The sequence below is a fragment of the Anguilla anguilla genome, chromosome 3 (assembly GCF_013347855.1).
Source record: "Anguilla anguilla isolate fAngAng1 chromosome 3, fAngAng1.pri, whole genome shotgun sequence".
Lineage (NCBI taxonomy): Eukaryota > Metazoa > Chordata > Actinopteri > Anguilliformes > Anguillidae > Anguilla > Anguilla anguilla.
The window spans coordinates 29,609,459-29,897,816 of NC_049203.1; the positions used below are offsets into that span (position 1 = coordinate 29,609,459).

At 40.8% G+C, this 288,358-nt stretch overlaps 2 protein-coding genes and 1 long non-coding RNA gene across 3 annotated transcripts in view; 2 read left to right on the forward strand and 1 right to left on the reverse strand.

The window, feature by feature from the left end:
* atp5f1b (ATP synthase F1 subunit beta) overlaps positions 1–4,372 on the reverse strand; it is a 13,651-nt gene extending 9,279 nt beyond the window's left edge. Inside the window, exons 1-4 of the mRNA XM_035410036.1 lie at positions 4,216–4,372; positions 2,290–2,472; positions 1,969–2,143; positions 1,044–1,165 (exon numbers count right to left, since the gene is read on the reverse strand). Of these exons, the coding sequence (XP_035265927.1) occupies positions 1,044–1,165; positions 1,969–2,143; positions 2,290–2,472; positions 4,216–4,321 (586 nt within the window). The 5' untranslated portion in view covers positions 4,322–4,372. The remainder of the gene's footprint in view (positions 1–1,043; positions 1,166–1,968; positions 2,144–2,289; positions 2,473–4,215) is intronic.
* A 19,939-nt stretch (positions 4,373–24,311) lies between these two features.
* Positions 24,312–173,893, forward strand: LOC118222976 (testis-specific gene 10 protein-like). The gene is made up of 25 exons (XM_035408976.1): positions 24,312–24,359; positions 26,265–26,352; positions 26,735–26,850; positions 28,444–28,554; positions 28,858–28,944; positions 29,171–29,322; positions 32,180–32,295; positions 99,183–99,295; positions 99,644–99,699; positions 99,996–100,164; positions 100,943–101,053; positions 113,126–113,181; positions 113,292–113,460; positions 113,805–113,915; positions 114,034–114,089; positions 114,199–114,367; positions 115,757–115,867; positions 116,013–116,068; positions 132,842–133,010; positions 156,145–156,255; positions 156,551–156,606; positions 156,719–156,881; positions 156,965–157,020; positions 171,931–172,109; positions 172,695–173,893. Exons 2-25 carry the CDS (start codon positions 26,292–26,294, stop codon positions 172,859–172,861), a joined length of 2,721 nt encoding a protein of 906 aa, XP_035264867.1. The 5' UTR covers positions 24,312–24,359; positions 26,265–26,291; the 3' UTR covers positions 172,862–173,893.
* An 84,708-nt stretch (positions 173,894–258,601) lies between these two features.
* On the forward strand, positions 258,602–268,909 carry LOC118223042. The gene is made up of 6 exons (XR_004764386.1): positions 258,602–261,296; positions 261,412–261,471; positions 266,600–266,821; positions 267,463–267,610; positions 268,091–268,174; positions 268,308–268,909. It is a non-coding gene; the product is annotated as an uncharacterized LOC118223042 (long non-coding RNA).
* Positions 268,910–288,358: the final 19,449 nt, after the last annotated feature.

Here is a 288,358-nt window from a genome sequence, read left to right on the forward strand (position 1 = left end):
CACAGTTCATCTAAAGATAGTGAATCACCCTGAAATGCAACACAGCGTGACGTCAAGTACAATGCAAAATGATAGAAGCCGTTCTTGAGGAAAAATTACTCTGCTGCCCCCTACTGTCAGAACCTCGCAAGCATTTCCCTCTGTCCAGCAGAACCTCACAGGCAAATGAGTGAACTGAAATCCTAAAGCACTGTAGCTTACGGACAATTCTGCAAGTTCAGATGGAATAATTTTTAATTTCAACAAATAATTTTCAACATTCACATTCATTTTCACTTCCCAACAGATGGATTTAGATAAACTGGACTTGCTTGAAGGTACATTGAACCAGTAGCCTCTCGATATGCCCCATAGACACCGTCGTGACGCTACTGGCATAGAGAAAAATCACTAAAAAGCAAAAACTTGACAATGAAGCAGTTGCAAACTGATAAGACTGATGAAAAATATTATGAAAATAAAACCCAGGTTGAAGAGGGGGGAGAAAAAAAAAAACCCATCAATGTCCGCTTCTCACACTATATTGTTTCCAGATGGCTGATATTTTGGGAATGATACAGCAGCAGCATTCCAATGCAACTTTTGCATGGACTCACATTTCTTGCATCATAAAACCGGAATACAGAGTGGCCAAAATCCGCTGGTCACTGATCGTATTTCATGTAGGGAAAACCATCCGGTGGTTCTGATCCACGGCCAAGAATTCAGATAATTATTTTTAAATTTACTTTTCTGTCGTTATGTTTCCTCATTTTACTACTAACTGCATTGTTCAGCAGAATTTCTGCCATCAAGCAATTTACAGTTAGATAACATGCATGATGCCGCCACCACTGGGTGGACTCAAAGCTTGTTCACAAGAGCAGGGATATTTATGATTTATAAATAAAAAGTGCTTGCTTCTGAATCATGCGTACACAATTTAACTATCGTACCATAAAATAGGAGGAAATCCACGCAAATTCTAAGCATGAGGCCACAGTTCCTTACCCATTACACTACACTGAAACCTAACACATCAATAGTAAGTTCTTCCCACTTACCAATCTTGCCACCCTTGGCATATGGGGCAAGCAGGTCAACCACCTTGATGCCAGTCACCAAGATCTCCTGTTCCACACTCATGTCTGTAAATTCAGGAGCCTCAGCATGGATGGGAGCAGTTCTGAAACATAAAAGCAGCCTCAAACATAGTATTCAAATACATATTGTTCTTCCCAATTTGGGAAGGACAGAGCATAATCTGATTAATCAGTTCACATCTGTTGCTACACTAACCAATAATCTATGCAACACCATTGGAATGGCAAGTATACAAGACATTGAATTGGAATTTAGAATTTTTAACTGCTAATGGAATTCAGCCTAATCATTAATTAGGTGTAACGACCTTAAAAAGAAAGTGTAGTTTACTGTAAATGGAGCAATAAAACCTGTCACTTCACTTTGTTACATTAAGTGCAAAAGGGGTTTCAAAATCATGATGTATTTTTTCCTAAATTTAGGACTTGCAAGTTATCTAGATTAAAGAAACTAATACTAATGAATTTAATGAAAACCTTAAATTGCACCAAGATGAATCTCATACAGTAACTAAGTCTTACAAAGATGTGGAACACTCTTCCAGAACATATCAGATTTGCACCATCAGTTGACAGGTTTAAAACACAGCTGAAAACGCACCTACTTAGGATGGCTTTCAGTTAGTACATTTGTTTTATCGGTTTTGTTGAATTTTCATGCATTTTAATTTTTTTTATTATTGTTTTTATATGCATCTTATTATTCTCCTATTTTATGTATAAAAAATGGTAAAATTGTGTTTTTTATTGTTTATATTTTCCATTGCCTTATTTTTTTCTGTTTTACATTTCTTTCAATTGCAAATGCTCTTCTGTGAAGCACTTTGGGCTGCAAACCATTGTATGAAGTGCTACATAAATAATGTGATTATTATTATGCACATACTGTTTGGTGGTTATCGGTCCTCTCTCATCAATAGGCTCGCCAATGACATTCATGATCCTGCCCAAGGTCTCTGGGCCCACAGGAATACGGATGGGTGCCCCAGTATCTAGAACCTGCTGTCCACGAACAAGACCTTCAGTACCATCCATGGCAATGGTACGCACCGTGTTCTCCCCTGGTGAGAAAGCACAACAGCTTTCAAGGCACTATGCAACTTTGTTCCACAAAACAGAGCGCAGTCCCCTTTCAATTCCCAACCAAAAAAAACATTAGTCTTACAATTTGAAAAACTATGGAAATATAATGCTCCAAGTCTTTTACCAAGATGCTGAGCAACCTCCAGCACCAGTCTTGTCTCACGCCCTGCAACTTCCAGAGCATTGAGAATAGGAGGTAGACCCTCATCAAACTGGACATCCACAACAGCACCAATGACTGCAACAATACGACCAGAGGCAATAGCAGCCTTGGCTGAGGGGGCAGCTGCTGCAGCATAGGTCCTGCCTGCAAAAGAAAATACAATTGACACTTTTTGCAATTACATTACAGCAACAAGACGGCAAATATTATGCATGTTATTATGACACTTACCCAGCCAAGTTAGTAAATACTTGACAGACTCATGCACAGTTCCAATTATTGTAAAGATGTGTTTATTGCTAAACATTAGACTTCACAGGCAGTTATTTGTACAGTTAAATAGGCCTCGTGGTAGTTAAAACAGGACGGATATTATGATTCCCCTAATACTGAAGGCTGTTTTATACTTCTGCCTCTGCACAGTTCACGTAATTTGCGGCACTCGCGAACGGGCAGATGTATACTTGTGCGGCTTGTGCGCAATGCGCAGGCAGGGTAATTAGATTTGGTTACTGGCCGTTATAGTTCTGAAGAAAGAGATTAGCTTGTGCTTTAAAAGCAAAGTAAAGTTGGTTGTATTACGTATTCAGGTAGCCAGATTAATGAAAGACAGAGCTAGCCAGAGAAATAATACAATATAATGCACGACTACCTTCATTCATATTTGCAAACTTACTAAATACTACACCAATGACCACAAAATATTTAGCTACACGCAACTTGTTGCAACGAAGACGTTCGCCTGATAAGCGCTTTTAGTCGCATATTTAACACTGGATTTCGGTTTTCTGAATCAACGGTTATAACCTGTTAAATCTGCCAGCTTGATCTCAACAGCAGTCAACCAATCATCTACTGTGCGGCGTATGCGGGAATTGGTTGCTAAATACACGCTCTTAAATTCTACGCGAGGTACGCGACATCAACGCGGACGTGGTCTGCGACCTTCGCACATGCCGCACAAACCCTGAGCAGACCCATTTTTACGTATACTCCACAGAAGTAAAAACAACCTTGGGTTCCAACCAGTCTGAACTAGAAACAAATTGCCTTTACATTTCGATTAAAAATACCGCATTAAACTGTTGGTATGAAAACCCACTGCTTTCCTACTTGAAGGTCATCACACTTCATTGTTCAGGTTGCTCGCTGCCGACGCCTTAAACGTCTTTACAACAATCGGTCAATTGTGTCTTAGTGCAACGGGTACCGTTTCAACTTCGACACCATTGGCAAAGATTGCTGTAAAGACGGCAAGCGCCAAGTCCACATTTTACAGTATTAGCAGTTTCGCACGCCTGTTGCAATTTATAAAGCCTTAGACGTCGATAAGCCATTTGACTTTCAATATGACAAATCAAAGAGAATACAGCGAGCACGTCAACATACAGCCAATTCGGGTACTCGCCAATATCGAACATAGCGCAAATGATTATTATGACCAAATAGACGCCCGCAGAATACTGTTTCAAGAGAAATCTTTTACCTTTAATTTAAATGAAGTGCATTGTTAGGTTACCGTAAAATGAAATTTTAGACTAATGGCAACTGTGACCCAAGACGTGTATATAGGCCCTGCTCGATTAAGCCTGGCGGGCTGGGTAATAGCATTAGCTAACTTAGTAGCTACACATGACTAACAAAGGTCATCAGTGTTCATAATGAACCACGTTCTGAACTCGAATGGAATGTGCACGTAAACCTAAATGGTCATTCCAATATCAATCAGACGTATTCCTCCACGCAAAATCTTGACATTAAAAATGACTGCGTGTTCGGGATCATGCAGCCATTTCATTCCGCCAGTCCTACGGAGAACTAATGTAGCACTCCTGAAAATAAAACTCACGTTAACTCGAAAAACATTCGTGTAAATAACGAACTTACGTGAATAAAGAACAGTTGGGGCGGCAGTACACGCTTTCAGAGCGTTGATCCCAGGCTTCAGAGCCTGCAGAGCCCCGGAGCAACAACGTCCGACCGTGCCCAACATTGTTAAAATGGCTGAAGGTGGAAAGAGACACTCGACCTCATGTGCTTATGTAAGGTTGCACTAACTGAAAATGAGCATGCGTGGAATCTTCCTCCTCCCCCTTCTTCTTCTTCGTTTTATAGCGAATTGCTACCACACAGAAGCATTATCCCCACCTACTGTTAAAATTGAGTATGAAATTAATTTACAAATCCTTCGGATTAAACCCGTTTGTTCCAGAAATATGAATACGTCCTTGTATACAACACATCCCGAATAATAGGAAAACGCATTTAAAGTAAATTCTCTTAATTCCATAGCGATCCAGTTCATGTAGCAATCTCTGACGATCTGCTGAATATTGAGGACATATGAACATTACATGTTCTAGTTTATTTTTGCTGATGACAATGGTCACCGGTCGGCTGTTTTTTTGTCCGTAGGACCGTGGCATTCAGCTTTGTATGACCCAGTCTCATCCTACTTATCAGATACTTCTCTTCCTTTACTGCCAACAGGCCTCCCATTCCCCACCTCTTTTTGTATTTGATAAAGATGGCTGCATCCGAATAGCCAAAAAAATTACGTCCTGTCTTTTCCTAACCACTTTTCCTTGACCTCGATGGAAAACGTCACGAGGTTAAAGCAAGATGTGAAGGAGAATTCAAAAGGACTTAGGAAAAGACTGCACTTACACTAGGCTACGTAATTATGCTACGGCGGATGTTATTGACGTTGGTCTGCCGTGGTAAAACTACAATGTTCCGAAGATGGACTACTAAAAGCGCATCTTAGATACTTCGCCCCATGTGTTCTTACCGTGTTGTTTCATGCAGGCTATATAAACGTGGACAACCCAGTGAAAAATATTACTTCATTACCAACGTTGGAATTGAAATAAAAAAGGAATATAGGCTACCAGTCACAAAAGTTAAACGAAATGGTTGTCACATTGAGAATGGTTGCTCACGCTCACCCTCCTGTCCACTCCTACTTATCGACATGAATCCCAATTAGTATGATTGTATGAAAATAATTTATAAAATTTAATGCAAGATAGATATAACATGCTAGGCCTAGAAATTTACTACTGTACATATCATCATTCATAAGTTTCAAACATGTTGAATTAAAAACATAATCTGGCTAAAAACGTCTCATATCCCTTTTTCTTGAAAGACAGACTTCTGTGTTATGGTTAATGTGCTGATTATGATCTGATTATAAGCCTATGCATATAATAGCAAGAACCACGACACAACTCAGTCATGCTGATCATTTGTTTTCATGAACGGCCGAATGGTGCTTCGCTTTAAATGTTGCGGCCGTAAGGAATTGTGGGACGGCATTATCTCCTTTCCTTTCGTTAAGGATGGTCCACTGTGCCCTATGCTAAAGGAGATAAGATAGGAAGCATTGAAGCACCTTTCCGTAGCATTTAGAGAATTCGAACAGCTCTTATCATGGCTTCCACTTAAGCCGCGTTTCCACCAAAATTACCCGGAACTTTCAGTCCCAGGAACTACTTTACCAGGAACTAAAAGGTTCCTTCAGCCAATGGTTGTCTGCGTTTCCACCGGGGTCTAAAGTACCGCGAAGATTAGGCAAATTAGCCCACTGACGTTGTCGTCGGTCCATCTGTCATATGATTTCTTCTGTAACCCCATACTACCACCGAAGTAGCCTACATTATTTTCTAATAACCGGGACAGCCCGGAGGGGTTTATTCCACATATATATAGGCTACAACGGGTTACCAACAATGACTATATATGGTTACTTTTGTATTTATTGATTTTCATATATCCTCTCAAACACATTAATTAACAGCAGAAAACATGCACACGTTGTAAACAATTTGCTGTTTTATTACTTTCTCGTCGTCAATTCCATATAGGCTAATCGCAAAATGACAAGAATAGAACGAAAACTCGGACTTGCGTGAAAATGTAAATTAAGCCGCGTTTCCACCAAAATTACCCGGAACTTTCAGTCCCAGGAACTACTTTACCAGGAACTAAAAGGTTCCTTCAGCCAATGGTTGTCTGCGTTTCCACCGGGGTCTAAAGTACCGCGAAGATTAGGCAAATTAGCTCACTGACGTTGTCGTCGGTCCATCTGTCATATGATTTCTTCTGTAACCCCACACTACCACCGAAGTAGCCTACATTATTTTCTAATAACCGGGACAGCCCGGAGGGGTTTATTCCACTTATATACAACGGGTTACCAACAATGACTATATATGGTTACTTTTGTATTTATTGATTTTCATATATCCTCTCAAACACATTCATTAACAGCAGAAAACATGCACACGTTGTAAACAATTTGCTGTTTTATTACTTTCTCGTCGTCAATTCCATATCAGGCTAATCGCAAAATGACAAGAATAGAACGAAAACTCGGACTTGCGTGAAAATGTAAATTAGTAGTGGTACAGCCACCGTTTGCTTTCCTTCGAAGTTACTGCTAGCCGAGCAGCGAAGTGTGCCCTCCAGATGCGAACCATGCACCATAAATGAGTCCATAGTCTTCCTGGTCTTTTCGTGGAATTGAAAAATGGCAGTAAAATTGAGTAAAATTACGGCAGTCTGAAAAAGCTAAAGGGAAGATTACTAGAATTAACCTGTTATTTTACCCGGATAAAAAGTGCGGAAGGTGATTTCCAGTTTGCTTGTACTGTATCACCAATGTTAATTATGCAGAACTACCGCATACCTCACATAACTGTATCAAACGTTTTGAGTCAATTACAACGGGCTAACAAAGAAAATCCGGAAGAAAATATTCAGCAACCGAATTAATCCGTTTGAATGTTTTGGTAGCCTTCGTAATATGCTGTCCCAGCACGAATGCTTAGCATTTTATAAAACGAATACTAAAGCAAGAAAAGAACAGAAGAGCACACGTTATAATTCCAAGACGTTGACAGGCTATAACCAAAAGTAGGCTACTGCGCCGCATAACATACAAGTTTGATTTGAAGTTATTATGAAAATAAATTGGTTTGCCGCTGCATATTTTCAAACATGGCGGGTAATGGCGGAAAATAAATACAACACAAATGCTACGAGTACTCGACCAATCAGAAAAGTTCAGCGCTGCAAGCTCCACCCAAAAGGTTCCTGTACTTTCGGAAAGTACTACCCCCCGAGCAGGAACGTTTTGGGGGGTAAAACAAAGCCCCCAGAACTAAATTTAGACCCTAGTTCCTGCGGTGGAAACGCACTGAGTTCCTCAAAAGGTTACTAGTTCCGGGGTATAGTTCCTGCGGTGGAAACGCGGCTAATTGTTGGTAACCCGTTGTATATATGTGGAATAAACCCCTCCGGGCTGTCCCGGTTATTAGAAAATAATGTAGGCTACTTCGGTGGTAGTATGGGGTTACAGAAGAAATCATAGGACAGATGGACCGACGACAACGTCGCTTTTTCATACGTCAGTGGGTTAATTTGCCTAATCTTCGCGGGACTTTAGACCGCGGTGGAAACGCAATGGGCTGAAGGAACCGTTCCTTGAAAAGTAGTTCCTGGGACAAAAAGTTCCGGGTACATTTGTGGAAACGCGGCTATTGATTATTTAACTTGTCTGTTCGAATGTTGTAATTGTTATTTACTAGAATTATCCAGTAGAGGGAGCTCTAATACAAGTGTGAACTGCAGCAGCTGACGCGCTACTTCTGTAATAAGACGTTTGTCACTCGTGCCTCATCGAATATTCTCCAATGCAAGACTTGTCTGCACAGATTCGATTGCCGCAATAAAGGTATGTATATTTAGTGAAAGTTTTTAATTAAATGCGTTTATACAACCACTATGTTTATCAATCCTCATTATCAAACGAGCGAGCTAGCTAACTTATTTGGTTCACTTTAGCAAGCTAGCTGGCTAGCAAGCCTTTATGAAGTGGCAGAGTGAGCACATAAGCAGCGTAGGATCTACATTTCCAGAGGACATCGCTGTATTCTCAAATAAATAACCCGCCAAAATAAAATGGTGATTGAATGCATCACACATTTGTTTTTTTATCTGAGATAATGATATTGGCTACTATATGATGCTGTGTCAATAGCCAACACGTTATTGCAAGCGAGTGTGTCATCTAGTCACGCGTCATCGTAGCAAGCTAACCAGACAGTAAAAACGGCGATAAAACACTTCTAACGTGGATCATTTTAAGCCATGTTATCTAACTTTGTCGTGGTAACACGAGAGAAGGATTGCTGTTGGAGAAGTGAATCAACCAACAGTTAGCGCGGGTAACCTGCACGAAAGCGCATTGTAGTTTTTTTTTCCTCACGTATTTCATCCAGTCAATTTAATTTCATCTAACGTTACACTTGATTCACTCATTAGCTCCGCGAGATAATGTCTTACTCTTTGAGATCATGTAGTTGAAATAAAATAAGAAAATATAATTCATTTAACTTACTGAGAATATATAATGAGAAATAATGAGGCTGTGTCAATAGCTAATGCGTTATTGCGAGCGAGTGTGTCATCTAGTCACGCGTCAGAGCGCATTGTAGTCACCACCGAATTCTTATGGACAGGGAAGCTCGCTAGGCAAAGTCTTACTCTTTGAGATCATGTAGTAGGAATAAAACAAGAAAATATAATTAATTTACTGAGAATAGATACTAAGAAATAATAACAAATTAATAACAGTAAGAATAATATTCATAAAAATACATGTTTGAAACTGGGAAACTGATTTTTTGTCAGGGTCTGGGGGAGGACTCAGAAGCGGACCAGAGTTAGAAGATGCGATTTATTTAGCGAAGCACAGAATCAGAAGCAGTCTCGTAATCAAATACAGGCTGGGGTCAAAATCCGGGAAATCAGGTAGACAGGGCAGAGGCACAAAAACGGGAACCGGGGGGCAGGTCGATTAAACAGGCAAGGGTCAAAATACCAAGGCAAGAATTATCACGGGCAGGCTAAACTCGAGGTCGGAAACAAACAAGCAAAAGTCGAAAACCAGGAAGGACAAAAAAAAAAAAAAAAAAAAAACACTAAACAAGGTTGGAAAGGCTACTCGAAAAATCAGAGGCACGATCTGGCAAAGAAAAAAGGTGCACACAGAAACTAAATAGCAACGCCAATGAGTGAAGATGGGATGCAGGTGAGGAAGGTAAGTGGAGGCTTGATTGCAGAAGCGGAAACCGGTGGAACAGGGGCGGGGCGTGGGCGTGGACAGGAACCAGGAACCTAAGGGGGAAAAACAATAACAAACGCACACCCAAGCACACGAACACAGAAAACACAACCGCAAGCGAAAACAAGTAAACTGAAAATAAAAATAAACACACTAGACAATAAATAAAAAAATAAAAAATAAACAAAACTAAAACGGAACACAAGGAGAATCAGGCAGGATTCCTGACAGTACCCCCCCCCCCCCCCCGACGGACACCTCCTGGTGTCTCCACAAGGGGATGCCGGCGTTGGAAGTCCTGGATGAGGGACGGGTCCAGAATGTCTCGAGTGGGAACCCAGCTCCTCTCCTCCGGACCGTACCCCTCCCAATCTACAAGGTACTGGAAACCACGCCCTCGGCGACGCACCTCGAGCAGACGTCTGACAGTGTAGGTGGGCGTGCCATCGATGAGCCGTGGGGGGGGTGGGGGTGGGGCTGGGGCGGGGGGCACGCGGGGATCCTTGTGAACAGGCTTGATCCGGGAGACGTGGAAGGAGGGATGAACACGGCGCAGAGAACCTGGTAGCTTGAGGCGGACCACCGACGGGTTGATGACCCGGGAGATCAGGTAAGGCCCGATAAACCGAGGTGCTAGCTTCCGGGAGCTCTCCCTCAGTGGAATGTCCCTGGTAGACAGCCATACCCTCTGTCCGCGCCGGTAACGGGGAGCCGTGGTCCTGCGCCGGTCTGCTGCTCTCCTCATCCGATCCCCAGACCGGAGCAAGGCAGCCCGAGCCTGCCTCCAGGTACGCCGACACCGTTGTATAAAAGCCTGGACAGATGGGACGCTGGCCTCCTCCTCCTGAGAGGGGAACAGAGGGGGTTGGTAACCCAGACAACATTGAAATGGGGATAAACCCGAGGCGGCCACTGGAAGGGAGTTGTGGGCATATTCTGCCCAAGCCAGCCTCTCACTCCAGGAGGACGGGTTGTGGGAGGCGATGCAGCGCAACATGCGCTCCAGGTCTTGATTGGCCCGCTCTGTTTGGCCATTGGTTTGGGGATGGTAACCCGAAGAAAGGCTGGCGGATGCCCCGATGAGGCGGCAAAACTCCCTCCAGAAGCAGTCTCGTAATCAAATACAGGCTGGGGTCAAAATCCGGGAAATCAGGTAGACAGGGCAGAGGCACAAAAACGGGAACCGGGGGGCAGGTCGATTAAACAGGCAAGGGTCAAAATACCAAGGCAAGAATTATCACGGGCAGGCTAAACTCGAGGTCGGAAACAAACAAGCAAAAGTCGAAAACCAGGAAGGACAAAAAAAACACTAAACAAGGCTGGAAAGGCTACTCGAAAAATCAGAGGCACGATCTGGCAAAGAAAAAAGGTGCACACAGAAACTAAATAGCAACGCCAATGAGTGAAGATGGGATGCAGGTGAGGAAGGTAAGTGGAGGCTTGATTGCAGAAGCGGAAACCGGTGGAACAGGGGCGGGGCGTGGGCGTGGACAGGAACCAGGAACCTAAGGGGGAAAAACAATAACAAACGCACACCCAAGCACACGAACACAGAAAACACAACCGCAAGCGAAAACAAGTAAACTGAAAATAAAAATAAATACACACTAGACAATAAATAAAAAAATAAAAAATAAACAAAACTAAAACGGAACACAAGGAGAATCAGGCAGGATTCCTGACATTTTTTTAAAATAAATTTTTTATAGATGGCTGGAAAAGAAAGGATTAAAAGCAAGATGTGGAGTTATTTTGATTTCACACACTTAAAGATGGTGTTAATATATATATTTAATTTAATATCTTTTACATTTTTTTTATCTAAAAAGTTCTTTGTGTGTTTATTTTTATTTGTTTGCTTTAAGTTAAATGTTCTTAAATATAGAAACTTTAATAAAATATAAGTTTTTCAAATTGATTTGAAAATGTTGCACTTTTTGACAAAATATCGGTCAAAACATCGGTAATCGATGGGCTAGGACTCTCCAAAATTGGGATCGGCATCGGACCCAAAAATCTGGCATCGGTCGGGCTCTACTCTTAAGAGTACGTACATTCATAGAATAAGTGAAAAATAGATTCAATATCTATTTTACAGAAAGAACACACTAGAGAAATATCTACTTTAAATTTATGTAATAATTTATTACAAGGGTAGTATCTGTAATATCTTCATGTGAACTTCTTTTATTTTATTTGGAATGAGGAATTTATTAGGGTCAGACCAGACTTTCTCTGCTAAGATTTCTGGAAAAGTTAGCTTCCATAAAAGAATCGATTTGGGAAAATAACTCTGATCTGAGGTCAGTATTTTTCTGATATGGTGATTATTACACATACAATCAGAAAGGTCTTTTCCACTAATTAAGAGCGTGGGAATATCTTTGCTCGAAGGGCCATATAACAATGCACTTTTAATGAGAAACAGTAACTTAGGTGATATACTTTTTTTAACATTGTTATATTCTTTTCGAGAAATAATCATACCCTTGTTCTGTTCTGAACAAAGTCTTCATATCCATAGAGGTTGCTGTTGTAGTCTGTATTCCCGGTCACTTGCCTCCCCAGTACTGTCTCTGTGTCTGTGTTCCGTGAGCTGCTTCACTCCCCTGTACTTGTGTGATTTCACTATTCGGGTGGTTCCGGGTTTTCGTGGTTTCCCCCCTTCTTTCCAGTCTCGCTTTACTTCCTGCTTATTTCTAGTTTTACTAATTTCTACTAATCCCTACTAACTTATAGATTGTAAAGTACTAACCTCGCTAATATACTAACATGTGAATATTACTAATGGACTAACACACACTAGTTTTGGGTTTTTGATAGTTTAGATCACTATACTAATACATTAACCAGTCTCCCCTTTTCCATGCTGCGCTGTAGCTCCGCCCCTTTTCTTTCTAGCCTGCTCTAACGCTGAGTTCTGCAATTGCCTGCACCTGTCTCTTGCTCTGACTGCACCTCTCTCTCTCTGCACGTGTTCTACCTGCTTCACCCAGGCTGTCTATTATCATTGTTGTCTATGTGATTCCAGTCCGCGTTTTGTCGGTCCCCTGTCATTGAATTAGTTTTCCTAATGTTCTTCACCTGGATGTTGTTTGTTACTCCTCCCTCACTCACTTAACCCCTCCTTGATTGTTACCTTCCCCAGTGTATAAATGTCAGTCTTTTCCACCAGCTCAGAGTCAGAACGTTGATCGAATTCATTGTGCCTATTGTTAGTAAGCCTTTGTCTATCGAGATTCCTGCGACACCCCTTTGTACGACTTCGAGTTTGCCTGCCCCTTTTGGTTTTGTTTGCTTCTGGTTTGACCTTTGCTTTGCCTTGACTTCTCTTTTGCCTGTCCCTTTGTACCTTCGCCATTCTGATCTCCTGGTTTTTGATTTTTTGCCTGTTTTTTCACTATTCTTTTGGAAACTCGATTCGGCACCGTCCTCTCTCTGATTACCTGGCTTCGAACCTCGGACTGAATAAAGACAACGTTTTTTGGATTTCCCTGGTCTGCGTGTGGGTCCTTACACAGAACATCACAGGTTGCCTCTATCAGTAAGTACTAAAACAAAGATTAGATCCATTCTTTTATGTATCTGGACTTGTTTCTAGACAATATATGCTGATTGTTCCATATTATGCATGAATGTGGAGAGAAATTATGTTTGAAAGCAGTCTTCCAAGCTTCAAGAGCTTGTTTGTGAAAATTGGAAAGCTTGAGAGGCAGTTTATTACACTTATAATTACAAGATAACAGAAATCTTAGGCCACCACATTTGTCAAACAACAAATTAGGAATATAAAACCACTGACTATTATTTTTAGACAAACATTGCTTAATCCAATTGATCTTGAAAATTTGATTGATTGTTTGAAAATCCAATGCATTAAATGCATTTGCTTTTTCAATATAAAGCATATTCAGCTCCTCCTGTAAAGAATGCAATTTTAATTTATCTTCATCATTAGAAAGTGGTATATTTAAAATATCATTTATTTCTTTTAAAATGTTAGCATTTTTCTGAATATTGTTCGCCAAACTTGATGGAAAATTTCCTACATTTAAATTTAAACAATTCCCATTTAGAAATAAATGAGAGATCATTCCTAGTTTGGAAGCTATTTATAATTTCCTTATTCTATCCTTATCCTAATTTCCTCATGAAAATGCACTTTTGTACGTCGCTTTGGATAAAAGCGTCTGCCAAATGAATGTAATGTAATGTAATGCCTAAACAATAGGAGGATTGTTGCAGGAAAGAAGAATTAAGTTTCCAGTATCCTGGAATTCTATGTTGTCTGGATTTTCATTAGATAAGACAAGATCAATTCCAGCATGGTCCGTTAGAGGAGCAGGAGAGATATTGCTTGAGCATAAGGAGGGTGCCAGAGAACCAGAGATAAGCCAAAGATCAATGCGAGATTTCTGAGATAAGTCAGCTTTGAACCATGTTGAAGCAGATGAGTTTGGATGTGCAAATCTAAACGCATCTAGTAATGATAGACAGCTACAAAAGTCATTTATTACTAAGTTTAAGTTACTTGTTCTACCTCTCGGGGGAACTCTGTCAACATACAAATCTGAGGCTTCACTGAAGTCACCAGCAGTAATGAGTGTGGCTGAAGGGAATTTATTTTTTAGAGTGAGTATCTTGGTGGACAACTCCAGAAGGATTGCGTTATTTAGGGTGGTCCTATTAAAACCATAAGCATTGGCTAAAATAATTAACCTTTTAGCGCAAAGCCCCTAGTGGTCGGCACGCTGGCGTGCCGAGATTACTGAACTCAGACATTCAGTGCTACTGCAAGCAAAGTATGCGTTAAAAACAGAAACGCGTTGTTTTAGTTTCATTAGTAGACGATACGCGACAACTAAGCCGAATACGGAGTTTTGCAGCGCCACCATTGTCGCTCTGGTCGTTCATTTAACACGCATCCCCTCCCTGCAGTCTCATCTACAACTACACCCCCCACCCATGACATAATGGACAATATTGTCTATCTTGGCATTCATAAAAATATTCTTTCACCACTAAAAAATCGTATTCCGTCATAGCAACAAGATAAACCCGACAATAGCCCTAAAATATGCCAATACAGCAGTGAAAACGCTGCTCACTGAATAACCAGAAAAAGTTTTAAAAAATGATACCATGTCATTCTACAGTCAAAATCTGGGACTAGATATTGAATAAATATACAACCTTACTGTTGGTTTTACGCGCAGAGATGTCTCTTTTGAGACTGAGTGGTCATATATTGTCGTGGACAAACCGTTTGTGAAATATAGGCGCATTTGTGATACCTGGGTACCTTCCAAAATAGCTGTGAGTAATACCACACGTGTTATTTATGGCATTGTCGCCAGTTTTAGTACAGTCTGGCTTGATTGATAATTCATTTATTCAGTAGGTGAGAGTATAAGGTTTCTAACGATGTATAACATGTCTAATTTTACTTTTGGAATAGCATTTTTTTAGGTCAGCGTAACCAAAATTTTTCTTATCTCATTCTATCTGGTAGCAGTAAAAGACGCTGCACCAAACAAAACGTTGTCAACGATTTTTCGTAATTTCTTGGAAAATACTATTATTATTGAGGACTTCTGGGCATAGCTAAGTCATATGTTTGCTGATAGACCTAGCTGACATCATTTTCTGGAGCAAAACAGAAGCGAATATAACAGTATCATTGATTTACTGTCTCTGTCTCCATCTACTGAACATAGATAAGATTTTCATCATTGCTATGTAAGTATTAGCCTACTGCTCAAAATATTTCGGTTAAATACATTATACATATTTTTCAAATTGAGTGTCTTTAAATAGGTTAGTGATATTATAAAATATGTATATTTGACACTGTAATGTAAGCGTTGGTTAGTAGTGTAATAGTTTTTGTGAAGCATTCAACAGTGATGACCTGAGAGTTGGAACATTGCCAAAACGTGGTGGACGGTTGAAAATGGTTTTCATGTCCTCCCATCCCCATACAAGAAAACATACAAGAGTACAGAAATACATACAGGAGTTAATTAACACATTTAGGTACTGTACCGCATTGTGTGACAATATTTTTGCATTATTTTTTAATATGATAGTAATGTTTTATCTTAAACCTTCATAGGGGGCTCATTTATATGCTTTATAATGGACAAAAAACATTTTATTCATTTTTGGGAGAGATTTTGGATATGTTTCTGGACCCCTAGCTATTTTAGACCGCTGTACTGATGGAAAGCTTGTAATTCCCACTTGAAAATGATGCAACAGTGAGTTCCTTGAGTCGAAACAGTTGATTTGTAGTGAAATACGTGACTGTTATGATTTACAGCAATGCATATTTTAGACATTTTGGATAGATTTGGAGAGGCTGGGTACAGGGTGCTTAGTTTTTGCTTCATACATCTATAGTAGTTCTACATATACACCCTTAGATTTTATGAAACTGTGCTGAAGAAGTTTTTGATCCAGCACATGTATAGTTTAACCAGCTGTATATATTGTGACGACCCTCGGTCACAGATGAGGCAGAGACGAGATTTTCGTGCTCGAATTGCTCCAGCTGAGCTTTGTTTTATTCGACACAAATTAAGCAAGCAAGCAATGTACAGCACCAGGTATTCAGCTCTTCTCTCTTAATTTAGCAGTTTCACTCTCTCCCTCCCACACTCAAACACACAGTTTTATTCCCTCCCCGTATGCAAATTACCAACGATTTCCGCTATGCACCGCTATGTACATGCTAACAGTTATTTACAACAATTATAGACATTTTATACAACCCCCCCCCCCCCCCCCGAGTTCAGCGACAGACCCACTAGCCAGCTAGCTAGCTAGTCTTTACCAGGATCGCCACATAGCCCCCACTCAAGGGGTCCTCAGTCTCCTGACAACCCCGCAGACCGCAGTGTACTCACAAAGTCCCGCAAGTGACCTGGCAAACGTCGCTGTCGCGTCGGACGAGTCCGAGGGTCCGGTGCGGCCTTCTCAGCCGCCGGTGTATTCGCTGGAGCATTGGAGGGGACTGGGCTCGCAGGAAGGCGTGTAGGGCTAACTCATCTTGCACTGCTATGCCGAACTGCGGGTAGCCCTCCTTGGCGAAGAGCTGCACGTCTGCAGCCAGCGTCCCCAGGCTCTCACCTTCCTGTTGGCAGTGGCTGGCTAGCTTCCCCCAGCTGGTCTCGGTCACGTGCCTTCTCCCGTAGCGCCGTTCGAGCACTGCCGTCAGGGGTTGCAGGCTGTCTTGCTGGGCAGGGTCGATATCGAGTAGAACTTGTTGCGCTGGCCCTTCCAGCGCAAGGGCTAAATGGTACGCCATCTCCCCCTCACTTCAGCCACTGTGCTGGGGCGCCAGCTGTACTTAGGCTGGGATTGGCTCAAGCGGTGTAGCCCCGGAGAACTTCAGGAGCTTGGCGTGCATTTTCGGCACGGGCGTCGTTCGCGAGTGCGTAGCTGCACCATCGCTGGTCGCCGGTGGAATGAGGCGTGCTGCGCTGGCGCCATCAGGTCTCTCTGGCTGTCAGCTAGGCTCCTGCCACCTCGGGCTCGTCGCCGCCCGTGCAATGGTTGCCTTATTCCTTGCTAGCTCTCCGATGGACACTTCCAGTGCCGCGATCTCGTCTCTCAGGTACCACTCCATGCAGATCCCACTTCTGACACCAATGTGACGATCCATGGTCACAGAGATTTTCATGCTCAAATTGCTCCAGCTGAGCTTCGTTTTATTCGACAGAAATTAAGCAAGCAAGCAATATACAGCACCAGGTATTCAGCTCTTCTCTCTTCATTTAGCAGTTTCACTCTCTCCCTCCCACACTCAAACACAGTTTTATTCCCTCCCCGTATGCAAATTACCTACGATTTCCCCGTCATGCACACGTCACAGTCAGCCAATCACAGACAACAGACATCAAGCAAGCAGTGACGTAAGGGGTGGGAGACAACACAGCACGGGCACAGAGAGGGAGGGGGAGCCTTAGCAGGAAGCTAACACAGACACTCATTCATGCTATAGTGGCTATCTACATGTGCATTTGAACACGATTATTTACAAGACCACTCTACAAAATCCCACTGGCTATTTACAGTTAAGCACCGCTATGTACACGCTAACAGTTTGGCTATTTACAACAATTATAGACATTTTATACAACCCCCCCCCCCCCCCCCCGAGTTCAGCGACAGCCCCACTAGCTAGTCTTTGCCAGGATCGCCACAATATGCAATCTCTCAGTATTTCATTGCAAACTAAAAAAGTGCAAATTCATTTTAGATTTTTTGTCTAGACAATTGCATTTGTGGCACTTTATTTCTTCCAAAATTATGAATATAAACTAATCTGCATTAGTATTGTAAATTGTACAAATGTCTTGCTTCTTTTAAGCCATTTTTCAAGTCTCTGTGGTGTTCACATCTGGAGTTATAAAGCTTTAAATAGGGTACCCCCTAAATGGGCAAGGATTGGCAAAATTTGGCATGTGCACTAAGGGGTTAATGAATCACCAATTTGAACAATGGTTAAAATCCATCTGCCATCAGAAGAAAGATGTGATTCAATAATAGATCCATTAAAGCTACAGTCAAATAAGATCATAATGCCCCTGGAATGATTAGAACCATGACAAGAAAGAGCTTTCCCACCCCACTGATTGCGCCAGAATGTTTCATCTCTTTGACATGAGTGCGTTTCTTGTAAGTAAATGTCCTTTTTCGTGTTTTTCAAAACAAAAATAAAGCTTTCTTTTGTTTATTTCTCTCATCCCTCGTACATTAAGAGAAAAACGAAACAGAGAAAATTGTGATATAACACTAAAAACAAAGTTACCTTACAGGTAGAAACGTGAAAGTGTGTAACCTTTGGAAAATGTGGAACAAGTGCAAAACTGCAGGGTTCTTGCTTGAAATCCTTCAAAATGCTTGAATTCTAATGTGGTGTTTTCAAGGTTGGGAAAGTGCTTGGATTTTGAATAAAGCACTTGAAAGTGCTTGCAATTTGTTAATGTAATTATTGACATAATAAGAAATTTCAATCTGATTGAATGAATTCACTTTGGATAAAGAAATAAAATAAGTCAGAGAGACCCAATTGATTGCTTTTGCCCATGGCTCCGCTCTGATCTGTCGGTGATCTGTTTTTGATGTGTGTGGCTTGCGAACAAGCTGGTGAAGGGGAAACTGCATGCCATGGGCATGTCTAAAGGGGTGGCATCGCCCCCCCCCAAAATATGATTAGCACCCCCTGGTGCCCCCCAACACCATTGGGCTAGAGTACTGTCAATCTGACAATGCCCAACGACATTGGATCAATCGCTGCCTGATTCGCTGCCAATCGCTTGTGCAGTGCCACTTTTCATGTAATACCACCTGTATTAGGGTACAGGGCACTGCACAAGAGCCTGAAAATTGTGCCCAATGTTTTCTAAGCCAAATTTCAACGCTGTATTTATTTCTGATAGAATTTTCTGATTTCCCATGGGCCCCCCCTGACTTCTTGGTCCCCCCTGTGCCACCTCATTTAAAAAATCCTGGAATCACCCCTGCCGCGAGCGGGCAGCAGCATCGATAAAAACATGCCAGGAGGTTGCCATTTTAAGGAGAGATGAAATGCAGGCTTACTGTACTAGATGCTGCTCCAGTTGGATTTTTTCAACATATGTGTTCTTGCATCTGCCAACAACACTCCTTTTAGGCATTGTGTTATGAGTTAATAGTACAACTGAGATTTAATGGCATTAATGTTAACTATGTAGCAAGCTATCAATGGTATAAAAAGCAGTACTGACTAGCTAACGATATACGGTTTGTTTTCCTCGAGTGACGTCACATGACAAATGTCATAAAAACGAATATTTTCCATAAAAGCTTGGTGTATGCACTGTTAAAAGTTGTTTTATATTATTTACATTAAGAGTTGAGCGGTGGTTGAGCCACCAAAGATTTAATGGGTCACTGTAGTATCTACTAAAAAACAGAGCTTGCGTTTTTAAATGCTTCATACATGCCCTTTATGTAAGACAGAAAAAAAATATATCAGCTTCAATATAACATTGACAATTTTAATTCATACTAGGTGTGGAAGGGTCAATGTAGTGCCCCAAAACTCTGTTCTAAATGTGCTTATTTTCATATATAAATATCATAGAATTGTGGGAAATGCACTTAAAAAATGTCAGACCCCCAGACCCCCGTCTCATTAGGACCCCCCCAATCCCTATAACATGGTTACGCCCTTGAGCCTACTAGTCAGTTATTTAAAGTATTATAGGCCTACTACTCTCGTCTGGTGTAGGCTACCATGATTAGGCTAATCAATTAATAGGCCTATCTCAATATTATTGACAATATCATAATGATACATTTAGATTAAATATGAACATGAAATAAACAATATAGGCCTAGCCTATATAAAATCAGTCTTAAGAAATGAAATACAACCAGTTAGGGTAAATGGATATACATGTTGGTTTTGACATGTTAATGTGCCTACCAATTTTAGCCTACCAAAGTTGCGAAGTGCCGGAAAAGCTTTGACAATACACCTTGAAAGTGCTTGAAAAGTGCTTGAATTTGACTTGAAAAGGTGCAAGAACCATGAAACTGAGAATTATGATACACCCCTATGTTATACTGTGCTGCTGACTCAAACACAGCATTGCAAACTTAAGAGAAAGACATTTTGTTCAACACTGTAGAGGAAATTAAGGGGGGAAACCTCCTGACTGCGGAAAAATTAAAGCAACATATTAATGAGCACTGCCCCCCAACAAAAACAGATGATGGAACAAGGGGTACAGTATCTTTCAATGGCTTAGTACAATATAGAGGAAATAAATCAAAATCTTCATTCAATGGATAAAACAGGTCAGCAAATAAACAGATTAATTAGGAAAGAGAACAGGATATCCTGTAAGAAGCAGAGCACAGGCAAGGAGGCCAAAACTGTAGAGAAAGGTAACTGGCGCCCACTGCCGATAATAAACATAAATAAAATATATATAGAAATGAAATAGAAAGAAGAAAAAAAATAGCTGAGCCTTCTGAAACAGTCCGAGGCATACTGTCTAAACAGTATAAATAAATGTAATGGGCCTCATTCACCAACCGTTCTTAAGAAGAATTTTCTTCTTAAAACCCACTTACGCAGCTTTCACGAAGATTCTGACATTCACCAATGTTTTCTTATTTGGGATTTGTTCTTAGGTAAGCACAGAATCTATGCACACTCAAGAGCACACTTATGCACATTTGAATACTGACATGTTTGTGCAAAATAATTGGTTATTGCGTTTTCTTCAATTCTACAGTTGTATAATATTAGCCTATAGGATTTAAATTACAATAATATTTTCATCATTTATAATATTTTTAAATAATTATTTTCATTATTTTACAAAGCATTTTATATGAAAAAATGCTTTGACCAGCGGTTTTCATCAGAAAAAGACGTTACGTGTGAACACAGCCTAACTTTGTTTAGCTACCAAGCCACATTAGATACTAACGTTAGTTAAGTCTAGGTATCTTTATGTAATGTCAACTAACTAGCTTCGCTGGCTAACGTAACTTAATTCAGTATATGAATATCTATGTAAGTTAGCTAGTGTAGCCGAGGGTTATGAGTTGCGCGTATACTTATGAAGTTAATAAAATAACAACACAGAGGCTCTGTAGTGTGAACTCAAAACAGCACACGTTTCTCATCTCCCCTCTCGTCAACCGCAGCGCATAACACATTCACCACTTCCGTTCTCTAGCTTTCACAACAAAAGCCCCTAGACATCTAGGCCCACACTGCCCACCAGAGGGAACTCAACAAAATAGCTTACATACCTCCCCTCCTCCAAAAAGAAACGTCCTCGTTTCTAAACAGTAACATTATGAATGCAATAAACACATTATTTGACTTTTTTGACGACATCGGGATCAGCAGTTATGCCACCGATGTGCCACGATTTTTTAATAAGTATAATAAACAAAAAAACAATGATTATTTATGTGTACTTGTCTGTTCGAACCAAGCGGCCAAAACCAGACTTCGTTTTTGAAGCTCATTTCCTGGTGTTGTAGTTCCTGGTTGCTCACTAGCGCCACTACGGATGGCTCCAGTATAGGTGTTTTCATATCCGGTTTCCATGTAAGTCTACGGTACAAATGCGATCAAAATACAAAGTCAATAATTTTTTCTCACAAGAACAAATAGTCATAATAGGTGTATTTTATTCGTCTTATGACTGTCCATGGGTCGATTTCATGATTTATTGCGTCATTTGGGCACAGTGCCAATATTTGTTCTGGACCAATGAGGTACAGTTTGCGTCACTTCCGGATTACTGCGGAGGAGTGAGCTACAGTAGGGGCTACAATCTGTGGTCACTGGGGTGGGAGGTGGCGTCTCTTGGCCTTGACATTGCGGCTCCGACCACGGTCCACCTGTGCGAAGTCAGAAAATGCAGGCATCACATTTTGTAGTGGTTTCATTATAGCGTGTGCTATTTACAGCTGCACTAGACGACCATAAAATAATCCTCCTCTGAAGTTTTGCGGTAGCCGAGTCATTTTTACTATTTCCTTTAGCCCACTTAACCAAATAATTCGTTGGCAGAAAGCGTAATCAGCTAACGCTTATTTGCTATATGTGGTAGTCCAGTAGCCTATGCTAAAACAGTTCGCAACTTCGGCTACCAAACCATTTGACTAGCTAGCTAACCCTAACCGGCAAATATTCCATCTGTCAAACGTATTTGACGGCTTGTCAGTCGTGTACATTCCGTAAATGTCTACCTGGGCTAGGCTGCACGAATGTGACAAAGCTAGAAGCTAGCAAGAAAATAATAATAATTAGAAATTCAATGTAGGCTACATTATTTTTGTCTTTATGCAACAGGTGGAAAACTTGCTCTTCAAAGTGCGTTGTCATATTTACACGCCTGCAGATCAGTTATTAAAATACTTGGTAGATTTGTTAATCACCGCTGACAGTGTTAATTTTTATTCGGTAGAAAGTGACTTGCGAACGATCGGTCAGCTAGCGTCACCCAGCAAGTGAACACCACAAACGGCGATGGAGTAGCGTAGTAGCAGTTACTGGCTCATTAACTGACTGTGGCGAAAACCTACGACGATAACTTGCTCGGTTAACAGCAGATCTACCAGACAGTTATACGAAAATGAGCCTAGTCAAATCACCAGTAGCCTACACATCTCTGATTGATTGACCATCATCAGTGTGGTCGATGTTCTTCCCCTGAGGTTCATATTGCTAATGCGTGAGCTAACCACGGATAGCCTACCTAGCTCACTGGCAAGCTGATATGCTAGCTAAGCATATTCGTTTTGCTGAGAAACATAAATTGAAGATAACTGAACATAGCCTAATTGTATTTTTAATGTCATACATATAACGTGATTACATGACACAGTACAGTCACGGATGGAAATTAAACTCCGTAAACATCTGATAATATATTTTAAAACATAACGGCAGACAGTCAGCTAGCCTCGTTCAGGTTGATGGGCTTTTCCGCACCGGACTGTCAATCAAATTGTAAAAATCACAGAGCTGCTTAACTCTATGGTTTTGGCTCCAAATAGAGAAAATGGCCGCGCCCGCCATTGAGCTTCAAAACGTGTTTTAGAGACCCACGGAGAGTCAATGGGTGACGTCACAGTATCTTTGTCCATATTTTTTACAGTCTCTGCTCTCGCCGCGCCGCCGGCAATCCCAACATGCCTTGCGGGGTCTGGCCGCCTCCCCTCATTCAAAATGAATGGAGGCGGCGCCGCCGCGCGGCGGGGCCGCGTATAGTGTGGCTTCACCGTAACAATTGGGTAGCTTCTAGCGCACTCATACGCCGGCATGCACTTATAGCTAGCCACCGCTACAGCATTTTCAGTAATATGGGAGCATGGAGTTCAAATCCTCTATGGAAAGCAACCTCACAGCGATCTTATCTACGATCAGTAGGTGGTGTTGTGCTTCACTGCTTCACTTGGGGGTGTTTATTCCGCTGGAAAAGGGAGCCAACTTTTAAAAAAAAATTATTTTAGTCAGTGACATTTCCTTCTGACGTCTACGACTGCGATCACGACCACGACATTTATTTAGCCTTTTTCTGTAGTTATTTCCGTGGATAAAATCGCATTTATTATTATTATTATTTATTGGTAAAACCATTTAATTCATATCCAGGGAGCCAACTACTTGAAAGTTAGATGACATGTGTAGCCGTTTACTAATACGATAGAATTTCAGGCTGGAAAATAACCCGTTAAACCAGAGAAATTGTTGAGTTATCAGAATCTTTATGGCAACAGATGTATCAAGGCTGGCAGCAGCGTCACCCGTATCATTTTTGCACCCATGGTTGAATACTTCCTGGAAGCATTATGAATAGTGACCCCATTGTCCAGTTCTTCATTATATTGGTCCTTGGTTTGTTACATTACATTACATTATAGGCATTTAGCAGACGCTCTTATCCAGAGCGACGTACAACAAGTGCATAGGTTTCATGATGTAGAGGCGCAAAAGAAACACTAGAGTGAAGTAAGGATCGTAGTGCCAGAAGTGACCACATCGATCAGGACTCCAACCCTGTAGAGTAAGCTTGTTCAGCAAGCAAGAATCCTACCAAGTACAAACTAGCACTGGAATCACACCTAATCATACAAAAACAATCCTGCCAGATACACTAACATAATCAAATTATCCTAGCTAGGTACAGTGAGCTGAACTATAGGCTAGGGAGGGGTGGGGAGAGGTGCAGCCTGAAGAGATGAGTCTTCAGTCTGCGTTTGAAAGTGGTGAGATTCTCTGCTGTTCTGACCGTCACGGGGAGGTCATTCCACCAGCGAGGGGCCAGGACAGACAGCAGACGGGAGCGGGAAGTGCAGACGCGAAGAGGGGGAGGTTTGTTGCTATGGCAATGCGTCATAATGCATGAATTCAACATTTTTGTACAATCGCAACCGTTGTGACGTTGTTCAGTATAAATAAAATAAACAACAAGTGTTGACATTCCAAAGAGGAGGGAGGCGCCGGCGATTTGTAAGCACAAGCTGAAATCAATGTTCTGCAATTTAAGTGCATGACTATACGGTCTGAAGATCTGAAAATAACGGGTAATTTTTTATTTTATCGCGTTATGTAAAATCTTACAATTTTATTTAAACGTCGCTTTACTCGCTTCTTGTTGCTTAGTCTACAGAATTGAAAAAAAACATACAATTGCACGACCTTCCATTAATACTGGCATTCAAATGTAAAAAAGTACAAGGAAGCTTTTGTACAATGTGAAATAAAACGTGAGGGACTGAAGACCAGTATGGCTAAAAGACAAAGCTTATTCAATATTATTCAATTCAAGTATGTCAGTGAAGAGTATACACAAAGCAATGCTGCCAAATAACATTTTCTTGTGATGCACCAAGATACTCAGCCAGCCTATAGCCGGTGAAGCATCTGGATGTAAGCATGTACTACCATGTCTCTGCTGTGAGGGCGAAACATTGGAGCTTTCCACTGAAACTATAATAATATAAAATGTGACCACTACATTACACGATCAAACTAGCTAGCGAGCTATACATCGTATCTCATTGCCAACAAACTATAGCTACATAGCCAGTGAATGTTATGGGGAAGTCCGCTAACTACATTGAATGGATATAGGCTAGTTTTAGAAGAAACTTTTTTTGTTAGCTTGCCAAAGGCACATGTTATATTTGAAGTATTAGGCTATGCTCTTTACTTCTGATAAAGTACAGCAAGTAAAGTCATCGTGGTACGTGTAGAAGTGGTGGTGGTGATTGTGATGGTTTAGTAGCAGTGCTAGTGATTGTACTTGTGGTGGTGCATTTCCCAAAACGTCTGGATCAAAAAAAAAAAAAAAAAAAAAAAAACCTCTTATACCTAAGAATGCAAATTGAGGACTAAATATGACTAATCAGATTTTACGAGGTTGTATTCTGATTTTACATGGGATTTCAATGGGCAGGAATTTATCCCTCAGTATGCGCAGTATGTTTCTTGTCCTTAGCTTCACTACCTCATCCGTCCCTTCAGTTCCTATGCTCTAGGATTCTAAATACAGGTTCCTGCTGGTAAATAAATTTCTGGTGCTATATACAGTAATTACAGAACAGACTGTCCAATGGCACAGTATTGTTCCTGGTCATAGTCCCAAATCACTTTTTAGAATATGTGGGTTATTACAGCATCTAGTGTGAAACCAGATCCTTTAATGTTTACAATACAGAGTTGCATATTGGTATTTTACACACACTTTCTATGTTGGATGACATTACTCTAATGTAATAAAATAGAACTTGCTTACGCTGCTTTGGTGCTTCATGATGCCATTTTTGTTTGCTCCCTCATTATTTTCAGTGTTACCTTATGCTAGAGTTCAGCTGTAGCTAGAATTTATCGGTGGGCATGGTAGAAATCCATTGAGCAGTTCAAATAAGTATTAACAGGGAAGATGCGGGGTACTACATTGTGTTATTTTTTGTTCTGTCCTCTCCCCATATGTCCCCTAGTGCTTGTGTGTGCAGCTGTGGCTGAAAAGATATAAGGACATTACACTGTACACTGCTCAAGCAAGTCAGATGAAAACATGGTGAGAACGAGGGGCTGAGGAGAGTTCATATTTACTTGTAATGCATTTACAGTGAATTGCTTATTTTGCACTGAAAGAATGAGTGTTGTTTGCTACTCCACCATCAATACGATTTACTGGTTCCTTGCATAGGAACCAGGAAATGGGGGAATTGGGATAGGACTAGCGCTTACCACTTTCTCTTCCTGCTGCAGGACAGAAGAAGACCATTATACCCCAATATGGACAGTTTCCCAGCTCGGATAAGCTACCAGTCCAGGCAGAACACTGACAATCTCCAAGGTAAGTAAAGGCAGTGCTGAAATTACATTGTTATTCAGAAGGGTTACGGACATGATGGACTTGGTGTATACAGACCCTCCCTCCCTCAGCACATCTGACCCAATATGTGTAAGAAATTAATCAAATCTAATGGATTCTATGGCCATTATATCTGGTATCCAGAAACTACACCACCATGGTTGTCTACCACATAGGTATTACATACGTTAGGGATATCATGTTTTCTTAATCTTTCTGGAATGCACAGGAAAAATCATCTGTACCTGCAGAAAGACAACACAGAATATGAAGAGTGCGAATTATGCAGTGTGCATAATGCATGACATCAAGGCCTCAAGAACATACAGTGGAGTTGTAAAGAGGATGTCTTATTTCCCTGCAGAGAAGAACTGGAGCTTGGAGAAAGAGAAGGTGTATGGACAGGATTTGGTCCAGAATGGTGGGAAGACCACTAGGGAACAGACCAGCAATGGCTTCGTCAAACAGTTGTCCATTAAGGTACAGAATCAACGCTCCAAAAATGAAAACAACAGGAGAAAATGTCAAAACCTCAGAAATTAACCATTATTTTTGAGTTTGAAACCCATCCATAACATACACAGCCACAGGAAGGTTTAGCCATCTCACTTGTGCCATCTTTCTCTGGGTCCTGTAGCCAGGGATAATAAATAGGAATAGGATGTTTATTTTGTCGCTATTTGCATAGAAACCAGAGACGAGCTCCACCAATGAAATTAAATTCCAATTACATTTTATTTGTATAGTGCTTTTTACAGAGAACTGTCACAAGGACACTTTACAGAGTAGCAAGGCAAGAGACAGAACAAAAAGAGACAACAGCAAACACCGAATAGCACCAATTAAGGAATATTTAAGTAACCACAAATAGAACAATGCTGATAGTGATAGGTGAATTTTTTCTGGCCATTCTTCCTGGACACCATAAAGGAAACCCAGAAGTATAGTCAGAAAGTATCTCTCAATTACCCTCAACCTTTTGTTTCTTAAAGGGAACCCTGCCTGTTAAGACTTGTCGACCTTAATAAGGTGTAAATTCCTTCAATTACGTTATTAAGACCACATGAAAGATTTAAGTTATCTAAATATTTTTTAAATCCTTCAACTCGTAGGTCGCCATTGTTATTACCGTCGCAATGCACTCTGTATAGTGACGGAAAATGGTTGCTTGGGTCCCCGGTCCATTGCTGTTGCCCATTTAGCGGCACTGAAAATGTCTTCTGTTCAGCCTTTTTGATCTGAGTCAGAGTGAGACATTATTGAGGAGGAAAGCACCAAGGACAGCCCTCATCCATCCATCCATCCATCCATTATCTAGACCTGCTTATTCTGAGCAGGGTCACGGCAACTGCTTGCCTTTGCCAACAGAGAGGGAAAAGTTTCCTGTTGTAAAGGTGTGCGCTTTTTATTGGCAGCTGTTCAAAGCCACTTTACCATTTGGGTCAAACTATTGTTTTTGGTGAAACAGAAATGTGTCATCATCACCATTAATTTAACTGACATAATGCTATTGCATATATATGACGTGGATCAATAATAATGTTACGATATGAGCTTAAACCAGTGATAATACCTCCTTTAAATGCATAGACAAATCCCTAAATGATAATACGTGCTGATACAACTAAGTTGTTTATTGAATCCACCCTATTTCACAGATATCCTATGTATTACATCACACGCAAATTCTGTGGCATTGTATTGATATTTTTCATTATTAATAACTGCAACTGCTGGACAAAGCAACTGAGTCAACCTCCAGTGCAACCATTTTACGTCATCTACCCAAAGAGCACTGCGCGTCTAAAATAATGGCGATCTCCATAGGTTTCTATTAAAGGCTCAGGTTTAAAAAAAAAAAAATCTTTTGTGTGGGTTTTACAGCAATTTCCACAGTTGAGGGCATTTGCAACATAATATGCCATACAAGTCTTAACAGGTGGGGTTCCCTTTAATACCAACATAGTCCTTTACGATGGATGGGACTCTCTCTGGTTTCTATGTGGGAGGTGACAACACTCGTATCATATCATCTCTGCCCATAGCTAGGATGAGATTATGTACTTACTTCAGGAAATGATGTCATCCATGAGCCAACAAAGTGTGGAGATGGAGGGAGATGAAGTAATGACCAAACTGCGCAGGCTGACAGCAGAGAGGGACAGCCTGCGGGAGCATCTGAAGGTTAGACTGGATAGACTGTATTTTTTGTCATTGATTGACAGAGGCAGACAAGTCATATAGCAATAAAACACAAGTGCTACTACAACTGAGATGTGCTTAACATTGTTTTTCCTGGTCACAGTCATTGCTCCAAAACTGCTAGTTCTTTATTTTAGTCAGAAGATGCTGCTCTATTAGTGGTTTTGTAATCAGCCTGGTGGACAGTAAAATAAAGAGGCTATAGAATATTGTTCATTGGATGTGTTATATTTTTGCTGCAATTCAATTTGTGGCTGTGCCTCAGCATGTTTTTCTGCTATGTAGACTTCACAGGCCTTCCAGGAGCGCACCTTGAGTGAACGGATGTACCTCATAAAGCGGGTGGAGGACCTGCAGGGCACCATTCTCAGAGTGAGAATACACCTACACTCATCCTACAGCCTTCCTGCTTATAAGTACTTCCCTCTGAACTCATTACATTATTAGATGCTCTTATCCATCTACATGTGAGGATCAAACTTACAACCTCTAAGATACAAATCCAATTCACGGTTACTATACTTGTCACCCACAGAAAGTGGTTGTCTCAGTGGAGACTCCTGGTGGTGAGTGTTACTCTTTGCCACACTGCTTTCAGCTGGACCAGGAGCACAGTGACTACACGAGCAAGCAGTCCGCAATGGAGGAGCACATGCTGAGTCTGGAGGGGCAGGTGCACACCTTGGATCGCAAGCTGAATGCCACTGAGGAGGACCTGAAAAAGGCCAAGGCAGAGTGTAGCTCACTGAGGCAAGATACACACCTGAAGTAGACTCAACCCCACAAGCTCTCTCTTGATGAGCTGAAAAGGGAAGTTTCCTGTAATCGCAATGGCCCTACTAATTTTGTTATAGGCATGTTGTCAATGAATGAGGTGTCTTTAATCACTGACTCCAATTGGAGCACCACCTAAATGAGATCATGATTAATGAAAAGTAACCAACCATTGGTTTATAAGCAAATCACATGGACATAATTTTGGTGGGATTACATTTTGGCATTTAGCAGACCCTTTTATCCAGAGCTACTTACACAGCTGACTATTGTAAGGGACATGCTGCTACTTCTCATAGTGGGGCACCAAAATGTAGAAGATATACATTTATATCCTCACAGGTGGCACCAGCATGCAATAATCAGTCTCATTAATTAAATATACAAACTCTAAATTGTGAATTTAAAGTAGTAATCTCGAAGATTTTCATTAAAATAATTGTTAAGTCACTATCTATCGCTGAATTAGGTAACACAATGGTGATTGAGCCTGTTATTATATTAATTTATATTATTATTATAATAATTTATGATTAAAGAACTGGGTGTCTGTTCCTTGGAAAAAATCGCAAGCGGCGCATAGTTAGTGACGCATTTTCCATCACCCATCAGTGGTTGGTCCGCCAGAGAGGGTAGGCGGAGCTAACACAACAGGCTCGCTCTTGAACTCGCTTGTGTGTGAGCGACGTACTGTTTTTTTTTTTCCGGCGTCTGCTAGCGTTACAGAGAAGGGGGGGGGTTATGGAACCCTAATAAGTTTTTGTGTAACATGAGAGGTCATATTATTTGTTGATGTAGTTTTTGTATTACATTTGATGACAATGTAACGTTACTAAATTACATAGCCATATGCACATAAGGTTAGCCTTCCACAAGCTTCTCAAACTTACTTTGCCTGAATTTTTGCCCATTCCTCCTGACAGAACTGGCGTAACTCAGTCAGGTTTGTGGGCCTCCTTGCTCGGACATGCTTTTTCAGTTCAGTCCACAAATTTTATATGGGATAGCCACTCCAATACTTTCACTTTGTTGTCTTTAAGCCATTTTGTTACAACTTTGGAAGTATGCTTAGGATCATTGTCCAGCTGGAAGACACAGTTGCGATCAAGTTCTAACTTTCTAGCTGATGTCTTGAGGTGTTGCTTCAGTATTTCTAGATAACACTCCTTCCTCATGATGCCATCTATTTTCTGAAGTGCACCAGTCTCTTTTCCAGAAAAACACCCCCACAACATGATGCTGCCACCCCCATGCTTCACAGTTGGGATGGTGTTCGGATTAAAAGCCTCACCTTTTTTCCTCCATACATAGCACTGATCATTATGGCCAAACAGTTAAATTTGTGTTTCATTTACTTTCAAGTCATTACATCAATTTCTGGAATCTTCCAGACTGTTTAAAGAGACCATCAACTTTGTGTATGTAAACTTCTGACCCACTGGAATTCTGATATAGTGAATTAAACTGAAATAAATCTGTCTCTAATCGATTGTTTTAAAATGACCTCTGATGTAAACAAAGTAGATGCCCTAATTGACTTGCCAAAAGAAATGTATGGTAACATGAAATGTGTGGAGTTGTGAAAAACTGAGTTTGAATAACTTTAGCCTCGGTGTATGTAAACTTTTGGCCTCAACTGTAAGTTCTACGTGTGGGGTTGCATACTGCAGACACGTGTTCCAGGAGAACAAAGGAACAAAATAGAGTTTATGAATGGATGGGTTTTTGAAACTAGGCAAAGCTAATGGCTAAACAGTGGCACATGAAGCGTACCAAACAGATAAATAGCTTTCGGTGTGCGTTTTTCGCGATCAACAAGCTGTGTTATGACCAGTTAGTATTTAAAATAGATTACATGCGAGATCTGTTCAGTGCGTGACATATATTAAGAATAACGCAGCGCGGTGGATGGCTTAGAGCCAACCAGAAGAGAATGGTAACATTTACATTAATCATTAAAACACAATAACCATTAGCACAGTTATGTACATCCAATCATAAATGTGGCTACATTCAGTCCGTCGATAATTCTACTATATGCCCAGAGTTACAGCCTTACTTGAGTCCTTTGCTTTGGGTTGGTTGTTAGAATGCTTCCTGGTTTACAGTGCAAAATCAGTTAGAGCTGTCGTAGAAAGGGGGAAGACGTTCGCCCTTTTCTGGTTCCAAGGCACACAGCTTGATCCTTGTTGCAGGCCGCTTGCCTCGTGGGACTTGCTCTGCAGGATACGTTGGTCTTGCGTGGCTCTCCTGGTTCTTCGACCACCGCTAATCATGTAGGAGCGCTTTGGAGTGCATCGTTCCTCCCGCAGCCGGTAGCCGAGTGTAGGTGTGGTTAAATGACTCACCCTTTGAGGTGGACATATGGGCTTTGTAGAATTGTGTCTTTTGTAGTTCATGGTACCTACAGTTTTACAAAGAACCCATTTATAGAGCTGGATATTTACTTAAGTAATTCAGTTTGATTACCTTGCTCAAGAGTAAAAAGGCAGTGCCTCACCTGTGAATCAAACCAGCAACCTTGCAGTTATGCATCAAGTTCCCTAAATAATAAGTGTCAACCTGGTCAGGCTCATGGTACCACAAAATTATAAGCCTGACATGTGAGCCTATGACCTGCATGTATACCGCTGCAAAGTGGTTTCTGAGATCAAAATTCAGGCAGTTACCATTATCAATGGATTAGCAAACCTTCAGATCAGAAATCAAAATCAATGGGAAGTCTCTCCAGAGTTATTTGAGTGCGTGAATGGCAGTTGCTTGATTTACTGCAGGGCATTTGACTGACATTTATCATTGATTAACTGATAGACTGTCCATATCCAATCCACAGGCAGCTGAAGACTAAGGCAGAGAATTCCTTCAGTGACAGGCAGCGAAATCTGATGGCCATTATCAGGGAGCTGCAGAACGTTGAGGAAAGAAAAAAGCAGCTAGAAGAGAGGAATGGTGAGTGTCTGAGGCCCAAACTTCCTCCTCCAACCAACAAAAACCAACTGCATATCACCTAACCCCTTTGCGCACATGCCAAATCTGGCCAATCCATGCCCATTTAGGGGGTACCCTATTGAAAGCTTAATAACTCCGTCAGCAGACTTGAAAAATGGCTTAAATGAAGCAAGACATTTGTACAATTTACAATACTAACTTAGATTAGTTTATATTTATAATTTATGAAGAAATAAAGTGCCACAAATGCAATTTTCTAGGCAAAAAATAAAAAATTATTGACTCTTTTTTAGTTTTCAATGAAATACTTACGTTACAGTGTGAAATATCCTCATTATAAAATACCACTAACCTATTCAAAGACACTCAATTTAAAAAATAACATATATAACCTAAATATTTTCAGCAGTAACATTTACATTTGGACGATTAAATCTTATCTGTGTTCAGTAGATAGACAGAGACAGAATCAATGGTGTTGTTCCCCACTTAGTCCAGAAAACAGTATATCTGCTAGGTTTATCAGAAAACCTATGCCTTAGCCATGCTCAGAATTTCTCAAGAATAGTAATATTTTCCAAGAAATAACGAAAGTCATTTTTTTGCCATGTGCAGTTTCTTTTATTGCTACAAGATGTGTAATGCAGCTATAAATAGACTTTCGGTTACGCTGAGCTATGAAACGCGATTCTAAAATTAGACATATTATACATAGTATGAAACCTTATTCTGTCACCTATTGGATCGATAATTTGTCAATCAAGCCAGATTGTACTACAAAGGACAACAACACTGTAAACAACATGAGTGGTATTACGCACAGCTATTGTGGAAGGTACCCAGATGAGCATATATTTCACAAATGGATTGTCCAAGACAATGATGACCACTCAGTCTCAAAAGGGACATCTCTACGCATAAAACCAATGGTAAGGTTGTATATTTATTCCATATTTAGTCACAGACATGGTATAATTTTTGAAAAATTCCTTTTGTTTATTTCAGTGTTCAGTGAGCAGCATTTTTCACAGCTGTACTGGCATACCTTCAGATATTGTTGGTTTTATCTTGTTGCTACGACGGAATACAAATTTTTAGTGGTAAAGTAATGCTTCCATGTATGCCCAGATAGACACTATTGTCCAGTGTATCATGTGTAGGGGGTGTAGTTACAGATGAGACTGCAAGGAGGGGGCGCTTGGTAAACAGATGACCAGCGCGACAATGGTGCCGCTTAGAAACTCAGTCTTCAGCATAGTTGTCCTGAATCATCTAAAAATAAAGCTAGAACACAGAGTTTGTGCTTTCAACTCATAATTTGGTTGCAAGAGCACAGAATATCTGAATTGAGCAATGTAGGCACGCCAGCGTGCTGACCACTAGGGGCATTGCGCGACGGGGCTAACCCAGCATTCAGCACACCCTACTAACCCCATATCCAGAGAGGGAATTTTACAAACCATCATCCATTTAAACAGCACAACAAAAATAGAAAACCTCATAATGCTGTCAACATCAGCCTCTCCATCTGGCACACATCAAGTAATGGGGGTGGGGGGTGACGCACACAATACACAGCATCATTTATTCTAACATATTCAGGTGTTAAGCAAAAACAAGTAAAAGTAAGACAACACATCATCCTGGCTTTGGACACAAAGCCCCTTTTGCACACCCTGGCCTCTATACAAGTGGCTTTACTAGTTTCAGACAGACACAATTTTAATTTTTCTATCCAGACCCGACACTGTTAAAATATTGAATGACCTTGCACCCATGTGGATGGATTGGTTTTAAAATGAGGTGTGGTCATGGTAACTGTTGGTGTATGGCTATTTATTTTGATGCATCTGAAATTGATGGTGTTATGACCAGCCAAAATCTGGTCTCGTGTCGCAGTTTCATTTCTATTTTAAGAGCGCTATATTAAGCTATTAATACAAAGCACATACCCTTTCTCTCTGTTACACACACAAACATGCATACAAATAGCAAGAATACAATATGAAAGATTATTATTGTGTATATAATAATTACACAATAAAAATTCAACTTCATAATTAGAGCCGCCAGTTTATCTCCCCTTGTTTTCGCGCAGGATACTTCAGTCATCCGGCAGCTAGAGGTTTCGATAGCCTCTTTATCAAGCCATTATCCTTTTCCCACCACCTCAAATAATTGACGTTAATTAAGCACAGATAATGATTGACAGTGATGTTTACAAATGACACTCATATGTTAAATTAAGTTTGATTTCTGATTACCATGGACATACATACTGCAGTCTTTTTAAATGTCTTACAAGCAGGGGCATGTTAGCTTTTAAAAGCAGTGGGAAATTGCAGTTACATGTACAAAAAAGTAAAAAAATGAATCATATTAGTGATGAGAAATTAGTTGCAGCAGTGTATAAAAAAGATACTGAAATGAAAGTGGTGAATGTCATGTGCAAGTTCAAATGAAATCTAATTATATTTTATCATGGCCATTTGTTTAATACCCTCTTATGTCACTGATTCACTATGCGTGGTGAAAATTTGTCCATAGGAAGAGATGCATCTTTCTGCATCAACTTGGTTTACTGCATCCAAGTATTATTTTGCCTTTTGAGTAAGGTTTGAGTAAGTGGAAATGTTTCTTCAGTTGTATCCCAGAATTCACCCGGTGACATTGCAGTGCTGGTTTCTTGTGCAAATAATTGTAATTGCCCAGCTCGGATCTACAGATTTTGTCAAAACCTGGAATTGAATGTAGTGGGAATTTTTGACACATCGAGTCTGCACACATGCCTGGGATCAGAAAACCTGTAAGGAAATTTATTTATTATTGCTGGTGAAACAGGGTTGCGAGTGGATGTATTGTTTACCCAGCATACTTCCCTTGGGCCCTGGTGTCAGAGGTTAGGGACTTGTTTTACTTATGAGAAGCTCAGAGGACTAAAACTTCTTACTGGTACAGGTGTCATAGGCTCGGGGACTCACATCTCAGAGATTCAGTCCTGTGACATGATACTTTGCACCAATCTCAGAGGTCTAGACTTGGGTTCCCAGAGGGCTGGAGACTTGTATTTGCTGTGGAACCATGGGTCCTATTGACATTGGGCTCAGTATTCCGATTCAGATTCAGACAACTTTATTGATCCCAAGAAGGGCAATTAATTTGCAGCTTACCCAGTCCATACACACAACTCCAAAACTTACAGACAAGGTAGTTATATGAGGGAACAGAACAGATCAACATACATGGGTCAATACAAGGAAACAATGAGCAGCAGTAAATAAAATAAAACATTTTGTTATAGTTCAGATAAATAACCGAGTTTAAAAGAATCTAACAGTCATTTAAAATGACTACTGTCGGCGTTTACTGGCCTGATAGCGGAAGGAATGAAGGACTTAGAGTAGCGATTTGTTCTCTTAAGGTGCACATTATAACGCCGGCGTGAGGGCATTACAGTGAATTGGACATAACATGGTCAGATTGGCTGATAATTCCTTTTGCTTTCTGGGCCACCTGTTTCTCCCAGAGGGAGCACAGGTCTCTTTGCTGATCTCCAATTATCTTGGAGCGGACTTTCACAATACCATTTAGGCTATTCTTGTCCTTCAAAGACAACCCATTAAACCAGCAAATAAATGAGAAAGTTAGAAGACTTTCAATGAATGATTGATAAAAATTACATAAAATAGTATCACAGACACGAAAAGAGTTAAGCTTCTACATAAGTGAATTCTTTGTTGTCCACGCTTGACAACAGACTCTGTGTTTACATCAAACTTGAGTTGAGTCGAACACTGTTCCTAGATACATATGTGTCCACGATTTGAACATCCTCGCCATGTATAATGCTAGCTTTTGGTTTGTCCTTATTCTGCCTGAAATCAATGATTAATTCCTTAGTTTTTAATACGTTAAGGTCGAGGCCGTTATCATCATACCATTTAACAAAGGCAGGTAGGGCACAACCATGATCTGACTCCGAGCCCTGAAGCAGAGACAATAGGGTGGTGTCATCAGAGAATTTCACAAGGTAGCTGGCGTCTTGAGAATTCCTGCAACTGTCTGTATACATAATAAAAACCAGGGGGGACAGGACACAACCCTGGGGTGAGCCCGTATTTGAGACCTTGGTGTTGGACATATGTCCATTCACCAAAATCTGCTGGATTCTGTCCGTTAGAAAATCTAAAAGCAACATCAAAAGCTGATCAGGTAATTTAAAATAAGAAGCAAGTCGCTCAATCAAAATATGGGGCTGCATCTTGTTAAAAGTCTGGTCTTCAACCTCCCCAGACACTCCCACGTCACTCCCCTGCTCACTACCCTCCACTGGCTGCCTGTTATAGCTTGCATCAAATTTAAAACATTGGTCCTAGCATACCAGGCAGTCAAGGGATCAGCCCCAGCATACCTCCACAAGATATTCAAACCCAAATGCCAGCCAGACCCCTCCGTTCTGCTACCTCAGGACGCCTGGCACCTCCCCCTCTTCGCACCTGAGCTTCCCGAACACGTCTCCTGTCTGTTCTGGCCCCACGATGGTGGAATGACCTCCCCGTGGAGGTCAGAACAGCTGAGACACTGACCCATTTCAAGCGACGACTGAAGACTCACCTCTTCAGGCTGCACCTCTCCCCATCCTTCCCTACCTCCCTGTAAATGACTGTAAGCTTAGGGTTGTAACTAGGTAGCTGTTTTGTAGGTGACTTAGTTAATGCACCTGTCTTAACTACTGCTTGTATTTTTGCATAGACTGCGTTGTTGTTGTTCTCGTTTGTGTTAGTGTTAAACAGTTTAACCTTCAGGGTCCAAGTTGAACTATGCGGTTGTTCCCTGTACTGGGACCGGTACTTCTCTCTAGGGTTTTTGTCATACTTGTTCCTGGTTATGGTTAAACACTTTGTTGTACGCCGCTCTGGATAAGAGCGTCTGCCAAATGCCTGTAATGTAACGCAATGTAATGTAAAAGCCGAAGAGAAATCAGCAAATAAAAGTCTCACATGAGATTTGGGTTCCTCCAGGTGCTTATACACACTATCGAGAATGAAGAGTTTTGTGTCCTCCACACCTTTACCAGCTTGGTAAGCAAACTGCAAGGGGTGTCATTTGCTATCAATGAGGGAGACAACCATATCCTTTAAAATTGTCTCAAAATTTTTCATGACAAGGGATGTAAGTGCAACAGGTCTAAACTCATTTAGTTCCTTGGGATTTTTTATTTTGGGATGGGTATTATAGTGGATGTTCGGCACATATCTGGAAGAGTTTAGTGAAGACCTCACTAAGCTGAGGAAAGTAGCGCAAAGTGCGCCCACAGATGGCATCAGGACCAGCAGCCTTCCTTATGTTCAACCTCTGAAATAGGGCTGTGACACATTCCTGAGATATCGCAATATCATTCTGAGGTACAAGATACCGTCTAAGCATGGAACCATTTTCAGAGAACTCAGACCTTTCAAACGAGAGAAAAATGAGTTGAAAGTGTTTGGAAAATCAGAATCATCCACCCCATTTACACTGCTGGATTGTTTAGTCTCATTTGCACATTGATTAATGGAGACCATTGTTTTAATCCCTTGCCAGGTTGCTCTAAGATCGCCACTGCTATATTGCATTTCTATCTTTTCCCTATACTTCATTTTAGCCTTCCTTATTTCATTACGCACTTCTCTGGAGACAACCTTTTTCTCCAGAGGATCGCCAGTATAATAGGTCAGTTTCCTTTTATTAATAACTGATTTAAGCTATTTTGTTACCCAAGGCTTGTTGTTTGGATAAGTAACAACCTTTTTAGTTGGGATGACTTAGCCGACACAGAATGTAATGTATGTCGAGACAGTATCAGATAGTTCATTAATGTCATCACAAGCATCATAAAAACATTGCCAATCTGTACAGTCAAAGCATACTTGAAGGGAGGAGACACTGTCCTCTGACCAACTCTTCACTGTTCTCTCCATACACTCAAGGCGCTTGAGGGAGGGTTTGTACATAGGCATAAGGTACACACTATTGTGATAGGATGCACCGAAGGAAGGTCTGTTTTATTTCGTTTTAACATACTTACATACCTACTTTGTTTAGCACTGTAAAAATAAACATTTTACTAATTTGATTTATTCCAAAACGTTTGGAAATGTTAAATATTTGTTCTGTTTAAAGAAATAAGTGTTAATAAAGGGTTCATTCTATTCTACTTATGCTGCCTTTTTGTAAACGAAAAGACCGTCGGTTTGACCAAAATAAATTCATTTGATTTAATTCGACTGTCGCTAATTAAAAGCACATTTTCATCTCTCTTAACAGGCAATGTTGATCAATTTTATTTCGTTTCATTTATTAACACTATCACTACTTAAATATGCTATAGGCCTATTGTTTCATTTCCTATTTAATATCTAAGAATATTTAGGCAATTTAATTTGTTTAAACGAATGTTTAGCAGTGTAAAAAGACGAGACGATTATGTCGATCGATTCGATTACCTGGGTGATGATGATCGCCAGCAAAAATTCCATGACCGTCACAACCCTAGTTACAGCCTGTGTCTGCACTTTCCGAGGACTTGAGACTTGTATATGCTGTGGGACGCAGGGATCTGGTGACCCGCACCAGATCCAGTATCAGCAGTCATTAGACTTAGTCTCTGGTGCCGGAGCCTAAAGTCCTAGGCTTTGCAACTGACCTCATAGTCAGAGGTTAGTAATGACTTAGTACTCAGATTCTACTACGAGAAAGTCAGAGGTCTGTAACTTGTCACGTAGTCCTCAGAGGTTTCTTATAAATTACTTGGATCTAGAATTAAAACTCAGGGGTCTCTTCTAACTTGCACGCAGCCCCAGGGCTCTGACTCCGAGATGTATACCTTCCACAGTGATAAAAAGATAAAACATTCTAACTAAGTACTATTTTGTCATGGTAATTGAGTTAACTTAGCAGAAGTGTCCCTTTTAAAGTGCAATATGTAACTTTTCTTGAGTATCAATTTTGGTTATATAGTCCTCTATTCTTGAAGATAGAACTTCTAGATGGACAATGTGCTCTTTTAATTGTTCTCACCCCACCATAACTCAAAATACAGGCCTATTTTGCTTCAATATTTACAAACAATACAAGGGTTAACAAACCTTTTATGGTTTTAAAGTACAACTAAAACTACTTTTTAGCTCTTGCAAACTGTTATTCCTAAGAAGACTCAAGAGGTTATGTTTTCATAGTCTTAAACTTTTTTGCCTTTGCTACACCCCCCCCCCCCCCCCCTTTCGGACACCCACCACCACACCAAGAGATCAATTCCACAGGAAACACTGATATATATATATATATATATATATATATATATATATATATATGCGCTGTTTGCACAAAAAGCATAAGCAACTAGTTGTACTACTAGCCAAACTTTCCAGGTCTTGCTGATAAGCTGTTGGACGAGTGGCGTACAGAATGCTGATGTGGGATGAGAAGAAATAATAAGGATAACACTAAACTCGCTTTTTCAGTGAACTTAAATGTCCTACAGTGCTGTCATAACTCTTGGACCCCACCTTTGAGCAAACCTTCATGTTATAAACATTAAAATGAAACCTCTAATTGAGATCTTCTTTTTTGAGCTCCTCAAATACTTCTGTCACAGATTAAAAGCCTCCGATCCGCCATAATTATAAATACATTTTATAGCACAATGGCAAGTTGTAAGGAGAACTAGCGCGCTTTTCGGCTGTGTGCATTCACTCTCTATCAACCTTAGAGGATATAATATCATCACGATCTTCATTACACAGAGCCTCCCCTGGCAGCACGCAGTTAGATTGATCACTTGGGAATGGGAATCGACACCAATGAGGGCTCATTTGAAAGGTTACAGTCTTGTATAATTCATTCTTAAAAGTAAACCTATTGCTGATAAGCAAACGTCTGCTATACAAAATACTACTGTACTAAAGAGAGCATGGGGTAGTCAGATAAACCAGGCATGTTCTAAATGGATTCTAGCCAGATTGAGTTGAAAATAGCACCCAACCTAGCTAACAGCGTTAGCTTGAAAACTAACAGATGCATTTTGGATTACAGATACATGTACATAGACAATGAAGTCAGTATTGTATATTCCAAAAGTGAATGTAAGGTAAGTACATTACATATAGACTTTTAAAACTTTTTTCTGAATGATTTATTTGGTGATCTGAGGTACTGTTCTGAAAGGGTATTTTTTGATGCAAAAATAAACAAGACCGAGTAACTGTAGAAAGTACAAAAAAGTTTTATCATGTGGGTTACTGTGCAATAAGTGATTGGAGGATGGGGAGCCTCCTTTAATTTACTGCCGTTTATTGCCCTGAGCGCTTAAGGAATGAGTGGTGTTGTTGGCCAGAAAGGAGTCTGTTGCAGGTGCTGACCTCGAATTTGCGGCATGTTTGTGGCCCATTTAAAAAAAATAACTTGTGGATATTTGATTTATTACCGGCGTCCATACCATCGTCCATTCCTGTAATGTAATGTAATACCACTAAGGGGTGATGGGGATAGGGCTACAATTAGAATAGTTAATTATTACATCTTATATAAAGATATGGGCTTGAATGAAGCAGAAAAGTCACATTAGAGGGTTCTAACACATACAAGTTACAAACAAACACTGCTATTCTATACAAAGAGAAAAGACATACAATCTAACAGACTAAGACAAAGAAAAGGAACACAAAGTGAGTAGTGATATATGCCCCAAAATGCTCGTATGAGATGACTATGGTACCAAGAGAACTGTTAAGCAGATTCTCCCCAAATGTTTCTTTGGACTTCCCTTAAATGCAATCTTGAGCAATCCTTCCATATCACACACCTTCCTTTGGATGCCCAAATATGGTCTGGACAGGAACACCCTCCACACCACCAAGACACGCCCCCTGCCTCAGTACTCTCCTCCAGCAAGTATACTCATCCTCCCCTGTAGACACAGGGGAACCATTAAAAATCTAGTGACAGTAATAAGATACTTTGTACGTTTTAATGTGACCTTATGGTTTTATCTGGCATTCTCTTAGATACTTTTCTATGGAGGCCCGAGGTGATGGTCTGTCTATAATCAAAACACTTATGTAGGCAATACATATCCATTTATAAATATATTTTACTTTCCCCTCCATACGTGGAATCATAACCTTCCTATACCACCTTTGTAACGAGGGGTTTATGCACTGCAACCCTACTATAATATCACTCATGTTGTTGTAGAAGGACTGTTCTTGCTGATGTAGGGGACATACAGCTACTTCTCATAGTGGGCCACCAACATGTACAAGATATACATCAATATCCTCACAGGTGGTGCCAGCATATAATAATCAGTCTTATAAATTAAGTATATAAACTATAAATTGGCAATTTAAATGAGTCAATCTTAACCAAATCATAATATCATACATTCAGCTAATACTAAATTCATGTAAATGATTTAGTTAAGAGGTGAAGGTGTTCTATTAAGTTATTTTGATTAGCAGCGGCTGACTCAGTTCAACACGAGAGTAATATCAATGCAGACAAATGTGTAAATATAATAAAGTTTATTAAACACAAAGTACTGAAAAGGCCAAAGGACAATTCACTACAATGGGGTACAATAAACTATGTGAGTGCACGTGTGTGTGGGCGTTGAGTGTGCGTATGTGTATGTGTGTGAGGAATGTTGGATGTTCTCCTATGTGCGGAGTTGCGTACTGCAGACACGTGTTCCAGGAGAACAAAGGATTTAAGGATGGAGCGGGGTTTGAAACTAGCTGGAAATAGTGATGGTGCATGGAGCGTGCCAAACACATGAAGGATATTGGCTATACGGTTATGGGTGTATGTTTTACGTGATCAAAATGCTGGGTTAAGACGAGTTAGTAATTAAAATAGATCACATGCAGGATATGTTCTGTGCGTGACATATAGGCCTATTAAAACTAAGGCAGCGCGGTGAATGGCTTAGAACCAACCGAACATACAGAACCTTTACCTTAATCATTAAAACACAATGACCGTTAGCGTCGTCATGTACACTTGAACAATGGCAACCTCAGTTTTATTGGAGTTTGCGCGTTTCAAATTTACAGTAAGCCAATACTGCAACAGGAAAGCTGTGGTAGGAGGTGTGGTTAAATGAATTCCTTTGAAGTGGACATATGGGCTTTGTAGTTTGTGTGTCTTTTGCAGTCCATGGTACCTACACTGAACACCCTAATCATGTCCTGCATTGACATTCTTGGTCACATGAAGAAGAGTTGCTCTTCTGTTTTTCCTTAACCCTCTGGGGTCTAAGGGTAAAATGAGGCACACTGGTGATTGTGCGATGCTCTGACATTTGTGTAAATTTCATCAACTTTATATACAGTGATTCCAAAGTGTTTCATATCTTTGTTTTCAGCACAAACTCAGCTACAACAATATGGCAGCAGTAAGTAGGTCATAATAATGTGTGGATTGTAAACTGCTCTAAAAACACACAAACTGTAAACAGTAGTTTTGAACATGCACAGGAATGTTGTAATAAAACACACTAAACAATTGTGAATAAGACTTTTGGTCACTGAAATGTGTTCTTCAAGGTCTTGGGTATCAAAAGATGACAAAATATTTTAGCAAATCCAATGAGAAATATAAAATAAATTGCTAAAAGTTAGTGTTGTGACTACTATTTTTCAACACCAGGTGAGAATGGGAGGGCAAATGGCCTTTCTGTAATGAATATGCATTGGGTAGGAATACCTGCCAGCTAAGTAGGCTATTCACACCTGGCCGCATGCCTCCCCACCACTAAGACAAAGACTCAGTGAGCCATTTAGAAGACAGAAACAAAGACAACTTTTGATTTTAGAACATTTATTGAAGTAAACTGCATGGAAGATGAGAGGAGACTGGTGTACTCTTGCAACGTCTGCCTGGCCTCTTAGCTAGTGGTGAACTAGGCCGTGTTTCCTGATCAACATCTCTGCAAATATAATAAAAACAAGATTGTTAGGAAATGTGAAATCAAATCAAACTTTATTTATATAGCACATTTCCTTCAACAGGTGAAAATTAAATGTGCTTTACAAAAAAGGGACAAACCACTAACTAATGAAAACAAAATTTATGAAATGTGACATCATATACAAACAAAGAACCAAACAAACACAACCAGACGCAGAGAGGTAGCCTATAATTTTGAGAAGCAATGGTTAGAATCATTCGTAGTGTGGGAATTTACAAGCGCGCATATTAGTGAATATTCCTACAAACACACAGAGAATGTAATACAGCACACATTTACAAATAATGCAAGCTATCAACGAAAAAACATTAGCTTAACTAAATAAACACTGATATTCCAACTAAACTACACGCAACTCATCAATAACAACGCCTCAATCTGAACTAGGCTAGGTCTGTTTAGCTAAGTGGTTATTTTATTGCTATTTCCCGAACTTACTTAGAGTATGCTAATATCGATTGTGCAAGGACATCAGTTTTAGAATCCTAGCCACGCCACTACACGCCAGGCATGAGCTATTTATTACGGATATGATCGAAAAACATACAGTCTACCTGATACTTCTAACACAACCAGACGCAGAAAGCCTAGCCTATAATTTTGAGATGCAATAGTTCGAATCGTTCGTAGTGTGGGAATTTACAAACGCGCACATTGCTGGATATTCCTACAAACACACAGATACGTTGCAATACAGTACACATATTTACCAATATGATCATAAGAAATATACTTACGCATGAAGTTGATCCTCAGCTGGATCAGTTCGCTGTTCGAAATGACACCGCTCTTCATCAGTGTTGGCTTCCGGACGGACCATTTTCCAAAATTAAACGAAATGTTCACCTCAAAAGAAGTGAATTAGGCGACACTCTGTGACATTCTATCCCGCTTTCGCAGACTTGGCATTTCTCACATGGATCTCGCATCGCCCCTCCTTTAGTCTCCTTCTATGGAGAGTAATTATAATGTTGATAACATGTGAATGCGATTTGGGCGGACTTCCTGCTGAGCGAAATTCACATAGTAATGAGTAAAGTTTAGCGAAGCATACATGATCTAATTAATCAAATTTGGAACATTTAAAACAATTTATATTATTTGCCAGTGGGCGCATTGGAAAGTCGCGATTCTAAGGTTTCTGTCAATGTTTTTGTTGCGTCTGTATGATAACAGCACGTGAAGTTAATCATCCAAATAGAAACAAAAGATAATTTCATCTTGTCGAGCTCCGCCGGCGGAGCTCTCGACCCCAGAGGGTTAAATATTGCACAAATGCACAAGCATGATAATCAAGGTCAGTTGGGCCTGCTTAGCAATTTTATACATGTCACAGACCATTATATGTTACTCTGCATTTGTTATGTTTCTCCAGTCATTTATTCCAGGTTTTCCTTTAATTTTGTCACCCATCTGCAGGTTTCTGCAGGTCCTTAGCAGTTACCCTAGGGGCCTTTTTGACCTCCTTCAGCATCATCATCCATAAGCGCTCTTGCCGTGATCTTTGCAGGATGCCCACAACTAGGGAGAGTAGCAACAGTACAGAATTTCCATTTTTGTCATTTGGAGGTTTTACATGTAGCTACAAAGCTGGTGTACGAAAGAGGGGTGCAGGTTTATGGGGCACTGGGACTCCTTTTGGGGCCAGGGGTGACCTGTACAAGCATGACAGGCAGCACTGCTACACTAGGCCAGTGAATGCTTAGGGTAGCACAGGATTATTTAAACTAGGGACTTGGAGGTCAGGGAGGTCAGAGAGTGAAAAGGGTAGTGAGGTGCAGACTAACTGGATGGAAGCTGTCAAGGCTTCCTATAATAGTGTGAACACCAATTAAATCTTTTTAAAGCAAAATTTTAATAAGGGTGAGTTAGGACGGCAGGGGTGAGGGAACGGGAGAGGATGTGTAGAAGTAATAATCTGCAATGTCTGTTTAAATGCGAGAAGTATAAAAAAAACATTTTTGGAAATTAAGGCTGCTATGAATAGTGGGGCTATGACATACTTGGGATTACAGAGACATGACTTGCGGAGGAGGATGGGAATGAATATAATATAGAGGGATACAAAATCATTAGGAAGAACAGATCCAGTAAGAGAGGTGGGGGTGTAGCTATTACAGAACTATTACAGCTATTACACAGTAGTCTTACAATAGGTGAGACTCATTATGGGTGACTTCAGTTACCCTGCTATTAATTGGGAATTGATGACAAGACAAGGAAAAAGTGAGGAAGAATATTTCAATGTTATAAATTACCTTTTTTTGCACAGTATGTCAGTCAGCCTACAAGAGAGAAATTAATTATGGATCTGGTGCTATGTAATGAGCCCGACAGAATTTTTAGCAAAGAGGTAATTGAGCCTCTTTGCTAAAAACTTGGGACGAGTGATTTCAACCAATTTTAACAAGATGAGAGCAATTTAAAGTAATATTGACTAGGTGCAGCTTCTTGACTGCAAGACTGTGAATGAAAAGTGTGGCAGGTTCAAAAGGGTTATTGAAGAGGCACAATGTACAATTATCCCAAAAGTAAGGAAAATAAGTTGAAGAAGCAATCTCTCCAGTGGATGAACAATATGGAAGAGTTTGAGGAAAAAACTGAAAAAGATACATAAAAACAATATAACTGCATTATAATATGTGTGTTAAGGTTAACAAAAAACTAGAGGAAGCTAAGAGGCTCTTTGAAAGGCAAATTGCCTAAGATGCAAAAAGTAATCCTAAATGTTTCTTTCAATACTGTAGTAGAAAAAAGAAATTGAAGGATGATGTCAGGTGCAGCATAAATGAAGAAAGAGCATTGCTTCATAATAATAAAGATATTGCTGATGCCTTAAATAGTCATTTTGTTTTGAGTTTTACTAGAGAAGAGGTTACTAATAGACTGAAGGCATATTCAGTACTCAGAATGTCTTAGCAGAAATTGAGGTAGAGGATAAAGAAGTTATGGCTGAATTACATAAACTAAAGACAAATAAGGCAGCAGGCCCAGATGGAATATACCCAAGGGTACTCAAAGAGTTAGGTGAGATCATCTTTAAATCACTGACAGGTATTTTTACATAGTCTTTAGGAACTGGAGAAATACCTGAGGACTGGAAGCAAGGTAATACAATACCAATATATAAGAAAGGGGTCCATACTGATTCAGGAAACTAGTCCTGTCAGTTTAATTTGCGTCACATGTAAAATACTGGAATCTATCATTATAGACAAGTTATAAGTGTTTCTTGAAAATGACAACATTTTAAAGGATAGCCTGCATGATTTTTGCAAGGGAAAGTCATGCCTGACAAACCTTTTGGTGTTCTTTGAAGACGCTACCAATTGTTTTGACTATTACAAGGCTTATGAAACTAAGCAAGGTGAGCATTAATTGAAATATGTTTAATTTTCCGAACCCAGCAATTTTAGCCATTAACACTCTCATTAACACAGTTTGATGTCCAGAACTCTGAATACCGAACACAGGTGCATCAACAGTTAAAACACCTCACTTATCCAACATGTAAAATATATTTATTTGATTTAATTTGCCAATTATTATCAGAGATATCAATTATCAATTAAATCACCGAGCAAACTGTTGGATCAACCTTTATCAAAATGCACAACTGACAACCAGATGAAAATTAACAAATTTATGAAGTTACAACTAATATTCACATGTAATCTGAAAACGAGGTTCAACTACCTTAATGCAATTTACGAAGGTTATAGACATCGACAGTCACACAATAAATGAATGAAAGAAGATACCAAACCACAGTGTGTTTGTTCCAAAGTATTCCAAGAATGTGCTCAGTTCTTGCTCTGTCTTATCTCCTATGGCTGAGAGTGGCCAAACAATGAATTACATGTCTCACAATATTATATACTTACATTTCCAAAAAGCATTTTATAAGGTACCACATGAGAGACAATGGGTATTACAGGCGGTATTTTCGAGTGGATTCGGGACTGGCTACCGGATAGAACACAAAGAGTAGTAGTAGGAGGGATATTATCTGAGCTGGGATCTGTGGGAAGTGGAGTCTCAGAAGGATCACTGGGACCACTGCTCTTCCTCATTTATATCAATGATCTTGGCAGGTGCATCAGTCAGATTTGCTGATGATACGAAACTGGGAGGCCCAGCTAATTGTTTGGAATCTACTAATGAATCCAAGAAGATATAAAGGTATACTGTGCAGGATTCGTCATTTGAAAATATAATAAAATAACTATGCAAAGTCATTTCTATGATGCCCTTGCAATCTGTCTTTACACACTTTAGCCGAATTTGTGCACCTTTTACCTTCATTTGTTATTCTAAACTGTGTTCAGGGCATGGTGCTCTTTTCTGCGTGGGCAGCCAGTCACCCGACCAGCCTTGCAGTTAGAAAATAATCATGACGTCAGATGACGAGGATACTAACAAGAGAGAGAGCAGCAGACCTACTAAAAAGAAGCGAGTCCATGCCCCCCAGAAGTTCCTCGTAAAACTTCAGGAGCAATGGCCGTGCCTCTGCCCCTCAAAACTTCGCACCATGCATTTTGAACATTGTGCAATTATGATTTTAACGTTAGCCACCAAGGAGCTTCAGGTAATAATTTAGCTAAACCTCTAGATACAAAGGCCTACATTCCTAGATAATTTTTCAATTGAATACTTTTTTCATTAGGCCTATATGATGTGTGCCTATATAAGCTTGATATAAGCAATTATTTAATTATTAAATAAAAATGGAAATCATGAACAGGAACTTGGTTTTATTCATAACTGACAGTGTTTTACATCGCAACATAAGTTTTTTTTTTTACATTACAAAGTAAGTTTCTGTAAATACTTGAAAATGAAAACATGTTACAATATACAAAAAAATTATTTCCATTTTTATTAAATAATTGAATGCAATTCACTTATGGTCATCTGTTTGTATAAGCACACATATCATATAATGAAATATTAATCATGAAGAAAAATTGTTTTAAGCAGGTGTACTCAAACTTTTGACTTGCAAGTATATCATAATATAGCCCAGTGCAGTGCAAGTGATATTTTAGAATCAGGTCAAATTATACAATTTTGCCTGATCACTTCAACAGTCAAAACTAGAATTATGAAGAAAGGCTTGTTTGTGCGTGTGTGCGTGCAAAGCGAAGTGGTGCGAAAGCATGTGAACTAAGCGTTTTACACTGACTATTGTGGTACTCAAAATATTTTCCTAAGGTTGGCAGGTCTGAGTTTATAGCACAATAAGAGATTGTAAGCATATGCTCATCTGACTAAACAAACCAGGATATGAAATATGGGAGTTCTTAGTGTTTAGTTTCTAATTTAAATGATTGTTACAATTCATTAGCTGCAACTGTGGTTGGAAAGAAAACCAGCATACACAGGGGTTCCTCAGGACTGAGTTTGAAAACCGCTGATGCAGGCCCCATTTACAACTGGCATTAAAAATGCGTTCCGTATCTAGATGTTATCTGTTCAGTGATATCTGATGACAGGCCTTGCATCTACAGTATACAACAGAAGTGAGTACACCCCTGTGCAATATCACTTAAATGTCAAATGATTTAAAATTGTATCACCTTACAGTAATTGCATTACTTCTAAGTTGAACAGTAGGGCATTTGCTCTTATGTAAAATTAAAAACTAACAGTTTAGATTTACTATATTAAAAATACAGGCCCCACAGTAGGAACTCAATGCAACAAAAGTCAGTACACCTTTCATTACTGAGATTCAAATCTTTTATTTTTTCAATACTTCGTATGTCTACCTTTATTTTTGATGACAGACTCAATCCTCCTGGAGGATTGAGTCTGGAAGATGGTGGTTACCAGTGTTGCACAAATTTCTGGAGAGATGTTCTGCCATTCTTCAGAGACAATTTTTTTCAGCTGCTCTTTGCTGGAGGGGTTGTGTTGCTCTACCTTTCTCTTTAAAATACCCCAAAGGTGTTCTATTGAATTCAAGCCAGGCGACATACTTGGCAGGGTCATAGTTATCACCTTTTTCTTCTTTACAAACTCTTTCGTGATTTTGGCAGTGTGCTTTGGATCGTTATCATGTTGGAATATTCCTCTTCTGCCAAGCTTCTGGAGACTGGGAGTCATCTTGTGAGCCAGTATTTTGGTATATCCACAGGCATTCATGGTGCCATCTATAAATGTCATCTCCCCAACACATTTTGCACTCATGCAGCCCCATATCATCACACTCCCACCTCTGTGCTTCACTGTCGGGACTATGCATTCACTGTGGTAGTCCTGGCCAGGTTCACGCCAAACATGCAGGACCCCATCTGAGCCAAACAAATTTATCTTGGTCTCATCTGACCAAAGAATGTGCTCCCAATATTTATCAGGCTTTTCATGTTAAATTGCTCTGGCAATTATTTTCCATGTGGAGCCATGATGCAGACATGCAGATAGACACAGCCCATAGGTCCAAAATTGAGAACGTTCCGGTGTTCACAGGTCATTTTATAACCATGTTCATGCAATTAGGCTAATTGGAAATCGCACATGTACTCAATTTTGTTTCAATGATCACAGGTTTTCTAACTTGTGTGTCAGTGATCACAGGTGTATTCACTTTTGTTGCATTGAGTTTCTACTTTGAGGTCTGTATTTTCAATATAGTCTTTCTAAAGTATTTGTTTTTGGTTGTTCATAAGAGGAAATACTCTACTTGTCAACTTAGAAATAATGCAATTATTGAGAGGTGATACAATTTTGAATTATTTGACATTTAAGTGATATTGCACAGGTGTGTACTCACTTCTGTTGTATACTGTACACCTGGCATTGAGATTGGATCTCAGTATATGCAAATTGCATTAGTAGGAAAACAATTCTACATTTTCAACTGGGTAATGTACATGTTAGTAGTTAACCTTGCAGGACATTTTGAAACGCTTTGAATACATTTATTTATTGGTGATTAAATATTACAACTGTGAAACCCTTTGTTTATATTATATCATATTATATCAGATTTACCTGTGACTGCATAGAAACATTCCTTAATAGTGCTCACCCTTGCATGGCCAGGAAATATGATGAACACACTGATGTGCCTTTTGAATGCATGGTGCACCTTTCTAATTGCTCGGTATGGCTACGGTGGTTTTAGCCTACTTAGGCCTATATTGTCATTTCTGTGGCTATAATGATAGCTCTCATTTTATTTGTTTGCATCTGTCTCAGTTTCCTCATTTTGCTGTATATTGTGTTGTCTTGTATCTTGTTTATTAGTTTTATTTAGCTTTTATTCTTGTTCTCAAAGGTGAAGCACCTTGCGTTTCATTTTATGTATGAAACAAATGAACTAATAAAATGTATTTTCAGCACCGCCAACATATAAATATGTGCATATGTGAGGAAGTGGAGCCAGCACAGTTTGTATCATTGTTTGGGCACTCCTGATAATTGCTGTAGGTAAATATTGTAATTCCCTCATGACTTAATCAGCAGCGCTCACAAAGATAATTGTACAAGTGTCTTAAAGGATCATGTTGGTCTCCAAATGCTCCCTTCTAAATGCTCTTCTGATGGCTCGTTCATCGACAAGAACCTTGTGTTCATTTCCTCTGTTGGAGTGCGTGTAATTTCACCATGTGGCTTATAGGCAGTGTTGTTTTTGCCACCAGTTTTTGATTTAGTCATAGTCTTAGTCTTTTGACAAAAATGCATTTTAGTTTTAGTCAATGTTAGTCAAGACAAGAATGACTAAAATCTTATTTATTTTAGTCAACGAAAATAACAAAGTATTTTAGTCACAATTTAGTCCTACTTAATTTTTGTCACATGTAATTTCCAGCCTCCAGTAGTTAAATGCCCTGAAGATAGTCTACAAAGGTAATGACTGGTACTCACAGATTATCCAACTAATTTGGAACAACCTGTTATGACAGGAGCGTTTGCCTCTTTTACACAAGTGAACTCTGCTTAAAAATGTACATATGGCATTGCCTGCCTGCAGTGTGTTGCCCTGTAACAAAGCTGCTTTACTTTTTAAAAAGACAATAAAGACATTAAAGATTAATTTAAATATTTAGTTTATTTAAAAACACATAGCTCCTTTGTTGATTAAACTCCATGTAATAAAATAAAAAATCATATGGTCACAGGCTGAGTGTTACATGGATACTTATATAATAACAACGTTTTTTTAACAGCTTTGGCTATCATAAGGGGCTTGCCAGAAAGACAAGATTATTTTACAAGATTGTGGAGATTATTTAGGATTATTTAAAGTTACCAGTATAACAAAACAAAACTGTTTGTATGTCAATTGAGCATGGTAAGACAAAGTATTTTAAAACATGTAGAATAAAATTAATTAACATATTTTCGCCCTTATTTCTAAATGTGAAAGACTTTCCAACAAGAAGCCCCCCAGATGAGAAGGAGCATTCTTGCCACACAAAAATGGAAGGGCAGCCTCCCGCCATCCCTAGGTGCCTATGAGCCTGTCGACTACTTCCGCTCTCTTCTTCGGAGAGAGACCATCGAGAAAATGGTTTACCAAAGTAACCTCTACGCTATTCAAAGCGACTCCACTAAACCCCTGAACATAACCTATGAAGAAATGGAGCAATTTATAGGTATATGTTTCCATATGTCTGTACATGGCCTACCCCAGACTCGTCTCTACTGGAACAAGAAGACACGTGTTGATTGTGTGGCAAATATGATGCCAGTGAATTACATTATACATTACATTACATTACAGGCATTTGGCAGACGCTCTTATCCAGAGCGACGTACAACAAAGTGTATAACCATAACCAGGAACAAGTATGACGAAACCCCTAGAGAGAAGTACCGGTCCAAGTGCAGGGAACAACCGCATAGTTCAACTTGGACCCTGATGGTTAAACTGATTAACACTAACACAAACGAGAACGGCAACAACGCAATCTATGGAAAAAATACAAGCAGTAGTTAAGACAGTTAATGCACCTAGTCACCTACGAAACAGCTACCTAGTAACAACCCTAAGTTTAGTCATTTACAGGGGGGAAGGGAGGGATGGGGAGAGGTGCAGCCTGAAGAGGTGAGTCTTCAGTCGTCGTTTGAAATGGGTCAGTGTCTCAGCTGTTCTGACCTCCACAGGGAGGTCATTCCACCATCGTGGGGCCAGAACAGACAGGAGACCATAGATGGGAGACCATAAAGCGATTCCTTCACATTGCTGACAACTATGGAAAACAAGTCCACCAGCAGCAAGAGGAAGGGAAGACCGTCACAGTCTGTCGGGTCAGCTGTGGCAGAGAAACGACGACGGGGACCTGCGAGCCGTATGCCCCCAGAACCAGTGCGACAAGACAACATCGATCACTGGCCCATGATGACGGCAGTCAAGGGGAGATGCAAATACCCTGGCTGTAAGGGCATTGTAAGGATGATGTGTACAAAGTGTGGAATCTATCTTTGCATCACTATGGAGAGGAACCACTTCCTGGAATTTCATAAGTCCTGAGATGCAACAGGCAACTTGTCAGGAGATACCGGAAGAGAAGTGGATTGGAGCAGCAATTTGAGCATTTCATTAAAATGTACACTTGTCCTGTGTTCATGTTTTCATTTTTAAGATTGATTGTGTTTTTATTCAAACTGACAAAGAAAGGCATATGAGTTAGCTTTATATGAATAAAGATTGGTTTTTATTTTAAAAATGTGTTTTTCTTTATGCTCGATCATCAGTTTGAATGTGGATGAATCTCACTTCAAAGTAAAGTAATGAAATTAAATTGATATAGATCAACTAATTTTTGTTTAGGGGTGATAAAAGATGTAAGTGGCACACAAAAAAACAAGAAGTTTTTGAGTTTTAGTGTAAAAAGGTAATCTAAGAAAAATACGATTTTACAGCACTTTCCCTAATTGCATGTTGTTGCCATATGGCAACAAACCCCTAAGTACCCCCCCCCCCCCCCGAAAACAAAAAATAGATATTTTTCTTGTTTTCTCTTAAAGGAGTAACATGGGGGTTGAATGTAACACTTGCCAGTTGTCTTTAGACAACAACAAAACAAATATGCATTATTTTTATTCAGTGATTTAAATGGTAAATGGACTGCATTTATATAGCGCTTTTATCCAAAGCGCTTTACAATTGATGCCTCTCATTCGCCAGAGCAGTTAGGGGTTAGGTGTCTCGCTCAAGGACACTTCGAATCGCCCCATGTAAATGTATTTTTCTAAGCCTAAATTTCCCACTATAAAAGTTCACCCAAACTGTCTGGGCGTGGTAATGAGAACTGTCAGTTAGCTACGATTGACAGACCATGCCCCGTTACCATAGCTACCTCCATGATACGCGCTCATCTTGGGAGACTGAATTTTCACAAGCTAGCTAACTTAGTATATCAAGTATCGATAGCTAAGGACGTTGACTTATATCCAATAATAATTTTTGCTACCTAGCTAGCCAAGTTAGGGTAAAACCACAACTATAACATCCTTATGAAAGCAAACTAGCTAATTAACGTTATCGATAACATTACATTATGAAAGCAAACTACATAGCTAGCTAACGTTAGCTAGCTAGCTATAAATGAATATAACCAACCAGATAGTCTAATAGTCCTTAAAAGGCACTCTAATAAGTGAACCTAACGTTAGTCAAATATAATAACTATGGGTCACAAGTTATCCATGGGTCCCCAAATATGATTTAGAATGAGCTATCACAGCAATCTGACTGACACTAGGGAGGGCAAAACGGAGCTTTAGAATGTCTCCAGCAGTGTATGCGCGTGAGCTCGCCAATACATTTCTCACAGAAAAGGTAGTTCGTCGCCTTTTTTTAGTTCATTACAGTGGTGATAGAAGTGAAAATAATTAAGTGGTGCTGTGCTGTTAGCCTTTACTGATCGCCGTACGAGGTTAATGTTAAGTAGCTAGCACAATTGGACAGCACTAACCCATAAAAATGTACTTTGAATGATACTTGCTCAATCGAACAGTAAATCTGAAAAACATTTGATTATAGTCAGCGGCACCAAAATTTTCTTTCACACCCTCAATAAATGGAAAAAGTCCCAGTAGAAGATTGAATTAAACCTTTTAAAGTTATATATTTTCTGAAACGTTATCGATTCTGTTTGGCCACAGTGAGTGAAACTAGGCGATCTGAGCGTATAGTTTATGTAAATTACATCAGAAGGATTCAGCCTTGTTGTTTGCTACCTAAACTTCACAGTACACTTGTAGCAGGGCGGTGTGTCCGGTCAGATTTCTTTACGGGGCGTGGAAAGTGGTTACTGTACTTGTGACGCACTAAGTCGATAACATTCTCAACCGGCTGAAAATCGGACGATAAATTTAAAACGCATATTTCTCCAAAAATAAAGAACGGACATATTTAATCATTTACTCATCATGTTTCTTCAATGCCTCTTGTGCAAATAGCACATAAAACCGAGAAAGTGTGAAAACCACCATGTTACTCCTTTAATTAAGTTATTTTAAGTGAGAAAAAACACTGAAACATTTTTTTTCCCATTATTTTTTAATAATTCATGCAGTAAAAGGGTTAAAGATTCTGCCCAGACACAACCACATGGGTTAATGTTCAAAAGACACACACACACACACACACACACACCTTTACAGGTAGGCATATAAGTTAGTGCAGCGACAGGGGATGTGCATGAAGGCCACTATTTATGTCTATTCATTTTCAGGAAAGTGTTCCTTTCCAGGTGAACTCCGGCTCTATTACGTTTTCCTCGAGTGAGGTCACCTGTGACGCTAAATACCCTCTCAGCAAAAGCTTGTGATGCTGGCATGGCCAGTAGATCCAGGGCAAATGGCTTCAGTGTTGGAAAAACATCACTGCTCTGCATGGACCAGTACACAATGCCATTCTCCCCCTCGCAGTTCTGTGACAGCAGCGACTACACAAATAGAAACATGTTAAAGGGGGGCTCCAGCCTAAAATAATTACATTTCCAGATCAATTTAATATGCTTAATGTAATTCTTTATTAACAATCAATTGTGTGATTAGGAGTTGTAATCAAGCACAATTTGCACATACTGCCTGGGTGGCAATCAGATTAGGGTAAATTATGGAAGTCACTGATGTGATGTTCAGTCATGTGCTTTCAACTACATATTTCTTCATGTTCAAACATGTTTTTGGCTGTATTTTATACTGGAGATGCAAGGTTGTGCAAAGCAAAGAACTCTAACTTATCTAATCTTACCTGCTTGTACTTAAAGAGTTCAGTTTTCACGCACGTCTTTTTGCAGCCAGGATTGGATTTTGGATTAGATTTTGCGAGGAATTGGAATCGGGCCTTTTTTGGTGACGGGGTCTTTGAAGTCATCTCCTAGGCAACGTCAGATTGTGGTGCACCTTGGATACTTCTGATGATGTAGTCTTCGGCTCTTTTTAGCATCACTTGGATCTCATCGTCGTTGTTCTCAACAAGAGCGTCACTTGCTACTGACACATCCAGGAGGCAAGCAGAGGCTGCGAGTGGACTGAATTGTTCTGCGTCTGGATCTAAGAAACACCTGAAACGTTCCTCCATATTGATCTTCATTTTGTGGGCCAGAGCCGAAAGGTCTCTGTGTTCGCTGGTGCGAATGCACTTAGTAAGGAGTGCAGCAAGGCCCAGCAGAGCAGGGACGACAAGGGAGAGTGACATGGTATCACTTTGCAGTGTTTTTGTGTGCTCAGCAAACAGAGAGAGTAAGTCTTTTATGGCAGACAATCTGTGCCATTTACTGGGCAGCAGAAGGCAGTCCCAGCCCTCTTGGTTGGCCAGTTGACCGAGGCTTTCCTTTACCTGAAGGAGACGCGCCACCATGTTAAAGGTGCTGCTCCACCTTGTGGGGCAGTCGATGATGAGACACAAACCACATGCTGTAAGAAGCTTCTCTAATATGACCTCCTAAAAATTCGAACAATGCCACGAACCTTCTCCAGTAGCCGAGAGATACTGAGTTTTTTGTGGATGATATTAATCACTAACTGCAGAGTGTGTACCATGCAGGGTGTTCTGTGAAGATTTTCGATGCATACACACAAACCTCTTCATTCCAGCTCATTTCTGTGTCTGACTCCTGTGTCTCCTCTTCACATGACGAGCTACTCTGTTCTCCAGTTTCTTGATCTTGACTTCTGAACGCAGTGACCATGTTGCTCCCATTGTCACTAAAGACAGTCAGAACTTTATGGTCTGGGATCTCCCACCTCTCCAGACATTGATCCAGGCAGGCTTTGATTGATTGGCCCATGTGGGGATGTGCAATTTGCAGAAGGAAGAGAAGCACATGTCTAGGTTTCTTTTCTTTGGTGGAATAGAAACATGCACTAATACCCAGAAAGGATGCCGTCATGCCCTTCTTGGTCCATATGTCCATTCCAATGGATACTTTTCGAGCTTCAGCCAGAGCACCTCTCAGTTTTTCCTTCTCTTTGCTGTACAATTTGTATGAAAGGTTAAAGAATTTGAGTCTCTTGGGAACAGCGAATCATTCATCAAATACGCTCATCATCTTTTGAAAGTCTTCATCCTCAACCGTTCTTGATGGGAGGCCAGACTGGGCAATCCACTTGGCAACGGCAGCCTCTCTGATGCATTGTTCTTTTGCCTCTGGTCTATATTTTGGTAAAAAGAAGGAGTCTGGAATTGTTGACTGTTTCTTTTGACCTGCGCCTGCGGACTGTTCGGCTCTTTCTGATGAGAGAATCTGAAGGAAAAAAGAAAGGATTGATTTTATTGACTTAATATCATAATCAACTGGACTGCTGGCAGAGAACACATTTTCAATCAATTTAATGCATTGTGATAATATTAGTTATATATTATAAAACGGGTAGCTCAAATCAAGCAATCTGATTGATTCATAGCCATGGTATATTAAACATATACCATGGTTATGACGCCTAATTCCTTTGCACAATTCAGTATCACTCCGCATCTGAAAAAAAAACGTTTTAAAACTATTTAAATTTGAGTGTGTCTATTACTTTCATATTGCCATACTTGGTGACCGTTTTATAAAAGCAATAGCTCACTTCAGGCCATGGTATACGGTTATTATATCACAGCTAAGGGGCTGAACAACGCCCCTTAGCTGTTCTATAATAACCATACACCACTGCCTGTCGTGAGCTATTGCTTAATTATACAACGGCTTGGCTGAATCCTCGATTCTGATTGGTCCAAGGTTGGGCATTATTTCTCAGTGAAGGGACACCTCGGCCTTTTAACAGTTCTAAAATCAATGCGCTACAAAATCCAGCATTCTAAAGCAGTTTAACTCTCTGGGGTCTAAGGGTAAAATGAGGCACACTGGTGATTGTGCGATGCTCTGACATTTGTGTAAATTTCATCAACTTTATATACAGTGATTCCAAAGTGTTTCATATCTTTGTTTTCAGCACAAACTCAGCTACAACAATATGGCAGCAGTAAGTAGGTCATAATAATGTGTGGATTGTAAACTGCTCTAAAAACACACAAACTGTAAACAGTAGTTTTGAACATGCACAGGAATGTTGTAATAAAACACACTAAACAATTGTGAATAAGACTTTTGGTCACTGAAATGTGTTCTTCAAGGTCTTGGGTATCAAAAGATGACAAAATATTTTAGCTAATCCAATGAGAAATATAAAATAAATTGCTAAAAGTTAGTGTTGTGACTACTATTTTTCAACACCAGGTGAGAATGGGAGGGCAAATGGCCTTTCTGTAATGAATATGCATTGGGTAGGAATACCTGCCAGCTAAGTAGGCTATTCACACCTGGCCGCATGCCTCCCCACCACTAAGACAAAGACTCAGTGAGCCATTTAGAAGACAGAAACAAAGACAACTTTTGATTTTAGAACATTTATTGAAGTAAACTGCATGGAAGATGAGAGGAGACTGGTGTACTCTGGCAACGTCTGCCTGGCCTCTTAGCTAGTGGTGAACTAGGCCGTGTTTCCTGATCAACATCTCTGCAAATATAATAAAAACAAGATTGTTAGGAAATGTGAAATCAAATCAAACTTTATTTATATAGCACATTTCCTTCAACAGGTGAAAATTAAATGTGCTTTACAAAAAAGGGACAAACCACTAACTAATGAAAACAAAATTTATGAAATGTGACATCATATACAAACAAAGAACCAAACAAACACAACCAGACGCAGAGAGGTAGCCTATAATTTTGAGAAGCAATGGTTAGAATCATTCGTAGTGTGGGAATTTACAAGCGCGCATATTAGTGAATATTCCTACAAACACACAGAGAATGTAATACAGCACACATTTACAAATAATGCAAGCTATCAACGAAAAAACATTAGCTTAACTAAATAAACACTGATATTCCAACTAAACTACACGCAACTCATCAATAACAACGCCTCAATCTGAACTAGGCTAGGTCTGTTTAGCTAAGTGGTTATTTTATTGCTATTTCCCGAACTTACTTAGAGTATGCTAATATCGATTGTGCAAGGACATCAGTTTTAGAATCCTAGCCACGCCACTACACGCCAGGCATGAGCTATTTATTACGAATATGATCAAAAAACATACAGTCTACCTGATACTTCTAACACAACCAGACGCAGAGAGCCTAGCCTATAATTTTGAAATGCAATAGTTCGAATCGTTCGTAGTGTGGGAATTTATAAACGCGCACATTGCTGGATATTCCTACAAACACACAGATACGTTGCAATACAGTACACATATTTACCAATATGATCATAAGAAATATACTTACGCATGAAGTTAATCCTCAGCTGGATCAGTTTGCTGTTCGAAATGACACCGCTCTTCATCAGTGTTGGCTTCCGGACGGACCATTTTCCAAAATTAAACGAAATGTTCACCTCAAAAGAAGTGAATTAGGCGACACTCTGTGACATTCTATCCCGCTTTCGCAGACTTGGCATTTCTCACATGGATCTCGCATCGCCCCTCCTTTAGTCTCCTTCTATGGAGAGTAATTATAATGTTGTTAACATGTGAATGCGATTTGGGCGGACTTCCTGCTGAGCGAAATTCACATAGTAATGAGTAAAGTTTAGCGAAGCATACATGATCTAATTAATCAAATTTGGAACATTTAAAACAATTTATATTATTTGCCAGTGGGCGCATTGGAAAGTCGCGATTCTAAGGTTTCTGTCAATGTTTTTGTTGCGTCTGTATGATAACAGCACGTGAAGTTAATCATCCAAATAGAAACAAAAGATAATTTCATCTTGTCGAGCTCCGCCGGCAGAGCTCTCGACCCCAGAGGGTTAAACAGCAACGTTATTCTTTCGCTTTTGAACTGTACATCCCCTCCCCTTTTCAATGTCACAGTTGATGGCAACGTTGAATCACATTTCTAGTTACTGTTGCTAGCTTTATTTACGATTGCCAACATCCCGCAAAATACGGAATCGTCCCTTATTTTGACAGAATAGGCGTTCCGTATTTAAGTCATGGCTACGGAACACATTTTCATCCATGCTAGCCGGGATAACAAGCATGCCGTGAGACTATTCTGACCTAAAACCAAGAATTTTAATATTGGCTAGGTGACAAGTGACGGCGAATCATAAAGCTAGCTGGTATTCAAAACCCGTTTCAGAGGGATTTAGAAAGACGTTATGTCTATACTGCGCAACAACACTATTTAAAAAGTAAGACAGTGCTAGGGAGATGAATTTGATTGACTTATGGTTTCATGCAGTTTTATTAAATAATGTAATGACAAAAATGACCAAAATTGGTGTTAATTGTATGGTATAAAATGAGAAGGAACTATTTTTTTCTTGATAGAATATTTTTTTTCCATAGAATTAACAACCAGAGGTTTTTGCTTAACAACGGTGCAAATAGAACTACCAACCAGAGTTTTTGCATAACAACGGTCCAAATAGAACTACCAACAGTAAATTAATCAACACATGTTCTTCTAATAGGCTACAGCCTGTTGTATTTCTAGGCGAAACGCTCATTCTGTCTGGGTCTGTGTTAGGTAGTGTGAAAGCTTGAGGCTCAGTTCAATCCTCTATAAGGAATGGCTCAGACGCAGATGATCAGATCAGAGCAATGATGTTTATTTTGTGCTCCATACAAAAAACAATAAGTAATAAGTAAAAACAAATAAAAAATAATAAATGAAAAAACAAAACTCAGGGACAGCAATAGCAGTGCTGCCCTGAGCCCCAACAAAACCAGACTTCTCCGTAGGTAAAAGGTACCTTTTTACTCTTAAAGCCCTGCCCCTTGGACGATACCATTATGAGAATATTCCATTAACTACCAGTTGTTAGTTTTAGCAACCATTCTGAAAATAAATAATTTCATTACATTCCACATTAAAAAATACATTACAATAATACATTAGATATCTTCAGAACATGCTCAAATATTCTCAATACTAAAATACATCTACAAAATTGGCACAAAACTAGATAGTATATCCCTCCTCCCTTCCTGTAGCTCTGTTTCTACGCCAAACCAGGAACTGCAGTGGAGAGACAACAGTGAGTACGAGAGCTGCAAAAACAATCAACAATTAAAAGCGTTAAAACCAAATATAGGTTTTAACGCTTTTAGAACACGTCAATAAATACAACCTTCTGGGTTTTTAAAGAAGTATTTTGTGTCTGTCATGCTTACTTTTATCAAACACTAAGGGGAGATTGTTAAATGAAATGTTTGTTACCTTTAACGCTAGTGTGGTGCATGCACTCACCGCAACGACCGAAAACGGGAGGGACAGAAAGGGAGAGAGAGAATGTGTGTGTGTGTGTGTGTGTGTGTGTGTGATCAGGCTTCAGTGCTTCAGCAGAAAATATTTTTCCCTCATCGACTACTTATGTTTTAAATTTAGTAACATCTTTCAATATAGACAGATTTCTTGTTAGATTTCCTGCTTAATGGTGAAGCCACACTGTATGCGGCGACGCCGCCTGGCGCCGCACCGTGTCCCCACAGCTGCTTGTGGGCGTGTCACCTATTTTTGACAGACAGTTGTGTTCGTTGTTGACCGGGTTTAATGTCGTGTTTCATGTTCATTGTCCAGTCTCAATAAAAATTATTTTTGCAGTAACCTAGATCTGAAAGATGTTAGTCAACTGCCTAGCTAGGCTGTCTAATGTCTAGCTAGCGAGTAACAACTAACAACAAAAACATTAGCCAGCTAATGCCTTCAAAGTTATATCTGGTTAGCTAGCCAGGTGGCTGGTAGAAACGATCACAAACAACTAGCAACTAATACATTAGGTATAAAATGTTTTTGTTGTTATTGTTGGTTGTTACTCACTAGCTAGACATTAGACATCCTAGCTAGGCAGCTGATTAACTTTTTTCAGAGCTAGGTTACTGCAAAAATGATTTTTATTCATACTGGACAGTGATAACTAATAGTAACTATAACTACCTAGCGGAGCCACCGAGACTTTTCTCCACGCTGACTTTTCTCTTCTCAGAGACTTTTCTCCATGCTGCGTTCCTCTTATCGGTGTCTCTGTAGGAGATTGTATAAAGTTGGGAAACCTGATACGGCAATTACAGTTAGGTCCTCCATTGTGGAACTATACAATGTGGAACTAAAATTAGAAAAAAATAGGGACAATTTAACTGACGGATCATTAAATCAAATCTGATTTGTTACCGCGGCGTGGGGGTCAAAGTTGAACTTTGGCCATCTCCCCCGCGGCCTTGCCGCCTTTCGCCGCGCCGTCTGCAATCCCTACATTCCTTGCGGGGGGCCACCTCCACCTCTCATTCAAAATGAATGGAGGCGGTGTCGCCGCGCGGCGGCGCCGTGTACAGTGTGGCTTCACCGTAACGCACCCCATCCTCATTGACTTCTGCATGAGGTTCTGAAAGCAGGCATCTGTAAAATATGCACTTTAAGGCAGAATTTTATGCTGTCAAGTATATCCATGTGATTTTTATAAATAAATTCCACCCATTTTTGTTTTAGAATGGGATACTTAGGTAATGAGTGGAATGAAGTTCCTACCTCGGGATTGCATCCTAAAGCAGTCTGCCATGTTCAACACAACAACTGTCACAGCAATGACAATAACTATTCCTCTTTCTGTGCATTAAGATTTCAGTTTATCACATCACTGTCCTCTAATTAGCATATCTTTGAATAGTGGACCTTGATAGGTTTGACATTTGTGACATCACTAATATTTCTCATACGCACACGTTTCCAACTCAGATTTCAGGGAATTACAGAGATGTCTCCAGTGGAAGAAGGTGAAAAAGGTGCTCTGGTGACAAGTTCTGCACAAAAATCAATCTGTATAGTGAAAGGCATGCTTCCAAGAGGAGTTAACCATTAACACATTTTTGAATGGAGGGGGTCTTTAAAATAGATTAGCAAGTACAGAGTCTCAGTGAGTAACCACCTTTGTGAATGTATGCCTAAATGACAATTTTACAGTAATTTCAAAGGGGACCCACTATTTTTTTAACTGTTTACTTTAGCTAACTTAAGATTGATCCTTTGAAGCTTTTGCTATTTTCTTAGTGATGTGAAAAATATTTCACTGTTTAACTTCTCAAATGTTGCATAAAATGGGTAGTTTATGGTGTTTGAGGCCCATTCTATGTGAGTTGAAACACCCAAATTGGGTTAGTATGGAATCTTTGCTGAGACACAATATACTTTTAGTGTTCTTTAGTGTATTATTTATATGTTGGCTATTTAGTTTATGCCAGATATATAATGTGCAATCTTATCCTTGATAATCGACGGAGAATAGGATCCTCTCAGTTGGTGGTGAAAGTTGCAAGGAAGTACTTGTGTAGGCATATTTATGTTACAGTACACTGTTGGAATGAGTGCTCAACACCATGGGAAACATTACCACTCCATTGCATAACCTCCTAAAACCAGAAAGGATTAACATGCTCCTTTTCCTTGCTAACAACACATAAAACAAGATGAAATACTGAAAATATCGAAGTAATTAGCGTTTAGCCAGTGAAAAATTCCAATTTGAGAGTGCAACCTTATATGGTTTTTTAATGTTATGTTATATAAATGTTCAAAAGCAGTTAAAAAAGCAGTATAAAAGCAGTTATATAAGATGATTGTTGTTTTAAATAAAAATGCCTTATTTAACTTAAACTTCTGGTCTGAGCCATTGTTTACAGTTGATCCTACTGTAATGAACAAAAGGAAGCAGCACTAAGGCTAGTGAAATTCAAGATCAGTGCTGCCCCCAGGCCACACAAGGTAATCACTTCTGCTCCTGTTGTCATAATTCCACTATAATAAAAAAAAAAGATAATATTGATTATTGTCATATTTCTTAAAGGCATATCAAAGATATGGAAATGGGATATCGTGACAATGCTAGTCAGCACAGAGCATGACTTATTATCAAGCATAGACTTGTTAAAATAAGTCTATCATTTATTTTTTATCCTTGCTTTATTTTTCAACGTCATCATTTGTCATCCTCTTTCCAACAGGTTTTTTCTTTTTTACCATCTGATTAACATTAGATCATTTTGACTATAATTTTCACAGAAATGGCTAACATTAGGTTACAGCTTCCGTCAGAGTGTCAATTTGGGGGAGGGGAGCTAAATTAGTTTAAAAGGCAGGCTGTTTATTTTAACTGAGTGCTATCACAGAAGTAATTGTTCAGCCAAAATTTTTCTTAGCGACTTGTACTTTGTCATGGACTACAAAACTAATCAAAATACCATCCATTCCAGCTTAGCTGTGTATTGGATGTAAGGATTCATCTATAATATTATACAATAATTACTTTAAAATAGCAATTTTGAAGTGTTTCTGTAGAGCCATGTGGAGTGGTAGTGGCACTAAAATTCATACACATTATCTACATAGGTCTCTTTTCAATTAATATGTTCAAAATTTGAATAGATGCTAAATTTAAAGAAGCTGAATATCTGCAGATATCTTTTCCACAGTTTATGCATATTCATATTTATTTATCTTGATGAATCTTGGACTGAGGGGGAAATGCTCTTCAGGAATCTTCAAGGGAAGCTTTGAGGGTTCCTGCCAAATTCTGTACAATTATTATTATTTTTTTTTTTTTACAAAATATGTAACAATTGCAAATGATAGTACCAGGAATAATTAACAGTATTAGGCATAGGAAATGTATATATGGTTTCTGTACCATTTCATACATTCTGGATATTATTAGCAATGACGGTGAATTATATGTCACATTAAATTACATTACAGGCATTTGGCAGACACTCTTATCCAGAGCGACGTACAACAAAGTGTATAACCAAAACACTGTTTTCATACGTAAGAAACAAATTAACAAGCTCTTCTGGCTATTAAACATAATCACTAACTTTCACTAGTATCAAATACACAATTGAAAGCACAATACAATCCTGTAACAAACTCTTCCAAACACCACAAGACTCCTTCCCCTCACTCCTTTCCACCACAAACAGGAAGTGCATTGATAATCATCACCACCATTCCTGTCTTTTGGTTCTCTGGGTCTTTATGCCACTTCTGTCTAAGCTGCAGTGTGAGCAGGTAGTGTCACAGGAAGCAGCTCCAGAACTGATCATCTGCCAGTATTTGTCTGTGCAACCATCTTCACCTACTCAGTAATTTGGATTCTGGGTATGCCACTTGTGAGAGTGAGGAGTCTAGCCATGAGGAGGTACTTGAGGGTAACTGGGTTTAGGTCCACTACATTATGGATGTGTAGCCAAGAGGTTTTGAATTCAGTATTTCCTCCATCTCTATCAGGTCTGTTCTCAAGAATTCCTTAGTCATTGTCTGAGAGCCGAGGGCCACGTAAAGTACAGCTTTGATGGACCTCATCTTGTGTTCCCATGTTGCCCCAAAATGGGTTTCGTTGGGTGGGTTGAATCAGAATATGATCTGCTGTTCCGCCAATAGGCTCTGTAGATCTGTACTGTTTGCCTGGAAGCTGGCTTGGTGCTCTGAATCCACTCCTCGGAAGTTTGTGCCTTGATCAGAAAGGATCTCAAATGGGGTACCCCGAACGGGCAATGAACCATCTTAAGCCTATCAGAATCCATATTCATGTTCTGTTCTGAAGGACGTGAAGGTCGACATGGTGCTCATACATTTGAGGATTATGGTCCATTTCTTCTCATTGCTGCGACCACACTTGATGAGAAATAGTCCAAAGGATTCTGTCCCTGTTGAATGGAGTGCTAGCTTCAGGAGTCACTGACATGCTTCTGGGACGTCTGCTATTTCTGGGATTGTTGCTTCCCCCTCCACTTGCGGCTATCAGGGCAAGTATTAGTTTCTCATCATATTTTTGGATGATCTGTGTAGTAGTCAGATGCTTTGAGTCTACTACATCTACATTGGGGTGTACTACATCCACAAGTGGTCTAACTGGCAGAGTCTTCGTCCAACACAAATAAGGCCTTTAGCAGTGTCATACTCTGGTGCGAGATTAATTATCCTCCTTATTGATAGGACAGGACAATATTTCTGCAGGCAAATCACCTCCTCTTGGAAGCTCTCTATCTGGGCTTGCTGAAGGATTGCTGATTTTAACTTCCTCTAATCTGTCAGCGGCCGGTTCCCCAGTAGTTGATGCCACCAAGTGAAGGGCTTTGCGGGTTGCTTTGAGAAGAAAACTTGTGGGGTCTGGCAAGTCTGAAGCACGTCTTGGAGATCATTTGCAGAACCCTTAATTGACCGTGTGTCTGGAGGCTGATGCAGGAATTCAGGACCATGACTGTTCTATTCTCTTTGGGAAAGTCTTTTAAAGTGATCCCTCTCTTTCAATCGTCAGCAGGATTATTCTGTGAATCCATGTATCGCCAGGAGTTGTAGTCAGTGAGCTCTTGTATCTCCATCTCTGATGAAGACCTTGAACTAACAAGATTCAGATGATATCCAGGTCATTACTGTGGAAGAATCTGTCCAGAGAGTGATATCTCAGATCTCCAGGGTCAGCTCTTTCTGGATCAGATTGCTGAGCTGGGCTCCTGTGAAGGCTGTGCTAAGCTCTAGCCTTGGAATGGACTGCTGTTTTTCAAGGTGACATGGGATCATGTAGTTACATTTGCTACTTTTGTGTGTGTTTCTTTGTTCAGGTTGTCATCTAATTGTCGTTATCGTATCCAGTTGCTTGGCTTGAAAATGCTGCCCTTTGCCGTCTACCAGCGGAGACTAGCTTTTCGAACTTGTGATTAGTGTGTTGTGTATAGTGATTGCTTCATTTGACTGCATATTTGACCCTTCTTTGTTTGACTCCAATTCTTGCCTTATCCCTTCTGGGGATTTTGTGTTTCTGACCATTCGCTGTCATATTCAATTCTGATTCTCGCATAGCCCCTTTGCTTTGTTTGCTGATTGGATTTCATGTTTGACCGTACGCTTGTTTTTGACCTCGACTCATGTTTTGCCCTCTGCTCGCTGTATAATGCTCCAGTTAGTGTGTTCCCAGCTGGACTAAAAATCCTTCCATCGAGACATAAGTTTGTTATTTTGCTTTGTTATTTTTCCTTTATTGTTTTTTAAGCTGCTCTGGGTGGAGATTTAACGCTCCGTAGGGGGTACGGTATTCGGGCTTTTAGTTTCCGACTATCAGCTAACTGTCCGAAGTTCAGCGTTCAAAGCCGCCCCATGCCCAGCAACCTTCGAAGACTAGTCAGTATTCAGTTAGATTTGGATTAGATTTCAGTTACTGATCGGTTTGTAGTACATTTCCCTACCCATTTATGGTCTGACCCTAGACCAGATCGTAACACTACACCTATGCAATCTTCCTTGCGCAGTTATGTAACAGAGCCATTTACTGACTCTAATGTGTTGCAGATGATGTGCATGTCTTGGCTTGCCATACTTCCGTCCACCTCTTCTGGAAAATAACATCTAGGGAGTTCTATAGAGGGAAGATGCTGTAGCTCAGCCTCCTATGTCTGCCAGGCCTGTAGTAAGAGGGCAGTTATGGGTCATCCCAGTCTCTATTGTTCAGCACATTTTCGCTGCATGAACACCTCTGATCTAGTAATAAACGGAATTATGCACCTTAGCAGGTCATACTGATTGGCTATGATTCTGTATAAATGGCGCATTATGGGCTCGTGAAGGGCCACTTCTTTTTGTTGTGCAGTGTGTCAACCCAATCCAAGAATCAACTTCTGAGGATCAGCCTGTGTCTCAGAAACTCACCTTTTACCTCTATTAGACTTAGCCTCCTTTGGCTGATGACTAATAACATCTGGCAAGTTAATAGGCCATTGCGAAATCTTGAAACCACCTGTGGTGAGGCAGGCTCTGAGCTTGTCCATAAGACTCTTTGCTTCTCTGGAAGTGCAGAGACTGAAGAGAATTGTCAACACAGAAGTATTTGTTCACACTGTGGTGTACATCCTCCCCTGGCTGGTTGTGTTCACTGACATGCTTCTGGACACTAAACATTGCACAGGACGTTGTACCAAATGGCAAGACTTGCTATTCATAGACTGATGGTGCTCTTGCCTATAGACTATGAAGTATGCGTACACATACATACATGCACACACGCATAGTATCATAGCCAGTCCCAGATGTAGACTGGTGTGATTGGGAGGCAGAACAATTTTTTTTTTGGGGGGGGGGGGTTTATCACATAATTTTTGATGAGTAGCACACCGGACCTGGGTGGATAAATGTGAAGTAACCCTTTAAGAAACGGCTGTGGATAACGGTTATCCTTGTGTGAATTTTTACAGTCTGATGAACGTGTACCGTTTAGAACTTTCGCTTTGCTGGATATATAAAGCAATGGCCCGTTACAAATGGCGGAGTGGTGGAAGTATACGAGGCTGGCACCATGAGAAACGTAATAGAAATCCACCCAGTGTATGTACTCACTTATGTGACGGCCATCCAATGAGCCTTCATTGAGAAAATGATCAGCAAGGTCCTTTAATTAGAGCTCTCAAGGTTACAACTTGTGCACTCTTCTGTCCTGCTCCGTTTTCTGTTATTTATTCTGAGATCAATTTTGTGTTTATGAAGTTTATAAGGCATTTGGATATGCTTAGCTGTAGGTAGGACTCCTCTTTGCTGTCTACCTTAGGTAGAGCACTGACATTATGTGAGAATTCGAGAAGGAAAAGTAGAAAATAGTTGTGAGAAACAGAACAGTTGACATTGGACAAGAGCATGCACAGACATTTCCCTGCAATCTTTGCATATGAGAAAGTAACAGTAGCACCAAATAAATTACCAGAAATTATTAAATTGAGTAGTTGAAACAATATGTTTTGCAGAATGGGCATTTAGGTGAAGTTGGAGATGATCACAGAGAATAGTGACCATATACTGACCATGAGCGAGATGAGTGTCCTTATTGAACGGTATATAAAACAGACGGTATTAGCGAGTGGTCATATATACAGCTGGTCAAGGAATGCATGAAATTGCGTAGGAAAACAGATGTACTTTTTTCACATAGACTACTAGTAGTTATAATTGTGAATGAGTCATGTTTTGAAATTGAATGTTTTTAATGGGGTGTTGCAGACAGTACAGACATATAAATTGTTTGTATGTTGGTAGATAGAGAACGGGGAGGTAACATGAATGTAGAAACATGGCATTAGCCGATAAGAACGTTTTATACAGTAGCCAAGTAAAGTACACTGAACAAAAATATAAATGCAACACTTTTACTTTTGCAGCTATTTTTAATGCGTTTAAATAATACCTCAAAGATTTGTTCTATGTGAACAAAGATCTTGTTTCTCTCAAATTTTGCCCTGAAATTTGTTTATCACTGTTAGCTAGCATTTCTCCTTTGTCAAGATGATCTATCTCCTGCACAGGCGTGGCATATCAAGATGCTGATTAAAAGCCATGATCCCTACACAGGTGTTCCTTATGATGGGGTCAATAAAAGGCCACCCTAAAATGTTTTTTGTTGTTCAACACCATGTCACAGATGCCTCAATAGAGAGGCACATTTATTATTTTTTTTAAACAGTTACAACAACTGACCACTGTGGCGTTTCTATACTAACTACACTGAACAAAAATATAAATGCAGCATTTATCAATTCAGAAGATTTGATTGAGTTCAAAGGTAATAAACGTAAATCAGTCAACTGAAGTAAATTAATTAAGCACTTATCTATTGATTTCATGTGGTTGGGGATACAGATATGCATTTGTTAGTCACAGATTCCTGAAAATGAACAGAATACCGATCAGTATCTTGTGTGACCACCATTTATACATGACCCTACCAGGTGCCGGAGTGCATGCAGCTAGAGATCACTGAACTGCAGAACAACTGTCAGTTAAAGGCTAGGCACAGTAAAATGGATCTGCTTGATTTCTACAAGCAAAACATAAGCGTTGACGAATTTCCAAGTTTGAGGAAACACGTGCTTAAGATGGCATCACTGTTCAGAACCACATACCACAGTGAACAGTTCTTCTCTAAACTCTCACTTGCATTGGTCATTGGAACAACTACAAAGCACAGGTCCGATAAGGTACAATTAAGAAAACGATTATTTAACATAAGCCTAATCAGCTAGGAAGGAGTGTATGAATCCCAGTTGTTCGTGCTTTCTAGCTCTGAAGTTATATACAAAACTAATATCTGAGCTAGGTAAACAGATATGGCTACAGGACCATGGCAAGCTAGCAAGCACAATTTTAGTGGCAGCACAACATCATAGCAGCTAGCTAGCTAGCTAGCTATTTGTATCTGAAATGATTGGATCTTTTTTGCGAAGAAATAGTATAGATAACATTTAGAGTTAACTTTATTAGTCATGTTTAAAAAACATGAAATTTGTCTTCTTGGTGCACAGACAGGGTAAAAGACAGAAACAATATCATACAACGTCATACAACAGCAACAACATCATACATAACATTGAAACATAGTCATAGTCATCACTAACATGTTGAACATAAAATAAAATATGAAATAAGATAAAATAAAATAAAATAAAATTAAAAAATACTGCTGCTGCCCAGAAACACTGGGATCTCATCTTTTACATTTTTGATTAAAAAGGTGTGCTGCACTGGGGAGAAAAGAAAATCTGGAGCGGTTTGTGCATGTCTTGGCTGGGATAATCTGTCCTGATTTACTGAGTACCACTGTTGAGTGTAACGGATGTGTCTCGTCTATGATTATCCGATTTATTTTGTCCAACATGAACCTTTGACATAACATCTGAATGTCGTCGACCTCGGTTCCGATAATTTTGCCTAGTGATGCGCTGTAGCTTCTTTTGGTTTGCTCTAGAGAGCCCATTTAACCACGCTGTGCAGCAGAAAGTAATAACGGACTGTAACACACTGCGATACAAATACAGCATGGTGTCTCGATTTACTTGAAAAGATCTTAATTTCCGTAGAAAGTAGAGATGCTGGTTTCCTTTTGAGTACATTTTGCTTGTGTTGGTGTTCCAGTTTAAATTACTGTCGATGTACGTTCCCAAGTACTTGTATTCAGTCACTATCTCTACGTCCTCATCAGCTATTTTCAGGGGTGCTATTTCTGTCCTCTTTTTGCGAAAATCAAAGACCATCTCCTTGGTTTTTTTTTTAACATTTACAGCACTATAATGAGCTACAGAGCTACATAAGCTGTTGTCAGTAATGTTTGTGTAGACTAGCTGTCCACTCATTACAGATGGTGCATATTTTAGGATGGCAGGTATGTCTATACACGGGTTAAATTGGGATTTGGGAGGTGAGTGGACCCTGAGATCCAGTGGGAGGTGGGTGAAAAAAGGTACAAACCAATGAGTGTCTCAGCTCAATATAGTTGTATCTTTAATGTATTGTGCACATAATTGTAATTAAGGAAAACAAAGTTTTAAAAATAATGTATACTATTGATGCAAGCTTTTACATAAAATATTTCAAGTTTATTGAGTGTCATTAATGCTGAGAATTTTTTTTTTACTCATGAAAATAATCGGTCATCCTCCTCTTGTCCCCACTTTCTTCCTTCTTTATCCATCTTTCTTAAACTGGTGAGGCACAAAACCTTCCTTTAATCTAATCATTAATCTCAAACAGTTTTAATTAATTTTCAGTGATTAACAAGCATGCAAACATCTGACTAATCAATTGGAAAGGGACACAGCCTCTTCACATTGTGTTAAGGAGATTAAATGATAAATGCGATTTAGAAAAATTCGTTTTAATCAAGCAGTGGCGGAATCTTCCCCTGATTTTACTTGAGTATCAATACAATTAATCCACAAAATAGGCTACTCAATACTATCATACATAGCCAGCTCTCCCCAAATAGGCAGTTTTAGTGAGTAGCCTAGACCTTATAGCCTACGTTTATTTTCATTTGCAGTACGTGCACATTTTTTATCAACATTATTTGCGGATACATGCACTTCTTTCTCCGCACTCGTATTCATGGCAAATATCTGCAATGCGTAGATTGTAAACAAAATAACATGGTATGAAGACGCTGTGTGTTAGGCTACTTGCCATTTGATTAGTCCGATCGTTGGCACGCTTGATAATAAAGGAAAATTACTAATGAAAACAGGTTGAGATCAATGATTAGTTAAAGGAAAGTTTTGCGCCCCACCAATTTTCAGCACACCAGTCACCGCTGAATAAAACGTTATGTATGTGGGAAATATTCAATCCTAGCTTAGCTGCTGACCAGCAACCTGCTGATTTTGCTCAAACAATCAAAGTTGCCGTTAATAATAGCCGGTGTTCGTGGGGGCTGTTTATTCATCTCTCTTTAAAATGTTGCATAGATGAAATTACATGTTAATGAAATTACCTACCGCGCCCACTTCCAAACAATCAAGACAATCAACGATATTTTTCTTTCTGTGTCTGTCTATATAAACTACTGTTCCTCCTGAGTTTTTTTTCTTCTGATTTTTGATTGGTTGAGCGAGTAACTGGCTAGAGGGAACACATGGACTGGAGCATACGAAAAATGGGCTGGATTGTCCAGTTATTTGTAAAATTGCTGGTCAAAATTATTTATTTATTTACTGAAGGTGGGTGGACGCCGTCCACCCGCGTCCACCCCCAATTTAACTCCTGCCTATACAGCATAAAGAGTTTGGCATTATTCAGGGCTTCCTACAGACATAACTGCAATGACCACAGACTGTCAGCCCTTAAAAATATTCATTTCTGTACCTTCTGACCATATTTCAACAGACAGAATTTGCAAACAATTTCACATGTACGCACAATAAAGCCCCAAACTTAGTTCTTCTTCTTTTTCCTGCCTGATTACATCATCACAAATGCTCCAGGCCCGCAAACAATATGTCTTCCCATTGGATATTTAGCTATACCAGCCAATCAAAACATCACATACACACGCAAAATGGACATATATTTCCACCCAAAAAAAATTCCACCTGCTGTAACATAACATAACGTAGCATAATATAATGACGAGAACAGGCCATTCAGCCCAACAATGCTTGCCGTTTTACTAACTGAATTAGTACTCTGGTTGCCTACAGACTAGATAGTATCTAAAACTGTCTCAAGCTTAGTCTTGAAAATCCTCAGTTTCTGCCTCTACTACCTGACCTGACAGGCTATTCCACGCATTGGCTACTATCTGCGTGAAAAAATTCTTAACATGACATAACATAACATAACATAACATAACATAACATAACAAAACGTAAGACAAGAACAGGCCATTCAGCCCAACACTGCTTGTCTATTCCTACCACTAAACTGTACTTAATGCTTAGTTTACCTTAAAGCTAGATAGTATCTAACACTGTATCAAGCCAGGCCTTGAATACCCCCAGTGTTTCTGCCTCCACTACATGTCCAGGCAAGCTATTCCACACATTGACCACTCTCTGTGTGAAAAAATATTTCCTAATGTCTGTGTGAAATTTTTGCCAGTTTCCATTTATGCCCCCTTGTTCTGCAAACTGAACTCAACTTGAATAGTTTCCTGTAGTTCACTTTGAGGCTTTTAAATTTATTAAAGGGATTAACAATCAAATATCCTCTAAGTCTCCTTTTACTAAGCTTGAAAAGTCCAAGCATCTCAAGCCTTTCCTCATAACACTTATCTTTTATACCCGGAATCAATCTGGTTGCCCGTCTTTGGACCTTTTCCAGCACCTCTATATCTTTCTTGTAGTATGGTCCCCAGAACTGCACACAATACTCTAAGTGTGGTATGGGAATAGTATTGTATAGTGTGAGTATGATCTCCTTAGATTTATACTCAATTCTCCTGGCTATATATCCCAGCATCCTGTTGGCTTTTTTTTTTTTACTACTACAGCACATTGACCAGACCCTGATAGGCTTTGATCAACTATTACTCCCAAGTCTTTTTCTACATGTGCACATTCTAATTTTGTACCACCCATAAAGTAATCCTGCCAGCCATCGAAATTGCGACCGTTTTGGTCTCATATGCTCCTGAAATTTAATCTGAGCGACCTCAAAATATAATTGAGAGCATTTGTGGGAGTGCAAATAATTGTTCTGGTGGGACCTTTTTTTCCCCAGTTGAATGTCCCTTTCTCTGTACGTTCGCTAGTTAGTACACTCAGTATGTACCTTGTGAGCTGACAGTGACCATTGAACCAATAAATCTTGAGCTTGACATTCTTACCTTTAATGCTGATTTTAGATTGGTTAATATTAACCTTCAATGACTCCCTTTCGCGGCACTCCACTGTCACGTGACACAGATCTAACGTGTTAACTAATGTTACCTGAAGACAAAAGTTTATGATCAATTTATTAACGTTACCTAAGTAACTAGCTAAATTGATAATATTAGCTAGTGTTATCGAAAGCTAAAACGAAAAATCGTTGACAATGTTTCGTCAGGTGCAGCGTCTTTTACTGCTACCACAGAGTGAATGCGTAAGTGAATGCGATGATGAGAAAACTTTCGGTTACGCTGACCTATAAAACGCTATTCCAAAAGCAAAATTAGACATGTTATACATCGTTAGAAAGCTTATACTCTCACCTACTGAATAAATAAATTGTCAATCAAGCTATTTTGGAAGGTACCCAGGCGTCACAAATGCACGTATATTTCACAAACGGATTGTCCAAGACAATGTCCACTCAGTCTCAAAAAGGACATCTCTACACGTAAAACCAATAGTAAGGTTGTATATTTATTCAATATTTAGTCCCAGATATTGACTGTAGAATGACATGGTATCATTTTTGAAAACTTTGTTTATTTCATTATTCAGTGAGCAGCGTTTTCACTGCTGTATTGGCATATCGTTGGGCTATCGTAGGGCATAGGGTTTATCTTGTTGCTATGACGGAATACGATTTTGAGTGGTGAAAGAATATTTTTATGAATGCCCAGATAGATAATATTGTCCATTATGTCATGGGTGGGGGTGTTGTTGCAGATGCGACAATGGTGGCACTGCGAAACTCCGTATTCGGCGTAGTTGTCGTGTATCATCTACAAATGAAAGGAAAAAAAGCGTTTCTGTTTTCAACTCATACTTTGGTTGCAGGAGCAATGAATTTCTGAGTTGAACAATCTAGGCACGCCGGTGTGCTGAACACTAGGTGGTGTGATCCTGATAGCACCCAGGTGGTCGAAATCTCTGTGGCTGGCAGAGATTATCCCTCTCCTTTATGCACAGCCATGCACACTCCCGTTACGCACGGACCTACTGTCTCAGGCGAACGGGGAAATACACCACCCCCGCCCAGAGTGAATAGCTCTTTGGGCTTGGCCCGTGAGAGGTATAACCTTATTGCGTTAGGGGTCCCCTCTCGTGTGGCTGCTACCATCCAATGCGCGAGAGAGCCCTCTACCAGGTCACTTTATGAAAATTGTGGCAGGTATTTGAAGGATGGTGTGCCTCTCGTCAGACAGTGCCTTACCAGTGCTCTGTTACTGACGTGCTGTGCTTTTTACAGGACCTTATGGATAAAGGGAAATCCTTTTCAACCATTAAGATCTACCTGGCAGCTATCATTGCTTGTCATGTTGGTTTCAAAGACTATGCAGTGGGGCAACACCCCCTCATTCGCAGGTTTATGTAGGGGGCTCGCCGTTCTCTGCCTGTTGCTCAAAAGCACATCCCTTCTTGGGATTTATCACTGGTGCTGGAGGCTCTGTCTCTATGGCCATTCGAGCCTATAAATGAGATACAGTTAAAATTGCTGTCTCTCAAGACAGCATTGCTGCTCGCTCTAGCTTCGGCTAAGTGAGTCAGTGACCTCCATGCGCTCTCAGTGCATCCCTCGTGCGCAATGTTCTCCCCTAATATGGATAGGGTTTCTCTTAAGCCCAATCCAGCCTTCATGCCTAAAAGCTTCCCAGTTTTCACGTGTACAGTGTTGGAGCTTGCTGCTTTTCACCCACCGCCTTACTCCACTCAAGAGGATCAAAGGCTGCATGTGCTATGCCCTGTGCATGTTCTCCACACGTATATAATAAGGACTAAGGCTTTCAGAAAGAGCGACCAGCTCTTTGTCGCCTGGGGCCCGCCCTGCAAAGGGAAAGCCATCTCTAAGCAGCGGCTGTCTCATTGGCTTGTGGAAGCTATTGCTATGGTATATGACTCAAAGGGGATAACACCCCCCTTGGGCCTGAGGGCTCATTCTATGAGGGGCATGGCTGCATCATGGGCCCTATTCCATGGGGTCTCCTTGCAGGAGATTTGTTCAGCTGCAGGCTCGGCTTCTCCACATACCTTTGCTAGGTTCTACCGCCTGGACGTCACCAGGACTCCAGTAGCCCACGCAGTTCTGGGGGTGAGCTCTGTGTGAAGCTCACGCATCTCCCCTCACCTGCTTTGTGTTTAGTACTTCCTTACATGGGATGTGCCAGACACGCCCTCCCCTCAAGGGGGGAGGCTGCCCTTGCTGGCCTGACAGTTTCTCAGCTGTGAGCATAGGGCAATCTTGGAGTTGTCCATATCTCCCCATAGGTGGATCTCGAAATGAGATGATGAAAGAGAACTTTAGGTTACTATCGTAACCCCGGTTCTCTAAAACATCGAGTGGAGAGATCCACCAAGACTGCCCTTCTTGCCGCACACGAGAAGCGAATATGTTCACTGATGAGTAGTAGCGCTGCAGCATCTTATATGCTCTTACAGGAGGGCGGTGCCTCCTGTAGCATTGGTCGTGCTACTGTCTGAAATCATGTGAACTACCAAAGGAAATATTAAGTAATTTTTGGAAAAAATGGATGTAAGATTTCAGAGAGAAGCAGACAGAAAGGTCTGCAGTATGCCGTTCAACACTACATACGTAATGTCATTCTGACTTGGCAGCGGAATAATATAAATAAATAATAAAGCCTACGAGTCACAGTTCAGAAGTTAGTCACCACATCATTTAAAGGAGTATTAAACACTAAATCATGTTTTTTGAGTTCTAAAGCCAAGTATCTTGTCTCCATTTGACACATCACATTAGTCCTACAGTAAAGAAAAACAAAAATCTAATTTACCCGCGCCTGTGTAGTTTGTGCAAATAGATAGCCATGCACTGCCACCCAAAGGTGAAAAGTTTTGTTTTGTTTCACCTGGTGCCCAGCCCACATCCGTGACTTAGAAGTAGGTTTTTACCTACTTCTGCATAAGCAATTCAAAGACCCATCTCCGCCCCTCTTCTTGATTGATGGATAAGTATTATGTATTAAAACTGGACAGATTACTCAGCTCATTTAAAAACATAGTTTATAAATATTAGTTTAGCTAGAAATCAGTTTTAGTCTTCCCATGTTCCATTCCGGTTCCATTTTTTATATTTTTCTTTAGCTCTATATTTGGCATGTAAGTAGTTTAGTGCTTGGTAGCTAGTTGTAACATTAGTAGTTTACTTTGTTGTTTTGTTTTGGGTAGTTGGAATAGTTTTTATAGTTTTTATAGTACATAGCTTTTTCAGTTGTAATGTCAGTCTCTACCAGAGGTGGGTTACCCAGCTTCAAAGAGTAAAAAGACTGACCATGTATTTTGTCCACCACCATGCACTAAACCAGCCGATTCTAATTAGCATAACTCTTCAGCATGATAGGAGAATTAATTATTGTAATCAGCTGGTTTAGTGCATGTTGGTGGAGCAAATACATGGTCAGTGTTTTGACTCTTTGAAGCTGGGTTACCCACCTCTGGTCTCTACGAATTGCAGTATTTTCCACTTTTAGTAAGATTACTATTGCAGTGCAATGTTCAAAGTGAAAACATTTGATTATGTTCAAAGTGAAACTGTTCAGTTAGCTGAAATTAGTCTACTTTTTATGGTCATGGATCATAAATTAGTTGACGTGGTTCCTTACCAGGGGAGTAAATAAGATAGAAGATGTTAGGGAATGCTACAGTAGCTGTACATTGGGTAGCATTGCTTTGGAATACAGCTTATTTCATTTTGATGTGGCAAGATAGCCTATATTGTTTGTAGTACAGTAACTTGACATCATTTTGATATCAATACTTTTAATGGCAGGTCTAGATTTTGCCAATTTGAATGAATGAGTTATAGATATGAGATATTTCTGTTTGTTATGAGAAAGTGAGCTATGAGAAGTAACCCTTTAAGAAACGGTTGTGGATTACGGCTATCCTGTGAATTTGTACAGTCAGATGAGCGTGTACCGTTTAGAACTTTCACTTTGTTATATATGTAAAACAGTGGCTGTGACAAAGGGTGCGGTGGCGTAAGTATAAATGAGAAATGCAGCTGAAATATGCCCAGTGTATGTACTCACAGATTTGATGGCCATCCAACGAGCCTTGATTGACAAAGTTATCAGCAAGCTCGTAGAATTAGAGCTCCCTAGTCGCAACTTGTGTACCCTTCTGTCCTGCTCCATTTTCTGTTATTTTGTTGAGATGCACTTTTAGTGTTTGTAAGGTTTATAAGGCATTTTGATAGGCTTATCTTCAGGTAGGAGTCCTCTTCGTTGTTTTGCTTAGCTAGGTCAGTCACCTTAGGTGAGAATTGGAAGTAGTAGAACTGGAACACTTGAAAGTGGAGAATAGGAGCAGACGTCCCAGCAATCTTTACATATTATAAAATAACAATAGTACAAGAGAAATGAGAACAAATGATGAAATTGAGTAGTTGAAACAATATGTTTTTGGCAGAATGGGCATGTAGGTGAAGTTTGACATGATCACAGACTATAGTGCTAAGAAAATAAAGTGACCATGAGCAAGATTACTTTCCTTATCGAATGTATATAAAACAGACAGTATTAGCAATGTTTTGCTATAGTAGTTGGTGAAATAAGGCGTGGTATTGAGTAGAAGACCTATAGTGCAAATGTACTTTTCTCATGTTCACTACTAATAGTTATAATTATGATTGAGTTATGATTTTAAATGTAATGTTTTAATGGGGAGTTGCAGACCGTACATACGTAGTAATTGTTTGTATGTGGCTGGATAGAGAACAGGGCTAGGTAACTGCTAGGTGAATGTAGAAATGTGGCGTTTGCTGATAAGAACGTTTTCTACAGTAGCCAAGTGAAGAAATATGGTTAGTAGAAATGGCACAGTGGTCAGCTGGTGTAACTTTTTAAGAACATTAATACATTTGCCGTCATGAAATGCATATGGCTGGCCATGAGTGACTTTTGGTAAAGCAAATATAAGTGTAAGAAAATGTTAGTGTAAAATATGAAAAGATCTGCCTGAGAGCGGGGCGGGATTCGAATGTTCAACCTTGCACACTCCAGCCAGTAAGTTTGGCAATGCGCCACGATAACTTAACTGTTCAATGTGTGAATTTTCTTGGTCAAACATGTCCGCGGTTTTAAAGAAGAACACAGGCCAGTAAGTCCAGCTAAGCTCCGGTTGAATCTATATGGCCTGGCGATATTGTAGCCAGTTAAGTGAACATGCAGATGGTATGTCATAATGCAGTGTGTACGTTCGGTGAATGCCGGGTAGATGTGGTGCAAAAGTAGTAATTAAGAGGTAATAATCAATTATTAGTGAGGAAAAACGCAGGTTAAAGAAACGTGCTTCCGGCGGGGCTTGTACCTGCGACTTCACGATCCTTAGAGGACTGTGACATTAACCACTGAGCCATGAATGGACTAGCTGTTGAAACTGGGAAATTTCTTGGGTGATAATAGAAGTGTAAGAAAATGTTAGTTTAAAATATGAAAAAATCTGCCTTAGGGCGAGGCGGTAGTCGATCCTTCGACCTCACACTCTCCAGTCCGTAACTTTGGCAGTGCGGCCCCATGATATAGCTGTTCAATACGTGAATTTTCTTGGTCAAATGTGTTCGTGGTTTTAAAGAAGAAGACAGGCCAGTATGCACAGTGCTCTCATTGAATCCATATGGCCTGGCAATATTGTAGCCGGTTAACTGAATGTGTAGATGGTACATCATAATGCAGTGTATAAGTTCGGTGAACACCGGGTAGATGTGGTGCAAAAGTAATAATTAAGAGGTAATAATCAATTATTAGTGAGGAAAAAAGCACGTTTAGGAAACTTGCTCCAGGCGGGACTTGAACCAGGGACCCTATGATCCATAGACTGTAACATTGACCACTGAGCCACAAACAGACTAGCTGCTGAGACTGGAAATGTTTTAGGATAAAAAGATATGTCTATTTTGTGTGTGTATGTGAGTTTTTGATTGGCTTGTGTAGGTGAAGGATTGGCTGGTGTCGGTAAAATGTCCAATGGGGAGACATTTTGTTTGTGGGCTAGGCAGCAGGAAAAAGAACAAGAATAAGAAGCAAAATCCCCTTAGTGTTGTGGATATTTCTGTGGGGAACCCTGAAAAGTGCCAAACTCTCGGTGCTGTATAGGTATGGGGCATGCTGCCCCGCCAAGGTGTAACTTGGTGGGATGGCATTCCTGCCATCCCAATTTTCAGATATCTGAATTAGAATTATTCCTAGTCAAATCTGCTATGCCTGATGTGACTCTGATGCAAGGCGTTGCAATGGATATTGGTCTTTATGCTTACTGCAGGGGTGGCCAACCCAGGTCCTGGAGAGCCGCAGGGTCTGCTGGCTTTTGTTTTTACACGGCACTTAATTTATCAATTAAAGCAGTTGATTACATAGTTAACTCACCTTGGTTTATTTTGTGTAAGTGGTTGTTGTATTTAAGGTCAAAACAAAAACCCGCAGACCCTGCGGCTCCCCAGGACCGGAGTTGGCCACCCCTGGCTTACTGTTTGAAATAGCTATTTCATTGCTCAGGGTAGCTGATGAGAACTTCATGAGAATTGTATGATACTTTGTCTGACCTATGTTTTGTAGTTGTTCCAACGACTTGCGGTACACGTATTTCACGTCGCTTTGGATAAAAGCGTCTGCCGAATAAAATATTTTGTAAATGTAATGTTTTGCAAACCTAGTGTGATCAATTGTGGTTTTAGAAATGGCAGTGGCTGTTCTAAAATAAAAAGTAAGAAAATGCCAAGTGGAAAGAGATGGGGTGAAACAGTCTTCTTGTTGCAGACAGTAATGTTAACAGCTCATTTCTTGCACGGGCCGCAGCATTGAAAACCCTGACAGATGCTTGACTGGTCTGACATGGCGGTCACTGTGTTAGTAGAACGAGGAAATTCGTACAAGGACGATTTTTGATATCTATGACTATGGCAAGCCCTTTAATATCTAATAGCTTGTTCGGATTCTCATTACAAATATCTGTAATTAATTTATGACAAGTCAAAATGCAAATTTAAAATATCTCTAATTACATTTTGACTAGTCAAAATGCTCATTTATGATATCTCTAATTCCATTTTGACTAGTAAGATTTCTCCAAGTTATAAGGAACTCCAATTAAAGATATCTACAATTCAGTTTTGACTATCTAAAACGTGAATTCCAGATATCTCCATTTAAATTATGACTAGTCGTAAGTCAAATTCGAGATATCTTCACTTTAGTTCTGACTAATTCCAATTAAAAAATATCTTTAATTCCTTATTTAATTATCTTTATTGATATCTGAAACTAAGATATTACTAGTCAAAATACAATTGTAGATATCTTGAACTGGAGTTATGACTAGTCAAAACTAAAGTGGGGATATCTCGAATTTGAGTTATTACTAGTCAAAAGTCGTTTTAAGATATCTACAAAGAAGTTATGGATGTCTTGAAATGAGACTAATATTATTTGGGAGATATCTTCATACCCATTTTTACGTGTACTCCGCAGAAGTATAAAACGGCCTTAAGGGCAAATGACGTGTTACCTACTGGTTCTATCATCCCTCCTTCCTCCCTCCCCCTCCCCTCTTGACCCCAATTTGCGTGCGTTAGTGTATATATACATCTTATGAAAAACACATTTTCAACATACAAAAATCCAAGTTACTAACACATACAAAGCTCTAGTTATAAGTCATCTTCTAGGCCTGCCATTAAAAGTACTGATATCAAAATTGTGCAAAAAGTTGTTATCAGAAGTTACATGAAACAATATTGGCTATCTTAGCTCACACAAATTAAACAAGCTGTATTCCACAGCAATGGTGCCCAATGTTCCCTAAATTCTTTCAAGTAAATTGGCCCTGTGTGTACAAGCATACAGTGCATTAATGGGGCAAACATATGTGTGGATAGGTTTGTAAGATTCTATATTTATATAATAGGCTTGAATATGTGTAATTTATATCTGTATTTATGTTTCTCTCCCCCCCCCCCCCTTCTGTAGTGAGAATGATTGTATGTTTATTCATATAAATGTATGTTTATAAATGTGAAGGTTACATGCTGCTAGGGAAATGTCCCTGTGGGGATAATGAAGTATTACATATGTGTGTACATATGTATGTAAAGTATTTATTGTACAATCAGAATTTATTTGAAATTGCTAATATACAAGGACAACTACATTTTGTAAAATGAACTTGACAACTAAGTCAAGTCACCTCTTCAGGTTGCACCTCTCCCCACCCCTCCCTACCTCCCTGTAGTCTTTAATTGGCTATGTAAGCTTAGGTATATAGCTAGGTAAGCTGTTTATTTTAGTTATTGCACTCGTGCCTACTTGTTTAATTATTGCTTGTATTATTTGCATTGACTGCTTTGCTGCTGCTTTTGTTTGTGCTGATCAGATTAACCTACAGGGTCCAAGTTAAACTACGCGGTCGCTCCCTGCACTTGGAACTGTAGTTCCTTCTATGGTTTTCAACACACTTGTCCCTGGTTACAGTTATACACTTTGTTGTACGTCGCTCTGGATAAGAGCGTCTGCCAAATGCCTGTAATGTAATGTAATGTAAACATACCCTTTCTGGTGGAGTACACTTTCTGTAGGTATTGACCAGCAGTTTCATACTGTCACGTAAATGCCAGGCATGAGGTAAATGCCATGCATTTGTTATTAGACACTTTGATGTGACAGAAAGTTTGAATGAGAGCATTATGTTCAGATGGTAAGATTAAGAAAACACAGGGCCAAATTACTTGAAAGAATTTAGGAAACATTGGACAGCATTGCTGTGGAATACAGCTTGTTTAATGTGTGTGTGAGCTAAGAGCTAAGATAGCAAATATTGTTTTATGTAACTTTTTGATATTTTTGATATAAATACTTTTAATGGCAGGCCTTGAAGTAATGACTTATAGATAGTGCTTTGTATGTGTTAGTAACTTGGCATTTTTGTATGTTGATAATGTGTTTTTCATCAGATATATCTTCTTGTACTGTGTTTGTTATGAGTTATAATAGTAATAGTGATAATAGGAATTCATATATAAATGTAGGCTATGAGGGACATGCATACACATACACGCATGGTAACACACATTCTAGATGAAAGAAACGCATTGGCATGGATTCAACATTTTTTTCTTGACCATGAATGACAAAGAAATGAAAGTGTACTGTATGTCAGGGGTGGCCAATACGTCAATCGCATGCTGGTAGGGCGCCGTGTCGTTTTAAAGAATGCTGAATTCTTGCCATTTTCATCCCATTCCCTATGGCTTCTGCCTGACAGACAGGTAAAATTGACTGACCTGAAATGTGGCCAATTTGCTGCTGTTGAGAAATTTTGTTACATTAAATGTGTCCATTCATTCGTGGTAACTGAAATGTCCAATATTACGTGACAGCAACACGATTACTTGCATTTTATGTGGGGCAGAGCAGTTGTGGTAACACAATAAATCGTATCCATTTTAAGCAGGGAATTTTCCTTTAAATATCAGACGGATAATGACATGAATGTAAAAGCTGGGATTTTGTACAGAGATGATATTGGTGTAATGAATTTACGTTTTTGCCAATACAGGTTTCCATAAAATTTGGTTTATATTGTACATGACAGTAACAAACATTGCCAGTGCAATTGGTGCAAGTAGAACATTTTGATGACACGATGTGGTCTATTTTAGGTTTTGCTGTCAATATCGGATGGACAATGGGGTTTAAAATGTAAACAGGGATTTTCATAGTGAAGAAATGATGCTGGTCTAACGAACATACTTTTATGCCAATACAGCTAGCCTACAATTGTAACTACTTGATTGTAGAAATAGAAGTACACACTTGGTAATGGAAAACGTAGGCTAGTTAAGCTAGTAGCTCTGCCCAACACTAGCCTACATATAGTACACACACACACACAGACATAGGAAATGTTGGCTAGTGGTGGTACGCAGTATTATTAAGTAGACTGAAGAAAGAAATAGTTGGATTTAGTAAATAAATACAGTTGTTGAGTTTGCGTAATAAAATTATTGACATGTTGCATGCAATGAAGTAGCCTGTATGTGATGTGCGCAACTTAATTAGTTAGTCCTACCGTTCTTTTTTAAATAAAATTGCGTGCAGACACTGTTCAATGTTTTTATTTTCTTTTTGTGGTTACACTACCACGCCAGAACCCCTGCGACATAAGAAGTCATTATCTTTCTATACGACCAGTAATGTTACCAACCGGACCGAAGTGCAATGCTGATTTTAGTGCTCCTTAATTTCACAGCTGTATGCTGTACTAATACTGTTGATCTGTCTGTCGTGTCGTAATCAAGTTAGTTAACGTTAAACTCGGTTAAAATGGCGAAAGCAGAATTGTTTAAAGTGATGGAGTGTTTTATGTGTATTTCCCGAAATATAAGTTAGTTTCCCGCAGAGATTATACAGATGCAAAAGCAAAAGTGTTAATGTTTTATTTGGAGTTTCCCAGCAAGGCAGTGTAATGAGTGAAATAAAGGTTTTCATGAGTCCGAGGGGGGCTGGAACCTCGCCTGTGTCATCCAAAACTATCACAGGCAGACGTGCTACCTGGTGAGCTAACAGTGAAGGAGATAGTAACACCAAAATGTGGCTCATTTAAATGAGTGCACTTCTATATATGTAATTTTGTTTGTGCATCCAATGTATTTATTGGCTGATGCACCTTAAATGTCCAATGGGGAGACATATTATTTGTGGGCTTGGAGCGTTGATGATGTAATCAGACAGGAAAAATAAGTAGAAATCACAAAATCCCCTAAGTTTGGAGCTTTATTGTGTGGACGTGTGAAGTTGTTTGTGAATTCTGTCTGTTGAAATGGGGTCAGAAGGTACAGAAATTAATGTTTTCAAGGGCTGAGAGTCTGTGGTCATTGTGGATATTTCTGTAGGGAATCTGGAAAAGTGCCAAACTCTTGTGCAGTGTAGGTATGGGGCATGCCACCTCGCCAAGGCGTCACTTGGCGGGATGACATACAGTACCTGCCATCCCAATAAACTATAAATGCAGTAAATTCAAAAGACCAACTCGGCGCCGCTACACGTGCTGAATTTATCCAATCAGCGCTCTCATCGCGCTAAATATGGTGACCAATGTTACAACTACGGGGTGTGGTTTGCAATAAAGTGGTTTGGGGAAAAAAATGATGCCATTTAAAATAGTGAAGTGGGCAGAGACAGGGCAAAAGCTAGTGTTGCTATACACTTTGAGGCCAGTTCACTGTTTGACGGTGTATGATTGTTGCCACTGGCGATTATCACATGTAATGTTTGTTCGCAATGACTTTTAGTTTATACTAGAGAAATGGAAAATTTGTCATTGTCTCTATCATTGTGCCCATGACTGAAATTTAAATTGTATTGAACTTCCTTTTCGCAGGCTCAGTTGTCATGATGATATTATTACAGAATGTTCTCATCTCCAGTAATCTTTAGCAAAGTCGTCAACTCGCCAAACTATAAAATAAAATGGAAGATCACACATTTGTTATGATCAACACAATTACATTGTTTCCATGTCTGTATGCTGTCGAATGGGGGGGGGGGGGGGGGGGGTTAGGGTATGACAAATATGCCATTCATGACTGCGATCTTATCGGTTATGTGTTTATACATTTTATGAGTGACAGCATTGAATATCAAAGTCGAGTGACAATGTAGCAATTTAAAGCAATAACATTGTTTTAGTACAGCAGGGTAGGTCATTGATAAGATAACCATTTAAGGGCAAATATTGAAAGTGTACATTATATACTGTATATGCCAGAGAAATCTTTATAGATGTGCTAAATAAATACACGTGGGGGGATGGTGTTCTTTGGATTAAAAGCTTCACCCTTTTTCCTCCATACATAGCCATACATAGCGTTGATCATTATGGCCAAACAGTTCATAAAATTATTTTTAAAAAGCCAGAATGAAGTTTTCAGGTGATCACCAGGATGAAGACCTAGTCTTTTGGAGGAGTGTTCTCTGCTCAGATGAAACAAAAATTGAACTGTTTCAAGTTGTAACAAAATGGCTTAAAGACAAAAAAGTGAAAGTATTGGAGTGGCCATCACAAAGCCCTGACCTGAATCCCATAGAAAACTTGTGGACTGAACTGAAAAAGCATGTCCAAGCAAAGAGGCCCACAAACCTGACTGAGTTACACCAGTTCTGTCAGGAGGAATGGGCAAAAATTCCAGCAAAGTATTGTGAGAAGCTTGTGGAAGGCTACCCCAAGAATTTGATTCAAGTTAAGTAATCTAAAGGCAATGCCACCAAATACTAACAAAGTGTATGTAACCTTTTGACCCACTGAAAATCTTATGTAGTACATAAAAGCTGAAATAAATCTGAAATGACCTCTTGGAAGTAAAGTAGATACTCTAATTGACTTAACAGAGGGAATGTATGGTAACATGAAATGTGTGGAGTTGTGAAAAATTGAGTTTGAATGTCTTTAGCCTAGGTGTATGTAAACTTTTGGCCTCAACTGGAAGTAGCTGCTGAGTACATGTTTTTAAATGTACCACCTTTGTTCATATACATTTTTAAAATATTTTTGAATACATGCTTCATTTCAAGTTTTGTACATATCAGTCAAACTAGGAGGAGATGTCTTTTAAGTGTTTTTTTTTATTTATTCAAAATAATCCTAGGCTAATGGATCCTTGAGAAATAATTATTCTATATGTAGAGAGAGATCTTGTCACTGGTCCTTAAATCAGGTGAAACAGCACTTATTCCTGTTTAGTTTGTGGAAGTTCAGTTGACTGTTATAGTTTCACCATGTGGCCAATCGTCACCAAGAGTACTGGTTTGGAGGTACTGTCTATTCATGTGCCAGTTTGCATGTGAACCAACCACGTGAAAGTCAGAAAAGTGACATATTAAGGGAAAACACACTAAGTCCTAGCACACACAGCCAACATTACACCACTTAATGAGTAGCCAAAGCCAAGTGCCAAAATCATGCAGTGGCCAAAAATTAAAAAATATTGTGCGCTATAGCACCACCATGTGTTTCTGTTACCCCCTTTCCACCAACGCGAACCTAGTTCTGGTTCTGGGCTGGTGCTAGTGCCGGTTCACAGTTGGTTCAACTTGCGAACCTTCTAAGAACCGGTTTGCTTTTCCACGGGCTAGAGAGCCACGTCATTATGTCACTGTATACGTATGTATACGTCTCCGCTTTCCCAGAAACATCAATACCTATTAAAATGTATGTCCTGTAAAAATACAGATAATAAACTGTCTAAATGTAAAAAAACAACTTCATACATATATATTTAGTTATATTATTACAGCCTTATTTACTATATCAACTTTAAGCAACATGCTCGGAATTATCTCATCGTGACCCATTAAATCCAATGGCGCAGACGTTGCTTCATAATTTCAAACTGCTTTTCCTAACCACACTTTCTCATATTAACCTCAAATACACAAGACAGGACACTTAAACAGTATGCTAGCAAATTTATGTCAAGTTCCATTCATTTATATGGGGTGGTCGATACACGTCCCCTTAGCAACCAAAAGCAAGCGCTGGACCACTTATTTGCCAGCACAGAAAAAAATTGTGAAAGTACTGAAAAAATAACCACTGGAGGATAACAAGAACATTTTTTCCTATATAACTAGGTACAGGTTGTTACCGATATTACGCCTATTTCATATATAGTTGCAAATCAGTTTACCTTTTCCTGTCTGTCAAATGAAGGTGGTCGATAATAGGTGCTCTCACTCTACCTGGCGGTCACAAAGTTTTAGTTGGTCTTGGTTGGTCACGATAATCCCGCCCCCAGCCCCTGACGTAAACGGTTCTTGGTTCTAGACCAGCCAAATGTTGGTGCCACTTTTGAACCAGTTTTTCTGGCCGAGAGATGGTTCTTTTGCTGTCGAAACGTGAAGAACTGGTTCGAGATTAGGCACCGGCTCTCAACCGGCCCTCAAAATGCCTTGGTGGAAAAGGGGGTAAATTAGGCCAATACTTTAGGTTTGTGCTCTAGGTTTGTGGAATATAGTAACAAGTTTAATCAATTTATGTCATACTGCTTGGGAGATATTAGCATTTTTGTGATCAGCCACACCCACATTGATATTTATTGGCTTACTGTGGCCATGTTTTTTAGATTATCAACTTGCATTGCATAACTTTTTAGAGGATCATCAACTGAACAATATGATGAAAGTTTCATATGAACATGTCAAACGATCTAAGAGGAGATTTTTTTTAATTTTTTTATTCTAAATGGTGGAAAATCCAATATGGCAGACACTATGGCTTTTATGGAGGGAGGGAGGGAGACTTTCTTGTGTGTGCAAGGTCTAGTCCTTAGTTTCTCTCAGCCTGGTCCATGCACACATATGGTCCTTATGGTGCACTAGGCCATTTGACCTTTGGAGCAAAAGTATCCCTTTGAGCTGTAACCTGTAAATTCCCCATTGCCTGCTGCACATCCTTGCCTTTCTGCCTGTTGTGTTGTCTCCCAGAAGAGCTCATGTAATGTGAAATGCAAGTAAAGCATGCTACCAATTATTTAAACATATAGGCTATGGATTATAACTGATATGTTCCCTGAGTTCAAACAAAGTTACGCAAAACGCACCACTTAATGCACACAGAGTGAGTCACTAGTGCTGAATTCTGCATGTACTTGATTACAGTCTATGTGCATGCATTGTAGCTCTAACCTGCATTTAGTCCAACTTACGGTGATGGCGATTATTGAGAATAATTCCCTTCACCAGGTTGGTTTAAGATAGAGAGGTAAAGTTGTGACAGTGATTCTATGAATAATTTATTCAATAATCAGGAACATAATATGAAGCATTGACCAACAAAGCTGTCCTGATGGGAAAACCTTTTGTCATATACCCCTGTAGTGAGGTTTGGTCAGGTTTATTCAGAACCAATAAAAATTTTGTACATCTTCAGGGCCAGACTTAGTGAAATAACAGACAATGACAATGGTTTGGAAATAAATTATATATATTTATTGACTATGATAATGAATATGTGAATAGGCTAATTTGAAACTATAATTTGCACTATATGACAAATAATATTATATGATTCTTAATCAGAGGAAATGGTAATTTCTGATGGCCAAACATAGAGTTTAGCAATACTACCATTTAACAAAAAAAGAGCGGAGTAGTGACATGCTACTCTATTACTTTGTTAGCTCATTTAATCTCTCCCATAAAATAAGATTTTAACAATGTAAAACAACAAGGTCAGGGAATTTACTACTCCGGACCAACACACGCATAGCAAAACGAAACAACAATAAACAGTGGTAAAATTACTCCATCAGGTATATGTTTTACACTATCTTATAATTTGATGTCAGTGTTAAATATGCATTTCAATACTTGCATATGATGTTGTAGTCTGTATTCCCGGTCACTTGTCTCCCCAGTACTGTCTCTGTGTCTGTGTTCCCTGAGCTGCTTCACTCCCCTGTACTTGTGTGATTTCACTATTCGGGTGGTTCTGGGTTTTCGTGGTTTCCCCCCTTCTTTCCAGTCTCGCTTTACTTACTTCCTGCTTATTTCTAGTTTTACTAATTTCTACTAATCCCTACTAATTTATAGATTGTAAAGTACTAACCTCACTAATATACTAACATGTGAATATTACTAATGGACTAACACACACTAGTTTTGGGTTTTTGATAGTTTAGATCACTATACTAATACATTAACCAGTCTCCCCTTTTCCATGCTGCGCTGTAGCTCCGCCCCTTTTCTTTCTAGCCTGCTCTAACGCTGAGTTCTGCAATTGCCTGCACCTGTCTCTTGCTCTGACTGCACCTCTCTCTCTCTGCATGTGTTTTACCTGCTTCACCCAGGCCGTCTATTATCATTGTTGTCTATGTGATTCCAGTCCGCGTTTTGTCAGTCCCCTGTCATTGAATTAGTTTTCCTAATGTTCTTCACCTGGATGTTGTTTGTTACTCCTCCCTCACTCACTTAACCCCTCCTTGATTGTTATCTTCCCCAGTGTATAAATGTCAGTCTTTTCCCACCTGTTCAGTGTCAGAACGTTGATCGAATTCATTGTGCCGATTGTTAGTAAGCCTTTGTCTATTGAGATTCCTGCGACACCCCTTTGTACGACTTCGAGTTTGCCTGCCCCTTTTGGTTTTGTTTGCTTCTGGTTTGACCTTCGCTTTGCCTTGACTTCTCTTTTGCCTGTCCCTTTGTACCTTCGCCATTCTGATCTCCTGGTTTTTGATTTTTTGCCTGTTTTTTCACTATTCTTTTGGAAACTCGATTCGGCACCGTCCTCTCTCTGATTACCTGGCTTCGAACCTCGGACTGAATAAAGACAACGTTTTTGGATTTCCCTGGTCTGCGTGTGGGTCCTTACACAGAACATCACATATGATGCTTTGCATGGAAATGAAATTGTTTCCTAGTTAATCAGCTTAGAGTTAGCAGCTGGGAAGTCATTTAATGTCTTTTAAAAAGGTGACCATCTTTACATGGAAGCTAAAAATTAGCAGATGTGGGATAGTGTGTAGTGTGAGAACTCTTCTGGCCTCTCAGAATCACTCTGATTCAAATAGAGTGAGCAGTGATGTCAAGTTACTGAAACTGAGACACTGTAAATGACATGACATTGTCTAGCATTGCGTAGCATTGACTAAGCAATATTGGCAACAACACTGGATGTTGTTAGCCTGGATCCAGAGCCCAAGAATCCCCATGGATCCAGACTGGCAAGAAAACATAAACGTAGACACAGTGATTTAGGGTCTGGATGATACAGGCAATTTCATGAAACGCGGACTTTGGCTCTTTCTCTGTTGCTAGTTGATATCGTTCAATGACAACACTAATGATCTGTGTTAGTAGCTGGCTAATAAGTTTAGGTAAATTACCAGCTGGTGATTAGTACATATCTGCAGTGTAGAGAAGGAATATTGGGAGCAAGATAAAATTTTCACTGGGAAACGAAGATTTACTTGTAATCTTAATTGATACACTTAACCCCTTTGTGCAATGCCTCTAGTGGTCGGCATGCCAGCGTACCTAGATTTCTCAACTCAGACATTCATTGCTCATGCAACCAAACTATGAGTTGACTCTGTGTTCTAGTTTCATTAGTGGACGATACACGATAGCTGTTACATTTGTTTGGCAGACGCTTTTATATGCCTTAGAATAAACAAAAAGCATTTTATTCATTTTTGGAGAGATTTTGGATATGTTTCTGGACCCCTATGTATTTTAGACCAATGTGCTGACGGAAAGCTTGTAATTCCCACTTGAATGCAAAAGTGAGTTTCTTGAGTCAAAACAATTGATTTGTAGTGAAACACATGATTATCTTATGGTTTACAGAAATGCATAATTTAGACATTTTGTATAGATCTGGAGACACTGGGTACACTGCTTACTTTTTGCTTCATAGATCTTTAGTAATTCTACATATTCATCCTTAGAATTTCAAGGAGTTTTGATCCAGGTTGTGTATAGTTTAACCTGTCATATATGGGATCTCAGTATTTCATTGCAAACTAAAAAAGAGCAAATTCATTTGTGCTTTTTTGCCTAGACAATTACATTTGTGGCACTGTATTTATTCTTAAATTATGAATATAAATTAGTATTGTAAATGTATTACTTCATTTAAACCATTTTTCAAGTCTCTGTGATGCTCACATCTGCAGTTACACAACTTTAAATAGGGTACCCCCTAAATGGGCAAGGATTGGCCAGATTTGGCATGTGCATGAAGGGGTTAACCTTCAATAATGGCGACTAGCTTCCCAAGCTGTATTGTTTTTTTTTTAGAAATCTTTTCTTTCACATTCAAATATGGCCCTCATTGTACCTATTTGAAAATGAAAAGAATCTCAAATGTTAATGTGACAGCCTTACTGTACATGGGCAAGCCTGCACTGGAGTACAGAAGTTGCAAGTACTTTATCTGTCAATTTTATTATCAGCCAGCCCCACCAATCCATGCTCCCCTTTATTTACCATTCACAGTTTTTCTTTCCAGGGACTCAGCTCTAGGAACTATAGTCCCTTTGTAATCTGAAGCTCCACAAGAACGGCCATACATTTGGGTCACCCCACCAGCCAGTAGCTGCATTCTTAGTCCAGTTTAGCTTGATTGTTGAGTGTTCTCAATAAGCAGTCAAGGTGATACACTGCCTTTCAATTTCCTGCTCATTCCTCTATCAGCACCACATCATGCACATGTGGAGATATGGGGCCTTTCTCAAACTGCGTTCTTGTCTGTACTTGTGTTCTTGTGTCCTTGTGAAACATCATCCTTTGCGGCCCAAGTACTGTCCAAATACACAAGTTCGCATTTCGCCAAGAATGGTTAAAATTCCCGGAAGTGTTCTTGACACGCCCATTTTACCAAGGATGCATCGGTTGGTAACTGGTATGAACTTGACAACACAAGTATCCCAGCATTCATTGCGCGATGGCGGATGAGACCACTGAACTATGGACGAGACGGGCCAAGTTCACAATTATTTTTTTGTTTTCTCATCTCACTAATAAATGTTATGAAAATCCTTCTAAGAATGAAGATGATGCAAGAAATATGTTATAATAGCTGAATTTCAGCTCATTTTAACCATACAGCATATAATTCGGCTCTAATTCAGAGTTTAATCTGTTACCTTAGAGGCAAACTTTTAGCCAGAGGATAGTATTATGTGTTAGCCAAGTCAAATTTAACTTTCTTCGTTTTCATTTCACTAATAAATATGACTAAAATCTTCCAAGAACGAAAATGAGGCGAGAAATAGGTGTTAAAATATCTGCATTTTAACTCATTCTAAATACAGCTTCTGTGAATAAGTATCGGCTCGTAGCCAATACTAGCCTCTGTTGTAACAAGGGGTGCATCAACAGAGGCAAGCGGAGTTGTGTGCTGTAGCATTACATTACATTTATTTGGCAGACGCTTTTATCCAAATGCACAAAAAGTGCATTTCATGGTCATAGACAACTGCTAAACACAGGTTCAGTAAGGTACAATACTTATTTTGTACAGCTATTTCTAGCCAAGAACACAGTTTGGTTCCCACAGTGAACACTATTCAGACCTAACCTCTGCAAAGCCAACTAGGCAGAAGAATAAGCTACAGTATTAGGACAAATACAAATTACAACAAATTACAATTTATGGGGCAACATGTAACAAGTGTCATGAAAAGGGGGGGGGGGGGGGGATTTAGAGTGAAATATACAGCGTGGTGGTGGTTAGTCTAGGTATAGTCTGAAGAGATGAGTCTTCAGGCCACGGCGGAAGATGGGTAGTGAGGAGGAGGTTCGGAAGGGGACGGGGAGTTCGTTCCACCATTGGGGAGCTAGGGTGGAGAAGCTCTGTGATCCCTTTGGGCGGGTGGGAGGGGTTACAAGGCACCCTGCTGCCGCAGAGCGGAGTGATCGAGCAGGCACATAGAATCGAGTCATGTCCTGCAAGTAGATGGGGGCTGTCCTGTTGGCAGCAGTGTAGGCAAGGGTCAGTGCTTTAAACCGGATCCTGGCAGCGACCGGTAGCCAGTGGAGTGATCGCAGCAATGCGAATGTAGCAAATGCTGACTTGAAGTTGTTACAGAGAGCAATTTTAAATAATCGGAATGGCTCGGCTAACTTTTGACGCTTGGTTGGTTGCATCGAGTTATCCAAGCCTGCCCTTGTTGCTGAAAGTAGATTTTTGTCAGTATAGAAAGCAATTGTGAATTAAGCAACCGACATGTATTAACTAGCTAGAGAACAGAGAATAAAGTAGACATTTTGTTCACTTTCATATTTTAAGTAGCCTACAATTAACGCTATTTTACAATTTAAATACAACTATACCCCCGAACCAATGTAAAGCAGCCTTGTGTAGGAAAACAGGGAATGCTCAACCCTTCCAAAATACATTGTAACTCCTATTTCTCTGTAACTTCTGAGGCTGTGAGACAGAAGAGAAGGGAGCTGATACCTAAGATGCTGGAAGCCAGAAAGAACGGAGACTATGCAGTGTTAAGATATGACAAGCTCATCACTTGCCCTGGTCATCAGAAAGAGAGAAGAACATAGAATTGTATATCAACAAAGAACACTAACACGAACTGTAGGCAGGGGCCATGTATGATTTTACCTTGATGCTATGATGAAATTACCAAAAAAAGGCTTGTTAATGGCTCATCTGAATGTATGTAGTCTGCGGAACAAAATACATGAAATTTGTTGCCTAGTACAGTTATACAATATCCACATTCTAACTATATCAGAAACCCACTTGGACTCATCATTTGAAAATGAAGAGATATCAATACACGGGTACAATATCTTTAGAAAGGACAGAAATAGATTTGGTGGTGGTGTTGCTGTCTACATCCAAAGCCATATTCCAGCAGTATACAGGGCAGACCTAATAATCAGCAACATGGAGGCTCTATGGGTGCAAGTTCACCTGCCCCATCTAAAACCCATTCTTATTGGCTGCTGCTACAGACCTCCGAGTGCTGATATAAAGTATCTTGAAGAGATGTGCAGCATGTTAAATAAAGCATCTGATGAAAATAGAGAATTGTACGTACTGGAAGATATGAACATTGATTGGCTAGACACTAGGTACCCATTGAAATCTAAGTTATATTCTATGACTCAGATCTGTAATTTAACTCAAGTCATGTCATTTCCAACAAGATTTTTTACTAATAAGTTTGGCAAAACCTCATCAACATGTATCGATCATATTTTTACGAATAATCCTGAGCACTGCTCAAAGGCAGTTTCTCTATCAGTTGGATTTAGTGATCATAACTTGGTTGCTTTGTCTAGAAAGACCAAAATCCCCAAAGGGGGTAATAAGGTTATCTATAAGAGATCATACAAACATTTTAAAACAAGCATTTATGCAAGAAGTGGAACAGGTAAAATGGTCTAATGTATGCAATGAGAACGATCCTGAAGCTGCACTTACAGAGTTAATGAATTTATTCATGAAAATTTTGAATGGCCATGCTCCACTGACAAAATTTACAGTAAAAGCTAACAATACTCTATGGATTGATAAAGAGCTGAAAGATTTGATGACTTTAAGAGACAATGCAAAGAAAAAAGTTAATAGAGTATGTAGTCTGTCAGTTAGACAAGAATACTGTAAATTAAGGAATCTTGTGACTAAGTTAAATAAAAGTAAAAAGAAAGAATATTACAAACATAGGATTAGTGAAGTAAAAAATGATGTGAAAAAAACTATGGACTACAATGAATGAAATAATGGGCAGGACATCTAACACGTCTATTTCATTTATTCAATCTAATGGAGCATTTATAACAAAACCATATGAAATAACAAATTACTTTAATAACTTTTTCATAGGTAAGGTTGACAAACTCAGAAGCAACAAATTAATTAGGAATGGCATAATGGAAAATAATAACTGCCACTTTGAGTTTCAGCAGATCAGCAGAGATGTGGTTATGGAAATGTTATTGTCACTACCCGACTGTAACCCTTCTGGCACAGATAATCTTGATGGTAAATTGCTTAAATTAGCGGCCACCTACGTCGCTGCTCCTATAGCCCATATATTCAATAAATGTCTAATCCATGGGGTTCATCCAACTCTTTGGAAGGAAGCTAAAATCATTCCACTAAAAATAAAAATAGTACTTTTAATGGGCCCAATAGGCGCCCTATAAGTATTTTACCGGCACTGAGTAAATTAATTGAAAAAATTATCTTCAAACAATTTAAGGATTATTTCTCCAGTAGTAAATTGATATCCAATACTCAGCATGTTTATACAGAAAGCCATTCTACATGTACTGCACTTGCAGAAATGACTGATGACTGGATAACATACATTGATAATAGGAAGATGGTGGGAGCAGTCATGCTAGATTTTAGTGTAGCATTCGATGTAATAGATCATGACTTGCTAATTGGGAAATTAGAGTGCTATGGCTTTTCACGTACTGCAGTCTCCTGGATAAAGGACTACCTCACAGGAAGAAAGCAAAGAGTGTTCTTTAATGGCAGCTTATCTCATTCAAAGGACATACATTGTGGGGTTCCACAAGGCAGTTGCCTGGGGCCATTACTGTTCCATCTTCACCAATGATCTGCCTTTGTGTACAAAGAATACGAAGGTTATGATGTACGCTGATGACACTGCTCTGTACTGTGCTGCCACATCGGCCAATGAGCTTACTGCCACTTTAAATAATACACTGACAGATGTGTATAAGTGGGTCGAGAGCAATAAACTGGTACTTAATATTGCCAAAACAAAGTATGTTGTGTTCGGATCAAGACATTCGTTGGTAAACAAACCACAGTTAAACTTAGTAAAAGGTAACACAATCATTCAACAGGTTAAGACAATAAAACTTTTGGGTCTCACAATTGTAAGCTCACTGTCTTGGTCCGATCACATAGACAACATCGTCTCTAAAATGGGTAGAGGGATTGGTTTGACAAGAAAATGCTTATCCTGTCTTGCACCCACTATACTGAAACAAGTTATACATTCACTGGTCTTATCGCAACTCGAGTATTGTCCAGTCATCTGGTCATCAGCAACAAAAAAATATTTGCAAAAACTTCAGGTTGCTCAGAATAAAGCAGCCCGGTTAGCACTGGGCTGCTCCATTCATACTAGTACCATACAAACGCACTCACGCCTTTCGTGGCTTTCGGTTGTTAAAAAGGCTTCTCTAAGTCTCCTGATGTTCCTTAGATCAGTAATAAGCTCTGATAAACCTGCTGGCTTTGCTGAACGGTTAGTAAGCGTATCTAAAAAAATATGGTTATAGCGCAAAAGGCGCAAGTGATGGTCACCTATGACTACCCAAACCAAGAACTAACCTACTTAAATAGACCATCAGTTACAGATCAATCTCAATATGGAATTCACTGCCAAAATATATAATTTCAAGTGTCAATAGCAAGTATACTTTTAAAAAGCGTGTAAAAAATCATCTGGCAAAAATGGCTGAATTATTGGACAGTACTCAAACCTACATGCACACATAGGCAGCATACCCGCGCACACGTACATACACGCGGATAGGCACACACACACACACACACACACACACACACACACATACTTACACATAAATACAACCTTCATGTCTGTAGTCTGCACTCAGGTATTTATAACCACGGCTCAAAGCTTTGAAGATGAACTCTAATTGTTATTAAATATACAAATGGATTTTCTTTCTTTTTTTTACATAAGGTGGCTTAACTTAGTTGTCCTTGTGTAAGCATCTGAACAGTGTATATATATATATTTTTAAAAATTATTATTCTTCATTTATTACTATTTTTATTTTATTTTTTCTAATGTTACTGTTTCGTGCTATTCTGTCTGTTTGATTTTATGTCTCACTATATAATCTTGTATGCATTGTATGTATTTTATGTTCGGACCCCAGGAAGATTAGCTGCACACTGTGTATTGCTAATGGGGATCCTAAATAAATAAATAAATAAGTAACTTCATTAACAGGTGTTTCATGCCAACTGGGTAGAGCATCCTTTATGTATTCCCCTATGTGCATTAAAAGGAGCACTCAAGCCACCAGTGATATTCAGCACATTCTGTATATGACCACAAATTACCCATAAATTATCTTTGCCATGGCAATTAACCTAGGGCTGAACCCCAAACATTTATCTAGAGGCTGTCTTTCACTGCTACAAGAAAAATCTAAAACCTTTCCTAAAAAGTTAAAAGGGTATTAAAATCCAGTTTGTGTCAGCAGATGGGCAACGTTTATGCCATCTTGACTGTAGTGGGAAGCTTCGCCACTCCACCAGTAGGGGGGCTGAACAGACAGGAGATGCAACCCACATGTTCAGGTATGGTGGGGGCAGCAGTCCAGATGCCCAGAGGTAGCACAACAGAGAGGTCGAATATGTGTGTAGGATCTGATGATCTTTTAAAGATATAACAGACCTGGTCCTTTACCTTCCAGGCTAACACCAATGTTGTGAACTTGATATGAGCTGATATAGGTAATCAGAATAGGAATAAATGAAGGAAAGTGACATAGCTACGTCTGGGGAGGTTATAGATCCGATGAGCAGCAGCATTCTGTATACAATGTAGAGGTCTGATGGCGGAGGTCAGCAAGGAGGAAGCTGCAGTAGTCCGGATGGGTGATGACTAGATGACTAATAGCTGGGTTGAGAAGCACCAGCTGGCAATTTGTCAGCAAAAAGACTATCACTTTCTTGTGTACTATTCTGATGAGTTTTGATTGATCCTCTGCACTTTGTATGGAACTTTTCTCCTCTACTCTACCCTCACCATCCTCCTCAGTTTTCAGTACCACAGTCCTACTCATAAGACCCAGAATGCTTGCCCAGGTCGTTTCAGAAGTTGGCTATTCTCTTGTCTGGGGTTGGTCATCTGGACATGCTCATACCAAATGTCCCATTTTCCCACACTTAAGACTAATCCAGTTTGGATGTTGCAATAACCCCAAAGTTGATGCCTTTTTTATTATTCAAAATCACATATACCTGTCTCCAAAAGGAAACAACATGTTTGAGTTGCGGAACTTTGCACTCCATAGGAATCAATTTTATGTTTGACACCAAGTACCAACAATTGTCCTTGCTGGCATAGAGCTTACACTAAAACTTCATTCTTTATGAAAGTGGGAGAATTTGAAATTGTTACTTTCATTGCTGGGTTCACCAGTGGCAACACTTGCAAGGAAGAAGCTTTTATTTTGATACCCTGCTCCACCACCGCAATTACCATCTTGACAGAAGAAAAGAAAATACTAATCTCACATTCTCATATCAAAGGACCTCACCTGCTGCCCTAGTATAATCCTCCACTATGCGTTGTGAAATGTGGGGCAACAGGTGAGAGAAGTATTTCCAGCCCAATGGTATCTGAAAACCTTGCCACAATCAGAAACAAGCCTGAAACAAAATTGCCAACTGGGTGGGAAAAGGTCTGTGTAGCAGGGACTCAGAAAACAGAAAAGAAACACAGAAAAAATTCCCTTCAGGCAGCTAATGCTGGCCGACTTATTTAAGTGTAAACTCTGTTGCAATAAATTGGAGTAAATGGATTTCACAAGAAACAACAAAGAAAGACAAAGAAAAGCATAGAGCAAGCTGACTTATCTGTTTGCTGCACCTCTGCCCATGCACTCCGAACATCCACTCTGAGAGAACAGCAGGGGGAGAGAGATGCATCTGGTTTTACCCTCCCTTTATAATGCTGTGTTGCAGAGTCACTGTCCAAACAGGTCAGTTGTCTCACTGAGGATGCACGTAGCTTACATTCTGCAGTCTTCCAGCTCAACCAGGACAAAGACTTTCAGCGGAAACAGTTGGATGATAAGGTAATCTGTGCATGTGCTCTTTTTTGGCTACTGGTCTAGCTTTGGCTCAACATGGTACTTTACTTTAGTGTACTACTGTTTTGTTCTACACAAGACTGCTCAGCTGCTCACTGATATTATATTCAAAGGTCTGCTGTTCTGATATCCAGTATTGATTTGAACTCTCACTATACTGTTCTGTTTTTAAAGCTCTTCACCATACTCTGTTCTGATTTCAGTAATGAAATAGTTTCTATAATGAATATTGAAGTAGTAATCAAATTTCATTTTCTTTCGTTCTGGCTTTCTTACCGCTGAATTCTAATGAATCTTGAGTAACATTTAGTTTTTGATTAATTTATATTTCAGGAGAAAACTATTGTAAATCTGAAGCTCAAGGTGGAGCAACAAGCGACGGCAACAGAGTAAGGCCTGTTCTGTCCTTGTGCTGTTCTGTGCACTTCCTAAAGTGCTAAACTGTGCTGTCGTTTGCACTTTCTCTCTGTTAAACTGTGCTTTCTAATACACTTCCTAACGGTTAAACTGTGCTGCCTCTCCCTCTGCTAAATGGCTGTTCTGTGCACTTCCCCTTCGCTAAATCGTGCAGTCCTGTACACTTCCTCACTGCTAAACTATGCTGTCCTGTGCACTTAATTACAGCAAAGTGGCTGATTATGCCAGCTGATAGAAAAGGCTGAGCCCTTTGTCTGCATGTAAGCAGGAGTCTGCAGCAGGTCTTGAGAGGCAGAGACCAGGAGCTGGAAGCCATGAGGAGGAATCTGACTGAGGCAGTGGAAAACCTGAACACTGCTATGAGAGAGAAGGAAGGCATTCTTCAGACAAATTCCCAACTCAGAGATAACCTGGACAAAGCCTATTTGGATCAAAAGGTGAGCAGGAGACAGGGAAATTAGGTTCCTCTCTTAATGGTCACATGAAGTTTCAGCACCCATTACCTCACTCTAAACCAACAAATTATTTCCCCATCGGCATCTCCCTTGCTTCTTTCAGTATGGATGAAAAAAATTAAAACATTGGGTGCTGTATTTACCTTGAATTATTCTATCATTATCTTGGTTGGAGTAAAAAAAAACTGTAATCATCCCACTACAACATAAAGCAAATAAGAAGATAAAGATATATCCAACACAGCTCAGTCAGTATATTAGGAGTATTATTCCAAAAAGTACAGTGTAGCAGTCGAGTGCTACCGCTCGTTTGAGAGAGGAGAGAGACACGTTAATTTTTCAGGACGCGACTGCGTCTTGTTTTATTTTCGGCGCCTTTTATTTTTCGGCCGCCTCGGCTTTCTGGTCACAATACACAATAACAGAGTTTTGGTTTCACAATTCACGGCTGACAGCCCGTCAGCTCTTCTTCCGTCTCCCGTGCTCTCCCTTCTCTCTCTGTCGAGCAGCTTTTAAACGTCCAGGCTCACTGTCGAGGTAATCAGCACATTGTCAATCAATCACACAATTAACCATCAGTGCTGATTAATAAACCCCAACAGCCGTGGCGCAGAGTTCCGAGAGCCGCCCCGCCCACTCTCTCTCTGCAGCCAACGCAAAACCACGCCCACCCTACCACATACAGTATTACAGAACTGAAAAGATATTTTAGGGAGTCTGAAGTTGAACAAAATCTAACAGACTGGCTCAATTCGTTTAGGCCCTGCAGCGCATTGTAGAGGGGTCCAGCCAGGAAATGGAGGCCTTGCAGAAAAGGCTGCAGGAATACATCAGTGAGAGCTCCAACAAAAACAAAATCATGGTGTCCAAGGTGAGGAATCTGTCTATGGGTGGGAAAAACTATAGGCATGATGGAAGAGGCTCTGACTCAACTTCTCTAGCTCTTGCTCGATTGCTCACACCTGATACAAACATCCTGTTAGGTGGTGGAGTTGGTGGAAGTTAGTTTGTTGAATTTTTGAACATTTGAAGGGGGATGGTACTGTGCTTTTAAGTATATAATTGATATCAGTTCATTTTAAAAACAGTAGTGGAAATACAATGCTCTTTGGAAATTAAGCTTGTCAGGAAGGTGAGACTGTTATTATGGGTGTCTGCAGTTACCCTGTTATTAATTGGGAATTGGTGACAGGACAAGGAATAAGTGAGGAAGAATTTCTATATATGTTTTTAAAAAAAGGCCTGCTAAAAGATAGATAGATAGATAGATAGATACTTTGTTTTTGTCCCTGTGTTTGCAGCATAATCACAAGGCATTTCATCATAACATCACAAAAATCACTAATAGACATACTCATACACATACTTAGCACCTTGCAATAAATTAAGTGTAAAAAAAAAGAAAAAAGAAAGAACAATAGTTAGGACGGGGGCAACTCCTGCCCAGACCCGCTGGACATCCTTTGTGACCAGGAAGGAGTGCATGGGGGATAAGGTGCTAGTGCAAGCTTGTGGAACAAATTAACACATGGTTGTGGAACAAATTAACACATGGTTCTATTTTTAGTAAATAGAGGGGGGCGATATCATCGCCCAGATGGCAACAATTCAAATGAGGAGGCACAGGGGTGCCTCTGGTCACCCACAATGTTGTTTGCCTTATTCACCGTTCTGTCTCTGTAGATGCATTCCATACTTGGTAACGTAATCCCTAACAGTTTACTGGCCGTTGTTACAGTTTTTTTGGCAGTCTTTTTCTGTGTCTCAGTAGCATTGCCAAACCAGCAGATGATGCAGAAGGTTAAAACACTTTCAATAAAAGCACAGTAAAACATTTGGAGCATTTTGTTTTGGACATTAAAAGATGGCAGTTTCTTTAAAAAGTACGTTCTTTGTTGTGTCTTAGTGCTTATCAGTCCACAGGTCCAATTTAAGCTTATGGTCGAGCACAATGCCAAGGTACTTGTAATCTGGTACAGATTGTATTGGCTCCCCATTGATAAAAGTAGGGTGAGAGGATTGAGCTTTCTAAAGTCAATGGACATTTCCTTTGTTTTGGAGGTGTTTAAGAGAAGGTTTGACTTCTCACACCAATTTAGGAAGCAGTCAAAAACTGGCCCATGCTCCTCCTCCCTATCATATAGAAGGCTCACTAAGGCAGTATCATCTGCGTACTTAATAAAGTGCCTATTCGGGAAAGTGCTAGTGCAAGAGTTGATGTATAAAATAAACAATAAAGATGATAAAACGCATCCCTGGGGGGAGCCTGTGCAAGTGGTCATTTTGTCAGAGAGTGACGTACCTACTCTGACCTGCTGGATTCTACAGCTAAGAAGATCAACAATCCATAAAATCAAGCCAGCTTCAAGTGAAAATTCTGTAGCCAATATGTCTGCTAAAATTCTGGGTTGAATAATGTTAAAAGCAGATGAAAAGTCCACATATAAAATCTTAGCATGTGTCTTTGGTTTCTCAAGGTGAGTGTGCAATAAGTGCTATAGAGTCAGAATTGCATCTTCCACCCCCCTAGAGGCTTGATAGGAAAATTGCAAGGGGTCTGTGAGGTTCTGTGTTTGTGATACAATGTACTTCTTGACCAGACGCTCAAAGCACTTCATGACCAGCGATGTCAATGCTATTGTTCGAAAGTCGTTGGGCCCTATGGGTCTGGGAATTTTTGGCACGGGTACAATTGTGGATGTTTTCTATAGGGTAGGGATTTTGTGAAAATTAAAAGAGGACCTAAAAATGTCAGTAAACACTGGTGCTGGCTGTTCAGCACAGTGCTTTAAAACACTTCCACAAATATTGTCAGGGCCTGGGCTTTTTTGTGGGTTACAGCCTCTAAAAAGGTGAAGGACTTCTGATTCCTAGATGATTGAGTTGGGTGTAGGGAGGGGGGGGGGGGGGAGGGAGGGCATCACAGTGGCAGCCTCAACACTGTTGCCTCTCTCAAAGCGACAAAAGAAGGTGTTGAGCTGGTTTGCCATCTCCAGTCCCTCGCTACCATGCAAGACAGAGGTAAGTTTTCCCCTGCCCTTGTGTGGAACATTGGTCATGGATTTAATTCCCTGCCATGCCTCTCTGGGATTGCCGGATGCCAGAGTGGCCTCTATCTTTTGTTTGTAGCTGTACTTGTCCAGCTGTATTTGTCTTTTTATTTGTCTCTGTATGTCCCTTCTGGCAGTTTCCTCCAGGTTTCTGTACATTCTGAACATTTTTCTTCTGAATTAAAATGCTCTTTGAAAGGCAAATTGCCCAAGATGCAAAAAGTAATCCTAAGCATTACTGCAATAAGAAGAGGAAAGTACCTTACGTCCATTATGAATAATGAAGGAGCTTTGCTTGGTAAGATTAAGGATATTGCTGATGCTTTAAATTGTAATAGTCAATTCTTTGTTGAAAGTTTTACCAGAGAGGTTACTAATAGGCCAGAAAGTGTATTCAGTACTCAGAATGTCTTAGCAGATATTGAGTATTGAGAGAGGGCATAAAGAGTAGTAGATAAATTACATAAAGTAAAGACAAATAAGTCAGCAGGCCCTAATGGCATATACCCAAGGATACTCAAAGAGCTACGTGAGATCATGTAAGAACCATTGGCAGGTATTTTTATACAGTCTTTAGCAACAGGAGTAATACTGAACAACTGGAACGGGGTGTCCGCGGGTCCTTAAAAAGTCTTAAATAGTCTTAAATTAATATTTACATAAAAAAGGCCTTAAAAGGTATTAAATTGTATTAAATTCATTTTTGAAAGGTTTTAAATATTTTTAGAGGTGATGTAATCCCAATCTGACTATACGGTGTGACTGAGTTTTGCCAAATGATAAACTGAAAGGAAACCAAATACGATAGAAACAGAGGTTTTTTTTTTTAAATGCGCAAGGATCCTTTTTAGGTGAAGTCACATGACCACAAGAGTTTGCGGTGCTTCTACGTTACCAGGCAACGTTGAAGGCAACCTAAACAGTTCTCCAGTAGTACTGTCAGTGAAAGTGATTCTGACAAGGCAACTTTTTTCCTTTCTGCTAAATTACGGATTCAGTCAAGCGAGGTAACAATCTGCGTTCTCTGTAAGATAGCCAAGCTAGCAAACTAATGGCTTCATGGGTAAATGCAAGTTTAACGATAAATGGCTTGCTTGAGAAAAGCTCTCTGAGAATACTCTCAACGTGGTTAAAACCCGTGCCCGTAAATGTCTCCGAAGCCCGATACAGTACCTATATGTCGCAAATGTTTCAAGCTTGGTACAATGGGATTCAGGGCAGTAGAATCCCATATGCAAAGCGAGAAGCACAAACAGTATTCAAGACCGCGCCAGCAGACTCCAATTGCTTCGTTCTGCACAGTTTCCACAGCTAACGTTACTAGCTAGGCAAATGTATGTATTTATTTCTTATTTCACTGTAATAAACATTTGGACAAATATCCTTAAACTCAAGTAATTAGTGTCATTTTGCCTTAATGTTGATTTAGAACTGCATTCATCAAAAGTTTGATCTCAATGTAAATTTATTAGACATTTGTATGTTTTTGTGTTAAACCTATGTACTTGATACACTAAAGGTAGCCTATGTTTTTTTTTCAAGTTTAACCACAAATTAATTGTAAATCTAATCTACACATTTATGTTCCCATTTACGATCAAATTTTTTACTTGAATGTGGCCCAAATGAGTGCTATTATCAGGCTTTTAATCCAGTGCGCTGTGCACTAAGACAGGTTGTGTGGTGAAAATGTGGCATGGAATAGAATGCTCTGAGTCCACACAGAGCATTCCATTCCATATTCCTTGCCACGTTTTCGCTCCCTTTCAAGAGCATCCGGTGGTTTGTGAAATACAGAAACCACTTCTGCTAGCTTCATTCTTGACAATATTACTCAGTTGAGAAGAGTGTATCTTTCAATTTTCACGTTTATTTTTTTGCTAGTTTGGTCTTAAATTTCATTCTAGGTGGCATTTAAAATGTCTTAAAAAGTCTTAAATTTAACTTCATAATACCTGTAGACACCCTGTGGAAGCAAGGTAATATAATACCAGTATATAAGAAAGGGGATAGTACTGATGCAGGGAACTACAGGCCTGCTAGTTAAACTTGCATCACATGTAAAATACTGGAATATGTCATTAGAGTCAAGTTGGAATTATTTCTTCAAAATAACAACATCCTGAGGGATAGCCAACATGGTTTTCACAGGGGAAGGTCATGCCTGACAAACCGTTTGACATTTTTAAAGCAAGCTTCCAAATGTTTTGATTGTAGCAAGGTTTATGACATTTATGAACAAAGCCATACGGGAGAGTTTGAGAAAAAAACAAAACTGTATAAAATATATAAAAATGACAGCACTGAGAGTAATAAGGCTGAATATTGTAATATGCAAGCTAAGGTTAAAACAGAACTACAGGAAGCCAAGAGGCTCTTTGAAAGACAAATTGCCAAAGATGCAAAAAATAATCCTAAACATTTCTTTCAATATTTTAGCATGAACATAAAAGTCAAAGAGGATATCAGGTGCATCAGAAATGAAGAAGGAGCATTTCTTTCTAAGAATAAAGATATTGCTAATGGCTTAAATAGTTATTTTGTTGAGTGTTTTACTAGAGAAAAGATTACTAATAGACTGGAAGGCATATTCAGTACTCAGAATGTCTTATCAGATATTGAAATACAGGATAAAGAAGTACTGGATGAATTACTTAAACCAAAGACAAACAAGGCAGCCGGTCCTGATGGCATATACTCAAGAGTTAGCAAAAGAGTTAGCTGAGATCATTACTGGAATCTATCATTAGAGACAAGTTGGAAGTATTTCTTGAAAATAGCAACATTCTAAGAGATGGCCAGCATGGTTTTCATAAGGGAAGGTCATGTCTGACAAATCTTCTGGTATTCTTTGAAGAAACTACCAAGTGTTTTGATTATAACAAGGCTTATGGTATTATCTACTTAGATTTCCAAAAGGCATTTGATAAGGTACCACATGAGAGACTGGTTAGTAAAATGAAGAGAGTAGAAATTAGAGGACATATTTCAGAGTGGATTCGGAACTGGCTACACAAAGAGTAGTAGTAGGAGGGATATTATTTGAGCAGGGAGCTGTTGGAAGTGGAGTCCCAGAAGGATCGGTGCTAGGACCACTGCCCTTCCTCATTTATATCAATGACCTTGACAGGGACGTAGAAAGTACATTAGTCAAATTTGCAGATGATACAAAACTGTGAGACCCAGCTAATAGTTTGGAAGCTACTAGAGTAATCCAAGAATATTTAGATAAAATCCAGAAGTGGGCGGAAACCTGCCAAATTAAATTTAATATAGCCAAATGTAAAGAATGTGCAACAATTGCAGACACTTTGGCGTCAAGAGGCCGCACTTGTCCCTGTCCGATCTGCTTACCCAAATAGTGAGCACCATAATTCATTGGACAGTGACACATTTTTTGTTATTTTGGTTCTGTACTCTAGCACTTTGAGTTTGAATGACAATGAGGTTGAAGTGCAGACTGTCAGCTTTGATTTGAGGGTATTTTCATACATATCGGATGAACCGTTTAGAAATTATAGAACATTTTGTACATAGGCCCCCCCATTTTCGGGAATCAAAAAATATTGGACAATTTAACATAATGTAGAATAAAGTAATCATTTTTAATATTTGGTCGCATATCCTTTGCATGCAATGACTGCTTGAATCTGCGATGCATAGACATCACCAGACGCTGGGTATCTTCCCTGGTGATGCCAGGCCTGTACTGCAGCCATCTTCAGTTCCTGCTTGTTTCGGGGACTTTTTGCCTTCAGTCTCCTCTTCGGCATGTAAAATGCATGTTCAGTTGGATTCAGATCCGGTGATTGACTCGGCCAGTCAAGGATTTTCCACTTTTTGGCCATCAAAAACCCCTTTGTTGCTCTAGCAGTGTGTTTCGGGTCATTGTCTTGTTGCATGATGAAGTGCCGTCCAATGAGTTTAGAGGCATTTGGTTTTATCTGAGCAGATAAAATATTTCTGTAGACTTCAGAATTCATTGTTCTACTTCTGTCTGCAGTTACATCATCGATGAAGACACGTGAGCCCATTCCACTGGCAGCCATACAGGCCCAAGCCATAACACCCCCTCCACCATGTTTCACGGATGAGGTGGTATGCTTTGGATCATGGGCATTTCCTTTTTTTCTCCACACGTTCCTCTTTCCATCACTCTGGTACATGTTAATCTTTGTCTCATCTGTCCACAAGACTTTGATCCACTACTCTTTGGGCTCTTTTAGGTGCTTTTTCGCGAAACCCATAATCTCGCCTTTCTGTTCTTCAGGCTTATCAGTGGTTTGCATCTTGTAGTGTACCCTCTGTAGTCCTGCTGGTGTAGTCTTCTACGTATGATACACTTTGACACACCTACACCTGCATCCAGGAGAGTGTTTTTGATCTGTTGGGCTGTTGTCAGGGCGGTTTTCTTCACCATAGAGAGTATTCTCTATGTCTTCCTTGGTCTACCGGGTCTTTTGACATAATCACCAGTTGTTTTTTTCTTGTTAATGATGAAACAAACTGTTGACTTGGGCATGCCCAGGGTTTTTGCAATGTTCCTGACTGATTGATTTTCATTTCTGAGCCTTATGACAGCCAGCTTAATTTGCATTGACACTGCTGTCTTCCTCATGTTGTCACACCCCAACAACAATCTCCAAAGGAAATTGCAAAGACTAGAATCAAGACTAGACATCAACAGCTCTCTTCTGCATTCACTAATGACACAAATGAATACACCTGCCTCACAAAACACATCTGTGAATCCAATTCAACAAATACTTGTACTAAACGGTTCATCCGATATGGATGAAAATACCCTCAAATTAAAGCTGACAGTCTGCACTTCAACCTCATTGTCATTGTATCCTTTCAAACTCAAAGTGCTAAAGTACAGAACCAAAATAACAAAAAATGTGTCACTGTCCAATGAATTATGGTGCTCACTGTAGATCAGTACTGCTTTACCAAACTCACATTTTGCGGTTTCAACGTTAATGTTGCATCACTTAAGAGGTCAAACAGTGTATGTAGTATCTGGAGGTGTATTTCCCAGGTAACAGAATTAATTGCAACATTGTCTAGAAATGCCTCATAAGGCGTTAAAGTCTGGAGGGGGCGTTCTGCATCCCGAAAGCCATTGCGGTATAATACTGCAGCAAATTGACAGGATGCAAATGCAGAGACCTCTGATGCATGCTCAATTATAGGCACCTGCCAATAACCCTTCAGCAGATCTAGCTTGGTTACATAATTTGCAGCACAGACCCTGTCAATACAGTCTTCAATGCATGGAAGAGGAAAGGAATCAGGCTTGTTAACACTGTTTACCTTGCGATAATCTGTGCAAAATCTAAAAAGAACCGCACAACATAATCAATGTCACCAAGTTTTTTTTCGATCTTATGAGGATTGTAGAATTTGGCTTGTAATCCTGAACTAGGGATGGAGAGAAAAACCAGCACCAATTCACCTTGGCTGAAAGCTCCTACTCATACTTTTCTTATTAAAGAGCTCTAGCCTGCTAGCTAGATATAATTACTTATGTTACAGTCAAGTGCCACTGAATGTTATTAATATTTGGAAAAGTTAGATACAACTGCTCTACTGTCTAGCTAGGCAGTAAGACAGCTTGATAGCTAGCTTGTGAAACATAATAGTTACATAGTTAGCAAGCTAACCACAACTTCTCACTGCATTTCAGTCTTGCTAGCTCACGTACCAGGTAGATTTTCCAAAAGCACGTATACAGCTAGCTAGCTAGCTAATGTATTCTAGTCAAGTATACTAGTCACGCTAATCAAGTGTTGCAGAATGCTTCCATTAAAACATGCCTTATTCATTACTTTAACTTGCAGAAAACCTGTGCAGAAACCACATTAGGAATGGCCTTGTCACAATGAGTCACTTGTTTTCTTCCACAAAATCTTGGAGCTAGCCAGCAAAGTCACAGTTCGTCAGATGATGTGAAAGCTTTTTTGGAGCGTACCCCCGCAGGTTAACGTCATTGCTCTGGGTTTTAGGTTCACCGTGATCCTTCACGTTTAGGTATCCAGTGCACATGTTCTGGTGATAAAAACCCCAGAGTCAAACATGGCAGCCTCCATGGATTAGCTTCATGAGCCATTGAGCAGCTCCCATTGGAATCCATGGAACCGGTAAACGGAAGCTGTCTCCAGGTCTTGTATATCTCGATTGAAGAGACAGAAGCAGCAGGTGTACAACCAGACAGAGCCCAAGAGCTTGACGCTAAGAAGCAGGGATGGCAGATGAGGCATACCGGCGCACACACACAAACACAACCAACAACCACAGAGATCTCAACATAAAAACAGCTGATGATCGTAACATTGAAAGTGTGTTAGATACATTTGTAGATTATACGAAACTGGGAGCTTGAGCTAACATTTTGGGATGTACTAAAGTAATTAAAGAAGATTTAAACAGAATCCAGAAATGGGCAGAAACCTTGCAAATGAAATTCAATATGGTTAAATTGTGAAGTTCTACATGTGGGAAATAAAAACAAGAGAGGACTACTTATGGGAGACGAATAAAATGTGAGCAACTTGAAAAAGACCTGGGAGTAATAGTTGATCAAAGCCTTTCAGGTTCTAGGCACTGTGCTGTAGTAAAAAATAAAAAATAAAAACAGGCCAACAGGATGCCGAAAGTATTGAGTATAAAATCTAAGGAAGTTATCCATATGTTATATAATACGCCATGTGGCCAAAAGTATGTGGACACCTCTTCTAATTAGTGGGCTCCTACATTGATAGCACCATGTCTCTGTGATTGTATCGAAAGGTGTGGAATAATTTTAACAGTAAATGAAAATGCCCTATAATGTGGGTACACAGGTTTTGGCCACATCCTCAAATTATGAAGCATGGGTTTTTTTAAAAAAAGATTGCGCGTAAACATTGATGCACAAACGAGTTGTGGTAATGTCCAAATAGATGAGGAAAGCTGCTTTTGTTTGTTTCTTAATTCCCAAGTAAGCTATTGCAAAGCTTACCCTACCATACAGACCAATCTGGTGTGTGCTTATTATTAATGCCTGTGTCCAGGTAGCTGTTTCTTCTCCATTATTCACTTGGAGCATACAGAAGATTATGTTATGTCAACACATTAGTAGAAATTATTCAAAGGGGAATTGCACTTTATAATACTTCTGCTTCTCATGACTGATATTGTCCTTCTAATGAATGTGTCGCCCTTCATTTCGATTAGTTATTTAATTTTAAATGTCTAACATTAGAAACAAAGACATTTTTTTAGTGCAAGTCCACATAGTAGTATGGTTTCTGGTTTTTTCTTCTTCTTCGATTTTGTTTCGTGGCAAATAAAGAAGAAGCGAAGCAAAACATTTTGTTAACTTAGCGTTGAAAGTAACGTCTGCTAGCTTTTGTTTGATATCCGTGTAATAACGAGGTGCATTGTACCCGGTTGTTATAATGCCCCGTTAAACTTGACTTGAAAGCACATTTTTATAGTTTTCCATGCGATGCAACTTTGTGCCAGACATGGCTGGATGTAATCAGACACCCCAACATAACAGCCGAAGAAGTTCGCAAACGAGGACTAAGGGTATGCAGCGACCACTTTGAAGGCACCGACTACTAAGGTGACCATCTGAAGCCTGGAGCTGTACCCACCGTTTTTCCATAGTTGGTCGAACCGCTCGAGGTAGGTACTATGCGGGTTGGCATAGTATCGCGTCTGTCTGTGATACATAGGATGTCTACCACCAGTTTCCTTTTGTCCTGGGAATGGCCTGTGGTTCCTCAATCTCGGCCCGCTCCTGACTCGCTCTCGCTCTCGCACGATCAGCCTGAAAATGAGCCAGCTCTTCTTCTGTGTATTTCGGCTCGAATCGATAGGGCACAACAACCCATGAACAAAAACAAAATCTCCTTTGTCCTCAGACATTTTCGGTTTGCTAGCTAGTAGTCATACAACACTATTTCTGCGAACAACCTAATGTTATTGTCTGCAGGTACACCCACATCAGAAGTCGCGCAATGATATGCATCCTCGAGTTGACACTAAACTGCCTGGGTCTACTTCCTGCATTTGTAAAGGAAAACAACAAAACAGCGTAAAATATTAACATAATGAAATAACTAATCAAAAAATGTAGGGCAACACATTCATTAGAAGGACATGAGAAGCAGAAGTGTTATAAAGTGCAATTCCCCTTTAACATTAAACACGGAACTAGCTTAAAAATTCAAATACGTTGATAAGTAAAATTAAATTCTTCAGTAAATATTAAACACTGCCAATCCTCACCCATTTATGGGGTGTTCTGTTTAAGGCTTTATCATAAGTCCAGATGTGAACATCACATAGACTTGGAAAATGTCATGGTTCTGTGTTTCTGTCTCTGTTTTTCCCTGTTGGGCCGCCAGAGGGCGGCACTTCTGTTTTGTGTCCTGCTCGTTCCCCTGTTGGTTGTATTATTTCTTTCAATTATTTTATTATTGTCTCGTTATTTAATCATCGTCCCCACCTGCCTCTCATTTTCCCTTCCCTCTGGTTTGACTGTTCTTTGAGTTCACCTGTGTCTTGTTACCCCTGTCTATTTAAGTTCTTTGTCCCCTTGACTCGGGTGCTGGTTCCTTGTGTTTGTTTCCGACTTGTGTTCATATGCACCTGCCTGTTTTTTCCCTGCCTGCGTTTCTCTTATGTGTATGCCTGTGTGTTTCTGATCGTGTTTCTGTTTCTACATATTTTTGGATTTTCTTTGTTTTCTGTGTTTTGCAGTTTTCTTTGTGTTTTTTTTTGGAGAGTTGCCCTGCGAGGCTTTTTGTTCCCTGCTTTTGTTTCTGTGTTGAAAAGTAAAGTCTTCATTTATATTTACTGTTTGAGTTTTTTTTAGTTTTTTCCCGTCCCTCTGCGTTTGGGTCCTAACCCCCCGTATCCGTGACAGAAAATTGCTTAAATGAAGAAAGACAGTTGTACCATTATAAATAATTTAGACAGAAATGAAGTACCACAAATACAAATAAATCTAGGCAAAATGCAAAAATTAAGTTGTTCTTTAGTTTGCAATGAAATTCTGAGTCACAAATCTAAAACAGGTAAAACTATACATTCCTAGATCAGAAGCTACTTGACCACATGTGAAAACATGCTGCAGTGCAGAATGTTGCAGCCCTGATGGTAATTTTCAGCATGATTAGTAAATATGGCCCTTAGAGTTCTGAGAACTGCATGCCAAGAAAGATATAGAGGCTCTGGAAAAGGATCAGAGAGGGGAAACTAAATTGCTTCCTGGGATGAAAGATGAAAGTTTTTTTCTTTTTTATCTTTCTTCTCTTTTGTCTTTCATCATTCATGAAGACAAAACTTCAATCTCTTCAGCTAAGTAAAAATTCCTTAAGATAAGGTAAATTCTTAAGGTAAGACTTAAGGTAACACAGAGAGTAGTTACTGTGTTGAACAGCTAGAGGCAGAGCCTCTGTGGTATTTCAATACCAGGCTTGATACAGTGCTGGACACTATCTAGGTTGTAGGTAAACAGTAAGCACTTGGTACCCTTTTGTGGTAGGCAAATGGCAAACATTGTTAGGATGAATTACCTGTTCTCGCGATTATGTTATTTTATGTAATGTTATGAGAAAATGTAAAGTATTTTACTGCTACACCTTATCTACCACGTGCAACCCTGTTTAAATATTCATTCGGACAAAGTATTATCATATCGATCTGTTGCCCTGTGTGCTGTTCTCTACTGCTTGTATTATTCTTTACTTGACAACATTATACTGTTGTGTCTAACCAGTTTACGTATTGCTTTTTGACAAGTACAGTAACATTAATAACATATGAATAATAGTTCAATAAAATTATGTATGAATAACTGATTTCTCTCAAGTGTAAAAGTTCCTATTTAATTTCAGGACAAAGTAATTGAACGTCTGCAGCTAATGGTTGAGGATCTGGGCGAAACGACAGAGTAAGACTGTATACAAATACAAATGCAGACACCAGTTGAAATAATGAGGTAGTGTTTCCTTTGAACAGACACATGAAACAATCTGACCTCTGACCCCTCTGCATGACCAGGAGCCTACAGCAGGGCATGGACAGAGGAGAGGAAGAGATGGAAGCTGTGCAGAGGAAATTAATGGACACAGAGGAAACCCTGGATAAAGTACTGAAAGAGAAGAAGTCCATGCTGGAAGTAAACGGTCAACTCAGAGATAACCTTAACAAGGCCCAGCTGGATATCCAGGTGAGTAGCAGGAAGTTAAAGGAGGTTCATACCTCATTTTCCAGACAAAGCAGTATCCCTTCCCACTGTTGAAGCATCAATACATTATTTATCATTGCACTATTACAATAAATTATCTTTTTCCAGTAGTTAGAATAGTAATTACCTACTTCACCTTAATCAAACATATAGCCTCTTGGCCCCTGCAAAACCTCCTAAAATCTGGTTAATTAATATCTCATTGGCATGTTTGGCAGCTTATTTGTCTGTATTTTAAAACCTATAAATTACAGACCTGGGAAAAATAGTCCTGTCTCTCATCCACTTACGTGTAATATCTGACAGACTGGCTGGTCTCTCCCCAGGCCCTGCAGAGTATGATAGAGGAGTCAAACCAGGAACTAGAAGAGCTGCGAGGGAAACTGCGGGATTATATTATGAACATGTCCTGCCTTGAGGAGCAGCTGTCCTACAAAGTAAGTTTTTTAAGTTGGAGCAGTGGGGATTTTTTAATTGTTCAGAGACAGGTATGTAATACCAACAGGTTTACATTCATCTCTGGAGTAAAAATTTCTGATTTTTTTTAAATTTCAGGACAAAGTTATTGATAGCATGCAGATGACGGTTGAGGAGCAGGACGAAATAACAAAGTGAGAAATTATGATTACGAGTCCTGAAATGTTAAACTGTAGCTATTTTTTACAGCACTAGCATTGAAGGAAGAAGACATTACTGATTCCTGATCGGTTCTGTGTGCAGGAGTATGCAGCAGGCCATTAACAGAGGGCAGCAGGATCTGGCAGCTGTGGAAAGAAACCTGAGTGACTTAGAAGAAAAACTAGACATTGTTATTAATGAGAAGGAGGCCATGCTGCTAGAAAACATTGAAGTCAGAGGGAACCTGGACAAGGCCAGTTCAGATGCCCAGGCGAGTGAGACTGTTAAAGTATCCAAATTTGTGTAATACATTGTGCAGTGTGAATACTTTCAATTGTCTGGATAGTTGACAGATCAGTTGATTCTGGCTTTTCTTATTATGTAGTTACTGATTACACATGTGAGTTTGATTTGATTTATTTGCAGTCACTGTAGTTTTGCAAGCTACATTTCTCATTAGTAGAGCTTTCGCTGTAGTTCAGCTACTTTCAGTGTGAAGTAATTGGTAGTTTGTACCACTACACTTTCAGAGTAGTTTCCCCAAATACCACACTGCCAAATACCACTGCTGTTTAACAAGGCCAGTCATGTCACAAAAACCTCTGCTTTTCTTTGGTGCTGAAAATTCTGAGGACATGTAACCACTAGTATTCACATGGAAGAAAAAATTAATTAATGAGAAACCACAATATATCATATATTGTGTTTTCTTCTAAAGGTTTAATGCAACTGGCATACAGAAACTGTATTCATTCAAAGTTCGGTTGTAAAACAAGAGTAAGGGCATCCACCACTAGCAGCGATGCTGTAAGACTGACTACAGTCACAGACACATCATTGCTGATGTAACATGCCAAAAGCAGTGGAGTGACCACAATTTATGCAGCCTTAGACTCCCAGTCCAGTACACCAATCTAGTACCCCCAACAGCCACTAACATTAAACAAAGAATACTGAATCAATGCTTTACATTCAGGCACATCATAAAACAGACATACCAGACACCAAAGACAGAAGTACAGGGGGAAAGGAAAATAATAACATCCTCGCAAGACAATACAATCCCACCCAAGTGCCCAGAGTCCTTGTAAATCAAAATAACTTGAAGATCTAGGGGGCTACCGGACCTTTATACCACTATAACCAGCTGTAAACAATACTCCATCTTATTATAAGTACTTTGATGGGACCAGCCAGATTACACTACTAGCAGCTGTTTAAAGGTTAATCCATATGTAGTTGTTTATGGCATGTTATTTTTAGTTTAAAGGGGGGGTAGAACATGGTATAGTCTTTAGTTTTTATAGGTGAGTGCTGAGTCAGCCATGTCCTAGGTGAGAATCCTACTTTTTATCCAATTTTGTGTCACTTATTTTTAAATCTTCTCCATGATGTTCAGCCCGTGAAATGTAACATGAAAACTTGCCCATGAAATGTACCATGTTAGTGATTAAGTCTAAGTTGCTCTGGATAAGAACATGTTCTAAATAAGTGTAATATAATATGGGAGAGATTGGGCGGGTGAAGGCTTTGTCAGTTCATACAGTGTACTGCTCAGGAGAATGCTGCAGTGCAAGAGGGTATCTCAGTATGGTATGAGATACAGGCTGGCCTCTCCATGTGTATACAGTATCTGATAGACTGGCCGGTCTCTCCCCAGGCTCTGCAGCTTAAGATAGAGGAATGTAACCAGGAAGTGCAGGACTTGCAGGGGAAACTGCAGGAGTGTGAAATTGACATGTCCTGTCTGGAGGAGCAGCTGTGCTACAAAGTATGTACAGATTGAGTTAGAGGCAACAGGCATACATACAAGCAAGCATACAGTCATTTAGGTTTATTAAGAACATTCTATTGTAAGGGAATGATTTAATTGGTGTGTACTTCTGAGCTCAGTTTATGATTTAATTACATCACAGGACAAATTCATTGGACGTCTGGAACTCACAGTCAAGGACATACAGACTTCAGCAGAGTAAGATCTGAAAAGTGTGAAAGGCTGTCATGGAGCTTTTATTGTACTGCTTTGGTGTGTCATGGTGCTCCCCCTGTGTATTCACATTACATGCTTACATTACAGGTATTCTGCTGATGCTTGTATCCAAAAGCTAACACAGCTTTTGCATTTTACATTGTATCCATTTATACAGCTGGGTACATACTGAAACAGTTTAGGTTAAGTTGCTTGATCAAGGGTACAATGGCAGTGTCCTCCCTGGGAACAAAACCTGCCACTGCATTTTACACTATACTGCACACTGTAGTGCAATCAGCAGTGAAATGCAGAGTGTATTGTTGACTGTGCCAGACACCCACAGTAAACCGTCATGTGTGACAGACTGTACAAAATTACAGCAGTACACAAATATCACTGTCCCGGTACATGTAGAGTGAGCCTATTAGAGCCCAGGTCATTATGCTACATTGCTGCCCTAAATATACTGATTATATATGATAATATACTAAATTTGCACACAATTTGTTCCCAAATATATGAGCAACAGCAACTATAATAATATATGATTTGCCTTGTTTTTAACAATATGTTTATTGTATTTTTGACATACATATATTCCCACAACATACAGTATTTAAACATGAAGCTTCAGAATTGCATCAACTCTTCCCTTACAAATTCTCCCTCCCCATTTCTCCTCTTACAAAAAGAAAAACAGACAAACTCAAACAAGCAACAAAAAATAAAATAAAATGAATAAATAAATAAATAAATAAATAAAAATAAGATAAAGTAAAATTTGTTCCTATTATACATTTTGGGTAGTTCCACAAACTTCATTCACACATCATCTGTTTTTTCCTGTTGCGTGAGTAAGTTCCCCAAATCACCATGCTTTAAGAAATACATGAAAGGTTTCCAAATGTCTTCACAAATATTCAATTTACCTCTCAATATATATGCAATTTTTTCCATTGACATACAATGAGCCATATTCTTTATCCAAGCACCAATACTAGGTCTACCAGTTTTTTTTCCAATTAAGGGCTATCAAACACTTAGCTTGCAATACACATCAATAAATTTATACTCTTTCCTTCTCAAATGAAGATCAGGAGGATAAAGTCCTAAAATAAAAACCTTAGGTTCCAGGGGCATCTTAACTGATATAATCTCCTCAATCTTACAGATCACCTCCTTCCAGAATTTCTTTATCTTATCACACTCCCATATACAATGCAATAGTGTACCTTGGTGTTCATTACATTTAAAACATAAGTCTGCAATATTATTATTAAATCTGTGTAATTTAACAGGAGTTACATAAGTACGCATCAGCCAGTTATACTGTAGCATTTTTAAATTTGTGTTGACTGTTTGTAATTGGACTTCCACACAAGCCTCTTTCCAATCCTCAATTGAAATGTCATCCTTTAGATCCATCTTCCAAGCATCAAGTTTGGATTCTGAGGTTTCAGTGGAACCTGACACAAGCCAGTTATACATCAATGAAATCAAACCTCTATCATTGCAATTCTTAGTAATTAATTCCTCTAATGGTGAGAGTGTAGGTTTTGCCAATGACCTTTAGACAACATAAAACTCCTCAGTTGCAAATATTTAAAGAAATGTTTCCTTGGCATATTATATTTTATTGATAATTCCACAAAAGTCATTAGCACATACCCTACATACAAGTCTTGGTATTTTTCCAAACCCTTTTTTTGCCCACATTTGGAAGCCTGCATATAATTTACCAGGTTTAAATTGGACATTACCCCAGATTGGATTAAAGCCAAATAAGGAATCTGGTATGCTCATATATTTTTTCATTTCATACCATACATTGATCATATTACTTAAAATAGGATTATCAGTATGTTTCTTCAAATATTTAAGCTCAGCCAAGTGTAGGTATAAGTGCAATGGTAATTGGACAGAACTTGACTCCAGATCCGTCCATGATGAAGAATTTTCTGAAAAATAGAACATTATGGTTCTCAATTGTACCGCCCAATAATACCATTGGAGGTTTGGGCATTGAAGCCCCCCTCTATCAAATGGAAGATATATTAGTGAGAGGTGAACTCTAGAATGTCTTTTATTCCATATGAAATTGGTAAAAATTTTCTTAATTTTCGGGAATAGATATACTGGTGGTGCTAGGGGAATGTTTTGAAATGAATGAATTTTGGAAGTATGTTCATTTTAAATATATTTATTCTACCTATTAAAGATGTAGGTAAAGACATCCAACGCTCTATATATTTTGATAAAGTGTCCATTATAGGTTCATAATTTACTGTCACTCCAGATATCTTTCCAAAAATGCTAATAAGTTGTAGTAGAGCAGGAATGGAGCTATCTAGTTTTTTTAGGAACAGGATTACCCGCGAACAGGGAAATTTTGTGATCTATGGTTCCGATCTCAATGCCTTGAATTCGTTCATGCATTCTTACAGCTATTGCCAATGGTTCTATGGCCAAAATGAATAAAAGTGGTGATAAAGGTGAACCTTGGGGGCAACCTCTGGTAATTTCAAATGCTTTGGATACAACATCATTGGTCAACACATCAGCTCTAAGTCTAGTATTTAATAATTTTATCCAATTACAAAATTTTTCACCAAAACCAAAACAATGACGTCAAACAGATATGGCCATTCGACCCTATCAAAGGCCCTCTCCGCGTCAAGCGAGAGAAGAGCCGTATCTGATGTTACTTTTTGACTATGTAAAATATTTAATACCCTCCTAAGATTATGAAAACCTTGTTTTCTCTGTATAAACCCATTTTGATCCCTCCCCACTATGACAGGAAGTACACCCTCCAGCCTTCTTGCTATGACTTTACAAAGAATTGGTGTCTCAATTTAATGAACTGATAGGATGCAGATTCTCACATTTTGTCTTTGGTTTACCTGGTTTTGAGAGTAGCCTTATTAAAGCTTCTCGCATAGAAATTGGGAGGGAACCTTTTCCATATGATTCTTTAAACATATCACATAGAGGAGTTTCCAATTTGTCTTTAAATGTTTTATATATGTCAATTGGTAGGCCATCTGGCCCGGCCGCCTTACCCACCTTCATAACACTAATTGCTTCAGACATTTCTAATAAGGCTCCTTCCAAGGTATCCCTTGTTTCCTGTGAAATTTTAGGTATGTCAAGCTTATCTAAGAAGTGTGTCTGCATATCCAGATTATTGTTATATTCAGAACGATAAAGGTTCTCATAAAAATTTCTAAATACTTCATTGATTTCCATTGGATCCACTATGTTATGTCCATTAGCATCCTGAATATTAGTAATTGCCCTCTCCATTTGTTGCTGTTTAATATTCCAAGCAAGGAGTTTACTGGGTTTCTCTCCCTGATCATAATAAAATTGCTTGAGCCTCATCAATTTTGCAGCAGCCTTTGTCGTGGTTTCCAGACGACAAGTTCTTCAATCTTTGTGCAGAATTTCTTCTATATTTTCAATAAAGAGGATGAGGCAGAATCTTCAGAATATCAGACTTTATTCTCAACCAGTGATCACAAAGCCGAGACCTTTCTGCCATCACCACAGTTACATTCTTTTTTATACACTTTTTCAGACCCCCCTTAATTCTCTCCTTATGGGTGTTTCCTCTTTCAATGCGCCACAATGGTTTATCGATTTCTTATCTGTTCACATTGCATAAAATTGGTTGACACTCAATCTTGCTGACTTTATGAAATCACTGTGGCTATGTTCCTTGGAAATTCCCCAAACCACCTCCTATTCTTGACATTTTAGGAAACCACCTCCTATTCTTGACATTTTAGGCCGTAGACTAAATGTTTTGCAAACATTGGCTAAAACAAAAATATATTTATATGTTTAGTGACATGTGCTCTGATAAGTTTGATAAGTTGCATGTGCTTTGATAAGTAATTGGCAAAAACAAAATGTCAGCCGTTAGAAGTTCCTGATGTTTTTTGATGTTGATTGAAGAAAGCAGTTCCAAAACAGTTCCTCCTTATGGGAACCCGGTTATCTGAACACTGTGTTCTTTTTGTTTACATGTGCTCTGATATAGTGATGGGTGTACAAAGGGTGTACAGCAGGTGTTATATATCTCTTGGAATTTTCCAACACCTTGTCAGCAGATAACTCATTATATTGGAATCTAAGTGACAGTAGTTCCCTGTTACCATCTGGCATACTTTGCCCTTTTTGAAAAATGTCTCTCTGAAGCACTTTAATCTTAGAATCTAACAATGTCATTTTTTCCTTTGCTTAGTTTTTGCACTTGTGTAACTTAAAATTTGACCTCTAATAAATGCTTTGAAAGACTCCCATCTAACACAGGCAAAAGTTTGAGTAATATTAATTTTAAAATATGAAGCAATTTGTTTACCTAAAAATTCCACGAACTTCGGATCTTGAAGCCAATTTGTTTGAAATTTCCATTTAGGAGGTACACACACTAATTTTGATTCTGTGTAAACCATAGATGCGGCTCCATGATCTGAGATTACTATGCTATTATAGTGACATCCTTCAATTTTTGAGATAAGCTTGGCAGATATTAAAAAATAATCAATCCTAGAATAAGTCTGAGATGTGCCAGAATGATAAGAGAATTCTCTTGATTTGGGATTTAGATATCTCCATATATCTACTAGGTTCAATTCTTTAATGAAATAATTATTGTTTTCCTAGTTTGTACATGAGTGTTGTCTAGACCAGAAGATCTGTCTCTCAGGATCAAGGGTGCAGTTGAAATGCCCAGCTATTATATATTTGCCTGGATGTGTTGAAGTTTTCATAAAAAGATAACTATAGAAAGTAGGATCATCCCTATTGGGTCCATATACATTTATCAAACTTAATTTTTCATATAAAAGGAAACCGTGCACTATTAAAAATCTGCCAGCTGGGTCCTCAACCACATCCTGTATCTACACTGGGACAGATTTATTAATCAATATCATTACTCCTCTAGCATTCGATGAATGTGAGGCTGAAAATACTTGCCCAGGCCATCTCCTTTTCATCTTCAGATTATCTCCAGATAACAAATGTGTTTCCTGTAAAAATACAACCGTGGCTTTTAAGTCTTTTATCCTGCTCATTACCTGTTTTACTTTTACAATTTTACTTAGGCCTCTACAGTTCCAGGAAAATGCAGTCAACCTTAACTTTAGACATTGTTTATGTTGTTTCTCTCATATCTGTGGTATACCCTTTTTTAAAGGAGTGTGTATTAGAAGATGGCACATACAAACTAAACTTCAAATAAAAACAAACATTGTGAGGAGATGCATTAGAACTCAAAAACCCACCCCTAAACAAGTCCAGCTCGAACATGCATGGACTACCCCTATCCCTTATAATATAACTCCCTTTTGCTATTATCAACGGGTCCACACCATAGCGAGGAACCATCTATTCTTGAATTTCCCTTGTATTCTCTGCTCATGTCACCTACATTTTCTGTTTCCAATCCACCCCTGAACAAAACAGAAAGTCAATCAAAAATAACTTGCCTCCACCACAGGTTAGCCTCTAGTTTTAAATTTCCAGTCAGATTTTAAATTGTCCAAAAAGTCCAGTAAAACAAACACAAATATGGCCCATTATAATCTTTAGTCTCATATTAATAGTTTTGAGAGGACAGATGAGTATCTAGGTGATTATTTCCACATGCTTTCTCCTCCCCTCTTTTCCTTATCCTCTTTCAGTGAAAGTATTCCAGTTCTCCCATGAAGTGCTTATAGTAAATGAAATACTGGCATATCAAGCCATCATATAAATATAAATCTTGCAACATAAAATATCAACAAATTAAAATTTATGATACCTTCATGGCTTATATACATTGAACTAACCAGTTACCTTTACACAGCGGTCTCCCCCTTGCAGTTCAGAGAAAAAATAAAAAAAACAACCCAAAAAAAACACAAAGGGTGGGCCATTAATACGATCCAAAATCTGTGGTTAGATCTCTCTCCTGCAACCAGAGGAAATGGTCATTGGTCTCCATCTCCTGCCACTATGCCGCATCTCCCAACTCAGCAATGTACTTGACTTCTGCCGGTGTGTCGAAGACGTGGTGCGCTCTTCATGGATCACGAGTAGCCTAACTGGGAAGAGTACCCGGTGCTTGACGACCCCCTTCTCCCGCAGCCTCTGCCAGACGCTGTCATTCAACCTTTATTTAAGATTCTCGGTGACAGTTGAGGGTAGGAACCCTCTTTCTCAATGCGCCAAGATTACAAGAGGTATAAAAAGTAAAAGGAATAAAAGAGTATAAAAGAGATTGTGGCAAACACGCCTGCCACAGGCCACCGAAGTGGCTTTCCTTGGGGCCCTCCAGCACAGAGACACAGGGAGGTGATGTTCCAACAGTCCAGATTTATTTTACGAGGGTTTGGCAAGGTGGTACAGCCAAATGAGCAGATCTTAAACCCTGTCATGACAGAGAGCTCCCTGTGTGAGTGGGGATGGCAGATTTTACATTACATTACATTACAGGCATTTAGCAGACGCTCTTATCCAGTGCGACTTACATAACTTTTTTTACATAGCACTTTACGTTGTATCCATTTATACAGCTGGATATATACTGAAGCAATGCAGGTTAAGTACCTTGCTCAAGGGTACAACGGCAGTGTCCTTACCCGGGAATCGAACCTGCGACCTTTCGGTTACAAGCGCAGTTCCTTACCCACTGTGCCACAGTCCGTCCCCACCTTTAGATTTAACCTGTGCGCAGTGATTACCTCACTACGCACAGGTGCAGCCACTCCTGTTCCTGGGTCCAATTAGCCTGGCCAATTATCTAATTCTTAACCAATTATCCAATTGGCCAGGTCTAATTAGCTTGACCCAGGGCAGGTGTGGCTGCTTAAACCAGCCATCCCCACACCACAGAGATAACATGCCACCAATTTCAGTGTGAAAGTCCTGTTTAAGGGATTTGATAGCTGTCATAATGTCGGCGCTGGTGACACCGTTCAGCTGTTCACTCTCTGTAGTTTCCCCTTCGTTAGAGTCCAATATGGCGCCTCCATCCTCGCAGTCCGAGTCTGACACGCTTTCCTTGTTAGTTTGCGTTTCCATCTTTTCAAATTTATCTTTCCTTTGGATTTTCGGCATATTCAGCTCTTAAATTACCCCAGCTTCAATTTGTCAAACTTCTTAAGAGTATTTGGGTGGTTATGCAATCATTTTCTTGAAGCAACTGAGCAGGAAAACTGTGACCCTTCAGTACTACACCATAACCAGAAGACCCCATCAATTGTCTTTTTATTCTAATTGTTATGAATAACTTTAACAGTAAACTTTGGACACAGCATGTTCTCAGTTGCTAAAAAGGTGTTATGTTTTTATTTTTCAATAAGACACAAATGGGACAATCTTTACATGTATACAAGTACATAATGAAAAACAATCAAGACATTATGACTTATGAATCAACAACTCAATTGATAAGGTAGAAAATAAAATAGCATAACCTATCAAACAAATAGACAAAGCAAAACGTAGACTGAAGACAATAAATAAACAAACAAACTAACAAATAAGCAAACTTGATAATTATACAGTTGGGACAGGTTCTTGTCTTGAGTTATAATTTTGATTGAGGGGGCTTTTTACTCAAACTTCAGAACATCCTAGGTCGCTCTTTATCCCTGGAAAACTCTATTCAGTGTCACATTCTGCAGTTTTGCACTACTACTCCAGAGAGGCCCCCAGGAGAGGGTAGAGAACCACCGGTCTAGCTTACAACATTCCTACTTCAGCCAAATCATCATTTTTCAAAATGTGAATTTGTAACATACCCATGAATACCCACCCAGCGCAGGTTTATCACCTTAATTCCTATATGATAGGGGCCAATCTCTCTTCAGCTTTAGTTTCCTGACCTTTTAGTCAACATGTCACCATTTTCATTTTATTTATTTAAATATTTTTATTTAAATTTAAAAAATGTTTTTTAAAATTGTATTTAAGCCAAGTGTACACTATACAACTTTTCTCTCGATTTTGAAGTCCCCGATAAATCCTTGACTAATTTTGAAATCCCACACTAATCTGAAATAAATTCCTGAGACTTTCAGCTTGAATGTCTGGTGAGCTGGTCTACATCTAAAACCAGTTTTGAATTTGTTCGGATATCCTAAGTCGACGGTTCTGTCTGACGTGTAGTGACACGACTTTCCACGTAATACTCAGAAGTCAATGAATGAGCTCACAATGCATAACCAAAACACCAGTGGTGAGTAGAAACACAGAAAACTAGCTAGCTAGGCGTTCTTCCTAGACAGACCTGTCATCTCTCCCATGGATGTACCATCGGCTGTAGAATCAGGCCACCAGTAACCATAACCTTTGAGTGGATAACTGTCCACCTGTTTCTATTTACATTTCTTGATTATCAATCATGAAATTAATTAACTGAATTACAAATATAATTAAATATATAGTTATTTGTGAATGTGCTAGCATTTTTCTTGGCATAAAATTGTGTAACATAGCCTATGCAGTGGTAAAAGTATTAGCCTACATTTAAAGCAAACAGTATACCGCAACCTGTTTCTGTTTATTTTACATGAATAACAATCAAATAATCAATTAATAATCAATAGTCTAGATCAATATGTAGCCTATAATGAATAATAAATGATAACAAAGAGATAACTACAACATGACTGTGTCAGACATGTAATTCACTATTTGGCCATTCTCAGCCAGAGGATGCTTCAAAAGTCGCTTTTCCACCGCATGGTACTGGCTCAACTCGACTTGACTCTACTCGCCTTTTGTGGTTTTCCATTGGGCAAAGTTGTGGATAGTACCTGGTACCTGGTACTTTTTTTGGTATCGCCTCTGTCGAGGTGATACCAAAAGGTGACGTAAAACACTGCAGACCACTGATTGGTCAGAAACGGCAGTTTCATGCGACGTCGCTATGACGACCAGTTACATTGTCGGGGGTACTATCTGCAGTGGAAAACGAAGTACCTGGTACCAAAAGCGAGTAGAGTCGAGTCGAGTTGAGCCGGTACCATGCGGTGGAAAAGCGGCTAAAGTGCTCAGCCAGCGTAGCCTGGAGATAAGACAGTACAGGAACAGGGGGGTTACCATCTGAGGTGTGAATCTGTGTGTCTGCGTGTGTGTGTGTCAGAGAGGGTGTCCATGCCCCTGCCCTTGCCCCCTCCTCTTTTTCACTGGTTAAAATATGTGGCTTTCTTTGAGTTAAGTCAGTTAAGTTTGGGCAACTTGGAAGGAGGTAGTTTTGTAACAGTTTGAAGTGGGCATCTGAGTCCTATATCTAGGCCTGCCATTCTACCTTTCATCTCTGATTCTTTTGGACTATTCTGAATTTTGGATTGCCTTGGAACAAAAGCTTTGGTATCTGCTTTCATTAATTTCTTGTGTGTCTGTCCATGTCTGTAACCTTTGTTAATTGTTTTAAGGTAGTTGAACCTCGTCTTTAGATTAAACGTGAATATTTGTTGTAACTTAATACATTTCTCAATTTGCATCAGTTGTGAGTTATACATTTTGATAAAGGTTGATCCAGACAGTTTGCTCTGCCTATCAACGAATTTGGTGATTTAATTTATAATTAAATATCTTCTATAATAATTACCAAATTAAATCAAATAAATATATTTTACATGTTGGGTAAGTGAGGTGTTTTAACGGTTGATGCACTTGTGTTTGGTAGTCCATTTATTCAAGTGCCGGACATCAAACGAGGGTGTTAATGGTTAAAACTGCTGGGTTCTGAAAATTAAAGATATTTCAATTAATCCATACCTTGCTGACGACTGTTTAACAAAGATGGCAATAATTGGAATTAGCAAAAAATAGCAAACTTTCTCTGAATTGTATCTCACGCGATAGCTTTTTCTTCTTATTACAAATATAATTAATTAAGACAGGACTAAATTTAGTGAAAATGAATTTAACTTGAGAAAGCATAAATTTAAAAAGGAAAACCTCTTGTTAAGTGTAAGCCTTTGAAACCGGTATTGAACACAACGCACAATTCAGGCTCGAAAATGAATGACAAAAATCAGTGCTGTTTCATGAGCGTTTAAAGAGCAGAATCTTCGCAATACATATTGTAATGTCATCATAAATGTGGAGAGACCCATGTGAAAATACTGCACAAGTTTATGATGCAAATAAAAGCAATGCCATCTCTAATTTTGTTAATCATTTTACCTATTGGTCTTGGTTGCTGGCTGCCCTCCAGCCATGGCTTGCATAGCCTTGGCAACCAGGTGTGAAAACTCTGACTTAACATAACATAATGACGAGAACAAGCCAGTCAGCCCAACAATGCTCGCTATTTTCCTAACTAAATTAATGCTCTGATTACCTACAGACTAGATAGTATCTAACATTGTATCAAGCCTAGTCTTGAAAATCCCCAGAGTTTGCGCCTCTACTGCGTAACCTGGCAGGCTATTCCACACACTGACTACTGTCTGCGTGAAAAAATTATTTCTTATATCTGTACGGAATTTACCTTTTTTTAAATTTCCATTTATGTCCCCTCGTTCTACTAACAGAACTCAACCGGAAGAATCTCTTGTTCACTTTGTTGATCCCCTCTATTAATTTAAAGCCTTAAATGCCCCAATCAAATAACCCCTGAAGTAGGCAGCATACTTCATAAGAAGTAGAACTTTTGAGCAAAAAGACGCAATCAGAACAACTGAAGAACAAAAAGACGCGGTGTTGTGTGTTCTCACGGTGCAGTGTGCGACGGCCTCCAGGGAGAACTTTTCGAAAATGTCTTTCTTGTTCTCCAACCTCCCCCTCTCAGCTATTGGTCCAAATATCACATGGTTGGTTACGTCACTGTTGAGAGTTCAGAGGGCAGACTTCACATGCTAATGTACGGAGAATCAACGCCAGTCTCTCTTCTGTAGAGATGGGAATTCTGTGAGTCCCGCATGTTTGATGAATGGTGTTACTTATTTCAGCAAGTCATCAAAACGCCTAGCACACATTTGGAAATAAGAGAAAGTGGACCCCCTCGTCTAAACTCCGCATTTGCCGAATGTATAGACAAAACTCTCCATTCTCCATCCTACTCTGATTTAGAGGGCGAATGTACCATCTCCTTCGCCTTTTTTTCATCTTTTGCATAGCTAGATAAACTAAAGCCACTTCAAACTTTTTGTTTTGTGTTGTGATCTCACGTAGCCCTTCTCTTTATACATCCATATTCGTAATTATTCATGCCCCAGCGGCGTGGAGTGACTTTAAACGGTGCGGTGTTCTCACTGAGTATACTGACAACAGTGTTCGTGGACAGGTTCGCCTGTGGTTCTCAATCCTGAAGTTCTTTCTTCTTACTAAGTATACTGCCAGCTTAAAAGTCACTCCATGCTGCTGGGGCGTGAATAATTACGAATTAATTACGAGGCAGCTAATAACCGGGGCTGGAATCTCGCCCAGACCTCCATCTCGCAGGCTACGCCATGGATCTACAAATAGAAGGGCTATGCGAGATCACAACACAAAACAAAAAGTTTAAAGTGTTTAAAGTGGCTTTAGTTTATCTAGCTATGCAAAAGAATAAAAAAAGGCGAAGGAGATGGTACATTCGCCCTCTAAATCAGAGTAGGACGGAGAATGAGAATTTGATCTTGGACTGGAGGTCTCCATCTGCAGCTGGATATTTGACTTCCTGACGGGCAGGCCCCAGGTGGTGAAAATCAGCAGCCACACCTCCTCCTCGCTGATCCTCAACATGGGCGTACCACAAGGCTGTGTGCTTCTGTTATATCACAGACTTGCCAAATACATGGCGTGACTTTGTTGAAGGACCTTCAGCACGTATATTTGGATTTCTTATAATTACTCTGCATATCTCGGTGATAAACTTTGATGGTGTGGTCGGTGCTCTGAGGTTAACGTTAGCCATTTTCCCCAAATAGTGGCGAACTGATGCAGGTCTGTGGAAAAGTTTGCCTCCGGTAATGTTTTTCCGGTGCACGTTTCAGACTACGTCTGGCCAAAATCGTCACCACATTTGGAGCGCCGTCCCTCTGCACTCTGATTGGTTGGGAAAATACAACTATCCCGGGAAGGTTGCCTCCTTCGTTTATGCCTGGAACGTCAAGGCATCGGCCAGGCTCTGTTGAACGAAGTGAAAAAAGAGACTGGCTCACAAGGCTAAGATTCACATAACTGGGTGCCATAGGTGAACCCATAGCCATACCTTTAATTTTCAGAAAAAACGAATTGATTGAAAACTGATTGAAACATTAAATAACTGTGAGTAAGAACAATCTCTGTCAAAGTAGTAATTCATTATCTGGAAGCCTTCATGACTATTTGTGTACAAGCTCTCTATGTCAGAAGTGACCAAAAGGATTTCACTGGGAAGTGAGGCACAAGAGAAACCATATCATTTGTATCTTTTACAAAGGAAGGTAATTTTTCAGCTAGTGGTCTAATAAAAAATCTCAACAAAGGTAGACAATGGGGAAGTAAGCGCATCGATACCTGCAATAACAGGGTGCTCAGGAGAATTTGTCAAATTCATATGAATCTTAGGCAAGGTATAACATCTTATAGGGTATTTAGGGTATTTTATTGCTAAAGAAGTATGCTTTTTTCCCTCCTTGCATAAAATATCTGTCTAAAACTTTTAGAATAGCAATTTTAAACATCTCAGTAGGATTGCTAGAAAGTCTTTCATAAAAAGTAAAATCATTTGGTTGTCACTAACATTCTTTTTCATAATCTGTTCAATAAATTACTACAATTCCCCTTCTTTGTCAGCCAATTCACGATAGATATACGTGACAGCAAATCACACAGCATCACATTCTTCTTTTGTAATATTGGGATGACGCTGACTTTTCGGTTTAGTTTTTAATACAGAAACTTGAGCAGGAATAAGCTCCTTACTTGAAAAGTTAAAAACATTTTGTTCTTAACTTGGTTCAAGGTTATAGACTGTGTCTGGTATAAGACCCCATCGTTTTTTCCCACACCTTATCTAACCTTTCCCCGGTACATTCCCCATTGCCTGCACATTCCCCACATCTACACCGTCCAATACCTTGTGGGACATTTCCTGGATACATTCCCCATTTGCTGCACATTCCCCATGTCCATGTGATAAATAGGGGAGAGTTGGGAAATAGCGGTTTTCATATTTGGCATAATTCTGAAAATTGATTAATCATTTTTTAAATACAAACAACCTAAATCCCTTGGCTATGGTTACACAGCATAATGAAATTTCTGGGACATACCATTCTCTAGCAATCTGACCAAAAGTATCAGGTGTGAAATGTTACATTTAACCCCGTGGGTGGGGAAAAAACACGTAATGTTATGTGTCAGCAAAGATTAGGAATATTTGGAATATGTTTGATTTTTCGAACCCAGCAGTTTTAACCGTTAACACTAGGAATTTCTTAACAAAAGTGATGGTGGGCCCTAATGCTATCACTTAGATTTTCCAATTTGTCTATTTCATAATATATGCTCACTGACCAATTATGTGGCTCTATGTGAAAATTAGGAATATGTAGGGTCTGTAAAAGAACTTGTCCCGTCAAATAGCAAGGGTTTGGGGTAAAACAGACCGGTATCCTAGAACAATAATTTTCACTAATAATCACTTCACCTTTCCCGCACCAGTGTGTGTGATAATTTGAGCCAGCCAGAGATTTTGGAGTGTTGGTCACTTCAAAACCAAAATGTAAATTTGTAAAACATAAGCGACATTACAAAACACATTTAGGCCTACTTTTTGACAATGCAATAAGTTTCTATAAGCCATTTACACCAATGTTGATAATGGTCTCCACAGGGAAATATGAGAGCAGTTACACAGCACATAGCACATCCAGGCCTGCAGACTTAAGGAAAGTAACAACACCCCTTAGTGTGTGATGAGAGTCAACATTGAGCCCCAATACAGGTAGAACATTGTCTACAATGTGCCATGGAGCTTGGATGTTTTATTGGAGCCAGAAGCTGGCCTGCTATTACCGATGATCCGTAATCATAGCGCTCCACTCGGCCACAGTGGCTTGTCCTTTTCTTGGTAAATAACTATAATATATATGATACAATATTGTTTTGTAAATTTGTGTTAGATTAAACATTCCTGACAAGAGGATAGTTCCCAATCCTCCTAACAATTTCCTTTTCTTGGCTTTCAAACTTTACAAATCCAGGTTCCCCTCCTTTTGCAAAGAAAGAAAGTCAAGGCACCTCACACAATTTGTGTGGTGTGTAAAAAAAAATTCAGTTGGAGAGGGGCCTATGCTTCTCCGCTGAGAACCAGATACTGTGAACGCTCCATGTTCCCAAAAGAGTATAATGGCATCAGTAAGCACTCAAATGGCCAATTGTGCCTGCAGTTGTAAATAGTAAAAGTATTAAAATTAAATCAATAACCATGCAAAACCAGAACAAAAGTGAAAATAAAAAATTTGCAGAAAAGGCCCCCTTTAAATCAAAATAATATTTATGTAATTAAAGGCATCTAAATTTCCTCCCCACTGCCCTTACCAGACAAAGTGTCAATTTTTAGGTTCGTCTGGAAGCAGAGGATCGGACGCTGCTCGTGCAGGCAGTGCAGGTGGAACTAACTTCATCTAGCTCCTGTTAACCTGCAGTCTTACTGCTGATGTTAGCACTAATAGGACAAAATGTGGTCTGGATCAAAATGGTTTGAAAGGTCCTTTTCTAACCATTAATAATTTGTTTTACATAAACTTAATCTTAGATATTGACGTTGGGGCCCGTTGCAGCTGGAGTTCGTCATCACAGTTGAATCTGGGAAGAGAATGAGAGAGCTTCTTGCAGTACATTAGTAATCTGTCACCCATAACATAAAATTCTCCACCTTTCAGGCAGAGATCTCCAGGTGTCCTCTCTGGTAAACCTGTCAACATTTCAAAAGTAGATAAGTTAGAAGTTCTGTTACACATCACTCTCATTTGCATCAATCCTCTGTCTGACAAATGCTGCAGCATCACCTCCATGTCCTCTCGGAGTGTCTTCTCATCTGAGGATGAGATCAATAAATCATCAACATATTATATTGTGTGACTTTAACTTAGGCAATCCTTTAAGTATTTTAGCTAAAGCTAAATTAAACTATGTTGGGGAATTATGAAAATCCTGGGCAAAACGAGTGAAAGTCCAGCGCCATTTCTGAAAAGAAAAAAACAAAAAAGCAGAACAAAACAAAACAAATGCATGTCAGAACTGCAAATCAAAATGAACAAGAAGTGAATAAAATCCTCAGCAGATATCCAGAACAGAAAAGTATTTGTGTTCATTTGGTATTGCAGTCAACACAGTAATAGGATCAGCCACTAGGAGAGCTAAATTACATTTTTTAACCTCTAAATAATCAATAACCAATCTATACGAACAATCCGGTTTACATACAGGAAGTAAGAGTTATGAACACGGAGAAATAGTTTATTTTACGATGCTACATTCCTCCAAAATATCAATGGTTTCTGTACAGCTTTTCTGCTTTAGGTTACTAGGACAGCGTTTCCCAACTGGTGTGCCGTCAGGTGTTGTCAGGTGTGCCGTGTGAAAAATCCTTTTATTTTTCATGTTCAGATGAATTTAAAAAAACTTAAATGAACAAATCCCATTCACTAAAGCCAAAATAAATGTCATTAAAATGCATATCGCTTAATTAAAACCCCAAAAGAACATTTAGGCCTACGTGCATGTGTGTGTGGAGGGAGGCTGCAGGGTGTTTATTTTTTATGCTTTTGAGAGTGGTGTGTCATGAGATTCTGTAAATTTGGAAAGTGTGCTGCGGAAGGAAAAAGGTTGGGAAACGCTGTACTAGGATATTGGGTGAAACGGCATACACTTAAACATATAGACTATTAAAAGTACACTCATAGCTGTACGAAACCCTGAAAAGTGGCAAACTCACGGTGCTGTATAGGTATGGGGCATGCCACCCCACCAAGGTGTAACTTGGCGGGATGGCATACCACCATCCCAATAGGCAGAGTAGTTGTCAATGTCTTGAAGTTACATTGTGATGGATGAGAAATGAAAAATTAATTGAAGTGGAAAAATGAAAAAGGATAAGGTTTTAAAATTCACAGATTAAACTTAAGAAGTGTATTTGTTCATATTTTTAGGAATTTATGGTTTCAGCACTATCATAATAGTTGTGGCCTTGAGCTGGGCCCTTAGCCCAACCGACTGCTCCAGGGGCTTTGCCCCTGTTCTCCCTCTCTGACTACCCACTTGCAATTGCTCACTCAGGCCTTTCCCCTAGAGCATCCTTGAAAAAGAGAAACATGTTTTCAATGGATCTTCCCTGGTTAAATAAAGGATTTAAAAACAAAATACAAATCATAGCAAGCACTGGCATAGGGACTACACAAACATAACTATTTCATACAATAGTTCTTGTTATAACCTTGTTTTAGGGTGTATTTTATGATGAGAGAGGGCAAAATTCCGGCACAATAAAACCGTGTGCGTCTCATACTTGCAGACTGTGTGGATTGTGGGGAGAGGAACATCAGGACCCATTACAGTCACTTTAAAGCAAAAAGCATATTGGAGGCAAAATTTCATTAACTGTTTGGTCCCACTGTCTTGGACCACTGTACATATACTGGGACACTGATATTTGCATACTGCTCAGTGTTCTATGAAAGTGCAACAGTTTTTTGTGCGCTCAGCAGTGTAATTTGTGCACTGTGCTTATATTCTAATAGCAGTAACACTAAAGAGGTGCGTTGCTCTGTGCATTCAGTAATTTGTTTTCTCCAGCAATCAGCAGCAGGCTGTGAACAGAGGTGACCGGGAGCTGGAATATGTTCGAAGAAAATTCTCCAAAATGGAGGAGAATCTGGCTGCAGTCATCAGTGAGAAAGAGGCCATGTTGGAAGAGACCAGTGACCTCAAAGATGACCTTGAAAAGGCCAAGATGGAGAATCAGGTGAGTGGGAGAGAAGTGGGAGAGAATGGGAAGAGCCTGCATCAATCCCAGCTCAGCAGAACACCTTACTTCCTATCTCAGGGCCTTTTTTGGAGCCATCTCTTTGAATCATTATGACTTAAACAGCTAAGAGTATCAGCTCTTTTGGTAGTAGTAATAGTAGTAGTAGTATTTTTTATTCAGTCATCACACACCAGTGGCGGACTCAGGCTGTTTGAAGGGCAGGGGCGAAAAAATAAAAAGGGCACCTACTGCATGACATGGGACCCCACCAGCGCGCAAAAAGCTACGATGCATCGTGTTTTCTCACTTGGAAGGGCAGTTTTTATCATCAGAAAGGCACCTGTAGGGAACCTCAAGTTTATCCAATTGTAAGGGCACCTATATGGCACCACATCACATTTTCTCCACTGGAGGGGCATCCATTAGGAAACTTCCCCACATTCTCACGCATGTAGGGACACCCTTTACTGCACTGCATCACATTTTGTCCACTGGAGGGGCACTTCTCCATTAGACAGGGCTCCAGACTAACTTTTTCATTTAGTTGCACCAGCACATAATTTAGGTGCATCCAAAATGTTTCACCGCGCAATAATACATTTTAAGCGTTACCTTTTTTGTCAGTTCCCATACACATTGGTAATTTCTTAACACATTATGTAAATGATTGTAAACAGGAATAAAGGTGCAGATACATGTTTTTTCTTTATTTAAATCACAGCACAAACAATAAATCGCAATAACCTCAATTGTTTAAAAAATAAACTTAAAAAGTGCTGATGTTTAAAGTGCTTGACAAACTTAAATAAATAAATAAATCAAACTCAAATAACTCAAACAAAAGTGTGCGCTGCTCCCAGAGGAGTACAGGGCGTGGTTTCACACATACACACTAGTGATGCGCGGATCGGCTGTGACGTCATCCGAATCGCATCATCCACCCGCCACCTACCCGAATGAATTATTTTCTGCAATTTAGAGACCCGCACCCCTACGAGTATTAGGGCCACATTGAGAGGGAAAAAATCAGAGATTTTGAGAATAAGGTCGTAATATTACAAGAATAAAGTCGTAATTTAATGAGAATAATATAAAATCATAATATTTCAAGAAAAAGTCGTAATATTACGAGAATAAAGTCATAATTTTACGAGAAAAAATCATAACATTACGTGAATAAAGTCGTAATTTTATGGTTTTTGAGAGACAATTTATTGAGAGACAATTTTATTGAGAGACAATTTATTAACATCAAACCAACTTTTGAGAATTTCCAGCTCCCTTTCAATAGCATACAAAAGTTCCTTTAAATTTTTCCCAGAGCAAAATAAATTTGTATCGTCAAAATTTTAACATTTCAGTAACATTGCAAATATCATTAATATGAAGTAAAAAAGTGTCATTAATTTGCACACATTGCTGTCTATTTTCCAAGTAGCTTTCCAGCCAAGAGTAAGCTATACCTCTTATCCCATACTTCTCCAATTTTCTCAATAATTGGCTGTGATCTATAGTATCAAAAGCCTTCTGTAGGTCAATATAAATACCAATAGAACACTCATCATTTTCAACTGCCTTTGTTATTTCTTCTACCATCTCCATTTTGTTTTATATTGTTGTTTTTACAGATGTGTGTTTGTGTGTGTATACATTTGCTGCTTTTACTTGCACCTTGTGAAGCACTTTGTAGCCCTTGTCCTTGAAAAGCACTATATATAAATAAAGTTTACTTACATTACTGCACATTTAGTAGTTCTATTTTCCCTAAATCCATACTGGTGTTCACTCAATAATTCATATTTACCAATGTAGAGATCCAATTGTTTCACAAATAATTTCTCTAATATTTTTGAAAATTGAGAAAGAAAGGACACCTGTCTATAATTATCCATGTAATGCTTATCTCCATTTTTAAATATTGGTATTACCTTTTCTGATTTCATATTATTAGGAAAAACACCTCTTTGAAAATACAGAATACATATATAGGTCAGAGGTCTTACAATAAAATCAATTACTTATTTAATAATTAACATGTCAATGGAATTTATATAAGTTGATGTTTTGTTTTTTAATTTTCTTACAATTTCAATTATATCAGTTTCATTTACCCCCATAAAGGAACATAGAACTGATATAACCATTAATCAGATTATCAAACAAATATTTTTTATCATCAGGCACAGCAATTTTGCTGGCCAAAGTAGTGACAACACCCACAAAATAGTCATTTAAATCATCAACGATGCTTTTTATATTGTCCGCTGTAGCATCAGAGCTATTTAAAAAAATAACTTGGAAATTCAGATTTATAACATCTATTCCGAATAATATGATTGATTACTTTCCAAGTCCTTTGAATGTTGTTTTTACTGTCCTCTAATATTTTATTGTAGTATTCCTTCTTCTGTAACCTCATAATGGAGATCAATTTATTCTTATACAACTTATATTTTTCTTCACTTTCACTGGTTCTCAATTGTACATATTTCTCATAAAGTAAATTTTTCTTTTTGCATGCCTTTTGCAGACTTTTTGTCGTCCATGGCTTTCCTTTATATTTATCCTTCAACCAGCACTTTCTATTAGGAAAATGTTTGTTGTATAACTCTATGAATGTGAACAAAAATGTATCATAGGCCTGATTAGGATCATCAACATACACCTTATCCCAGTTATAATTTATAAGGTCCATCTTTAAGGTCTTTCAATTCTTTCTGGTGTCCTTATTCTTATTAATTTACAGGAAGGCTCACTTACACCAACTGAACATTTAACCTTTAAATTATGTGAAATCACAAAAATAGGAAGATGATCACTGACATCACTTAAAAACAAACCACTTGTTGCTTGGTCATGAACATTAGTAAAAATCACGCAATAAGTGTGGCACTTTCTTTAGTTATCCTATTAGGTTTGTCAATAAGGGGCCAGAGACCAAAACTAAACATTACATTACAAAAGTCTGTTGTTAGTTTATGTTCATTTCATTTTAAAAAGTCTATATTAAAGTCACCACAAACAAAAAGTGATTTCTTATGACATACTTTCCCTAAAGTATCAACTACGGTATTCATAAATTGATCAATGCAAGAACCAGGCGTTCTATATATGCAACTCAAAAGTATACTCTTAAATTTAGTAGAATGAATTTCAATTGTCAAACTCTCCATGATATCATTAACAATTGTACTATCAATTACCTTACATTGAAATGCAACGCCATCACCCCTTTTATTTAACCAGTTTACATTAAAATTGTCATACCCATCTAACACAAAATCAGCACCCTTTTCATTTTTTAACCAAGTCTCACTTATAGCACTGACTTGAAATGTATGTTTTAATGATTTCAAATCTTTGATTTGAACAAAATTTGTATAGGGTCTTCTGCTATTAAAATGTATAATTGAAAAACCCTCCAAATTAAGATTATTAAACAGATTCTCAGAATAATATTCAGAATTTGATTTGTAATCATTATAAAAATTTGCCTCAGGATCAATGTTCTTTTCAAAACTAAATAATTTATGTTCAGTCAAATTTAGAAAACTTTAGATTTAGCTCCTCACGTTTTTTCTTATTACATATGTTCTCAACTAAGGTGCGTCCTCACCTTGTCGGTCACCGACTGCAGCCCTGGCATAGCTGCGATGTTTGGTATCCAGCCCAGTGATGATAATTGGAGTACTGCTCTAAGTCGTCAATCCTTTGTTCCAGCAGTTCGATCCTCTGGTCCCTTTGGTTGATTGTAGCCCTCAGCTCACGGACCTCCTCCATTAAACCCATGAGGTTAACGTGCCGTTTTACAATTTTGCTGATCTCCTCAGACATAAAATTGAGGGATTTTTTAATCTCTTCTAATTCCTCTGCCAGCTTTTTGGTTGTAATCTTTTTTCAAGAAGGTCACAAAAAAGAAGAAAAAAAATTCTGGGTAAGCTTAATGAAATACTGCTCTGTTGCCAATCACCATGTGCTCCCAGACCCTTAACAATGTCCTTGATCAAAAAAAAACACCAAATTGACACAATTTCCAAAAGAATGGAAGTAAAATATTACTGTGCCATCAGCAATGATTTAATTTTGAATGGATGGCACCATATTTTGGTGATTTCTGAAGGATTGCAGAGAGACTCTGAACAAGGGAAAGGCAGTGGCAGCCATCTTGACAATGAGAGACTGTTATGTTTAGCATGTGCAGACTATGACAATACTGACAGTAGCAGCCAGTCACACTGATTCTGTCCAAAGCGGCAAGTACTGAATTTCCGATAATGTGGGATCTAGTGAGGATGAAACCACTTAGTTAGCCATTTCTGTTAACATTAGCTACCATATTGTTTTTGCTAGTGTTACGTCCCCAGACTAGGTTAAAGGCACAACACATAATGTTTAGATGGGAATCCTCTGTACCAGACTGTAGCACTAACCAGACTATATTAAACAATCAATTTCTTCATTCAATAAACAGAAAAGCAAAGCAATTCATGTTTTCAGGAGATCCAAAACAAAAAACTAAACATGACTACCTTTAACAGAGGAATAAATAACCAACAGAAACACAAACTCAAAAATAACAACAAAATCTGACCTAACATGCAAAAGAAATGGCACCCGACTTCGTACAAGCTTCCTTTTAAAAAATAAAGTTCCAGTCTTATATAGTAGAATCTGATGAAAAACACGTTTTTAATGTACAAAAATACGAAGTTACTCACACGTACAAAGCGTTGTCTATAAGTCATTAATTCAAACAGCCGAAATCTAGGCCTGCCATTAAAAGTATTCATATCTAAATTATACCAAGTTTCAAGAAACAATATCTTACCTCACACAAATTAAACAAGCTACCCGGTGTTTCCTAAATTGTTTCAAGGAACTTGGCCCTGTGTGTACAAGTATACAGTACAATAATGGGGTAAACGTGTGTGGAAAGGTTTGTAAGAGTCAAGATTGATTTAATTTGCCCAATATTATTCGGATTCAGATCTTTCTTCCTATCTCTTTGATGCGATTCTCTCAGAAGACAGAACCAAGTTTCTCAATTAAACAAACACACACCTGCAGAGAGACAGCGAGTGAGAGTTTTCCTTAACACAGATAGGCCAGAGCGACACCATCATGCTTTGGGAATTTTATAATTAAAATGATCCAAACGCCGTAAATGCTATTGGGATGGCAGGTATGCCATCCCGCCAAGTTACGCCTTGGCGGGGGCATGCCCCCATACCTATACAGCACCGAGAGTTTGGCACTTTTCAGGGTTCCCCACAGAAATAACCACAACAGCCACAGACACTCAGCCCTTAAAAACATTAAATTCTGTACATTCTGACCCCATTTCAACAGACAGAATTCATAAACAACTTCACATGTCCGCACAATAAAGCCCCAAACTAAGGGGATTTTGCGTTTTCTCCTTCTTCTTCTTCTTCTTCTCTTTCTTCTTCTCATTCTTATTTTTCCTGCCGCCTATCCCACTAACAACATGTCTCCCCATTGGACATTTCACTGACACCAGCCAAATCTGCCCTACACGACCCAATCAAAAACGCGAATACACACGCAAAATACCCATACATTTTTATTCTGAAACATTTCCTGTTCAAACAGCTAGTCCGCCTGTGGCCTAGTGGGTAAGGTTACAGTCTTGGGAACATGGGGTCGTAGGTTCAAGCCCAGCTTGGAACACGTTTCTTTAACCTGCTTCAACCCTCACTAATAATTGTCTACTAGCCTACTTATCAATTCTTGCTTTTGCACCATATTTACCCGCCGTTCACCGTTCAGTTATTAACCGGCTACAATATTGCTAAGCCACATGGATTCAACGGGAGCTCTTCTGTGCTTACTGGCCTGTGTTCTTTAAAACCACCGGCAGGTTTGCTAATGATATTTCACGCATTGCATAGCTATGGCATTAGCTAACGAAGTCACGGCAAATGTATTCCTTTCATTAAAAAGTTACACCAGTTCACCACTGTGCCATTTCTATTAACTATATTTCTTCACTTGGCTACCGTACAAAACTTTCATATCAGCAAACGCCACGTTTCTATTTCTACATTCATGTTACCTCGCTCTGTTCTCTATCTAGCCACATACGCTACAAACAATTACTACTTATGTACATTCTGCAACTCCGCAGTTTGAACAGCTAATCCATCCGTGGCCTAGTGGGTAAGGTTACAGGCTTGGGGAACACTGGGTCGGATGTTCAAGCCCAGCTTGGAACACGTTTCTTTAACCTGCTTCAACCCTCACTAATAATTGTCTACTAGCCTACTTATCAATTATTGCTTTTGCACCATTTCTACCCGCCGTTCACCGTTCAGTTATTAACCGGCTACAATATTGCTAAGATATATGCATTATGACTTACCGTCTGTACGTTCAGTTATTGACCGGCTACAATATTGCTAAGCCATATGGATTCAACGGAAGCTCTTCTGTGCTTACTGGCTTGTGTTCTTCTTTAAAACCACCGGCAGGTTCGCTAATGATATTTCACGCATTGCATAGCTATGGCATTAGCTAACGAAGTCACACACTGGTAAACCTCACTCACTCACGGCCACCCATATGCATTTCATGACGCAAATGTATTCCTTTTATTTAAAAGTTACACCAGTTCACCACTGTGCCATTTCTACTAACTATATTTCTTCACTTGGCTACCGTACAAAACCTTAATATCAGCAAACGCCACGTTTCTACATTCCTGTTACCTCGCCCTGTTCTCTAGGTACCCACATACGCTACAAACAATTACTACTTATGTACATTCCGCAACTCCGCAGGTTGAACAGCTAATCCGTCTGTGGCCTAGTGGGTAAGGTTACAGGCTTGGGAACACAGGGTCGCATGTTCAAGCCCAGCTTGGAACCCGTTTCTTTAACTTGCTTCGACCCTCACTAATAATTGTCTACTACCTCTTAATTATTGCTTTTGCACCATATCTACCCGCCGTTCACCGTTCAGTTATTAACCGGCTACAATATTGCTAAGATATATGCATTATGCCTTACCGTCTGTACGTTCAGTTATTGACCGGCTACAATATTGCTAAGCCATATGGATTCAACGGAAGCTCTTCTGTGCTTACTGGCTTGTGTTCTTCTTTAAAACCACCGGCAGGTTCGCTAATGATATTTCACGCATTGCATAGCTATGGCATTAGCTAACGAAGTCACAGACTGGTAAACCTCACTCACTCACGGCCACCCATATGCATTTCATGACGCAAATGTATTCCTTTTATTTAAAAGTTACACCGGTTCACCACTGTGCCATTTCTACTAACTATATTTCTTCACTTGGCTACCGTACAAAACCTTAATATCAGCAAACGCCACGTTTCTACATTCATGTTACCTCGCCCTGTTCTCTATCTAGCCACATAGGCTACACACAATTACTACGTATGTACGTTCTGCAACTCCGCATTAAAACATTACATTTAAAATCATGATTCACTCATAAGTATAACTACTAGCACTGAACATGAGAAAAACACATTCGTGCAATAGATTACATTACAGGCAAATAATGTGGGCAATGTTATTTGACCCTCCACTTCAACAAGCAATGTTCAATACCGACTGTTATATATACCATTTGATAAGGAATATAAGCTCGCTCATGGTCACTCCATTTACTTTGCACTATACTCCGTGATCATGTCAACCTTCACCTACATGCCCATTCTGCTAAAAACATATTGTTTCAACTACGGAATTTCGTAATTTCATTTTAATTTCTCTCACACTGTTGTTATTCTCTCATATGCAAAGCCTGCTGGGACATATGCGTCTGCTCCTATTCTCCACTATCATGTTTTCCGGTTCTAGTTTAGCAAAACGGCGAAGAGGATTCCTACCTGCAGATTAGCCTATCAAACTGCCTTATAAACCTTACAAACACTAAAAGTGCATCTCCACGAAATAACAGACAATGGAGCAGGACAGAAGGATAAACCTTACAAACACTAATAGTGCATCTCCACGAAATAACAGACAACGGAGCAGGACAGAAGGCTACACAAGTTGCGACCTAGGGAGTTATAATTCTACGGGCGTGTTGATTACTTTGTCAGTCAAGGCTCGTTGGATGGATGTCAAATCCGTGAGTACATACCATATTCCATCTGCGTTTCTGATGCGTTTACGCTTACGCCACTGCATCCTTTCTCACAGCCACTGTTTTACATATATAGCAAACCGAAACTGCTGAACGGTACATGCTCATCAGACTGTACTGATTCACACAACGATAGCCATAATCCACAACCGTTTCTTGCAGGGTCGCATTTCTCACTCTCATAATAAAACGCTTTGCAAAAAGAACTGATATCTCATAAAAAACACGTTTTCAACGTACAAAAATGCCAAGTTACTAAAAAGTATTGATATCAAAATGACGCCAAGTTACGATACTACAAACAATATAGGCTATCTTGCCTCACCGAAATGACATAAGATGTATCTCAAAGCAATGCTACCAAATATTTCCTCAGTTCTTTCAAGTCACTTGGCCCTGTGTTTTCTAATCTTACCATTTCACAATGTCATGCAAACTTTCTGTCAGATCAAAGAGACAAATATTTCGAATTGCCTCATGGAACACATTGAACATTGTACATTGAAATTAATGTATAAATTCATTAATGTACAGAACTGCTGCTGAGCAACGACAGGAAGCACATTTCTCCAGAAAACATGTTTATACTTGCTTCTGAACTGAATTTGAGTACATGTGCAAGTTATTGCATATTTGCCACGTACAATAAATACTGCATGTAAAACACATATTGTACATACATACATAGAGAACTTCTTTATCCGCATGGGGACATTTCCCTGGCAGCATCTTACATTCACATTCACGAACACACTTGTACCAAGAAACATACTATCATTCACGCAACAGAAAGCCTGGGCAGCGAAATACATAGGCCTACATACCAATACAAATTGGACATACACACACCTATTCAATCAATCTTGACTGTGAGAGAGCCATCCACACATATATTTGGCCTGTTCATGTAGTGCATGCTTATACACAGGGCCAAGTGACTTGAAAGAACTGAGGAAATATTTGGTAGCATTGCTTTGAGATACATCTTATGTCATTTCGGTGAGGCAAGATAGCCTATATTGTTTGTAGTATCGTAACTTGGCGTCATTTTGATATCAATACTTTTTAGTAACTTGGCATTTTTGTACGTTGAAAACGTGTTTTTTATGAGATATCATACTCCTTCCACGACTTTCCTAAATATTTGGGCTGACTGTTTTTAAAATTAAAAAAAATCAACTCTGTCAAGAAATACAGGCAGTCCAAGCCATTTTCTTTACGTGTCGCTGCCTACTCCAGCATGCTGTTCAGCAACTGAATAACCAGAACCAGAGTTTCACAATCAAGTGCTATCGAGACTTACTTATATACATATAATCTCATGAAATTCCTTCACTGGAACCGTCTTTAGGGTGGGCGCTGTAGTGATAGAAATTATAGGCCTAGAACTCCGCGGAGATAACACCACCAACGTATTTTCTCTGAAACTTAAATTTTTAACAAGAAAGAAGTCTCTCGAAAGAGAAGGGAGGGAGTAATGTGAGGAATTTGTTAATACAGAAGAAATTACTTTTAAAAAATGTTTCACTTCGTATTTCATTTTCTACTTTCCAATCCAATTTCATTTGTTTTGTCATGCACATTTTAGCGGTTTTCTCATTTTTCTGTCATTTGCGTTGATACATTTTGCCATAGCCTAACAAAACCATTATAATTTTAAATACAAACGTTGAATTTTTATATCAGGCTCATCTAAAAAGAGGTCATAGCATGGTTTTGCATCTCAAATTTATTGTGTTATGTCCTTTATTTTAAGAAAATAGTTTAGCACTATATGATTTCATTATCTTTATCAAATTAGGTCGTTACTGGTGCATAAATCGATTCTGTAATGCTGGATACATCTGATGCCACTGACAGCTCATGTGCAGGAGCTTGTCCTCACAAAATACAACTTAGGGGAATTTGAGTAAGAGCATAATTGCTGAAGATGTATTTCACTCAGGGAAGTTTTTTGATGTTTTATTTAATTTATCCAAGTGTATGCTAATCAAACATAAAGGTAAAGTGTGTCTATAACAATGAGGGGAGAAACAGTATTAACAAAAAAAAAAACAACAAAACATGTTGGCCTTACATTCTGTAGTTTTTAAAAAATTTCATTAGGAGTTTATGGCATACAGTAGTTGAAGCTGAAGGTGAGGAACTATTTTATGAATTATAAGATATTTTTTTAAATATTTGAATTCAGTGTCCATCAGATAGGGGTGGTAATGGAGTTCATGCAGTTCATATGCTGCAGTTCAGAGTAAGGATGAGTAACTATGTTTTGATTTATAAAATGTTTTCCTATGTTTAAAACTTGATTTGACTGTTTATTTACCTAAGTGTTATAAAAGCTTGTTATGGCTATATAACCTATAGTTTATTGTTTGTTAAACACAGCTTTAAAAAGCAAATGTTGGTTTTTTAACAACAGGAAATGTTGTTAAACTGCATTTTTGATGTCATTTTAAAAGCATGACTTTAATGCTTTAATATATCAAATATAGCAGTGACAGTGTTTATCATGGTAAAAATCTGGAATCCTTGGCATTTTATACAGCTTTGGGTTAAACTCCACAGACTTCCAGTTTTAGCCACGCCCACTTCCGGTTTGTATCGGAATACAAATACAAATATTTATTTGGTTGATCAAATACAGATACAAATACAAATAGTGACACCTCCCCCCCCTAATGTGTGTACACTATTTATTTTACAATAAATATTTATTTTAAGTTGCAAATATACAAGAACTTGTACATTTTGTAAAATGAACTTGACAACCATGAATAAACATATCCTTTCTGGAGGAATGTGCTTTCTGTAGATATTCATCAACAGATTTATACATGCCCCTTCAAGAGATCATAGCAATAGAAAGAACACTTTACACTGTTTAATAAACTCTAATGCACGATCTGAAAATGAATCACACTAGCTAAAAAAATGTATGCAACATATCAACACAGTTTATGGGCAATCTCTTCTAGAGCCCTATTCGCACAGGACTAGTATTACCTGGGGACATCTAGTCACTTGTAATAATTGCAGAGGTCGTCTGTGATCTTAATCCCGTGAGAATCTGCCATGTCCGTAATTTGTAATGTAAAAATTCCACCGCAAATTACCTACCATATTTTACCAAACACAGAGGTCATGTGATAATATTAGTCCCGTGCGAATCGGCATCTCTGTGATTTGGGGTCGTATTTTACTGTTACATTTTCAATCATATCCGGGGGGATAATGTCAGTAAATTTGAGTAAAATACAGACTTCGCTAATCCCATGCGAATGCGCCGCACGAAGCACAGACGTGGGGGGGTAATTTCTAAATCACATGAGGTCCCCAGGTAATACTAGTCCCATGCGAATAGGGCTTAAGAGTGATACAAGATATTTTACATTACATTACATTACATTACAGGCATTTGGCAGACGCTCTTATCCAGAGCGACGTACAACAAAGTGTATAACCATAACCAGGAACAAGTATGACGAAACCCCTAGAGAGAAGTACCGGTCCAAGTACAGGGAACAACCGCATAGTTCAACCTGGACCCTGGTGGTTAAACTGATAACACTAACAACGAGAACGGCAACAACGCAATCTATGGAAAAATAAAAATAAATAAAAATACAAGTAGTCGTTAAGACTGGCGCATCAACTAAGTCACCTATTAAACAGCTGCCTAGTTACAACCCTAAGTTTAGTCATTTACAGGGGGGGAAGGGAGGGATGGGGAGAGGTGCAGCCTGAAGAGGTGGGTCTTCAGTCGTCGTTTGAAATGGGTCACAGTCTCAGCTGTTCTGACCTCCACAGGGAGGTCATTCCACCATCGTGGGGCCAGAACAGACAGGAGACGTGTTCTGGAAGTGCAGGTGCGAAGAGGGGGAGGTGCTAGGCGTCCTGAGGTAGCAGAACGGAGGGATATGGCTGGCATTTGGCATCCTATTTTGTCACAAATAGGACACATGGACATGTTGGCAATGAAGCATGCTTTATAAAAGTGCTATAACAAGTCTATTGCCAGTATCCTGTACAAAGTGCCTACTCTAATGTGTGAATTAGGCTCTTTGAAAGAAGGCTTGAGCCTTAGCAACCTGCCCAGTGGTGAGTACCTGTTGTTCGAAGTACAGTAGACATAATAGGGATGTAGCTGTTATCAAAGCTCTGTGCTGATACACCTTGATGGAGAGAAGGCTTATGTTAGTGTTAAGAGTTGGTCAATTTAGTTTCCTGTTTTTTGAGGCTTTTGGCAAATGCAAACACTTAACTTAAAAAAATATTGTTTGTGATAGAGAATATAAAGAATATAAAGAGTGCTCCATGGTCAGTCCTGTGCTTTTCAGTAAATCAGATAATCAGGCCACCTGTATCTCTTCCATGTTTTTAACGTACAAAAATGCGAAGTTACTCACACATTCAAACCACTGTCTATAAGTCATTCGTTCAAACTGGCTAAATCTAGGCCTGTCACTAAAGCCGCTTTTCTACTGCATGGTACCAGCTCAACTCAACTCGACTCTACTCGCTTTTGGTACCAGGTACTTCGTTTTCCACTGCAGATAGTACCCCCGTCAATGTAGCTGGTCGTCATAGTGACGCCGCATGAAACTGCTGTGACGTCATCTTCAACGCAACACACACAGGAACAATGGAGGATATCGAAGGGATGGTGTTCTTGATTCTTGGTATGTGGCTGTTTGTCACAGCAAGGAAACAAATTTTGTTTCAGAAGAGGCTGAAAGCAGCAAGACAAAAGACTGCAGAAAAAAACAGGAGAGTTTGGGAAATCCAAACAGAGCTCAGACGACAAGACGACTCTGGTTGCACGATTGTCACCATTCTCTCTGACCAATCAGTGGTCTGCAGTGTTTTCACGTCACCTTTTGTTATCACCTCAGCTCGCTTGGAACCTCAACAGAGGTGATACCAAGAAAAGTACCAGGTACCAGGTACTATCCACAACTTTGCCCGATGGAAAACCAAGAAAGGTCTGTCGGAAGTGGTCTGGGACGGAGACAAGATGGTGGCGCCCTGCTGCTGAACAAAACTACAAACAACAAACTTTCTAAATCTACTCCGATTCCCTGCTGGAATATTACTTTACCTCCACAACGACCTGGAGGATCTGGAAAATTATATCGACGAGTGCTTCCACCGACTTTGCATTATGCCGGACACGCCGAAATCCAACAAGCGCCTCCGCAACTCATCGACTGACACAGATGGTCTCCCGGGATCTCTCAGTAACAATACAAAGGTTGGTGACTTACTGTGCTCCATAAACTCCCGTCTATCTTCAATCGATGCCAGATTATCTCTTGTTGAAGTGCTCCATAAAGAGTTCCAAGGATTAAGAGAGAGCCTGGAATTCAGCCAGGAGCAAAACGCCTCTCACAAAGCAAAATCAGACACTTCAAAAGACTGTAAAAACTCTTGGAACACAAATAAATACCGTTGAAAAAGAAAATAAGATGATGAAAGAAACCATTCTTGACCTCCAGTCTCGCAGCATGTGAGACAACCTTATTTTCTCCGGTTTACCGGAAAACACCCCAGATGACCCTGAAAAAAAAACCCTAAAAGATTTCATGCACACCCATCTGAAGCTCGCGCCCGAAACCATTCAATCAAGCACATTCCACCGAGTTCATCGCCTGGGAGGAAAAAATAATATCTCCAAACGGCCTTGCCCCATTATTGCTAAATTCGAGTATTACAATCATAAAGAACTTGTTAAGAGTAGGGGGAGGGAGTTGAAAGGAACACACTTCGGGCTTAATGATCAGTTTCCACCTGAGATACAGGAGAGACGGAAAAAACTGTATCCAGTCCCAGTAAATAATTATTGCAAAAAGGAAAACACGCAGTGATAGCAGTAGACAAACTTTGACGGAGTTCTATATCGTGGCAAATATATCACAACCTGGCTTTATTGAATGTGCAACATTTGGCATTTAAACCTAGCTATTAATATAACCTAGGTGCCTTGACTTGCTCAGTATACTTTACTGTTATGTGTCCCTATGTGATGTAAATATCAATGTCTCTATGTTTTATGTGTATGTCCACTTTCTCTGTCTGTCTTTGCGTTCTGTGTGTTCACGTTATTGTATTGGCTTGTGGGACGTTTATGTTAACATGGGAAAGACCATGGTATTTTATTTAAAGATTAAAATGAAATTATTTGATTGGGATTTTGATGGTGAAGCCACTCTACAATATCATTGACAATGGATAACCACAGAAATGATGTAGATATGACTAACGGTAACCAACATCTCTCTCTTTTTCTCTCACTCTCTTTACTCCTCATCATCTCTACGCCACCACGCACACACACTATATGTCATATTGGATTACATGTTTACCAAATTTAAAAAAATGCTCTCTGTTAAATTTGTAACATGGAATATTCGGGGGGCTGGCTCACAGGCTAAAAAGACTAAAATCATAAATCATTTACTCAAATTACAAGCAGACAAATGTCTATTACAAGAGAGTCACTTACCTGAATCATACCATCAGAAATTTAAATCCTCACAATTTAATCAAATATTCTCAGCAACTTACAACTCTAAGCAGAGAGGTGTGTCCATTCTAGTCAATAAGCGATTACCGCTAATTCACAAAACCACCGACCCAGAAGGACGTTATATCATCATCAACTGCTCCATCTACAACTTTAACCTCACCATTGCTAGTATTTACGGTCCAAACACTGACAATCCCTCATTTTTTCACTCTTTTTTTTCATCACTGGCTGGCTAATCTATCAAATTCAACAATCATAATTGGAGGTGACTTCAATACTGTTATTAATCCAACTCTGGACAGATCAAGCACCTCAGGCAATTTAAGAAATTGGCACTCGACCGACACAATAAAACAATATATGAGCAATTTTGGTCTTGGTGACAGTTGGTGGCTGAAAAACTGCTCAACAAAGAAATATACTTACTTTTCACAACTTCATAAATCATACTCTCGTATAGACTTTTTCCTCACCAGCAACTCAATCCTATCAGATATCTCTGATTCCAGAATTCACCCCATCATAATCAGTGACCACGCCCCTGTCTCCTTCACCTTAAATAGTAAACATCCCAAACAGTCTGCCCCCAGATGGCGCTTCAACACATCTCTGCTTAAAGATGCTGATTTTGACTCATTCTTCAAAAGAGAGTGGACATCCTTCATGGAGATAAAGGATTCTCCAGAAATCTCACCCACATTACTATGGGAAACAAGCAAAGCAGTACTGAGGGGCAAAATCATATCCTACTCATCATATAAGAAAAAAAGATCAAAACAATTAGTAAACAATTTGGAACAAAAAATCCAAGAATTAAATGATGCGTATGCTAATGACCCCAAATAAGAAACACAGATTGAATTATGAAAATTACAATTTCAACTTAATGAAATTATAAATAAAAAAACGCAATTCATGATACAGAGACTCTGGCAAGACCACTTCGAACACAACAATAAATCAGGAAAATATTTGGCTAACCAACTAAAACAAAATAAAGAAAAATCAATTATCTCGGCTATAGAAGATTCAGCGGGGAAGACCATGATAACACCACAGGACACAAATAATACATTCAGGACATTCTATAGCAATTTATATACCTCAGACATCGACCCAAGTTCAGCAGACATCAATTCCTTTTTGAATAAAATAACCCTACCACAACTATCCAAAGAACATGCATAAGCACTGGACGAACCATTAACGCAAACTGAATTTCATAAAGCACTGACCCAGATGACCAAGAATAAAGCTCCAGGACCTGATGGCTTCCCCGCTGAATTCTTTACATTTTTGGCTAACAATTTCTCCATTATTCATCAGAATGGCACTTGAAATAAAACATAACTCCAAAATTCCCCTGCATATGAGCACTGCGTTGATCTCAGTATTGCTTAAGCCTGGCAAAGACCCAACCCTACCCTCCAGCTATCGTCCCCTATCACTTATAAATACTGACATCAAAATAATTAGCAAAGCTTTAGCCACCAGAATTGAAACAGTCACCCCAATCATAATTCATCACGACCAAACTGGATTCATCAAAGGACGACATTCATCAAACAATATGCGCAGAGTATTTAATTTAATTTAATTAATGTCATCAATCAACACAGTTTAAAAGCAATAATTACCTTACAGGATGCAGAGAAAGCCTTTGATAGAGTTAACAGGACATTCCTATTTGCAACATTACAAAAATTTGGTTTCGGAGAATCGTTTATTCACTGGACAAAAATACTTTACACTTCACCCATGGCTACAGTCACCATGAATGGAATAACATCACACAGCGTCACACTACACAGGTGCACTAGGCAAGGATGCCCACTCCCTCCCTCTCTATTCGCTGTCTTCATAGAACCTCTTGCCGCAGCAAACTCATAACACACACCATAAGATCAGCCTTTACGCAGATGATGTGTTGTTATACTTACAAGATCCTAAAAATCCCCTACAAGTAACCATTAAACTCATCAAAACATTCTCAAAAATATCTGGCTACTCGATAAATTGGACAAAATCTATAATTTTAGCCTTAGATGGAGATGATTGGAATGCTGCAACTCAAGAATCGACCCTCCCCCTCTCTACTGGAAATACCAGGTATTTAGGCGTCAACATTTCCCCCAAGCTGTCGGAGTTATTCCATCTAAACTTTAACCCACTAATAAAAACAATAGAAGACGATCTACAACAATGGATGAACCTACCACTTTCCTTAATTGGAAGAATAGCAACCGTCAAAATGTCAATTTTACCAAAGATCACTATGATCCCAACCCAACCCACCACCAACTGGTTCAACTCCCTAGATTAAATAATAACCAAATTCTACTGGAAAAATAAAAAAGCCAGAATCAAATTAGCTACTCTTCAAAAAAATAAAAATCAAGGAGGACTCGATACACCAAATTTTCATAATTACTACTTGGCCAACAAATTGCTATACATCTATAAATGGACTCACCCCACCCAACAAAACAACTCATGGATTGATATCGAACAAGAAGCATGCAGGGAAATCTCACCATCTGACCTACCATTCCTCAATATAAACATAAAACACCACAACTGTTTTAAGAGCACTGTAATTTCTACAACTCTGACAGATTGGTGGAAAATCAACAAAATCACAAACTTCACTTTGACACCCTGCAAATACACCAAAATCTGGCATAACCCTGACTTCCAGCTCAACAAAACCCCACTGAATTTCACCACATGGAAACAAAAAGGTATTACACATCTCCACCACATCTTTCAAGAGAACACTTTAACCTCTTAGCGCAAAGCCCCTAGTGGTTGGCACGCCGGCGCGACTGCAACCAAAGTATGAGTTCAAAACAGAAACGTGTTGTTTTAGTTTCATTAGTAGACGATGCACAACAACTATGCCGAATACGGAGTTTCGCAGCGCCACCATTGTCGCTCTGGTCGTTCATTTATCACTCCCCCCCTCCCTGCAGTCTCATCTGTAACTACACCCCCCACCCATGACATAATGGACAATATTGTCTATCTTGGCATTCATAAAAATATTATTTCACCACTCAAAAATCGTATTCCGTCATAGCAACAAGATAAACCCGACAATAGCCCTAAGATATGCCAGTACAGCAGTGAAAACGCTGCTCACTGAATAACAAAATAAACCAGGAATTAAAAAAAAAATGATACCATGTCATTCTACAGTCAATATCTGGGACTAAATATTCAATAAATATACAAGCTTACCATTTGTTTTACGCATAGAGATGTCCCTTTTTAGACTGGGTGGTCATATATTACCTTGTTATCTGTTTGTGAAATATATGCACATTTGTAATGCCTGGGTACCTTCCAAAATAGCTGTGCGTAATACCACATGTGTTGTTTACAGCGTTGTTGCCCTTTTTAGTACAGTCTGGCTTGACAATTCATTTATTCAGTAGGTGAGAGTATAAGCTTTCTAACGATGTATAACATGTCTAATTTTGCTTTTGGAATAGCGTTGTATAGGTCAGCGTAATCGAAAGTTTTGTTATCATCGCATTCACTTAGCATTCACTCTGTGGTAGCAGTAAAAGACGCTGCACCTAACGAAACGTTGTCTACATTTTTTCCTAATTTCTTAGAAAACACTATTATTATTGAGGACTTCTGGACATAGCTAAGCCATATGTTTGCTGATAGACCTATCTGACATCGTTTTCTGGAGCAAAACAGAAGCGGATAGACCTGTCATTGATTTACTGTCTTTGTCTCCATCTACTGAACACAGATAAAATATCATCATTGCTCTGTATTACTGCTAAAAATATTTTGGTTATATATGTTATTTTTGAAATTAAGTGTCTTTAGGATATTTTTAGAATGAGGATATTTCACACTGTAATGTAAGCGTTCGTTGGTAGTCTAGTAGTTTTTGTGATGCATACAACAGTGATGACAAGAGTGTTTGAACATTGCCAAAACGTGGTGGACGGTTGAAAATTGTTTTTATGTCGTCCCATCCCCATACAAGAAAACATAAGAGAGTAAGGAGTATAGAAATACATACAAGAGTTCATTATTACACATTTAGCTACTGTACAGCCATTGTGTGACAATCTTTTTGCATTCATTTTAAATCTGATATCAAAGTTTCATCTTATACCTTCATAAGGGGCTAATTTAAATGTTTTACAATTGATAAAAAGTATTATATTCCTTTTTGGAGAGATTTTGGATATGTTTCTGTACCCCTAGCTGTTAGACCACTGTACTGACAGAAAGCTTGTAATTCCCACTTGAAAATGATGCAACTGAGTTTCTAGAGTAAAAACAGTTGTAGTGAAATATGTGAATATGTTGTGATTTACAGCAATACATAATTTAGACATTTTGGGTAGATTTGGAGATGCTGGGTTCACTGCTTAGGTTTTGCTTCATAGATGTTTAGTAGTTCTACATATCCACCCTTAGATTTTAGGAACTTGTGGTCAAGAAGTTTTTGATCTAGGACATGTATACTTTAACCTCCTGTATATCTGCAATCTCTCAGTATTTCATTGCGAACTAAAAAAAATCAAATTCATTTTAGATTTTTTTTCCTAGACAGTTGCATTTGTGGCACTTTATTTCTTCCAAAATTATGAATATAAATTAATCTAAGCTAGTATTGTAAATGGTACAAATGTCTTGCTTCATTTAACCCATTTTTCAAATCTCTGTGGTGTTCACATCTGGAGTTATAAAGCTTTAAATAGGGTACCCCCTAAATGGGCAAGGATTGGCAAGATTTGGCATGTGCGCTAAGGGGTTAATCACTTTTAAAGATCTAATCCAGAGATATGGCGTTGGGAGAGACCAATACCATCAATAACTTCAGCTAAAATCTGTCCTGAAATCTAAAATCAATATAACACATAGTGACTTGCAGCCACCATTATTAATAACTGAAATCAACAAAATAACATCTCCGAAGAAATTTATTTCGAAACTATACAAACTACTAGCACATATGGACTCTACAATACACCTCCCCATTACAAGATGGGAAGTAGATTTGCCCATCTCTCCCAGCGCTGACTTGTGGCAACAAATATGCACCAACACATTCACAATGACTAACAACACTAATTTACAATTAATTCAATTCATAACATATTACTCAACACGGGATGTATAAAATGGGACTAGCAGACACCAACATATGCTCGCACTCTAAACACCCCAGACAATTATTTCCATGCTACTTGGCTATGCCCACCCATCCAACACTTTTGGCACACAGTCACTAAAACATTATCCTGTTTCTTGAGTTGCAGCATCCCACTATCTCCCTCTCTCTGCCTATTCGGAGACACATCCGCGATCAATTCAACAACCAAGAACACCAGGCCCATACTCATTGGAAAACAAGAAATACCATAAATACTCTGCAATGGTTTAACCTTCTCACCAAATACATATCATTCGAAAAAACATCAGCTTCTAGTCACAATCAAATCTCACAAATCAGAGATAACTGGGAACCATTCATTAATAATCTAAATTTATAACCCAACCGAAATGAACCGGTTAGCCAACCCTCTCTCTCTCTCTCCCTCTCTCTCATTACACACTTACACACATAGTCTTACTTGATGCATACATTGTTACGTCCCCAGCCTCTGCTTGCTTGGGTAGTGCAGGTGGAGGTAATACTTAAATGCTTGATTGGCTCCACCTGCCTGTGGCCCAACATAAGCCCTGCAGTATGAGGCTGGGGAGATCATCTTGGGGGCTTATTTTGTGTGGTTTGTCGATAGTTTGTGGTTTTTATGAAGAGAGATGTTATTTGGGGCTGTGTGTGGTTTGGTTTGTGGTTTGTGTGGAGATCTTTTGTTTTGTGAACTTTGTATGTTTTTGTTTGTTTTAGTTTGTGCCTTAGTTTGTCATTTAGATTAATAAATGTCTGGGTTTGTTTTTAGATCAGTTTCTGTCTGTTGTTGGTGCATTCGGACTTTGTTTGTTGCGGCCCTTTGAGCCGGCTGTAACATACATACTCACCTTTCGTGTTCATTACAGTTTCGCCTTCTCTTTTTAACTTTATTTTTCCCTGGCCCAATATACCCATATAAGCTCACAAAAAATTCCCACTTTCTCTTGTCATGCCTTCCGAGTTCTTCCTACATATTCAATCCTACATATGACACACACACATACATACACACAAATCCACATACACCACACACTCCACGATCCCTCCATACAACTTTACCTCTGAAATCCATCCCATTTGTCTGCTTTTCTTGAAATTATTACTTTTTTCTTGCTCTCAGTCCCTGTTGTTGTTAGGTTTTTTTTTTAAGTAGCAACGCTGTCATTATTATTATTATTCTATTTTTCTGTTTTCTTTTCTGTTTGCTTCTTTTTTTTTTCTTTTTTTTTCATTTTTGGAAAACCAAAAAGTCGAGTAGAGTCAAGTCGAGTTGCGCTGGTACCATGCGGTGGAAAAACGACTTAAGTAGGCCTACCTAGTGCAGTGCTACCCAGTGTTTCATAAATAATTTAAAGTAACTTTGCCCTGTGTTTGTTCATCTTACTATCTGAAGAGAATGTGATCATTCAAACTTTGTGTTACATCAAAGTGTCAAATGGCAATCATTTATAGTGGAAATAATCAGCAATTCAGCTGCATTACACCTAAAGTGTTTTTAAATGACTAAACTATTTGTTTGAAAAATTGTCTGCATCCAGTGTTTTGGGTGTTTGAGAAGCAAATCATGAATAAAAAGCTTCATCATCATCATTATCATCATTATTATTATTATTATTATTATTAGTAGTAGTATTCGTAATTGTATTAGTAGTATTTTCTGCTAAGAAAATGAACATATGAATATCAACATTGCATATGAAAATAAAGTTATAAACACTCACAAATGGCCATGAAAGGTGAAACTGACCATCATTATCTTGTGCCGGTTCCTATACGGCTGGCAATGTTACCTAGCGGACCAAATCGCAATGTAGATTTCCGTGCTTAATTTTGGAGCTGTTTGTTCTAACGTTATACACTCGCTCTGTCAACTCGTTAGCAAGATTAATTTTTTTAACATTAAACTTGGTCAAAATGCCAAAAGCGAAACTAAAATGTGGGTGTATTTCACCTTGAAGGGTTCAAACAATAGGACGTGCCCTGTGGAGTCACTGACCTTCACATGGTATGCATCCCCACAGACCCGAGTGGTTGAGTATCATGAGTTACTCAACAGCCCTTTGCAAAAAAGGGTTGTTTTTTAATGTCATTGTTTGCTCATTCTTTTAAAGAAGGTAGATGGCCATTTCAGGTTTGAAGAATGTTAAAATGATACAGAATGGATTTCAGAAATATAAATTAGTTTCCCACAGAGATTATACAGTTGCAAAAACAATAGTTAAATTTTTTTGAGGGAATTATTAGCACGTAAGTCAGTGTAACAAGTAATATGAGATTTGTTTGAGTCGGAGGTTGGATTTTAACCCGAGCCTCTCACTCATCTGAAGGTCCCATAAGTAAACGTGTAGCCATGGGGGCTGCAAATTATTCATTTATTTTTTACGCCTCCGCGACGGCACAGCCGTGACCAGAGGCATTATGTTTTTGGGTTGTCCGTCCGTCCATCCCATTGTCGTGAATGCGATATCTCAGGAACGCCTTGAGGGAATTTCTTCAAATTTGGCGCAAACGTCCACTTGGACCCAAGGATCAACTGATTAGATTTTGGTGGTCAAAGGTCAAGGTCACTGTGACCTCACAAAACACATTTTTGCCTTGAGGGAATTTCTTCCAATTTGGCACAAATGTCCACTTGGACTCAAGGATGAGCTGTTTAGATTTTGATAGTCAAAAGTCAAAGGTCAAGGTCACTGTGACCTCACGTCCGTCCCATTCTCTCGTGAACGCAATATCTCAGGAACGCCTTGAGGGAATTTCTTCAAATTTGGCACAAACGTCCACTTGGACTTGGCGGAGGCATACAACCGCGAGGCAGTATTTCTAGTTTTTAAATGTGTGCACTTTTATATGTCAATTTTGCACCTGTATCCAATGTTTTTGTCGGCTGATGTAGCTAAATGTCCAATGAGAAGACATATTCTTTGTGGGCCTGGAGCATTTGTGATGATCAGCAGGAATAAGCAGATGAAGAAAAAAATGCAAAAACTGTGATTTTTGAACCCCAAACCCATCTCAGTGCAATTTTACAGGTGCGCTACAATTCGCCATGGACTCGCTAACTACTGATTTTGGAATATCTATAGACATATACAGGGCTGTAGGAGTTGTCAAAGATCTGTTGTTTTACACCTTGACGGAGAGAAGGCTGATGTTAGTGTTGGGGCCGATCAATTTCATTTTCTGTCTTTTGAGGCTTTTGGTAATTGCAAACTGTAGTTCTGTGATGAATTATGAATGAATGAAATAAAGCCTTGCAAGTCTTTTTCTGTGTGTAAGACTGGCTGTTCCCACACCAGGCCTTGCAGATCAAGCTGGATGGGTCCAACCATGAACGGGAGATGTTCCAAAGGAAGCTCCGGGACCTTTTCACAGAATGCTCCAACACCAAGAAGCTGCTGTCCTCTAAAGTCAGGCCTGACAAACATAGTGCTGCACTATTGTTTAGCACACAGTAATGTCAAACTGGCATTGTAGCAAGCTACTATAATGCTATGTACAGTCTACCTGAAATGCAATAGTATGTTGCAGGATCATTTTAATAGGCTATAGCTTACTGTTTCATGCTTACTGTCATGAATTAAAACTCAATACAAACTTTGTTGTACAAACTATCATACTAAACTCACCACTTTTAACCACACCACATTGTTCTGTTTGCCACTTCTGTCATATTCTGCTGTTTGTGATTTAAATGTGTTCCAGGAGAAAGTTATTGGACGTTTGGAAATCACAGTTGAGGAACTGGAGACATCAACAAAGTAAGACACAAACGTGCTGTTAAAGTGGGCGAAGTAGCATTAAAAGGAGAAGTGTTACTTTGAGTAGAGACTCATGGAACAGGCTGACCTTAGATTCCCTCTCTGTGCTCAGGATTCTGCAGCAGGCCATGAGAGTGAGGGATCAGGAACTGGAGGCTGTGCAGAGGAAATTGGCTGGCACAGCGGAAAATATGGCTATTGTGATGAAGCAGAAGGAGGAAATGCCACCTGTGAATAGCTTCTTTACAGGCAAGAAAGGCCAACTTGACAACCAGGTGAGCGAGAGAGATGGACTGTGCTCAACATACTATATTATCTCTGGGATGGAATTCCATTTCTGATGTTAATTCCATTTCAGGATAAAGCCCCTGGACAATTGCAGTTTGGCGCTGAGGCACTTGAGATACCCGTAAAGTAAGACAAAATCTCAGTTACTCAGTAAATTGTGATAATACTCGTGGCAGAACAGTTCTTATACAATGATAAAGTATTTGCCTTCTTCCTTATTTCCTGTATTATTGCATACTTACAAAGGGAAACAGTAAATACAAAACACATTTTTAAAATTGTTTCATTCATTTAAAGGTCCAGGAGACTGAAATCTGTGAATTTTTTACTGATTTGGTTTGTTTTAATACTTTTTTTAAATTCACAAATGGCAAAAAGGGGGATATTTTATGATTTTTGCTAAGAATATATATATATATATATATATATATATATATATATATATATATAAAAGCCTGTGCCAAAATTGGCTTGCTTTTTGGCCAAACGCCAGGTTTCCAGTGGGTGGGGTTAACTAGGTGTTAGTTATGTAACAAAAACCCAGTAAAATCTTTTCTATATATAATATGTAAATGACATGCTTACCACTTTTGACCGGGTAAGGCAATCTAAGCTGAAAATAGGAAAGCAATCCCCGTTCTCGGGATATGGAGAAAGCAATACACTTTTTTCTTTTCACAAAAATTGAGACTTTTTTTGGGTTTTATTTCTGGAGCCCATGGGTACTGCGATAATACAATAACCCGTACAGTTAGTATTTGCAGTACCCATTTTCGCCTGGAACTTGTCTCAGAACACGGTGGATCAGTAAGTAGGCCTACTGTTAGTTAGCCACAATTAAATTGCTTTCAAGCATAGACATGTGGAATCAAAGACTTTCTTTATTCAGGTGTAATGTTCGGAGTTTAGTAATGTAGCTCAGCATTACAACATTATTACACACTGATTGATCATCAGGTTTAACTATATGAAGGTAAAACCTAGTTTATGTTGCTTTCTTTTGTTTTTCCAGAATACACGCCCACCCTGTTCTTGTCTGCTGAACAGGTCACAATAAACTAATAGTGTTTATTACAATTTAATGGTCATAATCTTGAAAGAAATATCTCATAAAAAACACGTTTTCAACGTACAAAAATGCCAAGTTACTCAAAAGTATTGATATCAAAATGACGCCAAGTTACGGTACTACAAACAATATAGGCTATCTTGCCTCACCGAAATTTAATAACATGTATTCCAAAGTAATGCTACCCAGTATTTCCTCAATTCCTTCAAGTCACTTGGCCCTGTGTGTATATAAGTGTGCAGTACATGGATAGGCCAAACATATGTGTGGATGGCTTTCTCACAGTCATGATTGATTGAATAGGCATCTATATGTCCAATTTGTATTGGTATGTATGTATTTTGGTGGCCAGCCTTTCTGTTGCATGAATGATTGTATGTTTCTTGGTATAAATGTCTGTTCGTAAATGTGAATGTAACATGCTGCGAGGGAAATGTCCCCATGGGGATAAAGAAGTTCTCTATGTATGTATGTACAATATGTATTTTACATGTATTTATTGTACGTTGCAAATATACAATCACTTGTACATTTAGTCAAATTCAGTTCAGAAGCAAGTATAAACATATGTTTTCTGGAGAAATATGCTTCCTGTAGTGACTGACGAGCAGTTTTCTACATGAATGTCCATGTGTTCCATGAGGCAATACGAAATATTTGACACTTTGATCTGACACAACGTTTGCATGACATTGTAATATGGTAAGGTTACAAAACACAGGGCCAAGTGACTTGAAGGAATTGAGGAAATACTGGGTAGCATTACTTTGGAATACATGTTATTAAATTTCGGTGAGGCAAGATAGCCTATATTGTTTGTAGTACCGTAACTTGGCGTCATTTTGATATCAATACTTTTGAGTAACTTGGCATTTTTGTACGTTGAAAACGTGTTTTTTATGAGATATCATTTCTTTTTGCAAAGCGTTTTATTACGAGAGTGAGAAATGCGAAGTGACCCTGTAAGAAACGGTTGTGAATTATGGCTATCATTGTGTGAATTTGTACAGTCTGAAGAGCGTGTACGTTTAGCAGTTTCGGTTTGCTATATATGTAAAACAGTGGCTGTGACAAATAGTGCGGTGGCGTAATTGTAAACGCATCAGAAAAGGTTAAATATGGCAGGGTGTAGCTATGTAGGCTACTCACGGATTTGACGGGCATCCAACGAGCCTTGATTGACAAAAGAATCGGCAAGCCCGTAGAATTAGAGCTGCCTAGGTCGCAACTTGTGTACCCTTCTGTCCTGCTCCGTTGTCTGTTATTTCGTGAAGATGCACTTTTAGTGTTTGTAAGGTTTATAAGGCATTTTGATAGGCTTATCTGCAGGTAGGAATCCTCTTTGCTGTTTTGTTAAGCTAGAACCGGAAAAGTTGATAGTGGAGAATAGGAGCAGACGCATATGTTCCAGCAGGCTTTGCATATGAGAAAATAACAAGTGTGAGATAAATTAGGCGAAATGATGAAATTGCGTAGTTGAAACAACATGTTTTTTTTTTTAGCAGAATGGGCATGTAGGTGAAGGTTGACATGATCACAGACTATAGTGCGAAGTAAATGAAGTGACCATGAGTGAACTTAGTTTCCTTATCAAACGGTACATATAACAGTCTGTATTTAACGTTCGTTGTTGAAGTGGAGGGTTAAATAACGTGTGCAATCTATCGCACGAATGTGTTTTTCTCATGTTCAGTGCTAGTAGTTATACATATGAGTGAATCATGATTTTAAATGTAATGTTTTAATGCGGAGTTGCTGAACGTACAGACGTAGTAATTGTTTGTAGCCTATGTGGCTAGATAGAGAACAGGGCGAGGTAACATGAATGTAGAAACGTGGCGTTTGCTGAGATGAAGGTTTTGTACGGTAGCTAACTGAACGTACAGACGGTAAGTCATAATGCATATGGCTTAGCAATATTGTAGCCGGTTAATAACTGAACGGTGAACGGCGGGTAGATATGGTGCAAAAGCAAAAATTGATAAGTAGTAGACAATAATTAGTGAGGGTCGAAGCAGGTTAAGGAAACGTGTTCCTAGTTGGGTTTGAATCTACGACCCCATGTTTCCAATACTGTAACCTTGCCCACTAGGCCACAGGCAGACTAGCTGTTTAGACTGCGGAGTTGCAGAACATACATACGTAGTAATTGTTTGTAGCCTATGTGGCTAGATAGAGAACAGGGCGAGGTAACATGAATGTACAAACGTGGCGTTTGCTGATAAGAAGGTTTTGTACGGTAGCCAAGTGAAGAAATGTAGTTAGTAGAAATGGCAGAGCGGTGAACTGGTGTAACTTTTTTTAGAAAAGGAATACATTTGCCGTCATGAAATGCATATGGGTGGCCGTGAGTGAGTTTTGGTAAAGGAAATATAACCGTAAGAAAACGTTTGTATAAAAGAGGAAATGGTCTGCCTGAGGGCGAGTCGTGATTCAAGCCTTAAACTGGAGGTTTACCAGTCTGTGACTTCGTTGGTGCAGCGCTATGCAATGCGTGAAATATCATTAGCAAACCTGCCGGTGGTTTTAAAGAACACGGGCCAGTAAGCACAGATTAGCTCCCGTTGAATCCATATGGTTTAGCAACATTGTAGCCGGTTAATAACTGAACGGTGAACGGCGGGTAGATATGGTGCAAAAGCAATAATTGATAAGTAGTAGACAATAATTTGTGAGGGTCGAAGCAGGTTAAAGAAACATGTCTGTAGCTGGGCTTGAACCTACGACCCCGTGTTCTCAAGACTGTAACCTTGCCCACTAGGCCACAGGCGGACTAGCTATTTAACCTGCAAATGTTTCAGAGTAGAAAGGTATCGGTATTTTGCGTGTGTATGCGCGTTTTTGATTGGGTCGTGTAGGTGAAGATTTGGCTGGTGTCAGTGAAATGTCCAATGGGGAGACATGTTGTTAGTGGGAAAGGCGGCAGGAAAAATAAGAATGAGAAGAAGAAAGAGAAGAAGAAGAAGAAGAAGGAGAAAACGCAAAATCCCCTTAGTTTGGGGCTTTATTGTGTGGACATGTGAAGTTGTTTATGAGTTCTGTTTGTTGAAATGGGGTCAGAATGTACAGAGTTTAATGTTTTTAAGGGCTGAGTGTCTGTGGCTGTTGTGGTTATTTCTGTGGGGAACCCTGAAAAGTGCCAAACTCTCGGTGCTGTATAGGTATGGGGCATGCCCCCGCCAAGGCGTAACTTGGCGGGATGGCATACCTGCCATCCCAATTAAGAATACAAGCAATTGTCCCTTCTGGGGAATATAACCAGAATTTGAGTCCAGTTGCCTGGACCTTTAATGAAAAAAGTTATCAAACACTTACTGGTTTATTACTTTATCGGTACTCTTATCGGGTCTTGTTGATTATTTTGGAAGAAAAAAGACAATAAAGAATAAATAATGATAATAATTATTAATAATGATAGAATTGACATTGCTTTATTATTCTGTTGTAGGACAAAATAATCTTTCTTCAACAGTAACAGCAGCAATGTTTTAAATAAGTCACTATTACAGGCTCCCTATAATATTGCACTGACGAAAACAAATGTTAAATATAGCTGCAAACATAGCTGCAAGCAGTGATATACAGGGTCCAAGCAAAAATTTGGAAAGAATAAACTTTAAAAATTTTGAAACCAAATTATAATTCAATATGATGGGCATTATAGCTTATTGGGGCAAATTTGTCCTGCAGACAACCATGTTGATATAAAGCTCTTTGAGGGAAATTCTTTCTTTTTGAGGAGAGAGATCTATCACATTAATTTAATAAACCTATGTTAAATATGGCAGGAGTTATTGTTTAAACATTTTAAATTCAGCTGACTGCTATAGTGCCACTATAGCCCCTTTTCCACTGTAGGGCCGAACGGTTCTGAGCACGGAGAGGTACGGTTCCAATGGTGTTTCCACCTGGAAATTGTTTGGCGTGGAATGCTTACAAACTGTGCCCAGCACGATATTCTCGGCACGGTTAGACAACCATGCTCAGTGCAGCAGAACCGTTTGGGTGGGCGGGCTTAATGACGTAGGTATTCACTGATTGGTTTCACATTACGTCGGTTTTGTGACTCCGCATACGATCTCTTCACGTCCTCTTCCGTAAGCTAGATCGGTAGAGAAGCTAATATAAGTAAAAATGCCACTCAAAAATCGTTTTCCATCATAGCAACAAGATAAACCCGACAGCCCTAAGATATGCCAATACAGAATGAAATGCTGCTCACTGAATAACGAAATAAACGAGACAACGTTTTAAAAAATGATACCATGTCATTCTACAGTCAATATCTGGGACTAAATATTAAATAAATACATAACCTTACCATTGGTTTTATGCATAGAGATGTCCCTTTTGAGACTGAGTGGTCATATATTGTCTTGGACAATCCGTTTGTGAAATATACGTGCATTTGTGATGCCTGGGTACCTTCCAAAATAGCTGTGCTTAATGCCACACGTGTCGTTTACGGCATTGTTGCCCTTTTAAGTACAGTCTGGCTTGAATGACAATTCATTTATTCAGTAGGTGAGAGTGTAAGCTTTCTAACGATGTATAACATTTGTAATTTCTTGGAAAATACTATTATTATTGAGGACTTCTGGGCATAGCTAAGCCGTGTTTGCTGATAGATCTATCTGACATTGTTTTCTGGAGCAAAACAGAAGCAGATTGAACTGTATAGTTGATTTACTGTCTCTGTCTCCATCTACTGAACACAAATAAAATGTCATCATTGCTATGTAAGTATTACTGCTCAAAATATTTCGTTTATACACGTTATTTTTTAAATTGAGTGTCTTTAAATAGGTTAGTGGTATTATATAATGTGGATATTTCACACTGTAATGTAAGCGTTAGTAGTGTAATAGTTTTTGTGATGCATGCAACAGTGATGGTCAGTGGAGGATATGCTAAAAAGAAAAACCAAAAACAGACCAAAATACACAGAATCCTCATCCATATGGTCAGAACATGAAACAGAACATAACAAAAACAAAACAGAATGGGGAGAGACTACAACAACTGGTGCATATTTATTACATACACAACTTGACGCCGTCGCTGATCCACCACGTCACTTGCTGTCGTCACTAGTTTTTCTTAGATACTTCCTAGTCCTGGTTTTAGCAGCCCGACAGATGGAAACAGAAATGTTAACCGTTCCCACAAGTCCCACATGTCTTTTTTTTCTATTTGAATAGGATTCGAATATCGAACCATCTGTCAGGGATTCGGAGGGTTGGACCCAGGCGCAGAGTAAAAAAAACACAGGAGACTCCAAAAGGAAAATTCAAACAAAGACTTTACTAAATAAAAAAAACAGGCAAAACCACAAACACTAAAAGATACTTAAGAACTGAAAAAAACAGAACAGAACACGGGCAGGACAGACTACGGGCAGGCGGAACACACACAAGCAATAACACAAGCAGGAACGCAGGCAGAAACACAAACAGAAACAGAAACAGAAACACAAGCAGGACAAAAGCAGGCAGATACATATGGTCTGAAACAAACACAAGGAACCAGCACCCGAGTCAAGCGGACAAAGAACTTAAATAGACAAGACACAGGTGAACTCAATACATAATCAAACGAGAGGGAAGGGATAACGAGAGGCAGGTGGGGACGATGATTAAATAACGAGACAATAATGGAAAACAATAATACAATTAACACGGGAAACCAATGAGGGAATGAACAGAAATACAAAAACTGAGAAGTGCCGCCAACTGCCGGCCCAAAAAGGAAAAACAGAAACAAAAAGACAGAACCGTGACACCATCGTTTGACTGGCCAAGCTACACCCGCTACAGCTACAACACTGTTTCATAGGTCTCATCCATGTGGTTAGGCCAAAACTAGTGACAGAGGATAATGGCTATTTGCATTTAGAAAATGGCAGCCAATCCAAAAGTTCAACAGCAAAAAAATGTCATATCTATTTCCCAGATGAGGAAATCAGTCACTACAGCAAGTTGTATATCTCTGAAACACAGCAGTGCTATTTCATGAACTAAAAAATATATTGTGCTCTATAGGACCACCATTTGATCCAATTCGGTCAGTACTTTGGAGTTTGACTCTACATGTGAGTGCCAACATATTAACCAAATTTCATAAAATAATCTTGAACTGTTTGGTAGTTATTAGCATTTTGGTTGTGAGCCATACCCACATATATATTAATTAGCTCCTTATTCGTCCATATTTTAAGGATATTTCATGAAAATATTGATGTCACCAGTTTATTACACGCCTGTGTTACCTCCCCGAGGAAGCCGTGAGTCTCTGTAATTCTTGGTGGTCAGAGCCAATCAAATCGCCGATCCCCACCAAGACTCTACCAAGAATTGAAACCGCTAGCCAATCAAGGCGCGTATGTCTACCAAGAATTAACCAAGAATTAGCCAATCGCTTGCTCGACTGTCTCGGGCTGAGAGACGCGCGTATCTTGAATGAGGTAAATCGCCGTTTTATTTTCCCGACTCGGTTGGTAAAGATAACCGCAAATTTTACTGAATGACAACTGATGAAAAGTTAGGACAAGCGAATTTACCTTGCCAGCTAGCTGGCTAGCTTCGGATAAGTACGGTAACGTTACCAAATGTAAAGAAATATTAATTTTTACCATGTTTTAGCTAGCTAGTTACCTTAGTTAATACCTGTCAGCTTCAAACAAGGTCGCCAACTAATGTTCACCGGTTTAAATTCCGGTAGACGATCTAATCTGAGGAAGTGTTTTTAATTTATATTAGCCACAACAAGGAAAATGTATTTATAACCTTTAAATGTCATATAATGTCAATCAAATAACCTAGCTAACATGGTTCGAAAATTTAATTTCTAGAAATGACCTGCATAGCTAGCTTTGTTTTTATATATATTTATTTATTTGTTTATACGCTCCTGATTAGTCATTTTCATCTGTATCACCAGTCACTGTGTCAGCTATGTTTTTTAATGCCACTAGATGGGACCATTTCTTTTATATGCCAAAAAATGAAATATAAATGCATCTGTCACCTATCATAGTTTTGTTATTGTTTCACAATACTGTGCAGGGGCAGGACATAATATGATTGCAACTATAATAGTGTTGTTACTTCATGCTACTGTACATTAAATGCTCAGGAACATTTGCTGAAATTTAGAGGGTCTTGTAGGAATTTGGTCCTTGGTATTTATTACAGGACTATTATTATGTTCATTTGTAAAGCATTTTAGACTGCTATGGCACTGTTTAAAAGATGGCATAACAGATGCCATCTGTTGTATTTAATTATTAAGAATAGAACATGTTCATAAGTGAATAAAAAGCTGGAAACCAGATTTGAAAGCAACTGAACACTGAATTATAATATTTAAAAAAACGTTTTGAAGGATTAAAAAAACAAACAAGATTGCACAATGAAACTTATAGGTTGATATTATATATGAAAATTGACACTTTTAAATGATATCAGTTTTATGAGTACCAAGCTGTTATATTAATAGTTTTATGCCTCTGACATCGTTAGTTAACCTTTTAACCGCGTTTAGTGTCGTGGTTTTTGAAATGTGTGATTTGTGGTGTCCTCTGTTGTATTCAAAGATTGTATTGTTTTTCCAAGTATCATTGCTGAGAATGGTAGCAGCTCTAGGGCACTGTTCTCACTTATTGATCAGTTACTAAATCTTGCCCCGGCTTCTGACTTAGCCAAGTGTGAGGAATTTGCATGCTTTTTTAACAACAAACTAACAACCATTAGAGCTAGTATTAGAAACACCGGTTACTTAGGCTTGTGCAAGTTGGCTTATCTTTGAATAAAAGGTGAAGTAAAATGTGTGTGCCTTATGAGTCACATGAGGTTAACTTTATCTACTGTTAGTACTTTGTGAGGACTAGATGAGGGTTAGATATATCATAATGTGTGAAACCACAGAAGTGAAAGAAGGTGTACTTTCTTTTTCACATTAAAAGCACTCATTGCTTCAGCATCCACTGTCAATTCAGGGGAGTGCAGACAAGCACTTGCTCTCCTCCAAAGCACTTGATGTCAGCCGCCACTTCTTCCACACAGCAATTCACAAGTTGTGCATGTACACAAGTCACAGATAGACACTTCATGTGCAGCTCAACAGAAAGACATGAATTTTCCTTAATTATCACCATCAATTGATGTGGTAACAATCGGAATAATCAGTTGCCAGGTAAACACACCATTTCTTTCACGTCGTGATAAGGAGATTAAACATAAATTACATTTTTTTAAAAAGTTTTAATTACTAAATAGGCCTGCACTTACTGAAAAAAAATCAGTCCATCACTCAGTAAAGTACCATGTTAGATTTCAGCACAACAGGCAATAAAGAGTGACAAAAGCCTTGTTAATGTTATTTAAATGTTCATTTGTGCTGGTTTTTTTTATTTAATTGGGAAATAATTTATTTTGCACCCAATTAGCTTCCTGTAAGCCATTATGACAAGATTTCAGGCATTTTTCTTATGCTTCCAAGTAAGCTAATTGATTATGCTACACGTTGTGCAGTCTGATTGAAAAAAGCGATTGTTTAAAGTCTTGGAGCATACTTAAAAATCATGCGTAACTCCAATCACCATAGAATCCTGCTTATTTTCTACCAGAAATTGTTACAATTTTATTGAGAAAACCTGCTTGTGGTCTGTTTTCAATGGCTAATTTCCTCCATATAAGAAGTCCAAAGATGGTAGATACATAAAGTGCAACTGAGTATCTGCATCTTCACAGTGGAATTGTAAAACCAGACCTAGACAGTGTAAAGAGATTGCATCCACACCAAGAATGGCGGTATCGGCCAATATTGTTCCATGGCACCGGTGTATCAATGCCATAAAATCCAGATCGAATGATCGCTAATCGTAACCAAATTCAAGTAAGAGAGAGAATATTCCATTCTTGAGTATCTCTGTTTCAACCTTCTAAGGCTAAATTATTATTCTCTGTTTTAACCTTCTGTCATGGTCCACACCTGAGAAAATGCAAGGCTGCTTTTATAGGTATTTGCAGCTGATTGTTTCATTTTATTTTGCCTTCAGAATTATTGAATTAATCTAAAACTGTATGCCAGTTACCTTTGGAGGTGGGTGGTGACTATGAGTGCTCTGTAGGCTCAGAACTCATGTCTGTTGCTCATTTGCATACATTTATTTGTGAATAAGATAAGATTGATGTGCTCTAAGTTCAAACATCTGGGGTGCAAAAAGAACATGTAACCTGTCTTTGCTATGCAATGTTAGTGCGTCTGGGCAAGAATATGTTGCTTTGCTGTTTTATGTGCTGTCCCACACATGAAATGAACTGACCTCTGACCCCATCTGTGTGCCCAGTGGTGTGCGGAGGGTGATGCTTGGCTGGGATAGAGAGGCGGACTCCATGTGGAGGAACTCAGCTGGCACAGGGAATACACTGGGCTCTCTGGAGAAAGAGGAGAAAGCTGCAGTGACTCAGCTTCTAGAAAGGAGATGCATGCAGCGCTAGCCTTGTCCCTGTTTTACTGTAAAATATAAATCACACCGGGCCTAATACATCCAAATAAGATGAGGTAACTGATTATTGATTAAATAAAAACATGTGCCAAAGAAATAATTGTAATCAAAGTTATTTATTTAGAAATATTGACAAATTAAGTTTTTTGTTTATTGGCTGAAGGTGGTGTAATCGGGTGTCTGTCTTTGATGCCTTTGTTCATGTCTTTGGATGTTGAATACAGAACACATTTTGAGGATAACTAGTAAAAGGATGGGGCAAATAAAATGAAAGTTAAACTCACGATACACACATAATTATACCCATACATGAGAGCAATTTTTAATTAAATACTAAAACTGACTCACAATTGAGAAAAATCTTTTAAATTGATAGGTTAATAAAACTGCCCTTATGAATCTCAATGCACCTGGATTATGACTGGATATTGGCAATGATCTCCCAATTTGATTAGATTTCGTAGCATAACATAACATAATGGTGGGAACAGGCCGTTCAGCCCAATAATATCTAACACTGTATCAAGCCTAGTCTTGGAAATCTCCAGAGTTTCTGCCTCTATTACATGACCTGGCAGGCTATTTCACACATTGACTACTTTCTGCATGAACAAAAATCTTCCTTATGTCTGTATGGAATTTATCTTTTGCTAATTTCCATTTATGTCCCCTCGTTCTACTAACAACTCAACCTGAAGAATCTCTTGTAGTTTTTCTGCATAGCTTTTATCTTTCATACCAGGAATCAATTTTGTTGCTCTTCTTTGAACTTTTAAAAGAGCCTCTATATCTTCCTTGTAGTACGGTCCCCAGAACTGCACAAAATACTCTAAGTGTGGTCTAACAAATGTATTGTATAAGATAAGTATAACTTCCTTGGAGGTGGCACGGTGGTGCAGTGGGTAGCACTGTCACCTCACAGCAAGAAGATTGTGGGTTCAAATGTATTTATATTCATTACATTACATTACAGGCATTTGGCAGATGCTCTTATCCAGAGCGACGTACAACAAAGTGTCAAAAGTCAAAATTTGCATGGGCTTAATAAGGTGAGGCAAAAACCAGTTATCCTAATTTATTATTCTTTCTTCAAATGTCCAAAAAACAAACAAACAAATAAATAAACAATCAAGACAATCAATTGTTTGATTTCTTAAGTTTTTAAGAAAAAACCTGATGGCAACTGACACTCTTGTTCCTTTCCAGGATCCTGATGATGACCTTTAAAACAAAAAACACAAGTCACTAGGTCCGATTTACACATCAATTACTGTTTATCATATAACCAAAACCAATTAGAAATAACTCAGTAGTCACATCAAAGATGTAGGCCATGTTCAACCCACCTCTGTCAATTTGTGCTGCACACCTGTAGCAGATTCTATGAACTTCATGAGCTTGACAATCTTTTGGGAATCGGTAAAAAGATTTTCCAAATTTGATCAATTTATGACAACTTATTTTGGATAGCAAAAAGCGCAGTTACAAAGTGCTTTACATTTAGATATAACAATATTAAAGAAATTGTTCGAAGTTAAGCTTAAAAAGAACATTAAAACTGTAACATTAAAATGTCTGATTAATTTACCTGGTTCTTATTTAAGTGAAGCATATTTGTTTTAGATTCAATGATGCTGTGGGATTCTCCCACATGTACATGTTGCTGGACCTCGTGCTCCCCCTTTTTAGTCCCTCATTCAAGTTCTGTCAAATTGAAAATTGCATTTATATCATCACAATTGAAACGCAGGTGGCACGGTGGTGCACTGTCATCTCACGGCAAGAAGGTTGTGGGTTCGAATTTCAACTTGGGGCCTTTGAGTTTGCATGTCCTTCCCATGTCCGTGTGGTTTTCCTCCGGGTACTCTGGTTTCTTCCCACAGTTCAAAGACATACAGGTTAATTGGAGACTCTAAATTGCCCATAGGTATGAGTGTGTGAGTGAATGGTGTGTGTGCCCTGTGATAGATTGGCGGCCTGTCCAGGGTGTATTCCTGCCTCTCGCCCAATGAATGCTGGGACAGGCTCCTGCACCCCATGACACTCCTCAGGATAAGTGGGTATAGATAATGGATTTATGCTCAATAGTTTTGGCTATATTCAATTTCAGTTGCCAGGTTTCCACCCACTTCCATCCATCCATCCATCCATCCATTCTCTAACCGCTTAATCCAGGTCAGGATCGTGGTGGCAAAGGGGCAAGTAGAGCAGCCCAGACGTCCCTCTCCCCAGCAACTTCCACTACCTCATCCCAGTGGATCCCCAAGCGATCCCAGGCCAGCCTTTGGATATAATTCCTCCAGCGTGTCCTAGGTCTACCTCTGGGTCTCCTTCCCGGTGGCCGAGCTCGGAACACCTCTAGAGGGAGGCGCCCAGGAGGCATCCTTATCAGATGCCCAAACCACCTCAACTGACTCCTTTCAATGCGGAGGAGCAGCGGTTCTACTCTGAGGTCCTCCCGGATAGCTGAGCTCCTCACCCTATCAAGGAGAGTAAGCCCTGCCACCCTACGGAGAAACTGCATTTCAGCTGCTTGTATTCGCAATCTCACTCTTTCGGTCACTTTCCGTAGCTCATGACCATAGGTGAGAGTAGGGACAAAGATCGACTGGTAAATCTAGAGCTTTGCCTTTCGGCTCAGTTCCTTCTTCACCACCATCGTCTGATACAATGCCCGTATTACTGCGGCCGCTGCACCTAGATGGCTGTCGATCTCCAAATCCCTTTTTCCCTCACTCATGAATGTGACACCAAGATACTTGAACTCCTCCACCTGGGGCAGTTTCTCTTCCCCTACTTGAAGAGGGCAAACCATCTTTTTCCAGGAGAGGACCATAGCCACAGACTTGGAGGTGCTGATCCTCATCCCGACCGCATCACACTCAGCTGCAAACCATTCTAGTGCGCATTGAAGGTCACAGTATGAGGTCAAGAGAACGACATAATATGCAAACAACAGAGATGCCACAGAGATGCCTTGAAATCCTGTCCATAAATACCACGAACAGGAGAGAAGACAAAGCGCACCCTTGGCGGAGTCCAACACCCACTCTGAACGAGCTTGACTTAATGCAGAGAATGCGAACACAGCTTTCGCTTTGAGTATACAATGACCGAATGGCACGCAACAGCGACCCCGGCACCCTATAATCCCGCAGCACCTCCCACAAGATACCCCGGGGAACACAGTCATATGCCTTCTCCAAATCCACAAAACACATGTAGACTGGATAAGCAAACTCCCATGCCCCCTCAAAAATCTGTGAGAGGGTAAAAAGCTGGTCTGTTGTTCCACGGCCTGGACGAAACCACCATTGCTCCTCCTGAATCTGAGGTTCAGCTATTGGCCGAAGCCTCCTTTCCAGCACCTTGGCATAGACTTTCCCAGGGAGGCTGAGGAGTGTGATTCCCTGATAATTGGAACACACCCTCCGGTCCCACTTCTTAAAAATGGGGACCACCACCCCAGTCTGCCACTCCAAAGACACTGTTCCCGACTTCCACGCGACATTGAGGATTCATGTCAGTCAAGACACACCACCAACATCCACAGCCTTTAACATTTCCGGACGAATCTCATCCACCCCTGGTGCTCTGCCACTGAGGAGCTCTCCAACTACCCCAGTGACTTCTGCCACAGAGATGGACTCTGATCCCCCGGATTGCTCCAGCTCGCCTCCAAAAAGGGGGGCGTGTCTGTTGGATTCAGGAGGTCCTCAAAGTATTCCTTCCACCTTTCGACAATATCCCCAGTTGAGGTCAGAGTTTCACCATTCCTGCTGACAACAGCACCGACCAGCTTTTGACCACAACCTCTAGCAGCAGCTTCCACAATAGAGGTTTTGAACAGGGTCCATTCAAACTCCATGTCCCCAACCTCCTCCGGGATACGGGAAATGCTCTCTCAGAGGTGAGAGTTGAAATCATTCCAGACTTCTGCCAGGCATTCCCAGCAGACCCGTTTAGGCCTACCTGGCCTGTCTGGCAGCTTCCCCCGCCATCTGATCCAACTCACCACCAGATAGTGATCAGTTGGCAGCTCTGCTCCTCTCTTCACCCGAGTGTCCAAAACAAATAGCCGCAGGTCTGATGAAACAACTACAAAGTACAAAGTCAATCATCAACCTTTGGCCCAAGCTGTTCTGATACCATGTACACTTATGCATCCTTGTGTTCGAACATGGTGTTCGTTATGGACAAACCATGACTAGCACAGAAGTCCAATAACATAACACTGCTCGGGTTCAGATCAGAGGCCATTCCTCCCAATCACACCCCTCCAAGTTTTCCAGTCATTGCCAACGTGAGCATTGAAGTCTCCCAATAGGACAATGGAGTTAGTAGGTGGGGCCTTTCACAGCACTCCTCCCACCTTGTCCAAGAAGACTGAATACTCTGAACTGCTATTAGGCGCATAAGCACAAATAACAGTCAAAGTTTTCCTCTCTGCCACACGCAGTTGCATCGAGGCGACCCCTCTCGTCCACTGCCGTAAACTCCAACTGAGTGGCTACCAGCCGGGGACTTGTGAGTATCCCCACTCCTGCTCAGCGCCTCTCACCCTGAACAACTCCCGAGTAGGAGAGAGACCACCCCCTATCCAGAAGTTTGGTTCCAGAGCCAACACTGTGTGTAGAGGTGAGTCCAACTATATATCTAGTTGGTACTTCTCAGCCTTACACATCAGCTCTGGGTCCTTCCCCAACAGAGAGGTAACGTTCCACGTGCCAAGAATCAGTTTTATTTAAATCTTCTTGGATTACTTTAGTAGATTCTTAACTATTAGCTGGGACTCACAGTTTTGTATCATCATTCTATGTCCCTGTCAAGGTCATTGATATAAATGAGGAAGAGCAGTGGTCCCAGCACCGATCCTTGTGGGACACAACTTCCAACAGCTCTCTGCTCAGATAATATCCCTCCTACTACTACTCTTTGTGTTCTACCCTGTAGCCAGTTCCGAATCCACTCTGAAATACGTCCTCTAATTTCAATTCATTAGGTTACGATTCAATTCTATTTAGATTCCAGATACTTCAGTTACAATATTACAATATTATGATATAAGATATGAGATTCCCTGAAAATGTATGCTGCAAACTGCACAGGCTGTTCTAAATAATATGAGCCCTTACTGAAAGGTTTATTGTTACGATCCAGCATGTGTTTTTGTGTCTTTTTGTCTCTCTCTCCCTCCCTCTCCACTTTGCCACTCTATTCTAGGTTTCTGTTACCTATTGGCTGCCCAGGTTCCTGTTACCCATTGGCTGACCAATCTGAAGCAAGCAGCCAATCAGAAGCCATCTTCCTCTTTAAAAACCCATGTCACTTCCTGGTTCATTCTCTTACACTTTATTTTGCTGTTTGCCTGCTGTGATTGTCTTGTATAGCATTATTGTACTCTAGTTTTCTCAGGCTGCCAACTTTGTGTGTGTTTGTGTTGTATGTGGAACTGGGCTATACATTTTGCTACACGTAGGTATTGGATTGTCTAGACACCCTAGGTTAGGAGTGGATGCCACCTCCTGTATGTTTAGCTTTGGGTAGTTAGAGTAGTTAGTCAAAAGCAGGGCTTTTGTTTGAACTTTACTTTTATTAGATAGTTAGGTGGTTTACTCCTATTGAGTTAGCTTGGTTTGAGTTTACTTTGTTTTTTCTTTTGGCATCACTCATCCAGTTCCTTTGAATGTGAGTGTGAATGCAACCAGCAGTGCATCTGTCACGGGTCGAGGTGAGGTGGACCCAAATGCAGACTCGGACAACTGAGTGTCGAAACTCCCGAAGGAGATGTTTAATTCGAAGGTACACAATACAGCAGGCAGTCTCGTAGTCAGTTTGTGCAAAGATCAAAAACTAGAAAAATCCACCGGGGCAAAAGTACAGAATTGGAAGGCAAAAATCAAAGTCGGTAAACAGGCGGAGGTCAGAACAGGAAATCAGCAAAACAAAGTCGGCAGGCAAAAATCGGTGGTCGGGAAAACAGGCAAGATCAAAACAAGAGTCAAACTAACAAGAGGTAAACGCTGGAAAGGCACTGTAAACAGGAGGCACAATCTGACAAAGAAGAACAGGGAAACAGAGAATATATACCAAGGAAACCAGGTATGCGAAATGAGATAATGAACAGTGTGAACATGCAAACAGGGAACAGGTGAATGAAATGACCGATTAACCATTATGTGAGAATGCGGCCAGAACAGGTGGGAGTGATCAGCTGAGGGGAGAGAGAGTTAAAGGAAAAAACCACGCCCACACAAAAACCGAAACAAAGATCGTGCAGGAGAAAAGCAGATAGTTAACTAAAAGGTAACGAAAAAAAACAGAAACATAACAGCATCTTTGTAAATAGTGTTAATACCCATTGTAAATTCTACCTTGTAAACATTTTCACTTGCACTTTGTCACTAAACTTATTTCACGTACCAATTGTTGTCTAGTGTTTTCTGTCCTCCCACCGGTTCATCCACCCCAGATTACATCACAATAATTTTTTTATGTTAAATACCCCTTTCTCATATCCCCTTGCCTATTGGGGTCGTAACATTTATGTTAAAGGATAATTCCATTTTGATAGAATTTTACGCAGCTGCTTAACCTCTTAAGCGCAAAGCCCCTAGTGGTCGGCACACCGGCGTGCCAAGATTACTAAAGTCAAACATTCGGTGCTACTGCAACCAATGTGTGAGTTAAAAACAGAAACGCGTTATTTTGGTTTCATTAGTAGACGATACACGACAACTATGCCGAAAACGAGTTTTGCAGCCCCACCATTGTCGCTCTGGTCGTTCATTTAACACGCACCCCCTCCCTGCAGTCTCATCTACAAAACACCCCCCACCCATGACATAATGGACAATATTTTCTATCTGGGCATTCATAAAAAATATTCTTTCACCACTCAAAAATCGTATTCCGTCATAGAAACAAGATAAACCCAACAATAGCTCTAAGAGATGCAAATACAGCAGCGAAAACACTGCTCATTGAATAACAAAATAAACAAAAATTATACAATGTAATTCTACAGTCAATATCTGGGACTAAATATGGAATAAATATACAACAAAACATTACATACTGTAGAGTATAGAAAATCATATGAGAGTTCATCATTACACATTTAGATACTGTACTACATTGTGTGTCAGTGTTTTTGCATTATTTTTTAATATGATATTAATGTGTCATCTTAAACCTTCATAAGGAGCACATTTATATACTGTTCTTTTGAACGAATCATTCGCGAATGACATCTCATCCCGACCTACACAACCAAGCTGAAAAGCAAAAAACCTGAGAACAAGGTGGTTAGACTGTGGAATCAGGACAGCAAAGAGGAAATGGCAGCCTGCTTTGACTGCACTGACTGGGAGGTGCTGAGGGAAGGCACTTTGGATGAAATGTGCACAGTAACAACAGATTACATCCATTTCTGTGTACAGTCCATCATCCCCACAAAAACAGTTAAAGTGTGCCCCAATAACAAAACTTTCATAACCAAAGACATGAAACACACAATGAACCAAAGGAAATTAGCTTTTAAAAACAAGGATACAACAGAACTGCAAAGAATGGACAAGGAACTGAAAGGCATACTCGGGGAGGCAAAAGCTGCACACAAGAGACACCTGGAGGGAGGCATTCAAGGCTGGAAACCCCCAAAAAATGTGGGAAACCATGAAAAACATGACAGGTGTGGCACGCAACCACCACAAGTAATTTGTGACTAATGATGAGCTGGCCTCTGCAAATGAGCTAAATACCTTTTTCACCAGATTTGAAACCACTGGGAGCACCGAGAGATGCAGGGAGGTGCTGGAGTCAGTAACTGTGGGTTCTGAAGATAGAGTGGAAATCTCAGTGAATCAGGTGGCCAGCGTCTTTCAACACTTCAATGCACGTAAGTCCACTGGCCCTGACAACATCAGTGCCTCTATTCTGAAGACATACAGCAAGGAGCTAGCCCCGGTGTGGCAGCCTATTTTCCAGCAATCACTAGATACACACACTGTTCCCACAGCCTGGAAAACTTCATACATCATCCCACTGCCTAAGAAACCGTGCCCCAAGGGGTGCAATGACTTTCGACCTGTGGCCCTAACCTCTCTTTTAATGAAGTCATTGGAAATAATCGTCACTCATACGCTCTCCCAGTCTATACAAGATAAACTTGACCCCTACCAATTCGCGTACAAGCGAGAGCGTAGCACTGAGGATGCCGTTGCTACCCTCATGCACCTCGTTTCAAAACATCTGGATGCACCGAAAATCAAACCATACGCCGGAGTACTGTTCATAGATTTCTTTTCAGCGTTCACTACAATACAACCGGACATACTGCTTTCCAAAATGCATCAGCTAGAGATAAATCCATATTTCATTCACTGGTACTGTTCCTTCCTCACCAACAGGCAACAGCTGGTTAGGGTTAATAACACCTACTCCCCCTTGGCTACAACCAGCTGTGGGGCCCCAAAAGGATGTGTCAGCTCTCCACTGCTGTTCACACTTTATACCAACGATTGTGTTGCCAGTGCGCCTAACCACCGTATCATCAAATTCTCAGATGATTCTGCACTGGTTGCTCTGATGAAGGAGGGGGAGGAGACGGACCTTTACCTGGACAGTGTCAACACAATGGTTCAGTGGTGTGACCAAAACACCCTCATCCTCACTACCCCCAAAACAGAGGAAATCATCTTCGGAGCCACACAGGACACCCACTCTGCTCCGGGCGTCATTCACAACAAACCCATAAAACAGACAACATCATTCAAATACCTAGGGGTACATGTGAACAGTACACTGTACTGGAACTATCACGTGGACTTCATCTGCAATAAGGTACAACAGATAATGTACTTTTTAAGGAGACAGATCATTTGGAGCCAGTAAAGAGATCCTCACTCTATTTTTCTGCTCTACCATACAAAGCGTCCTGCGGTAAGGAGGATCGGTATGGTTCAGTGGCCTCTCAGTCCAGCTGAACGCTAGGATTCTGAGGATCTGCTCCAAAGTGGTGGGTCATTCTGTGGAGGACTCTTTCTTAAACAGCTGTGCTGAGCGTACCCTCAAACTGGCTGAAAAATCACCCAGGACCCTGCTCATGTCCTACATGAGGAATACCAGCTTCTGCCCTCTGGGAAGCGCTTTAGAGTGCCAAGTTGTAGGAAGGTTAAGTACAAGCACGCTTTTGTTCCTCATTCCATAACACTATTGAACAAACAGAGAAGCGCAAGGTGGTGATCATACACCCCCCCGCCCCCATGCAAGCGCTCTCATGCACACACTGACATGGACTGTGGAGTCTCTCGCACACACACACACACACACAAATGGACTCACACACACAGAATGAATGTGCAACCCACACACCCCATGCAAATTCACATGAACACATATAAGTTTTTTTTATTTTTTTTATGTGCATGTCATCATTGTCTGTTGTTTTTGTTCTTGTTTTTGTGTGTATATAATGGTTTTATGTTTCATGTATCCAGGGGTTAAATTTGGGGTGGACACGGGTGGACGGCGTCCACCCACCTTTGGTAAATAAATAAATAATTTTGACTGGCAGTTTTACAAATAACTATGGCAATCCAGTCCATTTTTCGTATGCTCCAGTCCATGTGTTCCCTCTAGCCAGTTACTCGCTCAACCAATCAAAAATCCGAAGAAAAAAAAAACTCAGGAGGAACAGGCACAGAAAGAAAATATCGTTGATTGTCTTGATTGTTTGGAAGCGGACGTGGTAGGTAATTTCATTAACATGTAATTTCATCTATGCAACATTTTACAGAGAGATGAATAAACAGCCCCCACAAACGCCGGCTATTATTTATGGCAACTTTGATTGCTTGAGCAAAATGAGCAGATTGCCGGTCACCAGGTTAACTAGGATTGAATACCCACATACATAATGTTTTATTCAGCGGCGACTGGTGAGCTGAAAATTGGTGGGGCGCAAAACTTTCCTTTAAACTAATCATTGATCTCAACCTGTTTTCATTAGTAATTTTCCTTTATTATCAAGCGTGCCAGCGATCGGACTAATCAAATGGCAAGTAGCCTAACACACAGCGTCTTCATACCGTGTTAGGGGGATTAAATCATAAATTCAATTTATCTGTTAAAAATCCATTTTAATCACCAAATAGTCTACACTTAACAAACAAGATACACCAGTCTGTTATCTACTGTGTTAGCTTTCAGAATAACCAGCTAAAACAAAACCTGCACTTCAATTTTGTTTACAATCTACGCATTGCAGATATTTGCCATGAATTCGAATGCGGAGAAAGAAGTGCATGTATCCACAAATAATGTTGATAAAAAATGTGCACAATTTTGTACTGAAAATGAAAATAAATGTAGGCTATAATAAGGCCTAGGCTACTCGCTAAAACTGCATATTTGGGGAGAGCTGGCTATATATGATAGTATTGCTATTGAGCAGCCTATTTTGTGGATTAATTGCATTGATACTCAAGGAAAATCAGGGGAAGATTCCACCACTGCTTTAAAACAGATTTTTATAAATCGCATTTATGATTTAATCTCCCTAACACAATGCAAAGAAGCTGTGTGTCTCTTTCCAGTTGCTTAGTCAGATCGTTTGCATGCTTGTTAATTACTGAAAATTAATTAAAACAGTTTGAGATCAATGATTAGTTTAAAGGAAAGTTTTGCGCATCACCAATTTTCAGCTCACCAGTCACCGCTGGTTTTATTTTGTTTCAATTCAACAGTTTAAGAAAGATGAATAAAGGAGGAAGAATGGGAGGACAAAGGCGGAGGATGACCGATTATAAAACATTGTTTTCCTTAATTACAGTTATGTGCACAATACATTAAAGATACAACTATTCTGAGCTGAGACGTTCATTGGTTTGTACCTTTTTTCACCCACCTCCCACCGGATCTCAGGGTCCACCCACCTCCAAAATCCCAATTTAACCCCTGCATGTATCGCTATATTTATGAAGATTGTTGGAGCTTGTGATGCAAGACAAATTTTTGTGGAAACGGACAATAAAGTTTTATCTTATCTTAAATTAATTTTTGCTTTTTTACCTAGACAGTTGCCTTTCTGTCACTTTATTCTTCCAAAATTATTAATATAAACAAATCTAAGTCGTATTGTAAATGGTACAAATGTTCATTTAAGCCATTTTGCAAGTCTTTGTGATGCTCACATCTGGAGTTCTAAAGCTTTAAATAAGATATCCCCTAAATGGACATAGATTGGTCAGATTTGGCATCTTCGCAAAAGGATTAAGAAACCTATCTTAGACCCATCCAATATCCAGAAATATTAACCTGTAACACTTCTGCCTTTTTTGTCCAAAACTCTTGAATGAGCAATACTTAAACAACTATTCTCTTTTCTCTATCAGAACAATCTGCTTGACCCTCACCAGTCTGGCTTTCGATCCGGGCACTCAACAGAGACTTCCCTCCTGGCTGTGATGGATGCACTCGCCACTGCAACAGCCTCATCCCTCTCCTCTGTCCTGATCCTCCGAGATCTGTTTGCAACATTTGACACGGTCAACCACAAATTACTCATCTCCACTTTGGCTGAGATGGGCATTTTTGGGACTTCCCTCTATCTTGGTTTGATTCCTATCTTGCAGATAGGTCCCACCAGGTCACCTGGATGGGTTCTGTATCTGCACCTCACTTGTTACAGGAGTCCCACAGGGATCTGTACTGGGGCCTCGGCTGTTCTCTATATACACTGTATCTCTTGGTACAGTCATTAATACACATGGCTTCTCCTGTCACTGTTATGCAGATGATACACAACTCGTCTTCTCTTTCCCTCCCTCTGCCTTACGGGTCAACAAGAGAATATCTTGCTGGGCGACTTAGCTCAGGAGGTAAGAGTGGTTGTCTGGCAGTCGGAGGGTTGCCGGTTCGATCCCCCGCCCTGAGCGTGTCGAAGTGTCCCTGAGCAAGACACCTAGCCCCTCATTGCTCCCAACGAGCTGATTGGTACCTTGCATGGCAGCCTTTCACCGTTGGTGTGTGAGTGTATGTGTGAATGGGTGAATGAGAGGCATCAATTGTAAAGCGCTTTGGATAAAAGCGCTATATAAATGCAGTCCATTTACCATTTACCATCTTCCTGCCTGGCTGACATCTCAACTTGGATGGCCAGGCATCATCTGAAGCTAAACCTCAATAAGAGCTGCTGATCCCTTGCAAGACCTCCCTACTACGCAAGCTCTCAATCATTGTTAATGGCACCACAGTGACTGCCTCTCACTCTGCAAAGTGCCTGGGGGTGGTCCTGGATGATCAACTGAACCTCGAGGAGCATATCGAGGCAACATCACGGTCCTGCAGATTCCTCCTGTACAACATCAGGATGATTCAACCATACCTGTCCATGCAGCTACTTGTCTATTTGCTGCGGCTCGTCTGGTCTTCAACCTCCTCAGACACTCCCACGTAACTCCCCTGCTCACTACCCTCCACTGGCTGCCTGTTATAGCTCGCATCAAATTTAAAACATTGGTCCTAGCATACCAGGCAGTCAAGGGATCAGCCCCAGCATACCTCCACAAGATATTCAAACCCTACATGCCAGCCAGATCCCTCCGTTCTGCTACCTCAGGACGCCTAGCACCTCCCCCTCTTCGCACCTGCACTTCCAGAAAACGTCTCCTGTCTGTTCTGGCCCCACGATGGTGGAATGACCTCCCGGTGGAGGTCAGAACAGCTGAGACACTGACCCATTTCAAACGACGACTGAAGACTCACCTCTTCAGGCTGCACCTCTCCCCCTCCCTCCCTTCCCCCCTGTAAATGACTAAACTTAGGGTTGTAACTAGCCAGCTGTTTCGTAGGTGACTAGGTGCATTAACTGTCTTAACGACTACTTGTATTTTTTTTCCATAGATTGCGTTGTTGTCGTTCTCGTTGTTAGTGTTAATCAGTTTAACCATCAGGGTCCAAGTTGAACTATGCGGTTGTTCCCTGCACTTGGACCGGTACTTCTCTATAGGGGTTTCGTCATACTTGTTCCTGGTTATGGTTATACACTTTGTTGTACGTCGCTCTGGATAAGAGCGTCTGCCAAATGCCTGTAATGTAATGTAATGTAATGTCTAGGCTATGGTGACTTCCCATCTTGATTACTGCAACTCCCTCCTTGCAAGCCTGCCAGCTTGTACCATACAGGTGGCTACCGGTTGCTGCCAGGATCAGGCTCAAAGTCCTGACCCTCACCTACACTGCAGCCAACAGGACAGCCCCCACCTACTTACAGGACATGATTCAATCCATCACAGCAGCTTGCCCACTCAGCGACTTGCACATCCTGCCGTGCGAGTGAATAGTTCTCGAACGTCCCTACCACAGGGCTTCTCCACCCTAGCTTCACCAGTGGTGGAATGAACTCCCTGTTTCTCTATGGACCACTCAGTCATTGCCCATCTTCCGCCGTGGTCTGAAGACACGTCTCTTCAGACAACACCTGGGATAACTATCATCACTTTGCATGGCACTCCCAATCTAGGATCACTCTTATCAATTATATCCTTCCACTTTGTTTCTGTAGCACATTCATGTACCTTCATTGAGCACTTATATTGAACATGTATCATTATCTTGATGTTGTAGCCTTGTTCCCGTAGCATAGTGCTAAACTACATAGACAAAATGAGTGCATTTAAAACATGTCGAACCCACAACTGATCCCGGATGTGTACCATTTTTGGCAAAAAATGAAAAAATAAAAACATGACCTTCTTAATTGGTTGCTGGTTTAAACCCCCATTCACAGTATGCCCTCTAGAACTAACAGTGTTTTGTCCCGTAAAAATATTGCAGATATTAATGATTTATTAATGATGAATAACGGCTGATGCAGTTATTTTTCCTTACTTCTGTTATTATGGTCCCACACATACTTTGCAGTTGTAACATCGGACTGTGGTAATGTTTGTTTAAAATGTACACAAACCATTTTTGATCACCTCCAACTTAATGAGATTTATTGTAGCACCTCTTTGTAGTGCAATATCACAGCATTTCATTGCATTACTTCTAATTCAGTGAAAAGCGAAAACTGCCAGTTCTCCCCTATATACACTACATAGCAAAAAGTATATGGACAACTGACATCCAACATCTCATCCAAAATTATGATACGATATGCCCATAATTGGTCCACCCTTTGCTACAACCTCCACTCTTCTGGGAAGGCTTTATACTAGATGTTGGATCATTGCTGCAGGTATTTGCTTCCATTCAGCCAGAAGAGCATTAGTGAGGTCAGGCTCTGATTGGGCGATTAGGCCTGCCTCATAGTTGGCTTTCCTATTGATCCCAAAGGTGTTGTATGGGGTTGAGGTTCAAATAATCTTTGAAAAGTCTAAGCATATTACATAAATATGTATCAACTGTGAACTCTCTTGTGTGGCCTGTAAAAAAGCCAGACAACTCTTGGAGATTATCTATTGATTACAGACAGATTAACTCTACTACGCCCCTTATAACCGATGTAGTATCCAGAACCCCTCATGGCTAATCTACAAAGTATGCCAAAGTGTATTCAGCATTAGATGTCTCCAATGGTTCTCACACCAGTTGAAAAGGGGTTTGATAAATGAACTAAACATTTACTGGGGGTACACTGGGCCTTAGGCGCCACAAATTGGACAGGGCCACATGAAATTGTGGACACCTGTGGGGAGGGCAATCTTAAGGTTATAATGAAGGAGAGGAAAATAATGGGGGATAAATGGCATCATGCAGACCAATGGAAATTGTATCCAAATGTTTAACTGCCATAACAGTAAATACTGCACTTAATGTTTTCAGGTATCAAGGTGGACTAAAAAGCTTTTTTATTGCACTTTCTTTGTTTGTGTTTACCTTTTATACGTATATTTTTCTAATGTTTACACTTTTACATGCCAAAACACAACCATCACCTGCATGATGCACAGCAATGGGACCTTATATCTCAGCCATAGAAACTACAGTGTAACCTGCTATGCTGACGTTGGACTGATGGAAATGGAGAATACAAATGTTATAAAGAATTTACAAGTGATGTCTACCTGTGTGGATGTCAATGAATGCAGAGAAGGACAATCTTGTGGCATTGATCAGGTTTGCGTCAATACACTGGGAAGCTATAGGTGTGACAGCATTCTTGGATGCATCTGCTTCATTCTTATTTCAATTCAAGGTATTATGATTTTCTTTTTGTGTTCTGTCCTAAAGGAACAAGATTTCCCATTTTCAAATTATATTGTAAGGCAGACCCATTGGCTTGAATAGTTCTCAGTCTCAAATCTCTTGCTGCTGGCTATCGTTATTGTTCAGTAGATGGCACTCAGCTGTTAAATATCTTAAATATCGACAGGCTGTAAACACAGGTGAAAAAACAATTGCCCCACAATCTGGAGATCGCCGTGGGACAGTCTTGTGACCTTTTTCTCCCACTAAAGCCGGTGACCCACCGCACGTGTAGTGTAAGCATCGTGAAGCCGCACGGCGAAGCGTAAAGGCTTGGTTAAAGCTCTATATTCCTAGTAGCTCTCGCAGTCTGCAGTGGGATTACATTGTGTATTTCACGTTTGTTCAGGACTGTTGATTATGTGAATACTTGGTGAGAGACCTTTTTCAGTTTGTTAATTTGGTAATATTTTGTTAACTCATGTAAATATGTGAGAAAGTTTGTGGTGAAGCTACCGAAACCTGATGAAACTGGATAGGGAAAAAGATTGCTTATGTAAACACCTCACAGCTAGACCAATGAGGGTTTGTAGCTGGAGGGGAAGGCACCGCGTGTTTTCCTTTGGCTGGTGTGAGTCAAAAACGAAGATGTTATTTATTTTTCCTCTGTTCGTAAGAACAGGGCACAATTATACTTAAGAATGCACTGGTTCCGTCGCCACGGGTCAGATATGAACGCGCTGCTTCATATCCCACTTAAGACTGGCCTGAAACGGACCAGTAACATTCTTGTTACTCTCCGTTCGCAAACGGGGCTATGCTGTCATCAGAGATATATCTGACTTGTCGCCGGACTGTCAATATTCCAATGGGAGCATCAGAATATTCACAAATGAGCGGAACAACACATCAAATATATCCGTGACCACAGCAAGTAAACGTAACAGTTACTAGGGTTTACACTCGTACTGATCTGACTCCAAATGAAATGATCATTTAAAATTTGGTTTTAACTATACGTGGAGCTTGGAGTGGTTACACTCGACTCTATCTTGTGCCATCATTCCTCAATATATGCTCCCGGGATTAGCACTATTGTTAAATGTCAGTTCGGTGAAGCCTACAGAGGGTAGGAGGCTGACCACCATAATACATACCTTCCTTTGTGCATAGATAGTTATGAGCCCAGGACAGTGTGCATTTATCGGGCTCCTTAAGGCGAATTTGACAAGAACCGGCATATAACGCCCATGGGTCCTCTTAAGCCAAAACTCCAGAACCAATACAACACCAATCCCGTTAGCGGGCAGATCGTGGTCGCCTATCTAACTTGAGGACCTCACTAAAGACTTTCGCTGTACTAGACCCCTGATCAGTAGGTCCTAGTCATAATTGTCCCCCTGAGTATTTAATCGGAATTTCGGCTGAAAAGAATGTTAAATGGATTAGAGTCATGAAGACCACGCAAGTTAAAAATAAGAAGAATTTATTAACAGGCAGGTAGGTCATTAGCTTCAAATTCACAGTCAATTTAAAATACGGAAGGTTTTAAAACATAAATACAGAGTAAAAAGTTCTTACCCAACCTGTTTAGCTACACACAAAATCACAGAGTATGCGCAGTGTGGGAAGTCGATTGCGATCTTCCCTGACAGGATTGTCTCCCTTCCTTTTAAGACAAATCCCGCGTTTGATCGAGGCGGCATTGCCATAAATTAACCTGGACGAATAATAAAATCTGGAATTTCGGCCCCCACCATTCGGAGGCTGTTGTCAAAACAATTCGTGGGGAAATTGGAAAAAGGAGATGATTACCAGAGAGGACATTCCATTGTGATAGTTTTCCCCTGAGTTTCTGAAACTATGTTTTATTAAATTTTATTTGGTATGAAACATATTTCATTCAATTTTTTGAATTTCCCTGAATACGTTCATACCAAACATGTCAAGGGGATGTAATATTATGGTGCAGTTGTCATGAAAATACCCTTTTGTTGAACCATTTTACATGCAATCCATGTTATTATTACGTAAGGCATAATACAGTAATATAATGAAAACATGTGCATGGTTTGTAAGGTTTGTAAATATGATAAACAGATAGTTTAGAGTCCAGATTCAGAAAATAAATAAAAAGTGTAATGACAGAGGGGCCCACATAAGGGCACTGTGGTACTGTCAAGAGCAGTTGCCCCACCATTTTGCCAGAGGCCTGATGATCTTTTCACCCTTAATGGCCCCAACACACACCCCCACAACCCTAGACAACCTTTGCTCAGTTAACAAGCCAACTTTATGAAGAATATGTAATAATAATAATAATAATAATCAACCATTGGGAATTCCCGTGTCGTCTTGTTATTCACATCAAAACATTTAAATGATCAGATTTAATAAAATCAGCTAATCATCAAAAAGATAGTGTAACAGTTTAAACTTGAAGGGATATGAACACCACAACACCATGAACACTAGAAGCTTTGAAGTACAAGTGCAATAAAGGCTTGCTTACAACTTCATTTATAAAAATAGGTGCATTTTCATCGGCAAGACCACTAAATAATCTGCTCTTTTAAAGCTCTGTGGATTGTCTTATTTTTAATAACAAGCCCTTTTTGAAAGCACGGCGAACAAAGATATCGGAGAAGTCAAATAGGCTGAGCAATGGTTGGTTAAAAACTACCTTCTAACACTTCGAGCTAACAAACCGCTGCTCAGTGCATTCACTTCTACATCATTCAATACGTCTTTCTGTGCTGTATTTTCAAATTTACCCCACCCCCAAAATAAGATAGCGAAACTAAGTTTGCCTTTTTCCCAGGTTCCAGTTTTAATTTTTTTTTCTGCCAAGACAATACAAAAATGAAAAGGCTTGTATTCTTTAGCTGCTTATAAAATATCTGGTGTTAATCTGATTTTATCTTGTTCTCCACTAGCCTACTGCAAGAGGGAACTAGGGACACATCCCCAGTAATATAAGGATAAATAAATCAGAGCATGTATACCTAGCATTTTAGAGCATATTTCTGCGTATAAAAAGGTCATCATGCTGCGTGGCAAGCCAAAAAATAGAACAGAAGTGAAAAACTACGCTTCAGTTCGCGTGTGTCACACAAGTTTTGCACCCGGTTCGCGCCGCGTTCACGGCTGGTGTAGAGGATGTTGCCCGCTGCCGTTGTAATAACAGTACTTCAACTACGCTTCACTTACGCATGTAGTACGCACGTCGTGCGCTCGCGGCCACTATGCGTGCGGTGGGTGACCGTCTTAACACTTGTGGCCTGCAGGAATGAGGATAAACAGATGACCAGGACATTAGCTGGGTTTACATGGAGCCTAAAATTCCAATTAAAATCAGTTTAAAAGCTCAAGCAGAATGAAAATGCTCCATATAAACACCTCAGTCAGAATAAACAGGCCCAAACCGATTGAAATTCCAATCGGTTGCAGAGGGGTAGTTTAAACCTTTTCATAAACCGATCAAAAGAAAAATTGTACCACGTAAACGATGAAAATGATTATTTTCTGGCTGCGTGCCCACCGTCTTGTCGTAAATGTGTGGTGACGTACGTTTTTCTCTACTTCCAAAAAATGGCGGCTTCCAAGCAGAACTGGACCACAGAGGAGAGTTTGTTTTTAATCCAAACTCTGAAAGAATTGAACATTAACATCCTAGATGGTAGGAAAATAAGAAATAATGACCTTTACAAACAAGTCCACAAAAAAATGAACGAAGCCAAGATAGACCGAAGCGTTGAACAAATTAGAAACCGCTGGAAAACTTTGAAGACCACCTATTACAAGGCTAAATCCCACAACAACAAAAGTGGATCAGACCCCATCAACTTCCCTTTTTACAACTTCATCACTTTTGTGCATGTCACACAGCTGTTCCGATTAAATGCGTTGGCGCATGTAAACACCAGACCGTATTGGATTACATCCCATGTAAACAGTTGACCCGAAATTTTCAATCGGAATGATTTCAATCAGAATGAAAAAAAGTGTGCATGTAACCGCAGCTATTGCGTGTTTTCATGTCAATAAAAGCACCCACAGGTCAGACAGGAAAATGATCAACCATTACCCACATTATGGACTGATGAAGGCATTATATGGATGTGCATGTAAATAACTGAGAATGATATGATAAATGTGGTGGACTGTGAAAAATATAATCTGAAATGCAGGGGATATTTGTATGTTACTCAGACAGGCACACTGAGCTGTTATAAGATGGTATAGGGAGACTGATCCCAAGTATGTATTGCCTACATGAATGTTTGGATTATAGAAAGACCACCACCTTGGGCCTGCATAGAAAAGTATTTAAGAAAATGACAGATAAAAGCAAAAGGTCATGCTCTGTCGTACAAAGTATCTCATTATTGTCACTAGATTTTGAATGGTTCCCCTGTGTCTACAGGGGAGAAGGAGTATGCTTCTTGGAGAAGAGCAGTAGGGGGGTGGGGGGGTCTGTTGGTGGTGTGGAGTGTGTTCCTGTCCAGACATTATTTGGGCATACAAAAGGAACTATGTAATGTAGAAGGATTGCTCAGAATTGCATTAAGGAAGTCCAATGAAACATTCAAGTAGAATCTGCTTAACAGTTCTTCTAGTACCGAAGTCTTCTTGTACAAGCATTTTGTAATTTGGGCCTGCACTAAAAATCCCTTTATGTTCCTTTTCTTTGTCTTAGTCTGTTAGATTGTATGTCTTTTCTCTTATAGAATAGCAGTCTTTATTTGCCTTGCTTTGTAAATACAATGTTTACCTTTAACAGCCTTGGTTATCGTCAGCTGTCATTTTGTACTATTATAAACTCTTTTCCCTTTTCAGTGCATCTAACATATGTGGTTTGCATATACGCTGCCCGGGTTTATATCTCTGCGAGGACCAGTCAATGTATGCAGTTCTGGTGTAACACCATAATCGGGTTACCTACTGGGCATATTGAGGTTCACTAGCCGAACGTGCAGTTTCTCCGGGATAGCTGTTTGAGTCAGTGTCCAGATTGGCCCTAGCGTTATATCATATAAATAATAGAGGGGTCATAGTCCGGGATACTTAGGTAGCTTCAGTAACCAGATGGAGTATCCTTAGTTAGGGCTCCCTGGGATAGGTTAGATTCAGTACCCGGACAAACATATTTTTCAGGTTAAAGTTGGTTCTTCATGGCGCAAATACATTATTCGCAAAATTCCCGGATGAGTAGCACCTTTACCTGCTCGGATAGGTTTTAATGTCAGTGAACAATTAGATGAATGCCTGGCAGCGGTAGATAGTCTTGCTCTTTGGGGTGCAAGTCTTGCCACCCAAGTCAGCACACACTAGTCAATACCCATATTCGCAAACTCGTATTCGCACAAACATCCACATTACAGGTTAATGGAATCAGATAAACTTGTTTTCCTCCTTGCAATCACATCTAAATAAACTTGTTTTCCTTCCTGTGACCATGGCAAAATCCTTACAAGTGAAATATGCTTAATTTTCTGAAGCCAGCGGTTTTAACCAGTTAACACCCTCATTTGACGTCCAGCACTCTGAATACAAAATACAAGTGCATCAGCAGTTAAAACCCCTCACTAATCCAGCATGTAAAATAAATGAAGTCGATTTAATGTGTTAACTGTCATCGAAGATGTCAATAATTCATTAAATTTCAAAATTCGTTGATAGGCAGACCAATCTGTTGGATCAACCTTTATTTACGACATATTAAAATTAAGGAAACAAATATACAACAAATATTCTCTTCTGATCTAATGAGGTTCAACTACCTTTAAATAACAAATGTTACATACATGGGAAAGTCACAATCACAAAATAAATGAATTAAAGAAAATACCAAACCAGAGCTTGTTTCTTCCCAAAATAGTCCCAGACTAAGTCCAAAAACCAAGAGACAGACAAATATTCCAAAAGCCAAAAATGAAAATGTAAAAATGCCAGGTGAGCTGTAAGACAAAAATGCCAGATCCTGTGCGTACCAAACAGCACACAACACCAGGCTGAGTTGCAAAGTTTAGATCCCTCAGAGTGTTGGCAACAGCAGGTATCAACCACAGAATGTCTACCGCAACAGATGTTTAGCACCCCAGAACCACTTTCTTCCTCCTGACTCAGTATTTTACTCTAACTCTTTCTCTAACTCCAAATCTCACTCCAATACACTAACTCCAAAACTAACTAGATAAAGAAAAGTCTCAATCTTTAAGCAGTTCTTCATGGGAGGGGGCATGGTTGAGAGAGTGGGGGCAACCTGACTGCGCTGATTAGGTGAGGTGTGAAGTGTGGGGGTGTGGTTGCAGACAGGGACTGAAAATGAGCAAATTTACTTATTAAAGTTTTTGGAAGCAGGGCTAAGCATTATGATATTATCATCGAACAATTCTTGGTTTTAAGCTCTTCATAAAAAAGATCACACATTACTATGTTCGGAGGTAATACAGCTCAGCTATCAAAGAAAGAAACATGGAAGTATTTCAACTGCTCTGGACAAGAGATGGACATTTGACAAATAATTGTTACATTTTGCCAGTTGCATTCTCCACCTTCAGGCAAAATATTTTTCATGTAACAAAAACAAATGTTACCACACTGGTTTCTGTTTTTAACTGAAACTAGCTCTAAAAATTGAAATTTCAACTATTAAAACTCAAGAACTATTATTGATATACACATTAAGATTTTCACTCAGAGATTTCAATTAAACGTTGCATTAAAACTTTAAAGGAATGTGATCTTTAAAGCACTCTTTAGCCAGCTGGGTCTCTGTGTCCATAGTTATATTTATAGTGTCCTGTAAACGTAACCGGTGAGGTTTCGATATAAGCTCTTTGAGTTCTTATCTCACCTTCACATGTACTACTTTCTTTTATTTGTTGTATTTTGTTTTGTTTTGTTTTGTTTTTTCTTTTACTGTGTGTAAATAAACTAAACTAAACTAATTGTCTGGCTGTCCTGTATCTCTTCTGGAGTGTGGTGAAGTCATAAAACTTTCAAAGCAGAGGAAACTCTTCAGGACACTGCAGTTTTAATTACATTTAAACAACGTCCAGTATGGCCCTAATTGCCCCGAAAGCATTCGTTTGGTGTTTGTAATGGTGAGGGAGGCAGATAAACAGTCAGTGAGTTTACATGATGTTTGAAAAAGTCAATTTATTGTATTAGTCCGGCTAAAACTGGACTTTTAAAAATCATGTGAACATCGTGGTCCGATTTAAATCGTACAAAGTCGAATTTTTCAAAGTCGGACTAACATACCTACATAATGCAGTTCAGGGTCGATTTACTACGGCATGTATACGCTTCAATCGGACTACAATTGGCCTAGGCGTTCTGCGCATGTTCCGTAATTTACATAGCAACTTTACGCTCATGGTGGCCAAGCGGAATCGATAACGTTTCAGAAAATATATAACTTTAAAAGATTTAATTCAATCTTCAACTGGGACTTTTGCCGTTTATTGAGGGTGTGACTGAAAATGTCGGTGCTGCTGACTATAATCGAATGTTTTTCACATTTACCATTCGATTGAGCAAGTAGCCTACCATTCAAAGTACATTTTTATGGGTTAGTGCTGTCCGATTGTACTTCACATTAACCTTGTACGGCGATCAATAAAGGCTAACAGCACAGTATCACTTAATTATTGTCACTTCTATCACCACTGTAATGAACTAAAAAAAAGGTGACAAACGACCTTTTCTGTGAGAAATGCATTGTCGAGCTCACACGCATATACTGCTGGCGACATTCTAAAGCTCCGTTTTGCCCTCCCTAGTATCATGGCGAAAAAAACACATTTCTGGACGGACAAGGAGACCAACTTCATGCTATCACAACTAAAGGAGTTAAATATCCTAAAATACATGGATGGAAGAAAAATGCGGAATGACAAACTACTCAAAAGTTGCGACAAAATTGGAGGAAGCAGGATTTATAAGAAGCCTTAGTCAGACACACCTCGGTCAATAATTTGATTCTTTCCGAGTCCTGTATATTGGGACAACGACAATAATCCAATTAAATCTCATCTTTGGCCAAATCGAGCTATTAATATAGCTTTGATTTAAATTGAGTGTCTTTAAATAGGTTAGTGGTATTATATAATGTGGATATTTCACACTGTAATGTTAGCGTTAGTCAGTAGTGAAAAGTTTCCAAGAAAAGAGAGCCTAAGTCCAGAACATGTGGACATGTTAACATTCTTACATTACAACACATGTCTAACAGACATTTGATTCCAATATTTGAGTTGGACTTTGAGCTGGACACCATTGTCTCTTACACTCTAAACATGTTGCACTTTGTTTAATATGCAGACCTAACTTTTTTTTTACTTTGATAAGGGGTTTAATAGAAACTTGAATTTATTTTGGAGTTGCACTACTGACTTAAATAACAAGCCCTCTTTTTTATTTATTTTTATAATGTTGGAGTTGCCAGTTTAAACCTACAGTTTTGCACTTTAATATGTAAACCTTTGTTTACATTTTGTTTTGTGCTGCACTATACAATGGCATATACAGTTTGTTGTTGTCAAAATAAAATTAACTTAAATGGTCAAGTAGATTTCTTTTGCAGGAAAAATTAATCATTTAGATTAATCGACTAATCGGTAAAATAGTCGATAGATTAATCGATAGAAAAATAGTCATTAGTGGCAGCCCTAGTAATATTTTTCATTAATATCTCTAACACACTGTCTTACCATCTTTTGTCACCTTCTTGTGTCATTTTCAGTCAGAAGAAACTGTGGAAGGAAAGTGCACAAAAGCTTACAGCCATCACCACTATAATGGTTCATATCAGGGTGTTAACATTACTTATTAATTTACATTACATTACAGGCATTTGGCAGATGCTCTTATCCAGAGCGACGTACAACAAAGTGTTTAACCATAACCAGGAACAAGTATGTCGAAAACCCTAGAGAGAAGTACCGGTCCAAGTGCAGGGAACAACCGCATAGTTCAACTTGGACCCTGAAGGTTAAACTGATTAACGCTAGCACAAACGAGAACAGCAACAACGCGGTCTATGCAAAAATACAAGCAATAGTTAATAGTTAACTAAGTCACCTAAGAAACAGCTACCTAGTTACAACCCTAAGCTTACAGTCATTTAAGAGATTACAGGGAGGTAGGGAGGGATGGGGAGAGGTGCAGCCTGAAGAGGTGAGTCATCAGTCGTCGCCCTGAAATGGGTCAGTGTCTCAGCTGTTCTGACCTCCACGGGGAGGTCATTCCACCATCGTGGGGCCAGAACAGACAGGAGACATGTTCGGGAAGCGCAGGTGCGAAGAGGGAGAGGTGCCAGGCGTCCTGTAGTAGCAGAACGGAGGGGTCTGGCTGGCATGTAGGGTTTGAATATCTTGTGGAGGTAGGCTGGGGCTGATCCCTTGACTGCCTGGTATGCTAGGACCAATGTTTTAAATTTGATGCGATAACAGGCAGCCAGTGGAGGGTAGTGAGCAGGGGAGTGACGTGGGAGTGTCTGGGGAGTTGTACTTGTACTTGTAGAGTTAAGAGTGGTCAGACCATGGTCAAATTATAAAACCAGCAAAAACCTTCATATAATGTAAGCACAATCTCATATAATGTAAACATGGCCTTCCAAACAGGCCATGTCATGAATGTTAGAACCGGCAGGGGGTGAATGAGATGAGCACCTGTTACATGAAATAAAGGGGAGGTGAACACTTATTTTTTTATATAAGAAAGGAAGGGGACTTGGAAATAATGGTGTAAAATCTGGGCAGAAAACAAGAAACAATGGTGTATGGGAAAGAGTCAAGTAAAATGATGTAAGCATGTGGGAAAGGCCAAGCTTAAGCTCCACAACAGGAGGAGCTAATAAGATAGGATAAAAGGGAGTGTTCGGCCCCAGGGGAGTTGAGTGCGTCTTGTGTGTGTGTGTGTGTATCTCTTTTGTGTGTGAGTATGTCTTGTGTGTGTGCGTATGTTGTGTGTGTGTGTATGTATGTCTTGAGTGTGTGCATGTGTATTTCTTGTGCGTTTTTGTGTGTGCATCTTGTGTTTTTGTGTGCGTCTTATGTGTTTTCTGTGAAGTGTCTTGTGGAATGATTGGAGAGTGTTTGGAGACACTGCCGTTGTACCCTTGAGCAAGGTACTTAACCTGCATTGCTTCAGTATATATCCAGCTGTATAAATAGATACAATGTAAAATGCTATGTAAAAGTTGTGTAAGTCGCTCTGGATAAGAGCGTCTGCTAAATGCCTGTAATGTAATGTAATGTATTGATATGCGCAGATCAGCCCGGGTTCTTGCATGTTATCTTTGAATCACCTGCAATAAATCCAGTTGCATCAGACTCTGTGAAGTGTATATTTTTGAAGAAGTATTCAACAGTGTGAGGAGAACACCCAGCACTTTTGGCCCAGGCTGAGGCCTGTTTTTCCCACAAAACCTATTCGTCAAATACAAATTCACTATAACTCAAAATTTGGCATGGGTATGAATAATTTTGGGCTTAATTGTACGTCTTTCAATGCCGATTTCCCAACGTTTTCTCCTCTGATTCTTCTGGTGTGGGGTTTCCTCGCATCCCTTAAAGCCGTTCACTGCTTATCCTTCCACAAACTTGGATGCCTTTTTCTTTTTTGCCAATATTGGCCCGGTTTTTATCTGCTACACTCATCACTCAGTCTCCATTCTCAGTTGTAGATAAACAGTTGTTCCACATGACAATATTTAATAAAAAATATCTAAATAAAATTTAGAATACCAGTTGATGTCCGGTTTGACAATACGCATGAATACTGTATTCCTTGGCCCTTGGGTGGGTATAATCCATTTGGCAGTACGGCCAGTGACTCCACTGCATGCAAACACAAAAGTGGAGAGACCAGGACAGTTCACATTTCTTCTCATGGAATTTTGCCATGAAAATACCAATGCAGCCGTTTTCCCAGGATATCAAAGCCATGTTGGGGGCCCATGAAGCAGCCAAAACTAAGTTTACCATCAATGCACATTCCATGAGGCACAACAAAGCCAGAAGAGACCACACCCTAGCAAGTGGAGTCAGCCCCTGCAGACCACTACACCCAGGCTGAGGACACTGCACCAACCCCTGTGGACTCCCCTTCTCCCTGTGACAAATTCCAAGAGAATCTGGGGGCAGCGCAGGCAGATGTAGTGTGCTCTGTAAACTTGTCTGCATCCCCTATGGGTTCCAAAAATGAAGGGGCTCCTGAGGAAGCCTTGCTTCTCTATCAAAGCTTGGAATGGGTTGCATTATAAATGGACTTTGAAGCTAACGCCTGGCCTTTTTATGAACCATCGGGGCCTCACTCTCCCAGTCAGTTTCATCTTTCCCTCCAAAGCAAGATTATACAGCCTAGCTGTGGCTTACCACACCCTGGTATCCCCACCTGTTATCACACCAAACTTCACCCATGTACATCATCCATGGAAGGTGGGAGAGCAGCTACCAAAATCTGAAGTGGTGGAACAGTGATGGGCCGAGTGCTTACCAAAGCGCACGTTTATAGCAGTCCTCATACAGAAGAAGCAATATGATAGTGTCAGGCAGTTGATGCGGTTATATTTTTGTTTTTTCATGTGTAGATGATGCATCAGGTCTGCCTGTATCCTTTTTAATACACCTTGGGTTCAATTTGCAAAGGCTCCTCACCTTACCTTTCCCCCAACTTTCTCTCCACGTGTGTGGAGCTGTTAACACCAGAAAATTTGAAAACTGATTTGAGCTGTGATTTCCCAAAAACACTCCGTGTGAGGCTTGACTGCAGCTGATACTCCCCTGAAGGAAGGATCTGTTTTGTAACACCTTCGCATCAGATAGCTTTTGAACCAGACAAATCACTTGTAAGCAAATGGTGACATGAATTGAGACTAGCCAGCACCAGGAGTCTCATCAGTTAAAACAGTAACCAGACCACAGTTAGTTTGCTTTCCTTTTGTCACTGAGGATCATCAGCGCTACCTTTTGTGCAATCTAGGCAAAGCAGCCTCTCATTGACATGAAACGGTTTAAGAACCACCACATAACAGGATCCCCCAAAGATATTATATGAATTAATTTTAGTCTAGAGGTTTGTCATTAAATTAGGCTGAAACTGTTGTTAGTATGGCTTCAAATTTGGCAAATTGATCACTCCCGACAGAAGCACCCAAAGTCATGCCAGAAAATTACTCCTGTGATGTGTGACGTAATATGTTCAAGATAAATAGCTATGGTATTTTTTGATTGAGATGACAGAAATTGACAGGATTTGTTTGAAGATGACAGCAATGGACAGCATTGAAATATCTGATTCTGAATCAAGACATTGCAAGTGATTTAGACCACAATACAGCCGTTCAGATTTGAGCCAGAGGTGATCGAAATTGGAGGATTCTTCCCCAAAGCCAAAAACCAAAGCACTTTGTGAAATTCACACAAGACTGTGTGCCAAGTACAAAGACATTAGGCAATATGGGCTGCATGCTAACAGTGTTAGCTCTATCAATGGCTGCAGATGTCAGGGTGGGCGAGGGATTGGACCCAAACACAGAGTGAGGGGAAACACAAAACTCCAAAATAGGATGAACAAAGACTTTACTTACAAACTCCAGGAAAAAGGGAACAAAAAGCCTCGCAGGGCAACTCTCACAAACACAAAGAAGAACTTCAAAAAACGCAGGAAACAATAAAATACAAAAGTCCAAAAGCACGTTGCAAACAGAACATGATCAGAGGCACAATCAAACAAACTAACAACAACAAGGATCCAGCACCGGAGTCAGAGCAGAGTCAGGGAGAAGGGAAACTTAAATAGACACGACACTGACGAGACACAGGAGGGCACAATGAACAATCAGGCCACAGAGAGGGAAGGGAAAATGAGACAACCAGCAGACAATAATTGGACAATTGAAAACAATAATACAATTAAACAGGACACAAAACAGCGGCCCAACAAGGAAAGACAGAGGGAAAACACAGAACCATGACAGCAGATGGACTAGCTAACTTAGCTCCTACCTAGGGATCTATTCTAATTCACTGAGTGAAGTAGTCTAGAATCATATGTAAATTTAACTTGTTTTCCATTAACACTGTCACAATTCCTTTCTTATGTGCATTATGCAGAGGCAAATTCCTTAATGGAAAAAAGGTTTAGCTATAGCTAATTTGACACTATCTCACTTCCTTATTCTATCACATCACAAAATATGCTGTAGGTGATCATTCTGGAGATTGTTGAAAAATGGACAAAATGAGTAAACAATTTTATCTTTTCGGGCTTATTTCTTGACTTTATTTCAATAAAATTGTTTTTTTAACATTGTTGATCATAAAATAGGAAAATTTCCATTTGGTCAGGGTATTTCATTTTTTAAAATAATATTTGGTGCTTACCCTTTAATTGTTTTGAATCATATTTTGCACTGCCAGTAACTCCAGTCATGCTGGTGTGTATTTTGTTATAATTATGTCCAGTTTTCAATGAACACAGGGCTAACTAGAGCAAAACTTGACCCTAACTAGAGCATACAGTTCTTGGTAGTCTCACATTCAGCATTTCAATAAACAAATTCATTGGTATTAAAAATATTCAGTTAGCATATATAGATTCAGAATTAATCAACTTAAATGTTTTAAATGTTTTGTAAATTCACAAGGTTGATCAGCCCAGCCCTTGATGTTGTCATGACAAACGGGGGGGGGGGGGGGGGATTCTTCTACCTTTAGTAATTTTTCTCTACCAACCATGTGTGCTGTCCCTATTCCATTACATTACATTTATTTAGAAGATGCTTTTATCCAAAGCAATGTACAATAAGTGCATACCGAAGGTCATTGGCACAACTACAAAACACAGGTCCAATAAGGTACAATAGTCATTTTCTAATTTATTCATAGCCATAAACACATTTGTGGCAAACAAGCCTGCCACAGGCCACCGAAGTGGCTTTCCTAGGGGCCCTCCAGCACAGAGACACAGGGAGATGATGTTCCAACAGTCAACACATTTATTTACAAGGGTCAGCAAGATGTTTCAGCCAACTGAGCAGATGTAAAACAGTCATGACAGAGGCTCTCCTTTGTGTGAGTGGGGATGGCAGATTTAACCTGTGCGCACTGATTACCTCATTACGCACAGGTGCAGCCACTCCTGTTCCCGGGTCCAATTAGCCTGGCCAATTATCTAACTCTTAACCAATTGTCCAATTGGCCAGGTCTAATTAGCTTGACCCAGGGCAGGTGTGGCTGCTTAAACCAGCCATCCCCCCACCACAATATTAAGTCCAGTTCACACAGTAAACATTACCCAGACATAACCTATGCTAAATCAAGCTAGGAGGCATGACAAACTACAACATCAAGATAACAATACTGTAGGGGACATGCCGCTACTTCTCATATTGGGGCACCAACGTGTAGAAGATATACATCAATATCCTCACGGGTGGTGCCAGCATACAATAATCAGTCTAATAAATTAAGCTCTGGATAAGAGCGTCTGCTAAATGCCTGTAATGTAATGTAATGTAATGTAAGTGTACAATCTATACATTGGCAACTTAATTAATAATTAAATTAATTATTATTAAAATGACACATTCATAGTCAATCTTAACCAAATCAGAATATCATACATTCAGCTAATACTAAATTAATGAAAATGATTTAGCTAAGAGGTGAAAGTATTCTGTTAAGTTCTTTGGATTAGCAGCGGGTGACTCAATTCAAAACAAGGGTAATATAAGTTTATTAATCACAAAGTACCAAAAAGGCAAAGCACAATTCACTACAATGATGTATAACAAACTATGTGAGTGCACATGCATGTAGGTGTTGCGTGTGCATGTGTGTGTGCATATGTATGTGAGTGGGGAGTGATGAATGTTCTCCTACCTGGGGGGTTGTGTACCACGGACACATGTTTACGGAGAACAAAGGAACGAGATGGAGTATCAATGGATGGGTTTTTGAATATAGACAAAGCTAGTAAGAAACAATGGCGTGTGAAGCATACCAAACAGATACAGGGTAACTGAATAGCTATCTTTGTGTGTTTGATAGAGATCAGCATGCCATGTTACGACCAGTTAGTAATTAAAATAGATCACATGCAAGATATGTTCTGTGCGTGTCATATATTAAAACTAATGCAGCGCGGTGGATGGCTTAGAGCCAACCGAACATACAGAGCGTTCACATTTATCATTAAAACACAATAACCGTTAGCATCGTATATCCAATCATAAATGTGGCTACATTCGGTCCGTCGCTAATTATGCTAAGCCCAGAGTTACAGCCTTACTTGAGTCCTTTGGTTCCTTTGGTTGTTAGCTGGTCTCCTAGTTTCCAGTGCAAAGTCTGTGGGAGTTGTGTTGGAAAAGGGGAAGCCGTTCGCCCTTTTCTCCTGGTTCCAAAAACACGCGACAAGATCCTTGTCGTGGTCGCTTGCTTTGTGGGACTCTGCAGGATGCATCGGTAGTGCGTGGCTCTCCTGGTTCTTCGACCACCGCTAATCATAGGAGCTCTTTGGAGCGCCTCATTCTTCCCGCAGCCGGTAGCCAAGGGTATACGCACCTTGCTCCGTTGCAGGCCTTGTGAACTCTTCCTGGCGTGTGTACTCACACGAGAGGCAGAAGGTAGAAGGTTGGCGAGTCCAGGGAGAGGAAAATGGAACAGGGAGCGTGAAACAACGGCAACCTCGTTTTTTTGAAGGTTGCGCGTTTCAAATTTACAGTAAGCCAATACTATAATAGGAATGCTGTGATAGGGGGACTTAATGAGTCACTGAGGTGGACATATGAGCTTTGTAGTTTATGTCTTTCGTAGGCCATGGTACCTACAATACAAAGTACAGTAAGTGCTGGATGGAGGTACATGTAACATGAAAGTGGCACAGGAGGTACATGTGTAGCATGAAAGAGGGGGATTTATGTGATAAAAATGATTTCAGATTGGGAGTGCCCCACAGAGTGGTGATAGTTAATCCAGGTATAGTCTGAAGAGATTAGTTTACAGACCATGGTGGAAGATGGGCAATTAGGGAGTGGTCCCTCTGGATATGGTGTTTCACGCAGTTTTATTTTGGATGTTGTGATCCTTACATCATCTGACCAGTTTGGTAAACAAGTAAAACAAGCGTGTACGGAATCGTCCTGCTGACAGATATTTTCGCCACCCTTCCACCTCTCCTTTCTTGCTTGCTGTATCCTCTGGGTTTCCATAAGTAACCAAAAGAACAGCTCAACTCTTGCAATAATTTGATTCCCAAATAATTGTGCCTCCAGTTAGTCCAGTAAGCCCTGTTTCTGTAGAATTCTGTAGAATTTTAACCCTTTTAAATTTATATTTTGATGTTATTACATGGACTGCATAGATACGTTCTGTTTTGTTTCCTGATTGTCCCTTTATCCCCCCCTTTTTTGTACTAAATTTGGCGCCAGTGAACACACTGACTATGCTTTCTCCCTTGTAAGGGTCACAGGGAGGAAAACCAGTTTATTTAGATATGTTTGCAAGGAGGAAAGTTGATCTGACTCCATTAACATGTAATGTGGATGTGTGTGCAAATGCGGGCTTGCGTATATGTGTATTGACTGGGGTGTGCTCACTTGGGTGGCAAGACTTATGTAACCCACACAGAAGCTGGTTAAAATTTGTTAGGAATGCACAGAGTTAAAATTTTGTCTCCAATGTGTTTTTTTATTGAAATTTTGATACTGAGTGGTCATGCTTCTTTCTGGATTCCTATTGGTTAATTAGTTGTGATCATGCATGTTTTTGGTTTGGACCTTTTACGCGATTGGCTGCATAGTTTAAGTTTAATACATTGTTTTAAATTGATGTCTGGGTTGGAGTGTTTTAAGAGGAAAGAAAGAGATTAGAGTTCTTTCTTGGTGAAAGTTGGAGCCACAGAGTTGGGAGAAGAACAGAAAAGGTTGATGAGACTTAATGGCGAGCAAATATGCAGCTGAATTTCTACAATCTCGAGGACAGACTGTGCTCGAACCCTGGAGAGAATCTACGGGTGTTATCGACTCAGGCATTTCTCAAAGGATAGTCCCCAACGCTGAAATCTCCAGATTCTTCCTTGCTGTTTCTCTGCGGAATTGGGGGAAGCCGTGAGTACGCTGACAACAGGTGCTCCAATGCCACGGAGAAGTGCGCCAACGGGTTCTATTTTAATAGCCATTTGTGTACATTTGTGTATTCTTTTATTTTTGTGAATGCATTTAGATGTACAGTATGTGTATTAGGGAGTATTTTGGTTCATTGATAACGAAGGCTACGTGGAGTAAAACAATTTCTTCTAAAAACGTACTTATTGGTTATCAAATTTTGTGGGTTTTGAGATTTATATGGGGGCTCTATATTGTTTTAATATCACCAAAGTTAACTATGTGGTAACCTACTGCTATAGGGTAGCTCATAGTGAATTCAACATCTGCACTGCCAGCCCAGGCCTCTAGACATGAGTCATAAACAGAGTTAAGTTTGGATGTCGCTGTCTCGTTTCCATCCGGGGAAGAATTAAATTTAAATACTAGTTAAGAACAGTTCATAAAACTTAGTTTAGTTAAAAATAAAAAAGAGAGAGAGTATAGTATGAGGATGTGGAAATATATTTAATAATTAATTATATGGCAATATTAAATCAATTTGATGCTTTGAAGGCACAACAATTACACTGCTAATGAATATTAGGTTAGAAAATACATTTGCCTGATTTAATGTAACTTCCGGTATAAACCACGCCCACTTCCTGTTTTCTATCCGAATACAGATACAGATCATTTTGTTGGTTGAACAGATACAGATACAGATACAGATACAGATACAGATACAGATAATGACGTCTATGCACACCCCTAATGCAAACCACATATGTTAGATGCACTGAAAAGGAAAAAACAGTTTATAATGAATATGGCAGTTGACAATTCATTATAAGGTCTTAATAGGCAGTTTCAATGATGCTGAATGGTAAACATTACACAAAACAAGACAAAAAGCTATTCTATAAGAAAATACATACAAAGGCAGAGGAAAGGAACACAAAGAGATGAATGATGCATGCCCAAATTACAAAATACTCATACAAGAAGACTATGGTACCAGGAGAACTGTCAAGCAGATTCTCCTTCGACGATTGTACCAAGAGAACCGTTAAGAAGATTCTCCTTGAATGTTTCATGGGACTTCCTTTAAATGCAATCATGAGCAAGCCTTCTACTTTAGACACTTCCCTTTGTATGCCCAAAAAAGGTCTGGACAGGAACACCCTCCACACCACCAAGAGACCCCCCCACACTCCTCCAGGGAACATGCTCCCCCTCCCCTGTAAAAACAGGGGAACCATTAAAAATCTAGTGACAGTTATAAGAAACTTTGTACAATGGAACATGACCTTATGCTTTTATCTGTCTCCCAGATACTTTTCTATGGAAGCCCAAGGTGGTGGTCTTTCTATAATCCAAACACTTATGTAGACAATACATACCTCGGATAAACCACCCTATACCAACTTATAACAGCTCAGTGTGCCTGTCTGGATAACATGCAGTATCCCTTGCATTATAAATGATAATATTCACAGTCCACCACATTTATCACATCATTCCCTGTAATTTACATGTACATACATATAATGCGTTCAACAGTCCATAATGTAGGTAACAATCAACCAGGTTCCTATCTGACCCAACAGTGCCTGTGGGAGCTTTTATGGCATGAAAACAGGCAATGTCCTTTTTCCTGCAGGCTACAAGTGCTGGTGGGGTAAAAAGGTTGCGAGACTGTCCCATGGCAATCTCCAGATTGCGGGGCAATTGTCTTTTCAGCTGTGTTTACAGCCTTCTGATCTTTATGATAATCCTGGTATTTGGATAGAACATCCAAAACCTCAAGGCTGTTTTATACTTCTGCAGAGTACATGTAAAAATGGGTCTGCATAGGGGTATTGCAGAATGTGCAGCACGTGCGAAGGTTGCAGATCATGTCCGCATTGATGTCACGTGCCTCACAAAGAATTTAAAAGTGCGTAGATAGCAACCAATGCCCACATACGCCGCACAGAAGATGATTGGTTGACTGCTGACATAAGGTCAGTCTGGCAGACTGCTCCCGCTAACAGGTTAAATATGCGGCTAAAAGCGGTTATCAGGTCTTTGTTGCAACAAGTTACAGGTAGCTGAATATTTTTGTGGTCATTGGTGCAGTATTTAGTAGGTTTGCAAATATGCATGAAGGTAGTCGTGCGTTATAATATATTATCTCTCTGGTTAGCTCTGTCTTCCACTAATCTAGCTACCTGGATATGTACTGTAATACAACCAACTTTACTTAGCTTTTAAAGCACAAGCTAATCTCTTCCTTCAGAACTATAATGGTCAGTAACCAAATCTATTTACGCGGCCTGCGCAACCATGCCGCACAAGTAGAAATAATCTGCCCGTTTGCGAGTGCCGCACACAATGCAAATTACGCAAACTGTGCAGACTACACAGAAGTATAAAACAGCCTTCACACCCTCTTTCTCATATACACAGGAATAAGTGATCAACTGACAAAGTCCTTTGATAATAAAAAGAATTTGAAGGGTGTTGTATTATTTAATCATGCACATTTTGTGCACTGAAAAGTAAAAGTTTATTGTAATCACACTGGCCAGCAGAAAGGTCACTGAAACACAACACAAGTTTGCGGTACAGCAACCTACCCCGCATTGGTCTTATAGCCTGGTTTAAATACCCTCTGGGGCCTTGACTAATCATGTCCATCCTATCTGTGAGGGCCTATCTCTTTGTTCCCTAATGACATCTGTTTTGTACCTAAACAACCCATGCTCTTAATGTTGCCTGATACCATATGGCATCACTACTTCCAGAGGAGAAACACTCTGAACCCATCAGTCCCCCAATTTGAATTGGTGATGAGAAACTCTTTCCCTCACCCACCCACACAAAAAGGGCAGAGGACAGTCTCTATATGGTCCTGAAAGCTATACCTAATTTGGTTAAGGACAGTTAATCTCTTACTTCTCTAATTACCTTCTGGAGGGTGCGATATACTACAATAAGCACAACAAAAACAATTATATTCAAACCCCACATGCAATGAGAAAATATCACCCACACATACCCCCATGAGATTCCACTCCCAGATAGTTCAGAGCCCCGTAGCTACTGGGTCACAACAACCACTTTTCCGGTAGCATCATGATACTCCTTATCGGCCCTCAGAGTGACCTTGACTGCCTTTCTAGTTGCAATGAAAGCATTTTCTCCTGAGATTCCTTTATCATTTTTAAAATTTATTTTAGCCTCTATCGCAGAGAGAGCTTTATTAAAAGCATTGTCAGGAATATTACCCAATGGACATAGCTGGGCACGGTGGTATTTGGTGGTCATGTCAGGAGCAATTAAAATAGATCCTATAGAAACAGAAGTGCCAGAAGGGTTAATGCAGTAAGAAGTTTTAGGTGTCATGAAAAAACTTGTGTAAAGGCCACGCCCCACACCATGCTGTGAAGTTTGCCCGCACTGCTATAGCTCCATTCGATCTTAATAATACTTGAACTTTTACATCAGGTCCCAGTGCTGATAACAGGGCTGGTCTTGATTCTCTGGGAGCGGTGGAAAGCACCCATCACCCTACTGGGGAACTATGAGTTACAGGGTGTGCAATAAGTGAGTTACAAGGCGTGTGGTCATTGAGGTACAAGGCATGTGGTCAGTGAATTACAGGGTGTCAGTGAGATACATGTCAAATGGTCAATTAAGTGCATGGCATGTGGTCAGTGAGTTACAGGGCATGTGGTCAATGAGTTAGAGCATGTGTGTTTATTGAGTTACAAGGCGTGTGGTTAGTGAGTTGCAGGGCATTTGGCTAGTGAGTTTCAGGGCGCACGGTCAGTGAGTTACAGAGTATGTGTTCAGTTAAGTACAAGGCATGTGGTCATTGATTTACAAGGCATGTGGTCAGTGAGTAACAGGTTATCAGCGAGTTACAGGGCGTGTGGTAAGTCATTTACAGGGTGTGTGGTCAGTGACTTACAGGGCACATGGATAGTGAGTTACAGGACGTGTGGTTAGTAAATTATAGGGAATGTGATTTGTGAGTTACTGGGCGTTTGGTCAGGAAGGTACAAAGCGTGTGATCTCTGAGTTATAGGGTGTCAATGAGTTACAGGGTATATAGTCAATGAGTTACAGGGTGTGCAATCAGTGGGTTACAAGCTGTGTGGTCAGTGGGGTACAAGACGTGTGGTCAGTGAGTTATAGGGCGTGTGGTCTGTCAGTTACCAGGTGTCAGCGAGTTACTGGGCTTGTGGTTAGTGAGTTACACAGTGTGGTCAGTGAGTTATAGGGTGTCAGTAGGGTGTCAATGAGATTCAGGGTGAGTGGTCAGTGAAGTGCATGGCATGTGGTCAGTGAGTTACAGTGCGTGTGGTCAATGAGTTAGAGGCTTTGCGGTCTTTGAGTTACAAGCCGTGTGTTGAGTTGAGTTACTGGGCTCTTGGTCAATGAGTTACAGGGCACGAGGGGCGACATAGCTCAGGAGGTAAGAGCGGTTGTCTGGCAGTCGGAGGGTTGCCGGTTCGATCCCCGCTCTGGGCGTGTCGAAGCGTCCCTGAGCAAGACACCTAACCCCTAACTGCTCTGGTGAATGCGAGGCATCAATTGTAAAGCGCTTTGGATAAAAGCGCTATATAAATGCAGTCCATTTACCATCCATTTACATGGTCAGTGAGTTATAGGGTGTGTGGTCAATGAGTTAGAGTGCGTGTAGTTATTGAGTTACAAGCCGTGTGTTGAATTGAATTACTGGGCTCTTGGTCAGTGAGTTACAGGGCGTGTGGTCAATGAGTTATTGTGTGTGTAGTTATTGAGTTACAAGCTGTATATTGAGTTGAGTTACTGGGCTCTTGGTCAGGGAGTTACAGGGCGTGTGGTCAGTGAGTTATAGAGCATGTGATCAGAGATACAAAGTGTCAGTGAGTTACAGAGCTTGCAGTTAGTGAGTTACAGAGCATGTGATCAGAGTTACAAAGTGTCAGTGAGTTACAGAGCTTGCAGTTAGTGAGTTACAGAGCATGTGATCAGAGTTACAAAGTGTCAGTGAGTTACAGAGCTTGTAGTTAGTGAGTTACAGAGCATGTGATCAGAGTTACAAAGTGTCAGTGAGTTACAGAGCTTGTAGTTAGTGAGTTACAGAGCATGTGATCAGAGTTACAAAGTGTCAGTGAGTTACAGGGTGTGTGGTCAGTCAGTTACAGGGTGTCAATGAGTTACCGGGTGTGTGGTCAGTCAATAACAGGGCAGGTGGTCAATCAGTTACAGGGTGTGTGGTCAGTCCGTTACAGGGTGTCTGTGAGTTACCGAGCGTGTGGTCAGTCAGTTACAGGGCATTTTGTCAGTGAGTTACAGCACGTGTGGATAGTGAGTTACAGGGTGTGTGGTCAGTCAGCTACGCGGCATGTGTTCAATGAGCAAAAATGCATTTCTGATAGAGAGTTAGAGGGTGAGATAGCTGTGAGTTGCAAGGAGTGTGGTTTGTGAGTTCCAGGGCATGTAATTAGTGAGTTACAAGGTGTGCAATCCGTGAGTTACAGGGCATGTGGTCAGTGAGTTACAGGGTGTGTGGTCAGTGAAGTACAAGGCCTGCAGTCAGTGAGTTATAGGGCGTTTGGTCAATGAGTTAGACGTTGTGTGGTTATTGAGTTACAAGCTGTGTGTAGTTGAGTTACTGGGCTTTTGGTCAGTGAGTTACAGGGTGCATTGTCAGTGAATTAGAGGGCGTGTGGATAGTGAGTTACAGGGTGTGTGGTTAGTGAATTACAGGGCGTTTAGTCAGGGAGGTAAAGGCATGTGATCTCTGTGATACAGGGTGTCTGTGAGTTACAGGGTGTGTTGTCAGTGAGGTACAGGGCATGTGGTCAGTGAGTTGTGACAACTGCTGTAAAATACGCTACACAAATAAAATTTGATTGATTGATTGATTATAGGGCATGTGGTCAGTTAGTTACAGAGCTTGTGGTTAGTGAGTTACAGAGCATGTGATCAGTGAGTTACAAAGTGTCAGTGAGTTACAGGGTGTGTAGTTAGTCAGCTACAGGGTGAAAGCAAGCTACAAAGTGTGTGTTTAGTGAGTTACAGGGTGAAATCAGTATACGGTGTGCCATGGGACTCCCTGCTCCCAGTAGCCTACATCCAATAGCAGAATACATTAGACCCTCTGCTAGCTCTCGGGGCACAGTCTCAAGTATCTATAATGCCTTTTGAAAGCATCCTTCTGAGTACCTTTGCATAGTCACATCGGTGCAAAATCGTTGCACAATCCACATAGAAAAGGTCTATTTTAATTCCATCTCAAAAATTCACTATATCGGCCGGTGAATTTTTCCTCTCTAAAATCGGTATCGGTCTCAAAAATCCCATATCGGTCGGCCTCTACTGGACACACACCTTAAAACTCACTAACCACACGCACATTAACTCACTATCGACATGCCCAGTAATCCGCTGATTACACGCCCTGTAACTCACTGACCAAATGTCCTGTAACCCGCTGATCACACGCCCTGAAACTCAGTGACCGCACACCCTGTAGTTCGCTGACACCCTGTAAGGGTGACTGACCACATACTCTGAAACTCATTGACATCCTGTAAGTGACTGACCGCACATGCTGTAACTGACTGACTGCATGCCCCGTAATTTACAAAGCACACGCTTTGTAAATCGCTGACACCCAGTAACTGACTGACCACACACCATGTAACTCACTTACACCCTGTAATTCACTGACCACATGCTCTATAGCTCACTAACCACATGCTCTGTAACTGACTAACCACATGCCCAGTAACTCACTGACCACATGCCATGTACCTCAGAGTCCACATGCTCTGTAACTCACTATCCACAGGCCCAGTAAAACTCTTACGACATGCTCTGTAACTCACTAATCACATGGCCTGTAATTCTCTGACACCCTGTACCTCACTGACCACACTCCCCATAACCCCAGTAACTGACTGACCACACACCCTGTAACTGACCAAGGGCCAAATAACTTACTAACCAGAAGCCCTACAACTAACTAAACACACACCCTGTAACTTACTGACTAACCACACATCCTGTAACTCACTGACACCTTGTAACTGACTGACCCCACAGCCTGTAACTCACTTACCATACGCCATGTAACATGCCCTGTTAAAAACATGCCCTGTAATTCGCTGACACCCTGTACTTCATTGACCATGATCCCTGTAACTCACTGATACCCCGTAACTGACTGACCACATGCCCTGTCACTCAATAAACACACACCCTGTAACTCACTGACCCCACACCCTGTAACTCAATGACACCCCAAAACTGACTGGACACACACCCTGTAAGTCACTGACCACGATCCATGTAACTCACTGACCACACACCCAGAATCGCATGAATCACAAGCCCTTGTAGATCACTGACCACACACCCTGTAACACACCATCCACACGTGCTGTAAGTCATTGAAAACACGCCCTGTAACTGACTGATCACATACCTTGTAAATCATCGACACCCTGTAACCGACTGACCACACACCCTGTAACTGACTGACGACATGCCTCGTATCTTACTAACCACACGCTATGTAACCCACTGACACCCAGTAACTGACTGACCACACACCCTGTAACTCGCTTACACCCTGTAACTGAAAGACAAAGGGCCAATTAACCCTCTGGGGTCTAAGGGCAAAAAGACGCACACTGGTGATTGTGCGATGCTCTGACATTTGTGTAAATTTCATCAACTTTATATGCAGTGATTCCAAAGTGTTTCATATCTCTGTTTTCAGCACAAACTCAGCTACAATAATATGGCAGCAGTAAGTAGGTCATAATCATGTGTGGATTGTAAACTGCTCTAAAAACACACAAACTGTAAACAGTAGTTTTGAACATGCACAGGAATGTTGTAATAAAACACACTAAACAATTGTGACTAAGACGTTTGGTCACTGAAATGTGTTCATCAAGGTCTTGGGTATCAAAAGATGACAACATATTTTAGCAAATCCAATGAAAAATATAAAATAAATTGCTAAAAGTGTTGTGACTACTATTTTTCAACACTAGGTGAGAATGGGAGGGCAAATGGCCTTTCTGTAATGAATATGCATTGGGTAGGACGACCTGCCAGCTAAGTAGGCTATTCACACCTGGCCGCATGCCTCCCCACCACTAAGACAAAGGCTCAGTGAGCCATTTAGAAGACAGAAACAAAGACATCTTTTGATTTTCAGAACATTTATTGAAGCAAACTATACGCATGGAAGATGAGATGAGACTGGTGTACTCTTGCAACGCTTGCATGGCCTCTTAGCTAGTGGTGAACTAGGCCATGTTTCCTGATCAGCATCTCTGTAAATATGATAAAAACAAAATTGTTAGGAAATGTGACATCAAATCAAACTTTATTTATATAGCACATTTCCTTCAACAGGTGAAAATTAAATGTGCTTTACAAAAAAGGGGCAAACCACTAACTAATGAAAACAAAACTTAGGAAATGTGACATGGTTACATCATATACAAACAAAGAACCAAACAAACACAACCAGACGCAGAGAGGTAGCCTATAATTTTGAGAAGCAATGTTTAGAATCGTTCATAGTGTGGGAATTTACAAGCGCGCATATTAGTGAATATTCCTACAAACACACAGAGAATGTAATACAGCACACATTTACAAATAATGCAAGCTATCAACGAAACAACATTAGCTAAACTAAATAAACATTGATATTCCAGCTCAACTACACGCAACTCATCAATAACAATGCCTCAATCTGAAGTAGGCTAGGTCTGTTTAGCTAAGTGGTTATTATATTGCTATTTCCCTAATGTACTTACAGTATGCTAATATCGATTGTGCGAGGACATCAGTTTTAGAATCCTAACCACGCCATGGGCTATTTATTACCAATATGATCAAAAAGCATACAGTCTACCGGATACTTCTAACACAACCAGACGCAGAGAGCCTAGCCTATAATTTTGAGATGCAATAGTTCGAATCGTTCGTAGTGTGGGAATTTACAAACGCGCATATTGCTGGATATTCCTACAAACACACAGATACGTTGCAATACAGTACACATATTTACCAATATGATCATAAGAAATATACTTACGCATGAAGTTGATCCTCAGCTGGATCAGTTCGCTGTTCGAAATGACACCGCTCTTCATCAGTGTCGGCTTCCGGACGGACCATTTTCCAAAATTAAACGAAATGTTCATCTCAAAAGAAGTGAATTAGGCGACACTTTGACATTCTATCCCGCTTTCGCAGACTTGGCATTTCTCACATGGATCTCGCATCGCCCCTCCTTTAGTCTCCTTCTATGGAAAGTAATTATGATGTTGTTAACATGTGAATTCGATTTGGGCGGACTTCCTGCTGAGCGAAATTCACATAGTAATGAGTAAAGTTTAACGAAGCATACATGGTCTAATTAATCAAATTTAAAACTTTTAAGACAATTCATATTATTTGCCAATGGGCGCATTGGAAAGGCGTGATTCTAAAGTTTCTGTCAATGTTTTTGTTGCATCTGTATGATAACAGCACGTGAAGTTAATCATCCAAATAGAAACGAAAGTTAATTTCATCTTGTCGAGCTCCGCCGGCGGAGCTCTCGACCCCAGAGGGTTAACTTACTGACCACAAGCCCAACAACTCACTAAACACACACCCTGTAACTTACTGACTGACCACCCATCCTGTAACTCATTGACAACCTGTAACTGACTGACCTCACAGCCTGTAACTCACTATCCACATGCCCAATAACTCACTAAAAATATGCCCTGTAATTCGCTGACACCTTGTACCTCACTGATCACACTCCCCATAACTCACTGATACCCTGTAACTGACTGACTATGAGTCGTATAACTGACTGACCACATGCCCTGTCACTCACTCAAGACGTACCCTGTAACTCACTGACCACATGCACTGTAACTCACAGACACCGTGTAACTGACACAACACACCCCACAACTCACTAACCACATGCCCTGTAACCCGTGGATCACTTGGCCTGTAACTCACTGACCACACGCCCTGTAACTCACAATCCACATGCCTTGTAACTCATTTTCCACACACCCTGCACCACACTATCCACATGCCCTGTAACTCACTGACACCCTGTAACTGAAGGACCACACACCCCGTAACTCACTGACCGTCATCCATGTAACTCACTAACCACACGCCCTGTAACATGTGGATCTCTTGGCCTGTAACTCACTGACCACATGCCTTGTAACTCACTATAGACACGCGATGTAACTGTCTGACCACATGCCCTGTACCTCATTGACCACATGCCCTGTAACTCACAATCCACATGCCCTGTAACTCATTTTCCACACACCCTGTACCTCACTAACCACATGCCTTGTAACTCACTGACACCCTGTACCTCACTGACCACACACACTATAATTCACTGACACCCTGACCGAGAGCCAGGTAACTTATTCACCACAAGCCCTGTAACTCACTAAACACACACCCTGTAACTCACTGGCCCCATATCCTGTAACTTACTCATACCCGATTACTGACTGACTATACTGCTTGTAACTCATTATCCGCTCGTGCAGTGTCTCACTGACCACACGCCCAGTAACTCACTACTCACACGCCATGTAACTTGCTGACACCCTGTGCCTGACTGACCACATGCCCAGTAATTCACTGACCACAGGCCTTGCAACTCACTGATCACACGCCTTGCAACTCACTGATCACACGCCCTGTTACTCACAAAGCTCACGCCCTGTAACTCACTGACGACTCAACTTGTAACCCATGGATTACATGCCCTGTAACTCTAGTGACCTTTTTAGTGACCTCTGGTGACATCTAGCAATTTCTGAAGACCTCTTGTGACCTTTTCTTGACAATGAATGACATCTGGTGACCTTTTAGTGGCCTCTGGTGACCTCTGGTAACTACTGGTGATGTCTGGCCACCGTAAGTGACCTCTGGTGATCATTGGTGACCTTTGGTGACCTCTGGTGACCTTTTTTGTGACCTCTGGTGACATCTGGTGACTTCTGGAGATCTACTGTGACCTTTGGTGAGTTCTGGTGACATCTTGTGACTTCTGCAGAACTCTTGTGACCTTTTGGTGACCACTGGTGACCTTTTTTGTGACCTACGATGACTTTCATGATTTCTGGTGACCTTTTGGTGACCTCTGGGGACCTTTTTGTGGCCTCTGGTGACTTCTGATGACCTTTTTGTGACCTCTGGTTAGCTCAAGTTACCTTTGGTGTGGTTTTTGTGGCCTCTGGTGACTACTGTTTACCTCCGATCACCTCTGGAGATGTTTGCTGACCTCTGGTGACCTTTTTGGTGACCTCTCCTGACCCATGGAAATTTTGGGGACTTCTGGTGACTTCTGGCAACCTTTTGGTAACCTCTGGTGACATTTTTGTGACTTCTGGTGGCCTCTGGTGACATCTGGTGACTTTTGGAGACCTCCTGTGACCTTTTGGTGGCCTTTGCTGTCCTCTGGTGACATTTTTTGTCACCTCTGGAGACTTTTGGTGACCTCTGGTGACCTTTTTGCAACCTCTCTTGACTTTTGGTTACCTCTGGTGATCAGAGGTAACCAGAGGTCACCAAATAACTCAAAAACATCACCAGAGGTCACCAAAAGTCTCCAGAGGTGACAAAACGGTTGCCAGAGGTTACAAAAAAGGCATCGGAGGTCACCAGAGGTCACCAGAGTCCCCTGAGGTCACCAGAGGTCACAAAATGTCAGAGGTCACCAGAGGTCACAACAAGGTAACCCAGGGGTCACCAGGTATTCCCAGGTGCCAACAGAGTTCTCTAAAATGTCACCAGAGGACACCAAAAGGTCACCAGAGGACTCCAGAGGTCACCATTGGTTACACAAAGGTCACCAATGCTCCCCATAGTTCACCAGAGATTAAAAAAGATCACCAGAGGTCGCCAGAGGTCCTTATTAGTACACCAGAAGTTTAAAAACGGTCACCAGAAGTCACAAAAATGTCACCAAAGGTCCCCAGAGGGTACCTGTGGTCACCAAAAGGTCACCAGAGGTCACTAGAGATACCCAAAGGTCACCAGAAGTCACAAAAAGGTCATCAGAGGTCACCAAAAGGTCACCGGCGATCACCAGATCTCACAAAATAGACAAAAAAAGTCAACAAAAAAAGGTAGCCAAAAGGCTACAGAGGTCACAAAAAGGTAGCCAGTGTTCACCAGCAGTTACAAAAAGGTCACAGGAAGTCACGGGAGGTTACCAGAGGTTAATAATAGGTCACCAGAAGTCATACCAGAGGATACCTGTGGTCAAAAAAAGGTCACCAGAGGTCACATAAAGGATATCAGATTTAAACAATGGAAAAAAAATCACAGGAGGCCACCAACGGTCTCCAGAGTCACAAAAGGTTGCCAATGGTAACCAGAAGTTACAAAAAAGGTATTGGAGGTCAACAGAGGTCAACAGAGGTCACCAGGAGTCCCCGGAGGTCACCAGAGGTCACAAAAAGGTATCAATAGGTCACCAGGTGTTTCCATATGCCAGCATAGCAGAGGTCACAAAAAGGTCACAAGAATTCAATAAATGTCTCCAGAGGTCACACTGGTGACCTGTTTTGACTTTTTCTGTTACCCATGGTAACCTCTGGAGACTTTTTTTGTGAACTCTGGTGTCCAATCGTGATCACTGGTGACTTCTGGTGACTTTTAGTAACCCATTTTTTGGTGATCTGGTGACATTTTTGTGACCTCTAGTGACCTGTGGAGTTTTTTTGTGTGACCTTTGGTAACCTCTAGTGAAATCTGGTGACCATTTTGTGACCTCTGGTCACCTCCGGTGACAACTCGTTATCTCTGTTGACCTTTTTGTGACCTCTGGTATCCTTTGTTTTTTTTTTGTCTTTATCTCTAGTGATTTCTGGTTTCCTGTAGGAACTATTTTGTGACCTCTGGTGACCTCCGATGACCTTTTTGTGACTTTTGGAGACCTCTGGTGCCTGTTTGTAATCTCTGGTCATCACTGGCAACCTTTTTGTAACATCTGGAGACCTTTGGTGACCTCTGGTTAAGTTTTTGTGTCTCTTGATGACATCTGGTGACCTTTTTGTGACCTCTGGTGACCTCTTGTGACCTTTGGTGACGTTTTTGTGAGCTATGGTGAACTTTGAGCAGCTCTGGTGACCACTGAAGACCTTTTTGTGACCTCTGGTGACCTTTTGGTGACTGCTCGTGACCTTTTGGTGACCGCTGGTGACCTTTGATGAGCTTTTTGAAACCTCTTGTGACCTTTTTGTAACCTCTGGTGACCTCTGGTGACCTTCTTGAGTATTTTGGTGAACTCTGGGGACTTCTGGTGTCGCCTGGTGACATTTTGTGACATCTGGTGACCTCCGATTAACTTTTTGTGACCTCTGGTGACTTATTTTTGTGATTTTTAGGAACCTCTGGTGACCTCTGATGACCTTTTGGTGTTCTTTGGTGACCTCTGGTGACCTTTTTGAGAGCTCTGGTTTATCTCTGAGGACTCCTGGTGACCACTGGTGACTTGCTTTGACCTCTGGCGACATCCGGTGATCTTTTGTTGACCTCTGGTGACCTCGGTTGACCTTTTTGTAACTCCTGGTGACCTCTGGTTACCATTTTGTAAACTCTGGTGATTTTTTTAGACCATTTTGTGAGTTGTGCATACCTCTGGGGACTCCTGGTGACCTTTCTTCAACATCTGTTGACATATGGTGACATTTTTGTGACCTCTGGTGACCTCTGTTTAACTTTTTCTGACCTATGGTGACTTCCCGTGACCTTTTTGTGACCTCCAGTTACCTTTTTGGGATGTCTGGAAACCTCTGGTGACCTTTTCTGACCTCGGAGACCTTTTTGTTGACAACTGGTGACCTTCGGTGACCTTTTTGTTACCTCTGGTGATCTTTTTGTAACCTCCGGTGAACTATGGGTATCTCTGGTGATCTTTGGTGACCTCTGGTGACCTTTATGAGACCTCTGGTTACCTTTGGGGACTCCTGGTGATCCCTGTTGACCTATGTGTGACCTCTGGTGAGCTCCATTGACCTTTTTGTGATTACTGGTGACCTTTGTGTAACCTTTGGTGACCTCTGAGGACTCCTGGTGACCTTGGGTGACCTGTTTTGACATCTGGCGATCTTTGTTGGCCTTTTTGTCACCTCTGGTGACCGCTGGGGACTCCTGGTGAACTCTGTGACCCTTTTTATTCATCTGGTGACCTCTGGTGACCTCTTTGTGACATCTGGTGACCTTTTTGTGACTTTTTGTGATGTCTGGAGACTTTTGGTGACCACTGGAGACCTTTTTGTGACCTCTGGTGATTTATGGTGAGCTTTAATAACTTTCATGTAAACTTTGTTGACCTCTGATGACCGTTTGTTACCTTTTCATGACCTCTGGTGATCTTTTGTTGACCTCTGGTGATCTTTGGTGACCTTTTAGTGACCTATGGTGTCCTTGTTTTGAGTTCTGTGAATATCTGGTGATTTTCGGGATTTCTTTTTAATTTCTGTGATTTCTTTGATTTCATGTTAAATCTATGTGATTTCATGTGATATCTGTTATTTCTTTTTGATTTCATGTGATTTCTATGTGATAACTATGTTATTTCTATTACATTTCTTTTGAAAACCACGTGATTTCAATGTGGTTTCGCTGTGATTTCTTTTTTATTTCTATGTGATTTCATGTAATTTCAATTTTATGTCTGTTATTTCAATGTGATTTCAATGCAATTTCTATGCTTGTGAATTGTCTGAAATATCAGGAATCACAAGAAATCACAGATAAATCACAGAATTTACACAAAATAACAAAAAGTCACATGAAATCACAAAAAATCACATAAAAATGACAGGAAATCACCGAGAAATCAAAGCAATCACATACTTAGACAGAACAAGCATGAAAATCACATACATTAAAAAAATATAGTAATCACATAACTTGAAATCACATACATAGAAAACACAATGAAAGATATCACCTACACATGAATCACATAGAAATCACATGTGTAAAAATGAGATGAAAATCACATTCTTAGAAATCACTTACAGAGAAATCATATGAAATGACATAGAAATCACATAGAAAACAAATGGAAATAACAGAAATCACATAAAAACCACGATATCACACGAAATCATATAGGAATTACATCATAAAAATCATGTAGAACTCACATTGAAATCAGATGAAATTACAATTTTTGTTACATGAAATCACACAGAAAATACATTGAAATCACATAGAAATCATATCATATACATCACATCATTTGAATCACATCATATAAATCAATGACAAATCCCAAAGAAATCATAAAGAAATCAAATAGCATTCCCATGTAATCACATTGAAAGCAGAGGAAATGACATGAAATCACACAGAAATCATCACATGAAATCACATAGAAATCACATTGGAGTATAATAGGAATCACATGCATTGAAATCTCATACATATTAATTACATCATAGAAATCACAACATTGCAATCACATAAATCACATACAAATATCAGAAGAAAATAACAAATAAAAATCACATAAATTGAAACCACATACATAAAAATCACATTCATGAAATCACAAACATTGTAATCACATGAACTCACAAGAAATCACATGAAATCTCATAGAAATCACACCAAAATTGCACAGAAATCACATACATATAAATCCCAAAAATATAAATAACAAAAAGAAATAACATAGAAATAAAATACATTGAAATCACATACATAGAAATCACAAAGAATTCACATGAAATCGCATTAAAACAAATTAAATCACACAAAATTATATGAAATCACATGAATTCACATCATATCACATTAAAATCACAAGAAATCACATAATCACTTAAGAATCACATGAAATCACATAGAAATCACTTTAAAATCTCATAGAAAACAAAGAGAAATCACCTGTAATCACACAAACATGAAATCACATAGAAACCACACAAAATCACATATAAATCACAGTAAATCACATGAAATCAAATTGAAACATGTTGAAATATCAAAAATCACATTTAAATCACATGAAATCACAGAAATCACAAAAAATCACATAAATCTCATACATTGAAATCACATATATAGAAATCACATATAGAATTAACTTAGCATAACATCACATAAAAATCAGATGGAAATCATGAGTTCACATGAAATCACATAATAATCACAGAAATCACAACAAAATCTCAACAAAATCACATAAATCTCATACATTTAAATCATATATATAGAAATCACATATATAGAATTAACTTAGAAATCACAGAAATCACATGGAATCTTGTAGAAATCACAAAAATAACATGAAATAACATAAATCATAGAAATCACAACAAAATCACAACAAATGGACATGTATAGAAATCACTTGCATAAAAATCACATAGAAATCACATAGGCATTCCATAGTAATCAGATGGAAATCACATGAAATCACTTGGAAATCACAAGAAATCACATCACACCCTTAACTCACTGACCACACGCCATGTAACTCACTGAACACATTCCTTGTTCTTCACTGACCACACGCCCTGTAACTGACTGACCACACACCCTGTAACCCACTAACCATAAATCCTGTAACAAATTGACCACATGCCCTTTAGCTCACTGACCACACACCATATAACACAAAGACACTTTATAACTGACTTACCACACACCCTGTAATTCACTGACCACACGCCCTGTAACTGACTGACCACATGGCCTGTAACTCATTAACCACACACCCTGTAACTAACTGACGACATGCTATAACTCACTGACACCCTGTAACTAACTGACCACACTCCCTGTAAATCACTAACCACACACCCTGTCAGTCATTGATGTCATGCTATAACTCGCTGACACCCTGTAACTGACTGACTACATGCCCTGCAACTCACTAACCACACACCTTGTAGTTCACTGATCACACACCCATTAACTCTCTGTATCTGACTGACAGTGTTGGGCAGTAACGCGTTACTTGTACCGCATTACTGTAATAATATTACTGTTTTCAGTAATGAATAATATAACTAAGTATTATTCAAATTTCAGTAATAATATCACAGTTACCAATCAGAGAAACAGGTCGTTACCACGTTACTTCTGTTAAGCCTATCACGCCTGTGATGAACAGAGTTTTGTTAGAATATCATAAGATTGACAGCCCAAGCAAACCAATCTCTATTGATTCATTAGGCCTACATCAAAGGACGACTGTCGTGCGCTGCTCCCACACACACTTTGACTGGCATTTTGCTAGCTGGATCAAAGATGGAAACGTTTACATTCAGCAGCTGGCAGTATTCACACTACTTTGATTTTGTCAACAAGAAAGACGATAAAAATATTGTTGTACATTGTAAACCATGTGCAGGTACTAAATCGCTTTCCACTGCAAAAAACACGACATCAAATCTCCTGAAACATTCGCTAAAACAGCACAGCAACATCAAGCTTGTGGAGAAACATCCATCCGAAAATGAGACCTCTGCAGCTGCAGAGGATGGCAGTAGTCCTACGCCAACCATGGCTAAACAACCAAAACTTGATTTTCAGCTACAGGCAGGGCAAGCATTGAACGAACGTGAACTAAAGAAGCTTGTGGCTGGGTATATTGTTGACGAAATGTTACCCATCTCCATGGTTGACTCTCCTTCTGTCAGAAAGATCCTTGAGAAAATACCAATGAGTGGCGGTAGTAGAATGCCAAACAGAAAAACATGTGAACTATCTAGACAGCGAATATGCTTTAATGGAAGCTGAGCTGAAAAAAACATTCAGAGAGATTTAATATGTCTCTACTACTGCCGACATCTGGACGTGTAATAATAAGAGCTTTCTAGGCATGACAGTTTATTGGATTAACAGCTCGACTTTACAGCGCGAGAAGGCTGCGATTGCATGTAAACGAATCAGAGGCAGACACACCTACGATGTTATCGGCGCAGAGATTGAACAGATCCATTCGTCTTTTGGACTTTCAAACAAAGTCACAGCGAATATAACAGACAATGCGTCAAACTTTGCAAAGGCGTTTAGAGTGTACCAGTCTGTCGACTTTGATTCCGAACCTGATGAGGAAGGCCCAGATGAGGATGAGGATAACGTCACATTTACAGACCTTACAGAAGCCCTCTCCACTGAGCGTGATGATCAGTTTTCTCTTCCCCCACACTACAGGTGCGCATCTCATACTATGAACCTCATCTCCACCTATGATGTTGTTAAATGGCAACCCAGACAGTAAAGCAGTCTATAGAAGTAGCATTGCCAAATGCACAGCGCTCTGGACCAAGGCAAGCCGCTCCACAGTTGCATCGGAACTTGTGGAGGATGCGAGTCGAAGAAAGCTATTGGTGCCCACATCCACTAGGTGGAATTCCTTCTATGAGACAGTGGCCCGAATCACAGAGATCCTCATTAGCGAGCTGAATGGCCTATGTCTCAAATTGGGAATAAAGTGATTCACCGACAAGGAGTGCCAATTCCTAAAAGTGTATTGTGTTGGCATGAAGCCCCTTACAATAGCATTAGATATCCTACAAGAGGAGGATTACTGTTATTATGGAACTCTCCTGCCGACCCTTGAATTCTTGATGTCAAAGACACTTGCCCTGAAAGACAGCCTCTCAAAGATGACAGTTGGAATACCTGACGCTATTGTTCAGGTAGGTTACTTATAAGCATACATATTATTGTTTTATTTTATTCATTTTAATATAAGCGCAATTCAAATGTAGGCACGTTTTATTTCGCATTGCACTGAGGATAACGGTGTAGTCTAGACGTGTATAACATTTTAAACTAATATGAATATAATTTTAATTTAATATTTCAGGCCATTAGGACGTGTTTTGCACTCCTTGCAGCTGTTAGTTTTCCAAAGTTTCAACTGCGGTGGCTGAGAGATGAGGTGAGGAGAGAGTGCACGAAAGAGCTGCTCATTGCCGAATGTTGCGCGTCGCTCCCAGAGGAAGACCTGGCCATCTCTCAACCAGTACCCACGGCCTCTACTAGCAGTGAGATTGACTTTTTTGTGTTTGAAACGGATTCCGAGAACTCCTACTCAGCAGACAAAGAAGTGATGGACTATTTGAGATCAGGGCCAGGGATTGAGACCCTCAACCAGTTCCCAAAGATCAAAAACATTTACATTAAATATAATACGCCAACCCCATCCAGCGCGTCAGTTGAACGATTATTCAGCCTAGGAGGTTTCGTGCTTGCCCCCAGAAGGAGCAGACTGTCGGATAAGAGGTTTGAGAAGCTGCTTCTTATGAGATACAATCACTGTTTCAGTTCTAAGGTGGAGAAATAGGCCAGTCAGTGGTAATTGGTAAAGCAACAAAATGGTCTTAACACAGAAAAGGCAAATGGCCTGTTTAGTTTGAAAATTCACTGTAAACTGTAGCAGTGCAGTTTTGATACATTCGTTCAGTTTAATATAGTGTGCATTATTTCTTTAACAACGTTTGCATTGTTTAATTCTTCAAAAATGAAGGACTTTTGTGTCTTGCAAAGCTATCAAATATATTGTTAGCTTAGATTTGGAAGGCTATATCGGAGAGTCGGTTTTGTTTTGAATGTTAGTAAGATAATTTATTTATCCACGGCACATGCATCAAAGCAGAATTGGCTTGGCAGTTGGCAGTAGTCCATGATTTTGATGAGAGGGTAATACGCTTTTGTTTTTATTTCACTCTGCCCATGGTACTTGAATAAAAATAATTGATTGATGCAAATGTACCTCCGCAAGAGAGCAATCTCCATTTTTTAAAATTTATTTATTTTTTTTAGAGAGAGTGAGAGAGAGAGAGTTGGGTGTGTAACAAAAAGTAATAACATTTGTTACTTTATAGTGTAACGAATTACGGCTCCCAGAGAGTAATAAGTAATTTTATTACTTTCGAAATGAGTAACGAGTAAAGAGGAATATATTACATTGTCTGAGTAATGAGTCCATCACTGCTGACTGACTACGCTGACTGTAACTGACTGACCGCATGCCCTGTAACTCATAAACTACACACCCTTTTACTTACAGACAACATGCCATGTAACTCACTGACCACACACCTTTTAATTCACTGACAGCACGCCCCGTAACTCACAATCCACCTTACGGTAACTGATTGACCACACGCCCTGTAACTGAATAACCACACGCCATGTAACTCACACCGTAAAAAATGAAATCTTAACGAGTGAAACTATCTTATATACAGACTACAAAATCTTATAATTTTTCTGTTAAAATAAATTCACTTACCAAGTACAGTTTGCATAAGATTGTTTAGCTTGTTTTAAGAAAATCTGTCCAGTCTAATCTTGTTTAGAGTTTATATCTTATTCTAAGGATTTTAAGAAATGAAACAAGTATTATCTACTGGAGTAACCTGTTAGAGACAAAACTCTGCAGGGATGTGAAGATATTATTTCTTGTTTTAACAATCTAACTTTCCTTGAATTAAGTTTTTTTAAGAACCTGAAGAAATAATCTGCAAGTGAGGAAAGTATGGTTGAATAACTGTTAAGAGCATCTGATGAATACCCGGGAAATTTCTTTTGCAATTTGCTAGTGTCCAGTTTTGCAAACATGAACGCACCACAGGTGCCCCCTTCCCAAATCAATCTCTAATCACACCCTTACATATAAATCAAATGAATTGGTATGATGTTATAATCATGTGACCTTTGTAATGTTACTATGATCATGTCAGCATTATCATCATGTGATACTATAAAAATTACACATGAAAAACAAAAGCACAAGTAAAACTATGATCAAACAAGTTACTGCAAGTTACATTGTGTATTGTTGCATTGTGAGATGATCTAATACAGAAATCTAATAGCCAGTAAAGCAAAAAACAATGACCTATAGGTTGACATCATAGATAAAATTTTCAGGGTGCCACTTGTTTTGAAATTTCAGAGTACTGCATGTCTGAGGTCTATACAAAATACACTTGATATATATACCATTAAAACACATTACAACAGAGTTCCACAGTAATATTTTATTCAGTACAAAAGTTGTGCAATTTATTGTAACACCAACCATGCTTTCCAAAAAAGCAAAGCTCATGAAACGTACATCTGAAGAGTAGACAAGCTTACAAATACTTCATATTAATAATGTGGCTGGGCTGCCATGTTGAAATTAAATGTGCCTTTGCAATGCAATAACATCTGCAAGGTGAACAGAAATGTATGTGCCACCTTTGAAACTGAATGTGTAGTATGGTGTAAAATCCACAAGTTTTTCTGCATTCACCAGCTCAGTGGCCAGAGCAAGGGTGGGAACTTCTACTTCATAAGTAAGAAAGTCTCCATTAAAACCCAGCGTTTCAAAGGGCTGACATTCAAAACAATATAATGCAACATACAGTGCATAATTCGTTGGACAGTGACACATTTTTTGTTATTTTGGTTCTGTACTCTAGCATTTTGAGCTTGAAAGGATACAATGACAATGAGTTTGAAGTGCAGACTGTCAGCTTTAATTTGAGGGTATTTTCATCCATATCGAACCGACAGCACCTTTTGTACATGGTCCCCCCATTTTAAGGTAGTACAAGTATTTATTGAATTGGATGTGTCACAGATGTGTTTTGTTAGGCAGGTGTATTCATTTGTGTCGTTAGTGAATGCAGAAGAGAGCTGTTGATGTCTAGTCTTGATTCTAGGCTTTGCAATTGCCTTTGGAGATTGTTGTTAGGCTGTGACAACATGAGGAAGACAGCAGTGTTGATTCAAATTAAGCTGGCCGTCATAAGGCTCAGAAATAAAAATCAATCAATCAGGAACATTGCAAAAACCCTGGGCATGCACAAGTCAACAGTTTGGTTCATCATTAACAAGAAAAAAACAACTGGTGAACTCAATTATGTCAAAAGACCCAGTAGACCGAGGAAGACCACTGTAGAGGATGACCAGAGAATACTCTCTATGGTGACGAAAACCCCCCTGACAACAGCCCAACAGATCAAAAACACTCTCCTGGATGCAGGTGTAGATGTGTCAAAGTCTACCATATGTAGAAGACTACACCAGCAGGACTACAGAGGGTACACTACAAGATGTAAACCACTGATAAGCCTGAAGAACAGAAAGGCGAGATTAAAGTTTGCTAAAAAGCACCTAAAAGAGCCCCAAGTCTTGTGGACAGATGAGACAAAGATTAACATGTACCAGAGTGATGGAAAGAGGAAAGTGTGGAGAAAAAAAGGAAATGCCCATGATCCAAAACATACCACCTCATCCTTGAAACATGGTGGAGGGGGTGTTATGTCTTGGGCCTGCATGGCTGCCAGTGAGCCAGAATGGGCTCACTTGTCTTCATCGATGATGTGACTGCAGCCAGAAGTAGAACAATGAATCTACAGAAATATTTTATCTGCTCAGATAAAACCAAATGCCTCCAAACTCATTGGACGGCACTTCATCCAATGAGTTTGGAGGCATTTGGACAGACAATACAGACAATGACCCGAAACACACTGCTAGAGCAACGAAGGGGTTTTTGACGGCCAAAAAGTGGAAAATCCTTGACTGGCCGAGTCAATCACCGAATCTGAATTCAATTGAACATGCATTTTACATGCTGAAGAGGAGACTGAAGGCAAAAAGTCCCCGAAACAAGCAGGAACTGAAGATGGTTGCAGTACAGGCCTGGCAGAGCATCACCAGGGAATATACCCAGCGTCTGGTGATGTCTATGCATCGCAGACTTCAAGCAGTCATTGCATGCAAAGGATATGCGACCAAATATTAAAAATGATTACCTTATTCTACATTATGTTAAACTTTCCAATATTTTTGATGCCTGAAAATGGAGGGGGACTATGTACAAAAGGTTCTATAATTTCTAAACGGTTCATCCGATATGTATGAAAATACTCTCAAATTAAAGCTGACAGTCTGCACTTCAATCTCATTGTATCCTTTCAAACTCAAAGTGAAGGAGTACAGAACCAAAGTAACAAAAAATGTGTCACTGTCCAATGAATTATGGTGCTCACTGTAGGTTACAAGTTCCAATCATTCCTTCTTGACTGCAGGCGCTTCATCGGACGCCACAGTGGCGAGAATATCTCTTTGGCATTTGATGAAGTACTTGAGTACAAAATACACAACAAAGTGAGCTTCATCGTAACTGATAATGCCTCGAATATGAAGGTGAGATTCCCACCAAGTGCTCCGGCGGCATCTAGCGATGACCTGGCTGGCAGTGAGGATGAACAACTTCTTGATGATGAGGATATCTGGGAGGAAACAGCAGAGGATGAAAATCCTCCACAGCTTCTCAGAAGAATGGCTGTCCTGCTTTGCTCACTCCCTTCAGCTGGTGGTCGGCGATGGATTGAAGGAGTCCAGATCCATTTCCACATCAATAGCCAAAGCCTCTAAACTTGCAGCACTTCTGCATAGTAGCACATCTTTCGGCGATCATTTTGTCACCTCTATGCTGGTTTTAGATTGGCAAATCACTCCCTCTGTGGCACTTTACTGTGACGTGACACAAACAGTTAACATTTGCCGTGTTCGGCTAGAGCTGATTTGTGTCGTATGTGCGCAGAATCTCAAATTCATATGGCAAAATTGATGAGATTACGCTTCTCCATGTACTGTAGACCTGTTGATCTGGGCAGATATCTGCATGTTTATGTCTACCCGAACACGGCCATTGACGTATAGTTGTATAACGTTACCGTGTATGATAAATAATTAACGTTATGTAGGATATGTAGTGTTTAGATTTTGGCCTTAGAGAGGGAAACAGTAAATAAGAATGTGGCCTGGCTTCCCCATCACAAGCATCAAAGCAAATGTGATTGGGGCAATTTTTAATTCCACTGATACCCTAATCTAGGCTGACAATCTATGGGTCTCACCTCCTCAGAGGAGACAAACCATATGACACAGGACACCATATCGAGGGTCGGAGACCCTGCATGCCTAACACTTCCCATTACTTTTAGTTTGAATGCAATTTTTAGGTAGGCCAGTCCTTGCCATAAATTAGCCTGACCCCCCTTCCCTTCTCTCCTAAACCTTAACCTGGCATCACCCAATCAGGGCAAATATCCTCAAGCCATGCTCGGTAAGGTATTTAAGATTGCCACAGGAAAAAGTTTGTGTGTTGCGTTCAGGGGTGGACAGTAACGAAGTACATTTCCTTGAGTACTGTACTTAAGTACATTTTTTGAGTATCTGCACTTTACTTGAGTATTTATTTTTTTGGAAACTTATGACTTCTCCACTACATTTGAAAGATAAATATTGTGCTTTCGACTCCACTACATTTCTATAAATGTTGTCGTTACTCGTTACTTTGAAGCATAGCTTTAAAATCAACAGTTGAATCTTTTTTTTTCTTATCTAAAATGCGACTGGCCACAGGCTGTATTCCTCGCAGGAGAAAAACCAATCACAGTAACCTACTTCTACTACGCTGTCGGTGAAGTTCAAAATGCTTGCTTGTTGTACCAGTGATTGAACAGTTCAATTTGAACTTGGCGACAGTAATGATGGCGACGGCAGAAGATAAGGATGATTCTTCGCCACCTTGGCCATATCTCAAGTCCATGTTTGAAATTTGTGAAATTCAAAAAGATTCATATTGTTTTAAATGTTTGCTCTGCTTACCGCGCACGAACTACATCGCTACATTCAAAAACTTGCCGTCCAACCTGAAAAAGCATGTTGAGCAGGGGTTAAATTGGGGGCGTCCACCCACCTTTGGTAAATAAATAAATAAATAAATAAATAAATAAATAGTAATAATAATAATAATAATAATAATAAATTTTGACTGGCAGTTTTACAAATAACTATGACAATCTCTCCAGTCCATGTGTTCCCTCTAGCCAGTTACTTGCTCAACCAATCAAAAATCCGAAGAAAAAAAAGGAGGAACAGTCGTTTATATAGACAGGCATAGAAAGAAAAATATCCTTGATTGTCTTGATTGTTTGGAAGCGGACGCGGTAGGTAATTTCATCTATGCAACATTTTAAATAGAGATGAATAAACAGCCCCCATGAATGCCAGCTATTATTAATGGCAACTTTGATTGCTTGAGCAAAATCAGCAAAATGGCAGCTAAGCTAGGATTGAATATTTCCCATATACCTTTTTAGTGGCGACTGGTGAGCTGAAAATTTGTGGGGCGCAAAACTTTCCTTTAAACTAATCATTGATCTCAACCTGTTTTCATTCGTCATTTTTCCTTTATTATCAAGCGTGCCAACGATCGGACTAATCAAATGGCAAGTAGCCTAACAAACACACAGCGACTTCATACCGTGTTAAGGGGATTAAATCATAAATTCAATTTATCCGTTAAAAATCAATTTTAATCACAAAGTAGTCTACATTTAACAAGATACACCAGTCATCTACCGTGTTAGCATTCAGAATAACCAGCAAAAACAAAACCTGCTCTTCAATTTAGTTTACAATCTACACATTGCAGATATTTGAGTGCGGAGAAAGAAGTGCATGAATCCACAAATAATGTTAATTAAAAATGTGCACAATTTCATACTGCAAATGAAAATAAATGTAGGATGTAAGGCCTAGGCTACTCGCTAAAAATGTCTATTTAGGGAGAGCTGGCTATATATGATAGTATTGCTATTTTGTGGATTAATTGCATTGATACTCAAGAAAAATCAGGGGAAGATTCCGCCACTGCTTAGTGATTAAAACTGATTTTTCTAAATCGCATTTATCATTTAATCTCCCTAACACAATGAAGAAGCTGTGTGTCCCTTTCCAATTGCTTAGTCAGATCGTTTGCATAATTGTTAATCAGTGAAAATGAATTAAAACAGTTTGAGATCAACGATTAGTTTAAGGGAAAGTTTTGCGCATCACCAATTTTCAGCTCACCAGTCGCCGCTGTTTTTATTTTGTTTCAATTCGACAGTTTAAAGAAAGATGGATAAAGGAGGAAGAAAGGGAGGACAAAAGAGGAGGATGACCGATTATTTTCGTGGGTAAAACAATTCTCAGCATTTAATGACACTCAATAAACTTGAAATATTTTATGTAAAAGCTTGCATCAATAGTATACATTCTTTTTCAAACATTGTTTTCCTTAATTACAATTATGTGCACAATACATTAAAGATAACTATTTACAACTATTTTGAGCTGAGACATTCATTGGTTTGTACCTTTTTTCACCCACCTCCCACCAGATCTCAGGGTCCACCCACCTCCCAAATCCCAATTTAACCCCTGATTTTGAGGTATGTAAACGTTAGCTAACGGTAGCCCGTTTGCTAATTATGAAATTGTCTGAGCTTTGGTGGAATTTGAGCGAAGGGTCATCCAACTGTTTCACATTTCAGGCAATGCTATCTATCATGTGTTGCTATCTAATAACAGTAAAAATGCATCTGTAAATGAGCTTCTGTAAATGCATCGTAGAAACAATACAACAGTGCGTTGGCATTAAAAAGAAAATGTACTTTTGAATACTTAAGTATTTTTAAAAGCAAGTACTCCAGTACTTTAACTGAAGTAAAAATTTGACTGAACAACCTTCACTTGTAGAGGAGTAATATTTGACCAGGGGTATCTATACTTTGACTCAAGTAATGGGGTTGTGTACTTTGTCCACCACTGGTTGCGTTTGGTTTCAGAGCTTGGAAGAAGAGTTTTCCTCTTTTTATTTTGGTGGTGGTTCCTTGGTTGTGTGCTTGTAGCTGGTTTCATTTCATCCTGTGGCGCTTATACTGGAAGTGGGTGATAATTTGGCAAGGTCTGGCTTATCCGTCTCTCTGTCTTTCTGTCTCTCTCTCTCTTATCCGTCTCTCTCTCTCTATTTTCTGGTATTTCTAGATTAGTTGTTTAATTCTTTGCTGTATGTATTCTGTTGGTTAATTTAGAAGTAGTGTGCCTGCATACAATAAAGAATGTATGTTTTCAATTCATTAATATAATTGACTGCTTCTTATTGAATTATATTATTTCATCTTAAAACCTGGTATAGAGCTTGTTTTGACTTGTTGGTTGATTCCACCAGTGCACTGTAGATTGACCTATCAAAGAATTTGGCGATTTAATTGATAATTCTAATTTTAAACACAATTATTAAATTAAATATATTTTACATGTAGGTTGAGTGGTTCAGTATTCAGAGTGCTGAACATTTCAGCAAGGGCATTGACTGTTGGAACCACTGGATTCAGAAAATAAACATATTCTTAATTAATCTTTACTTGTCCGGCAGTTAGCTATTGTTATGTAAAACATGTTTTACTAAATAGAACCTCAGTGATGTTGTCGCTGAAACTGAGACTGTTATTAACGTTACAGTTGGCAATGTGGATACATTAGCACCAGTGCGATCATAATAATAATTTTAAAAAACAAAATGTAGTTGTCTGTGTTAGTGTGTGGGGGCAGGTGATTGCACTGCAAAACATTGAATTGGCGGAACTAAGAAGTACGTCATTATGATGCATGACAAACACAAGTGTATGATAATTATCTTCATCCACAGATTAACATTCATTGTCAGCGATTAAAGCCTGCCCTTGTTTGAAAGAGCAACATTTTGCCATCAGGGGCATGGCGCCTGACTTTTCTCTTAAAGGGGAAGTGTGAAATGTCCTGTTTTAAGGCCAAATAATGTGATAGTTTCAAAATCAAGTTTTTGGTGAAAATAAGTGTAATGTACAAGACCATATCAAGAAATCAATGTGTTATGTTACTTGTAAACAGTACGATTGTTATTGTAATTTTTTATCAATGAAAAAAAAAAAATATTATATAGTTTGTGCTTCAAACATTTTGTTGGGTGCTCCTAAATTTTTTCTGGTGGTCCTATTGTTTTTGAAGTTCGGAGTACCAGTGCTACCAAATGAAAAAAGTGAAATTTGAGGCCTTGGTAAAGCCTATTTGGAAACTAAACACAGGTGCAGGCGAGGAGATTGCTTGGTTGGGGGCGGGTGGGGGGGGGGGGGGGGGGTGGTTCAGCATATTCAAAGGTTTATTGAACATTTTTTGAGGAAAAAAATACTATTATTAAACATATTAGTATTGAACTTACATTATTTTTAAGAGTTGAAAATACAAGTTTTTGGGTCTTTAAAACTTATGTCATAGTCCAATATCTGTGATTGCAATAATTGAAATGACAATTGTAGTGAAAGTTTTGTGTGTGTGTGTGTGTGTATTTGTTTTAAGACACATTAGTTGCTGAGGCAGAGGCCATGACTGATGAAGACCCCGATGAAGACCCTGAACGTCCTCTTCAGGAGACAGATTCTCCTCCACTGAAGTGCCCACGGCTGCTGGCACGGTATAAGTTGCACAAGAAGTTGCACCACACAGACCAGGATGCAAGCATCAGAAATCAAGTAATCAAGTACTTTGAGGCTGTCCAGTTGGAAGACACTAAAGAAGTTCTCATTTTCTGGGTCAAAAGCAAACAGCGCTTTCCGCAACTACATAGTGTGGCATTGAAAGTGTTGTCCATCCCTGCATCTTCAGCGCCAGTGGAGAGGGTCTTCAGTTGAGGCGGACTCATTATGAGGCCCCACCGAGCTTCATTGGGCGCCAAAATGCTCTCCTCCCTTGTGTACTTAAAATGCAACCATTCATTGATTTAATACTTAAACTAACATGAAGGATTTGACCAACCCTATTAACTGGTGTGTGCCACCTTGTGGTTTCCGGAAGATGTTTAAGTTAGAATCTTACTGAATCCACAAGGTGGCACATGCCAGCCAATAGGTAACTTGACTCAGAGAGACAATGTCTACCACATGCCGATTTTTGACTTTTATTCATACACTTGAGCAACCCTTGCTATTCATTTCGGAATTGGCCTTAGCAAGACCCAATAAAATCATGTGTGACAGGAGATCCTGTGGATTTGTCATTTTAGAATGTCAATGTACTGGCTAGTACACAGTTTTTACATTTTTTTATCACAACCAGAGGGACCGCCAAAGTGCTGAGTTATCCTATGCATCTTTAGTATGACATTAGATTATTTCAATAATATGATTAAATTAAAATGTGTCATGCCAGATAAGAATATTTTCAGTCAAGCAATGCTCAGAGCAGCATATGGTCATGGAGTAGTAAGAAAAAGTAGGTTAAATAGATGAATGCACGTAAAGGTGCAACTACTGTATTGTCATGTTCCGGTGTTCCTGTCTGCGTTTTCCCTGTTGGGTCGCCAGATGGCGGCACTTCTGTTTTGTGTCCTGTTCCCCCCCTGTTAATTGTATTATTGGTTTGTCTCGTTATCCCATCATTGTTCCCACCTGTGTCTTATCCCCTCCTTCTGGTTTGATTGTTTTTTGAGTTCACCTGTGTCTTGTTACCCCTGTCTATTTAAGTTTCCCCCTCCCTTGACTCAGGTGCTGGTTCCTTGTGGTTATGTCAGATTGTTGTGCTCTGCCTTTCCGTGTTCTGCCCTGTCCATGTTCTGCCCTGCCCGTGTTTGTGAGTTCGACTTGTTTTCTGTTCATGTGTTCCTGTTCTTAGCTTTCTAGTGTTTTTTGGAGTTTCTGCATTTCCTTTGTTCCTGTGTTTGTTCCCAACTTGCGTATGTTTTAGACCCTTTGTACCTGCCTGTGTTTGTGACCTGTTTGTGTTTGTTCCACTTGTACTCTGTCCTGCCTGTGTTTTTGAGTTCCTGTTGTTTCATTAGATATTGTTTGTGTTTGTTCCCGACATCTGTTTGTTTTCACCATATTTACCTGCCTGTGTTTTGTTTTACCTTTCCTTGTGCTCTGCCTTCCCGTGTTCTGCCCTGTCCGTGTTCTGCCCTGCCCTGCCCGTGTTTGTGAGTTCGACTTGTTTTCTGTTTTATTTCGATATTTTTTGAGTTTGTTTTGGCCTTCGTGCCCTTGTCTGTTCCCTGGTTGTTTGCACTTTTTGTTAGTAAAATCTTTGTTAATTTTCCCTTTTGAGTTCGTGTTTTTTTTCCCCTCTGCGTTTGGGTCCCCTCTACCCGTAACGTGACAGAAGGAACCAGCCAGTGTGGGACCCAGCAGAGTTTTTATTTTTTTTAATTTTTTTTTTTATTTTTATTGTTTAACATGCCATCGGGGTGGTGGGAGCTTGAGCCTCCCAGTGCCCGGGGCGGGCGGTCGCGGAGGCGCCGTGGTCGGGCTGCCTCCCGGTCGGCCGGACCTCCTGCTGATCAGCAGGCGGATCCTGACCCTTTTGAGGGGTCTCGGCTTGCCATTTTTCCGGGGTCCGGCCCGCGGGGGTCCCGCCGGTCCCGTCCGGCTGCCCAGCCAGGTTCCCTACAGCTGTGGTCTGTGTTCCTGTCGCCTGCTCCACCCCAAGTCCCGGAGGGACCTTCACGGCCTGCTCTGCCCCGAGTGCCGGAGGGACCTTCGCGGCCTGCTCTGCCCCGAGTGCCGGAGGGACCTTCACGGCCTGCTCTGCCCCGAGTGCCGGAGTGGCCTTCACGGCCTGCTCTGCCTCAAGTCCTGGAGCGGCCTTCACGGCCTGCTCTGCCTCAAATCCCGGAGCGGCCTTCACGGCCTGCTCTGCCCCGAGTGCCGGAGGGACCTTCACGGCCTGCTCTGCCCCGAGTGCCGGAGGGACCTTCACGGCCTGCTCTGCCCCGAGTGCCGGAGGGACCTTCACGGCCTGCTCTGCCCCGAGTGCCGGAGGGACCTTCACGGCCTGCTCTGCCCCGAGTGCCGGAGGGACCTTCACGGCCTGCTCTGCCCCGAGTGCCGGAGGGACCTTCACGGCCTGCTCTGCCTCAAGTCCCGGAGCGGCCTTCACGGCCTGCTCTGCCTCAAGTCCCGGAGCGGCCTTCACGGCCTGCTCTGCCTCAAGTCCCGGAGCGGCCTTCACGGCCTGCTCTGCCTCAAGTCCCGGAGCGGCCTTCACGGCCTACTCTGCCTCAAGTCCCGGAGCGGCCTTCACGGCCTGCTCTGCCTCAAGTCCCGTAGCGGCCTTCACGGCCTGCTCTGCCTCAAGTCCCGGAGCGGCCTTCACGGCCTGCCCTGCCCCAAGTCCTGGAGCGGCCTTCATGGCCTGCTCTGCCCCAAGTCCCGGAGGTGCCCCCAGAGCCACCTGGAGCCCCGGAGAGGCTCCCAGATCCGCCTCAAGCCCCAGAGAGGCTCCCAGATCCGCCTCGAGCCCCGGAGAGGCTCCCAGATCCGCCTCGAGCCCCGGAGAGGCTCCCAGAGCAGCCTCGAGCCCCGGAGAGGCCCCCAGAGCCGCCTCGAGCCCCGGAGAGGCCCCCAGAGCCGCCTCGAGCCCCGGAGAGACCCCCAGAGCCGCCTCCAGCCCCGGAGAGGCCCCCAGAGCCGCCTCCAGCCCCGGAGGCCCCGCCTGCTCTGACCCTTCCGCGGAGGCTGCCTGCTACACCCAAGTTTCGGGCTTTACTTGTGCCTCGAGCCCCGGGGGGGCCTCCGGAGCCGCCTCAAGCCCCAGGGGGGCCTCCGCAGCCGCCTCGAGTCCCGGGGGGGCCTCCGGAGCCGTCCAGAGCCCCGGAGAGGACAACGGTCCCATCTGTTGTCTCGCAGGGGCTGCCGCAGACTGCTCTGGCCGCCCCGCAGGCTAAGCCACCTGCCTTGCCCCCTGGCGTTCGTGCTCCCCCTGGCGTTCGTGCTCCCCCTGGTGTCCGTTCTTCCCCTAGTGTTCTCGTTCCCCCTAGTGTTCACACCTTGCCCCCTGGCGTTCGTTCTCCCCCTAGCGTTCGTGCTCCCCCGAGTGTTCTCGCGCCCCCCAGTGTCCGTTCTTCCCCTAGTGTTCTTGCTCTCCCTAGTGTCCACACCTTGCCCCCTGGCGTTCGTGCTCCCCCTGGCGTTCGTTCTCCCCCTAGCGTTCGTGCTCCCCCTAGTGTTCTCGCGCCCCCCAGTGTCCGTTCTTCCCCTAGTGTTCTTGCTCTCCCTAGTGTCCACACCTTGCCCCCTGGCGTTCGTGCTCCCCCTGGCGTTCGTGCTCCCCCTAGTGTTCTCGCGCCCCCCAGTGTCCGTTCTTTCCCTAGTGTTCTCGCTCCCCCTAGTGTTCGCCCTTCCCCCAGTGATCGTCTCTCCCCCGGTGTTGTCGCTTCCCCCAGTGGTCGCCCCTCCCCCGGTGTCGTCGCTTCCCCCAGTGGTCGCCTCTTCCCCGGAGTCTGTCCTCCCCCCAGTGGTCGTCCCTCCCCCGGTCTCGTCGCTCCCCCCAGTGGTCGTCTCTCCCCCGGTGTCGGTCCTTCCCCCAGTGATCGTCTCTTCCCCGGAGTCCGTCCTCCCCCCAGTGGTCGTCCCTCCCCCGGTCTCGTCGCTCCCCCTGGTGTCCATTCTCCCTTTGGTGTTCGTCCTCCCAACCGTGTGTCCGTGTGTTCCCCGGCCCCCCTGTCTAATTGTCTGCCCGCCTGTTTGTCTGTTGGTCTACCCGTATGTGTGTCAGCCAGTTTGTTGGCCTGTTTGTCTGCCCCCCAAGCCGTCAGCCCATCGGCCAACGTGTTTGCCCGCCTGTCTGCCTGTCTGTCAGTGTGCCAGTCCGCGTGTGTTTTGTCTTGTTTGCCTGTGTGTCATTCCCTATGTCAGTTGTTGGGCTCCCCCCTCGCCTTCCCTGTCTGCCTGTCCCTTTGTGTGTCCGTCGGTGTCGCCGTGTGCCTCCCCGCCTGCTTGTCCCTGTGTCTGTCCTTGTAGGTCTCCCGATTGTGCCAGTATCTGGCAGTCTGTTTCCCCCCTCAGTCTTGTCCAACCCAGTCCAGTGTTGTCGTGCCCCGTCTCAGTCCTGTCCTGTATGTCTGCCTTGCCCCTGTCCAAGTCCCCCCTGGTTTCCTGAGTCCCCCCTGGTTTCCTGAGTCCCCGTGTCGCCCGAGTGCAGGCCCTGAATTTCCCTGTGTCGCCCGGAGTGCGGGCCCTGAATTTCCCCTTGTCGCCCGATGTGCGGGCCCTGAGTTTCCCCCGTGTCGCCCGATGTGCGGGCCCTGAATTTCCCCGTGTCGCCCGATGTGCGGGCCCTGAGTTTCCCCGAGTCCTGCCCAGCCCTGAGTCTCCCCGTGTCGCCCGAGTCCTGCCCAGCCCTGAGTCTCCCCGTGTCGCCCGGGTCCTGCCCAGCCCTGAGTCCAGTCCAGCCCCGAGTTCCCCTCCAGCCCCGAGTCTTGTTCTTGTTTTGTTCCTGTCCTGCCCAGTCCAGCCCCGAGTCTTGTTCTTGTTTTGTTCCTGTCCTGTCCAGTCCAGCCCTGAGTCTTGTCCTGTCCAGTCCAGTCCCGTTCCTACCCCAGTTCTGTGTCCAGTCCCTGTTCCTGTCTGAGTCCTGTTCCCCCGTCAGAGTCCGGTCCAGAGTCTTGTTCCCGTGTTCTGTCCCTGTTCTTGTCTTGTCCAGTCCTAAGTCCTGTCTCCAGCCCCCACCCTCTGTTGACTCCCTCCCCGGGTCGGCCTCCTGGGACGTCAGGAGCCGTCCCTTGGGGGGGGGGGTACTGTCATGTTCCGGTGTTCCTGTCTGCGTTTTCCCTGTTGGGTCGCCAGATGGCGGCACTTCTGTTTTGTGTCCTGTTCCCCCCCTGTTAATTGTATTATTGGTTTGTCTCGTTATCCCATCATTGTTCCCACCTGTGTCTTATCCCCTCCTTCTGGTTTGATTGTTTTTTGAGTTCACCTGTGTCTTGTTACCCCTGTCTATTTAAGTTTCCCCCTCCCTTGACTCAGGTGCTGGTTCCTTGTGGTTATGTCAGATTGTTGTGCTCTGCCTTTCCGTGTTCTGCCCTGTCCATGTTCTGCCCTGCCCGTGTTTGTGAGTTCGACTTGTTTTCTGTTCATGTGTTCCTGTTCTTAGCTTTCTAGTGTTTTTTGGAGTTTCTGCATTTCCTTTGTTCCTGTGTTTGTTCCCAACTTGCGTATGTTTTAGACCCTTTGTACCTGCCTGTGTTTGTGACCTGTTTGTGTTTGTTCCACTTGTACTCTGTCCTGCCTGTGTTTTTGAGTTCCTGTTGTTTCATTAGATATTGTTTGTGTTTGTTCCCGACATCTGTTTGTTTTCACCATATTTACCTGCCTGTGTTTTGTTTTACCTTTCCTTGTGCTCTGCCTTCCCGTGTTCTGCCCTGTCCGTGTTCTGCCCTGCCCTGCCCGTGTTTGTGAGTTCGACTTGTTTTCTGTTTTATTTCGATATTTTTTGAGTTTGTTTTGGCCTTCGTGCCCTTGTCTGTTCCCTGGTTGTTTGCACTTTTTGTTAGTAAAATCTTTGTTAATTTTCCCTTTTGAGTTCGTGTTTTTTTTCCCCTCTGCGTTTGGGTCCCCTCTACCCGTAACGTGACACTGTATGTTATGAACATAAACAAACTGCTTACAATTAATTTTGTCCTCAAAATGGAGCATCCTGTTAGTTCTGGCAGGCCACGAGAGTCAAGCCGCTCCGGCTGAATCAGCTGATGCTCAGCTTAGTGATGTACATTCACATAACAGGGCGATGTACTTAAACAGCCCCCCTCTACTCATTCGGCTGCTCTTCCTGCATGGAGCTCTGCACATTGCGCTGCAAATCAGCACTTCTTCCTGCAATCCAGCCACTGCACGCTGCCAATGTAAACCATGTCTGCTCGCTACATGCTCGCTGCTAGTATACCCTCACAGTCTACGCACTATGAGGAGAGTCTTGCTATTTATTTTGCATTTCTCCTTACCTCTAAGCTCTATAGCTGCAGCATGCAGGCGATCCATTTGGGGCCAGCCACGAAAAGCATTGTTTTAAGCGACAATGTTCCTGATATTGCTACCTATATTGTCTTCACTGCTACCTGGACAGGGAGCTTCATTTAAGGAGCGCTGCTTTGCAGCGGCCGCCGCCTCTCCATGGAGGACGCCATGTTCAAGCCTGGAAGCTGCTGCCACGTCCATATCTGCTAGCTGCAGATTCTAGCCGGGTAATGTCATCAACCTTATTATAATTCTGCTGAGCTCTGAATCTAGTGGTTGTGGAAGTATGGGTTTTCTTCATTCTTTTAATGTTTTTACATTTCTTCTTATTAGAGATTGTACTGATCAAGAATATAAACAGGAAACACGGCCTAGTTCACCACTAGCTAGGAGGCCATGCAAGCGTTGCAAGAGTACACCAGTCTCATCTCATCTTCCATGCGTATAGTTTGCTTCAATAAATGTTCTGATGTCTTTGTTTCTGTCTTCTAAATGGCTCACTGAGTCTTTGTCTTAGTGGTGGGGAGGCATGCGACCAGGTGTGAATAGCCTACTTAGCTGGCAGGTCGTCCTACCCAATGCATATTCATTACAGAAAGGCCATTTGCCCTCCCATTCTCACCTGGTGTTGAAAAATAGTAGTCACAACACTAACTTTTAGCAATGTATTTTATATTTCTCATTGGATTTGCTAAAATATTTTGTCATCTTTTGATACCCAAGACCTAGATGAACACATTTCAGTGACCAAAAGTCTTAGTCACAATTGTTCAGTGTGCTTTATTACAACATTCCTGTGCATGTTCAAAACTACTGTTTACAGTTTGTGTGTTTTTAGAGCAGTTTACAATCCACACATGATTATGATCTACTTACTGCTGCCATATTATTGTAGCTGAGTCTGTGCTGAAAACAAAGGTATGAAACACTTTGTAATCACTGTATATAAAGTTGATGAAATTTACACAAATGTCAGAGCATCGCACAATCGCCTCATTTTACCCTTAGACCCCAGAGGGTTAAATTGGGTTAAATGTTTACCATTAGCACTCATGGCCATGAGAAATAGTAGAAATAGGTTTACACATTTAACACCGCATGAAATGATTACTGGTAGAGTAATGTCTGTTTTTATAAGAAGGGGTTTTCCTCCACAAAATTTGGCGAGCCAGCCAGGAGTCCAACAACCTCTAGGGAGACACGCAAGGGAACCGACGGAGTGCGGTGTTTCTCCTTCTAGTGACCGGTCAACTTTAGTAAAAGGTAAGCAGACGCCTTTTTAATAAAAAGTCTGTGATAAGGAGTTACCCGTAGTCTGTCGGCCCCAACCGTGGCCAGATTCGAGTGACGGACTCCTGGGGGTGAGTTGTTGTAGAGTGTGTTTAAAGTGGTGTTGTGAGAATAAAGAAAATAAAGAGTATAAAGAAAATAGAGTAAAGAGAATAAAGAGTGAGTAAAGAGAATAAAGAGAGTGTGAGAAAAAAAAAGTGAATAGAGGTGAATAAAAAAATTAAAAAGGGTTTGATGAAGAATTATTGAGTAAAGAAATAAGAGTGAATTAAAGAAACAAGAGTTTAAAGACCTGTCTGGGACAGAAGAGGCCTATAGGGAAAGAGTAAATAGAGTTAGGTTCAGCTAGCCAAATACGTAACGGACCTTAGTAACAGGACCTGTAGAGAGTAACTGTTGAGAGGAGACGTCTTCCACATGAAATCCGCTGTGAAAAGGTTAATAATCAGGGGAACCTGTATGCGTGATTGTGTACTGTTACCCTGAATTAAGCGTGATAGGGAAAAGTGGTAGGAAAGGGACAGTTGTAGGGAAAGCTATACAAAAGTCTTATTGACAATTACAGTTAGGGGCATATATTGATACCCTGTATTCGTGTTAGGGAAAGAATTTTAAAAGTCTTATTGCAATAAGCTGTGTCATTTTTTGTTGTGTTTTTTGTTTTCATATAGTGTGTCTGTCTTTATGTTGCTCTGGTTGGGATAAAATTGCTATGTGTGGTTTGTCAAAGTGTGATGTTTATTGGTTGTCTTAGTCTTATGGGCCCAGAAAATATTGTTTTACATTTTAGAGACATAAATATATTAATTGCGCAATAAGTATTGTTTTATATTATAGATCTATGATTACAATAACTGTATAATGATGGTGATAGATGGCTCTTTGGAGCAGTGGAGTTATTCTTATTTTTGAGCTACCTACAGTATATTTGTTGATTTATTTTCTGCTGCTTATAAAAGAAAACTTATTTTTGCTGATTTATACTTTTGTGGGTTGTGTGTTTAAGAGTGCAAAGTTTGCTATAATCATTTTAGCCCTCTTGTGGGGGAGATAAGGTCTCATAATAACGGGAGCAATATAAACTATTTTTTTGGAGTAAAACATACAAGGAGGTGTTTGATAAAGCGGAACCCATGGTGGATGTTGACTGGTTGTAAGATTATTAATTAGAAGAAAAAAAAAAAAAAAAAAAAAAAAAAAAACAATTACTCTAAGGATTTGACTGAATCTATGGAAAAAATCCCACTCTCTTGCATCATGACTGAGGAAATAAATAACATACCTAAGCCCTTAACTCCTTTAAAGGCAATGACTGAGTACTTCCAAATATCTTATGATGATACTATGAAAAAGTGGCAGAAGTGGACAGCTACCAGTCCCACCCCATGGCCAGAACAGGGCACGTGGCGCCCTGCATATTTGCAAGCTATTGAAACCATATTAGCTCATAAAGAGAGTAAAGCTCGGATTGGACAGAAAGAAAAATTAAAAAACCCTTAGAATACACTTGACCCAGTGGAAGAATGAAGCTGCAAATCACAGATCCAAAGCAATAAGACAAGCAGGAATCCAAGTTGCTCCTCCTCTCCAGACTAAAGAAAAGGCAATGCAAGAGGAAGCAATGGTGTCAACAGCTCCGGAATTCACTTGTGTGTGCCCACCATCGTATAGCAGTACTACACCATCTTTATATCCGAGCCAAGCACTGCACCAAATGGTTGTCTCTAGTGCAGCTGCAGAAGATGAACAGTGCCAGTCAGCTTTGAAAACAACCAGTGTACACGGAACTCTTCAAGTTAAGGGTCAAGTTCATCTGGGCAAAAGTAAATATGATAATGCATTCACAACGACTAGTGAGCTCTCACCAGACAGGGGTGCATCAACATTTATACATGCAGAGACTGGACCTGATGCTACGGGGTACCGAGATGCATTGAAGAGAACCGCTCCACCACACTATAAAAATACAAAAGTACTAGAAGAAAAAGATGTACCAATCTGTACCAGTTCCTATCATGATGAAGAGCCTCTAATAAATTACAGAAAGAAGAGTGCTGCATCTAAACAAGATAAGAAGGTACTTAAGAAGTTGCAGAAAGAAAAAAGTGAGGGATGTCAAGAAAGACGCACAGTACAGAAAACATTAAAGGGCACTCTACGCGTCAAAATGGATGTCCATGATCCAGACCTTCTCAGCCACTCTGAAGAAGAATCAAGTAATGAGGACTTCCAGAGGGAGGAAAACAAAATATCTCCCCATCCCCACTTGTGCACACCAAAATACCAAGCTGCATCGCAAGTAGATCCAGTTGTAATCTTAAGCTCTGAAAGAGTAGCAGAAGCTGAGGCTGTCTACCACAATGCATTACAAGATTTGTCTGTACCCCTTGAAGATCTTCAGAGCTTAAAACGACAAAAAGAAAATGTGGTGAGCATACACGAAGCCCTTGTCGAATCAGTCAAGAAAGGACAGCCCCGTAGAAGCCAACGCCAGAGGTGCTCTCCAGACCGATATGATGCATCCATGCACCCTTTACAAGTTGTGCCCCAACCAGGGGGTCAACCATCGCTCACCAGATACATTCCATGGATTGCCATGGACATGGAAAACATGGTTAAGGATCTACCCAGAATCACTGAAGGAGCGGGCCCCTGGATTACGAAGGTGGAGAGCCAAACAACTCATCTTGCCCTATGCTTGGGAGATATTAAACAACTGTTGGCCAGATGCTGTGGGTTGCAAACAAAAGATGTATTTGAAGAAGCAAAGCTGCCAACTGTGCTTGTCACAAATCACCATGATGGTGATAATTTCAACAGATACAGACCTGCCATCTGGAGAGCTCTGAGAGCCTTGTATCCTCACAAGGCTAATCTAGGACAAGATATGAATGCAGAAATAAAAGAAAATGAAGATATCCATGATTTCATCTCCAGAATGCAGGAAACGTGGCTCACTAATATGGGAGAGCCATTTGATTCATCAAAGGGTGCCCAAACTATGTTCTTTCACATGGTGGTTAAAGCTCTACCCCTTTCAGTAAAGAAGGCCCTGGATAATGTTGTGGCTCTGGATCAAGAGCCCTGGGAGAAACAAAGGACGCATATTATTCACCACATGCACCTATATAAGGAATCACTTAAGACTTCAGAGGGCAAGAATAAGAACCTTAAACAAAAATTACTCATGTTACAAATCTCTGAGAAAGAGGGAAAAACAGAAGCACCCGCTACCCAAGCAGCAGTCATTCAGCCACCTCAACCTCAGCACGCGGGCCCAGTGCAGCCTCTTGAACCTCCAGCTCAAATGATGCAACCAATATCGATGCAGATGCCGATACCTGCACAGCTGATAATTCCACAGTGGAGACCACAACAATGGCAGCAACCTCAACAAAATCTCCAAAATCAGTAATGTTTTGCTTGTGGTAAGTTCGGACATTTTGCCCGACACTGCTGGTCAGGAGGACAAGGAAACAGAGGCAGAGGAAACAGACCTCAAAACCGAGGACGTGGTGGAGGGTTCTTGTCACAGCAAGGCCGCAATGACCCATCTGCAATGTATTCCAGACAAGGAAGAATCGAAGGGTTTCCAAACCAAATGGTCCAACGAAATCAAAATGAATGGCAGTGGGGTATAGGATTTAGTGCCCAATAGGGTTGCCCCGAGAGCTCTGAGACCCTAGGAACAGGGGAATCTCAAATGGTCTCTATTTTATCACAACACCCTCTAACTGAGCCACGTGTGGACATTAATATTGGAGGGAAAATGTGCAGTTTTCTCATTGACACTGGTGCGACACATTCTTGTATTGGCTTGGATGGTCGGCACCTGCCATTGACTGGACAACATATCAAGACAAGAGGCTTCTCGGGGTTACTCAAAATGTTCCATTTACTGCACCACAAACTATGACTATTGGAAACAGTTCAGCCGAAGCAAAACTGTTGTTTACTCCAAAGACGCCTGTCAACCTACTAGGAAGAGACTTATTATGCAAACTTAATGCTTTTATTTTCTGCTCCCCCAAGGGTATCATTTGTACGTTTCCTGGGTTGCCAGGACAATATGTCATGGACCTTATTACACCAGAACCAGACTGTCCAGTGCTTCATTGTGCCCAACTACCAAGAGAGAATAATTTGGATATTCTGTGGACCCTTTGGTCGTCTACCTGCCCACTACTATCACAAAATATTCTTCATTTGCAAAATACTGGGCAACAACATCTTACTCTCTACTTTGACCCTAAAGGAAACAATGAAGAATATGCTGAAGATTTTGAAAATGTGAGAGGCATGGAGGGCATGATTCATATCCGAGGTATCTACATTGGAAAAGAGGGAGTAGGAGCCGTGGTAATGTTGAAAAATGACAGCTTTCCATCTACACAGGGGTACATGATGGGAGCCTCTGCAGCCCCTCATGTTACACTTGGTGTTAATCCAGGATTTGAACCCAAAGACATTGGGCCGATGATCAAAAGAATGTCCCAACAACCTTACCTTCCAACCAACATCCTTGGACTTCTGAATGGTAACAATCCTGACGAATGGTTCATTTCTACTGATTTGATCACGCCTGTTCATTTGGAGAAGCATGCCAAACCAATTGAAGCCTTAATGATGCTAACTGATGAAGAGGAACAGTTCCTTAGTGATGTTCCAGATTATCTGTGGGCAAAAGGAGGCTCAGATATTGGACTTATGAAATCTTGTGAAGTTCAAATCCAACTGAAGCCAGAAATGTCCGGACCCAGAGTTAGACAGTATCCGCTCAGTCAAGATGCAGAAGAAGGCATTAGCACGACAATCCAAGATCTCCTCATGGCTGGAGTGATCTATCCTACCAATAGCCCATGTAACACACCCATACTTCCTGTCAAGAAGCCTGGAGGCAAATGGAGAATGGTGCAAGATCTAAGACCTTTAAATGAACAAGTAATTGCGGAATATCCAATGGTTCCTGATCCATCTACTATATTGACAAACATTCCAAGCTCTACAACTTACTACACTGTCATCGACCTCTGCTCAGCTTATTTTTCCATACCCCTACATCCAAACTCACAGCATTTGTTTGCTTTTACCTATCGTGGTCAGCAGTACACCTATTGTCGCTTTCCTCAAGGGTATGTGGAATCACCTAGTATCTTCAACAGAATGGTCAGAGCAGATTTATCTGATTTTCATCCTCCTGGAGGAAGTACTCTCATTCAATATGTAGATGATTTCCTTCTGTGTACTCCAAACAAAGACAGTTGTCTGCAAGATAGTAAAGCTCTACTCAAAGCCCTAGCGGAAAAAGGTCATCGTGTATCAAAAGCAATTACTAATGTGCCAAAACCTCGGACAACCAAAGAAATGCAACGCTTTCTAGGAATGACTGGCTATTGTCGTCAATGGATTTGTGACTATGCAGAACTCAGCAGACCTCTCCATGATTTGTGCACCACGGCCACACCCCAAAAGGTTTTACAATGGAACAGCGAAGCAGAAAAATCATTTCAAGCTCTGAAATTAGCCCTCCAAAATGCACCCTCTCTTAGACTTCCAGATTACACAAAACCTTTCCACTTGTTTAGTTCTGAAAAGGGAGGATTTGCCACTGCAGTACTTACACAGCAAGAATCTGGAAAAAACAAACCTATTGCATATTACAGTACGTGGTTGGATAGTGTAGAACGAGGCCTGCACCCCTGTGAACGTGGATTAGCTGCAGCAGCATTTGCTGTGGGAAAAGCCACACCCATTGTGGCAGGCCATTCAGGTACACTATACGTGTCACATGCAGTAGAAGCACTTCTTAGCCGAGGAAAGTCATCATTGTCTCACCGAAGAGTAACAGGCTATGAAATCCTCCTTTCCCAACCATCCCTTACTATTATACGCTGTAAGACTGTTAATCCTGCTGAATTTATGATTACCCCAGAAGAAGGCACACCGCATCATTGTGAACTTATTATTGAACAAGACTCCAAGACTAGAGAAGACCTCTTCTCTGAGCCTTTACCATCTCCCGATCTAATTCTATTCATAGATGGATCTTCATTTATTGATCAAGCAACAGGAAAAAGACAAGCAGGTTATGCTATTGTTTCCCAAGTGGACCCATGGACTTTTCAAACCATCGTAGAAGCCCCACTCAGTCCAGGAACTAGGGCTCAGCAAGCTGAACTCACAGCCTTAACCAAAGCATGTATTTTAGCCTCAGAAAAATCAGTTAACATCTATAGTGATTCTGCATATGTATGTGGGATTGTACATAGTTGGGGAGGAGTTTGGGCACGAAGAGGTTTCCTCACTGCAGGAGGAACACCTATTCGCAATAAAAATGAAATAACTGCACTGCTGGAGGCCATGAAACTGCCGTCTAAATTAGCCATTATTAAATGTGCAGCACATACTCGTTGTAATGACCCTATGTCTCAAGGTAACAATTATGCAGATAAAGCAGCCAAACTAGCTGCTAGCATGGAGTACTGGCCTATAGCAGTCCAAGCATCTGTAATCCAAGCTCAAGAGGTACCTCTACAACAATTAATCGAGGCACAAAATCAAGCCATGGCCTCTGAAAAATCTGATTGGGAATCTAGAGGCTGTGCCTTAGACCAAGCTTCAGGCCTCTGGCGCCAAACAATAACTGGTAAAATTGTGGCTCCTGCCGCATTAATACGCCTTATCTGTAGAGCGGCTCATGGAATTTGCCACTCTGCAAGGGGGGAAATGATGAGAACAATTCAAAACCATTGGTTTATTCCTAAATTAACTGAACATGTGACTAATTGGATTTCAAATTGTCAAATCTGTCAAGAAATAAACATTAAAAAGGAAATCCCAACAATTCCAGGCACTAGGCCTCCACCGGTGGGTCCATTTACCCATTTGGTAATGGACTATGTAGATATGGTCGACCCAGCAGAAGGAAAGCGTTACTGTTTAGTTGTCATAGACAGATTTTCTAGATGGGTAGAAGCTTTCCCATCTGCCCAAGCAGATTCTAAAACTGTTGCAAAAGCTTTAGCAACTGAAATTTTCCCTAGATTTGGTGTCTGCCAAACACTTAGTAGTGACAATGGAACTTACTTTACTGCTGAAGTAATTTCAGATCTATGTAAAATGACAGGGATTTAACATAAATTCTCATGCGCATGGCATCCTCAGTCAGCTGGCATAGTAGAACGTTGCAATGGAATTCAAAAAATTAAATTAGCAAAAGCCTGCAGGCAAACAGGATTAACCCTCTGGGGTCGAGAGCTCCGCCGGCGGAGCTCGACAAGATGAAATTAACTTTCGTTTCTATTTGGATGATTAACTTCACGTGCTGTTATCATACAGACGCAACAAAAACATTGACAGAAACCTTAGAATCGTGACTTTCCAATGCGCCCATTGGCAAATAATGTGAATTGTTTTAAATGTTCTAAATTTGATTAATTAGATCATGTATGCTTCGTTAAACTTTACTCATTACTATGTGAATTTCGCTCAGCAGGAAGTCCGCCCAAATCGCATTCACATGTTAACAACATTATAATTACTCTCCATAGAAGGAGACTAAAGGAGGGGCGATGCGAGATCCATGTGAGAAATGCCAAGTCTGCGAAAGCGGGATAGAATGTCAAAGTGTCGCCTAATTCACTTCTTTTGAGGTGAACATTTCGTTTAATTTTGGAAAATGGTCCGTCCGGAAGCCGACACTGATGAAGAGCGGTGTCATTTCGAACAGCGAACTGATCCAGCTGAGGATCAACTTCATGCGTAAGTATATTTCTTATGATCATATTGGTAAATATGTGTACTGTATTGCAACGTATCTGTGTGTTTGTAGGAATATCCAGCAATATGCGCGTTTGTAAATTCCCACACTACGAACGATTCAAACTATTGCATCTCAAAATTATAGGCTAGGCTCTCTGCGTCTGGTTGTGTTAGAAGTATCAGGTAGACTGTATGTTTTTCGATCATATTGGTAATAAATAGCCCGTGGCGTGGCTATGATTCTAAAACTGATGTCCTCGCACAATCGATATTAGCATACTGTAAGTAAATTTGGGAAATAGCAATGTAATAACCACTTAGCTAAACAGACCTAGCCTACTTCAGATTGAGGCATTGTTATTGATGAGTTGCGTGTAGTTGAGCTGGAATATCAATGTTTATTTAGTTTAGCTAATGTTGTTTCGTTGATAGCTTGCATTATTTGTAAATGTGTGCTGTATTACATTCTCTGTGTGTTTGTAGGAATATTCACTAATATGCGCGCTTGTAAATTCCCACACTACGAACGATTCTAACCATTGCTTCTCAAAATTATAGGCTACCTCTCTGCGTCTGGTTGTGTTTGTTTGGTTCTTTGTTTGTATATGATGTAACCATGTCACATGTCCTAAGTTTTGTTTTCATTAGTTAGTGGTTTGCCCCTTTTTTGTAAAGCACATTTAGTGGTCAGGTTATTTGATTTGATGTCACATTTCCTAACAATTTTGTTTTTATCATATTTAGAGAGATGCTGATCAGGAAACACGGCCTAGTTCACCACTAGCTAAGAGGCCATGCAAGCGTTGCAAGAGTACACCAGTCTCATCTCATCTTCCATGCGTATAGTTTGCTTCAAAAAATGTTCTGATGTCTTTGTTTCTGTCTTTTAGGCTCACTGAGTCTTTGTCTTAGTGGTGGGGAGGCATGCGGCCAGGTGTGAATAGCCTACTTAGCTGGCAGGTCGTCCTACCCAATGCATATTCATTACAGAAAGGCCATTTGCCCTCCCATTCTCACCTGGTGTTGAAAAATAGTAGTCACAACACTAACTTTTAGCAATGTATTTTATATTTCTCATTGGATTTGCTAAAATATTTTGTCATCTTTTGATACCCAAGACCTAGATGAACACATTTCAGTGACCAAAAGTCTTAGTCACAATTGTTCAGTGTGCTTTATTACAACATTCCTGTGCATGTTCAAAACTACTGTTTACAGTTTGTGTGTTTTTAGAGCAGTTTACAATACACACATGATTATGACCTACTTACTGCTGCCATATTGTTGTAGCTGAGTTTGTGCTGAAAACAAAGATATGAAACACTTTGGAATCACTGTATATAAAGTTGATGAAATTTACACAAATGTCAGAGCATCGCACAATCACCAGTGTGCCTCATTTTACCCTTAGACCCCAGAGGGTTAAATTGGGTTAAATGTTTACCATTAGCACTCATGGCCATGAGAAATAGTAGAAATAGGTTTACACATTTAACACCGCATGAAATGATTACTGGTAGAGTAATGTCTGTACCTGTAATGAAACCAAGAGAAGGAGAAGTAAGTTTGGAAGTATTGGAAAGTGAATTAGGAAGGTATTTGAAAGGACTAACCCAAGTTGTGAGATCTGTCTATTCACAGGCTAAAGAAGCACAGGGGCCATCAGCAGAAACCCCTGATCTTCCGGTTAATCCAGGTGATTGGATTTACGTGAAGAAGTTCAAAAGGAAGTGGAAACAGCCAAGACAAGTAGGACCTTACCAGGTGATCCTCGCCACTCCAACAGCGGTTAAGGTAAAGGAGATTGGACCATGGGTACACCTAAACCACTGTCGCAGAGCAAAAGAGTCAGAAGCCAAAAGAACATAGAAAAAGAATAAAAGAATGCCAGTTTCTCTGGATACTTTCTATTCTTCTCGTGGGAAACACTTTCCTAATAGTCATAAGAAACAATAGCAGCAGAAAAACAGACCCTAGTAAGATTGAAAAGTCTACTGAGACATACCATGACTTCACCATAGATAAGGGCACTATTACATCAATAACCCTGACACCTGGAGAAGTAGTACCACTTAAAATGAACTTAGCTGTGAATGACATAGATAGAGGAAAGGCAGAAGTGACAGTAGGATTAAGAAAGTTGTTAGGAGGTCTAGAGGATGTGAATAATGAAAGAAAGACAAACCTAAAAAATGGGGAAAAACAACAAATTATAGTACCAGGGACAAACAGTGATACTTCGGATTTATACTACTTACAACAATTATATCTGAAAAATCTACAATACATGCATTAACTGATACATAAAGATAAACATCCACACTCATTGATTGGTGATTGGACAAGAGACTGGTGGTATCTACTCTAAAAAAGCACCTGCTGAGATCAGAAGCATGCTGTCTTTTCCTGATTCCCAACCGGAATGGGCTGTGCTGTTGTCTACAGATAACAAACTTATTGTTAATATACCGATCTCTGTAGTATACAATGTAAACATCTTCTAGAAATAGCAATCCTGGTAGTTGTAGGGGTGAGAAGCCTGTTTTCTTTTTACATTTTTCTCTTGGTTATGATAAGATATCTGTATTTCATTTATTTCCTTTTGAAAAAGATAGGTAAGGTAATTACTAATATTATGTTTTGTCTATTGTTTTGGCCATGCTCTCCCCGACGCTTATTCTACCATGGTTAATAAATAAATCAATTCTACCTCTAGAAGAATAACTTACTTATAATGAATACATTTATAGCCATGCTTAATGTTTATGTGAGACCAAATGGTCTCAAAGGAGGGAATGTGGAAGTATGGGTTTTCTTCATTCTTTTAATGTTTTTACATTTCTTCTTATTAGAGATTGTACTGATCAAGAATATATTTAAATGTATGTGATTATGGGATGATCTCTGAAGAACAATAGGTATTCTGTGTTATGTCTATTTGTAATTAAGGAAAGACAGTGGTCTCCTTGTACACTGATGCATACTACCTAGAGAATCTTTGAACCCCATTTGCAGGAGGGAAAATTGTAAACATTTACTTAGTGGAATTTTGTAAGTAACTTCTGTTGGGAAACAGTCTTGTGCAGAAGACCTTTGAGTTGTAAGAGAAGAGAAAGGATACTGATCTAGAAAGAACTGATTTGCTATATCTAGTAAATGTATAGATTATATTCTATTAAAATGAATGAATGAAAATCAAAGTAATCACGGCAACAGTAATGATATAAACATAGTTCGTTAGAACATGGTGGTGTGTATATGAGTCAATATTTCAGTTGGATTACAGCATGTAGTGAATGCATGTAAAGTGCGTGTACTTTGAAACTGGAAGATGGAACAATTGTTAACCATGAGGACAAATACTTGTTATTCAAGTCATGCATATACATTTCTCTGTAAGTGTGTGTAGTGAAATATCTGTCATTGATTGGAAGATTATATAATAGTTATTGTTAAACTAACTTATGAAACATATGTTTGACCTAGGCTGGGATTGGTTATTTTAAAGGGAAGATACATCAGGGTAGGAGGAGATCTGGTTGTATAAAAAGGATGTAAAAACATAATGCGAAGAAGCTCTCTATGTATCTTTATGGTACTGGAGACCTACCGTAGGCCTACGTACATGAAAATGATTATTGATTAAAGAGAATAAAAAGGTTATTAGAAGAAATCATAAGTTCTAGTCTTTATTCTTGCATCACCAACTCACCCACCGAACCTAAGAAGGGGTTTTCCTCCACATGGTAAATGCATGCGTTGAATATACATAGCCTATTGATTGCGGAGACGTCTCACAGAGGGGCTGGTTTCACGAATTTCACAAGTCTTCTGCTAAAAGCGGAAATTTCCCAACATATGCTGGGCACAAGTTAATGGCATACTTTCTGTTCAGTTTCTCACAATCAGAGACAACGCTAGATGAGGGGCGACATAGCTCAGGAGGTAAGACAGATTGTCTGGCAGTCGGAGGGTTGCCGGTTCAAACCCTGCCCTGGGCATGTCGAAGTGTCCTTGAGCAAGACACCTAACCCCTAACTGCTCTGGCGAATGAGAGGCATCAATTGTAAAGCGCTTTGGATAAAAGCGCTATATAAATGCAGTCCATTTACCATTTAGATGCTCTCGCTGCTAAAGAATCCCTGGCGTGAATGCTTTCGGCTACCTTCCGGAATGCAGTAGGCCTATAAGAATTGGGTCGTAGGCTACATCCCCTAGTTGATCAGAGCGAGTTTCCAATCAATCGTTTTACGCGATTTTGGGATTTGTACACGTGAACCTAAGCGAAAATGTCCGAATTGGGAAACGCCAAAATTCTCACGCTTGGCTGAGATGGGAAAGTAGGCGTATCCAGTGGCATCGCCTGGCCTGGGCATTCGGGGCTGTAGCCCCAAAGATTTTCTTTAGCCCCGAATAATTCTCCACTTTGAGTGGTTTGTCACCACGTAACTGAACGTCAGTAAAAGAAGACAGTGTTGTAATTTTGTATCTTCAATGAACGGAGGCAAGACCAATCAGACAGGGTGTAAAGGAAAATACGTGAAAATACGTCTTATTGGCAGACAGGTCTCTGTCAGGGTTACTATGGCAAATGCTAGCTCACACAGACAGACTCAGCCAGTGTGAGGGAAAAAAAAAAATTAAATTAAATATGGATATACGCAGATTTACCGGTAAAGGGGTTGAGGCTGAAGCACAAACATCATCTCATGCTGAGCCAGGAAAACAAGGTGTGCAAATGTTGTGGTGTCATGAGAGGCTGGGAATCTTCAGCGTGTGGGAGTGCTCAAACAAATGCAGGTCCATGCAGTTTTCCAAAACGTGGTGGGTTTTAATAATCAACCAAAAAATTTTAACAATTCAGTCTTCAAAAAAAAAAGGTAACAAAGATTCACAGCCACCAAAGTACTAGTTTACTAAGCTTCACTTAAACAAGCACACAGTCGAAGCTTCAGGTCTCCAACCCTCTCCCTTCAGAGAAAACCTCGTTAAATAAACCTGCCACCACGTTGATTAGCTGCAGCCGGCTTCAGTTGGTGGTGATCTGGTTGTTGAAGTCTTGTGCGGCAGCCATCTTGTTGTGTAGTCTGCTGCAGCCATCTTGAGGGGACGTACCTCCCATCAATGACACACCCTCTCATGATGCCACAATGTCTATATGCGTTCCAAGTTATTTTAACATGATATCAGCAGAGCATAAGTTATATACAGCTAACGTACTTTGCACATTCGTTAAATTGCCATTGTATTATGGGTTTTGAGGATTTTCAATCATGTAGGCCTAGTAATAATGGTAGTAGGTATCTGATATGGTTTGAGACATTCGAGTAGCTGGAATATTCATGTGCAGATTATATGGTAAATCAAATCCAAACCCTTCCTTCCTACTCCAATTTTCACATTTTTTCAGCAATGAGTAGCCCTCACATGCAAAAAAAATAAAATAAAAAAGCATGGAAACTGTCATGGTTCTGGGTGGTAGTGGCTATCCTGGCCACTGGAGGGCATCCTTGTCACTTCTTTCCCCTAATTGAGCTAATTGGGATCACCTGCGGTCGTTCCTATTTAAGCTCTTGCAGGCCTGCAGTCAGTGCTTTTGTGTCAACTTTGGTTACACGTAAGCCGGTATTGTGTGAGTGTGTTTGTAACAGTTCAGTCCTATTTTTGGAAGAGATCTCTGTTGTACTGAAGGCTGAGATTTAAGGGATTATTTGCTATCATTGCACAATAATCTCTTACTCGGCATTGCAATTTGGGTGTTTTTCTATCAATCCTCATTTCGAGGGCTGTTTTCTTTAGTTTTCATCTTCTTTACACTCTCAGTTCTTTTTATGAGACAGCTTTATTATACCCCTTTTTCTGTTCGGTTTTGCCCTTTTGACTGGGTAGTTTTTTGTTAGTATTTTACGGCAGGACTTACCGCCCAGAGGAGTAGGCTGTCTTATTCTGTTCTGTCTAGTTTGAATACTCCTTGTCCTTTAGTTCTTATCACCCTTTCACGGGTAGACTACTTAGTCTGGTATAGCTGGGATATTCTCCCTTAGGAGTATTTAATTTTCTGTTTGTTCACTTGTCCCCTTCCTCTAGTCTTTTGAGACCTCGTGGTTACTCCACCCTGTGTGGACAGCTTTTAGATTCCCGTTCAGTCGCGTCTGGTTCTCCAACCCCCCCCCCCCGCCCCTCCATCACAGGAAACAGTCTATTTAGAAGTATGTTTTTAAAAAGTTTTTGATGGAGAAGAATCTGGGGTCAGCCCCTGATGGTTAACAGTCTAGCCAACGCCCCCAGGCGTATCGATAAAGAAATGCAATAATGGGTGATGGAAACAGATATTCAAATAAATTATGACATGACATGAGAAGCTCATGGGTATCTGGCACTCTTTTGATTAGGCAATCTTCGTGCTAGTTCCCTTTCAGAATATTCGCCTATAGCCTATTTGCGAAACACTCGGAACGGACTGTTCCAGCATGGTCGGGTGCTAACATCAGCCATAAATTCATAAGCTTATCATTGTATTCCACGACACTTGAACGGGCATTTAGGTTTATCACAGTGGAGAAGGGATTTGATGTAGCCCTCTCCACGTCACTGCATGCCTTCTTCATGGTGCATGTGATCAGGCATGTGACCACACGACTGAGCATGCATGTTGAGGTAAAATTATACCTCCTGGTACGGACATGCTCCGCATAGCCTAGGCCTTGCTGTCTCTACAACTGCATGCTCTACGCGAATGGCATTGCGCGTCATCCATTGCATCTGCTCCCGGTTATGGCTGGTTCCAATTCCTCTCCTAATATACTCATTCGGTAAGCATATTAGTAATGCAATGGGGTGCTTTAAAGCAGCCCACTGTGCCCAACTGTTAAATAATATTTAAATAGTGACGTATTGATAAATAATTCTTCAAACCTTATTGCTTCGATGCCTGCCCTCACCCGTGAGTGTCCCTTGTGTCAGTGAACTAGTGAAACTGAAAAAGAGAGTGATCACCAATCGTCTCAGGACTGGGCTATGCATCATCTTCAAACGTATTCATTTGGCAGGAGTCGCTTCCAATAGCGCAACGCAAGATTAGCCTCGTTGTGATGCCTGACGGGCAGAAGCAGTAATATGTTCATCCAATTGCTGAAGAATGCATTTCCCCCCAATTTTTAAAAAGATGCATAGACTCTTCAGCCTCATATAACTCTATTCACAAACTGGTCTCTCTTTTAAAGCAAGGGCTTCAACCGCTAAGTACCCACTGTTGGAAGCTGCATTTCCTTATGTTTTTATGGTTCCTTATGTGATCTCACCATGGCAAATATGCTTAAGTTAGCTATATTTTGTATACACCTCAAGCCTTTAAATCTGAGAAAATGAAGGAACTTGTGTTATTATTGCATGCTAGCACTGTTTTTTTTGTCCTCTCCTCTATGACCCAGTACCTGTAGTGGCACACCCATGCAAGCCCTGACAAGCCTTTATTGGGAAATGCCTTGATGAAATCTGGTTTCTATCCGCCTCCATCTCATTGGCAATGGGGTCCCCTTCCGGAGTTATACACCGACACTCCTACTTCAGTGCAGCAACAACAGCAGTGACGGTTGCCAGCATCCTCAGTGAAGCTGCGGGGCATTGGACATGTGCTTCGCTGCTCATACTGCTGCTGCTGCTGCTGCTGCTGCTGCTGCTGCTACTTCTCCTATGCCGCTGCCGTTACTGCTACTGCTGCTCCTGCTGCTACTACTGGCTTCTTCCGTTAGACAAATGGCGTTTCACATAGTCATCACTGCAGCCGGAGACTAACTACTAACAATGTGTCGGCGTATGGTTGTTTGGAGGGTTTGCTGCGGCCCCCTCCCGGTCTTATTCATGCATGCTTGCATGGATGGCAACGAGTGAGTATTCATTTACACTGATGCAGGTAGTAGTATATTTACCCCGGTTTAGTTTAAATCTTGGCGTTCGAGGGGAAATAACAACAAGCTTGTTGGTACACATAGCCTAATTACATTAGTTCACTATTTAGAATGGCCTGGCTTATGTGTCGCTAAGCCAAGGCCATGAAGACAGGCGTAGCCTTCATTATCACACATAGTATGTCCCCTGGTTTATTAATTAATAATTAATCTAATTATAGGCCTCAGGGGAACGTCCAACATGCTTGTTGGTACACATAACTACTGATCCAACGCTAGACGGCCTCAAGCTGACTGGACAAAGGGCTTCTTCCAGGTGGTCGTACACAGTCATCACATCAGCTGAAGACACCCATTAATAGCATGTCGGCGTATGGTTGTTTGGGGTTTGGCTGCTGGCCTCCCGGCCCTATCCACACGGGCTGCGTGGTTGTCAGGAGAGCTTCCAGAACAGAGCCATACCGCCAAACATAACTGTATTGCCTTAATTGGTAAAATCATACCTTAAGCTATGTTGGCTACTGTATTGACTATTCATCAATTAAATATTTAGCATCTTTCATTTATATTCTGTGTAACTGTAAAGTTTTTGTTTCGGCATTTATTAAAAAACATCGATGATGAGGAGTCTTGTGTTCTACAGACAAAGGGGGGATGGTTAGATAATAATTTATATGCTTGGCTAGCTAATACTAAGGTACGATTTTACCCAAAAATCCAACATACCTGACACAAAATAACAACCGCAAATCCATGTTTCGGTGCCTGGATTCGAGTTGTTTCTGCGAATTGCAGCGATTATTACACCCGGCGTCGGCATAGAAAGGACACCGGTGCAGAAAAGTTTGTTCTTTTATTTTTACTGACGTAGCACTCAGAGAAAGTAGGCACAACTGTTGCTATTTAGCTAAAACTCACTTCTGCAGCCGGGTCACAGTGCGAGGCAGGCATTGACTTTATGTAGTTCGTATAACTCGCGTTTTGTCCACATTTTCCGCTTAAGACTTCTGGAACTCAGCTTTTCGTATCCGTTTCGCTTCACCACACGCTTTTTCGTTTTTCTAAAAACCCAATTTTCTTCTCTCTTATATATCAGTTGCGTCATTCCCGTCCCCACATGCCTTGCACTGCATTGTCCCCTACTGGTCACAGTAATGTAACGACTACGTTTCAATGCACAATTACTGCTTGTTACTACCGAAATTCTTGCAGGTCCTACATGATGCATCGCTTCTTTTTTCTTTAGCTTTTGGCAGTCTGTATAAAGATAGCTCCGATTTCTTGTTGAATGTCCATGGACCACTGGTTCTTTGGTTATTGTAAGGATCACTGTCGAGTCCAACTGAATTTAATTTAAGCAGATAATTGTTTGTTTTACTCCCAGTTTTGCAGTTTCCTATACTAAAGGCAGCCATGTGGCAGCATGTTTTGCCACTCCGGTGGGAAAGTGACGTCAATGCATACCCTCTATACCTTCAAGAATTATTTGCATGATATCTTGTGGAGTTTGTTTGATTAGATCAAAACCTGGGAATTCAGTTCATTTGCTTCTTCTTTTGATCCCATATGTGCTTTTCAGACTATTTTTAAGAAAATCAGTACTGGCCTTCTCAATTTCACCACATTGTCTGACATGCCTTTCTAGTGCTCTTTTAACAAAGCTGTCCTCATCAAAATACTTCGAATTTGAACCGAATTCCTTCCTTAAAGCCTGCATTTTTTTGCATGTGATAAAAGGGGATTGCAAATTGCTATTTAATCAGTATATACAATTATCATTAAAGCTGTGGGATTGACCAAAAATAGTGGGCGAGATTTATAAAGGTCACCATCTACCAAGTCGTAAAGAAATCCATCTTTGCATTTCTGAGGTCCCTCCTCTATCATAGCTAAAATTCTGGGATGGGATAATACTTGTTCCAAACTTATTATTAATGGTATGTACTGAAAGAACAACTTTTGAATTGCAAGGACTCTTGAGGTACCACTTCTTGTTCTACATGCGGTTTGTGAAATAACATTTTCCTCTAGTTCTACTGGTTTCAACTGCTGAATAGCGCTGTCCTGCATGTAGGTTGTTGCAACTCTGGTGAAAGGATCTGTGAAATCATCAAAGACCTTCAGTGCATCACTTTGAAGTTTGTCGATATTTCCGGGCTGCCGTTCAAATACCTGCTTCAAATGATTTCTCAGGCACTCTAGCAGAGATGCATGATATTGCTTATTGCTGAACCCTGGCCACCATGTTATTTACAGCTCTCTACAAAGCAATGGGAAGTGATACATCATTAACAATTAACATAACACATCATCTGAACTCCTTAATAACCTTAATAACATTAAATCAGCATTATTTTAGCCAATGTACCTGTAAGAGGTGGAATTTTTCCCGTACATTCAAGACAAAGGCAGTGGCACGTTTGCTTAGATCCACCTTGCAACACCTTGCATCCCTCCTGTGAAAGATGGTAACATTAGTGCAAAAACAATCGCGTTAATTCTGTTCAACATTAAGTGGCACTTCTAACAGCGAATCCTCTGAAAAAATAGCAAAACGCAACATTTAAAGATACATTTCAGTCCACCAGCTAGCTAACAAATTTAACTAGTAGTAGGAGACATCTTGAACATACTGTGTGCACATACCTTACACATGGTCATGTTCACAAGTTTAAACCCCTTTTTATACTCTAAGAACTTACCCTGTCTCTGTGTTGCACCATCGAATCCTCCATCTCCAGATGCGGGTCAAGTGGGACCGTGTCGAAAGGGCCTGGATTTTCATTCGATCCACGTGAAGCATCTTCAACAACTTCTTGGAATTACAGATTAAGGTTAGTGTTGGTCTGCTCGAGTGTTTTACAAGCAGGAAAAATAGGTGTGCCAAAAGTTTCACAACCAATTTGAGACAAATCTCTGTCTGGTAGATTTAGTTCAGTCCCTGGAGTCCAGTTTGCTGGTGGGTGTCCACTTGCCATATATAAAGCATGCGTGTGCTTAATGTAGTAGTGGAATGAATTGAAAACGCTGTAATCTTCTGCACAGCCATCTATTCCACAAATGACATGGAGATTAGTGCTACGACCATGTACTCTATTTATGTGACTTAATAGCGATGTCAAAGTCAGGGCCATAAACATGCACTGCCAACTCATTGCTGCTGTTAAATGACGATCTAGATACGTAAAGGACTCCAAACGCCAAAAACTCAAAGTATGGCTTCCTAGCGTCGAACTAGGTTCATCTGTGACTGTTATTTTTCCAGATTCCCGCTCTTACAGAGTTTGACATTCTTAGCTTATACCATGTTAACAAGTAGGGAGTGTGACTGGGCTGCTAGATATTATTACTAACCTTTATGTATGCCAATATCAGGTCGATTCATTAATATCGAATATATATAATATGTATATAGATATAATAGTTATAATACAGTAACTATTATACATCGTGGAAGAAGCACTAGACTTTTTAATGTGAAGTGCTGAATCCTCCGAAAATGGTAGTTGCCCACAGACACTCTACTCTCTCGAACGTTAATTTGCTTGAAGGCGTGTATTGACTGGTTGTGTGGATTTGAAATGAATCATTCTTTGACATAGACGACGGTGTAATGTAAGTAAGTAAAGGCAGGGCTCCTAATTTGGTGTAATAACAGGGATAGTTCAGGCAAAGATAACGTCATCGTATTTAATGAATTGCTAGTTAAAAGGTGCACTTTCCCACAGGCAACACGTGTAAGCTGCAACAGTACTTCACTTGCTAGCTAACACCAGCTATTGGTAATTTTGTAGCTATCCTAGCTAATTGATAGAATAGCAAGCCAAGAAGCTAGACTAACATTACTGAAATCAAACTGGCTTTTGATTTTACAGAGAAAGTGATCTGTCTATGAGGAAGTTCGAAAATGGAGATGTGGAAAAATTTTGATGACACAACAACCGTCGTCATTTTGAAAGGTAAGTTAATATGAAGCTAGCTAGCTAGCCTGTTACTTTAGTTAATGTGTAGCTAACTTAGCTAGCTACTGATTTTAGGTTGGAGGTGTATTGCAGTTTTAATGACTTGGCTGTGGCACTGCAAGCATAATCTAAACAAATTTCTCATTTGGAACCGCTTGCTAATTTCAGAATTAAAAGTGGAGATTTCCAGATAATATCAGGTGTACAGCACACCCAATAAGCAGGCGGTTTCTTCAGTTATAATCATTTATCGATACAGCAAACAAACAAACAAATAAAATACCACACCAGTCCAACGGTTTGGCAATGCCCTTCTCAAGGTAAATTATGGATGAAGGACATGCACACTGAGACCATATAACTATGTTCTTTTTCATATGAAACACTTACGCTAGTCAGTGTAGCTTATTACAGATACCATAATGCCAAGAGTATAATAGGTCTTGGTCTTATAACTGATTTTTACCTGTTTTTTAGCTGTTCAACCTTTGAATCAGTTACTCTTAGAATGATTTTGTAATTGCATTGAAGGTCCAATTCATTCAAATCTTATCAATATGCCAACTAAAGAATCGCCCTGCCAGCAGCAACCCAAAACAGAACCTTATATATATATATATATATATATATATATATATATATATATATATATATATATATATATATATATACATGTATGTGTGTGTGTGTGTGTGTGTGTGTATATGTGTGTGTATATATACAGTATATATAGTCTGAGGCTGTTTTTCATGGTTTGAACTAGGCCCCTTAGTTCCAGTGAAGGCAAATATTGATGCGGTGACATTCTAGACGATTCTGTGCTTCCAATTTTGTGGCAACAGTTTGGGGAAGGCCCTTTCCTGTTTCAGCATGACAATGTCCCCAGGCACAAAACTAGGCCCATCTAGAAATGGTTTTGTCGAGATTGGTGTTCTTAGTTGAGTCCTGTTTTTGCCAATGTGTTCAGTCTATGGAGCCAGTAAGCCTCTTTTGAGCATATGCAATCATTGGGCTTTATTGGAAACTGAGAAAATGGATGTGCCCCACTGGGGCAGAAATGCAGATACTACCCTGCTCACATGCGTGCACGTGATGTTATGTGGGAAACTTTGGATCTTGTCTCTCTGAGCACTGCTAACTATATATACTGCTAAGCCCATATTTATTTTCTGTGGGGGGCTTTTTTGTCTTTATTTGAAAATTAAAAGTAGAGCTAGTGACAACTGCAAAGCTACTTGGTTGTTGGCCCTACCTCACAAATATGTATAGCATTTTAACTTTAGTGTGTGTGCAGAGCTGCTCAAATGAATAAGCAATAGGCTGTTTAGGGCCCCAGAAGTCTAGGGCTGGCCCTATGTGTGTGCTGAAATTTGATAATATTATAAGTGTTTCCAGCTCCTCAGGAGGAGACAAATCTGGAAAAAAATTGATCTGGGAGAAAACCAAGAGGTTGGTTAGCTAGGTGCAGTCTTACATTGACTCTAAGCTGTAAATTTGTGTCGTCACTAGTGTGTGTAGTCTTGTCAGTTTATTATAGACCATGGGTGTCCAGTTGTATCTGAAAAGAGCCGTGGTGGGCATTTGCTTTTGTTATGGTCCAGAAAAAAGACACCTGACTCTGCTTGACTGAAGACCATGATTACTTAATTAGCTTAAAAATGTGCTGCAGTGCTGGGCTAAAACAAACACCTGCCCCCAAAGAAAGTTCTAAAGCTACACAGCCCAGAGTATGTCATTGTGGTGTGGGGATGGCTGGTTTAAGCAGCCACACCTGCCCTGGGTCAAGCTAATTAGACCTGGCCAATTGGATAATTGGTGAAGAATTAGATAATTGGCCAGGCTAATTGGACCCAGGAACAGGAGTGGCTGCACCTGTGCGTAGTGAGGTAATCACTGCGCACAGGTTAAATCTGCCATCCCCACCCACACCAGGCAGCTCTCTGTCATGACAGGGTTTTTACATCTGCTCATTTGGCGTTACCATCTTGCCAAACCCTCGTGGAATAAATGTGGACTGTTTTAACATCATCTCCCTGTGTCTCTGTGCTGGAGGGCCCCAAGGAAAGCCACTTCGGTGGCCTGTGGCAGGCGTGTTTGCCACAGTGGCGCCCAACGTGGGGCTCCTCCGGCACAGCAAAGAGGCACAGGAGGGCCAGCCAGGAAGCACACTGGAGGAGGGGCGGCTGAGGTGTTCCCGACAGGGCTTCGGGCGGATCCTCCGGGCCAAAAATGGGGAGCTGAAGATGACCAGGGAGGGGAAGGAGGCAATCCTCAGCTGGGATGCTGAGGAGCTGCACCTGGCCGAGAAGGCAGGTCAGCGACGGGCGGTGCACGAGAGGTGGTCGCGCCGTGAGCTGGACTTGGCCGGGAAGGCGGGTCAGCTACGGGCGGCGCACGAGAGGTGGTCGCGCCGTGAGCTGGACTTGGCCGGGAAGGCGGGTCAGCCACGGGCGGCGCACGAGCGGTGGCCGCGCCGTTTTGCTTCCTTTCTCGTCCGTTTTGGTTGTTTTTAGTTCTTTGTTTTGGCCTGGTTGGTTTGCCCGGAGCCCATGAGGGGATAAGCCTGCAGCCGCCTGCCAGCAGAGCCGACTGGCAGCCACCACAGCCACGAGGGTTCCTGGTCCCCAGCGCCACAAGAAGGCCGGCCCCACCAGCCAGCAGAGCAGCCCAGGACTTCCCGTGCTCCGGGAGGGAGGAGGAAGAAGGGCTGCCTTGTCGTCAGAAGGAGGGGCACAGCATGTACTGGACTGTTCCGGGGCCACCCACCCTGACTTTTTTTTTTTTTTGCGTGTTTAGAGTTTTTATTTTTATTTGTCTTTTGCTTTGTTGGGAGTGCAGGGGTGGGGGGGGAGGGGTAGGCTTCGGCCAGTGATTCTCCATGGCCTCAGTTTGGCGTTGGGGGTATGTGGTGTGGGGATGGCTGGTTTAAGCAGCCACACCTGCCCTGGGTCAAGCTAATTAGACCTGGCCAATTGGATAATTGGTGAAGAATTAGATAATTGGCTAGGCTAATTGGACCCAGGAACAGGAGTGGCTGCACCTGTGCGTAGTGAGGTAATCACTGCGCACAGGTTAAATCTGCCATCCCCACCCACACCAGGCAGCTCTCTGTCATGACAGGGTTTTTACATCTGCTCATTTGGCGTTACCATCTTGCCAAACCCTCGTGGAATAAATGTGGACTGTTTTAACATCATCTCCCTGTGTCTCTGTGCTGGAGGGCCCCAAGGAAAGCCACTTCGGTGGCCTGTGGCAGGCGTGTTTGCCACAGTCATATACACAGACAGCGAGTTGGAGTAAATTCGCAAGCTCTACTATGAAAGGAAGCATACTGGGATAGAGGACTGCATAATGTCAAAGGAACTTAGATGCAGACTAGTGAGAAACAAACATGATCTCCATTCTAAGAGCACGTGTTGAGACAGAAGATGCTAGATATCCCACAAAGCAAGAAATAACATGGCCATTTATAAGATGTTATTTATTACTGTTGGGTTCTTTTGAGTATTTGTACATTGTTGACGCCAGCAAATCAAATCTAATATAATAGGATGTCATTACGTCATTTTTCTTGAGGTATGCATGTACATGAATTCAGTAACAATGGCAATCAATTACCTTTTAAATCCACTGGGGAAAATGCACATGCATACTTCAGGAAAAACATAAAAGGAATATGAAAGTTCATCTGATGTTTTCAATCTGCAGACGTACTTTATCGAGGAGATTAATCCAAATCCTACATCATCAGTGTTTTCGATACGTTCGCAGGCTTAAACAACAATTTAATGGAAAAGATGAGCAATAGGGTGACAGATTCTTGGACTGTATTCATTGTGCATCTTTATCAATCAGTTGTTTCTGTATCTTTAGTGTTCTCGTAAGGGTGAAAGAACCACAGACTAAACACGAAGCTAAACTCCACTCAAAATGAAGAAAGAGTTGTCGTTGTAGTTGAAGAAATGTTTACTGGTAACTCGTTTACAGTGACATGGAGTGAAAACTGCAGGATAATAAAAATACAGAAAAGGAAAATGCACTAGTGTCTAGTGTTGTTTTTTTACAAACTTAGCATTGTACTGGGATTAGCATTGCAGAAGCATGAACTACCTTGTATATATTTGTAAATACAATGTTTTTAATCTTAATTTATTAAATGCATTTTTCATCAAATAACCCTTAATATATGAACTTTAACATGTAAATAAGGAAATACATCGACTTACGACATTGATTCATCAGTCTTTGTGTGTAGATGCAAATGGTTCCATGTACTGATTCACCACTGTGGACATGTGGCTTTCACTTCCTGGTCTGTCTAACAGGAAGTGATGCATTTGAACTAACTTTATCGAACAGGGGAGTGTGATGTCTGTTTTAGTGGCCTCAGTGAGGTCACTAAACCTAGGCTACAAGGAGTTCAAATCAGTCTTTCTGCCTGCCTTCTGGGAGAAGTAAGACAACTTCCGCAATTAGTCTGAGAAATGTCTTTACATTATCTCGGTCAGCTGTTTTAACCTCGACCTTTCTGACGTGTCCGTCTTTACCAGGGAACGTGGCGGAGATCCTAGCCATAGGCCAGGAGTTGCGTTTGGCCTGTTTGTCTCTGAGCAGGACTAAATCCCCGACTTGTAGGTTTCTGCGAAGCGTCATCCACTTCTGTCTGTGTTGTAAATAAGGTAGGTATTCTTGTCGCCATCGTGCCCAAAACTGATTTGCGAGAGCTTGGACTTGTCTCCACTGTTTCGTATACAGATCCTTCTCCGAGAAGTCACCAGGAGGAGGTGGGACTCTGGTCTTCTGCGTGAGGAACATCGATGGAGAGAGTATCAGGGGGTTGTCTGGATCTGTAGATACTGGTAAAAGTGGTCGCGCGTTCATAATCACAGTGACTTCTGCCATTAACGTAGAGAGCACTTCATGGGTGAGGCAAGTGTTTAGCTGGAGCAACATGGAATCCAAGATTCTTCTCGCGGTGCCTATCATTCTCTCCCAACAGCCCCCCATATGGGAAGCATGTGGTAGGTTGAACTCCCAGACACACCCTTGCTCACTTAGATACCTTTGCATGTTTGGGTCCAGCTGGCTTTTACCTATCCCGAGTTCCTTGCTAGCGCCGATGAAGTTAGTTCCGCGGTTGGACCGGGCCTTTAATGGCAAAGAAGCGCCTGAGTGCATTTATGCAACTTGATGTGCCCAAGGACTCTATTAGCTCAACATGAACAGCTCTTGAGCTCATACAACTGAACATGATGGCCCATCTCTTGCTTCCTGCTCGGGTCTGCCTAGCTGCGACTGACTAAGGACCAAAGACGTCCAGTCCCACATATGTAAACGGAGGGCATGCCTGAAGGCGTTCGGATGGTAAATCTGCCATGTGTTGTTCCTCGAGCTTCCCTCGGAGCTTCCTGCATGTCGTGCAGTTGTGGAATACTGAGTTTCTGAGTCTCTTGCCACCCAAGACCCATAATCCTGCTGCCCTTACAGCTCCCTCCGTGATGTGAAGACCCTGGTGCTTCACTTGCTCATGATGGTGGCGTGTCAGCAGTAGGGATACATGGCTGTCTTTAGGCTAAATTATGGGTTGCTTTTCACCAGACTCCAGGTTGGAGTGTTGTAGTCGACCTCCGACACGGATAAAGTTGTTCTCGATGATCGGGCTGAGCTTTTGGAGACAGCTGTTTTTGGGAATTGGTTTTTGCGCTTGGAGAGCTGCAAGTTCCTTTGTGAATTCTGACCTTTGTGACGCTTGAAGGACAACGTGTATTGCTTAGTCCAGTTCCTCTGGGGTGCGAGGACGCTTACATCTGTGCCACCCTTTGCACTCACGGTCTTCGTTCCTCTGTTTGCAGGATCTGGCGATGTGGATGAGGAAGGCGACGCCTCTGAGGAGTGAGCGGAGACTGGAGAAGCATTGGAAGCGGACTGGGGTGAGTATCTCCTCATTCAGGTAAGTATTGTAGGTCTTTACTTCTGGTCTGATTTCACTGTCATTTTCCGGTTCTATTAGGTTAAATTTTTCACTTGTTTGTGCTTTTTCCGCAGGTGATGATCTCAGGAAGGATGGTCCGGAGAACCAGGTGGTCTGCGCCAGGCGAGATGCAGGTAAGGATCTTAACGCGTGGTTGGCAGGGTTTTCCTCAGAGTTAACGTAATGCCATTGCTCAGGTTTTGAGGACTGGCATATACGTTGCACTTGGTTGTGGATGTAGACGTAGAATCTCTTAGTCGCATTGTGGATGTAACCAAGGATTACCTTACTGTCGCTATAGAAATTTGTAGCATCCAGTTTGACATCTAGCTCATCTTAGATGAGATCCGCCATCTCGACGGCTAAGACAGCCACGGACAGCTCCAATCGTGGGATGGTAGGTTCAGATTGGGGTGCTAGCTTTGCCTTACTCATGATGAATCCAACCTCGGTTTGTCCATCTTTTTGGACTGTCTTCAGGTATGCAACAGCCCCGATTGTCGTCGTCAAGGCATCCGAGAACACACATAGCTCGGTGTGCTCTGCCTTCGAAAGTGACATATTAGAGTAAGTATGTGGCACGTGAAGCTGTCTGAGATCTTGGAGCGATTCTTGCCAAGTGTCCCACTTGTCAAGTTTCTCTTTGGGGAGAGGAGTATCCCAGTCTGACAGTTCGGAGGTAAGCTCTCTTAGGAGAGCCCTTCCCTGGACGGTGACAGGTGCCAACAAACCCAGGGGATCGAAGATACTGTTTGCTGTGGACAGAACCCCTTGGCGAGTGAATGGTTTGGGTTTTGTCGACACAACGTAAGTGAAGGTATCTGTGTATATCTCCCAGAGCAGACCCAAGCTGCGCTGTGTGGGGCAGTGTCTCTCCGGTGAGATCTAGCTCCTTGACGATCGTTCCGCAGTCCTCTGGGGGAAAGGCCTTCAAGACTGTTTGGCTGTTTGAGGCGAACTTGTGGAGACGAAGGTTTGATTCTCCTAGAGAGGTCTGCGTTCTTCTCATCAAGTCGATTGCTTCGTAGTCGGTTGGTACGGATATCAAGCCTTCGTCGACATAGAAGTGTCTTTCCACAAATTCAACAGTGTCAGCGCCATACTGCTGTGCTCCTTCTCTGATGGCTCTTCTCAAACCATAGATTGCCACAGCGGGTGAAGGGCTGTTGGCGAAAACGGACTTTCATCCGGTACTCAATGACCTCCTTAGTAATGTTGTTGTCCTTGTACCACAAGAAATGAAGAAAGTTGCGGTGGTCGTCACGCACTATGAAACAGTGGAACATCTGTTGGATGTCTGCTAACACTGCTACTTTCTCTTTCCAAAAGTGGAGAAGAACCCTGATTAGGGTATTATTCAGATACGGACCAGTTAGCAACACGTCGTTGAGGGAGACACCACAGTACTGGGCGCTAGAGTCAAAGACTACCCTGATCTGGTTGGGCTTTCGAGGATGATATACTCCAAACGTAGGAAGGTACCAGCATTCCTCACCGTCCTTCAGCGGTGGTGCTACCTCAGCGTGTCCATTTTGGAAGATCTTGCCCATGAATGCAACATACTGTTCTTGCATTTCTGGTTTTCTTTTTAGCACTCTCCGAAGAGACACAAACCTGCTGACGGCCTGCTCTCTGTTGTTGGGAAGAGGCTGGCGTGGTTCTGTGAAAGGGAGTGGGGCAACCCAACTATTATCATTGTTTCTGTAGATGTTAGCATCCATCCTGTTCAGGAAGATGGTATCCTCGATCGACGGAGCAAGTCTGTTGTCGTGTTTCGTTCTGTTACACACCGTTTTCCCCAGCATCTCTGTAGCTTTGGCTGCTCGGTTGAAGCTATCCTGTGTTTCCTTGACATGCATGTAGCTTGTGCAGGGTTGAAAAATTGAATGACGACCACCTTCCAGCACATTAGTCTTGAAGTTGTTGACTGTCGGATTATGAATGTTTCCCAGGCACACTCTCCCACTACCACCCAGCCAAGGTCTAGGCGTTGTGTGAACGGAGCGTTGTGCGGCCCGTTAACCTGTTGTCTGACCTTATGTGCTCTCATAATGTCTCTTCAGAAGAATTTCCGCATTCGGATCTAGTTCTGGGAGGTGTTTGCCGATGTGCTGGAGATGGGGTTGGTGCAGCACGACACTTGGTATTGGAATCTCTGAGCGATTATTCAAGATCTCACTACACTCAATGAGCGGTGGGAGAGAAATTACCACTTTGCCATCCAGAGATTCAACTTGGAATCCTTCCGTACGTCTCCCTGACGTTTCTACTAAACCAGAGCGAGTTCTTAGCCTGTACGGGAATGATTTGCCTTCTACATCAAAGAGGTTGAAGAACTGGTTTCGCTAGTGAGCGATTGCTCTGGTCATCCATGATCACGTAGGCATTGACAGCCTTGTGCCTAGCATCCTTTGGATATACCTTTGCGAGGCAGATCTTTGCACGAGAGCGGCTCCATTAGCCTGTGCTGCAAACCTCTGTGCAATTTGAGCTAATGACAGCCATGTTAGCATTAGCTTCTCCCTCCCCACCGTTCTCTTGTGACGGTGAAGGAGCCTTTGAGGTTTGAGGTGGTGGACCAGGATGCATGGCTGTGACATGGTAGGTGCGGTTGCATTCCAGGCACTTCACTGAAGACTTGCAATCTTTAGCAAGGTGTGAGGTAGATGCACAACATCTGAAACATATTCCTTTCTCTTTGAGGAAGGCCTTTCTCTGTTCTACAATCCTGGAGTGAGTGTGGTTTGTTGTGCACTGGGCAGGTCTTGGTGGGGTCATCATTTGATTGTTTGTTGATTTTTACTGAGGAAACGTCGGTTTTGTGTACCGAGATAGATCTGTCATTGTTGAATTTCTTCAAGGTGAGTCTGTCCTGTTTGGTAGAGGTTGCAGTGCTCCCTTGGTGCATGGAGCTGGGATCATTCCACTTTTTGGCTTCATAGCACACAAATCTGCAGAAGTACTCAAAGGGAGGGAACTGACCATTGTTCTCTTCCTTGTATCTTGAACTAGCGGACAGCCACTTCTCTTGAAGTCCAAAAGGTAGTTTTTCTAAGATGCGAGATGCCTCGTGAGGTGTCCAAATACGACAGACCTGTGAGATAGCCATCTTCTTTGGCACCAAGGATCTCAGTCAGCAAGTCGCCGAGCTCGTGGAGCTTGACATGGTCTTTGTTGGTGAGCTTCGGGAAACTCTCCAGTCGCTGAAAAAGTGACTTCTCCATGATCTCTGGGGCGGCGTAGCATTCGCGGAGACATTCCTATGCCTTGTTTAGCGCCACAGTGGGATTGCCAACATACACTAAGCGTATGCGTTTTACATATTCACATGACTCCTTGCCAAGCCACTTTGTCATGAGGTCGAGTTGCTAGGCAGCACTCAAATTAATAACACTGATTGTATTGGTGAATGAGGCGTACTATGCGCAGTAGTTTTCAGGCTTGTCATCAAATTGGTACAGGCCTGAGGTTGCGAGACTTCGTCTGGCTAAGTACTGTGCCAAGGGTTCTGCTACAGGTGTTGGGCTGGCTGGAGAAGCTTGCTTCGGGATATAGGGCTGAATTCTGCTTTAGGGTTACCTAATGATGGTTGTGCAATGTCTTCCGTGGAGGACCGCCATGTTATGACACTCTTATCCGGTTACATACGGGATGGGCCCACAATAGGTGAGTGTGGGGAGTTAGCACATTGTTTCAGGATGTTTTGTGAACGGACATATTCATTGGTGCGTTCGATTTTGCTTTTTTCAGACTCTGTTGCTACAGCTTCGTCTAGGCTATAACTTGCAATCCTTCTGCTATTTCCAACATCTGTGCTTATGCTGCTGTTGCTTCTGCTTCACATTATATCTGTAACACTTCTAGTTCTGCGTCTATTCTAATTTTTTAAAACTGTGCTTCAGCATCTCTTCTCCTTTTTTCTGCATCTTTAGTGCTTGTCTATCTAATTCTAGCTTCAGCTTTAGTTGCTGTGATGCGTACGCTGCTCTTATCCTAGCTGCTTCGGCCTTAGTTCGGGCGCGTCCTGCCGCACTGGATGAAGAGACTGATGATCTTGCACTTAAAGTTGATGATTTTACGCTTTTGGAAGCCATTCTGATACTTTACAAATACTGATCTCTTCTGTCTTTTCACTTTAGTGTTTTCGTAAGGGTGTAAGACCCGCAGACTAAACACGAAGCTAAACTCCACTCAAAATGAAGCAAGAGTTGTCGTCATAGTTGAAGAAACGTTTACTGGTAACTCGTTCACAGTGACATGGAGTGAAAACTGCAGGATAATAAAAATACAGAAAAGGAAAATGCACTAAGTCTAGTGTTGTTGTTTTTTTTTTTTTACAAACTTAGCATTGTACTGGGATTAGCATTGCAGAAGCATGAACTACCATGTATATATTTGTAAATACAATGTTTTTAATCTTAACTTATCAAATAACCCTTAATATATGAACTTTAACATGTAAATAATGAAATACATCGACTTACGACATTGATTCATCAGTCTGTGTGTAGATGCGAGTGGATCCATGTACTGATTCACCGCTGTGGACATGTGGCTTTCACTTCCTGGTCTGGCTAACAGGAAGTGATGCGTTTGAACTAACTTTATCGAACAGTTTAAACAAACAGTACAATTCAATACAAAAGTATTTCAAAGCAGTAGTTAACATTACAAAAATGCTATTTATGTCTTACAAACATCACAGTATCTATACAACTGCTGGACTTCTTGGGGTCTGAAAACCTCTGACTTCAATATTTCAGTGGCACATCCCTTTAATGTAATCATCATTATATGATATTCCACAAGTAACACTCTACAATCAGCTTAACAAGAGACTTCAGAATATACGATCACCAAAAAGGAAACAAGGCCCAACACCTGAGCGTGGCCATGGACGGAAGAGACATTGCATCAATATGGATGTCGTTGGAGGCGTTGGAACTTCAAGTAGCCAGACCTCTTCAGGGGACTATGATGCTGACTCGAGCGTAGTGATACTTGGAAACTCTCGTGTCAGGAGCAGTACACAAGAACAGGAAGCCCCTGAACAGCAGAATCCTGCTGAAATAATGGGTAAATGTCATACTGTGAAGGAGAATTTGGCCCAAAATTTAGAAAGACACCAAAAAAAATTTGTCTGCACTTGTCCAATAGTGTACACTTCAACAATGTTTGTTCTCTAAGTTTGTTTCTTTTTTATGTGGCACATCTGATATCATGAGGCAACAACACTAATTATTCATATTTTCCTTTTAATAGGATGGGTCTGTTGACCAGGACAGTCGCCAAGCACAAGCAAGGCACTACAAAACCCTTCAAGAGATCTGCAAAAAACCCTAGCCAAATAATGAAGTTGTTTCCCAACTATTCAACCTGGAATTTGAAGCTAGAAGAACTTCTTTTGACTCGGGCACACTCAAGGAGCAGGACAGACCCACCAAGATTATTGAAGCATATCCATGTTTCAAGGATCTGAAGCATGTAAGTAAACATCAGTGAATTATCCCAGGAAATTACTTAGTTCTCTAAAGGATTGTAACTACGTGAGGTAACTATATAAGACTGATTTCTTCAGTCTTTGAGCTGCAAGTATGCCTAGTAGTCATAATTGCACTGTGTATTTGTGTTTTCATGTCTGTGTGATTGGGCTGTTGGCAAAATGGTCTTAGCTTATATTCATAACCAATATTTTTAAAGGGTTCATACTGTATTTAGAGGTCAAATTGAGGGTCAGGCCATAGTGAATGGGGGTGATATCAGCTTTTTATTACGCTAGACCTTAAACCGCCGATTTACTGCTTAAAATGTGCGTCTTTTGTCATGGGTAATTCCTCCTGTCAGAAGCATTTTGCTGCAGTGAATGTCAACCAAGTTAATCACCTACTGACTAATAACTGTAAATTTGTACCTGATAAATAATTAACATGCTTTATAATGCACTGGATGATTGCATTCCCTGCAGCAAAATACTTATGGCAGGAGGGTGCTCACATAACAGATGGTACTTGCAGGCAAACCGGGGAAAAGACGTGTGCATTTACACAACAAATCTGCTGTTTAAGGACTACCATAAGAAACGTTAACTTCAGCACTAAGTTTTTGTGTGGTCTGTATTGTTACAGGTTCTTGATGAACTAGGAAGGATCATTGACAGTTACAACCCCAACTATCTCAGCAAGGTCAAGGAACGGTGTGACAGTTTCCAGACAAAAGCAACTTTTTATGGTGTCATGAAAAAACTCATGAAACCTCAAGTTATATTAAGCGATGGTAAGACTTTCAATGTCCTCACTCATATATGACCATCACAGTATTCTGCACAACACTTAAAGGGTTAGTTCAGAATTTTGGATACTTGTTGGTACTTCCTGCTCACTGGTGATGGTGCTGATCGATGGATATCTTCCATGCTCAGTCTATGCTGTCCTTCTATATGAAACATCCAGCTACTGCTAGTTAGCCACAGTGTTGGCACATATAGCGGATTCAGCTCTTAATCAGCACAAAAACCATGTATATACTCCATGTATAATGTTCATCTGAAGTGAAATTGTACTTCATATAGGATTATGTGACCAGTGGACATGGTTGAATGTTTTTGTGTAGTACGTTTAAGTGCTTTTTGCACTGAAAATTGAAAAGAACTGACCCAACTACTGCTTGCTAACTAGCAGTTGGTCATTTTTGGTCTGTAAATATTATACCACCCAAGATTAAAGTTATATTAAAGTTTTTGTTTCTCTTCTGCAGAGGAAAAAACAATAAACTTGTCAAAGGCCCTACCAGCCATGTTTCCATCATCAACTGGTCCATCAAAGAAGTTGAGACAAGAAAGTGAGGCTCTCATTCACGTGTTGACAGTAAAGAAGCTTTTTAAAAATATGACTTCTGTCATGCAATCACTCAATTCTGTGCACTGATTCATTCAGACATTCATGAGTTTTATTCCATTGTATTTTTTCAACAGCCCTCTGAAGACCCAGATGTGTTCCTGAAGAAGAGATACATTTCTTGTCCTCACCTGGTTGTAGATGAAGGAAATTCAAACCGAGATACTGAAGGATGCCATACATGTGAGAGATGCAACTCGGTCCTATTGGAAAGCCATGGCAGACTGGAACAAGTTTCTTGGCTAGTTTGTATAAATGGGACACTTGGTGACAGATTTGTGTTTTTTTTCCATTTTTTTTGTACTCTGCATCTGCATCTTTTTGTGAAATTTAGTTTTTCAATCTTGGGTTTTTCTTAAGAGTGTTGTGCCTTCCTCATGTTAAATCAATAATGAATAATGTTCCAGACATTCCAGAGTGTATGCAAAACCATTGAGTAACATTCCTCCAGAAGGAATGTAGTGTTACACTTAGATTTACAACATGTTTCAGAGAAGAAAATTACTTTATTAAGTCTAAGGAATATTGGGCCATTTACTGTTTACATATCTATATTGTCTGCTCTCTTGGTTTGAAGCAGTTAGTCAGTGGGCTGGTTGTCTAAGAATACGTAGTCTGACGGAACATTCTGTGGATGCTTGAATTGCAAATAAAAGTTTCGTTTTCAACCAATTTCACTTGATTCTGTTTATTAGAAATCCCTGTTTTTAGACTTCCACTAAACATCAAGAGAAGAGTAGTTAAAACAGGAGCAAAATTATATTTAATGAGCTAGGTTTTTGCTCTGTTGCTGGAAATCTGGGTAATATAGCTTAAAATTAGTAGTAATTCTTGCTTGTTTTAAACAAGCATTTTCTTGAATTGAGCACATAAATCTTATTCATGAAGTTTCACAAACATGATTAATATGCTAGTATTGAGTATTTTTGCCTCTGTTTTATAACGTTTTCACTTAAAAAAAAAAAAAATTATTTTAAGACCTTAAGAGAATTTCTCTTGCAAGTTCTTTTTTCTTGTTTTAAGAAATCTTACCAAGTCAAATTATCTCACCGCACTGGAAAATAATTTTGCTTCATTCAAGCATTTTTCCTCTACACTTTAGCATTTTTTTCTTATTTTTTTTGATGGATTTTTTACAGGGTAGTGACCACACGCGTTGTACCTCACTGACCGCACGCCCTGTAACTCAAAAACCACATACCCTGAAAGTCACTGAACACATGCCCTGTAACTCACTGACCACACGCCCTAAAACTCACTGACCACGGGCCCTGTAACTGACTTTCAAAACGCCTGACGGACACTGACGGACACCCTGTAACTCAGAGATAACTGACGGACACCCTGTAACTCAGAGATCACACGCCTTGTACCTAACTGACAAAACGCCCCGACTGACCACTCACCCAAACACTCACTGACACCCTGTAACTAACTGACCACACGCCCTGTAATTCACTGACAACACGCCCTGTACCTGACTGACCGCACGCCCTGTAACTCAAAAACCACATACCCTGAAAGTCACTGAACACATGCCCTGTAACTCACTGACCACACGCCCTAAAACTCACTGACCACGGGCCCTGTAACTGACTTTCAAAACGCCTGACGGACACTGACGGACACCCTGTAACTCAGAGATAACTGACGGACACCCTGTAACTCAGAGATCACACGCCTTGTACCTAACTGACAAAACGCCCCGACTGACCACTCACCCAAACACTCACTGACACCCTGTAACTAACTGACCACACGCCCTGTAATTCACTGACAACACGCCCTGTACCTGACTGACCACACACCCTGTAACTCAGTGACCCCATGCACTGTAACTCATTGACCACACAACCTAAAACTTGTTGACACCCTGTAACGGACTGAACACACACCCTATAACTCGTTGACACCCTGTAACTGACTGACCACACACCCAGTAACTCACTGACACCCTGTAACTGACTGACCAAACGTCCTGTAACTCACTGACCACACACCATGTAACTCATTAGCCAGACGCCTTGTACCTCACTGACCACACGCCCTGTAACTCACAATCCATATGCCTTGTAACTCACTGATCACGCCCCTTGTAGTTCACTGACCACATGCCTTGTACCTCACTGACACCCTGTAACTGACCGACCACATGCCCTGTAACTCACTGACAACACGTCATGTAACTTCTTGACCACACGCCTCGTACCTCATGAACACACACCCTGTAACTCAGTATCCACACGCCCTGTCACTGACTGACCACACACCATGAAATTCACTGACCACACACCTTGTTACCTCACTGGTGACACGCACTGTAACTCGTTGACATCCTAAAACTGACTGACCACACATCCAGTAACTCACTGACACCCTGTAACTCACTGACAACACGTCATGTAACTTGTTGACCAGACACCTTGTACCTCACTGACCACATGCCCTGTAATTCACAATCCACCTGCTCAGTAACTGACTGACCACACGCCCTGTAACTCATTGACAACACGCCATGTAACTCACTGACCACACGCCCTGTAACTCACAATCCACCTGCTCGGTAACTGACTTACCACACCCCCTGTAACTTACTAACCACACGCCCTGTAACTCACTGACACCCTTTGACTGACCACACACCCTGTAACTCACTGACCACACACCATGTAATTAACTGATCACACTTCTTGTAGCTCACTAACCACACACCCTGTAACTAACTGACCACGGGACCTGTAACTAACTGACAGAAAATGCACTGTAACTGACTGAAACCCTGAAATTGACTGACCACACGCCCTGTAAATCACTGACTACATGCCCTGTAACTGATTGACCACACACCCTGTAACTCACTGACCGCACGCCATGTAACTCATTGACCACACTCCTTGTAACTCACTGACCACGGGACCTGTAACTAACTGACAGAACGCCCTGTAACTGACTGACACCCTGTAACTCAGACATCACACGCCTCTTATCTTACTGACCAAACGCCCTTACTGACCTCACACCCTATAACTCGCTGACACCCTGTAACTAACTGACCACACATCCTGTAACTGACTGACCACACACCCAGTAACGCACAAACCGCATGCCCTGTAACTCGGTGACACACTGAAACTGACTGACCACACGCCCTGTAACTAACCACAGACCCTGTAACTCACTGACAACATACCCTGTAACCCACTGACCACACACCCTATAAATTTCTGACACCATGTAACTGACTAACCACACACCCAGTAACTGACTTACTACACCGCCAGTAACTGACTGACCACACGCCCTGTAACTCACAAACTACACACCCTTTAACTCACTGACCACATGCCCTGTAACTCACTGACACCCTGTAACGGACAGACCACACGCCCAGTACCTCACTGACCACACGCCCAGTAACTCATTGACACCCTGTAACTGACTGACCACGCATACTCTAACTTACTGACCACACGCCATGTAACTCATTGACCAGACGCCTTGTACCTCACTAACCACATGTCCTGAAACTCACGTACCACATGCCCTGTAACTCGTTAACCGCAGGCCCTGTGACAGAATGACAAAACGCCCTGTAAAAAACTGACACCCTGTAACTCAGAGATCACACACCTTGTATTTAACTGACCAAACGCCCTGACTGACCACTCACCCAATAACTCAATGACACCCTGCAACTGACTGACCATAAGCCCTGTAATTCACTGACCACACACCCTGTAACTGACCAAACGTCCTGTAACTCACTGACCACACGCCATGTAACTCATTGACCAGACGCCTTGTACCTCATTAACCAGACGCCTCGTACCTCACTGACCACACGCCCTGTAACTCACAATCCACATGCCCTGTACTCACTTACCACACACCATGTAACTCACTGACCATGCCCCTTGTACTTCACTGACCACACGCCTTGTACCTCACTGACACCCTGTAACTGACTGAACACATGAACTGTAACTCACTGACAACACGTCATGTAACTTGCTGACCACACGACTTGTACCTCACTGACCACACACCTAGTACCTCACTGACCACACGCCCTGTAATTTACTGACACCCTGTTACTGACTGACCATGCACCTTGTACCTCACTGGCGACAGGCACTGTAACTGACTGACACCCTGTAACTGACTGACCACACATCCTGTAACTCACAGACAACATGTCATGTAACTCACTGACCACATGCCTTGTACCTCACTGACCACATGCCATGTAACTTACAATCCACCTGCTCGGTAACTGACTGGCCACACACTCTGTAACTCTCTAACTACAAGCCCTGTAACTCGTAGACACACTTGACTGACCACGTGCCCTGTAACTGATTGACCACATGCCCTGTAACTCACCAACACTCTGTACCAGACTGATCACGCACCCTGTAACTGACTGACCACATAACATGTAACTCAGTGACCACGCGACTTGTACCGCACTGACCACACGCCCTGTATGTAACCGACCACATGACCTGTAATTCATTGACCACACGCCCTGTATCCGACTGACCACACATCCTGTAACTCACTGACCACACAACCTATAACTCACTGACACCCTGTAACTGACTGACCACATACCCTATAACTCTCTGACACCCTGTAAGTGACTGACCACACACCCAGTAACTCACTGACCACACACCCTGTCACTCAGTGACCACACAACCTGAAACACACTGACACCCTGTATCTGACTGACACACATCCTGTACCTCACAGACCACACGCCCTGTAACTCACTATCCACACGCCCTGTAACTCACTGACCACACACCATGTAACTCACTGACTATGTGCCTCGTACCTCGCTGGCCACACGCCCTGTAACTCACTGACCACATAACCTGTAACTCATTGACCACACGCCCTTTAACTCTCTGACCACGCGCTATGCAACTATCTGACCACACTCCCCGTAACTCACGGATTCCTCACCCTGTAACTCACTGACCACATGCCCTGTAACTCACTGACACCCTGTAACTGACTGACAACACACCCTGTAACTCACTGAGAACACGCCATGTAAATCACTGACCGCACCCTGTACCTCACTGACCACACACCCTGTAACTCACTAACCACAATTCCAGTAACTCGTTGACACACTTTAACTGACTGATCACGCGCCCTGTAACTCACTGACTCCCTAAAACTGACAGATCACACCCCCTGTAACTGACTGACCACATGCTCTGTAACTCACCTTCGCCCTGTAATTGACTGACTACACACCCTACAACTGACTCACACACCATGTAACTGACTTATCACACGACTAGTACCTCACTGACTACACGCCCGGTAACTCAATAACTACATTCCCTGTAAGTCACTGACCACATGCCCTGCAACTCACTGACCACACAACCTGTAACACACTGACCACGGGCCCTGTAAGTTGCATCAAACAACCTGAGAACAAGGTCTGGCAGGGAAGTAACCAGACCAAAAAGACTAGACTTGTGAAAGTAGAAAGACTTACCTGCTTTTGTGTACATGTTAGTAGTGCTTAAGTAGAGATGTTTTGCCCATTTCAGTAGTTACATGAGTGAACTGTTATGGAGTACACTGAAGGAAAATAAGAAGGGGGTTATACTTACCTACCCAAAATATACTTGCCTTGTATCTCACTGACCACACGCCCTGTAATTTACTATCCACACACCCAGTAACTCACTGACAACACACCATGTAACTCACAGACCACACATCCTGCAACTCACTGACCACATGCCATGTAAGTCACTGACCTCATGCGACGTAACTAACTGACCACATGCCTCATACCTTACTGACCACATGCCCTGGAACTCACTAACCACATACCCTGTAAGTCACTCACTACACACTCTGTAACTCATTGACCACACGCCCCTTAATTCACTGACCATGCACCCTGCAACTCAGAGACCACACTCCCTGTAACTCACAGATTCCTCACCCTGTAAATCACTCACCACACTCCCTGTCACACACTGACACCCTGTAACTGACTGACAACACACCCTGTAACTCACTGAGAACACGCCATGTAAGTCACTGACCATGCACCCTGTAACTCACTAACAAAATGCCCTGAAACTGACTGACATGCAGTAACTCAGAGATCACATGCCTCTTACCTTACCGACCAAACACCCTGACTGAGGGGAGCTTCCATTGTCCATTGTCCAGCAGGTGCTGTCCATCGTCCCTCAGGAGCTGCCTGCCCTGTCCCGTGTCCAGCAGGAGCTGCCTGCACTGCCCAGTGTCCAGCAGGAGCTGCCTGCACTGCCCAGTGTCCCCAAGCTCTCACTGCCCAGTGTCCCCAAGCTCTCACTGCCCAGTGTCCCCGAGCTCTCACTGCCCAGTGTCCCCAAGCTCTCACTGCCCAGTGTCCCCGAGCTCTCACTGCCCAGTGTCCCCAAGCTCTCACTGCCCAGTGTCCCCGAGCTCTCACTGCCCAGTGTCCCCAAGCTCTCACTGCCCAGTGTCCCCGAGCTCTCACTGCCCAGTGTCCCCAAGCTCTCACTGCCCAGTGTCCCCGAGCTCTCACTGCCCAGTGTCCCCAAGCTCTCACTGCCCAGTGTCCCCAAGCTCTCACTGCCCAGTGTTCCCTGAGCCTTTAGTGTCCCCGTGCCCTCTAGTGTCCCCGAGACCTCTAGTGTCCCCGTGCCTTCTAGTGTCCCCGAGCCTTCAGTGCCCCGCGTCCAGGAGCTTCCCTGACCCAGGGTCCAGAAACCCCGGCCGTCCAGCGACCCGGAGTCTGCCACCCTAGCGCCTTGTGTGGCTCTCTCGGCGGTTCAGTTCGTAGCCTCGGCGAGTCAGCACGGCAGCCCTCCTGTGTTCCTGTGTGAGGTCTTGGGACATCTCGTCAAGTCCTGGAGGGCATTCCCCCTTGGATTCCCCCCAGACTGTCTGACTGCTGGTCTGCCTGCCCTATTTTCTGTCTGTCTACCTGCCTACCTGTCTGTCTGTTTACCTGCCTGTTTATCTGCCAGCTTCTTTGCGTGTCTGTCTGCCCCCCAGGCCGTCGGCCCATTAGCCGGTCTGCCTACCCACCTGCCTGTCTGTCTGTCTTCATGTCAATCTGTCTGCTTGTTGTCCTGTCTGCCTGTCTGTCAACTTCTGTGTCTGTCTTTGGGTTCGTCCCTCCTGTTGCATGTCTGTCTGTCTCTTTGCGTGTCTGTCTGTCTTGCTGTGTCTCCCTGCCTGCCTGTCGGTCTGTCTGCCTATTTGTTAGGTCTCCAAGTCCTGTTCCGTGTCTGAGTCCTGCTCTGTGTCTCAGTCCAGTCCTGTGTCTTCCTGAGTCCCGTCCCTGTCTTCCTGAGTCCAGTCCCTTATGTTTATAGTGCTAATGTCCTTAGATTGATCAGGGGGGTCTGTACAAGCAGGGATGATCACGATTACCCTCAGAAAATAGTGCTGTCTGCGCTTACTGTCTTGTCTTCTTCCAGAAGTAGCAGCTTACAGTGTTGAGGAGCAGTGCAGTGACTGACACCGTGGAGACCCCCAATCTTAGCGAGAAATCCAGAGTCACACAGGTGCTCACTCCCTGAGCTGGTCGAGAGACACCTCGCCTGTGCAGCACACCGGCTCCTGCCACACGTAGGTGGTTTTCTGCAATGCACACACACACCCACACACAACCACACACACACAAACATACGCACACATACAAAAGCACACACACGGACGTATGCACACACGCGCGCACGCATACACATACACCACACACATGCACACACGCACACACGCACACATGCACACACGCATACACACACATGCACGCACACAGACGCACACGATTGCACACACATTCGCGCACACACACGCACACACAAGCACACACACACACACGCATGGACACACAAACACACATGCAGATATGAACTGAAACAATTCACCAGATACTAAGCTCCTAGAGTTCTTCCCATCCTCTCTGGTTCTTCACTACGGGAAGACGTTTCAGCCACTCATTTCAATGTAAGTCAATGGTATTAATACGGTCAACATATGAAGTCAATTTTTTACCACAAAAATATGTAGTTGCAAGTGGTGTTTTTTCTTTGTCTAATGTCTCCCCATGTGTTGATTTGTTAAGTTATAGTGTCATTTGCACAGTATTTTAATAATCTGTGGACGAATCACAGACCCGGCTTCATGACTATAAAAATGAACTTCATGACTATAAAAATCCCCCCTGTTCCCTACTGCACGGTCTCTGGTGCCAATTTGTACAATATGACTTCCGAATTTTCAAAAGGCTTTTCACAAGCCCATGGATAGTCAAAGGGTTATTTCCCAGTCACTTTGTCCATATTATTCCCACAGTCCATGCCAGTGAATCTGAATGTATAGCATTGTGGTGCAAGCACTACACGCAACTCACACAGACAGGTCTGCCCGGAGGAGTCACAGTGAGATAGACATCTTGCTGCTCAGTGCAAGCACTACACGCAACTCACACAGACATGTCTGCCCTGAGGAGTCACAGGAAGCTCATTTCAGCTGCATCTCACCCACAGGCAGAACCGGAGCTGAGTATCTTATGATGGTACAGAATGTGTGGCAGGAACCTTGTCCCGCAGAGGCTGATGCTGAACTGGTGGAAGTAGCGGAGCCCATTGCTGGTGAAGCGCGGGCCGCTCAGGAAGCTGGTGGCATTAGCTGGGGGGGAAGTCATAGAGCACAGCCTCCCCTCCGGGGGGCTGCAGCTGCAGCTGGCAGTCACTGACACTGGCCAATTTAGCCTGGGGAAGAGCCAAAGGAATACAATCAGCCAGTGCACAAGGAAAGTTATAAGTTATTTAAGTTAAATAAAATTGAACAGAATATGGGTCCATAATTAGTTTTATCTATTATTATTGTTAATATAGCATAAGTCAACTTACATCTGGTACTTTAATGATGTTACACATACACTTACACTGTAGCTAGCTGGATAACAGCATCTGAATTCTGGGTCGGATTTAGATTTTTTGCTAGCTAGCTACCATTCTAAATTGGTGTCACAGTTATCATTATGAGTGATGACCAGACAGCCAGTAGCTACCTAGCATCTTACTTCACACTGATTCAGAATAAAGTTATTTGCCTGTTCAAGATCCCCTGGATTCCTCGCTAGCTCAAAGCTGTGAGCCTGTGGTCCTTCATGGCCATAATTCATTACCATGGCATTCATCTTTCTAGCTGTACACAGCGCTGTAGCTGTCTCACCACAGAGACTTGCTTCTGCTACATCACTTTCAGGTTTTCCATCTAAATACAGTTTTTGAGTTGGTTGTGGAAATGCCTTTACAAAATCAAGTCCAGCTGTAATCACATGCATACATTCTTATGAAAATTATTGAGCCCAGTCACCCTCTGAGTAAAAAATGGAAAAAAGGCTGCCCGCTCTTCTTTGAAATTTTTTTACATTTTTGTTCAGAGTAATTGTGAGGCACCGGTCTGGCTGCAGGGCATATAATGAAGTGTGTTAGGGTTAGGGTTAATAGTGAGGCACTGGTCAGGCTGACTGACGGCGGGTCTTGTATGGTTGCTGTGTGTGTTGGGCCTGCAGCGGATGCAGGCTTCCTCCCCCGTAGGCTGCTTGGGTCTGATGAAGGTGTTTGGGGGCACTGCTAGCAGATGCCTCTCCCGTTCAGCATGTAGTGCCCGGGAGGGGGGCAGGGCATGCAGGCTGACCCGCTGTCTGCCGAGCCCAGGGCACAACGGTGACATCGCGAGCCCATGCCGCCGATCACGTTCATCACATGCACCATGTACATCTTGACAAAATCTTCATTGAACCGCCTTTCCTGGTGAACAGAGACAGGGAAGTCACTACAGCAAGGACCTCAAGCTCCCAGAGGGGGCTCTGTGTCAGCAGGTTCACCTCCAGTGCCAGAGGGGGCGCTGTGTCAGTAGGTTCAACTCCAGTCCCAGAGGGGGCGCTGTGCCTGCAGGTTCAACTTCAGGCCTGGAGGGGGCACTGTGTCTGCAGGTTTAACCACTTCTCCTGGTTTGCGTGGTTTCCTTTCAATCATAGACATGCATATTTAACTAGACAGGAAAGCACGCCTTCAGCTAACCTAAGCTTGTGAAGTCCCGGAAGTAAGCCTTTACTATGTTTGTTGAGGGCAAAACTTTGGAGCTCCCATGAAAGTGAATGGGGAATATCAGACTTTTGAAGGCAAAATAAAATGTCATCAATGCTATTTTTAGACTCGATTAACGACCGTTACGTTTCATATGAAAAGAAGATTGAAAAAATTAATTATGTAAGAAAATATGCACATTTTAATAAATATTTTAGCAAGACTACTGGACCAAAACAACTATTGTTTCAGAGACTGCTGCACATAATGAAATTAATGATCACAAAAAATGTACCAATGAGGTTTTCTTAGGTTGTTAAATCACCTTAGATTTCTACATTGAATTCAATGAGCAGCAAGCGCTTTTGCCCTCAAGCACGCGCAGTACAGGCTGTTTCCTGTTACTTCGTAGGCCGCCTGGCCCCTCCTACCCTGTCCAGTTCCTATGTACGTTCAATGCTTTCAATCAGCAGCCAATTTCGGCCTACTTTTTTGCTAACTTTTCGGTGATTAAGTGCCGGATATCAAAACCAGCAGATGCTGCAGCAGACAAAGCCATGCAAGTCAAGCATTAAGAAACAGAGGGACCCCTGGGAAGCACACAGACCCAGGCCTTCCTTCACCCTTACAGTAATGTCCTTCTGCACAAGCTGACCAGGCCCAGGCCACCCTTACAGTAATGTCCTTGTGCACAAGCTCACCAGGACTAGATCAGACCATATAAAATAAACTGTTAAACGGGCGGTGAATTAAATTTTGTATTAACGGCTCTAGGATATTACTTAAAATTTTCATTTGTCATAATACAGTGCCATGAAAAAGTAATTGCCCCCTTACTGAGTTCCTCTATTACATATTTGTCACACTGGATGGTTTAGACGGAATGTAACATTACACAAAGTAAACACAAACAAATTTTAAAAATTATTATTTAATTTGCTTAATGAAAAGGTTAACACCCGTATCATGTGAAAAAATACTGGTTGCACAACCTTTCTGCACAAAATAGACCTGCATGTTTTCAAATTTCAAGAGAAACAGGCCTGTTGAATGACTTGGTTTTTTGCCTGGCCTTGGTCTGAACTACTAATGATTTGCATTAAGTGCTTTTTCAAAAGGGTAAATACCTCTAACACTGTGATAACATTAACTGAAACAATAACTTAACATTCATGTTTCATCCTTTTAGACCAGTGTTTCTCAACCCTGGCCCTGGAATACCCCTGTATTTTGATTTCTAAAACGTAATTGCAATTCCAGAAGTAAAAATAGTTATACATTGTTTCTTATTAAATTACATTGCATTTATTTAGCAGACTTTTATCCAAAGCGACGTACAATACATGCTTACCGAAGGTCATTGGAACAACTACAGAGCAAAGGTCCGATAAGGTACACTCAATTTTTAACAGTTATTTATAGCCATGAACACACTTCTAGTTCATGCTGTAAAAATTACTCTGACCAAACCTATGCCAAGTCAAACTAGGAGGAAAACTACAACATCAAGATAATATTGAAACATCTTTAATGTCTAAGGGTGGAAACATACTTGAATACGGGCACGTGAAGTGGCTGTGTCCCGGGCGACACTGTTCACATACTCGTCTGCCTTCTTTTTGTCTGACTAGAAGTTTAAAAGGTATACCCACTAGGGGGCAGATCATGGCTTCTCCTCATATGATTCCTCCTGGCTTCCTAGCATGAGTCACGTCCCTAGGCATAAAATGCATACTACTCAGGGGACCAGGGATTGCCATTCTCGGTGAAGCTCATACACCGATCAGCCACAACATTAAAATCACCTACCTAATATTGTGTAGGTTCCCCTCGTGCTGCCAAAACAGCTCTGTCCCGTGGACTCCACCTCTGAAGGTGTCCTCTGGCATATTTGGATTTCTGTATATATTTGTATCTGCTGTATATCTGTATATGATATTTTGTATCTACTGTCAATTTGTATCTGATTGTGTTACTTTGTTGTCTTTGATGCTGCAACAGTGCAAATTCCTCCCGGGGATCAATAAAGTACACTACTAGTACTAGTGCTACTACTACTACTACTACCACTACTTATTACATTATTGGTTTTTATTACATAAAACATTTGAAATGGAATACATAATTGGGAGGTCTCTAAAATTTCTTCACACTGATCTAATTACGACCCAGGCACCGATTTTTGTTCTGAGTCCCACAGAAGAAAATATAGGATTTTATATTTAATTCCAATTTGGTCCGCATAGTTTTACGTCAGAGTGCTCGTAACTACTTAGACAAGAACACCCGCTCCCGTACATGAACGAGTATGAGACTGTACATTCAAAACTACGAAAAGGGTTGAATTCAGAGAACCATCCATCATCTATACCCGCTTGTCCTGAGCAGGGTCACGGGGGGTGCTGGAGCCTATCCCACCATGCATTGGGCGAGAGGCCACCAATCTATTGCAGAGCGCACATGTCTTTAGGCTGTGGGAGGAAACCCACGCAGATACGATGAGAACACGCAAACTCCACACAGAAAGGCCCCAAGTCAAGATTCGAACCCATGACCTTCTTGCTGTGAGGCAACAGCGTTACCCACTGCACCACCGCCTGCATGGAATCAATATATCAGAATATGCAAAATATTAAACCATGACCTAGAATAACATGAATCCACCATTATTGTTTGGATTATATTGTTATTTTGATATATTAATATTACTAATAGTAATGTTACCTGCCATAATTTCCTTGTGTCCATTGTTCATGGTGATGACTCGTGACAAATAAATAAATTCTTAGTAGCTAATAAAGATAGGTATATGTGGCTCTTAAATTAAGATTCTATCAGAGCTGGACTGGTAATCTGGCATACCGTGCAGAACCTTGGGGTCGATATAATTTAATTTATCATTTTTAATTTTTCTGTACTGACACTGGGCTGGCCCAATCACATCTCTTACTAGACCCCACCCCTCCCCCTCTGTCCTCTCTGTTTCTCATGTCAGTTCAGAGCCAAAAATCTGTGGATGGATGAGGGCGTCAAAATGGATAAACAGAAGCGCAAGGGGGATGAGGAGAAGTTGCGGGCCAAAAAGATTAAAAATCTAGAGGCAGATGCCGCCAAATGTGCAAAAATAACAGACATGTTTGCTCTAGGGCTGCAGTAGCTTCAACATCTACAGTATCTAACATTGCAGCAACAGGTGTAACTTAAAGGAAGAGAGGTGGCTGGCCATGGCCACTGCCAGGCAGAGGAGCAGGCGTGTGACAGGGAAGCTGAGGAAGGACAGAGTGAGCATGACAGGGCAGAGGGACAGAGTGAGCAGGAGCAGGAGGAGAGTGTAGTTGAAGCAGTAAGCATGGAGTAGCTTCATGATTAACAGGGAGCAGGGAGGTAGTGTGGGTGCCATGCCATGATGACGATGATTAATTCAATAAATGTTGATGATAATAAGTAAGGAATAAACCACGACGGGCTGTCCCGATATTGGAAAATAATGTACGACGGGGGTGGTGATGCGGTCGAAGGTGAAGCCGAGGGTCGCTTAACCAGCCCCGAAGTACATTATTTTCCAATAACGGGACAGCCCGGAGGGCACTGTCTTCCATTGCTTCCCCGACGTTCAGACCCTCCCCTCACTGATAAAAACTAGACCCTACGGTGTCGGATTACTTGCGTCGCCATGGATGTCGCTTGCCGTAAAGAAGTTTACTAGATGTCGTAACACTTAGATTTGGAGCTCCGGCTCTTCCGCACCCCGACTAATAAAAAAGTCCAAATGGCGGGCAAACAGTATGGCGGACATAGGTGCTCCCAATGGCAAAGTTGTAGAGCACATTCAGATGCATCGGTCGATGAAGTTTTGTGTTGATCTGACTTACGGTGTGGGAGTTATGACCTTTTCAACATGACCCTTTGTTATAGCGCCACCATCTGGCCGACATAGGTGATTTTTAATGCCTGAGTAGTGGGGAGCCATAGGAACCCACCTGCCAAATTTGGTTGCTCTAGGACTTATGGTTGCTGAGCCTCAGACACTTTTAGCGGAGAAAAATAAGAATAATAATAATCCTAACAAATACAATAGGGTTCCACCAGCTTTGCTGCTTGGACCCCTAATAATCCTAACAAATACAATAGGGTTCCACCAGCTTTGCTGCTTGGACCCCTAATAATCCGAACAGATACAATAGGGTTCCACCAGCTTCGCTGCTTGGACCCCTAAATATGACTCAACGTTGCCAACAATTGTGAAATTGGACATGAAAAGGGGAGGGGACATAATTCAAAAGCGAAAGAATAATGTTGCTGTTTAAACTGCTTAGAATGCTGCATTTTGTAGCGCATTGATTTTAAAACTGTTAAAAGGCAGAGGTGTCCCTTTACTGAGAAATAATGTCCACCCTTGGACAGAATCGAGTATTCAGCCAAGCTGTCCTATAATTAAGCAATAGCTCACAACAGGCAGTGGTATGTCGTTATTATATCACAGCTAAGGGACGTTGTTCGGCCCGACACTTAGCTGTGATATAATAACCATATACCACTGTCCTCATTTTCATATACCTTTACCCAACATATCTACTGAATATCATGATGATTGTATAAAATATTGATGACTTATGGCCAATTTTGTGCTAAGAGACAAACTTAGATTACTTTATATTCATAATTTTGGACGAAATAAATTGCCATAAATGCACATGTCTAGGCAAAAAATCTTAAATTAATTTGTTCTTTTTTAGTTCACAATGAAATACTGGGAGATTGCATATATACAGCAGGTAAATGTATACATGTCCTGGATCATAAACTTCTTGACCACAAGTTCATAAAATCTAGGGGTGGATATGTAGAACTACTAAATATCTATGAAGAAAAAACTAAGCAGTGTACCCAGCGTCTCCAAATCTGCCCAAAATGTCTAAATTATGCATTGCTGTAAATCACAACAAATTCACGTATTTCACTACAAATCAACTGTTTTTACTCAAGAAACGCACTGTTGCATCATTTTCAAGTAGTAATTACAAGCATTCTGTCAGTACAGTGGTCTAAAATAGCTAGGGGTCCAGAAACATATCAAAAATCTCTCCAAAAAGGAATATAATGCTTTCTGTCCATTGTAAAGCATATAAATAAGCCCCTTATGAAGGTTTAAGATGAAACGTTGATATCAGATTTTAAAATAATGCAAAAATATTGTCACACAATGCTGTACAGTACCTAAATGTGTAATAATTAACTCTTGTATGTATTTCTCTACTCTCTCTACGAATCGTACTCTCGTATGTTTTCTTGTATGGGTATGGGACGATATGAAAACAATTCTCAACCATCCACCACTTTTTGGCAATGTTCCAACACTCTCGTCATCACTGTTGCATGCAACACAAAAACTATTACACTTCTAACGCTTACATTACTGTGAAATATCCACATTATATAATACTACTAACCTAAGTAAAGACACTCCATTTTAAAAATTAGATATATAACCGAAATATTTTGAGAGACAGAGACAGTACATCAACAGTCCTATCCGCTTCTGTTTTGCTCCAGAAAACGATGTCATAGGCCTTTACTATGTCGTAACACTGACTTGGCTACCTTAGTTGCTACTGCCATCTAGCGAAGATTCTGACAAATTACACTTTTCATCCTCTCAATCAGAAATGCGGGAGACATATTTCCCTGACTTTTACATTTGACCAAAAAGTACCCAACGTCGGAAAATTCTAATACCAAACTGTTTCTTTTTTTAAGTACCAAAAAAGTTCTGAAGTTTCGGTATACCGTGCAACATTACGTCAGACACATATTCCAATCCATTGCTCAGCTTAGCAGAGAATTCACATTTCAGAGTGCCTCAGAGACAGATTTTAATATGAATAATAATACATATTTCAAATAATAAATACGACATTGAAAAAAACTAAACAAAAAACGAAATAAAACTCGTCATCCCTGCTATCTGCCTGCTGCGCGCAGAGTACCGTATTATATTTTGACATTGGCAGACTACAGCATTGCATCTTTTGTTTATATTCAATATTAGTAATTGCAGCGAGAAATTGCAGCTGTAGACACAAGAAAGTTTGTTATATTATGGTAGCAACAGAACGAAGCAGACTATATAGGCTATATTTACCGTCATTGTATATTTACCGTCATTTCTCCCTTTCTGATGACATGGCCCAGGAATTTAGGTTTTCTGTCATTTAATGTTCTCATTTGTTATGTATTAGAAATAATAAATATACCGAGACCGGAGCTCAAGTTGAACTTGTTTACTGGCATGTGTACTCGCATACAATCACACACTGTGATATCATTACGCGCACACCTTAAGGCCCAATTAAAGGAGCATTTCCGCTGATGGTAAGATAGTGCCAACATAAAGTAATGTAGTGCATACATCACACTTCCTCCCCTTTTAGCTTTTCTGTGTCACACATTCAGCCAGTCACAGATTCTCACTAAATACAATAACTTTGTTTTAGGTTTTTCTTAACAGGTAACAGTTTGTCTATTTTTTTTCTAACAGGTAACAGTTCTCTTTACTCAAATGGATACATCTCCATTAACAGGTAAGTAACAGTTCTTTTACTTTTTACTCAAAAGGATACATCACCGCAGTCCATTACAAGTCAAGTCTCTGAGGTGGATTTCTCTGCCTCCCTGGGTAGCGTCTCGGACTTGGTAGGTGACTTGAAGGAGTCCCGCTGTCAGGTAAGACTGATCGAGGTAGAGCCCTGAGATGTTTCCTTTTCAACTGAGTCCTCAACCCGTGGAGCCATGTCATCGATCCGTGATGAATTCTGTGGAGTGACTGGAACATCCTTGGCTTCTGTGTTTCTGGTCTGTGCTGATTCTGGTGGAGAGACCGGAGTATTCTTGACTGTGGTGTCACAGATCTGATCCACGTGTCTTCTCCACGTTTTGTCTCCAACTTGTTCAGTATACATTACATTATAGATTCTTAGCAGACGCTCTTATCCAGAGCGACTTACAACAAGTGCATTACAAAACTCAGAGACAAGCGCTTTACAACATTCCTGCAAGAGAGCTACAATAGGTATAACTTTGCAAAAAGTGTGAATTGTACCACATTAGTGGCCCTGTACATGAGGAAATTGTACCTGGAAATTGTACCTGGTTGCCACTTGTCTGATCTGTAATCTCGCACGAGAACATCTTGTCCCTCTTTGAAGTTTCTGGACGGTCTGTCGCTCATCCAACTGAACTGCTTGTCTTGAACATCCCGGCGCACATCAGGTTTTAAGAGATCCATGCGAGACCTCAGGGGTCTGTTCAGAAACATAGTTGCAGGAGATCTGTTTGTGGTCGAATGCATGGTATTTCTGTAGACAAATAAGAAATTGTCTAACTTGTGTTGCAGCGGTATTCCCTCCACCATCGCTTGACTTCTTGAAAGACCAAACAAAGCGTTTTGCCAATCTGTTAGTAGCTGGATGGTGAGGGGCCGAAGTGTTTGATGCCATTGTTCTTCATGAATGCGTTAAATTCATCCGACGTGAATTGCGGGCCATTATCGCTGATGACCTGCTCAGGCAATCCATTCCTGGAAAACATCATTCTCAAGACAGAAATGGTCTGCGTAGACATTGTGGACTTCATGCAGATGACCTCAGGCTATTTCGAGTGAGCGTCAACCTCAATTAGGAACATGGTTTTCATAAAGGGGCCGGCAAAATCAATGTGAACACGTTGCCACGGTGATGAGGGCCACTCCCATAGGTGTAGCGGCGCTTGTGGTGGTGCATTCCGTGTGCTTTGGCAACCAACACATCCTTTGGCTAAATCTTCAATTTGTTTGTCAATACCAGGCCACCAGATGTAGCTGCGTGCTAGACTTTTCATCTTCACCGTGCCCATGTGTCCTTCGTGCAATGCTGTTAGCACTCTGGTGTGAAGTTTAGATGGAACAACCACTTTTGAGCCACACATCAGCGTGCCTTGGCAGATGGACAGTTGATTGCGCCACGCAGAAAAAGCTGGAAACATACCAACACCATGGCTTGGCCAACCTTTCTGGGTAATGTCATACACTCTGGATGTGTCGGGTCATTTCTGGTTTCTCTCTGAATTAGTGCATTCATCACTGGTAGTTGTTCAACTAGTGTAGTGATACACTTCCAGGGGGTCGAATGACTCCTCCTCTGTGGCTGTCACCAGTGGCAGATGAGACAAGCCATCAGCATTCCCATGCTGTCTCGTGCCCTTGAATTTGATGCTGTACGTGTGTGAACCTAAGAAGAGGGCCCACCGCTGTAATCGTGCAGCAGCCATCACAGGGACGTCTTTTCTTGGGTTGAAGAATGCTACCAAGGGCTGGTGGTCAGTTAACAATGTGAATTTCTGTCCATACAAGTAATGGTTGAATTTCTTTACGCCCCACACCAAACTTAAGGCTTCGCAGTCAATTTGTGCATAATTGTGTTCTGCCTTTGACAGTGACCTAGACACAAATGCAATCGGCTGTTCTGAGCCATCCTTCAGCCTGTGCGATAGCACCGCATCAATCCCGTAAGGGGAAGCGTCACAGGCTTGTGTGATGGGCATTGAGGGGTCGAAATGCACTAAAACTTTGTCTGATGTGATCAGTCATTTTGTTTCTTTAAAGTCTTGTCACAGCTCACAGACCAGTTCCAGCTGACCCATTTGCAGTAATGCATTCAGTGGGTGAAGTATGGTGGAAAGATTTGGTAAGAATTTGTGGTAGTACTTAACTAATCCTAAATAGGATCGTAGTTGTGACACATTTTGTGGGTTGGGTGCTTGCAGCACAGCATCATTTTCTCTTGTGACTTATGCAAGCCATCTTTGTTGATGGTGTGACCACAGTAAGTGATTTCATCCTTGAAGAACTCACACTTTTCTTTGTTTGCCCTCAGGCCGTACTCACGTAGCCTGTTGAGCACTTTTTTTTAGGTTGTCCAGGTGATCCTCGTCAGTCTGGCCTGTCACAATGATGTCATCGAGGTAGCATTGTGTACCTGGAATACACTGGAGCACCTAGTCCATCGCTCTTTGCCAGATTGCGAGAGCTGAGGCCACTCCAAAAGCAAGCCTGTTGTACTGGAAAAGACCTTTATGAGTGTTAATGGTTAAAAACATCTTTGACGTCTCCTCCATCTCCATTTGAAGATATGAGTCAATTTTCGAATAGCGGCCACCTCCTGTTAACGAAGCAAAAATATCTTCGATTCGGGGCAGAGGATATTGTACAGTGTGGAGCACAGGGTTTATTGAGACTTTAAAACCTCCACAGATGCGCACTGCTGCGGTCTTTCCTTTCTTTACGACTGGCACTACAGGGCTGGCCCATTGACTCCATTCTACTTTGGATATGATACCTGTTTCCTCCAGACGCTGGAGTTCTGCCTCCACTTTGGGACGGAGAGCATACGGCACCGGGCGGGCTTTGTGGAATCTCGGTCGTGCGGTCTCGTCCAGTTCAATTGATGCTTTTATGCCTTTCAAGGTGCCAAGGCCCCCTTCAAACACTGGTTGTGCATCAGCTAGCAGTTTAGAAAGTCTTTTAACAGTGCTGCTGTTGTTCTGTGATGACATGTTCAATGCCTTGATTGAGCTCCAATCAAGCTGAATGGTCCTCAACCACTCACGTCCCAGCAATGCTGGACCTCCATTGCGCAGTACATATAAGTCTAAGTGATGTTTTTGTCCATTGTAGGTTACATCTACATTGGCCTTACCTATCGGAGAAACCTTTTCCCCCGTGTAGGTTTTGAGCATCACTGATGTGTCTTGCAATTTATGTTTTGGGAATAGCTTGTTGTATTCAGCAACAGAGATAACTGAAAGAGCAGACTCAGCGTCTAATTCCATTTTTAGTGACAATTGTGGCGTAATCCAAATTATTTGACGGTTAGACTCCCGTATGCTGTGCAATTCTAGGCATGCTAGATCTTTTTCACTTCCAGAGGAATCAGTCCCAGACTCGATTTAAGTTACATTGTGCACATTTGTTGAACCTTGCACTGTTTGCATGCTTT

Bases quoted from the DNA above. Each gene is read 5' to 3' on its own strand.
- LOC118222976 (XM_035408976.1), top strand. From the start codon at position 26,292: ATGGACAGTTTCCCAGCTCGGATAAGCTACCAGTCCAGGCAGAACACT. The intron at 29,323-32,179 runs GCAAGATACACA...TCCAATCCACAG, and splicing joins GCAGAGTGTAGCTCACTGAG to GCAGCTGAAGACTAAGGCAG. The intron at 156,607-156,718 runs GTAAGACACAAA...CTCTGTGCTCAG, and splicing joins GAACTGGAGACATCAACAAA to GATTCTGCAGCAGGCCATGA.